The 219,084-nt window shown below is 43.3% G+C and overlaps 6 protein-coding genes, 1 long non-coding RNA gene and 1 pseudogene across 26 annotated transcripts; 4 read left to right on the forward strand and 4 right to left on the reverse strand.

Annotated features, from left to right (window-relative positions):
- Window positions 1-9,235: 9,235 nt before the first annotated feature.
- Window positions 9,236-62,125, reverse strand: Sycp2l (synaptonemal complex protein 2 like). 6 transcript variants are annotated; one of them, XM_076939141.1, is made up of 29 exons: window positions 61,913-62,125; window positions 60,757-60,825; window positions 58,897-59,034; window positions 58,688-58,807; window positions 54,063-54,167; window positions 53,412-53,436; window positions 49,697-49,782; window positions 49,503-49,591; window positions 45,247-45,281; window positions 43,980-44,122; window positions 41,482-41,534; window positions 40,662-40,707; window positions 37,302-37,394; window positions 37,136-37,196; window positions 35,900-36,045; window positions 33,684-33,762; window positions 33,163-33,263; window positions 31,522-31,579; window positions 31,359-31,437; window positions 28,133-28,181; window positions 24,792-24,936; window positions 24,221-24,270; window positions 22,310-22,436; window positions 19,789-19,865; window positions 19,570-19,642; window positions 16,045-16,119; window positions 14,716-14,819; window positions 13,546-13,643; window positions 10,975-11,220 (listed from the first exon to the last, which is right to left on the reverse strand). In XM_076939141.1, the coding sequence occupies exons 2-29, from the start codon at window positions 60,766-60,768 to the stop codon at window positions 11,073-11,075; spliced, it is 2,415 nt and encodes an 804-aa protein (XP_076795256.1). In that variant the 5' UTR covers window positions 60,769-60,825; window positions 61,913-62,125; the 3' UTR covers window positions 10,975-11,072. The 6 variants fall into 6 exon arrangements, with proteins under 6 accessions (XP_076795253.1, XP_076795256.1, XP_076795252.1 ...); XM_076939137.1 differs by lacking the exons at window positions 58,688-58,807; window positions 58,897-59,034; window positions 60,757-60,825; window positions 61,913-62,125 and adding an exon at window positions 26,016-26,108 and having other exon boundaries at window positions 33,684-33,744; window positions 54,063-55,692; XM_076939136.1 differs by lacking the exons at window positions 58,688-58,807; window positions 58,897-59,034; window positions 60,757-60,825; window positions 61,913-62,125 and adding an exon at window positions 26,016-26,108 and having other exon boundaries at window positions 54,063-55,692.
- A 2,690-nt stretch (window positions 62,126-64,815) lies between these two features.
- Window positions 64,816-72,947, forward strand: Gcm2 (glial cells missing transcription factor 2). Its single transcript, XM_034510920.2, has 5 exons — window positions 64,816-64,905; window positions 69,804-70,056; window positions 70,194-70,306; window positions 71,020-71,145; window positions 72,018-72,947. Exons 1-5 carry the CDS (start codon window positions 64,816-64,818, stop codon window positions 72,945-72,947), a joined length of 1,512 nt encoding a protein of 503 aa, XP_034366811.1.
- Window positions 72,948-84,144: 11,197 nt separating this feature from the next.
- Window positions 84,145-85,271, reverse strand: LOC117713799 (non-histone chromosomal protein HMG-14 pseudogene; annotated as a pseudogene).
- Window positions 85,272-96,813: 11,542 nt separating this feature from the next.
- Mak (male germ cell associated kinase) lies at window positions 96,814-147,887 on the forward strand. 12 transcript variants are annotated; one of them, XM_034510020.2, is made up of 15 exons: window positions 96,814-96,912; window positions 106,724-107,046; window positions 113,572-113,626; window positions 114,415-114,536; window positions 117,055-117,134; window positions 118,944-119,076; window positions 121,180-121,351; window positions 122,250-122,417; window positions 124,830-125,144; window positions 129,094-129,260; window positions 131,392-131,540; window positions 137,314-137,445; window positions 140,278-140,352; window positions 142,797-142,919; window positions 146,350-147,887. In XM_034510020.2, exons 2-15 carry the CDS (start codon window positions 106,946-106,948, stop codon window positions 146,502-146,504), a joined length of 1,947 nt encoding a protein of 648 aa, XP_034365911.1. In that variant the 5' UTR covers window positions 96,814-96,912; window positions 106,724-106,945; the 3' UTR covers window positions 146,505-147,887. The 12 variants fall into 12 exon arrangements, with proteins under 12 accessions (XP_034365911.1, XP_034365916.1, XP_034365918.1 ...); XM_034510021.2 differs by having other exon boundaries at window positions 96,899-97,053; XM_076939142.1 differs by having other exon boundaries at window positions 96,899-97,053; window positions 142,800-142,919.
- A 2,200-nt stretch (window positions 147,888-150,087) lies between these two features.
- Window positions 150,088-156,247, reverse strand: Tmem14c (transmembrane protein 14C). Of its 4 annotated transcripts, none has more exons than XM_034511093.2 (6): window positions 156,096-156,247; window positions 155,320-155,378; window positions 154,741-154,817; window positions 154,054-154,155; window positions 151,420-151,507; window positions 150,088-150,553 (listed from the first exon to the last, which is right to left on the reverse strand). In XM_034511093.2, the coding sequence occupies exons 2-6, from the start codon at window positions 155,340-155,342 to the stop codon at window positions 150,499-150,501; spliced, it is 345 nt and encodes a 114-aa protein (XP_034366984.1). In that variant the 5' UTR covers window positions 155,343-155,378; window positions 156,096-156,247; the 3' UTR covers window positions 150,088-150,498. The 4 variants fall into 4 exon arrangements, with proteins under 4 accessions (XP_034366984.1, XP_076795263.1, XP_076795262.1 ...); XM_076939148.1 differs by lacking the exon at window positions 156,096-156,247 and adding an exon at window positions 155,973-155,995; XM_076939147.1 differs by lacking the exon at window positions 156,096-156,247 and adding an exon at window positions 155,899-155,986.
- Window positions 156,248-156,982: 735 nt separating this feature from the next.
- Window positions 156,983-157,467, forward strand: LOC143443298 (uncharacterized). The gene is made up of 2 exons (XR_013112143.1): window positions 156,983-157,077; window positions 157,371-157,467. It is a non-coding gene; the product is annotated as an uncharacterized LOC143443298 (long non-coding RNA).
- Window positions 157,468-157,939: 472 nt separating this feature from the next.
- Window positions 157,940-169,173, reverse strand: Pak1ip1 (PAK1 interacting protein 1). Its single transcript, XM_034510890.2, has 10 exons — window positions 168,160-169,173; window positions 164,672-164,834; window positions 162,683-162,803; window positions 162,534-162,608; window positions 161,901-161,953; window positions 161,464-161,609; window positions 161,283-161,380; window positions 159,532-159,631; window positions 158,508-158,631; window positions 157,940-158,406 (listed from the first exon to the last, which is right to left on the reverse strand). The coding sequence occupies exons 1-10, from the start codon at window positions 168,241-168,243 to the stop codon at window positions 158,219-158,221; spliced, it is 1,152 nt and encodes a 383-aa protein (XP_034366781.1). The 5' UTR covers window positions 168,244-169,173; the 3' UTR covers window positions 157,940-158,218.
- A 7,562-nt stretch (window positions 169,174-176,735) lies between these two features.
- C8H6orf52 (chromosome 8 C6orf52 homolog) lies at window positions 176,736-188,457 on the forward strand. Its single transcript, XM_076939836.1, is given in 5 exon segments — window positions 176,736-176,792; window positions 176,794-177,027; window positions 182,459-182,492; window positions 187,104-187,160; window positions 187,163-188,457. Coding segments are annotated over 5 exon segments (504 nt in total). The 3' UTR covers window positions 187,285-188,457.
- Window positions 188,458-219,084: the final 30,627 nt, after the last annotated feature.

The following is a 219,084-nucleotide window of genomic DNA, read 5'->3' on the forward strand; positions in this document are numbered from 1 at the left end:
CTACAACTGCAACTCATGTGACAGAGGCAGGCCTATTAGAATTACCATGATTCTCAAAAGAAAATAGGAAAGCTGCAGTGGGCCGGGAGGCACTTGGGATGATCCAGGAGTGGGGAGGCTCTTGAGATGATGCTTTTCAGGTTTTAAAAGACAACAACTGCCAATATAGACTATTATACCCAGCAAAGCTATCAGTTATAATTGGGCACACTACTATACCCAGCAAAGCTATCAGTCATAATTGGAGAAAGAAAACATTCCACACCAAATAAATAATAATAATAATAATAATAATAATAATAATAATAATAATAATAATAATAGACTGAAGGAATTTAGGACTACTAAGCCAGCTCTAGTTAAGATACTTGAAGGAATTTTTAGTGAAAAGACAAATACATCCATAGGGTCACAGGGGAGAATGAACCACTCCTAAATAACAGTTATGCAAAAGAGGAATAGAAAATCACCAAATAATACAAAGCCAAGGAAGCAATAGGAAATTACACACACCTTTCCGTAACTCTAAATACTAATGGTTTCAATTTTCCAGTCAAAAGACAAGAGTCTGCTCTTGAGAAGATGGCTCTGTGGGTACAGTTGAGCAAGCATAGAGAGCTGAGTTCAGATCCCCAGAATCCTTCTAAAGTCATACATAGTAGTAAGTTACTATATAGCCCTAGCACTGGGGATGGAGAAAGACAGACCTCAGGGGCTCACTGGCCAATTCACTCCATTGACTGTTTACTTTGCTGTTCAGAAGCATCTTGATTTCATAAAGAGCTATTAGTAAGAGATACTCTCTCAAACAATGAAGCACAAAAATGGTGGAGGAAAGGCATCTCCATATCAGTCACTGGCCTGCCTTGTGTGAGGATTCAGTCTCACCTGCCTTACACAAGGAACTCACTAGAAAAGCTGAATCCACCATCTACCCTTGGCTTGCCTGGCAATTCTCATTTTGTGTCAGAACAGTAGGAGTGTGTAAGGTACAGGTAAGAACCAGGTATGTTAGAGGTGGAAGCTAAGTTCAAAAAGATGCCCAAGGCAGCTTTGGCTCCTGTTACCCCAGAAAATAAACTCAAAACATACTTCCCTGTAAAATGCCCTGGTCATTTATTGTCTCTAATCTATGCACAGGGAATCCACAACAGCTCTGAACCTTAGGAATGGCTGTCTTCGAGCTCAACAAAGAATTTTCAACTGAGGAATATCGAATGGCTGAGAAGCACCTAAAGAAATGTTCAACATCTTTAGTCATCAGGGAAATGCAAATCAAAATCCTGAGTTTCTACCTCATACCAGTCAGAATGGCTAAGATGAAAAACTCAGATGACAGCAGATGCTGGTGAGGATGTGAAAAAATCCATTGTTAGTGGGATTGTAAGCTTGTACAACCCCTCTGGAAATCAATCTGGTGGTTCCTCAGAAAATTGGACATAATATTACCTGTGGATCCAGCAATACCACTCCTGGGTATATACCCAAAAGATGCTCCACTATGTTCATAGCAGCCTTATTTATAATAGCCAGAAGCTGGAAAGAACCCAGATGTCCTTCAACAAAGGAATGGATACAGAAAATGTGGTACATTTACATAATGGAGTATTACTCAGCTATTTAAAGCAATGAATTAATGAAATTCTTAGATAAATGAATGGAATTAGAATATATTATCCTGAATGAGGTAATCCAATCACAAAAGAACACACATGGTATGCACTCATTGATAAGTAGATATTAGCCCAAAATCTCACAATACCCAAGACATAACTCACAGACCACATGAAGCCCAAGAAAAAGAAAGACCAAAGTGTGAGTGCTTTGGTCCTTCTTAGAAGGAGTAACAAAATACTCACAGGAGCAAATATGAGACAATCTGTGGGGCAGAAACTGGAGGAGAGACCATCCAGAGACTGCCCCACCTGGAGATCCCTCCCAGATGCAATCACCATATGCAAACACTGTTGTGGATGTCTGGAAATGCATGTCGACAGGAGCCTGATATACCTGTCTCCTGAGAGGCACTGGCAGAGCCTGACATATACAGAGGTGGATGCTCACAGCTAACCATCAAACTGACCACAGGGTTCCCAGTGGAGGAGTTAGAAAGAAGACTGAAGGAGTTGAAGGGGCTTGTGGCCCCATTGGGAGAGCGACAATACCAACTAACCAGAGCTCGCTAGGTCTAAACAGCTATCCTGGGAACACACACAGAGGGACCCATATCTCTAACTGTATTTGTAGAGGAGAATGGACTTGTCCAGCATCAGTGGGAGAGGAGGGCCTTGGTCCCTTGAAGGCTGGATGCCCCAGTAAGGGGGGAATTCGAGGGAGGGAAGGTAGGAGTGGGTGGGAGGGCACACCCTCATAGAAATAGGAGGAGGTAGGATGTGTTAAGGGGTTTCTAGGGGTGGGGAATGGGGAAAGGAGATAACATCCGAAATGTAGATAAATAAAGTACCCAATAATTTAAAAAAAAGAAAAAAACAAACAAACAATGGAACTGTCTACGACAGTCAGACATTTGAGACTCATTAGCAGCAATTTAACATTACCCATATTACAGGGATTCCTTATAATTGTTGAGGACAAGAGACTGTGGAACAGGTCCATGGAACTTTAAAACAATATCTTCATTAAATAAAAAAGGGGGAGATATACCCCTGTATACCACCAACTTTATTTAAATCGTATTTTTTTTATTTTTTATTTAGTTGTTTTTTTATTTTTTAAATTTGGATGCCAAGTAACTTTCTGCTGAGTGTCTATGGCACATTACAACTAGGCATACTTATGCATAGGTGAAAGGGAAGGATCCACTTACTGGCATAAGGCATGATCCTGATCAGATATTAAATATGGGGAAGAGGGTATGTTTGTGTTTTTTCTGCAGGATGCTGAAAGAGCTTGGTGGCCACAAGAGCGATGGGTGAGACATGCTGATGCCAAGACAAAGAAGGATGCTGACCTGTGAGGTTGCTGAGTGCTCTGACAATGGTGACTGGGAAGCTGTATTGGACAGAAGTTCTGACCCACCATTGCTTATCTATACCCCTGATGGGACAAGATGCCTTGCCTCAAGTTCTTAGACCTTGTGGAACAGAGAATGAAAAAGAGAAGTTATAATGCCTCTTGTATTATTATTATATATGACCAATTATTCAGACTCAATCATGGAGCGGTCTAGAAGTCAATTCAATATTGGAAATAACAGTCTTCATTTGGAAGTCTGGTTCTGGACATTTTCAGAGACATATATGGAAATTAGCTATAGTTCTCTATGATGTTATCAAGAGATAAAGTTGGGGCAGGATCTGGATTTCAAACAGGTTTTAGCACATGTGTTAAGGTACTTTTAATTGTCAAGTTAAAAATACTTTTGTTTCTTCTACATTATTTTAAGTCACATTGATTGTACACCTTCCAATTGTGTTTGTGTTTTGAAATCTGGCATGTCAGTTATGGAGGTCTGTCAACCAGCTTTTGTTTTAGTGCCCTGAGTACCATAAAACCTTGGTATTCTAAAAATAGCTTGCAAGTACTGGAAGAAATAAGTCAGGCTTTAAGCAGAAGCAAGAGGGTAGTGGGCTTGATAACTACTGGTATAACAGCTTTAATTACATTAATTGTTAGCACCACTGCTTCTGCAATTGCCATCACACAAGAAGTTAAGGCAGCTACTTTTGTTAATCATTTAGCAAAAATGTTGAATTTACCAGAGGAGTTAGATAGGCATTTGGAGGAATGGATTGATGCTCTTTGTCTTATTCAAATTTCTGGAAGGAGGTTCAGAATTTAAGGGTAAGGAGCCATCTTGAGTGTCATGCCAAATACCATTGGATTCACGTTAGTTCTACAGTTTACAGTGGTAGTCATGATAATTAGGAAGAAGTTTAATGACACATGCAGTGTATTTGTCATAATTCTAACACCTCTCAGGATGTTTTAACGATATATAGGGAGCTTATGAATTTCAAGAATGCTTCTCTGCTGAGCATTGATGCAGTAGATACTGCAGATAAAATTATCCATGGCCTGAGGTCAGTATTTCTACTTTGGTCAAGCTTCAAGAATGGCATATATAGCTTGATCATGCTAGCCCTTTTTGTCCTGGGAATACTTTTATTCCTGCCCATTGTGTTAAAGCTTTTCTTCAACATCATGTTGGCAGCCAAGTACATGGCTTGAACCTAAAAGTGAACTCCCAGACAGAGTTATTAAATTAACAGGCTGGCAAGCCAAGGATGGGTAAGATTCTGTACAGAGCCTTACCAACCCAAGATAGAATTGCATTGCTTTTGATGATGCATATTCCATGCCTGGTAAGGAAGGCATTCTTGTCAGAATGACCTAAAACAGGCTCAATCTTGTTAATGAAATAAAAAGGGAGAGAGGCAGAAAGCCTTTGGGGCTGCTTGGCAAGAATCTGACATGAGCCAAGGACAAGGACAAGGAAATGGGCTGCTTGGCAGGAATATGACATTGGCCAAGGACAAGGAAGTAGGCTTCAGGCAGAAATCTGACATTAAGCTAGAACAAAGAAGTAATCTAGGCAGGAACCTAAATATTAGGCTAGAACAAAGAAGTAATTTCAGACAGGAATTTAAATTTTAGGCTAGAACGGGAAGTAGGCTTCAGACATGAAAATGACCTTGGGATAGGACAGAGAAGTAGGCTCAGATACTTTGGGCATCCTGATAAGCCCTTAGAAACAGTGATCATAGGAGTGTTCATGTAATTGGGTTTAATGCCTTGCTTTTTCCTTGACTATTTGTGTTTATTGTATTGCTTGTTTCTTGACTATTTGCATCTATTGTATTGCTAGACCCTCAACCTAGAACTGACCTTAATACATGCATGTAATCAAAATGGTATAAAACCATAAAGGAGGGAGGATGGGCTAGGGAGTTCTAGGGAGGGGAAATGGGATGACATCTGTATTGTAAATAAATAAAATACCCAATTTAAAAAAAAAAAGGAATGGCTGTCTTCATTCTCTCCTAGACATGGAAAGGGGACAGTGCAGGAGCTGGGAGTGGGAAGTCCCAGAGAGGAAGGGTCCTCCATGCTGAACTGCTGGACTTATATTTAGATGCTCAAAAGCCAGGAGGTATCATGCTACATGCCAGGCGGTGAGCAGGGTCGCTAGGACAGAGCTAATACTTACAAAAGCTGCTGTGGAAGATCTAAGGGCAGATGCTGCACTTGATGAGCTATTTGTCCTGTTTATTTGTATAAGTGTTTAACTCGGTCTCATCAGAATGGCATTCCCTTGCCGGCAGAGCAACATCAACACTGCACCTTCCACCAAGCTCAGAGATGTTGAGAACCGCACTGCCCCATGCTTGGGGACCAAAGTGTCACGGACTGCTCTGTCAATGATGGAACCCGCACTGCCAAAGGCCTTGGGGGCTAAACTATTAGAGTCCGCACTGCCCCAAGCTGCTCTGGTCTGCTGGTCAGGGTTCAGCAAAAGAGTGAGGGAGGATGGATGTGAAGAATGAAGACCAGACAGTGTGATTCAATCCCATTTATTCTCCAGTCTCTCTTCTTCTCTCCAAGTCACTAGTTCCAAGACCCTAGTTCCTAGCACCAAGTCTCAAGTCCTAATTCATTCCTTACTTCCAGCTGTAATAAGTCTCAAGTCCTAATTTTTAGTTCTAGTTGCTAGTCTCTTTCCCAGTTCCAAGTTCTCTTCCAAGTTTTCTTCTCAAGTCTCAAGTGTCTAGTTCTTAGTTCCAGCTGTAATAAGTCTCAAGTCCTTATCCCTATTCCAAGTTTTCTTCTGTCTGCCTCTTGACTTTTATATGTCTCACTTCTAAGCTATGCCTTTAAGCCTTGTCTCTAAATCACACCTTTAAGTCATGCCCTTAAGTCTCACACCTTTAAGTCTCACTCACCCAAGGGAAGATCTTGGGTATCTAAAACAAGATGTTATCAGAGTGTGCTCAGCTGTTGTAGGCTGTTGTAAACAAGTCTCTTGTCAGGGTATATGGCTCAAGATGGCTGCAAGGATGATAGCCGCCTTCTGTTGGCTCCCCACAAGAAGAGTCAGTGGGCTTTTTCAAAGATGTCCCCCAGTGCTCAGGCTCAGCCTTTTTTTTTTTTTTTTTTGTCATCTTTCATCTCTGCAGCCTCTAAATGAGCTCTTTAATTCTCTCACCTACCATCATCACTCTTGTGTGTCTCCATTCCTCTCACGGGTTTAAGTCTCAAATGTTCCCGCAGACTTGTGTTTTGAACACCTGTCTTCTGGTCTGGTGGCACTATTTTAGGGCAGTGGTTCTCAACCTGTGGAACATGATCCCTTTGGAGATGAACCCTTTCACAGGGATGGCCCAAGACCATTGGAAAACACAGGTATTTACATTATGATTCATAAATTAGCAAAATCACAGTTATAAAGCAGTAATGAGATAATTTTATGATTGAGGTCACTACAATATGAAGAACTGTATTCAAAGGGTCACAGTATTGGGAAGGTTGAGAAACGCTGTTTCAGGGGATTGTGGTACCCTTAGGAGACGGAAGCTTTCTGATAGAAGTAAACCACTAGACCCCAGCCTTTGAAGGACTGAGCCCGGCTCACGATCTAGACATTTATTACTCTATTGTATGCAGTAAGAAGGGCAGATCTTCCCACCAGGCTGGACTGAATCACGTAAAACAATAGCTGAAGTCAACCTTCCCGTTTCTGTCATGGACTTTGCTCACAGCAATACAAACATAACATACTCAGGAAGCACTTCGCAGTCAAGGCCTTCATCCTGGCAATAGCCTTTCCTAATATGCTGGATTCCACTGCATACATTTTTGACTTCCTAAGTCACTGAGTTAACTTAATCATTCCCTACCAGATGTTCTCACCTACAGAATCAGTCCTCCCCGCCATGCGAGTGAAGGAAGTTTAGTGTGGACTTCCTTCCCTAGAATACTCTGTAGGTTTATGGCCTTGAGCAAATTCTTAGGTTTTTTTCTTCTGTGGTTCCTATAGCCACATTTAACAATTCTGCATCCTAAGAAAACTGTACTCATCCCCAAAGATCTATTTCCAGTAGTACCTCTCCTTTATAAAAGCCATTCCTGATTACACAGTAAAAATGACCACCCTTTCCTTATGGCTTTGCCAGGGTCAGTTATTCCTGACAGTGTGTGGCATGTACAGGGTCATCTGAATGCTCTTGTGTCCTCCTTAGACAAATCCTTAGCATCTACAGTCACATCTTACTACATATTCTAGCTCCTTCCATATAAGCTAAGCTCAAGGCTTTTTCTAGAAAACAGTGCTCAAATGTGCGCTCCCTAGTTACAGAAGTCACATGTCCTTAGGTGTCCAGCAGGACCAGCAGTGAAGCCCACACAATTGTGTCATCAGAAGGGATGAGCCTTGAACTGGGTGTGTCTAATGGAAGTGAGATCAATTAATCTCATTAACTGATCCTCTATGAAAGATTTTATTTTTAATTGTGTGTGTACTCTTTTAAGCAAAACCTTATGGCAATGTACTAAAGCATATTTTGTTACATGTTATTTTTAAAAAACTCAAAAATTCAATTAAGGTTACATATGTTTGCATTAGGGGAAAACTACAAACTAATATGCTAGCTATAACATAGCTGTGTTATAACAAGAACATACTGCTCAATGCACAGTCTCTACTGATCCAACTATACACTGTCTGACTTTGTAAGTGCACCCAAATGATATCAGCTTTGTTTAATTTCTCTAAAATAAATTCAAATGCCCCAGTGTACATGTAAGCCCTCTGTAGACAAACTTAGTAGTGATCTTAGGAGGAATATTTCTCCTCAGATGAGCATGTGCTTTGGGGTAGAGGGCTGGAGAAATGAAATTATCTGAAGAGCAACAGTAGCCTCCCCCCTTATAATTTCATGCCCGGTGGTTTTCATCTATTCTGTTTTCAGATTACTTTTCCTTTAAGGGGGTCTGTGAAATAATCTCTATGACAGTGCTGAATTTTCTGGCTTCTACAAAACTTGAAAGCCTTCTCCAAATAAAATGAAGCTTACTTTTAAAAACCGTATGAAAAGTAAGCCACATGGAATTGCTGAACATCTTGGATTTTTCTATTACTGGACCAAGTTTGAATAGGAAGGTTAGTTTCCTTGAACAGTTGGATAGAACAGAACAAGCTGCGAGCCTGCCTTATCCTGCCCTATTCCACCCTAACTCAGCAGCTGCTAAGGGCTGTTAGCTCTGAAGGACAGCTCCTGGGCCAAGGTACCCCAGACTCCATCTCCATCTTCCTCCTCAGGCTGTTGTACCTGTTGGAAGAAGAAATGGAGAATAGTGTTGAGTCAAGCTGCAACCACTACACATCTTGGGCCCTTGGAACTCACAGCCAACAAGACCATCATTCTTTTTGAGAGCTATGTCCGTGACTCTGATGTATTGGGGGATCACAATCTTAAGTGCACCCCTTCAGTTCTATGCTAAGCCATAGAAAACAGAGAGGCTGGAAACCAATCAGCATGCTTAGGCAAGCTAAGCTATAAATGAATATGCTCCATATGCTGTGACTTACCAAATTTAATGTACTTATCCAAACGTGAAGTTGTTTTATAGATGGCCCCTTAATCACATAGATATTTTTATGTATGGGTGTTTTGCTTGAATGTACGTCTGCACACCATATGTATGCAGTGCCCAAGGAATCCAGAAGAAGAATTCGAATCCTGAAGCTGGAGGTATAGATGGGTTGTGAGCCTCCTTGTGGGTGCTGGGAATTGAACCCAAGTCCTGTAGAAGTGCTCTTAACCTTTGAGCCATCTCTGTAGTCCTGTCTCGTCCCACGTTGTTGTTGTCTTAAATTTCGTGATTGTATGTGTGTATATGCATATGTGTGTATGTATATGTATGTGTGTGTATATGTGTGAGAGTGTGTGTGTTTAATTAGACGAGAGAACAATTTTTAGAATTCTCTCCTTCCACCATGTGGGTTCCAGGTACTGAACTCAGGTTTTCAGGCTCAGTAAGCTTAGACCTTCTTCTTTGGTATGGTAGGACTATGTCTGCATGCTGGTCAGCCACTGTATCTCCATGTTTATTGCAAGCACTCAACTCTAAAGACTGAATGGCTGAACTGAGCCTAATCGTGGGGTTAGAGGATGCTCACAGCAGAAAGGTGACATAAAGGATCAGAGTCTTTCAGTGCTTACATCTTCCCACCTCAGTTCTCAAGGACTGAACAATGACAATTTCTATACCTACCTGAGGGTGCAGTCATAAAGCCAAGCTTTGGCTTTCCTTATTAAGGATGGGTTGAGTCGAACCTGGAAGAAATTGGCCCATCACTTACTATGTTCATATTAGGCATGTTAAAAACAAGAACGTGCATCTATGTATATCTCACAGAATTATTCTGTAGATTGTTTCATGATAACACCCAAGAAGGGTTTCTGGCAACCCTGGTCAGCAACATTAAAGCTTCATGTATATTTCCACTCAAGTCTGTTTTAGGAACTGTCTCTATCAATACTACTAACCTATACATGTGGGGCCTTTCACAAGCACCACTCAAAGCCTGGAATCTTTAACTCTTTGAAGCAGTAGGCTAGAGGTAGAAATAATCTCATTTAAGGGTGTCCTAGGAAGAGAGATAATGCTATCATTGAGATGAATACCTGACAAAGGGGCAGCCACTGGATACCTGTGTGATCTTGACTGAGCTAACTAACTTCTAACAGGGATACTAATAAAATCTGAACACTCGGTCTAGAACAGGGAGCCCAGTCATCACTCAGTGTGAGCTAAAAGCAATATCCTTATCTGCCATTTGCAACTCGGGTGGGGGGTGGGGGAGGGTCAGTTTTATTATGCCACAGAAAGAATAAAAGCAAAAGCTTAATGTAGAAAAAAAAATCTCTTATCAGCATCACCTGTCAATAAAAAAGCCGATGGCCAATGAGCTGAGGCAGGAAGAGAGAGGATTCTGGGAAATAATGAGAGAATAAAACAAAGAAATATCCAGGAACTCAGGGGAGAGGGATGTACACTAGCAGGTGGCTGAACTCAGGATAGAATAAAGAGGAGACTCGCCCCAGACTTGGACGCATGAAACTGAAGAAGAGGTAACTAACCAGCTGGAAGACATGGAATAGTTTGAATGGGTTAAATAAGTTACGAGCTAGTCAGGGATGAGCCAAAGCTTGTGGCCTAGGCATTTAATAATAATTAGTCTCAGAGTTGTTGCTGTCAAGAACTAAATGGCCTGGAGGAAAAAAATGAATTTATAGTTTTACAGCTTAAGAAAGTACACTTGGAAGAGAAACATTCTAAGTTCACCAAGGAGCTGAATCAATGGGAGATAAATGTAGAATGTGTTGCAGCCATCTTCGGCTATTTTGTGGGTTCCGATTTTTGTTTTTACGAGAAGTGGGGAGACAGTCAGGAGCCACTAACCAGGTAGGTATCTGTGCTTCTGTGAATAACCTCCTCACCCTCGTTCCTGTCAGAGGACATGAAAGCAGAATGGAGACTAGTTACTGAGAGAGAAGGGATCAGCAGGAATGAAAGGCAGACAAAAGAAGATGACTTCAATGAAAATGTCATAACAGGGGCATAAGATGGTCCAGAAGGGAAGGATGCTTGCTATGTAACCCTGACAACCTGAGTTTGATCCCTGGAACCCATTTCAAGGTAGGAGAGCTGTCCTCACAAAATTAGCCCTAACTGTGTGATAGCATACACATATATCCCTATCATAATTCATATATAAGAAATAAAAATTTTACATTTTTGAAATGTCATCATGAGCCAGATATGGTGGCAACACACTTCAAATCCCCAGCACATAGGAGGTGTGGGTAGCAGATTTCTGTGATTTTTGAGGCCAGCTTGGAATACATAGTGAGTTCCAGGACAACCAGGGCTCCATATAGAAACCTGTCTCAGACAGCAAAGTAACAGCAGAAGACTCCTCTTGAAAGAATAATTTTATAGTACCTCCACACTTGCTGATCACAGAATAATTCCAAGTCGGGCAACTGTCTCTCCCAAAACTCCTGAAATGAAACAGGTTCTGACTAAACACTCCATGCTTCTTTTGACTAGAAAAGGTTCTTTGGTCCCAGAGACAGCACAGACAATGAACTTGCCAGAGCATCCTTCTCGAGGCATGTCAGTGTCTGAAGATCCTTCTCCAAGCTGCTCAGCTCCTGAAGGACGGAGCTGTGGAACCTCTCCAGCTTGTCCAGTCTGCCAAACAGGAAAGCAGCCAACTTCAGTGGGGCCGACTGTGTTGTGACAGAATGGTCCCCAAGAGAACCAATCTTGCCTTATGAACATGTTGGTGCCTTCTCTTCCCGCCTTTTCCTGTTACATGATCCTGGATCCCAGAAACTCAGTGACCTCTCACCTAGCCCCTGGCAGCAGCCCAGAGCCAGCCACTAAGTCTTTAATAGCTTAACACAGGACAGACAGACAGCTCCAAGAAAGGGCGCCCTCCCTCCCTTCTAACTCTGTTCTCACTCCTCTGTCTGGCCTTGTACTGCCATGAGAGTTGTGATCAGGTAGGTTCACATCTCCTTTTCCTACCTCTGTGTTTTAGTTTCAGATTTTCTGACAGTCACTATACTGTGTCTGGCGTCATTCTATGTCATATAAATAAATGGCTTATCTGTCACATACTGCCTCTCTTTTCCTTTAGGTTCAATGTTCTGTATAAACAAAAGCAACTGTGGATTTCTGCTTCTTTGGATGTAGAATGTTAAAATCTTTGTTTCAGAATAGTAGTATTGGAAAGTGATGGGGCAGGGCCTACTGGGAGGTCTTAGATCATCAGTGAGCATGTGAGTCTGTGAGATCTGGGACTCTTATTTTGATTTCCTGTTCGTTGAACAGTTTTCTCTGCTACCTGTTCTGACCATGACACCTTCCTCTACCACAGAGCTCAGAGCAACAGGGCCGATTAATCACAGACTAAATCCCCCAAAACCATGAGTCGAAACATGTGTGTGCACATATACATGAGTGCCTAGTTTTATTGCAACAGGGTCTTGGTCTACAATCTCAGCCTGATCGAAAACTCATTATGTAGACTGGCCCCCAATCATGGCAATTCTCCTGCCTCAGCCTCTGATATTGCTGGAATTACAGACTCAGGCTACGATGCTTGGCTACCTCAGGTATCTGCTTATAATCAGAAAACTACCTCACAGTTAGCTGCCCTCCCTGATCTCTCACACTGAGCATAGAACAAGTGCCTGGCATTATTGTTCAGTGTGTTTTAGCTGAGTGAAGTCCTGGCTGAGGATAAAGCCCTTCAAATACAATAGGGATTTGCCAAATCCAGAGCCCTCCATGATTTTGTCTGGCCATTGTATATATACAAGAACTTTTTTAAAAAAAAATTTATAACTTTTTATTCAAACAATGCATTCTAACCCCAAGAACCTTTCTACTTTAGCTAAACAAATATCTTCTCCCCAACCTCCACTTCAAGCCATTCTCTCCAGTGTGGAGCAATCACCACAGTCTTCTTCCCCACGGCACTAGAATCTTTGTTTCCAAGATCTCATTAGAAAAGCGCTTCCATGGCAGTTCTTCTGAACTGACTCCAACTACGAGGAAACCCATCACTCACTTCTGCTTCCTTCTTCAGTCTCTGAAATGTAGGCACCTGGTACTCCCTGTGATATACCACATCGTCTTATCACACACAATATAACATAAAATTTGCTAACTATGTTTAGGAGAGCAAGCAGTGGGCATATTTGTGGTACTCTGCTGTCTCACCTGTTACACACCTGCAAAGATTTCCCATCACGAGAAACAGAAATTCTGTGCCCATTAAACAATTAATAGTTGACTCCCCCCCCCCCCAAAGCCTCTGATGTTTTCTGTCACAAATTTCTACTCGCTCCAGTAGGTATCTCATTTAAGTGGAATCTTGCAGTATTTACCCTCTATGAGCCTGGCTTTTTACTCTTAGAATAATGTTTTCAAGGTTCATCCATGTTTAGCACATATATCGTTATGATCAAGCACATGACAATACATGCATGTGTGTTCATATATCGTGTGTGTGTGTGTGTGTGTGTGTGTGTGTGTGTGTGTGTGTGTGTAACAATAATCCAAGAGAAACAGACTAGTTGTTTGAGAGGGGGTAACATGGTAGGACTTGCAGAGATAGTATTAGAGAGGGGCTCAAGGCCAGAAAAGGGAGAGACGTGATGTAATTATATTTTAACTAAAAGCAAAAGTCTTCCCACGGCTGGATGACGGCTGGCTGGATAGACCACACTTCACCTCATCTGTTTTCATAGCTCCACAGGCTTGCCCCACCTTTGCAAATGTGTTAGCATTTTCAGTGAGCATCTTTTAGCACCGTTCACTGGTAGCTCATGAAGAGGCTGGAAGAGAGAACGGAGTTCCAGATCTCATCTTGTAGATGGAGAACCAGACTCCAGAAAGCTTCAGAGACACAGGAAACTTCACGTCTCCACACACTATCTCCTTAACCTCAAGGTAATGGCCACAGGTGTTGCTTCACCCCCATGGTTTTGCTTTTCAAGTAGTTACCTGCACATGTGTATCCGTTTCCAAAGACTTATTAGGCAAGCTGGCACTTCTTTTGCTTTTTCTGAAGAGAGTAGAATCTCTTTGGGCTTGAGCATAAGCTATTGACATGGAAACAAAAATGAGGGCATTTGGGGTAAGCATGATATACTAAGTTGAGTGTTTACTATATTCAAAAGACACCACCTGAACACAGCAACATTCACAGGAAGCATTCCTGCTGAGAGACCAGAGAGGTGTCATCCTATGTACGCTTCAGGCATTATCTCTGGGTTAGTACTATAAAGAACAAGAGAACCCAAGGAAACCTATATTTATGCTAATGATACAATGTAACAGGTAATACACACGTCCTTTCTACATTGGCTGATTGCTGAAAGCCATACTCTGGAGGTCTCCTGGGTTAGAGAGATGTGGACTGGGCATGACATTTTTCTTGAATGTGCTGATACAGAACAGAATAAGGGACTTTCTGATAATGAGGCAAAGTCCGAACAAACTGAAACTGCCGTGCTGGGCAGCCTAGAGATAAGACTGAGATGACTTGCACACAGGAGGCCTCAAAGATCTGCTGTTATTAAACAGATACCCTCCACATCCCCCTCCTGCTGCATCTTAGAGTCTGATCTCCTGTAGAAGGTTCCCTCCTTCCTTGTCTATCTGCCTGGCACTGTGGTCAAACTATGGCCTTCTGAGCATGCCACCAGTGGGTCCCAGCCAAGAACATTTGGTCCCACTGGAGAGAATGGACAAGGAACAGTCTTATCCATTCAATATTGTCATCGGAATGGCAATAAAGTCAGTGACCAGAGCCAAGATGAATGCCCCTGCCTCATGCTTAGGGGACTGTCATACATGAAGAGTATTGTACTATTACAATGAAAGGCGCATGGTGGCAAAGTCAGAATGAGCTGAATTCTCCTTCTGTTGCTTTCTGCCCAACTCTGCTAAGGGATACAGTTGACAAATCAGAAATATGGCAACTAGAGAGATTGCTCAGTCCATTTGTGCCCTCTGACCAGTACCTGTCCGCTCCCTGCCTCTCCCTGGCCTCCGGTAACCACCCCTGTGCTCTGCCTTCTACTTCAGCTCTCATAGATCTCACGTAAATAGGTGACGTCATGCAATGTCTGTCTGTCTCGTTCCACATTTCCTGCTTTAGTGGACTGGTACCTCAAATTTTTTTTTCAGATCTCTAGTGAAGTTTTCAAAGGCTGTTTTAAAAGCAGAACTGTTGGCATTTTCTGGCACATCTTCTTGAGATGGAGTAGATTTATCTGAGACAAAAATGAAATATTAGCAGTAACTAAAAGAAAATGCTCAAGTATAAACAAAAATAAAATCTGAAAGATAACTAAAAAAAAAAAAAAATACGCTCAAATAGACATGTTTGGCCTCTGCTTGCCAGAAGATGCAACAATTTGTCAGAAGCACAAATGTAAACCTTAGACACCCTGCCCCCCCACCCCCAAACTAGCTAGCTGCATCTGATTCTGCAATATGGCTGACCCTGACCACACTAGCTAGCTCATACTTAATCAGTAAGACAGGCACCTCATGCTACCTCCCACCAAACCTACCCTCTTTCAAGTGTTTATTTCATCCAAACCTTCTCAGCACCTTCAATCAGATCAATTGATAGCGCATCTAAGAAGGCGGCTTGGGAATTACAGGAAGTTGTAAGGAAGACACAACATGGAAGACAGTGTAATGGCTCAGTGGGTAAGGGTGCTTGTCACCATGCCTGATGACATGAGTTTAATCTGTGGGTTCTGTATAAGGAGAGAACTGATACCAGAAAGTCATCCTCCATCCTTCACACATGCATGACCTGCGCATGTGTGTACGTAAGTAAATGACAAGGATATGACAGCGTATGTCAGTGAGGATAGCCTGACATAGACTCTCAGACTTACCTAGCTAGGCACATAAGGCCTCTGTTCCAAAGGGTTTACCTTTACCAGCTTGTTCGTTCCTTACAAAAACCATGGTAGGTGCTTCACATGAAACACTGACACCATCTGACTTCTGCAAACTCACACCAGCAGCTCCAGGAATAGAACCCAGGTTATCTCAATTCATGGCAATCTTATGCCTCTAGGCTGCCAATTTGTCTTCTTGAAGCCCTTCATTTCAAGATCTATAGTACTATCAGAAGCCTCGCCAAGCTCACGTAGGCATGAACTATCACCCGCTTCGATTATAAATTATGTGTGCACACAAATGTAATAGCTATCAGCTAAGCAGAGGCCTCTAATCTTAGAACCTGTTGGTCTTAAAGAGGAGCTACAGAGCAGAAATCAAAGTGCTTTTATCCACAGTTTGTGCAACAATTTGCTCATCTCAAAGAAAAAAAAAAAAAAAAAAACGCTTAGCACGTAGGCTGACTGTAGCCCTGGTGATCTTAGAATGCAGCTCTTGTAAGACACATGAGTAGTACATTAAGAACAGACACATCCATCACACCCCTCCCTCAGCTGCTGGCTGAGTGCATGCAGTTACCTGGCACAATGGGGAGTTCTGGAGCGTCTTCTAATCTTGATTGCTTTAGGGTAATGACACTCCCATTGGGCATCTCTAAAAGTAAACAGCATGGTCATGAAACCTTTGTGTGTGTGTGTACTTCCTTTGGGTCCAATGTATCTTGTCCTCTTTTGTCTGTGGACTTCACATGTATGTCCACCGTATCTGCACCACCCTGTGTTGATGAAGGTCTTTCTACAACCTCTCCCCAACCAGCTCTTCTTGAATTCCCCAACCCCCTCTTCATTCATAACCTTCACTGACAGACAGACAGACACACACACCAAAAGACAGACATGCACACATGCATACACACACAGAGAGAGACAGACATGCACACAGAAACACATGTGCACACACACATACACAAAAGGACGGACAAACACACAGAGACAGACACACACAAAGCACATCCTACTGAGTCCAGTTAGTGTTACATTTACTTTCATGACTTTGGGGCTGACTCCTTAGGTTTGGAGTCACATGAAGGAAAAACCAAACTGTTTCTCCTTCCTCCGCAGCCACTGTCAACAGTTCTTTACCTAGGCTGGACTTAGTAAGGTTTTTCTGCACCTATGCTGGGGTGTCAGTCAGTGTGTTCTTTGCAGGTTTTGTGCAGACAGCCACGCTGGGAAAGTTCATGGGAGAAACATCTCTGTCCTGTCCTGAAGAAACTGTTATGTGATGTTAGTCCTGGACGTCAGGCTCTTACAAACATTCCCATCTCCACTTCTGCGATGCAGCCTTGGTCTTAGATGTAGGGGTTGTGTTGTAGCTGTCACATTTGGGGGAAGGAATCCCTACAGCCATTTGTTTTATGCACGTCCCTGGTCATGGCCTCTTTTTGGCAGTTAATAACTAACTTTGGTACAACACAGGTGAACCTCATCTCCTCCCCGTTACTAATCACTAACTGTTGGCAGGTGGATGGAGCCGCCTAAGACTCAAAGCACTGCTGTCTACTGATACCTGAAGGAAACGTGGCCACAGGCATCCCTTTGATGCTCTCAGACACAGTTAGGAATTCACAAGGTACAGACAGACTCGCTAGACACAGTGTTTTAAATAAAGCCAGAGCAGTGGACAGTAAAAATATCCCCAGATGGCTGTAGATGGGTTTGTTTGAGATTCTTCTGTTCCTTTGGCCTCTATGGGTTTTTTGTTGTTGTTGTTGTTGTTGTTGTTTGTATGTATGTTTGGTTAATTGGTTGGTTGGTTGGTTAGGTTTTTATACCAGTACCATGTTGTTTTTTGTTACAGTATAGAGTTATTTGAAGCCAGGCACTGTGATGGATGCCACCATCATCCCTCCTGTTTGGGTTTGCGTCTGTGATTTAGGTCCTTGGTGCATCCTTATGGTATTTCCTCTATTTTTCTGGAGAGTGTTGTTGGAAGTGTGATGGGGACCACACTGAATCTGCACATTACCTTCTGGGATCTTCTTCAACAGTTGGGGCTAGGGGATGGGCACACACAGAGAAGAATGAAACCAGATCCTTAAATCTCACTTGCTACAAAAGTCAATGTGAAATGTGTGAAAACCATCACTCTAGGATCTGAAACCTTAAGATGGCTCAAGAGAAACACGGGGAAGAAAGCACTTCAAGAAATAGGATCAGGCAAGAATTCTGTAAAGGACTCTAACTGCCTACAAAGTCATTGTGAGGATTGAGAAATGATATCACATAAAATGTAAAAGCTTTTGCATAGCAGGGGGAACAGCACCAGAATGAAGGGGCAGCCTATATAATGGGGGTGTCTTTTTCAGCCCTCTATCCAACAGGGGACAAGTATTTAGAAAAAAATAAAGAACTCCAAAATACATGCAAATAATACAATCCAGTAAACTAACCAAATGAATTGGACAGATGGTTTTCAAAAATTAAGCGTAAGTAGTCAAATAAATATATGGGGAAAAGAACATGAGACAGCTTTAACCATTGAAGAAATGCAAATAAAAAACACTCTGAAATTCTTGGTGACGCACCTCAGTCACCAAGCAAACAACATATACTTCGAGGATGGGATACTGTCGTTATAAACTGTTGGTCGGAGTGTAAATGAGTGTAGACACTGTGGAAATCAGTATGAAGATAAGCAGTAAGACCAGAGCTACCATACGACACAGCTGTACCATTCCAGGGACTATAGTCAAAGGAACCTAAGTCTGTATACTACAGAGACCCCTGGCTATCCATTTGAGGCATCATTCAAAATAACCAGTCACAGAATGAGCCTGCATGTTCATCAGCAAATGATCCAACTAAAGAAAACATGGCAGTCAGCCCCCACGCAACCCTGCCCAGGCCCATCAAGAATTGTACAAGAGGGTAAACCAGCTGGGTGAGTTTGCCAGATCACCTCTCCTCTCTGCTCAAGCCCACTGACAGTCTCACGGCAGTGCAAGCTATCCAAGCAAGTTCCCCAGACCCCCACACGGGACTATGGGGAGTCCCACAGAAGTGATGCTACCAGATGGGTCTCTCCAATACCTGCCCACACCACTCCAGCCCTCCCAAGCTAAGCATCAGCAACATTGCCTTTACAACAGCCAGGCATGGCATCTGGACTCACCAGGAAGAGCCTCTCACACACTCTGTCAGTATGTGACAGTCGGCCCCGGATCTGGTACCCATACCACTTTTCTATGCTCAGACCCAACTCAGAGACACACTCACTTGCTTTTTGGTTGCCAGTGAATTTAATCATCTCTGTCAAAAGTCAATGCCAAATACTGGAAGGACTGACTTACAACCCTTCAGACCTGATCTGAAGTCAACCGGTCTTGGACAAGAACAAAAACTTGCTCTCAGCAGAGGCTGGTCAGGTGTACAATCAGTGAGACAAGTCCACATGCCCAGGTCATACCCCCACAAAAACCATAAACCATGAAAGGCCAAGACAGGACTTTCCCCAAACCCCACAAACTATAGAAACGTTTACCAAGGAGAATTATCTAGATGAATCAAAATGAGGAAGTTTTTTTTTAAAAAAAAAAAAAAAAACAAAAAAACAATTATCAACATGATCAAAGAATTCAAGAAGTTTGAAGAGGATGAAAGAACAAACATGAATGAACTTAAAGAGTTGAGGAAGAAACTCCTGCCGGAAGCCAAAGAAAATACAAATACACGCTGAAGGGAATGACGAGGACAATTCAGAATTCATAAGTGACTTCGCTAAAATGACAGAAATACTGAAGTAAAAATCAAGCTGAAATGAAGTTGGGACTGGAAAACAAAAACAACTACTACTACTTCCTAATCAGAAATCTCAGAGTAAATCCTGATTGTTAGGTGGGATCAACCAGAAGAGAAAATATTGGGACCTGAAGATAATGTCGAGGAACTAGACCACTCCATAAAAAAAAATAGGATTACTTTTTAAAGACACACGTGAAAGGAACATGTGTGCACAGTGATATTTTTATCTGGCATAATCTGAAAAATGGCCCAGATTAATTACACTTTTTATTTTCTGTTAAAGAAAAAAGGATTACTCAACCGCCTCTGTGTTCCAAGTTTTCTAGCTTGTGCTTGAAGCTACTGTTCCCCATGAATGGTTCTTGGTTCACAATCTAAAACACAAAATATAGACATATCTAATTGGTACACAGACATAGCTATAAAACATAGAAGTGGCATTGTCCCACCCACTTAACGGAATAGGCAATTGTTTTATGAGACTATAATTTAAGTCTGGAAAAAATCAAATAGGTAGTACCTCAGGTACATTTTCCTCCTCCACTTCCGGGTGCTCTACGGAAGACGAACTGCTGGATGGAAGACGACTTTGGAGTTCTGAATATTAGAGGAAACAATTCACAGTGAGTAAACAGATGGAGAAAAATTCATATGGCATTCAGCAGATTTCACTGTTAAAGGAGGGGGAATAGTCCTTAACACAATCTCGTGTCTCTCTCAGGGCATGCAGGCTTGTTGGGTTTCCACGTCCAAAGATAAATGGACAGTTCCCCGGGCAGCCGCCATAGCTGTGCGTCTGGTCCGTGCACCCTGGCTTCTCTCTCCTCGGACTTCCATTGCCTCCCTTTCGTTCCTCTTCCCCATTACTGACTTGATACAGTCATACATCATTCACCGACTATCACAAATTGATGTGACGCCACGCAACATTCACCACCTACCGAACTCGTTCACCTAAAACTGTAAGGTCTCCGTGCTTTGACTGACATCTTCATTTCTCCACCCACGTGGTAAACATTTTATTTTCTGCTTCTGTGATTTTGAATTTTGTAGTCTCCTCACGCTTAGTGTAAAGATAATGCAGTGCCTCTCCACCTTGCTCACTTCTTATAGTGAAATATCCTATAGGTCAATCCTTTCCACAAAAGGCAAAACTTCCTTTTTATAGGACATGCAATCGAGTCATACGCCCACCACGATGTCAACCACCTAACTCATTGATAAACACTTAAGTTGTTCCACTTATTATGGGTTAGGTTAATGACAGTGAGTAGCATCTCATAGATTTGGCAGGCATTTGAGCATTTTGTCCAGTTTTAATTATTTTTCACGCTGAAACAGAGTTTCTTACAGGTTTTAGATATCAACACTTTACCAGTTCTATGCAAACATCTCTGGCAGTTGTCAGGCATGCCCTGCTATACATCAGCCTGTCAATAGGGTCTTGCTTACTTCTGCATCATATCTAAAAAGCCATTACCAAGGGCGGTGTCAGGGAGCTGTTTCCCTATGCTTTAAGATGGCTTGTCTATTTGTCTCCTTTGTTCCCCAGACAGATTCGCTTCTATTCATGTGTGTGTGTGATTTTATATATCTATAAAGTCTACAACCCACAAATAGGGGGAAACATTTAGGGGCCTGAGAGATGGCTCAGTAATTAAGAGCACTGGCAGCTCTTCCAGAGGATCCCAGTTTGATTGCCAGCACCTCCATGGCAGCTCACAACCATCTTTTACTCCACCTCCAGGGATTTTGATACCCTCTTCTGGCCTCTAATGGAACCAGGCACATACATGGTGCACATACATGCATGCAGGTAAAACACCCAGACACACAAACCAAAAATAAAACTGTGATATTTGTTATAGACTCATTTAATCCGATTAGCTCCAACTGCATCCATTGTCCAAAAATCACATCACTCTTCATGATTAAACGAATTCCTTTGTGTATGCACCACATTTTTTAAAAAATAATTCTTACATCCCAGTTGCTGCCCTCTGGTCCCTCCACACGCAGGAACCTGACCCTCTCTCTCTTCCCCTTCTCCTCTGAGAGGGTGGGGTTTCCCTGGGTATCCCCCAACCCTGGCATTATCAAGTCTCTGCAGATGTACATTTCTAAAAACTTTACTTGATGCATATGGGTGTTTGGTTGGAATGTATGTCCTCACACCAGAAGCCGGCATCGGAGTCGATGGAAACTACTGTGGCACAAGTTGTGAGCCACAACGTGAGTATTGGGATTTGAACTCGGGATCTCTGGAAGAGCATTCAGTGATCTCAGCTGCTGAGGCATTTCTGTGGTCCAGGCCACATTTTCTTTAGCCCTCCCTCTGTGGGGGCATTTTTAGCTCACTGAGTCACCATTTTGACCTGTTACCTGCATTGGTAACAGCACTGCTCTCTTACCATTGGGAACTTTGATTGCTGCTTTTCATTTGTGGCTGACTTTGTTCTGTAGCTACAAAAAAATTGAGCCATTGAAACAAAAACAAGGGTCAGAAAGCAAAACTGTCATCAGTCAGTCCTTTTAGAAGTTTATGATCCTTTCTGTTGGTCACCATTTGCATTTTCCTGTCTTAGAGAGGAGTGACGGATTCTCATGGACAAGCCAAGCTCAAGCTTCAGAGCAAAGTTAGAATTCAGAATCACCCATGGTCTGCGAGTGGAAACATTAAACAGAGAAAGCATCACGCTGTCGATTGTTCAGAGATTATTTTAGGTTTTCCTCAGAGCCAGGATGTAGCTTAATGGATGTTAGTGACAAGATTGATGGCTGAGTTCAGTACCCAAAATCCACATGGAAGGAGACAGCCAATTCCTGAAAGTGGTTCTCTGATCTCCATATGGATGTTGTCACACACACACACACACACACACACACACACACACACACACACACGTGTATATACATACACACACATGTAGGCATGCACACATGTACACACAATTTCTAAAAAGTTCAAAAGCAGTTTCTTTCATAGACCATATCCCCAAATACAATTTTTTTATACTATAAACTAACTGAAAATCAAGTACCTATTTTCTCTGTAGATGCCTCAAGAGTTAAAGGCACAGAACTATCTTGTAGTTTTGTTTCAGAAATTTTCAGAAGAGTGGAATCATTTCTCCTGGAGATGCCTTTCCATAGTGGTGTTAGCTCAGCCTAAAATATAACAGTCTTATTAAATGTTAATATTCATAACACTTGAATGTAACAACAAAAACTCACAAGATACTTTCAATAGCTTTTAAGAAAACTAAGTATTGGGTTTGCTGAATTAAAAAACACTAAGTCCCAACCAACCCCAAACTAGAACAACACTAAAGTAAAATCTTAACCGATAACTCCAGCCTGGTACCTCTAAAGCATGATGCAGGTCAGAGGACCAGCAACAGAAGAACTCAACAGAGATGTAAATTTTCAACCTACAAGCTACCCAATCAGAAATGGGCAGGGTCCAGCACCTAGCACTCTGCAGACCTTAAGTGGGAGTTTGACAAGTTGCTAATAACTGCCAGTTCTTATAAATATACGGTAGACCCCTTAGTTTCCAGTCTAAGGCAGTTTTCTGATCTGCTGTCTTGGTGAATCTATGGTTCAAAGAATACAGTACTTATCTTCCCCTTAACAGAAAACATTCTCTAGCCCTTGCCCCAAATTCTATCCTTGCAATCCAATGCAGAGTAATTTCCAGTAATGGAAATGTCAGCACGACACCCTCACTGAAAAACCAGCATGGAATTCTTACTCATTGCACAGTTTAAATGTATCAGGTTTGATTCTGTGGAGTTTCTTGGGGCTTAATTAAAACCAAAGTTGTATTTATTTGAATATCTTCTTTTGACATGTTTACAATGGATAACTACTTATTCTAGGCTATACTATTCAACAAAACATTAAGTAAAAATAGCTGCCAATATCCACAGATTTTTTTTCCATTCATGAATTCAACAAGTTATGGAACAAAAATATTCAGGAAAATAATATGATACACCAAAGACATTCAGACCAATATTTTGGTTATTCTTTAATATCACACAGTGACTGTACAGCATGACACTACATCGGGTATTATAAGTCATCCAATGGCAGTTTAAAGTCCACAGGTCATATGCAGATACTTTGCTATTTTCCGAGGCGTGTGATTGTCCACAGCTTTTGGTATCTAGGCTGTATACTAGAACCAACTGCCAAGAGATACAGAAAGACATATATTAGCTATCCTTACTCACAGGTTTAGCCTATGAGCTATGGAGTAAAATGGGTGGAGATGGGGCCGGAACACTAACTACATTCTATTTCTACAAGAGCAGGTAGGGTACCCTCAGGATCCTAGCAGCTGCTCCTTATTAACCTATGATGAGCTGGTGATATACTCTGTGATAAGTGAGAGAGAGTGTGTGTGTATATAAGACATACACACTGATCAGACAAGAAGTCACTCAGCAAATAAGATGAACCATTTGTCTTTGAATTAGGGTGCAAAGTACTAGTGTCCATACTCCTTAGTCCTTTGATTTAAAGAGAGAGAAATCTGGAATTGTATAACTTTATGGATAAAATTTATATGAACCTAAAGATGTTTCAACCTTGTAAACTTAAAAGTGCAAATGCCAAAATCATTAAAAAAAAATTTTTTTTAACATATTATCTCAAAAAACTAGAAACTAAAAGAAGAATTACATCAGTGAGTTCATTCTGAAGTGGAAATTCAAGAGCATGCATTTGTGAGAAATCAGAACAGCAATGGTGTTTAAATAAAGATCCTTCAGTGGCGTTTAGTGGGGGAGGGGGCTAAATTTACCTTGAAAGCCATTGATCTCATTGAAGTCATTGATCTACCAATGCATACCAGGAGACCCCTGATTTGTTATCACAGCCCGGAAGAAAGTGATGAAGTCTGACGCACCCACAATGCCCTGGGGCAACCAATAAGGTGCACTTACTTCATCTTTCTCAGGAGCATGGCCACTTCTGACTGGGGAGAGTGGTAGGACTGAAAGCGAGCACACAGTGGGCACATTTCCACGTGAGACACAGATACAGCCACCCCTCCCCCAGTCACACATGTGTACACTACCAGTTCCTGTCCTGGCGCAGTGTCTGCACTCAGGAGGCTTTTCTCATCATTCAGCCTCGTCCCCATTCCCCAGGCCCCCACTGCCCTCACCATCACCCTCATACTTTGTCACTGAACAATAAATGATTCTTCTCGGCTCTTCAAAACCTACTCTTCCCCAAGAGTTAGCTCAAAATCCACCCACTTCTTACAGAAGATGGTTCCAGCTTAGGCCAGATTCCTTTTGGCCAATTGCCACCCTTTTTCTGCACCTCATATATTTCAACTGTAGGCTGGCCCCATGTGTGCAAGCATTCTGCTTTTGCAGGTATTACCAGGAAGACGTCGCCAAGACCATGTATTTCCTTGGTATCTTCCTTCCCCATTACATATGGGAACATAAATATCCGCTGACTTGCTGAGAAGTAGCCCAAATAATATAAGCAGACAGAGCTTACTCCGTAGAGAACTGACTCCTGGCTTCCTCCTCTGGGAGTATGTTCTTAGGGATTTCCTTTTGCGGTTCTGGGTCCAGGATTGTTTGCTGGTACTTGAACTTGAATCTTCCTTACTCTCCAAGAAGTAATGTTTCCTATCATTAAACTTTTCAAAAACAGATGACAAGTGAGAACACCCAAAGTAGAGAATAGCATCATCTGTGTACAAACACATCAACACACTCGTATGCGCGCTAGCACACACACTAAACACTGATTCCGCTTGGTAGACACAACTGATACAAAACTAGGCTCTTTTCCACCAAAAGAAAGAAAGTGTAAGACACCCTCCCCATGAAGGGAGGATCTCCCTCAAGCCGCAGGAATTTGCGGCCACCCAATAACTCACAAGACACCATTCTTGATGCAAGAGGTATATTTTGGGGTCAGCCAACTGAGGCCGAGACTCATAACCCACACAGGGGCAGAGGAGTATCGACCCTGTCGGCTGGGAGTGGAGGGTTTATATAGAGAAGAACCACAAACCAAGGGTGTGTGTGTGTGAGGGGGTAACCAAGGAAACATAACATAAAAACAGTAGAAAGTCTTAAAAAGTCCCAACCCAAATTTAGTCAGGGTCATGCGGAAAACATCTTATACACTTATCTTTTGTAAGAATGTAACCTTGCCCAACCTTTTATCTTGTGGTCAGCCAGTTCCTGGGACCACCCAGATGACTTGGATCTTTCTTTGTGGTCAGGAATGTGTCTTCCTCCTTTGGGCCTTCCCCACCCACAGGTGGGTTCTCTTCCCTGAGGTCTGAGAATGTTAATCAGCCTCTGCCTTCCTCTCCTGAATGTTAATCCAGCAAGTGTCCTCTGACTTAGGGATAATGTACCCCTCCCGGAATGTGAAATGTATCCCGGGGCAGTGAAGGCCTAAAATCTTATATTCAGTTCCGCTTTTTCATATGTTTTCTATACCTTTCAAAAGAAAGGAAAGAAAGAAAGGTAAAGAAAGAAAGTGAAAGAAAGACAAGGATAGGGAAAAAAGGTACAAAACTAAGGGGAAAGAAAAGGGGGAGGTCATTCCACGAATCAGTTCCCACAAGAGGTGCCCTTGCAAAAAATGACAAGTTCTCTCTAGTTCAGTATTTGGCGTGCCCTTTCCCCAGCCTTGAGCAGACCTGAAAGACCTTATTTACCACAACAGACCAAGTGATAGGATCTAGGTGCAGTTACCCACCTTGGCTGCACTGAACTTAGAAGAACTACCCCTGGGCTTGCCTTGAGACATCTCCGGCTGTGTCAAAGGATGGGTTCCCCCACCAGTCTCCAGCTGAAACAAGAAAGGGTTTGGTGGGGCTTCCCCTTTAAAGTGAGAGCTGAACATTAAACTTTGAGCCTTGATCAGAGAACTTTGTCTTGGCTTCATCTCTTCTCTCTCTGTCGCCTTTTCATTCCCAGGCCCCATTTCAAGTAAACCCAGTTGATCCATGGCTACAGACGACTACAATTTGGGACTGAAGGAGGATTGGTAAGTGTCCCAAAGCAGCGGCACCCCAATATTACACCAACACCTCCACTTCCAGCACAGGTCGACATGACAAAACCAAGTTAAAACGCTCTTCCCAGTGGCTAGGATGTAGCTCCTTGGTCAAGACCTTCCCAAACATGTATAGCCCCGAGTTTTACCCACAGTGGGACAAAGGGACGCAGAGGAGTGTCTCTGTAAGAGACAGGTATCACCGGTGAATAGGAACGAATTTACTTCAGATTACTCATTATTGTTGGCTGTTGGTATTCAATTAAGTGTTTAAACTATCTTTTATACGCCTCTATGCAAAAACATGGTTTGTGCCATGTGGCTGGACCTTGTGATTGTTTACAATTTGAACCCATGAGAACTTTACTCCGACGACCATTCTTAACCCTCAGTGTAAACTGGCTGAGGCTCTGGATAAAGTCAGCTATTTCATGAGACTTTAGTCTGCCCGGCTTATCAGCTCCATTCTCCCAGCTAGGACAGCGTCGGTGAACCAGGAAGACCTTTTCTTGCAGCTGATTTCCTCCGTTTGTCACAGCAACAGAAACCTGACAAATACTGTACTTTAAAAAAAAAAAAAAAAAAAAGTTTGGCTGTGTCCTGTATCAATGGGACCAAAACCTCCAGACTTCCTTATTGTCTGCTGACCCCAGGTGGGAAAACTTTTGAGACTCAGGGACTGAGGCTAAGAATGACTACAGGACACTTGGTGGCAGCTCATGATCTTGATGTTAGAAAAAAAAAAAAAGCCTTTTTTTTCCCAGTGTTCATTTTTTTGAGATTTTTAATACACTGAAATGCAGGCTTAGGGGATTGTGCTTTCCCCTGAGAAGTCACTAGCAGTAGTTTACTGGATGAGTGTCATTAGATTCACAAAGACAGAAAGCCACAGCTTTAAACACTAACTCAGAGGCATTTTATTTTGTTGTTTTGGTTGGTTTGTTTTGAGACTGTCTTGCTCTGTGCCCCACGCTGGCCTTGAACTCATGGAAATCCTCCTGCCTCAGCCTGCCACGTGCCGGATTACAGGAGTGAGCCATCATACCTGGTCCTTTCAATTCTTTAACAGGTCAAAATCCACTACTGGGAGGTGGTGGGTGCACCATGTGTCTACCAGCCTTGTCCTTTTCTTTTGTAAAGCAAGCTTTCGGCTCTAGGACCAACCTAACATGGTTAGGGAGTTGAAGTAGAGCCCCACATCTGCCCTTCTGATAGATTTCCTTGGCTTTCATGTGTTAGTCACCATAGCAACGCCCATTTTTACTCAATGTACCTCTTTGGACCCCAGAGAAAGGATCTATCACCCCTCATCTAACATGAGGCAAGGTGGTGCCTTTTGAGGTTTGTGAACACTGGTACAAACTGTAGGGGGTTGGTTTTAAGTCTTCCATGATCTAGTTACCAGCAAGTGGGACTTAACATGAAATTCACCCTTCCCCCCTTCTACTTTTGTTGATTGATCTCATTCATGTAAGTGGATGAGGTGGGCTGTTGCAGATTTACCTTTCCACAGGTATAGAGTCTTTATGAGTTTATGTAGCTCATAAAGTCTACATCACATAATGAATGAGAAGGCAGGAAGATAAGTAAATGTGTATACCAAAAGATTAGTGTTGCCATTTTCTATTTTTATCTGTCTTGGGGGGGGGGGTCTGCCTACTATTAGAAATAACACCGAGTTTACATTTGAAATCACGGTGATTCCTATCATTGTCTATAACTATGGACAACAGGGAGTAGGGTTAGGGAAATTTTGAAAACGGTGCACAAATGATGAACGTTTCAAAACAATAAACCAACACAAATTCCTACATTACCGACATCCTTCTGTCCTGTTCTCCAACCCTTGAAGAGGCAGAATCTTCTCTAAAATAAAAAAAAAAAAAAAAAAAAAAGCAAGTTAACAGGGCAGGGACGACCTCATTCAGCCTCCCCACAAACGTCTGGCTTCTTGACTGAGTCTGAAGGTTGCTCTGTTCTGCACACAAATGTATCTTACAACCTGTTTCCACATAGACCCTTCTGGAAAGAAATACTGCTATTCAAAAGAGAATGAGCCTTTGTGAAGTCTTTCATTCCTCAGACACAGAGGAGGAGACAAGGGTTAGCAGGTAGTCTGCCAGCACAGTTGATGTCTCAAAAATGGGATCTCTCAACCCCGGCCCCGCCCGGATCCATCTGAGGTACTTTAATAAAAAGGTTGTCCTCAGAGTTTGATGATGCCGTCAGTGGTTCGCTTGTCTTCTGTGGAGAGACGTTGTCTGTTCTTTAGTCGAGTTCCCTAAGTTCCTCATCTATACATAACAGTAAGTAACCTCTCATTAAATATCCAGTCTACTGACGTAAGTTGTGGGGGGCAGCTTCTATGGAAAATAATATGATCCAACAGGAAAAAAATTAAAGATAGAACTATTATGATTTTCCTATCTTGCTTTTGGGGGGTATAATCAAGGGAATTGAAAAATCTGACATTGGTATGCAAATTGGTAGTTCCAAATCTAAAAACCCCCAACCAAACACTGAAGTCCAAACCTTCTGAATGTGAAGGTGATGGCACAGTAGAAGCCCATGCCTGACCTGTGTAAGGAACTATAGGCACATCAAAACACTGTGACGTCACCATCAGCCCATGGGTATCAGGCATTTAAAGGACAAAAGGAATTAATGTTTAGATTTGGGTCTCACTCCTAAGATATTATATATATTATATACAAATATTCCAAACCAGAGCTCCCAAACATTTCCTGTCCCAGGCATTTGAATTGGGGACACCATCCTGTACCAGAATATGTTCATCCATTCACCCACTAATGATCATTTGAATAGTTTGCATTTGATGGTCTTCCTAAATGAAGCTGCTATAGACATCTGCATACATTCTCTTTGTGGACACAGGCTGACAGACACCTTGAAAAATACAGAAGATTGAAAGAAATGGACCAGAGGGTAAGTACCCTCACTTTAAGAAGCTACCACAGTCGTGAGAGTATGGTTGTCTCCATTCTGTCATGACATGACATATGGACAGCATTTAAGATTAACCATCTGGATGGCGTACAACATGTCCTGCTGTTGTCTGATGCACGCTCCCCGTGTGACTGACACGGACACAACAGCTCTCGTGTGCCCATCTGCCACTTGCGCGTTTCTCTTCAGGACAAAACTTGCTTAAATCTTTTGCCTGTAGCTTCATTGGTTTGCATCTTTACCACTGAAAATTTTAACCACAAGTCCAGAAGCACATATTTACAAATGTTTTTCAACAAGGCCTTGGCTGGTCTTTTCTTCCATACCTATGGTTTTTTCAAAGAGCACAGGGCTTTGATGAAGTCTAGTTTATCAGTTCATTGGGTGTTTTGGTGTTGTTTGGTGTTGTTTTGGTTGGTTTGGTTTGGTTTGGTTTGGTTGTTTTCTTGTTTGTTGGTTGATTTGGTTTTTTACAGGCTGGTTTTAGTTTGATATCTCCTAAACTTGACCCCTGCAAAGTCATGTATTCATTTCAAGTATGTTCTATACATAAGCCTATGACCCAAGTTTGGTTCATTTTTACACAGTGAAAAGATTTGAAGATCATTTGGGGGGAGGTGTTGTTTTTCATTTTTTGGTGGTTTTTTTTTTTTTCATACGGATAGTCAGTCATTTCCATATTGTATCTGTTAATTTCACATCATTTGTAGAAAACCCTATCTTTCTCTACTGAACTGCCTCTGTATTTTCATCAGAAACCAACAACCCACACATTCCTGCAAAGCCTCTTCCTGCTTCCTGCTCTTTTATTTAGATATCTTTATAGCAACACCACACTCTCAGCTTCCAGTACATCTGCAGAGCAGGTAGGGTGGAAGCCCCATCACTTCACTCCACTTTGAAGTTTCCACAAGGAATTGAGAAATGGTTCACCAGTTTCTTTTTAAGCCTACTGATATTCAAACCAGGAGTTATGTTAGATCTATTTGGGCAGAGTAGAGACCTTGCTATTGAACAGCCCCTCTCATGAACACAGTATCTTTCCACCTACTTTAAATCTTTTTCTCTTCTCTTTCATCGTGGTCTGTAGTAGCCCCTGTATGGTTGTGTCCTAAAACTACCCTGCAAATTAATACCCAAGTGTGTCATATCTCAAGGCCATTTCACATGATACTGCTTTGTCATTAAGAAGGAAACTAAGTTTCATACACTGATCTTGTGTTTAATCTAAAATGCAGCAGAAAACTATATCACCGCAAGGTGGCTCTGAAGGTTTTGCTTGCAGAGCCTCGCAGGGTAAGGGAGTTTGCCAATGCAACTCAAGTTGTCCTACCAAACACTTCACATGGAGTGTGATGAGAAGGGCTAGGTTAGAGGAAACTCTAAACTGTCAGCATGTAGTACTTAAATGAGAGTCATCTGTGTGGATTCGGAGTCTTACAATGGCCTAAATGTTAAAAAAAAAAAAAAAAAAAAAAAAAAAAAAAAAAAAAAACCTGAACAGATACGAAAACATGATATATAAACACAATGGTATACTGCTCAGCCACCCAGGATGAGATCCCGAAATTCTCAACATGGATGACACCAGAGGAAGTCCTGCTGACGGAAATAACCATGTGGACAAAGACAAGTCCGCATGATGTCACTGCCATGTGGGATCTGAACAGCCCAACCCATAGAGAAGACATAAAATGGAGGTCATCAAAAGCCAGGTAAAAAGGTGTGATGGGTGCGATTGGTCCGCAGTTACAGCACCACAGGGTCGGCATCACATCAGGGTGACTGCCTTCACTACGTGGAGACAATGGATATTTAAGATATTTAAGGTGAATATGCCAAGAACTATTCATTGATCATTACACAATTGCTACTTGTATTTAAAAGAAAAAAAAAAAGATCACCCTATCTCCCATAAACAGCACAGTTGCCTTGCTGATACATGTATGGATGTATTACAATATCTCCATAAACATGGGACTTAACTGTAGATACAGGTAGGCTTGGAAGTATCAATGTGTTCAGCTACTATACCAATTAAAACATATATACATGTTGAAAATGAAAATCACTTACTTTGTGTTATTTAATTTAGAAGCCTCATTTTGAATTGATGGTTCTTGCACATCCATAGGAAACTCATATTCTGAAGTAACTAGTTAAAAATAAAATAATAGTAAGCATCTCGGGCAAACATTTAACTAGACCATTCAGAGACGCTGGAGAAAACTCACCGCACCTTGCTCGGGCTCCTCTGGTTTTGAGTTTTCAGGTGAATGGTCTTCTGATTTTGTTTGCTGAGGAGGAGGAGGAGGAGAAGGAGGAGGAGGAGGAGGAGGAGGAGGAGGAGGAGGAGGAGGAGGAGGAGGAGGAGGAGGAGGAGGAGGAGGAGGAGGAGGAGGAGGAGAGTTACTATGGTAACGAGGAAGCCTCAGTATCCAGTCTTTGAGAATCACACTGCCTCTGAAACACAGCTAAACAGAACTTGGCTCCCAATGACTGTTGTTCCAAAACTTTCACTTCCAAATCACAAACAAGGACTTGTCATTATCAAAGATGGCCATGGCATGTATTGGGTCTAGAAGAAGCACTATGAGAATGTGTCCAGAAACATCAGCACTGGGGGTCAACTTCCTAAGACACCTAAATGGTGACATTAAAAGGTGACAATTTATCTGAAAGACTCATCTCTGGCTGTTAAATGTAAAACCCTGACACCGGTTATCAGTCCCACCTCCATGCCATAAGGAAACAAGCAATGGAAGGAACACCTTAGTAAGCCACATGGGGGCACTTACATTGTTTAATTTTTAAACTTGCACATCAAAGTGCACATGTGTGATGTAACTTTGCTTCGTGTCTGCATTGTGAAGAGTCTGATAAGTCGAGCTAAACATACGTATGTCGTCAAACGCTTTATTATTGCTTTATAGTGAAAACATTCCAAACCCTTTCACCCAACATCATGATTACCCACAGCCACCCTGCTGTGAAATAACACACCAGCCCTTCTTGCCCCAGCTAGTCAATAACTGAGTGCCCATTTTTAAATCCTAAGAAGGCCAGACCTAAGAGCTAGGAGTCACCTCCTGAGCTGGATAGCTTTATGTCAACTCAACATAAGCTAGAGTCATCTAGCTATGTTGAGAGGAGGGAGCTTCAATTGAGAAAATGCTTCTATAAGATCAGGCTGAGGGCAAGCCTGTTGGGCATTCTGTTATTTAGTGGTTGATGGAGGAGGGCCCAGTCCATCCTGGATGGTGCCATCCCTGGGCTGGTGGTCCTGGGTTCTATATGAAAGAAGACTGAGCAAGCCTCGAAGAGCAAGCCAGTAAGCAGCACCCCTCCATAGCCTCTGCATCAGTTCCTGGCTCCAGGTTCCTGCCCTGCTTTACTTCCTGTCCCGACTTCCCTCAATGATGCACAGTGCTATAAAAGAGTAATCTAAACAAACCTTTTCCTCCCCAAATTGCTTTTGGTCATATTTCTTGACAGCAATAGAAACCCTAAGTAGGACGCCTGTATTGATCGATACAAGGCCCTGAGAGCAGCAGTGTTAGTAATGTGGCCACCAGCTAGAGGGGAAAACCGCATCTGACCCTCAGGCTCCTTCCCTACATTAATTGGCAGATATCTTCCTCCAGATATCAAATGAGGAGACAAGACAGAGAGCAGCCTAGCCAAGCACTTATGGGAGAGCCATGTTTAATGAACAGAGAGAATACATCAGCTTGGAACATGAATTCAACCTGCAGACAACAAATTATTGACGGACAGCTGTGGGAGAGAAAACTGGGCTAGCATTCAGGAGAGGAGACATGTGCTTGTCTATCCCTCAGGCCACAAATTCCAACCTTTACTCACAGCTCCCTTTACTCACAGCCGGCACTGACTGGACATTAAAGCAGCGAGTTATTAGGCATTGTTGTTCAGCTTCAGCATCCACGAACTCTGGCAGGATTGTGGATTCTTCTGCATCCTCTATATTCGGTAAGAAAGGAACAAAAAACCCCAATAACCTCCAAGAGCCAAGCTGGCACTCTGTCCTTACAGGCCAAGCAAACATGGCTCTAAGTACACCGCCTCCTAGTGGTAAGAGCCGGTAGTGAGGTTGTGCCTCTACTCAAATCCAAAATCAAAACTCAAGAGAAGCTGCCTTGTGCCAGTAGGGACAGCCCTGCGGAGTTGTGTCTCCTGACACACCCAGCATCTGTTCTTCTTGATTGCTTCCAGATGCCCCCAAAGAGAGACATTAGCAGAAGGAGAAGGAGCTTAAAGGTTATGATCAGGTCTGCATGGGAGGCTGTCACGTGACCAGCTCAGGGCATACAGGACTTCTTCCCAGGCACCCTCAAGCATCTATAGAGAATTGAGTCAGAATCCTGCCACTCCCCAGCATACCTGCTTCTCTTTCACCGATGCTAGAAATCTCACCATCTTCCTTTTCAAGGACAGAGGAGACCTTTATCAAAACAGAAGTCTGAAATAAAGAGGCCTTTAAAAAAAATGTTCTAAAGCTTATCTCACAGCAAGTTGATGGATTAGGGGAGTGGAGTGTCTGTTATGTTCTTCTGCATGCTGTTCTTTCTGGCTTACAATCCCCCACAGCCACACCCTCCCCCCCAACCACCACCTTCTAGGACCAGCTCTGACTGCTTGTTCATAGTCACTCTCCCACGGTCTTTTGTCATCTGTCATGGCTTAAATGCACTCTTCAATTTTTGCATGTTAGAAAACGTATCCCCAAGTGCAGTAGCTCTGAGAGCTGGGGTATTTGGGGGGTGGGCATGGGAGGGTCTGTAAAACTGCTTCTGAGTCTAGGCCTTCAGAGGTTGGACAGATGTCAGGACAAGGTCAAGGGTGACTCCAGCCTCCAGAGCTAAATAAATTCTATTTCTTTATCAGTGACCCAGCTTGTTGCTGTATAACAAAATATGGACTACAGAGGATGGGGGAGGAGGGGGATAAGAGGTGAGAGGAGGAGGGGAGAGGGGAGAGGAGGGAAAAGGAGAGAGAAGCAAGGAGAGAGGAGAAGCGATGAGAGGGGAGGAGGGAGGAGAGGGGAGGAGGGATAAGAAGGAAGGAGGGAGGAGAGGGGAGGAGGGATAAGAAGGGAGGAGGAAGAGAGAGGGAGGGAGGAGGGGGAAGAGGGGAAAGAGGGGGATGGAGGGGAAAGGGAGGAGGGGGAAGAGAGGGAAAGGGAGGAGGGGAAGAGAGGGAAGGGAGGGGGAAGGGGAAAGAAGGGAAGGGAGAAAGAAGGGGAAGGGAGGAGGAAGGGAGGGGGAAGGAGAGAGGGGGACCGAGGGGGGAGGAGGAGGCGGGAAGGAGAGGAGGGAGAGAGGGGGACGAAGAGGAGAGGGAAGAAAGAAGGAGATAAAAGAGAAGAGATGAAAAGAGAAGAAACTGGCATCCAGATTCTTTGGCTTAAGTTGATCTAAGGCCTGGAGTGACTTTTAATCACTCCCCTAGCATGTGCCTCTCTCAATGTGAGTCTGCAGTGAGCGCCCACTAATGATCCTCCTACCCTCACCCTTTTCTTACAGGAGCTTCCTATTCCAGGAACTGTGGCTTTCTCCAGTGTAGACTCCAGTCCTCCACACCAAAACATCTCACTCAGTTTGGGAATGAGTGTGGGAATGTGCTGATTCAATGGTCCTCACAAGTAAAGGTGAACTGAGCACGTCGGGCCACTTTGTCATATAACATTACAAAGGCGGCTTCTTCCTAAGTCGTTAGTACTCCTTCCTCTCTCACCCTCATCCTCCTTCATGTAGGACCTTGAGAATTGTATCTGTAGAGCATTTTATCATCCACAAGGTGCTTTAATATATAACTCAAAACAAACAAAAAAAGCCTGCCAAGACTCCCTCCCACACCTTGTTCCTTCCCTTCCTCTGGCCTTTCCATTTAGTCTCTTTGTCTGTTGTTGGATGCCTTTTTACCACAAATCTCTTTGCCTTGCCTACTGTCTGTGAAGGGAAAAACACCCCTGTGTGTGTACAGGAAGAAGTGGGATCCAGGAGGGAGACCACAGAATCCCAAAGCAGGTGCAGGACACTTCCACCAGGAAAGACCAGTACAGAGTTGGGGAACTCCCTGCTGACTCCCCCCAGGACCAGGAGGAAAGGTCAAGAAGCCCTGCCGTGTCTGTGGGAGTATGGAAAGGAGGCAGCAATACTGCATACAAGCTGCACTGTCCACAGTACATGCAATAAAACCTTTTAAGGCAGAAAGGGCCTTTGTGCCCTACGTATTGAAGATAATGGCACATGAGGAAGAGCTCAGATGGAACCCAGGACCCTCAAGTCTTCTGCTTGACCAAAGGACACATCAAAACCCAAGAGATTGAAAATACATTTTCAAATAATCAAAGGAAATGAAGCCAGGCATGGTAGCACAGGCCTTTAATCCCAGCACGGGGGAGGCAGAGGCAAGTGTCATCTCTGTGTTCAAGGCCAGCCTGGTCTACAGAGTGAGTTCCAGGGCTATAGAGAGAATCTCTGTTTAGAAAAAGAAAGAAACTAGAGAGAGAGAAAGAGAGAGAGAAAGAGGGAAAGAGAGAGAATAAGGAAAGAAGGGGAGAGATAGATAGACAGACAGACAGACAGACATGCCACCTGTTTATCTTCTCCCAAAGCTCGAACAGAAGCTTGTGAAATGCCAAGTTGCCTGTCAAAGTGGATTTCTATTTTCTTTGCTTCTCTCTTGCCGATAACAATTGGCTGCTTCGGATAAACAATGAACATCTTTCTCCTATCATTCTCTAACAAAAAAAAAAAAAAGATGTACTATATCAGGTATATTAGTGTAACGAGGGCTTTAATCAACTTTTCAGAATTTTCTGCAAAGAGAATATGAAGCCATACCAAATATAAATGACTTTGAAATTTTTATTTACATACATGCAGATACATGACTTAGAGGCCAATTATAGGAAAACATGAAGGACCTTGCTGTACTAGTAAAGAAATAAGTGTCCTCTTTTATGACACCATTTCATGTCTCTCTAAAAGAATTCTTGTTGTACAACAGGTATTTTAATTTCAAATATACTAAGCAAAATTCTCCTTTCCCTCCTTTTTCTCTCTCTGAAATCCCACAGTTCTAAAATTCAGTTTCCAACATGCCAATGTCCACTTCAGTAGATATCTCTCAAAGAGAGAAGTGTTGAAGCATCTATGGAGATGTCTGGGTCCCTGTTACAGTTGTGGTAAACGAGCAGTTTCAAAACTGAAAACAACTTGGATTGAAATTAAAGTTCAGTCTCCAGATCATGATCTGCCAGTATAGACCCACACATCAGACTGTAAAGAATTAACACAGATAAGAACATCCAACAGCACAATCATTTTTATCTTAATTACAAGTTGATATCTTTCAAAGAGTCAGTTAAATATCGAATTGAAACTAATGATTTAATGAAGCAAAGAGAAAATTTCAAACTCTCCCTGGATGCCTAGTGGTTAAGGACTCAGCACTCTCACTACCTCGGACCAAGTTCTATTCCCATTCAGAGAAGCGTCTCTTCTCGGTCTGGAGAGATGGCTCAAGGAGCAAGAGCTCATTCTGTTCTTCCAAAGGACCCAAGTTCAGTTCCCAGCACCCACATCAGGTAACTCACAAACAACTCTTACATCAGCCCCATGAGATCCAATGCCCTTTTGGCCTCTACAGACATCCACACACGTGCAAGAATTTCTAGACACAGACAGACACGAACATATAAATTTTGTCAAATGAAAGAAAGACTCCAAATAAGAACACATGATCACAATCTGCTCTATCCTAACTAAACATTATAACATCCACAGAAGCAACAGTTGAAGCCCCATGGGAAAGCGTTTACATCTTACCTATAATGGTGAACTTGACTATGGCTTCCTTCAAAAGTTGTACTGGCTCCCACAGAGCACTCTTGATGGGGAAAAAAAAAAAAGGAGGGAAGTCATGAACACATAGCCATATTTGTGCAAAGAATTCCTAAATGGTTAGGCCTGCTGGGGAACGAACACTAGTTACCTCTGCATTATCTATGTAAAAAGTCACACTCTGGCTTCCTAGGTTGAAATCAATCCAAAATTCCTCTAATTTTTCATCTGCTGGTTTTCTCATCTGTGGGAGAATTTCAGCAAAAGTTACAAGGGAATCTCATGGCAAAGAATCTAATTTAAATCACTCCCTAGCCATAACCCATGCTCCACTCAGAACAGGGCTAACCTCAGCTCTTAGTACCAAAATCCCATGTAAATCAGAAGTAGGTCTCAGTCCTGTACTCTAAGCCTTTTCCAGAAAGACCCCATTGTCCTTATAATATCTAATATTAAATATTAGTGTTTCATGACTCTACCCATGCAATTCTTTCTCTTGGTGAAAATCATGAAGGCAGAGGGAACCCATTGTGCGTTGAATCCGTAGTAAGCCCACAGTGGATAGTGATGGAAACTTCTAGCAAGGAATATTCTGTGAGCAAGCAAGAGGCAATTTGGTGTCCAGCTGACCGTCAATCAGGGAACAGCTAATACTTGGGACCAGACTGCTTTTGCTTTTATCATTACAAAATACACATTCATAGTAAAGATGAAGGGTTCAAGCAATGTGGTGTTCTAGAAAGAGTAAATATCTTTTCTGTCCCACTCCCCATGGGCATCTGCCCAGAGGCTCCTCCTGCCATGCCTTTTATCCTCCCTAGGGGTATTCTAGACAAACGTCAGGAGTCCAGGCTGAGCATCACTCATCTGAAGTACTTAGACCAGAGTGGTTCTCATTTTGGAACATCTGCATGTACATAACAGGAAGGAGACTGGGGAAGGGACTCGTACATACCACAAATTGACACTCATCTTTAGGGGAAATTTATACAGTAGTGTTTATATGCTTGTATTCTACTTGTGCCTTGCATGAATTCAGGCATGAGGCATTTTCTTTTTTTTTTTTACATCTTATTTTCTGTATGCTTGCATTCACATGAGTGCATGCCATGGCATACACATGAAGGTCAGAGGACAACTTGTAGGAGCCAGTTTGCTCCTGCCTCGAATTTTTCAGGGACTGAATTCAGGTCACTGGGCTTGGCAAAAGCACCTTTATCTGATGAGCCATCTCCATGAGCCATGAAGCTTTCCCCCCCCCCTTTGTGTGCATGTGTGTTTATGTGTGTGTGGATGTTCACAGGTGCCGAACCTTAAGGAGCATCTAACTTTCTATTCTGCATATAGGATCATTGCCTAGAATTCCCTAGGTTCTGTTTGGCTGGCAAGGGAGTCCAGGGGTCCTCCTGTCTTCAGCCCAGACTGGAGTACCCAGAACTAGAATTACAAGTAGATCTTTGTTGGGAGCCGACTCCTAGCTGAAAGCGGCTATCATCTTTGCAGCCATCTTGGGTCATATATTTGCAAGTTGATACTTTTCCACCCTGACAAGAGACTTGTTTTTCTTTTTTTGTTGTTGTTGTTTCTTTTTTGTTTTTGTTTGTTTGTTTGTTTGTTTGTTTTCGAGACAGGGTTTCTCTGTGTAGCCCTGGCTGTCCTGGAACTCACTCTGTAGACCAGGCTGGCTTTGAACTCAGAAATCCGCCTGCCTCTGCCTCCCAAGTGCTGGGAGAGACTTGTTTTTCTAGCATGATATTTTTGCAAGCAGCCCACAACAGCTGAGCACACTCTAATAAACATCTTGTTTTTCTCAGACATATCCTGGACTTATGGTTTAGTGGCCCCTGCTGCAAGGAACACATGGTAAAGTGTCTCCAGCTGCACTCCCCTGCTTGTGCTTATATACCCGTAACTGCCTTTCAATAAACAAGACTTGATCAGACACCCTGTCTTATCTCCATTCTTTGTGTCTCTTGCCCCTCCAACCCCACTCTCTCTCTTGCAGACCCCGTGGACTGACCTGCAGGCTGGGTCAGATACTACCACTCCTAGCAAAAACAAAACAAAAACAAGAAACAAAAAAAAGGAAAAGATTGTTTCTAAGAATTAAACTCCTGTTTTCAGGCTTGTGAGGCAAGTGCTTTTCTGACTAAGCTCTCGAGTCCTAATCTTTCCATCTGGTATTGTGGAGCACTCAGTAGGTCAGGCTCTTTGGAATATGTTAGACCTTTGGCATAGGATGCCCGACCTTATGGATAATGCCTTTATTCCCTGAACAGTGGACCAAACACCAGAGTCACTATTCTAGAACCCACTTTCTAGTGAACAGGGTCTTTTTGGATAATTTCTCTCTCCATCACTCAAGCCTACCTCAATAACCACAGAGCTGAACAGAGAACTTTCCCCACAATACACGCCACTAGTACACTAGTATAAGAGCCAACATTTAAGCAGATGGAATCCTGGAAGCCCTGGCAAGAATAGCCAGAGAATAAAATCCTCTGGGAAGCAGAAAAAGAGAGGGATCCGACAGGCAAGCATCCATAAATCAGATGTGGGAAGAAGGAACTTTGTGTTGTGAATTGAAAAGTTCAGCCCCGGAAGCCATGAAGGGGTCCCTGAACCCTTAACAAAGAGTTGATTGAACCGATTAGTGAGGGCATTCAAGAAATCTCAGCCGGCCCATGGCCCACGGTTCTAGGTAAGTGCATGTTTCCCCTGGAAGCTGTAAATCGCATTGCTTGGAGCCCTGTTACACAAAAAGCCCTGCCTTTCTAGAACCCCAAAAAGATGAGGAAAGGAAACTAGTTAGCCTTAGTCTCCAAAGTATGACGTAGACCGGGAGCTAAAACGCACACACTGGTGCCATAGTGTTTGAGCTACAACGGCACACAAAAAGATCGCTTGCACCAATGACCCTAGTGCTATGGCGCACACAGTGCGGAGAAAGCAAAGTGGAGCAGTTGCTAGGAGAAAAGGGAAAGAGTATCAACTGGATGGGGGAATTAAGAGAACCTTGACTCTTCGCCAGTTCAGTCATGAATCGTGTTCCCTCTGAACAGGTAAAACGCAATGTGAGGGTCTGACACTCACAGACAGTCTGAACTCTGAGATCCTCCTCCCAGTACAGCCACAGACCCTTCTAAGCTTTCTGAAAACACATCCTGGTGATGACATGAACTGATCAGTTTGAAGGTAAGGTCACTAAGAGAAGTTAACATCCCCCTTTTAAAGGCTCCTCTGTGTGCCCAGTGCCTGAGGACTGACAGCCAGGGTTATTCTGGCCTCTATGTATATGCGCTTGCCCACAAGTACATACATGCATGCACATGCATGCACATGCATGCACGTGCATGCATGCATACACACACACACACACACACACACACACACACGTAAATGGCTCCTTACAGTACTGACAGCAAACGTCTGACCTAACTGTGAACTTAACAGTGTTTCATTTCACACCACCCTTGGGGAGAGAGGAGGAGGGGGAGGCATGCAGACCTACCTCCTGATCATCAGCAAAAGCAGCCAAGCATGGGAAGGAGTAGACCCTGCAAAACACCTCATAATTAAAAATCAAACTGGCCTGGCAATGTCTTACAGTTTTCACAACTATGGCATGCTAGGAAGTCTCCTGTCCACAGGATTTGTGAGGGGGGTTCAACTCAGCAAATAAAGATCTGCCGGGCTGAGCTTTCACCTCCAGCAGACAGTTTATAAGTTGGGATTATTAGCATTCATTTCTGAAAAAAAAAATTCACTGAAGAACAGAGTGAACTTAGCAAATGGTGTCTCATCAAGGAGTTGCCTGTCTGTGCCTATCCTCAGGTACCTTTAGCCTTTTCAAAGTGACTCTTCAAGAAATCCAGGAACTCTCGGGACAGGAAAGATGCTTGAGAAAGCTTGTTGCTCTTGCAGAGGACCTGGGTTCCGTTCCCAACACCCACATGGTAGCTCACAACTGTCTAGAACTTCAGTTCCAGAAGATTCCATGCCCTTTAGGCACACGTTTGGTATAGATACACAGAGGTCAAACACTCATAGACACATAGAATAAAACATTTGAAACAAAACAAATCCAAACCAAAAAAAAAAAAAAAAAAAAAAAAAAAAAAAAAAAAAAAAAAAACTCACCCACTTCAGCCTCCCAAGTACTAGGATTACAGGTGTGAGCCACCATACCAGGCTCTTCCCAGATTCCCAACCAATCAGTAAACTGTTGATCCTATATGCTCTTGAAGTTAAAAAAGATCTTAGATAGTCTTAAAATATTAGACAATATCATATTCTAATTAGCCGATAAAATAATCTCAAAGACGCATTACCTTCTCTGGTCGCCGAGTCTGTTATTCAGGAAATTGAGGAACTGCCGACAGTCCTAAGATAAGCAATAACAAGTCTTAACATTTAGAAGCACAGTATCTCAACTATCATCCTGGCCAACCCTAAGATTCACAAGGATGAACTACTCTGTGGCAGCAATATTTTGTGCCCAGGGAGAGGGTTGGAGGCAAGCTGCCGCCTCACACCCTCAGTGTTAGCTGCCACCTCACACCCTCAGTGTTAGCTGCCACCTCACACCCTCAGTGTTAGCTCTTCAGCTGAAGAATACTTAGGGCTCAGAACCCAATACTCTATAAACTCATTTGGGCAAAAAAGTGAACAAGAAAAATAGACCTCCCTTAGAGTCCAGTATTTGACTAACCCATCTACCGCACACTTCCCTGACACCTGCTGAGCACAAGCTGTGCAACCAATCAACTTTGGGGTGAATTCGTGTGGACATATTCCCCATGCCTCTCCTTTGAAGATCATCCATGCCACATACTCCACAAACAAGGACTATGTCTAGAATTTTCCTAAACAGCAGCCATCACGGCAGTGACTGTGTTGCCCTGACATCCTAAGGACAAAGACACACATGGGTCCAGATTTGTCTTTATTTTTTTGTTTCCAAGGACTGGCTGTTGTCATCAAACATTTCTCACACTTCAAATCTGGTTTCGGCCCTCAATAGAGAAGCTGGTGGACTGGGAGGTAGTTGGAGTGATGATTTTGGAAATGAGGTAATTTCTTTATTCTCATCATCTGTAGAGACAGATGAGGAGTGTCTGGTTGCCCATGACATCCTAGGCACTCTCACCCTCTCTCCTTGTGCTAGTTTTATGTGAAGTTGACACAAGTTGGAGTCATCTTAGATGAGGGCACCTCAATTGGGAAAATTACCTTCATAAAAGCCATCAAACTGACAATTTGTCCCCTGGCTCAGTTCCCTCTTAGGAAGCTCCCCGCATGTCCCCTATGTATTTTGTAGGCAAGCCTGTAGGGCGTTTTCTTAATTAGTTATTGATGTAGGAAGACCCAGCCCATTTGCATTGATGCTAGGTGCTGTAAGATCAGCTGAGTAAGCCAGGAGGAGCAAGCCAGTAGGCAGCACCCTCCACGGCCTCTGCATCAGCTTCTGCCTCCAGGTTCCTGCCTAGGCTCCCATCAATGGGTTGTAACTCAGAATATAAAAGCCAAGTAAACCCTCCTTTTCCTGCCCAAGTTGCTTTTGTTCATCATGTTTTGTCATAGCAATAGAAACCCTACCTAAGAAACTCCTCATTTTAAGGTAGGATTTATTCCCACTTTGCAGATCTAATAGTAAGACTTCGCCAGCTCATGACCTTACCTAAGTTTATGCAAACAACACCTAAGTCAGGCAGGTTGGACTCTAATTTGAGGTAAAGCTCAAAACCAAAAAGTCCCTGGAACCATGACTTTTCCACTTAAAACATGGCGGTCCTGGAGTCCAAGACACACAATATAAAGGTTCAAGTTTAGTACAATGTAAACCATGTGATAATACTAATCACACACTGGTGTTGATTACAAGGCTTCATTAAAATGAGCACTTGATATGAATCTCACCTTTTCCTGAGACTCTAACGCTGATTTAAAGGTATTTGGAAAAGAATAAAGGAAATACATTACCAACTGTAGGAGGAAGGCAGACACACAACAAAGCCAAGAGCTATTTTGTGTGCTCTTTGAGAACAATCATAGTAAGCTTATTGAGAAAAAAAAAACAAAAACAAAAACAAAAAAAAAACAACCAACTAACTGCCGAAAATCTCTGCACCTTCACACTGCAGTGGCTGGATGACACACACCATGGTCACTCTATGGTCTCACCACTCTAGTGCAATTACCAATGCCAGCCATCTGCCATGGTCATAGAGTCCCTCTTCATGACTCTAACTCTAACTCTCTCTCTCTCTCTCTCTCTCTCTCTCTCTCTCTCTCTCTCTCTCTTTTTTTTTTTTTTTTTTTTTAGTTGTATCCCTGCTCTTCGGGAGCCATTCAACATCACTACCTGCTTCCCAATGTTTCCCTTGCCTGAGCCCATCAAATTCAGTTTGCCTCCTGGACTGATTGCTTCTGAAGAACCTTATATGTATTTCCTCATTCATGCACCTTCCAATTGTTTCACTGACAAGGGTAAACAGAACGTTAAGGATTGCAATCCGGCCATATTTTAAGCAGTGAGGGGCCAGAGAAGGGGCTCAGCAGTTAGGACACACACTGCTTTTACAGATAACCCTAGTGTGGGTCCCCACACCTATGGCAGGCAACTCACAGCTGTAACTCTACATCCCAGGAATGCAGCACACCCAACAGACCTGCATTCATGCACATATTCCTTCCTACATATACACACGTGATGAAAAAAAAATTTTTCATCTTTAAGAAAATTAAATCTTCTCTTGAGCCAAAAACTCAGGAAAGTCTAAAAGGACTGTCAATAAATGCTGACTGAGCAGATGACCAGAATTCTCACCGTCTCAAATTCCCGGTTCTTAATTTCTTTGAAAGCTTCAGCCAGGGCGGCATCATCAAACCACTGAGCGGCAAGTTCATTCCTCTGCGTTCCAACAGACACTCGACACAGTGCCTCAGAGAGAGCAACCTGCTGGCTATAGTCTAGAGATTCAAAACACAGAAGGCATAGCTGAGTTCTGGGTGCAGAGCAATAGAAAACAAGATATTTTAAAGTCGGCATTTGGTCTAGAGCTAAGCATCTTGGTGAAATGCAGCAAGACACATTCAGAGCCATTATGGCCCTCCAAAGCCTACAGAAGGATTGCTAAGGGGAAATCTGAATGGGTTTCATAGATAACGTCTTTAAATACTATTTCCGAGAGTTGAGAATATTGTTCAGTTAGTAGAATGTTTGCCTACTACCTATAAGACGCTGAGCTCAGTCCCTAGTTAGTAATATGTGTATAATAATATAGATGTAACACATATTTTTAGATTTTATATTTAAAGGACATTAAAATATCAAATCAGATCAAATAACCTTAAAATAACAAAAATAAAATCTCATTAAAGTTATGATATGTTACTGCAGTTACATTTTATGCTCAAATGTCAAATAATTCTGTTTAAAAAGCAGGGTCTTACGGTAGCTTAGGATGGACTCAAATTCACTCTATAGACAAAACTCATCATGAACTTCTGGTTCTCCTCCATCTCCCAAGTGCTCAGAGTACGGACATACATCCCCACACTAGGTTTAGGGGAATCAGAGCTCAACCCAGGGTTTTGTACATGTTAAGTAAGCCCTCTACAGCCACACCCAAACCTCAAAAGACAGTAAAGGCAAAAGAGGGGTGTACTCAGATGGACTGACAGGGTCATAGACACAGAATGTTTTCAAATCTATAAAATAGTCATGTAATTATCATGCAGATTAAAAGCATAATGATTATGTTTGGGAATAAAAAGGTATCCAAGTCAAAGACAGGAAGTAGGGTCATAGGCATAGATGGCTCTATTCACGACTCTTGATGTCTTTTATACTTAAAAGAATTTTAGATGAAGCATGTGTAGTAATACATTAAAACGTGACAAAACTGGCCAGGAGGTGTCTGTTAGCTATTATGATTGTCAGCAGGCCAGAACCTCTCGGAAGTAAAAGAAAACAAAATTGTAATTTCCTAACTTCAAACGGAACATAATTTATTCCTCATGCTTCCAACATCCTCATACACATCCCCTGGTGCCCAGTATTCTACGAGTTCAAAATTCTAAATACTTCTTACCGCCCACGGTCAAGATCGTCTTTGCCAATTCTTTCCTGAAACATTTACATAAATTATGTTTTACCGAGGTGAACAGCAAGAGGTAAACCCTTATCAAATTAATAAGTTTAAAGCCAAAGAGATGTATTTTTTAAAATCAGTATCAGAATTTCCATAATGTGTAATGCCTTTCAATGGAAATTTTCTTTAAAATTACACATTGATGACCAATATGTATTTATTTTTTTTAAAAAAACAGTTTATTTATGTGCACTGGTGTTTTTCCTATATGTATGTCTATGAGGGTTCAAGACACTTTGAACTGGAGTCACAGGCATTGTGAACATGCGGATGCTGGAGTCACAGGCACTGTGAACATGCGGATGCTGGAGTCACAGGCACTGTGAGCATGCGGATGCTGGAGTCACAGGCACTGTGAGCATGCGGATGCTGGAGTCACAGGCACTGTGAACATGTGGATGCTGGAGTTACAGGCACTGTGAGCATGTGGATGCTGGAGTCACAGGCACTGTGAACATGCGGATGCTGGAGTCACAGGCACTGTAAACATGTGGATGCTGGGAATTGAACCCAAGTCCTCTAAAAGAACAGCCAGTGCTCTAAACCATAGAGCCCCATATGAATTTTTGTTTGTTTGTATAGCCCTGGCTGTCCTAGAACTCATTCTGTAGACCAGATTGGCCTTGAACTCAGATCTGCTTGCTTCTGCCTCTACTGTGGAGATTAAAGGCATGTGCACCACTGGCTGGCTTGATATGCATATTTTAAAAAGCTAAAAATTACTGTTATTTTTGAGGTTCTACCTTCTCTTTCATGAAGTGGATTTAGCTTCCTAAAATAGGAAGGTCCATTTAATGATCTATTTCTGAAGTTTGTGGTTTCTTAGATTTTCTTGGAGTTTTGGTAGAGATATTTTTTTTTTATTTTTTCCAAATCAAGGTCTTACTGTTGATCAGGCGAACCTTGAACTCATAGCAATCCTCCTGCCTCCACTCCACAGGCATGAGCCACTTGTAATTGTTCTCTTTTCACCAATCACCAGCCCGTGGAGTACACATCTTACATAGAATTTGACACCTGATGAAGCTGAGGCCTTTGGTCCTGTGCCTCTCCTATGACAAGCTTGATGCAATTTTTAACTGATAAGCTTAATTCAGAGATATAATGAGAGTAAGCTATTACAGTTTACGTCACTGTTACACTGTAATCTTCTCTGGTGTGCCCACCAAATACTAAAACACACGCGCTGTTTATTTTTCCTTAATGTCTGAAAATCATTTGATCATTTGGCTGGCCTGAGTGATTGGGATGGCAGGGGTACATCACCACATTTGGGGGGAAAAAATCTCCTTTTAAAGAATAAGAAGTCTTGTGAATTGAGGAGATAGCTCAAGCAATAAACAGCGTAGCTCACAAGCATGGGTACCTTAGCTACAGAAGCCATGTTGAAAATGCCAGATATCCACGTCCTTCTCCAAGGTCTACCCCATACTTTTTGTGAAACTCACAATATCTAGTTAGGGTCCCACGACAGCCAAGCTCTAGGCTTCCACAGGGTCCCACAATTCCCAGCCCCACTGACGCCTCCTCCTGTGCAGCCAGCTCTATGCTCACACTGGGACCTACCCACATCCACCCACACAGGACCCTTCTCAGTGCCTCCATCTACCATGTCCATACCCACACTTCCCATGTCCCCTTCCAGGGTCAAACTTGGTGAGTGGCCCTGATCTCCTCATCCATGCCTTTCCCACAATCTACTGGGGTTAGCCTAGGTCCCACAACCTACCAGCCCAGTCTGGCCTCGCCTGCCTTCCTTACAGAAGAACTCTCAACTTGGGCTAGTAGCCTCGCTACCAATCCATCAAACCACAGGGCTTTTCCGTGCCATAGCCAACTTTTCACTCAGACATCTACCCCACTCTACCCTGGGCTTGGCACAAGCCACTTCCAACCTGACTCAGCCCTACCCCTACCCCATCCATAATCAACTCAGACCTGTCAAAGGAATCCCACGTGCCCAGATCTCATCACAGGAATACCAACAATATGAAAGACCAAACCAGCATCTTCTCTCCAAAGCTTAGAAAAGCTTGCCAATGAAAAATGCCTAGATGAAATCTAAAACACAGAAATTAAAAACAAAACAAACAAACAAAAAAACCCCAAACCTCCTCAAAGAAGCCAAGGAGTTTAAAGAAGACACAGAGAAACTGCTCGATGAAATCAGAGAGAAAACATTTAAGGAGAGTAAACACCTAAGCGATGCCCAAGAAAACACAAACGAGAGGCCGATGGAGAGCAGGAAGACAATCCAAGACTTCAGAACAGAAGTCAATCAAGAGACAGAAACATTGAAGAGGACTCAGGCTGAAATGAAGATGGAATTGAAAAAAACAAACAAACCAAAGCCCAAGTAGAAAACTCGGAGGGAAACTTGCCAAGTAGAACAAATCGGGCAGATGACAGAACATTGGGTCTTAAAGATAAAACAGAAACTCTAGATCAAATAAGCAAGGAACGTGAGCTTCATAAACACGGGAGAGGAGCGCACAGGAGATGTGGTGCTGCAGGGTATTTGAGCACAAGGTGAACCCCAAGACTGTGAACTGGAAAAACTTTATTGTGTGACTCGGCCCTATCATATGCCTGTAGAGCTAGCTTTCTGTGAACAAGAGCTAAATAAAGTCCGTGATGGGTCAGGAGGCAGCCAGTTGACAGGGACCCAGGAGGGAGGAAGGAGGAACTTTGAGTCGAAGGGCATTTAATACAGTGGGGAGGAGAAGCAGCCTTTTCCTTCTAAGACATCAGCTGAGGAGGAATATCGGCTGGGTGTTTTCCCAGCCCCAGGGTCTGGCTCCTCAGTCTTCATGGCTAAAACTGAACATTTGAGATTTTGTTTTCTAAAACAACAATGAAATAAAACCATGAAATAAAGCAAACTTTCAAATTATAGGCATTGATGAAAAAGAAGGATACCACATCAATGGCACAGACCAGATCTTTCTTCACTAAGAATAAGAATATAAAAGAAAACTTCTTGGGGAAGAGAAGACACATCCACGCACACACAAGAAGCAGCACACCGCACACCAAGTAGACAAGACCAGAGAAGAAAATCCCCCTGGCACATCATAGTAAAAACACCAAGTATACATAACAAAGAACAAGTATTAAAAACTCCAAGAGGAAAAACCTGCAAGTCACACATCAAAGAAACCCATCAGATTAACAGCTGGCTTCTCACTGTAAACTAAGATTCAGAAGAGCAATGCATTGCAAGTCCTAAAAGATGGTAACAGCCAGTGCAAGATAATAGCCAGCCAGCAAGACAATTTGTCACAATGGAAGGAGAAATACCCAATAAAATAGTTGCAGTGAGAATACAGAGATACATCAGCAGGATTATACCACAGGACCAGGTTGGCTCTATCACTGAAATGCAGGATGTGTCAACAACTGAAGGGCCAGAGTCTCTTAAGAGTAGTGATTTTCATCAGTGGAGACAAGATGTCTTTTTCAATGAATAACTCAAAGTCACACCATTCATAGGCTAGCAGAGTGAACGACAGCAGGTCACCTCTCAGCAAGCAGTACTTCTAGGTTCTGCAGATGCTACTCTCCTCGTGGCATGTCACAGGAATGGTCATTGTCACCAAGATGTCCTCCTTGCTGGCTAGCCATCCTCACAGGTGTATGTGTGTGTGTGTGTTTTAAGTCCAATTTTCAAAACAGAAACTCATTTGCAATTCACTTCAATCTTGTGTTAAAACCCTATCTTCAAATGTCACATTTGAAGCTCTGTGTAAAACCTTCTCTCCAAGTGTTTAAATGTACCATTTTAAGGTCTATGTAGCCACAACTGGGCCAGTGAGAGAAAGAGAGAGAGAGAGAGAGAGAGAGAGAGAGAGAGAGAGAGAGAGAGAGAGAACACGAGCGAGCGAGCACATGAGACATACTTCCATAAATCAACATTGTAATTCATGTTTACATAATCAGTTAGCTAAGAGAGCATTTTGACTCAAATTTCAATGCAAACAACAACAAACAAACAAACAAAAGAAACACTCCCTGCTCCACACTGCTAAGAGCAGAGCCCAGCAAAGTCTGTCCTTCAGACTTCAGCCCTTCTCAGCCAGACACTCAGTGAACTCGAAAGACCACACTGAAGGAAGGAATGAAGTAGGCAGTGGGGTAGAGCACAAAGAATTGCAGACTTGGGGCTTACACCGCCACCTAAGTGTGAGTTCACTTACATAAGACTGCGCGTGTCTTCTGCTGAAGAGAGCCTTCTTCTCTCTTCCTGGGGCGCAGCATTCAAAATGCAGTTCAAAGTCCTCAGAGCCTGCTCAGGATTGGGCCGAGGATTCACGGCAAAGAAACAAAATGAGAACTCATGCACAGCTCTGAGTTTTCCAGAGCAACTGTTAACCGGTTAGTTACGACTCACCTCCTGCTGAATGGAGGGCTTCACAGAGCCATCTGCCACCAGGAATCCTAAACAAAGTATGAAGGAATCCAACATCTGGATTGTCCCTGAAAGCACAATTGTAAAAGCATCAAATGGATGCTGGAAAGAGCCAGAATTGACTCCTATGTAGCAGGAAGAAGTGCATGCTGGGAATAGTATTCAGTGAAGGGATGACAGTATAGGCGAAGAACGGGTTACAGCCAGCTTCAAGTCACAGCAGCCCCAGACTACAAGACATTTGCCTTCATCAATGTACACAAAGGACCATAGCAGCAGCCTGAGCAAAGTGTGGGTGACTTCCCTGTCACTGCTGGCCTGAAGGAAGCCATTCTTTGTCCACAATGAGCAATGTTCTAAGTGCAGGCACATGGGCTGCGCTGTTAACATGGTTTCTATGAACCTGTATTATGTAATCATACATATATTATACATAATATACAAATAAAATGCTATGGCAGGGAAGCAGAAACTTGCAAATAAGTTGGTCTTCATTCGTGTAACACAGAAACTTCCACAGCTATTTATATACATGAGACAAAGAAATATGACTGTGAGATGCTATTTTATACATAACTAAAAGAGCCACCTTTCACAGTTACGCTCATGTACTTATATATTAAGGTAGCACGTGGAAACAGTGTTGAACCCCATGAAAAAGTAACGCCAGGGTCAAGAGTATAACTTTGATAGGTTCAGATCATCTCAGTGTGCAAGTAATTTATCACAAAGTATATACTTTTTACCCCAGTGTGACTCATACAATTGTAGGAAGCCAAACGGAAATATAAAAGTACTGTCTTCTGTTCAAACAAGCTATGCTAGCAATGGCTAGACAGCCCAAGAAAACCAGAAACTCAGCCGGACCTGGCGTCCACCAGAGTAGACGCCAAGGCTCTAACAAAGCCCGGCTAGCCGGCAAGACTCTTGAGGGCTAGTGAATGCCACGCATCATCTTTTCATTTTGAGAGGAGCTAGAGGAAGTGACAGAGTATGTCCCTGTGACACAGAAGAAGGGAGTTGGGGTGACAGAAAAGTAACTTCTTTGAAGTGTGTCTAAACACTTTGTCAAAAAGCAGAAAGCATTTGGTTCATTGTCCTGGGACTAACAACACAAAACGTGAAATAAATTTTGAGAGAAACCAAGAAAAGGCTTGAAGGAGACTGCACCATGCAGAAATGAAAATAGACATGTACAGAGAGAGAGACAGAGACAGAGACAGAGACAGAGAGAGAGAGAGAGAGAGAGAGAGAGAGAGAGACAGAGACAGAGACAGAGACAGAGAGACAGAAAATAAAACTTAAAACCATTGTAGATTTGAAACTGATGGGGGCTGATACATGAAAATCCCTAAAAAGATAGGAGAGAGGTGAGAAGGCAAGGAAGGGACAGTGAGGCAGCCCCCAGAATACATCAGCAGGAAGCCACTGCCCCCCACTTCCTAGCACTGAGAGTCCTAAGGAGTCAAGGCCAGCACTATGGCTTGGACAGAAAATATTCCCAAAGGTTGCCACCTGGTGGCGGTGGTATGTAAGTGATCATAAGACGAAAAGGAAAAACTCACAATCGTATTACAAAAGTTACAACCAAAACTGAGCCTCCAGAACAATGAAGAAAAAGCATTCACTCCAATGTGACATCTGAGAGAGGGCCTGTGGGAAACTAGATTAGATGAGGTGAGACCTGCAGCGAAGGTTGTTACTCTTCTGAGAGGGAAACCAGAGACTGCTGGTTCTGTCTCTCCACAAGAAGGACACAGTGAGAAGTGGCAGAGAGCCCTCCCTAGGACCCAGCCATGCTGGCAGTCTAATCTTCAGGTTCACACCCTTCCTCTATAAGTAGCACAAACAAATGTCTGCTGTTTAAGCCATACTGTCTTTAGTGTTTGTTACAGAAGCGAGAGCTGACTACAGTGGTCATCTACAGGAGTGTGTCTCCACTCAGAGCAGTGGAGTTGCTCCAAGGAGCGTCAGAGTCCACAAAGTCACCAAGTTATGGCTATTTACTCAATAGACACCTGGCATGCGTCGGGTCTCGGGTCTATGCTGTTAGGATAAGCTATGTGTTAACAGAAGTTACAGAAGAAGGTGCCAGTGTGTATTTTATCAACCAACTTTAAAGACACTCACTATTGCTAATGAAATTTAATTTCATTTAAAACACCAAAAGCAAATGTTTAGATCCACTGACTAAGACAACAAGGACTATGATGGCCACTCCTGACAGTTTACTTAGGTCCAATAAACCCCCTGGGTGTGTCCGTGAGAGGGTCCACAGGCATAGTTAGATCAAAAAGGCTTTGACCTAATGACTCTTCTAATTAATATACTGATGGGCTCCAAATATGAGAGGCCTATTAGGAAGCAGAGAAGGCAGAACACCATTAAAAGGAAGTAGCTCATTCGTTCAAGCCAGGGGCTGGGTTTGGACCTGGCCCCTTCTTCACATCACTTTGCTCTGCTACCCACCAGTGATTCTTGCCTACCACATACTCCCAGCCACCATGATGTCCTACCCCAAATGGATAGACCAAGCAACTCTAAAATTATGAGCCTGGATAAATGCTTTTTTAAAGTTATTTAATTCAGGCATTTTGTCATATCAACAAGAAAGCTGATAAAAAGGACTCCCCCTCCCCCCACCCCAAGTATACAGCAGATACCATGCACACCAAATGTGCATTCCTGGTGCCATTTCCTTAATCACCATCCATTGTGGAACGTGACATCAGCTCACTAACAGCTTCTTAAAGCCGAGAACAGCACACCAGGAAAAGGACATTTTCCTATTGTGACAGCCATGTGTATTGGGATGCTCAAACAGGATAAAATAATTCAAAATATCCAACTACCCTTTAAACTGGAACTGGATGGAACAAAACTTCTTTTCAGAATTTTACCTGTACACTCTGGAGAGACAAAGCTAACTTCATTGGGTCCAAAGTAAGTCAATAGCTAAATTGCTTTACTCCAAGGTAATCAATTTAAGTTAAACCAGTAATAGCTAATTTTTTGCTGGTGAGCGTCTTTGGTTTAACCCCTGTTGCTATAGCCAGATACTTCTAGATACTTTAAGTGGAAGCTGGGTCCACTTAAGAAAAGAAGATGATTTATCTCATGGTTTTGGACACTTGGAAGCATGGCAGCATTATTCTGTGACTTCTGGAGAGAAACTCATGGTGAATCGTGTCACAACATGAGGAGCATCATGTGGAAGAGGTCACGTGGGAAGCAGAGAGCTTGAAAGCAAAAGGCAGCAGCCAAACTCTCTTTGTAATAAGTAATTACAACTGAGTAATTAGTTCCCATTCTCATGGGAACTAGTCCAGTCCTTCGCCTGATTAACCTCTTCGTAGAGATGTCGACAATGATCTAACTACCTCGTGTGAGGCTGACAGCAGGACCAGGCCTCTAGCGCATGAACCTGGGCAGAATCTAACCCAGAGAGCTATAAACTCCTGCCGCTTTGGAGACAAAGTGGCTTCAGGAGAGCCAGCTACAGCAGTAACAAGAGCCACTAAGCAAAATACATTGCAGAAAACTTCAGCAGGCCTTACAACAAAATGCCTTCCAACACCACAGTAAAACTATGTAACATGGTGGATAAATTCAGATGGGTTAAAACTTCACCCTTGCCTGTTATGTAAACCATTTGTGCCAAACTATTCTCTTGACGGAAAAATGCACATACACTTACCTTTCCTGCTGTGCCTGGAAATGATCTAATAAAAGGAAAGAAAAAGGTACAACCTGTCATTTAAGCATCACACATTCTGACGCTAGCTAATGCATGAATACTAACTGACAGAAACAGAACTCAAGAAACAAAAGAAAAAAATTCATCAGAAAAAAAAAAAGCCTGTTAGAATCACAGTTACTTCATTAAAATGAGCACATTCCCTACTGTCAGATAATGTATTTGAATATATAAAATAAATGACTTCTCAGTTTCCTGTGTCATTGGTTGCATACATTAATGTCAATCTTTCAGACAGTGACTTAATCATAAAATGTGACAGCCTTTTTAACTTCACATCTTATAAAAAGCCAACTTCTAAAAAGACTTTTTAAAAAAATCCAGCCAGGCAGTGGTGGTGCAAGCCTTTAATCCCAGCACCTAGGAGGCAGAGGCAGGCGGATTTCTGAGTTCAAAACCAGCTTGGTCTACAGAATGAGTTCCAGGACAGCCAGGGCTATGCAGAGAAACCCTGTCTCAAATAAATAAATAAATAAATAAATAAATAAATAATAAAAAAATCCAAACATATAACAGAAGGAGGCTTTACGAATCACTTAGATTCCTGCCCATCGGTGGCGATATTGTCCTTTGAAGCATGACCACTCTTACCAGTGCAGTGTCTAGGAAGTCCTCCACGGCTTTAGTCAGCAGTGCCTCCGAGGCCAGCACTTTGGTGATCAGAAATCCTGTCATTGTTTCAAACCAGGAAACCATGTGCACAGAAGAAACACTGATGAAACCACGTGGGTCTGAGTGGGTACCACCCACTCCACAAGACTGACAAGATCATTTCCCACTAAAGAAAAAGCAGCCTGCAAGACCTTTTCCCACACGTAATACAGGCTTCCCATTTCATCTAGGGCAAGTCAGAAAGGATACAAATGGTCCAGAATTAGAGGAGGGAAGGTCGCACACAACAGTAAGATCGGACACTTGATGAGAATTGGTGCCCAAATACCCACAGTGGAGGCTGCAGAAGAGTTCAAGGTCAGGTGAACCCATGCAGGGCAATTAGTGTGGCTTTGGGAAGCAAGCTATAGAAAGCGAACACTCACAAACACAAATGTGCTGGGTGTGGTGGAGCCTGCCTATGAGCCCAGAACTTGGGAGGATGAGGAGAGGATCACAGAGCGTTCAAGGCCAACCTAAACTACACAGTGAGATCCTCTCACAAAACCAAATTAAATGTACAAGCTGAACAGTTTGGACATTGCTGCAGAAGACTTTGAAGCTATAGGAAATAGGCCCCAGGCCTTGCTATCTTCTTCCAGGAGCTTTTGGCTCATTGGATTTTCCCCTCATAGGAACATATGTCCAATTGCATGCTATGGTGCTGTGCTTGGGATGGTTGGAACTTCTGTGACATCTTGAATGTCACATCCAAGTATGGGTCATCTTTGGGGCTATTTTTTGCTGAGACTAGCTGCTCATAAAAATATAAAATAAAATAAAACCAGTTTGGAGATATAGCTTAGTGGTAGAGCACCTGCCTAACACGAAGTCTCTAGTGAGACACATAGACACAGACAGGCAGACAGACAGACAGACGGACGGACGGATGGATGGATGGATGGACGGACAGAGACACAGAGGGGGATAAGAAAACACATGTATATGTATAAAGTCAAACAATCAGCTGAACATAGCATTGGTGGCATGAGCTATTGATGGACAACTCTTGAGTAGAGTTGGAAAGGGGGTGCTATTGCATAGTTGATCCATGCTTAGTAATAGAAGAATTCCCTAAGCCCTTTCATGTGCCCCAATGGTACATCATCTACCAGATGCTCAGACTCCTCCCAGGACAAGAGCCATTGCTTAAGGATGTGGTGCTGAGTCCTCTTGGATCTTAGGGACAGGGTTACATATGGACTTCCTGCAGAGAATTCTTACTCTCTGGGATAGTGTTAATTCCTAAGCACACTGTGTGCTGAGCCAAGATTGGTCTTCCAGTACAGAACCAAGTATCCCTTTCTTCTCCATGTCTACCTGCTCTTCTTGGTCAAAACATACAAAAGGTAATATACCCTCAGAAGGTGCCTGAGACAGTTGTGACAATCTCAGCACCGAGTAGAATTTCCATGGAAACATGAAAGTTTCCATTTCAAAAATCCAGTAGGGATTTGATGTGACCCTTTCTCATATACTGGGAGAACATTTGTGATATTAACCTTCACTGTCAACTTTACTAGATTTGGAATCAGAGAGAGAGAGAGAGAGAGAGAGAGAGAGAGAGAGAGAGAGACAGACACACACACACAAAGAAACACATGTCTGGGTGTGCCTGTGAGGGGTTTCAGGAGGATGACCCAGCCATGAATGTAGATGGCACTGACCTCCAGGCTGGGCTCACAGACTCAATAAAAACAAAGAACTGAGTACCAGCACTCCATTCAATTGGCTTCCCGACTGTGGGTGCAAGGTGACAATCCACTTACACTCCTCCCGTGGGAACTCCCATCATGATGGACTATACTCTCAAACTGTGAGCCAAAATTTGGTTGAGGCATTTTGTTATACACATAAGTGGAGTGTCTATTATAGCCTTTAAGACATAAATAGAAAAATCAGGCCAGGGCATATTCCAACTCACAATCCCCGAGCAATCAGCTTAGGTTCCAAAGTGCCTGAAGGACATCCCTATTCCGTTTCCTTTGAGGTTCATCTCCTCTTCCCTGCCCCCTATCATCTGTACAAGTTAGAGCATCCGGAAGCTAAGGAACATCAAATACAAAATTAACTCATGCCTTGAGTGTGTCAGTGGCACTGGGTTTTGGGCCTCCGCCACGCTAGGTAAGTGTTCTACAGCTGAACTATAGATCCCCAGGTCTCTCTCTACCCATTATTTAATTTTACTGTTGGAAAAAGAAAAATATAGATTGGGGGAAATGATAAAGAACTTCCAAGAGTAAGAGAAGCCCTATGGGAGGAATATCTTTTTATTTTGAGACCATGTCTAAGGTGCCCACACCACTCTTGACCTCAGGCTATAGCCCAGAATCACTTTGCACTTAGACTTTTCCTGCATTAGAATCCTGAAGAGCTGGGATTCCAGACCTGAGCCACCAGACCGAGCTAAAACATAGACTCTAATGCTCTCTGTGCAGTTCCAGAGAGGAACTGGCAAGATGACCAAGCAGGTAAAAGTACTTGCCAGGTCTGGAGAGATGGCTCAGTGGTTAAGAGCACTGACTGCTCTTCCAGAGGTCCTGAGTTCAGTTCCCAGCTGGCTCACAACCATCTGTAATGGAATCTGATGCCCTCTTCTGGTGTGTCTGAAGAAAGAGACAGTATACTCATATACATAAGATAATAAATAAAATCTTTTAAAAAAGAGAAAAGAAAAGTACTTGCCACCAAGCCTGATAAACTGAGTTTGATTACCAGAATCCATGGAGGGAAGAAAGAACTGACATTCAAAAGTTGCTTTTGACCTACCTACACACACACACACACACACACGTGGGGGGGGGGGGGGAGACAGATAGACACACAGCCCATGGACACACATGCACACACATAACACACACACTGTGGCACACATGCATGCACCCACACTCACTCACACTATACACTTAATATCATTGAGTGTAAAATTAAATATCATTGAGTAAAATCAAAATCCTAGAAAGGAGTTTGGGGAAACCTACAGCTTACTCTTCTCCCTGGAAGGGGAAGCTCCAGGAAGACTGGCAGTTTATCTTGAAATGGTGGTACCTTCTTGGGCCAATCAGATCTTAGTAAACACTAAGAGGAAGACACCTCCAGGTGGTAGCGCAGAGACTTACTACTCTCCTGATTGCCTTCAGCAACCGAGTGCTCTCCCCCACCTTCTCTCCAATTTAACAGAGAAGCAGACGCCTCACTGCGTAGAGAGCTGCAGTAAGAGGTTTGTGAACCTTTAATACACCTTTGCTTCCAGCTGCCATTAATCCAGACACTCACCATTATTACCTGGGTGATTTTTAAAAGCAGTAAAATGTTGTCACTCATGTGACCATTGACTAAGCAAACAATATCTTGCTTTATTTTTTTTAAGATTGAAGGCTTACAAAAAAAAATAATAAAGCATGAAATGTATTAAGAGCAGAGGGAGGTTTTAATGAGTCTTCTAAGTCTGATCTGTTCAGGAAGTCTACTCAAACAGAAAGCCGGTTCCCTGCTCGCCACATCTACAAGCCCAGCGTATGGGAGGCTGAAGCCAGAAAACTGCTATGACTTTGAAACCAGACTGAGACTATATAGCAAGGCCCCTGGCACAGACAGAGAAAGATAAAAGAGGGTTGTACAGATGGCTCAGAAGAGAACAACTGCTCTTGAGGACCAAAGTTTAGTTCTGATCAACCATAGCTCAAATCTCACAACCTCCTACAAACTCTAGTTCCAGGGGATCTGGTACCTCTGGATGCCACAGGTACACAGGTACCTACACACACACTCACATAATTTAAAAGAACAAAAGTAGGGGCTTGGGAGGAAACTTAGTTGCATCATGCAGAAAGCCCCAGGTTTTATGCCTAGAACTCAAGAGCTATAGGCTGGGAGAGCAGAAGTTTAAGGTCACCGTCACAGCAAGTTTGAGATCAACTCAGCCTACAGCAGCCCGTTCCCTCCCCTCCAGTAAAATGTCATCATCATAGAGGCCTGCAAAGAACAGGGGTTGGTTATTACACAGCTGTATAATTCCATATATCTTCCAAATGCTCTGCCTGGGGACTCAGGATGTGCCTCAATATCAGGGCATCTACCAAGCATACAGAAGGTCTAGGTTCAGTCCTCCAGAACTTTCGAAACAGTGACTAAGCTCTGCCCAACAGAAATTTATGAGACAGGAGTCACAAATATGGACCCCTGGGTTTTTCAAATTTGATTTCAAAGGAAGAAAAAAATAACAAACTATCCAATTAAATTAGTACTAAGCTTTTTGTTTTGTTTTGTTTTGTTTTTGGAGACAGGGTTTCTCTGTGTAGCACTGACTATCCTGGAACTCGCTCTGTAGACCAGGCTGGCCTCAAACTCAAGAGATCTGCCTCCCCCTGCCTCCAAGTGTTAAATAAAAAGCATGCACCACCCCCCAGGCCCCCAGCGAACTAGTTTTTTATTTTATCCCTTTCCCCCACCTGGGGGCTCATGCACCTTAGGCAGGTGCTCCACCACTGAGCAGCACCCTCGGCTCCTCCCCGACACTGCCTCTCTGAGCTGCCCCAAGCCCCACAACTGTAAAGTGCACTTATCTTTGGGATCAGTCCCTGCTGAATAAGCAAAGGCTCCTCTTGGTCTGGGTCATCCCTGAAGAATCTCTGGATACATTTCAGCAGCAGGGAACAAGTCTGGAACTTGTTTCTATCCAGCTCCTGGGCATCAGAACACAGTGATTTCAAAGCTCTGTCCAGTGTACCTACCTTGGTGTTTTTTAAAATCTCCAAACACAAAGTCCACTTGCCTCTTTTATCAATCTGTCAAGATGGTGTAGGAGAAGATGATTATATTTCTGAGGCACTATGCTCTTTTTCTGCTGAAGATATTCTTCTATTGTGTGAAATCCTTTGCCATGAAACGCATCAGTAATAAGAGACTGAAGCTGGAAAGGCAGTCGTTTTGTGGATTACTAATTTTTCCAAAGCACAATTGTTTTATATTAACACTTCAAACTAATGGAGTACTCAACACCACCACCACCACAAACCTGTGAGAGCTGGGGGCGGGGAGGTGTTAGCTCAGTGTAGAGCTCTCACTTAGCATAGGCAAGAACCTGGGTTCAAGGCCCAGCATTACCAAAGAAATGAACAAATGTAACTTTGTGGCTGGGGAGGCAGTCCAGTGGGAAAACATTCCTCTAACACAGGAAAGACCCTCTGTGCTGACATCACCTATGCAAATAATTGAATTCAGAGTGAAATAATATAGAGCAAAAATACAATAAAGATATTGGTCTTGAACTGCAGGATATGTCTGTTGACAATCACTCAAAAAAAGAGTTTTTATTAGCTTTAGACGACATGTGGGGACTACACAAATAGCGAAATATGTCTATTGACAATCACTCATCAAGGTGTGGGAGCTTTCATTGGTGCCAGACAAAAGCTCTAGATGAGGGGTTGATGGGTCTCCTGAGGCAGCTGCATCTCTACAGGATTTCATACGAGTTCAGACTCCCCATTGATCCCGTGTGAGTTTGACAACCATGGACTTGCAGAAGACTACAGATATGGGTAAGCCGTGCAAGCACCCAGGAGCACTGCCCAGTTTAAACCACAACTATTCAAGCCTAGGCTCACCCACTGGGTCAGAAGAGCAACAGAGGAAAGAAAACAAAGAGTATTTGCCTAAAACAGGGCAAAGTCTTCCTCACCTCTAGTCTAGGCACACAGTCATGTCTACACTCCTCATCCTCACCATTGTCCCCAGAAGTGGCTTGAATACCACCTCACAGGCAAGGCCTGCAGGACTGCTTTCAATGCTGCAGGCCAGGTGCTTCACGGGCACCTACAACGATTCTGCTGACAACCCTACTCTATTAGGCCTGGGCACCTGTTTTTGGCTTCCTGCTGGTCCTAAGTTCCCTGAAGATAGTCATCTAGTATGTTTTATTCAGTCCTGGCTACTTCTACCTGGAAGAAAAATGCTAGATGTTGGATAATTTACAGTAGGCATCTAAAGGACTAGTTGGAGTAGAGCAAACATGGTTATAATGGGGCATCACAATGGAGAAAGCCAAGATCTCTCTGCTCTGAGCTTAAGGAAGAGTGGCACAGAGGAGCCACCTAGAACCTCCAACTGTAACACATAGAAAACAAGCTATCATTACCCAGAAAGCACCGCGGGCCTTCCCTGTTCCAGCATCCTCCGTAACATACTGCAGAGGACTTTCCTGCTTCTGTGTGCGATAAAAAGTTGTTCTTTTTAAATAAAGGTTGAAAAGACATCTCAAGTTCTAAAAATAGAAGTAGTTTATGCTGCTCTTTTGGACAGCTTTTTTTTTTCTGTTTGTGTATATCCTTAATCCTAGGTTTAAATAAGATAGTATTTTTCCCAATGCAATATTTTTATTAATTATTTGGGGATTGCATCCCGATCACACTCACTCTCCCCATTACTTCCAGACTCACACCCTCCCCAGAAAACAAGCAAACCTACCTAGTCAGATTTCTGTTGTCTGTATATTCACTGGAGCAAGGTCAAACTCCCATTAAAGAAAACTGAGTCCTCCCCACCCTGCCCCCCAGCCATCAACTGTTGAAGAGCTACACCTAGGCATATAAAATAGTGTTTAAAAACAAATAAAAAACGCCCCAAACGTTACCTTCTTTGACATGGTCTGTGTCAACAAAATACCATCTCACAAGAAGCAGAGAAAGCACCTGAATGAATGCTTTAAAACAGGAAGGGACATTGTGTTAATAAAATTCATATTTAAATTCAAACCCATATCCAAAATTTATGTGGCAAGATTAGATTCAAAGGGTCCTCATATTTGTGACATAAAGTTTAACATTAAGGCTCATACAGTGAAATTCCAAGGTACAAACATCCACAGCCCACAAAGGGGGTTTCCAAACGTGTAGTGAGCTGGCACATTTCATCAAGGGGCCTTGCCTGGTTCTGCCGTTACACATAGCACCCAATCTCTTCGTTTGCCCCGGAACAATTTCATGGAAAAGTACAGTGTACACAAACTAAATCTCTGCTAAGTGGCTCTTTTTAAGTCAGCGGGCTGTGGTGGGTACCGCCTGTAATCCCAGCGCTTGAAAAAAGTCCATCAAGAGTTCAAAATTATCCTCAGCTACATGGAGAGTCTATGCTGGCCTAGGCATATGAGACCCTGTCTTATACAAGGCAGAACAAAGAATCGACTTTGGGTTAACAGTCCTGTTTCTAGGAACTGAATCAACATTCCTAATCTCGGTGTATTTCGTAATACTTTTCTCTCGTCGTATAAATAGGAGAACTAGAAGGCCCATTCCATCTAGGCTTATGTTTTTTCAACAGCAGGCTAGCCAATGACAAGTAACTGGGAGCTGAAAAGCAGGCGTTCATGAGTGACTAAGACCCCCATCTGTCTCCAAGACTGTCCCTTTCCTTGCTGCTGGCTGGGTCCCGGACAGGAAAAGGATAAAGGAGCGAGTCTGGAAAAACTGGCCATGGTTCTTTCAAAAGAGCTGCCTGCGGAGCTCCATTTCCCTCCCAGGGGTGTTTTGAGCAGAGGATCAGGATCCCTGTTCTGTCTCTCATCTCCCTGAAAGCTGCCAGTCAGCCCCAAGTAAACCTAAGAGGTTGATGCCCCCCCCCCCCCAAGCTACCCTAAGGACTTGTCTGCAACCCCTGGCAGGGGGTGGGGGAGCGGGCAGCCTAGGCGAGCGTCACTGAAGAAAGTGTTCCTTCTGCCCCAGGACCCTGGAAGGAAGGCCTGGCTTCTCTCCCGATGTCCCTTATCGCTGACATCCCTTCAAGGGACCTACTTCGTTTGTCCGCAGCCCATGCGCTCCTAACTGCGCAGCTCCTGCCTCCGCTGGTCCGAGGTCCTCCCTGAGATCAAAGCGAGGATTCGAGTCGCAGGTGACTCTTGGATTTCAGTTTTCTCCAAGAACTCCAATTGGATGAACCTGGTCCTGAACTCTACTGAATTCCAGTGTTTGAGATTCTAGAAAGCGGCAAGCGAGCGAGCAGCAAGGTCAGGCTGCCTGCCCGGGGCACGCACACCTGCAGAGGAGGGCACACCTGCTTGCACACCATCAGGAACCACCGAGCTGTTCTGAGCTCGCACCCTTGTGGCTGAAGCCCGTGAAGTTTATTGCTCTCCAGAACCTGACCAAGTTCCTAGCCCGAACCACTTGAGTATGGTGGTTTAGGTTTGGTTTGGTTTTAAGGTCTCATTCTGCACCCACATGGAACTCACTCTGTAGCCCAGAAAGCTTACAAAGAGTGAGCCACGCGGCCAGGGTTCCTGCTGCCTCTTGACCAAACAAAATCGCCCTGGGAAGGGGAATTCATGTTCAGAAGGCGACGTGGACCTTGGACGCTGAATTCCTAATACAACCCCGATACCAGATACCATAAAATAAAGAGTTAAATAGTACCTTAGTCAGAAGAAAAAGGGCCATATTTATTTTCTTGAATTTCACTATGTAGCCTAGGCTGAACTCTTGCCTCAGCCTCCTGTGGTGCTGTGATTACAGCCAACTAAGAAGATTCTTTTTTTTAAAATAGCTTGGTTTCCAAACACTTCATTTAACGTGTGTGTGTGTGTGTGTGTGTGTGTGTGTGTGTGTGTGTGTGTTTGCGAGCGCGACAGGCTCTTTTTGTAGAGAGACCAAACATGTGAACCCCATGAAAAAAAAATGTTGTATTATGGTTTTCTTTGTAAGCAAACAACATCGGAGAGGCGGCTCAGCCTGCCGTAAAACCTAGAGCTTGAGCCCCAGGATCCAGATGGCAGAGGGAGAGAACTGACTTTCACATAGCACTGTAGCATGTGTGTATCCACGCCCCAGCCCCCCCAAATAAATTCCCCCTTCATCCAAACATCCCCAACCAGAGACTGTATTTTATGCTGTGATGCTTACAGAAGACATTTGCCTGCATGAACACGAAGCATATTACATTATGTTTAATTGCAATCCCTGTTAGTAAGCCCGAACTCGCAAGTTTGTCTAAACAGTACTGAACACATCAGCTCCTAGAAAATGTGACAGCGAGGCACCGTAATTCATTTACCTATTTTAGCGTAAACCTTGCGAATTCGGAGGCTTGCTCCTTCCTCAACTTAACAGATTGCTGCATATTAAATAGTGATCAAGACTATGACAGACGTGAATGCAGAGTCTCTTAAGTCAGTGCAAATAGTGACACAGGAAAGGGCACAACCTCTAAAAAGTGGTGATCAGAATCCAACTTAGACACATCCCACTTCAGAGAATAAAATATTTTAATAATTAATATTTAAATTATGATTTGAATAAATACTTTAAATAAATAATATCTTTTTAAAAATATTATCAAGGAGACATCGTTTTCAGAATTTGGGAGAAATTATATACTTGCAAATCCTACAGGGGCAATGCATTCCAACCTTCAGAAGTTATTAAAAGCAACAAGGCAAAAATCAATACATCATAACTTACTTGTATTTTCACTTTGATTAACTTCTTTTACTAACATATTTTACACTCGATTACAAGGCAACCTGAAGCATATGTTTTAATTCTTCACAAACTAAAAACCTTCTTGTTGCTTTGTGTTGTTTGTTTTGTTTTCGAGACCAGGTCTCGTGTAGCCTGTTATGTCTGGAACCTTTGATCTTCCTCTGTCCTCCTCCCAATTCCCGGGGTCACGGGCTTGCACCAGCACCACTGGGTGAGCGTGTTGACTGGGTTGTTTCCTCTCACCTCCCAAACAAGTTAATCTGCATTTAACATACAAATTACATTTTCTGTTTGTGTGGTGGAGGTTACAAGACCAATGTCCAGGAGTCTGTTCCCTCCGTTTTCCTGAGGGCTTTGACTGAGACCTCCAGGCTTGTTCACTGAATGCTTCTACCCACTAAGCCAGCTCGTGCCTGCTGCTGGCACTCCAGCCTCCCTCAATTTTCCCACCTTGAACTGGAACTAGCTCTGGGGAAACTGCTGGAAACCTTTGCTTCCAGACCCTCAACCTAAATCTTCTGGAGAACCAACAGAGAGGTTGACAAGCAATCGGGTTTGGTGTTCACATAAATGAAACCATCCTACTTGCTCCCCACTGCCGACAACTTCAATTCCCCTTTGCTCAGCGCTTGCTTTAACTCTCCCCTGTATTCCAGGCTTCTGCTAAGTAAAAAAGCCTTCTGGCGGCTGGAGCTTCAGGTGCAGGAGAGGTAGCTCAGCAGAGATGCTGGGTGTGTTTGTACAAACCTGCTTAAAGATGCTTCTGTTCAGATGGATACATTTCAGCATCTCAGCCAATGACAGGGCAACCACTACAATCTCTCTCTCTCTCTCTCTCTCTCTCTCTCTCTCTCTCTCTCTCTCTGTGTGTGTGTGTGTTTCTCTCTGTTTCCCCTGTCTCTATGTGTGTGTTTCTATCTCTGGGTATGGTGTTGTGTCTGTCTATGTCTTACTGTCTGTCTGTCTCTTTCTCTGTCTTCTTCCATTTCTGTCTCTCTCTGTTTCTTTGTGTGTGTCTGTCCCTCTTTCTCCATTACTCTGTCTCTATCTCCTCCCTCCTCCCTCTCTCCTCCCTCCTCCCTCTCTCCTCCCTCCTTTTCCTCCTCCTCTTTCACTCACCTCCCTCACCCTACCTCTCACTTGGGAAAAAGTCACCCTGTGCACTCTGTTTTTATTTCTCTTTCAGGACCCTGGTTAGAGAGTACTAGAGGCCCCTCCAGATGCCAGCAGACAGCATGCAGGATGCAGACCCTGTGCTTTCCTACGGGATGGAACTCACATGGGACATCAATGACCCACAGATGCCTCAGGTGAGGGAGACACTTTGGGTAAAATGTGACACTGTCCATCCAAAGGGGAAACCACAAGCCAAATCATGCTGAGACCACACACACACACACACACACACACACACACACACACACACACAGAGGGATCTTCGGATACATAGGGAAGGTAGACTCTACAGAGGGCAGAGTTCGGTTTATTGATATGTCCTCTCAGAGTGATTTTCGTGTGATTCTCTGAAACACACAGAAGCAACAGAAACACAGACTTATGTTCCCAAGTAATCAGCCAGACTCTCCATTCTCTTACCAGGCAGAAACCGAGTCTCTTTTTCTTAGAGACTCAGGATTGGTACAAGTTCTAAGCCAGTCAGGGCTACTCAACAAAGCCTCATTTCAAAACAAAACAGCGAAAAGCCTTACCCCCTTACTTGGTTAGTCAAGATTCAAGAGAACGTTTTTTGGAGAAATGTAAATACCACTAATTCACATGGCCAAGCCAGGCACTAAGAGGTGACTGGAATCTAAAGCAAATGTCCAGACTGGAGCGATTCCCTGAAGCACTCCATCGCCTGCTGAGAAGATGCCACAGTCAGGATGCTGAGGCCACCTTGCTCCACTCACATCCCTAGCAGTGGAATGGTTGTCTTTTTGGGGTAAATTTGTTTTTTCATTATCAGAGCCAAGCACAGGAAATGAACTGAGCAATTTGTGTTTAGATCAAGACTAATGGCTGAAAGGTGTATGTGTGTGGTGTGTGTGTATGTGTGTGGTGTGTGTGTGTTTGATGTAGGTGTGTATGTGGTGTGTGTGTGTGTGGTGTGTGTGTGGTGTGATGTGTGTCTGTAGTATATGTATGTGTATGTCATGTGTGTGTGGCATGTGTATGTACATGTGTGTGGTATGTGTGTAGTGTGTATGTGGTATAGCTGGTGTGTATATGTGTGTGTACATGGTGTGTGTGGCATGTGTATGTATGTGTGTGTGGTATGAGTGTAGTGTGTGTGTATTTGTGTGTGTGTGGAATGTGGTGTGTGTGTATGTGGTATGTGTGTGGTATGTGGCATGGTGTGTTATGTGATATGCATGTGTTGTGTGTGTGTGGTGTGTGTGATGTGTGTTTGTAGTGTCTGTATGTGTGTGTGGTGTGTGTGGCATGTGTATGTGTGTATGATATGTGTGTAGTGTGTGTGTGTAGTGTGGCTGGTGTGTATATGTGTATGTGTGGTGTTTATGGGTATGTGTGACTGTGGTGGATGGTGTATGGGTATGGTGTGTGTGGTGTGTGAACTGTGTGTGTGATGTGGTGTGTGTGATGTGCATACATGTGAGTGTGGTGTGTGTAGTATGTGTATGGTGTGGGTGGTGTGTATTTATGTGTGTGGTGTGGTGTGTGTGTATGGGTGTGGGTGTGTGGTGTATGTGGGGTATGTGTGTGGTGTATGTGTGGCGTGTGTATGGTGGTGTGTGGTGTGTGTGTATGGGTGTGGGGGTGTGTGGTGGTGTGTGGTGTATGTGAGGTATGTGTGTGGTGTATGTGTGGTGTATGTGGGGTATGTGTGTGGTGTGTATGGTGTGTGTGCATGGCTGTAGGGGGTGTGGGTGTGGTGTGTGTGTATGTGGGGTATGTGTGTGTGGTGTATGTGGGGTATGTGTGTGGTGTATGTGTGGTGTGTGTATGGTGGTGTGTGGTGTGTGTGTATGGGTGTGGGGGTGTGTGGTGGTGTGTGGTGTATGTGAGGTATGTGTGTGGTGTATGTGTGGTGTATGTGGGGTATGTGTGTGGTGTGTATGGTGTGTGTGCATGGCTGTAGGGGGTGTGGGTGTGGTGTGTGTGTATGTGGGGTATGTGTGTGTGGTGTATGTGGGTGTGTGGGTATGGTGTGTGTGGTGTTCGTGTGTGCAAATGCACACTTAGGGGCTGGAGAAGATTTGCTTCCCTAGCGTTTATAAAGTGGGCTTCCAGTAAAGTCCTGGTTCAAGGGTTTGAAACTTGGCATTTGTTTGGCCTCTCTGCTATGCCAGCTAATACTCAGAGATGAGCGATGTGTGAGCAGGGTGTGTCGCCTCTGGTAGAGGTAGAGGACAGCATTATTTTTTAACGTGCATATGTGTAAGGAGTTTGACTCACTTGCTCGCGTTCAGCCTGCCTCCTTCAGCACCCTGCAGGACAGCTGTTCTGAAAATAGATCCCAGCATGCATGTCCCATTACTGCTGACTTCTGCCACTGGAAATCTCCAGAGAAAACAATCTAATCTTGTATTTTGAAAAAGAATCAGATCCAGATGATACAATAAGGACATGACTTCTAAGATGCGTAGACTTCCTGATAAATAGAAAATTAGTTTTCTTTTTGGGGAGGAATCTGCTTTTGTCTTTTTCTAATGTGTGTATACGATGTGTGTAGAGGCATGAGCATGCTGTGAGGCATGTGTAGCGGTCCCATGGTGGCTTGCATGAGTCAGTCAGTTCACTCTTTCACCCATGGGATTTAAGATTTAACTCAGATGGTCAAGTTTGCAAAGCCATGCTTTTACCTGCTAAGCCGGCTCACTGGCTCAGGGCGTCTGGTCTTTAATCATGGGCATATCTAACACGTGAGAAAAAACAGGAGCAGAGACACAAACAGCAATAACAAAACAATTGCTCTCGTGCTTCTCTCTCTCTCTCTCTCTCTCTCTCTCTCTCTCTCTCTCTCGTGTGTGTGTGTGTGTGTGTGTGTGTGTGTATGTGTGTGTGACACATTATAGCAAATGAAACCTTTCAGGTATACATAACCACACAGACAGACACACAGATGCACACACACTGGAGAAACTTATCTTTCTAGTTCTTTTAACTAACTGGGCAAATGAGGTAAACTGGCTTTGTGACCTTGCAAATGTCCTTGAATTTTTGTTAGTCTTGAGCTGCTGTCCTATCATCAAATGATGGAACTAGATAACAATCTCAAATTTTCCTCATCTTGTAATGTGTGAGCATATGTGTGCATGTCTGCATCCATATGTGTGTGTGCACGTGAGCGTGTGTGTGTGTGTGTGTGTGTGTGTGTGCAAGCATGCATGCTAGCAACACATTAAAGCAAATGAAGCCTCATTTCAGGTGTGCATACCACACAGACGGGCATACAGATGCACACTCACAATTAGAAAAAAGCATAAGATAAATCTTTCAACTACTAAATAGAAGCAGAGTTGAATGCTTTTCTTTTTAGGGCAGCTGGTCAGTTGTAAGTTTTTGAATTTTGCTTTGCTTTATATGATCTGCAATTAGGCAAACGAGAAAAAAAAATGTCCCCGAATTTTATTCGACTCAATGCAATGGGAGAAAAATGTAAAAACTGATACTCCAGTCTCATGGTTCAGCTCATCTTTGTAATACACACTGAGTCTGTTCTTCGTAGATGAGGTTAGCCTGAACCACTTTCTCCATCTTGGAGATTTTGGTCATCAATGTCAATACTGACTTGTTTAGAAAGAGTAAGTTGTCTGTAAATCTGAAGGATAGCTTGTCCATAAAACAAAATGCTTGTTTTTTATATTGACATCTTTTATATACATTGTGGCGGCCTTAATACTGAGCTGTGAAATTCAGAGATTAAAATGTGCTGTAATCTTCCAGTGCTTGGGGAAAACCAGAGGGCGGAAGCACATGCCCACACCTGTAATCCTAACACCCAAAATACAAAAGCAGAAGGATCAAGAGTTCTGGGCCATCCTCAGCTACCTAATAAGGCCAGGCTGGGCTACACGATAGCTTGCCTTTAAAAAAAATTTTCAGGTGGTAATGTCCCATGCCTTTAATCCCAGCACTCAGGAGGCAGAAGCAGGCAGATCTCTGTGAGTTTGAGGCCAGCCTTATCTACAGAGTGAGTTCCAGGACAGCCAGGGCTACACAGAGGCCCTAGCTCACAAACAACAACAACAACAAAATTAACATACACGAGTAGCTTGTAAAGAGAAAATGCTCAGTAACGGGTCATGTATGTCAAAATTATATAGAAAAGGGCATTTATTATATTTTAAATAAAGCATGAGGCAAAGACCACCAGATACGGGTGCTAAGCTGCTGCTCAATACTTTAAATATGACACATTATTCCAAGCTATGGTTTTTGTTGAAGAGCACAGGATCCCATGTTGCTGAGGTGGGGGCAGGTAGTCCAGTCTCAGGCGTGGCCTCCAGTCCCCCAAAGTTTACCATTTACCATGAGGATTAGGTCCTACATCAGAGTACCTTTTGAACCTTGCAGAGCGAACACAGGAGTGCAGAGGGAAAACTTGCTACCTGGGAGCTTTACTCCTGGGGGGTCGGGGGTGCTCATGGTTGGTAGGATTGGCAGGTTGCAGACAGAGTGCCTGGAGCTACGGGGGGAAAAGTGCTGACCTGAAGGTATTTGCCAATTAAGCTGCGTCTCCGCGGGAAAGCATTCTGACCGCTGTTACCCCTAGCACTCCGAAGACTTAGAAATGGTTAAATAGAATGTCAACCACAAAAAGCCCAGGCTCTGAAATCAACTCCACGTCAAACATAGCCTATAGCCAGGCCCCGGTGGTTGTGTGAACGTTGACAACTCAATTGAGCTCTCTGAACTCCATAACCTATTTTATAGAATGGGCCCGATAATTGTTCCTACTGCCCACACGTGGGGTAAAGGCTAGGTATGGAAATGTGCATATGCCACTTGCAAACCTTATAAACATCAGTACCTTATAGGCATGCGTTATCTAGGATCTGTCAGACACGCAGCTGGAGGTCGATATTGTATATTAAAATGATTTAGAGGTATAAACATTTCTAGAGCTACAAAAAAAAAAAAACCTTCTTTTATCGCCCAGTGCATGGAAAAAGTTAAAGGCCGGGTGCCTGTGATTCGGGCTCCTTAGTGTTAAAGTCGTATTCTGTCTGCCATCTTTTCCCAGGAACCAACCCACTTTGACCACTTCCGGGAGTGGCCTGATGGCTATGTTCGCTTCATCTACAGCAGCCAGGAGAAGAAGGCTCAGCGCCACCTGAGTGGCTGGGCCATGCGCAACACCAACAACCACAATGGCCACATCCTCAAGAAGTCCTGCCTGGGCGTGGTGGTGTGCGCACGCGCCTGCGCCCTGAAGGATGGCTCGCACCTGCAGCTGAGGCCAGCCATCTGCGACAAGGCCAGGCTGAAGCAACAAAGTGAGGGCAAGATAGCTCAAGAAGGGTGGCTTTGGAGCCCTGGATTCTCTCTGTTCCTAGCTGGTGTCCCTCTACCTTCTGTCAGAAGGTTCTGGGCTGCAGATTGAACTTAACATTTCTCTCTCTGGGTTTTGCAGAGAAAGCTTGCCCCAACTGTCATTCAGCTTTGGAGCTGGTTCCTTGCCGAGGGCACAGTGGCTATCCTGTCACCAACTTCTGGAGACTTGATGGCAATGCAATATTTTTTCAGGTAAGTCGGGTAAGAACATTGATTGTACTAAGTAAGTATTTCCATCGTTCCACTTGGAGAGAACTGACTCTCTGGGGATTAAACCACAGATACCCTTTGAGCTCACTGGTTCCTAGGAATCAACAGACAGGCTGTTGGATAGATTTTGTTGTTTCCCAGACAGGGTCAGGCTGCACAATCCTGTCAGAACTGGAATTTGCTAGGTAGTGCAGGCTGGCCTTGAACTCATGATCTGCCTACTTTAGCCTGCTGAGTTCTGGTATCACGGCTGTGTGGCACCTTTGATGGCTCAGTGTGCTCTTTAAGGACCAGATGTATGACTCCAGATACATTTGTCCGAGGGAATAGTTGAGTTGCAGGCTACCTTCTAAGATAGCCATTGTCCTTGTTGGCTTTTTTTTTTTCCTTTGAGAAACGGGGTTCTAATACATAGCCTAGGATGGCCTGAAACTCACTATGTAGCCTAGGATAGCCTCATAGATACCATGACCCTCCTGCCTCACCCTGCCAAATGCTGGATAACAGGTATGAACTACCACACCCAGCTATGAAGTCTGCTCTTGAAACTGTTTTTCTTTGACTGTCATTTATGATGAAAAGTTTAAAAATAAATGACAAGCAGGGAAAGGCATAATCTGGTTTGGACCAGCTCCCCACACAGTCACTTTTCTCTAGAGAAACTGATGGACAATTTAATTTCTTCATTCACACAGGCCAAAGGAGTTCATGATCACCCCAGACCAGAGAGTAAGTCAGAGACAGAAGGCAGAAGAAATGCCCTCAAGAGACAGATGGTCTCTTTCTATCAACCCCAGAAAAGGAGATCAGGGGACAGGGAGGTAAGAGCTGACACCACCCAGAGGTCTGTGTTTACTTACAGGGTCCACTGACAGCTAGCCATAAGATGAATACCAGGTATCATTTACAAAGGTTGACTCTCATATGAAAATTACATAGCTTCAGCAAACATCACTGAATCAACACTTGGCTCGGGGCTCTAATCCCTTCTTTATAATAGGTAAATGATCCCTAGAGGCGACAGCGTTAGGATGTTTGCTGACTTGTACAAGGGCAGCTGTCCAACAGTCCAATGCACTGAGAGATAAGAGTGTTCTATGTTTATTACAGCCAAAGTAGCTGTGTGAAGGAACAGACAAGTTTTCCTCAGGCAACTTGATCAAATTGCATTCCCCACCAAGACGTACCAATCAGGCAGAGAGCATGACCAGAGCAGACCCTGACATTGCTCAAGCCTTTGCACCTGCCCAAGTGCTGATATAGGCATTCCAGGGTTACAGAAACCCTGGGGAGAGCTAGCCACAACAGCCTGTATTTAAAATGCTGACCCATGGCCCAGAAAAAGTAAAGCCCCTGCTCAGGTGGTAGGGATGGGGCAGGATTTAAAGGCAGATCTGAGTGGCTCTTGGATCTTCACCATTAGGAACACACAGATGAGAACAGGTCTGTTAGCTGCTCAGCCCCTACCCTGCCTGTCTCCTGGGGAACTTCCTCATTCAGGGCATCCATCAGCAACCAACCTCTGGACCCCAAATGTGAACCTTAACAGGGCATGGTTCACTACACAGAAGTGTATTTTATTTATGTAGTTGGTTGTTGCTAACAGGTGAAGATGTTCATATCATTTACAGATCATATGTTACAATATGCATTATGTGTCATATGTCTGTATTTGTGTCTTTTTTTATTTTAGGCAGAAAATACTCAGGACATCAGGGGACACCTCAATAGCGTGCCTGCCCTGGAACCCACAGAATTATTTGATATGAGTGCTGATACCAGCTTCCCTATTACAGGACAGCCATCTCCTTCTTTCCCAAACTCTGATGTCCACAGAGTTACCTGTGACCTGCCCACCTTTCAAGGAGATGTAATACTGCCCTTTCAGAAATATTCAAATCCAAGCATTTATTTCCCTGGGCCACCTTGGAGCTATGAATTGGCAAGTCCTGGGGTTACAGGTTCGAGTCCATATCCCACCCTGTATAAAGATTCCTCCATTGTCTCTGATGACCCAGACTGGATTCATCTAAACTCACTGCAATATAATGTCAGTTCATATGGCAGCTATGAGAGAAGCTTAGATCTCACAGCTAGATATGGCTGGAAACCAACACATGGGACAGCCAGCCTTGAGGAGAAGGTTGACTGTGGGCAATGCCAGGCTGTGCCCACATCACCTTATTACAACCTTGAGCTTCCCTGCAGATACCTGCCAGTGCCACCAGCAGGTACCCAGGCCCTGCAGACAGTGATCACCACCACAGTGGCTTACCAGGCTTACCAGCACCCTGCTCTGAAACACGGTGACAGCATGCAGGAGGTTAGCAGTCTTGCCAGCTGCACCTACGCTTCTGAAAACCTCCCAATGCCCATCTACCCACAAGCCTTAGACCCTCAAGAGGGAGTCATCCAGGCAGCCTCTCCTTCAGCGAGAGCCCCTGTGAAAGTCCCTGGAGATTGTGAGGCTGCCAGACTTACTCTGGCTTTTCCTCAAGAAACAGATCCCTCCAGGACAGATGGAGCAGATGCGTGGGACGTGTGTCTCTCCGGGGTGGGCGCTGTGATGGGGTACTTGGATAGGACAGGGCAGCCCTTTAGCTTTGACAATGAGGACTTCTAGGAGGATTACGGGATACACACACCATGACAATGAAGTGCATGCAAGAAATTGCGTGCCAAGGAACAACTACCGATTGCTTAAGTGGTTCACGCACACTTAAAGACTAAGAGTGAGTGCAAAGGCATGCTGGGAAATTATAAGTTGGGAATAATAGGTGCTGGAAGTTTGCACAGCATTTTGAAGCCTGCACACCACATAGGCTATTAGGAGTGTGAGCATCCCAGATGAACAAATAAATAAGCTGGAGGTGCTATAATGCTCTGGCCTGGCCTTCCTTAGCTTACGTAATAGCCAAGGGTCCTATTCTCCTTCTTAACCTTTGCCTTGTAGACTTTTAGGGAACCTCACATAGCCATGAACAGCATCAAGAGGCTATTTAAGTAGCATTGGTGTGGAAACCTGCAGAGAAACATAGCAAGTGTTTTAATGCCCTGGAGGCTTTTCCATACATAAGCTGTAAACCAAGCTGATAGATCTGTAAACCAAGAGGAACCCTCAATAACTTGGTGTGCTATGACATCTGTGAACCGAAGCTCCTGGGGTGGGGGTGGGGGAGCCAACCCTCACCTGTGCTAAAGATTCCACAATGTTGACTGACTAGCAAGAACCTTTGTGATGTTGGGGGTTGGGATGTTGCAGGTCTGAGGCCAGATCTGTGACTTTAACCCCTTAATAGCCATGTATCACCTATTAAGTGATTAAGTGAACCCCTTTGGAATGTATAAACAAACCCCAAGTTTCCACTTCCCCCAAATGGTAAAAAATGTCATCAAGTAACATCTTAGACACATAAAAATCTTTGTCTGCCTTACTATACATAACCTGCCTACCTGGTATTTCCACAAATGAATTTTTCAAATACCTTGATTTATTGAGTTCTTTGTTCTATTACTATAAAAACTTTATGAAACTTCTCCGACCATGTTTGAACATGTTATTGGGGGCGACCCAAATCCATGTGCCCTATTCTGTGATCACCTAATCTTTAGCTCCATAATAAATTACCTTTCATTTCCTCTGAGATAAGAGCTATGGTTTTGTGTCAGCACACTTCAGTAATCCCAGCACTCTGAAGGCTGAGGCAGGAGGATGAGCCTGTGGTACTTACTGTAGATGGCTTTTCAAATATAAGTTTCTATCAGACAGTTTCTGTGTTTCATGAGTCACTGAGGACAGAAGTTCGGGCCTGTAACTTGCTGTTAAGACACACCTCAATACATGAACACTTTAAAATTGTCACCAATTTAGACACAATCCAACTAGCCTAGCCTTACTGGTTTATTTACTGACAAAACTGAACTTAATCTATTTTAATAAATAACAATTGTTTCTTGTTCTATGGAAGTTAATCTATGGAAGAGTTTATGTTTACCAACAATCTGGTGGGTTTGGTAGTTCTTACTCTGTTGCTGGTTATTCAGTGGCTGACTGTGGGCTGTGGCCGGGACACCCTGGAGATCCGGTTCTCTCAGGAGGACAAGTTGCTTTGAGTCTGTGAAATGCTACACCAGGCATTCACTGAACCAAGGGCGTAGCAAGTGATGACAGAATAGTCAATGTTCCCAGTGACCTGTGTCTTGTGTCGGTTTGTACAGATGCCAGGAAAATCATTTCAAGGTGATTCTCAGAAACTTGTCATAGATTGTAGATCAAAAGTGCTTACTAGCTGAGAACACCTTACAGTATGGTTTGAGTATTTCTTGGGCTAGAAATGTAAATTTCAAGTCGTTGTCAAACAGGTAAATGCATCCAACAAAGATAAATATGTCCAAAAAATATATCCAAAAGGTAAATAATCCAACAAAGTCCAAACACAAGCAACTCGAACTTCCACAGTTACCAATGACTTTTTGAATGTTTCCCAGGGGAAATTCTAAATCAAATCACAATTCTAGTAATGTATCTGGCCATTGATACGAAGGGCAAATTCTCCAGTTTTGATTGGACAGCTGCCATGGTGGGCTAGCCCACTGTGAAGGGTAACTCAACAGTCAATCATGACACCCATGACCAAACACCTCAAGTAATACTTTCTGGCATGCAGTTGTTCCCTAAGCAGTTTTGGCATCGGACCCATCAGAGCCTAGCTCTTCTACCACTTAGTGAACTGGACAATTCGGGCCAGAAAACACAGCACTCAGGAAGGCTCCATATTGGTGGGTGTTCTCTAGAGAAAAAGAAACAACAGGAGACATGTGTGTGGATGCACACTCGTGCATATGCACATACTCACACACACCAGGTAGTTCCCAACTTAGAGCTTTTTTCTCTTTACAGTGGTGTGCAAACAATGGCATTCAGTATGAATCAGAGCCCTGATTTTGAGTTCGTTTGTTTTGTTTGTTTCCTTCACTCCTGATATGCCCTTGCACCAGTGATTTTGAGTTCGTTTGTTTTGTTTGTTTCCTTCACTCCTGATATGCCCTTGCACCAGTGATTTTGAGTTCGTCTGTTTTGTTTGTTTCCTTCACTCCTGATATGCCCTTGCACCAGTGATTTTGAGTTCGTCTGTTTTGTTTGTTTCCTTCACTCCTGATATGCCCTTGCACCAGTGATTTTGAGTTCGTCTGTTTTGTTTGTTTCCTTCACTCCTGATATGCCCTTGCACCAGTGATTTTGAGTTCGTCTGTTTTGTTTTTGTTTCCTTCACTCCTGATATGCCCTTGCACCAGTGATTTTGAGTTCGTCTGTTTTGTTTGTTTCCTTCACTCCTGATACGCCCTTGCACCAGTGATTTTGAGTTCGTCTGTTTTGTTTTTTTCCTTCACTCCTGATATGCCCTTGCACCAGTGATTTTGAGTTCGTCTGTTTTGTTTGTTTCCTTCACTCCTGATATACCCTTGCACCAGTGATTTTGAGTTCGTTTGTTTTGTTTGTTTCCTTCACTCCTGATATGCCCTTGCACCAGTGATTTTGAGTTCGTTTGTTTTGTTTGTTTCCTTCACTCCTGATATGCCCTTGCACCAGTTTTTAATACTGTGGTATAGTTTTTTGGCTATGCTTGGCCCATGGGAAGTGACACTATTAGAAGGTGTGGCCTTATTAGAGGAAGTTCTGTTGGAGGAAGTGACTATCAGGATGGGCTTTGAGGTCCTATGCTCAAGCTCTACCCAGGGTGGAAGAGAGACTCTCTTCCTTGTTGCCTTCAGAAGGTAGTCTCCTCCTGGGTGCCTTTGAATCAAGATGTAGAACTCTCAGCTCCTTCTCCAGCACCATGTCTGCCTGCACACTGCCATGCTTCCCACCATAATAATAACAGACCAAACCTCTGAAACTGTAAGTCAGTCTCAATTAAATGTTTTTCTTTATAAGAGTTGTCTTGGTCATGGTGTCTCTTCCCAGCAATAAAACCCAAACTAAGGTATATGGGAAGCAACCTGTGTTTTAGTTTCTGGTTAAGCCACCTGAGGGCGGCTTGTTGTCTTCTGGTGTGTGGCTAACCTGGGGTGCTCAGGGAGAGTGTTTACAGCATACAATAGGAAATATTGAAGAATAGGTCTATCACAAGGTGAGCACCTATGCATACATATATGTGCACATGTGTATATCTTATGTTTATGTGTGAATAACAAACACAGAAAAGGAGGGGTTTTTTTGGTTTTAGGTCATTGGCTCACATGACTAAGAGGCTAACAAGACTGAATCTACATGGCAGGCACACAGAGAGAAAGATAGCAACATGTAACAAGAATTGGTAAGAGTAATACATAAAGGGGCCAATTTTGTTTTAGTAACTCAGCCCAATCTGAAATATACAATAAAAATAAATCTACCTGGACTTCCTTTCTTGTTGATATCTGTGGTTGTTTTCCAGACTAGAGATGACTGGAGGGCACACTCAGCTTTGGGGTGCTGAAAGGGAGTGCTGCAGACATCTCAGAACTCAGAATCATGAATTTTGGCTTTAATTATTGTCTTTGAGGTTGACTATGTAACCCAAATTGCCCTGTACTCACCCTGTGTGTGGTTTCCCCATCAGTGGAATGATGGCAGTGGGCACCCCACCACAGAACTGTTACAGAATCATCAAAGCCCTCTCACCTTTCTGGTGACGAGTGAGCTACATCGTCAACTTTTTTTCTATCTATCTATCTATCTATCTATCTATCTATCTATCTATCTATCTATCTATCAATCATCTATCCATGGACCAGATCTTACTATGTAGCCCAGGCTGGCCTGAAACTGACTCTGTGGACCTGGCTGGCCTTCAAACTCACAGAGATCCTCCTGTCTCTGCATCCCAAATGCTAGGATTAAAGGCAATGTGCCACTGTGCCTGACTTTTTATACTTTTGATACAGTTCTGACTAAATTACCAAGGCTGGCCTTGAACTCTCTACCTAGCCCAAGGTTGCCTTAAATCTTGTAAGCTTCCTGTTTCAGCATCTTTAGTAGCTGGAATTACACAATCGGAATACCAGGTCCAGCTTGAAAGTGCTTTGTACAGTTAATCCGACCATGTGTCGGGAGCCTCCACTTCACGCTAGACACCTTTCAGTGCTGGGACTATACCAGTAAGGGAGCAGATCTAAATCCAGCCCTCAGCTGAGCTGACATTCAGTTTATAAAGACTGACCATGCAGCAAACAATTGTCAACAAGAAAATATATAGATAGCACACAGTGATGAACGCTAGGGAAGATGAATGCTAGAAAGTGAAGCGGAAAGGTGATGCGGCTTGAGTATGTCCCCTAGTGGGATAACGCTGAGAGGTGAACCGAACCGGCTATGGGCAAATCAGATACCGAGGGCTGTGCCTCAGGACTGACTCCGTGTTTGTACCACTCTAGCGGATTTGCTTTCTGCCGTAGCAAGAAGGTCTTTGCCAGGTGCCAGCTTCTTGATATGGAACTTTCCAAGCACCAGAACCACGAGAAATCATTTTCTTTTTAGACATTATCTGGCCTGCAGTATTGATTTGCAGCAATACAAAACAATCTAAGAGGTCAGGCTTGGTGGCACACACTCAGCACTTGAGAGGCAGAGGGAGAAGGATCTCCTCAAGAAGTTCAAGGTCAGCCTGGGTACACAGTGAACTTTAGGCTAGCCAGGGCTATGCAGTGTAAACCTGTCTTTAAAAACAAACAAAACTAGGGGATGGGGAGTTGGCTCCGCGGTTGAGAGCACTGACTGCTCTTCCAGAGGACCAGGGTTCAATTCCTAGCACCCACAGGGCAGCTCAAAAACTGTTACTCTGAGATTCAACACCTTCATGCAAGCAAAGCGCCAATGCGCATAAGGTATTTTTTATTATTAAAAACAAACAACTGGAGAAAGGGAATTAATTAGAAGTATGGGCAGCGGGAGGAAGCACAGAGATCTGAGCATGTGCATACACAGGATTAGTTCACCCCAGGAAGAGCGACCGGTAAGTATGCGCATGCGCGCACTGGGACACGGCTCTTGCTGAACAGTTGGGGCGAGAAGTAAAATATCATGATCAAAGCCAATTTAAAGAAGAGTTTTGCAATTCCTCAGGGATAAATGTCCATAAAGGCAGGGAACAGGCAGAGGAACAGGAAACCGAAAGACTCTTAATTTACAATATGCTTGCAAAGAAGTATCAGTCAGAAGTTCTGAGAAGGCCATGGATGACTTCTTCAGGATTGCTTTATCTTTGATGAGATTACAAAGGTGCTGTCTCCAGGAAGCGAGAAGCTGCGAGGTCAGGTCCTGTCTGGGTAGTCACCGTGTTCTGTCTGTCTTTGATAAAAAAAAGATCTTGATACTTTCAAAGCAGACTATTGTTGAGGGAAATTGGAAAAAAAAAAAAAAAAAAGAATCTCTGTGAAGATTTAACTACTGACTCTACCAGGTGCAGTGGCTCAGACTGTGGACTCAGAGGTAAAGAGGACCCCTGAAAGTTTCAGGCCAGCCTCATTTATTTAGACAAGGTTAGGAAAACCATGACTACATAACAAGACCTGTCCCAAAGCAACACAAAACAGAATTGATGACTGAAAATGTGATTATTTGAGAATAACATAAGCCCGGTTGTCTATTTTTCTATTTTGCTTGTGTTTCAGGGGTCCCATCACAACATATGATTTTGATTTGGACATTTTAAAGAGCTGATAGAAAGAGATGAATGTAGAGAGGGGATCTGAAGAACAGTAGAGATGGCTGCCAGGCTTGAGCTTGTGTTGAGGGTGTGTATACCATGTGAGTCCCTGGATCACAGGTTTGAACCTAGCCTGCATTCGATGGTGAGATCCTTACCTCAAGACAATATGATAGTAACAAACACCCATGGGTTGAAAATGAGTCACCCAGAATGAAAATGAGTGCTTAAAATAAAAATCAGCTTTCCTGGAAGAGACAGAACATGGGCTTGGGCTACAGCTCAATTGTGGAGCCCTTATCCAGCATGTGTGAGTTCAACTCCAATCTAGATGGGGTGGGAGCGTAAAAGAGACTTCAACAAGTGATTGATATAGAGGGCACGTGTATAAAACATTTCTAGACATGTAAGCAAATAGGAAGATAGTTCAAGGTTACAGGGAAAAGCTACCAATAAAAAAATCATCCCAGACATCACAGATGTTGGGAGTAACAAGAACTTTGCAACAACCATTTAAAATACTCAAAGACTGGAAAAAAACAAAAAAACAAAAAAAACAAAAAAAAAAAACATCCATTGTCACAGCAACTAAAGATACAGGGATTTCAGTGGGACACTACCTAAAATGGAAGGTCTTTCAAAGGTCTGAAATAAGAAGTCACAACAGGGGAGGCGTTTTATAAAAGCAGAAGCAGGAAGAGCAGAGACAGACTAGGGAATCCTGCTGAGCTAGAGGAGATCTACAATGTATCTCTCTGACAACCGAGTGATGTCCTGATGTCCGGAATCACCTAGGCATTCTAACAACTCAACAGAGGTGGAGGGATATAAGCGGATCTGATTAAAGACACTCAAATAATATGGATAAATATTTCTCATTTAATAGATATAAAAGTGGCCATTGTGCCCAATGTATAAACAACAACAACAACAGAAATGTTTAGCATCAGGAAAACAAACTGACAACTACACTGAGACTTCATCCTACCCTGGGTGGAATGACTATAAACAAACCGGCAGCAACAGCATCAAAGAGAAATGTGGACCAGATGCAAAGAAAAGAGAAGTCATATGCTTATATATAATGTAATGGTATATAATGCTATGCATATCACTATATAAATACTATATATCACTACAATATAAAATATGGATATATGTATTATACATGCACTTGTAATATATTATTATATATAACTATCATTGTATAATTATATTATTTAAATATAATACTTTCGTGTGTGTGTGTGTGTGTAAGTTCTCATGGCCCTTATGAGAAACACCATAGAGAATCCTTAAAAAGCTTAATATGACAAAATCACTATTATAACAAAATGACCACTGGCCGGTGTATATCCACAGTAAACAAAACTAATGTCAGATAGACCTGTACTCCTCTTTGCTGCTCTGCTGCTCACGTTAACTAAAATGGAGACTCAAACTGAGGTGTTCATTGCTAGAGAAACAGATCTTGAAAATGTGATAACATATATTTGAAGTGTTACTCAGCCACCAAAGGATAAAATGTTGTCATTTGTCACAACTTGAATAAAATGAGTTAGTGTTATGTTAAGTGACATAAGACACGGAAAGACAACAAAACACCATGATCTTATGGGTAGAAACTTAAAACATTGATTTCATAGACATAGAGATTACAGTCTCTGGAGGCTAAGGAGGGGAGGGAAGAGGGAAGAATAAACTGGATCTGGTTACAGTGCCGAAGTACAGTTCTCTGGAGGAAATGATTTTAGTGTCAGATAGAATGGCAGAGCAAGCACACTGGGCAACAATTGAAAATATACTTTGCAAAGAACTAAAAAGAGCATCCTATGGCTCCCAGCACAAGGAACAGCCAGTGCTTGAGGAGTTTGGTGTGTACGGGTTATCCTGACGTGCTATCACATGGTGTGTAAATGAACCCAACCATCTCGCTATACCCCCTACATAGGTACAACCAAAAAACCAAAACAAAGAAGGCTGGAACTGAAAATTAAACATCCGAAACTAAAACAAGCAAAAAACAAACCTCACCACAGGACAGGTCAACAGCAGATGGAAGAAGTTTTATAGAAATTTAAAATTAATAAATATGTTAGTTTGTCCATTAAATTTAGTGTCCAGGCCAAGTCTTATTGATCACCAGGAAGATGTTGATTAAAGCAGGGATTTTTATAGCTGGTAAAATGGCCAATTTGTTGTAATGGACAATGATTAATATTGGCAAAATGAAGAAGAACTTGGACTCCTGAGGACAGCAGAGTCTCCCAAAACACAGCTACTCTCTGAAACAAACCATTCAGCCACTACCCATTATGATCCAGAAATTCCACAGACACCCCAAACAATTAAAAATATATTTCAACAAAATTCACCAGGGATCATGTGGCAGCTTTGTGCTAACCAAACACTGACTGACAAGAGCTTGAGTAAGTAAAGGCCGGCAATTGAACCATGTTTGATATTAGTCAATGATTTCAAGAGTGAGCCATGGCTCTCTGCAGTGATGCAGGTGAGCTTCCAAACTCGTGTGTTGAGGAAAAGCCATAAGCCATAAAAGAGGACCAACTCTATGAGTTGTGAGATTATGCAGAGGGTTACCATGGATAGAAGGTAAGTACCTGGCTGCTCTTGGCTCCAAGGATGTCAGGGGACTGTGAACAATCTGCATCTGACCCAGGATGTGGTGACTTAGGTGCACAATTATAAAAACACACAAAGTCTGCACCCAAGATATGGCATCTCATTATACTTCTTTATTTCATTGTTTTAAAATGTGAATTCTTTGGGTTCCCTGGAATAAAACAGTAGCATCTGTGTGAAGACACCTCTGCCACTTAGCTGAGTCTAGAGAGGTGGAGAGAGTAAAGTCCTTCAATCCTATCCTTCATGTGTTCATGAGGATTCTCATATGTGTGCTGAATTAAATTTTAACTGGAAAAGTTAATTCCATAAACTTTCTTCCATAAAGGACTAGAAATGTACTTAAATATCAGAGACCTGTAAAACCTCAGAGTGGTATCCTACAAAAGCCATGCCACAAAGGTTGTGCAAAGACTTCTTTTAATAAATGATGGTCGGATGCTTAAAAAGAGATGTATAGGTTTCCGGGGTTGTTTCACTCAAAATATACCCCACAAAATCCCCTTGTGACCTCATTCTAGAATTCTTTATTTTACGAAATCAAAGAGGCTAGAGACGCCAAGTATATTTTTATCTGTTCCTGAGTTTCATCATGTTCCTTGAGTACATATTAAATCGTATTTCTGAGCCCTTGAAATTCATTTGGGGCAGTGACTGGATATCACATTACTGTACAAATTTCTAAGTCAACGAACAAAACTATAAACAAAATCAGTGGCCCTAGAGACATATTGATAACCATCAGTTCCACGGAGTCGTTTTGACAGAAGCAGCATACCTGAAGTGATATAATTTATTACTTCCTCCCAAGCGGGACAAACTGAGGACTGAGAGGTGGAAGAAATGAACCACGCACCTGCTGCTGACAGGTCGGGTCTCGGGTTCCCAGCCCTCCCCTGGGGGCTTTGTGATCCCAGGAGTGTCCCCTAGAGTTGTTTTGTCTGTTCTAATCAGGTGTTTGGGGTTTGCTGTCTTTTGATCTTCTAAATAAGGACCCAATCTGACTAATGCCCTTGTGAACAGCTTTGGATACGCTACCTGTGGAAGGTCCCACCCAGGTCTTGATGCCACTCAGCCCAGATGCTGTTAACTGGCATTCCTGATGTTGTAAAAATCAACATATTGTAGCTACAGGGACAACCCTACTTAGAAGGGGAAATGAAACGACTTGTTTAGAAGTCCTTTGGGAAAGGTTTGTGTACACTTTTTGAAACTTTGTAACTACCAGACAAGAACTCCTCTTCCCTCATGCCCCTCTGGCCTTGGCAACCTCCTCCTCCTCCTCCTCCTCCTCCTCCTCCTCCTCCTCCTCCTCCTCCTCCTCCTCCTCCTCCTCCTCCTCCTCCTCCTCCTCCTCCCGTGGTATTGTAGATGCATCCTCATGGTGGAGCCTCCTGGTACTGTTCTCCTGTGTCTGCTTTACTTCATTAGTGAAAGTCTTCCGTGTATAGCATGCAGCTAGGGTTTCCTTTTTTGTAAGGCTGAGAAAGCACTTCCCTGTCTGTCTGTCCTGCCTTTTCCTTGTAGACAGTCAGATAATCAGGCTGCTGTGAAGAATACTGCAGAGAATGTCCCCAAGAAGCCATGTAAAATTGCGATCAAGTGTCTTAACTTTATGCAAAAAATTAAAGTTACTAGAGCAAGTGCTATCTCTAGTTTAAACATTCTGAAGAATTTGCACATATAACGTCTCAATATAATATATGCTCTTTTTTCCCTACTCTTTCACAGCTGAGATTTTATTGGTCGAGGAGCATAGTAACCAGACATTTCAATTCTTAACACAGGTACCCAGACTTTGAGGAGCCACACTGTGTTTATGTACGCAAATGAAGAGCTACCTACCTATTGATTCCCTTTGAACTTACTCTAGTGATGTTCCAGCCTCCAATTTGACAAGGTTTTGTAAGATCTCACAAAACAACCGAATGTTCATAACCCTCAAATCCACTGACTTACAATTTTATGCCACGTGCAGAACATACTCAAAATTTCCATCACTCAGAGCACATTATCACAAATGTTAGGAAAATGGATCGCCGTGACCAGGAACGCTATAGTTCTGACAGGGCAAGGATCAAGGACTGGTTTTCTTAGGAAACGGTTCAACTAGAAACAAGAGACCAGATAATAACTGAAAATATCTCAAACGCCAATCCACGACTGAGACTCCAAATTGCCGTTAGTATGCTTTATATTGTAGAACATGAAGCTAGCCCCCTCTACGGAGTGTTGCGGTGACTTCTGAAACAATCCTAGACTCTCCTGATTCAGTATCCTGCTATTTTCCGGTTGTACCAAAAAAAAAAAAAAAACAACCAGTAAATGATTTAACCTCTTTTAAAAATGTACATCTAAAAAAAATGGGATGAGGTGGGATTCCATCACCTTTTAAAAATGTTTCTTAGAGCTACTAAAAAACTCAAATTTACAAAATAGTTGATAGTGGATTGTACCAGGGAGGCCGGGACCTCCGACAGTGATGGATGCTTAGTTGGACTTGTCTTCTTTCTTTTCTTCAGAGGCTGGACTCTGGTCTTCAGGCACCGTTTTCTGCAGGCATGTGTGGTTTGCTGGTCAGCCACTTCCGCCTGTCTGCCCTTTGCTGCTCTATTCCGTTTTGTTTGCACTTTTTGGTCAGGTGATTTATCTTTTCCTGCGACCTTTTTCCGGCTTTGCATCCATCTTGGCGGGGGCAGGCTTGGCCGACAGTCTCCTGAGTTGAGCAGTGCTTGGGTGCCACCTTCGCTGCTCCATTTGCTCTAACCTTCTTCTTCTTGGGGGTTTGGGGTGGGAGACACGTGAAGCACCGAATCTGTCACCACGCGAACTGCTGCGGCCAGTCGTGAGAGCGGTGGGAGAACCCATGCATATCCTTGATGAAGTCCTGAACAGGGTAAAGAACGTAAGATAAACACTATGGGCTTTAGTTTGGGCCATCAAGATGATGAGTCTGCCACCTCATGGCTGCCTGATGGATGACCTGAATCTGATGCTCGGACTCACAGGATGGGAGGAGAGAACTGACCCTCAAATGTCTAAACTTCACAAGCACGCCACAGCACACTCGTGCACTCCCTCACCCCTGCACAATAAACGCATAAAAGGTTTTCTGTTTGATGTAAGAAACAAAAGAAAGAAAATATGTAGCCAGTCAGCTAGCTCACCAGTAAAGGTGCTTTCCACCAAGCCTAATGACCCGAGTTCCGTCCTTGAGACCCAAAGAGTGGAGAGAACCAACTCCTGTACATTGTCCTCTGACATCCAAATACACACGTGGAACACACACACACACACACACACACACAAATGTAAAAAAAAAGAAAAGAAAAGAAAAAGAGAAACAAAGAAACTATGGTCTTTAATTAATGTCGATGTATCAACATTAACTAATTAGCCCTGACAAATGTGCTACAGAAAATGTTAAGATAGTCACAATAGCACACTATTTTGGCAATTTTCTGTAAATCTAAAACTTCTCTTAAGATTTGAGGTTTACTTACAATTTCTAAATTTGAGCACAGAAGCTCTTGAATGCTACAAGCGTTAAGTACAGGATGAGTGTTTGAGGCGATACCAGTGTCAAATCCCCTTGGCTGTTCATTACGAATTTGCATGTCGGATTGTGAGTGTGGTAGTGCATGTCTATAATCTTAGCTCGTGGAAGGCAGAGTGGGGGCATACTGAGGACTGGTCAGCTCGGCCTACATAGAGTATCACACTGTACCTTATAAATATGTACGATCATTATTGTCAGTTTCCAGAGTTAGCATGGGGAAGTATAGGATGATCACCTTCTAAAGGCTTTGGGTTCAGTTTCTAACATTCCAAAGGGGGGGGGGGGGGGCGTTTTACTGAATAAAGAAAAATCTTTAAAGAAGGGACAAATAACACCAAGTGTGTTTGTTAGAACACATGACTCAGATGATTTGAGCTGGATTTAACCTGAAAACCTTCTTACTGTGGTCTATGATAAGGATACCACAATCTCCATAATGCCAGAGCATCCTGCCCTGCTTTGATGTCTCCAACAATGGCCAGCATGGTAAGATATCTACAAGGAGCTAGAGTGGCACACGTATCTTGGTGGTAACCAATAGCTGTGTGTTTAGGCTTAAGGCTTATTGATTAGCAGAAGGAAAATTGTGACTAGAACTCTAGCCAAGGATCTGGTGCTCGTGAGGTTGTGTATCTTAGAAGAGAGCCTACTATCTCTCTATTAAAGTGCCACAATTTCTAGCTAAATACATCCTTTCAAGTATAGATCTCACCCTTCTTCTTATAAAGAGAAGTTTCTCTTTATAGAAAACAGAGACCATAACAGAACACCACAGTTCATTATAATGCTGAGATGTGTGGATTGTGGGGAGCCCAGCCCCAACAGATATATCTGCAATGCAACTCCTTCACCTAAGGCTCAGGGGACATCCTAGAAGAGGGATGGAAAGACTGTAAAAGCCAAAGGCTCCAAACTGTACCTCCTACAAATGACAGGGAAGCTACACTCACAACACCTCAATAATATGGCTGCCTAAATGAGACCTCAAAATGACAATAGCAATAGACATGTTAACAAGGAATGGGGAAATCTCAGGGGTTTACATTCCTAGATAAGAACAACAGGCAACCTATGACTGCAGAGAGAGGAAGAATTAGCCTCTCCTCCAGATGAACCGCCTAATTGGTTTTCCAATACAAAACCGTCAACCCTGAAATCATTTATACATAAGATTCACTAAACAGACTCAGCAGGTTTTATGTATATATGTGTGAACCTACATATACACATGCATATATACACATATATAATTGAAAATAGAGGCCATCCTTTAGGAGGATGTAGGGATTAGAGGGAGGAAACAGAAAGGGGGAAAGTGACTTAATTATATTTTAATTTATAAAAATTAAGTGGTATTATAATCAGCAGTAGGGATATATTATAAATTTATATAATCAGCAGTAGAGAGATACATAGTTTACTTGACTTTCTTATATTCTATGGCTATATATTGTTTATCAAGTGAAGTGAAACAGATTAATAGAAAAGTCACCCAATGGATATTAATGGTTTTATAGCTACTTAATTATTCTTTATTACATTTATTGCAAATGATTATCAGTAAGACTCTAAGGGAAACTTATTCCTGATCAGGGAAACCATAAATTGTTAGAACATTAATTTTCTTAATAAGACAGGTAGTTATTGCAAATGGTTTTCAGAAAAAATATTATCCCTCCAGCCAGAGAAGCCGGAAGACTAATGGCAGACTTTCACCTCTCCCTCTTCCCTCCAAATCCCATCCCTCAGTCTCATCCCTCAGTCTGTAGCAGACCATCTGCTGTGGTCTCTCCTCATTCTCTGCCCCTATTCCCAGGAAACTAAGCAGATCCTGGTGAAACACCCTGCTTTCCTCCCTCCTATGGACTCCCTCAGAACCTCCCTTTAAGTCAAGTGTCAGCTCCCAATACCTAGAAACACAACCCCATCTGGTCACACCTGGCAGGATCCTGGGATTTTCTACCAGACAACACACAGTCACACACTTTCCTAAGAACTAGAGAAGTCGACAGAACCCAAGGAACAGAACACCCACAACACAGACAAGACCAGATATCAGCACCTAGAATTAAAATCGTCCCAATCTCAGACGCCTAGATACCAGTATAAAAATACAATCAGTAACAGCCAGGGTGATCTAGCCTCACTAGAGCTCAGCAGCGCCACCACAGCACAACCTGAGAACTGCAACATAGCTGAGGCACTAGACAAAGACTTTGAAATAGCCATTCTGAATACAGTAGAGTTTCTTGAAAAGGAAGTGAATAAATCTCTTAAAGAAAACAATGAAAACAAAAACAAGCAGTGAGGAAAATGAATAAAACTGCTCAAGACCTGAAAATGAAAATAGAATCAATAAAGAAAACCCAAACTGAGAAAATGAAAAATTTAAGACCTTAGCAGGAAAACTCCAGCCTAAAGAGGCTAACCACACTCTAGAAACCACAAGGAATAAATAATCCCAGACTGGCCAATCAAAAGAGGGGAAACACACACACACACACACACACACACACACACACAGAGAGAGAGAGAGAGAGAGAGAGAGAGAGAGAAAGAGAGAGAGAGAGTTCACAACAACAGAATAACAAGAATCAACAAACACTATTCATTAATATCGCTTAATATCAATGGTCTCAGTTCTAAAACAAAAAGACACAGACTAACAGAATGGATGTAAAAACAGGATCTATCCTTCTGCGGCATCCAAGAAACACACTTTAACTTCAAGGATAGACACCACCTTGGGATTAAAAGATAGAAAAGAATATTCCAATAAAATGAACCTGAGAAGCAAGCTGGAGTAGCAGTTTTAATATCTGAAAAAATAGACTTCAAACCAAAACTAACCAGAAGAGATAGGGAAAGACATTTCATATTCATCAAAGGAAAAATCCACCAAGAGAAAATTACAATTCTTAACATCTATGACCAAACACAAGCGCACCGAAATTCAAAAAAGAAACTCTACTCCAGCTTAAATCACATATTGACCGTCACACATGGATAGTGGGAGACTTCAGAACCCCACTCTTGCCAATATACAGGTCATCCAGACAAAAACTAAGCAGAGAAATGCTCGAGCCCTCTGATACCATAAACCAAATGGACTAAATAGATATTTACAGAATATTTCATCTGAACACAAGAGCATATACCTTCTTCTCAGGACCTTATGAAACTTTCTCCAAAGCTGACCACATACTTAGACCAAAGCAAATCTCATCACCTACAAGAAAACTCAAATACACCCTGCATCTTACCTGACCACCACAGATTAAAACTGAATTTCAACATCAAAAACCAAAGAACGCTTATAATTTATGCAAACAGAACAACTTGCTGCTAAATGGAAAAAAAAATAGGCCACAACAATATTTTAAAAAGGAATTTAAAACTTTTTAGAACTGAATGAAACTAAATACACAACATACTCAAACTTATGGGACACATTGAAAACAGTTCTAAAAGGCAAGTTCATAGCACTAAGTGTCTACATTAAGAAAAAAAAAGGAAAGATCTCATACTAGTAACTTAACACCACACCAAAAACTCTAGAACAATAACAGAAAAGGAAAGAAATCGTATCCAAAAAGAGGAGATGGCAAAAAAATAATCAAACTCAGGGATGAAATCAATAAGATAGAAACAAACAAATAAAAAAATACAAAGAATCAATGAAACAAAGACTTGGTTTTTTTTTTGAGAAAATCAAATTATTACTCAAGTTAACTAAAAGTCAGTGAGAAAAATATACAAATTTTAAAAAAAGAAAAATGAAAAGTGGAATAACAATGAGGAAATAAAGAACATATTTTAAGGAATCATAGGACATATTTTAAAAACCTGCACTTTACTGAATCAGAAACTCTAAAAGAAATGGATTTTTTTTTCAATATATACCATGTACCAGAGTTAAATCAAGATCAGATAAGTGATGTGAACAGACTTATAATCCCTAGTGAAATATAGGCAGTCATTAAAAGTTTCCCAATGGAAAAAAGTGAAACAAACAAACAAACAAAGGCCAGATGGTTTTGGCACAAAATTCTACCAGGCTTTCAAAGAGTTAATGCCAATACTCCTCAAACTATTCCACAAAGTAGAAACAGAAGGGACACTGCCCAGTTCATTTTATGAGACCACAGTTACCCTGATACACAAACCACATGCAGACCCTACAGAGAAAGAGCTACAGGACACTTTCCTTTGTGAACATAGATGCAAAAATTCTCATAAAATACTTGCAAACCAAATCCAAGAACATCTAAGAGATCATCCATCATGATCAAGTAAGCTTCATCCCGGGGATGCAGGGATGGTTCAACATATGAAAATCCATCAATGTAATCCACCATATAAATGAACTGAAAGACAAAAACCACGTGATGTAGAAAGGTCCTTTGACAAAATCCAACACCTCTTCAAGATAAAAAGTCCTGGAGAAATTAGGGATACAATGGACAGACCTCAACATAATGAAGGCAGATTACATCAAGCCTATCGCCAGCATCAACTTCAATGGAGAGAAACTCAAAGCAATTCCACTGAAATCTGGAATAAGACAAGGTTGTCCATTCTCTCCGAACCCATTCAGTGTAGCACTTAAAGTCTTAGCTACAGCGTTAACACAGCTGACTGAAGGAGATCAGGGGTTCAGATTGGAAAGGAAGAATTCAAAGTATCTTTGTTTACCGGTTATATGATAGTATGTATAAGTGACCCTAACAATCCCACCAGGAAATTCCCATAGCTGACCAAGAACCTAGACTTGATAGCCCCAGGACCTAGGGTAAACAAAATGCCACTCATCTATCAAAAGGAAGCCATCAATAAAATGACTTCTAATGACATTATGCTGTACACAGACCAGTGCCTTGCTCAGCCATCGTCAGAGAAGCTTCCTCCTGCAGCAGACAGGACTAACTACAGAGACCAACAGCCAGACAACATGCACCGAGTGAGAGCCTGTGAAACCCTTCACCCTGAGTGGGATGTCTCCACCAAATCTCTCCCCTCAGGACTCTGGGAACCCTGCAGAAGAGGAGGCAGAGGGAGTGTAAAAAGCCAGAGGGGATGGAGAACACCAAGAAAGCAAGACTCTGTAAATCAACTGAGCAAAGCTCATATGAACTCACAGGTCCTGCACCAGGTCTGCCCCAGATCCTCTGCATACACACTATGGCATCCAGTTTAGTGTTTTTGTGAGATTCCTGAGTGGGTTTCAGATTCTTGTGCCTTCTCAGGTTCTTTTCCTTGTGTTTCTTTGTTTTGTCCAATTCAGACATGTTCAGTTTATCTTACTATATTGTATTTTATTTTACATTATTATTATTATTAATTATTTCTTAGAACTCTGTTTGTTGTCTGATGAGAGACAGAAAGGGAGTGGATCTCAGTGGAAGAGGAGGTGGAAGAAACTGGGAAGAGCAGAGGAAAGGGGAACTGTAATCAGGGTATATTATATAAAAGAAAAAAATCATTTTCAGATAAAGGAGAAACAAAAAGCAAATACCTAGCCAGGCATGGTGGTTCACACCTGTAATCCTAGCACTCTGGAAGCTAAGGCAGATAGATCACTGTGATCTGAGACCTTCTTGGACTGTTTGGTGAGCTCCAGCCCAGCCTGGATTGTAGAGTGAGACACTGTATCAAAAAATATATATAAGAATAATTATAGAAAAAGAGGCCATAAATTCAACAGAGGTTTTTAGAGAGAACAAGACAGTTATTTGAGGAAGGAGGGGGTATGGAAATAATGTAAATATAGTGTACTCATATATGAAGTATTCAACAAATCAAAAAAGAAAGTTTAAAAAAAGCAAAACTTCTCTACAAATAAATTTGAGTAACTTTCCCATAGAAAGAAAAATAGAAAGACAGACAGACAGATGGATGAATGGGTAGATAAAAAGGTAAAAAAGAAAGAACTCAAGAAAGAAAGGAATTAAGGAAAGAATAATTAAGTAGCTATGAAACCATTAACATTCGATGGGTGACTTTTCTATTAATCTGTTAATTTTCACCTTACTTGATAAACAATATTTAGCCATAGAATATAAGAAAGTCAAGTAAACTATGTATCTCCATACTGCTGATCTTGGTATGTATCATTTCATTTTTCTTCCTTAAGTTAACATTATTATTAAGAAAGAGAAAGAACTCAAGAAAGAAAGATGTATGGTTGGAAGAAAGGGAGGGAGGAGAGCGAGATTGTAGAACAGTGTCACCTTGTGGCTATTCCTGATATAGCATGTAAATAAGATTGCCCAGTTTTCTTAAAACATCTTATTGTGACAAGAATATGTAGCTTAAACAAAAATTAAAGAAAACAGCAATAACAATAACATTGATACTATACGTAATTGTAGTTGGGATGAGCATTCTCCCCCAGGTAAGATGGTGAGTGAGTGTGTGTGTGTGTGTGTGTGTGTGTGTGTGTGTGTGTGTGAGAGAGAGAGAGAGAGAGAGAGAGAGAGAGAGAGAGAGAGAGAGAGAGAGAGAGAGAGAGAGGTGAGTAGCTCATTTTAAAAATTGCGATGCGATCAAGTATTACAGTCTGGGTCTCCAAGTGTTTCTCTGTTAAAAGTTTGGACCCCCGGGATGCTGAGGAGACAGCTCAGGGAGAGGGCGCATGCTGTTAAAGCGCCAGGAACCTAATTTGAACCCTTAGAGTCCACATCAAATGCCAGGTGTGGCCACAGGTGCTGCGACCCCAGTGCTGTGGGGAGCGGAGACAGGAGGATTGCTGGCCACCAGTCTTACTCCAGGTTCAGTGGCAGACCTTGACTAAAGGAAGTAACATCAGAGACTGATAGAGTGGGAGCCTGGTGTCCGACTTTGGCCTCTGAGTGTGAGTGGGAATGTGTACCTGCACATACATGCACGTGCGCACGATGGACACTCGTGCGTGCACATAGAGAAGGAGAGAGAGAGAGAGAGCCCAGTGAGTGTCACTAGTGGGAGGCGGCAGTGGAAGCTTTAGAAAAGTAAGTTGGTTTTCCTCTTCACTCTCCCCTCCTCCATCTCCCTTCCCTTCCCCCTCCCTTCCCCCCTTCCTTCCTCAGTGCCATGGCTGAACAACTCCATCACATACTCTCAAAGTTTGTACGACTCCAAAGGCAATAGGCTATGTGACAATAGAGTGCACCCTCAGAAAGACTTAGTGGGAACCAGCATTTCACCTTTCCAAACTGGGTCCTCAGGGGCTGGAAGTTCAGCAGTTCAAATCCAGCCTTCTACACTGTGTGTTTAAGGCTAGCCTGGGCTACATCTGATCCATTCTGACAATAAAAATAAAAAGCTTTTCCAACCCATTCTATATTATATTTCGAAGACGTATAATTGATGAGCATTTTCTGTCTGCACTGGGTGGTTTTCAGCTTCGAGACAACCAATATCGTACATGTCTCAAAATAAAAAGTCATAAGAGGGTGGGGCATCGAGTGTAGTGGCTTCGAAGTGAGTTCCAGGCAGTCTTTTACCTTGAGCTCCTACCACTTTGGTCTCCATGGCAACTGTAATTAAAGATGAGCACCATCGTTCTGAGAGGGAGACAAGCTCAATGGGTTATTGCAGATCATGTAACAGTGGTTCAGTTTTTTCATTCATTTCATTCATTCATTCATTCTTTCATTCATTCTTCCCTGAGCATCTCAGGCCTTTCATTAAGTTTTCAAAGTGGGCTGTTTGTTCTGTTGGTGGTTGACTTTATTCTTTGTTCTGTGACAATGACATACATGTGTGCATTGATCATATTCGCCAACTCCTCCTTCTTAACCCCCAATGTTGTTCTACAGGATCTCACTTTATAATTCAGGCTGCCCTTGAACTCACTATGTAACCCGGGCTGGCCCTAAACTCAAGACCCTCCTATGTCAGCCTCCAGAGTTCTAGGTTTACAGGAATATACTACCAGATCCAGTTATCAATAACAATCAGTTTGTTAAACTGTTGGGGAATCGCTTCCAGGGTTTCGTGGGATCTGTTGATTCCAGATCAGCTTAGGAGAGTTAGCACTTCTGTGGTTCTAGGTCTCCCCACGCTCAAACATGCTGGTGCTTTCCCTGTACTTTTTCTTTCCAAACATTCTGTCTCATTTGTTCTGCCACATGCATGGGCTGGAAACACTGAAACTAAATACAAATAGAAATAGATGTACCTAACCTCAAGTATATAAGTCAAAACAAAAAGAAATGGAAGTAACTTTTGAAAACAGACTGTTAGCCAGGCAGTGGTGGCGCACACCTTTAATCCCAGCACTTGGGAGGCAGAGGTAGGCGGATTTCTGAGTTGGAGGCCAGCCTGGTCTACAGAATGAGTGCCAGGACAGCCAGGGCTACCCAGAGAAACCCTGTCTCAAACCCACCCACCCACCCACCCCCCCCCCCAAAAAAAAGAAAAAGAAAACAGACTGTTACAGCATACTCTCTGTGAGGTGTCTTCTAAGAATAAATCAACATGCAAAGAAATGTTGATTTATTTATGGAATAAGTTGTTAAGGCAGGTACCTAAGTGTGACTGTCTTTAGTACATTGCTGTAGTAATTTCAATACAAAGTAACTGCTTGATAGAATTAATGTTCAAACACTGGATGCCAGCATGGAGAGTGGGAGGAACAGGTGATTCACTAAAACCTGTTTTCTTCTCTGTCCACAGAAAGCCAGAAAGCCGCTACAAGTAGCAATTCACATGCAAACACTGGGGACCAGGAGTTTCCAAACACACACACACATTTACTTAAAGGAAACACAAGAGTATCTAGAGAATCAGTTAATTCCAAGTCTGGGGCAAGGAAAGTCCAGGGTAGTCCTGAAGTGTATCATTCACATCTTACAGAGACTGAAGCTACTATCTGTAAACACTACAAGGCTCTTCAAATCCCTAGATCTGGTGTTAGCACCTAGAGCTAATGCTACCAGATGGTTAGTCCATTATTTCCAACACCAAAATAAACCTGTTATTACATCACCCTCTCTCGTGGTGTTTCACTCCTTACCCCACAGTGTCGCCTTTAGAAGTTCATTTATACTATATCCACTGTTGGTATAATGTCTGTGTGCATGTGCGTGTGCGTGCATGTGTGTGTGTGTGTGTGTGTGTGTGTGTGTGTATCTGTGTCTGTGTGTCTGTGTGTGTATCTGTGTTTGTGTGTCTGTGTGTGCCTGTGTGTGTATCTGTGTTTATGTGTCTACGTGTATGCTTGTGTATGCTAGTGTGTGTATATGTGTATCTGTGTTGTGTTTGTGTGTGCGTACCTCTCTATCTCTTTGTGTATGTGTGTCTCTGTGTATGTATGTCTATCTCTGTGTGAGCATGTGTGTCTGTGTGTATGTGTCTGTGTATGTCTGTCTATCTCTCTGTGTGTGAGTGTGTGTCTGTGTGTGTGTGTGTCTGTATATGTCTGTCTGTCTCTCTGTGAGTGAGTGTGTCTGTGTATCTGTGTGTGTGAATGTATCTCTGTGTGTCTGTCTCTCTCTGTGTGTATGAATATTTGTATGAATGTGTGTATGTGTTTGTGTGTGTGTTTGTATGTGTGTGCCTCTCTATCTCTTTGTGTATGTGTGCCTCTGTGTATGTCTGTCTGTCTCTCTGTGTGTGAGTCTCTGTGTGTCTGTGTATCTGTGTGTATGTATCTCTGTGTGTCTATCTCTGTGTGTCTGTCTCTGTGTGTGTATGAATATTTGTATGGATGTGTGTGTGTGTGTGTGTGTGTGTGTGTTCAGCCACTGAATGCATATGTGGAGGCCAGAACTCAAGAACATCTCTCCCACTCTCAGCATTCCTTACTTACCTGGAGTTCTTTGTGTATGGTTGAGACCTTGCGGTTCCCCCCTGCCCCCATCTTTCCACCCAACTCTCTGACCCATCTACTTCAACCTATCTACTGTTGTTGTCCTGGTTCAGCTCACATTTAGGCAGTCATGTTGGTGAGTTGTAGCTTCTGACATCACTAGGCGACACAGTCTTAGATTTTTGATTGTGAGCCTAGCCTTTAATGGCTGTGCCATCTTTCCAGTCCAAGGTGACACAGTCTTACAGCAAACTCCCCAAGCCTCTGGCTCCTATAGCCTTCCCATCCCTGAGCCTTAGGTACTGGAGTTGTGTTGTGGATGGTTTTGTGTGTTTTGGTTTTCCTTGGATTTATGCTGTCAAGTTTTGACTCATTAAATCTGGTCCTCGGGCTTGTGCAGCCTGGGAGAGACCTTGTGCTTCCAGGGTGCTTGTGCTTTGTAGACTGCCTGGATGCTCTTCAAGGCGTCACCTCCTTCTTGTCTCTCCTGATGACCTCTTGTTTCCTGATGATCTCAGCTCCTTATATTGGCCAGTGTCTTGGGCCTGTTCTTCTCCCGCAAGACTTCCAAGTCTGCTTTCATTCATTCATTAAGAGAACACACAGGGTTAGACAGTGATATGGTAAAAACCAAGGAGACAAAAGCGTGACAGATGAGGGAGCAGCAGCTAGTGCAGAGTGAGAGGAGGGGACACTGGTGGGACTGAGAAAAACCAAGGGAGCCCTGAGTCAGGAGCAGGGAGGAAGAAGCCTGTCAGGGATGACTCGTTAGGTGCCACCGGGAAGTGGGAAGAGGTAGATCAATAGTCCCTATCACAGCTTATAGCGAAGCAGGCAGCTGAAGTAAAAGGTATGTTGGGCAGGTGTGGTGGAACATACTTTTAATCCCAGCCCTCATGAGATTAAGCAGAAAAGATTGAGAGTTCTAGGCTAGCCTGGGCTACACACTGTCTTTGTGAACATTGACTGTTTTTCTTCTTGCCTTCTTCAGATCTCCAGGTCTTCATTGTCTGACATGATCACACTGTACCTTCATGGATATCTCCACTGTTACTTCCTCTTTCGTCCCCAGTGATTTATTTTGTTGTCCCTGTCTTAGCTCATAATGAAAGTCTAATATGCACAACTTCATGTCATATTTATTAAAGCCATATGACACACAAGCTATGCAAATTACTTCACATAGGATTAAACATTTCCCTCTAAAGATAGACTTAGCTAACTAATTCTACAGTATTTGATGAGTGATCTATTCAATTTTAAAGTGTCCAGTATTTGTGTGTTAGTTCCTGTCTTGATTTACATATTATTGTAAGTCTGGTTCTTAAGCTGTAGTCACGTAAGGTTTGTTCTTGGTGGTGAAGTGTTGCTTCTTTGTACCAGTGGAACAAAGGGACCTAGCACACACCCAATGTGCTAAGTCATATGTATCCAAGTTCACTATGCGGTAGTATAGCTTGTCATTTTCAGTATATTTCCTAACAAGATCTGAATCACCTTACTTCTACATTGTGAAAGCCAACAAAAAATATAGAAAGTCCCTCCTATAGAGGAAAAGTATATACATTTGCATAGTTTCAAGTGGACACTTATATAATGAAAAATGTTTCAAGAATAAATAAACACTGTTAGTTATTTAAAAAAAACAAAAACAAAGCCTAACAAACAAACAAACAGAAAAAACAGCGGCTGAAAAAGATTGACAGGTAGAATAAACTAGCCAGGTGTTCCCTGAATCCCGCCTTCGCGGAGGCGAGGCTTACGATGGTGGGCGTGTCATGTCATCTCGACCCCGCCTCCCGTGGGCGTGGCGTAAGCGGGTTAGGCGCGCGGGCTGGCGCGCCCTGGCCGTTTCCTAGGATACTAAACACACACGGCGCTGGAGCTTCACAAGGGAGCGATCGAGGTAAGCTGCCCGCGGCAGCGGGTAATCCCGAGTAGGCTGCGGGACCCAGCCCGACCTGAGCTTCGAAACCGCCGGGCATGTGGCCTCGGTGCCCAGACCAGCCAGGGCTACTCTCCTCCGGGAGGCGGGACCTGGACGCCGGTACGGGCCGGTGGGCGGGAGGAGGGTCCTAAGGCGGTGCGGCGGGCCAGGGGATGAGAGGATGCGGGCAGGGGCCTGGCTCCCGGGCTAACTAAGCTCCCCAGGTTCCCGCAGGCTCCCGAGAGCTCCGAGGGCTCCCAGGGGCCCCCAGGCCTTCCCCAGAGTTTTCCAGGCTTTCTAGTGCTCTCTGGCTCTTGGCGCTGTCTTCCTTCAGCCCCTCTTCAGAGAGATCCCTAGCCTGAGCCTGGTGTCCTGGATCCCCTACACATCCTCAGGGTGCTGGGTTGCATTGAAACTACTTTTAGGGATGAAGCGCGAGATTGGATAAGGGGGCGGTGGTACGGAGAAGCAGAACCGTGTTCAGATCTTATAAAGTGGAAATGGAGGGAGGAGAAAGAGAAGGTCTATCTCCAGCCCTCCTTGGTGCATTCCAGGTTGCATGCAGGTGAAAACTGAGGCAGGGCACAGAGGGACAGCCTAGCTGTCCTCTTCAGTCCCTGGAGACCCTCCCTCCAGGGTCAGAATCCCCTGTCCCCAGCCCCCATTAGCATCTGCTCCTGAAAACTTAGTTCCGAAGGATCAGAGTGCGCCAGACAAAGACTGGCTCTTTACTGCCAGATTGGACCTTTAAGGAAGCACAGCTATGGAACACAGGAAACAGGATTTATGTCACTGTGCAATGTCATCTATTGTCACTATCATTTGTTGTAAAGGTAAAGGATTCTTATAGAGGTCACTTGTTTAACCAATGGAGTAGAAATAGTACAGGTGCAGAAGTTACTTCCAACTTAGGGCAGTGATGGGGGAGGGAAACACGTCCCCTCTCCACAGAGCTGGCCTTGTGCAGCCCTTTCTAGATCTCTCTGTGCGGTGGGTCCATTAATTAATTTTTAAACAATTTGTGAATGTTTACACAGAGATAGCTTTGTAAATTTACAGTCTGAGGCAGAATCTTTTCCTGCCTGTGTGGTGGCTCCGTCTGTCCTAACACTTAGAAGGTGAAGGCAGGAAGACCAAGAATTCAAAGCTACCCTGAATGGACTAACCTAACTCAAGGCTAGTCTGGATTTCATGAGGTCCAGTCTGGAGAGGGGCAGAGGAAGGAGGGAAAGAGGAATCGTTCTTTTTCCCATTACAATAATCTCTCTTTTGATTTCTGTAAGTATGCCTGCCACTTGACCAAAGTGGAATCTTTGTTTTGTTTTTGCTGTTTTGATTTTAGCTGCTGCACAATTCTTCAGTGCTACAGTTTTGTTTACTTAGTTAATGGCAGCCTTGAAATGCTCTGATGGTGTGTTCTCCTAAGACCTATCCTGACCTCATCTGTTGGGTGATTGACAGGCACATTCTCCCCTCCATCTGCCCTTCCACGATAATCCTTTTTAATCTTATTTAAATCTCATATTAGCTAGTTGAGATTTTACAGTAACTGCATTTAAGCAGTGATTGTGCGGTTTGATCAAAGTAAATATGAGAGAATGAATATTTATCAAGGCTCTACGGCTGAGACTCTGAGTGATCGTCCTTTTTAAGGTCAGCATGGAATATTTGTTTAACCTGTGTGGAAGTCAGTGAGTGTTATGGCTGAACCGTCGTCAATTCCAAGTCCTTACCAGTTGGGTTACATAAATAGTTTACAGCATTGTTACTGTGTGTGAGATGGAGACCCATGGGAGGTGGTTGTGCTTTTTTGAGTAGTAATCAGTTTGGGGGCTTGCTGCGATACACCGGTAAAAGTAGTTATTGAGTACAATCAGTGAATGCTGGTTTCTACCATCAGCAATGGGGGGGTGCTTGCTCCACACCACACAAGCGTAAGGACCTGAGTTCAATCCGCAGAATTCATGTGAAAACAAACGAACAAACAAACCAGACAGACATGGTAGCACACACATTCGCAGTTTGTGACAGATCACACACACACACACACACACACGCACGCACGCACGAGCACGCGTGCACAAACACACACACACACACGCATGCACACACACTACCTTCACAGCTATGCCTCCTCTCACTGGGTTATTGTCCCTATATCTTCAGAGGATGGAAGGAACAGGAAATACCTTCCAACCAGAAAAACTGTTTACTTTATAGTTAATATGACTCAGGTGAAGCCTTCCAAAATCATTTGACAGGAAGCGTAGGACACCAGCATGTTTTACCTAAAGAGAAGGTAAGGTTTCAAACTGACTGATTCTCACAGATCTGACCTTTTAATTATCCATTGACATCTGCGCCATCTATCTATATTTCATCCCAAGCACGCCACCGAGACATAGCTGTGATCCCCGCTGACCGTTCCTCTGATATAAGTCCAGCCTCTTCCACCTGAGTCCTCAAAATAGAATTTTCATTTCCATTGTTTATTTGGAGGTTGGTTAATGTGGCTTGAGAAATTAAGTTTGCAGAATAGCTTCATCAAACATGATTCAGCTTCCAGAGCAGAGAGCCATCGTTGGGTGGGTGGTCTGCTGACTGTGAGCGCAGGGCACAAATAAGCAGGGTGGTCCTCCACTTGGAGGTGGTGACACCGGTGGTTGATGGTCTGAGTAGTGGTTGGAAGATGACACAGCTCATCTTCCAGGTTCTGAAGTGGCCGCTAAGTGGTTTTTCCTGCTTATTCAGGCGCAGTCTTACCCTCTGCATCTACCTTCTGGCTTCTGGGTGCCCGAAGCCCACCCTCTTCTCTACATCTTTGCTCACAAACATTCCTTTTCTGGTCTCTCCTAAAGCAGTGTGTCCCTCCTCAGGACTACCTCTGTGACTCTTCCCCCTCACGCTCTGAACGCTTTGTGCTCTGTTAGCCGTTATCAGGAACATAATTGAGTAAAAGGATGTCTATCACACCATTCTATCCATGTGTGCAGTGTGTGTACAGAGGCCAGGTGTCCAGCTTTACTTCTCTCCCCATAAGACAGGGCTCTCACCTGAACCTGGACTAAGCTGGAAGCTGGTGTCACCAGGGGTGGTCCGGCCACTGCCTCCCAAAGCCCAGGGGCTACAGGCACATGTGACCACACCCAGGTTTTCCTGTGGATGCTGGATGTCCACACTCAGATCCTCATGCTTCCAAAGCAGTGCCTGTTACTTACAGAGCCAATTCTCCAGTGCCCACACCAGTGTAGTCCAGAAGTACATCCTTTAATTTTGAAGATTTACTTATTTCTATCTTATGCGTATGAGTGGTTTGCTTGCATGTATGTCTGTGTGTTGCCTGCAATCTGTACCTGGAGTTGTGAACTGCCATGTGGGTGCTGGGAATCAAGCCTGGGTCCTCTGCAAGAACAACAAGGGCTCTTAACCACTGAGCCATCTCTCCAGCCCAAGAATTACATTATTTTTATGACAATGTGTCGTGTAGACTTTTTCTGCCTAAACTCTCCAGGTTCTAGTGTCTAGAACTTTCTTCCTCTTCACTGCTTCCAGGAACTTTTTAGTCTCTTTCCAGAAACCAGGGTGATCCAGGTGTAACTCCAAGTTTCAAGGTAGAGAGTGGCTGGTACCACAGGCCCCTGTCCTCTGACAACTGCTGTCCCCTGTCCACTGACAACTGCAGGCCCCTGTCCACTGCCAGCTGCAGGCTCCTGTTCACTGACAACTGCAGTCCCCTGTTCACTGACAACTGCAATCCCTTGTCCACTGACAACTGCAGGTCCTGTCCACTGACAACTGCAGGTCCTGTCCACTGACAACTGCAGGTCCTGTCCACTGACAACTGCAGGTCCTGTCCACTGACAGCTGCAGGTCCTGTCCACTGACAGCTGCAGGTCCTGTCCACTGACAACTTCAGGTCCTGTCCACTGACAACTGCAAGCCCTGTCCACTGACAACTGCAGGTCCTGTCCACTGACAACTGCAGGACCCTGTCCACTGACAGCTGCAGGTCCTGTCCACTGACAGCTGCAGGTCCTGTCCAATGACAACTTCAGGTCCTGTCCACTGACAACTGCAGGCCCCTGTCCACTGACAGCCCAGCAGGCCCCTGTCCACTGACAACTGCAGGCCCCTGTCCACTGACAGCCCAGACCTCTGTCCACTGACAGTTCTTATGCTGATATTTCCAGGAGTCTTACGGCTGAGGTATGGTACAGAGGCTGTGTAGCTTTGGAACAAAAGGGTTCTTCCTTCTTGAAGTGCAGCAACTTTTTAAAGCCCAAAAATGGAGTTTATAAGTTAGATATCATACTCAGAAACCAAAGACTTTCAAACCTAACTTGAGCATCAGATCAACTTTGTCCTTGATTCTATGATTGGTCATAATCAGTTCATTCAACTCCCAGTGGGTTTGTTTTACATTCTTATTATCAAGGAGAAGGCTGTGTGCAGCCTTTGGCCTAAATAAAATGCTCCGTGTTGTTACTTAACCAGAAACCATTGATACACCTCTCTCTGAGGAGAACAGATTTCCTCCAAAGACAGATGTGTGCCCCTGGGAGGTGGGGCTGGCTGGGAAGACAGGGCAGCAATCTGAAGTGCTGTGTTCAGCTGCAGAAGTAACTGGAATAAAGTCAATTGTGTCTTAGTCTGTGCACTGCTAAATCATAGCACATGGCACAAAACACAACAAGCACCACAAAACACTTTTCAGAGTTGTGTTTGCTTGTGTGGGAAAAGGAAAAAATAAGCATTTCAGTTAAGAAACATCAGGGTTAGAGAGATGACTTGTCAGTTAAGAGCCCTGGCTACTCTTCCAAAGATCTTGAATTCGAATCCTAGCACCCACATGCCATCTATAACTGTGGCCCCATAGTGTCCTGTGCCTTCTTCTGATGTGCAGACGTATATGCAGACAAAACATCCATATACATTGATATATATCAAATACACTAATAAATCTTTTTGTAAATCTACACTTAGGATGTAATTTCTACAGTAATTTTTTCTACATTGATACCTTGATATTTTGATTGGTATCTTTGTATAGCATAGAGACTGTTTAGGAAAACTGTCATTTTTTTTCAGGCAAACTAAAAACCATTTGTTGTCATTCCTTAGGACCTTACACCTAGGCATAAGCTGAGGAAGATGAAGGAACCCTAAATACAAATGGCGCCTTACAAATGCACAGTCTTACTATGGAGTTACACAGCCTAACTGTTTCCGTGCATCTTTGAAGAAAATGTTTCCTCTCTGAAGAAGTGTTACATTCATAGACACTCCCCATGATCTAAAAGCCTCACAACATTCCAGATACATCCCTGAAAACAAAGAACCACGTGATTTTGCTATGGTGCATGCTTTGAACAGTGAGAGGGCTCAGAGAGCCTGTTTTCCGAAGGCATGGGGACTTTGACAGCTAGGACGCATGCTTGTTACGTCCTGGTTACTGCACATCAGAGAGAAGCATCTCTGAGTGTTACCTCAGAGTGAAAAGTGCTACAGCAGGAGCAAAGTCATCCTGAGCTGTAAGGGACATTGTAGAGAAAGCTGTCTTCTAGTGGTGCTATTTGAAGACTAAGCATAAAGTCTCTGGCCCAATGAGAGATTTCTAAAAGCCAAGAACAATCAAGAGACACATGTTGAAAGACAGTCTCTTGAAATGCAGAATAAAATCAGAACAACAGAGGAAAGCGGTGAGCATCCTTGCTGCACAGAGCACGGTTAGGCTGTGCCTTGTTTTGTCCAATTAGTTATAAAACCAAGACTTACTGGAGCCTAAGAGACTTCCAGAACCATTCCAGTGCATCCTGAGCTGTGGTTTTGAAGCCCACAGAGCTCTGGAAAAATGAAATTTTTAGAATAAAGCTGTATAGATTCATTTGTAACAGTAGGAGCTGAATGACAGGAGGCCCTTCCCTTCTCTGTCCATTTTGTTCTTTATACTTTCCATATATTTGTTTACAGGTACATGGAGATGCTACTTGAAGGCATCGGTGACATAGATGTGTGACTGCCATGTTGCTTTTTTTTTTAAATGTGGAAATGTCTTAATCCCATACTCTCTCAAGAGTTTCACATACATGTTGACAAATTTTTGTTAGATCTATGTATGGCAATACTGTTCTCATCTGACTACTTAATAAATATAAATTGAGCAACTAATCCAGAAATAGGAAGTCCATCATGTTGCAAAACCTAACTTTTTGTGTGTTAGGCTTTAATCCCAAAAGTAGAAAATTACACAACTTACTTCACGTGACAGTCACCTGACGCACTGAAACCTCAAACTCACTAAAGCACTATGTAAAGTTACCTGCAATGTGGTGAAGGTATACACAAAACATTCGTGGATTTCAGGCTTATAAATTCTATCCTTAAGCTGCTTCAACACAGTGTGTATGTAAACATTCCAAAGTTCTGAAACATTTAAACCTAAGTCATTTCTGTTCCCACACACACATAGGAGAGCACATGGTCCTAGTCTGGAGCCACACTCTGCCCCTTGGATTGTTTTAATACAAGTCTGTATTTTTGAAATTTAAAAAAATGGTATAAAGCAATTATTAAATATTCAAATAATATTTAAAAGTAAATTCCAGTTATTTAATGAAAACCTCAAGTACAGCCACAACAGATCTGAAAATGGTTACTTTGTGGACAACTTCAAACTGGTCACTTGAAAGCTCTATGGCCACTTGACCAGTAAATGCAGTAAGGGACCACACCCTGGACTCTATACCGAAGAGGGTTGGGGGTGGGGGTGGGGCGGCCCGCGAGACACTACAGGTCCTGACTGAATGAACAGAGAGCAATAGGGATCCTAGGTTATTTGTTGGTCACTGTTGTTGTTACTCTAATGACAAATGATGCATCTTCAAAGCCTGTTTCGCTCTCCCATCCCTGACTGGCTGCGTCCTCATTCTGCTTGTCTTCCTTACCCCAGGACCTACACTGAACAGCAGCCTGCAGGGGACAGTCTCATCTCTGACCCCACTGCTTCTGTTCATAGTTTATTGGCCAGAACAAGTCACATGACCAAGTGGGGCCAGGACTGAGCCGCATGGGGCGTGGCCAGTCAGGGGAGGGCTGTCAGATTCTGCACAGGAAGGACAGAATTGGACTCTCTTGCTCTGTGTTAATTCTATTTCTTGGTTAAGCTACAGACTATACTAGTTTCAGTGCAGATTAGCAGTTATTTAGAGGAAAGCACTTGCCGTCGATGAAGGACATAATGACTTTCAGGAACCTCACAGACTTACTTCTGCGGCTTGAATCCCTGGAAGATGGAAAGCCTCAAATAATTGAGTTCCTTTCCAGAAAGTTTCCCCGGGGTTTCTGTTGTGCAAAGAAGTGAGCAGGGGTTTCTGAGCATCTCCCTGACGTTGGTGAGAGGATGCGGGAGCTTCAGGACACTGCCACAGGATGACGCGGGTCATTTATTTGCCATATCCATGCCATCTTAATGCCAGCCACGTGTCGTGAGGACAAAGAGTAATTGTGATCTTGTGAGAAAACTTGTGAGAAAACTTGTGAGAAAATCGTGATCTTGTGAGGAACTTGTGAGAAAAGCAGTCAGTCGGCCAAGCCTTTTGTTTTACTTGTTTTGCTGTCAGTTGTTTTACTCTCAGTTGCAAGAGAATATGTGTCTGTCAGCAACCAGTGACCTATCTTTTTTTTTTTCCGTTTTTCTTTTTGCTATAATTACAGAGCTGGTCTGTTAGTGGGAGAAGTTCAAGGTTTTTGAAAATACATATTCAGGCCGAGGGTGTAGATCAGTTGTTGAGTGTTTGCCTAGCACGTGCAAGGCCCTGCGTTCAGTGCCCTGTACCACCAATAGTTTTATTACATGTATGAGTGTGCGTGTGGGGGGGGGGGAGAAAGACATTTTGTGGGAATCATTTCTCTCCTTCTACTAACATGGGTCCCGGGTCCATAATAAATAATTTTCAAGGTATATATTCATAGTTTCATAGCTCTTTAGAGCTGGACTGCTCTTTTTTTTTAGTTACCTTGGTCCATCAAAAGGTTTTCAAACCATTACATAGGAGTTTGGAAGCCAGGTGAGCCTTAGTCCGCTTTTTGGGTTTGTTTGTTTGTTTGTTTGAAGACTGAGTCTCCTGTGTTCCAGAGTGTCTTCAAACTTGTTGTATACAGGAGAAAAACCTTGAGCTGCTGATCCTCTTGTTTCCAGTTCCTGGGTGCTGGGATTCCAGGTACTCGCACCAGCCAGTACTGGGGATCCAGCCCAGAGCTCTGAGTGTGCTGGGCAGGCTCTCTGCCACCTGAGCTGCATCTCCAACCCCAATCCTCAGTCCTCTAACTCAGACTCAGTAATTCAGTGCAACGCAGCGTTCCACAGCTTTGCAGGTGTGTCTCTTAAATCCCATCACATACATTCCTAAATAAACATGTGCATGTGCTCATATATACACGTGCAACATGCTATTGGTGGTTGGGGTCTAGGGTGGGTGTTTCCTGGTTCTTTGCTTCTTATCCAAAGAACTGAAAGTAAGAGCTCACACAGATTTGCAAACAGCAAAGCAAGATTATAGATCAGAGAGGGTCCACCGTGAAGGTTGACAGTGAACTTGACAAGTGGGAGTGCTCAGGGACTCAGCTTGCCCAGGGGCTCAAGAGGAGGAGGTGCTAGTGACTAAGAGGCAACATTGGCATGGTTCTCACTTTTGATTGGTAGATTGGACCATGTATTCATTCTGTCGGCTGTGCCTGCTCCTCCCCGTAATGTTTCCTATTTTAATCACACTCATGCCCACATACGCCCGGGCTTTAGATGGTAAGTCATGGATTCACCTAAAAGTTCCCATGAGGACACAGTTGATCATCACTGTGCATGCACACCACTTCCGGCCACATCCACCCCTCTATCCTTGGTGCCCAATATATGTTGGGAATAGAGTTAAGTAGAATAGAAACTGTTAAATGTGATTTTCTTTTGTAACTAGGGGTGGAAAAATCTACACTGTTGTTCAGAGCTGGGAGTACATGTGACCTGGGGCCGGTGGGATTCAAGGGGGGTCTGATTTGCTAGATGCATTATTTAGAAAGGTACGTGAGTGCATATGTGCAGGTGAAGGAACAGGGTTGCTGAGCGAGCACATTGTTGCAAGAGAGGGTGGGCGAGCATCACCCAAAGCCAAACAGAGACCCAGGCTAATCTGTCTTCTCTGCTTGCCTGCCTCACATGCCTGGATGTAAAAAGGGTTTGCGTCTCCCATTTCTTTGTATGAATGTATTCATAATTACACTTAAATGTTTCTTGGTTTAATGTAAAGGACAGTGGCATGTCATTTAAGTGAAGTAAGAAGTTTCTCTATGTTACTCTTCCCTCCATGTCTTGTTTTATATTTACCTTGCCTAATGTAGACAGTTGTAATCTACTAGGAATTTGTAAATAAATAATACAATTTAAATTTAACATGCTCAATGAAGTAATTCAAAATTTGCTTCAAAGAATGGATGTGATTTAGCTGTCTGATTTTCCCTGGTTCCTTCGAAACAACATGGATTATAGCAGATACAAAGATAATCCCACAAAGCCGTAATCCCTCTTTGGGCAGTCACAGACCCACAGACCGCCCAGTGCAGGGACCGGGAAGCATCAGGCTGCCTGTGAGTGTGTTGTGTGTGGACTTCCTTCCACAGTGCACAGATGACCTCTTACAGCGGCCTCTGTTTCCGCTCTAATTTTTATGCATCTAGGCTGTCAGTAAATGCGTTGTAAGGACTCTGTCCTGAAACCATTTTTTGCTTCGGTTTTTCACAGGGCGTCCATAAGAATGGACGCGGAGTCTCTTTGCCAGATCCCTTCTTGCTGTATCTCATGAGCCTACCTGACCTTGAGGAGGAGCCGTGTTAAATGATGACAAGCCTGTCTCCAGCGTAGCAACCAAAAGGAGGAGGGCCACAGATACAGAAGTATTTAGATTTCTACTCGACAAGGAAGAGATCTCCGCCAACGACCTCTGCTGGGTTACCTTTTCCCAAGATGAACCGATACACAACCATGAGGCAGCTCGGGGACGGCACGTACGGCAGCGTGCTTATGGGCAAGAGTAACGAGTCTGGGGAGCTGGTGGCCATCAAGAGGTGCGTGCGTGCGCCCCACTGTGGAGTCGGTCCAAAGCTTGCCTGTTTGTTTTCCTTTGCTTGAGAACCTGCAGCATTAGGGAGTGAGGTTCAGTCCAGACTGCAAGGCAGTTTGACTGATGAGAAACACTGTTCTAGAAAAAATAGAATTATCAAAAAGGAATACACATATATGAAGGAAGTCCATATTGCACTAATAAACCAAGGAAGTCTGAGTACCCTGCATTTTGTGCCCGATACATTTAGGATAAAACTGGAGATGGTGGATATTTAAGTCTAAACATGGGACAGAATAGAACTTACTAATTTTTCAAGAATAAGGTTGGACTTGTCAAATTGAGTTCTGAAAGGGATATGCTATTTTCCTGAGTATAAATGGAAGTAAATAGAACCAACCATTAATTATTACTTGTTTGATTTATTATATTTTTGCTATGTAACAAAATACCCTGAAGTTGGATAATTTAATACAGGGCTAAGATTTCATAATCTACACTCTGTGGATCAGGAATTAAGAAATGGCTACTGAGTGGTTCTGGCTTGAAGTCTTATGAGATAGCCCAGAAATGGACCAGGGCTGCAGTTGTCAGAAGTTTGGCTGGGCTGAAGGATCCTTTCTCAGTGTGATTCACTATTTCAGTCTGATATGGCTACCTGGTAGCCTTTGTGGCTTAAACAGCCATTTATTTCTGAAGCCAGTAGACCCAAGTTTAGAGCATCTGCAGGGCTGGCTTCTGATGCCTCTCTCTGTGTCCTGTAGCTGGTTGTCTCTGTGTCCATACGTTCTTTCCTCTGTGTATGTGTCATGATCTCTCTCTCTCTCTCTCTCTCTCTCTCTCTCTCTCTCTCTCTCTCTCGTGTGTGTGTGTGTGTGTGTGTGTGTGTGTATGCGTGCATGTGTGCATGTGTGTGTTTTGCTCTCCTTTCCTGATAAGGACATACAGGATTAGGTCCGCTCTTAAAGATTCTACTGCATGTTAATTACCTCTCAGAGACTACCTCAGCTAGGCACATTGGTGCTCAGCACACAAGAGGCTAAGGCAGGGGAATCATGAGTTCAAAGCTAGGCTGGGCTACTTAGGGAAACGCTGCCTCAAAACAGTAACAACAGCAAAGAACACAGACAAACAAATAAAACTGAAATCATATTTCTAAATATAATCACAATTTGAGGGATTAGGACTTCAGCATAGGAATTTAGGAGTGAGAAAACACAATTTATCCCACAACGGGCCATGTATCTCCATTCCACAAAGTTACATAGACTGGGTGGCTTAAATAACACCCAGTTTTATTCATTCATTCATCTGTTTATCTATTCATCCATCCATTTATCCACTCATGCCTTGTTGGCCTCTACTCACTGTGTAGAACTAATACTCCTGCCTCCACCTCCCACTCCCTTGTATTACAGGAGTGTGCCACCACACCCGGCTTTAAATGACAAATTTATTTTCATGTATTTCTGGATCCTTTAAAGTCCCCAGTCCCTAAGGCATTGGCAGAGGTGTGTCCTTCTACAGGCCACGAGGAAGGGATCTTCTCTGACCTCTCTCCCTGGCTTACCAACCTCTCTCTTCTCTCTCTGTGATTCTCTGTCCAGTTCTCCCTGCTGTAAAGATGCCTGGCGAGTATCAGGGCCAGCTAATGACCTCACTTTATCTTGACTTCCTCAAATATTTGCCGCACAGATAAGTAAAATCCCGGGGATTAGGACGTTAGTGTATGAAGTGTGACCCAAACCCAGCCTGGCTCAGAACTGTGAGCATCAAGTTGGTGCTGGCTGTGGACAACAATCTCAGTTCCTCTCCACCTGGGCCTCTTCAGAGGGTAGCCTGAGAATGCTCATGACATTGCAGCTGGTTTTCCCCAGGTTAGACCTGGAGACAGAGTCCACTAAAGAATGAAAATCTAAAAGATAAATGCTTTAACGAGGACTTTTGAAAATGTCCCTATCTGAAACATCACACACGATGGCATTATTTTATAATCAGTCTCCAACTGCCCTTTGTTACCAAATAAGTGAGTACATAATATGTGCTAACATGAATGGTAGGTTAATAAATTGACCTAGGGAAATTTAGTGCCTACTCATCGGTTTTTAAAAATCATATTTAGCAAAGAGGAATGAAAAAGAAATCCCCATAACGTGATGGAGCCTATTTAACTTATCAGGACGGTGGGAAAGGCCGGAAGCAGGGCCCTGAAAGTCGCTCTTCATGCCAAATGGCTGCTGCCATTCTTTCTGATCCAGATCACTTCAGAGATCCAACTGCTCAAGGAGACAGAGCAGAAGAAATGAGGTGTGGGATCACAGAAACAAACATCTGTACATGCACATACATGTGTAAACAACTGCCTGTACATGCACATACATGTGGATTGCAATTCTTCAGTTATACAAAGAAATGTGTTAGCGTGCACAAGCAGACTCATTCATAAAAATGTCTCTGAAGGCCCAGAAGGAGAGACACAGTTCTTCACAGCTTTGGCTGTTGGAGATACAGATAGACGATAAACACGGGGGCCTTGGTATTCTAGTATCATGGAAGGTTAGCATCTTTTGATTTTAAGATAACAAAATATTATTTCTTCTAGAGAGGAAAAAACAGTGGTGGTTTTTACCTTTTAGGCTTCCCACCATGAAGATTGGTCTCAGGTGAGAGATCTAAGTAGACTCAGGAGAACTGAGAACTCACCTACTAGAAGTCAGATACACTGAGGGAAGGAAGAAACCATAATATAGAATTTAAGAATGCTTTTTAGCAAATAATGCACTAAAAGCTTAACCAAAGTAACATAGAAGGATTTATTTTTCTCTCATAGTAAAGAAGTCTTTGTGCATGCACCTCTGCTAGGGGCTGGGGACGTAGCTGTGTTGGTAGAGAGCTTGCCCCGCATACCCAAGGCCCTGAGTTTCGTCTCTGATACACAAAGTGGATGTGGTGGTACACACCCCTAATCCCGGCACTTAGGAGGCGGAGGCAGAAGGATAAGAAATCCAAGGTCGTCATTAGCTACATAGTACACAAGCCACTATGCACACACACATACGTCACAAACACAGCCCTTCATACAGGAAACTTCACACAGGGAAACTTCATACAGCACAGCTAATTGTTGCACGCCTACTACATACTTACTATATATGTGCTCATGACAAAATGAAGACAAGACACATGTTGCTATCAAATCAACAAGTCACAACATAATTGGTGGGAGAGGAGTGGAAGATTAGTCTTACGAACAGACAGAGGCTAATGCCAGCACACTGTCATAGGAGGCTTCCCAGAGAGCAGTGGTTCTCAACCTTCCTAATGCTGAGACCCTTTAATACAGCTCCTTATGTTGTGGTGACCCCCCCAACCACAAAATGTTTTTGTTGCCACTTCATAACTATAATTTTGCTACTGTGATGAATTATAATATAGACATCTGATATAAATAATATGCAGATGGTTTTAGGGGACCCTTGTGACCCAAAGGGGTCACAACCCGCATGTTGAGAACCAGTTCCATAGAGGATGGACTTCATGAATTATTACGGCTGTTATTATTTTAAGGAGGAAGGAAGAATACTTCAACATTCTAGGGAGTTGCCGGAGCTGAGTAGCTGAGAGCAGTGAGAGGAAAGGGGGGGCAGAGGAGTGGGAGGAGCCTAAGACAAGGGAGTGGGAGGAGCCTACGGCAGAGGAATGGGAGGAGCCTAAAGCCTTGAATCCCAGGAAAGGAGCTGCAAAGCACTTGAAGCAGAAAACCTAGCTCAGAATTTTAGGACAGTCCCTTTCGCTAGAGTGGACACAAGCAAGTGAAGACAGCACAGATAGGCCAGGGAGAATGGCAGAGCTGTCTACTGGCTGGAGCGTGTCTCCTTAGAGAGGTACTGCTGCAAAGAAGGCACCATATTTATAAGCATGGGAGAAGAGTTAAGAGTGTACAAGTCAGGGCTAAGTCACAGTGTCTATTGAATTCTAAAAGTTAACTTGGGTATGTTTTTACCTGAGTCCTGAAGACCAGATACTTTTTTTAAAAAATTATTGCATGTATTATTACACGCAACAGTGTGCCTGTGGAAATCAACGGACTCCTTCCGCGTTAGTCTAAGGGCCCCTGACCCCCGCCGTCAGGCTTGGCAGCAATTTCCCCACTGAACCACCTCACTCATCTCAAGAGACTTTTACACTTCTGATATCGAATCGGAAAGAATCGGCATCTCATACATGCACTTTGGGGTAGCGTAATCATTTTTTTAAACTAGTTTTCTTATATGGCATTGTTTGAATTGATTTTTTACTTTAAAGCCTTGATGTTAGATTTATCTTTTGGAAAGCAGCAACTTTCTAGAAACCCGTCTCCCTGAGCAGTGCCTTTGGGTCCGTTCTGAAGTTCACTAAGCCACGTCATAAGCTTCCTTCCGGGGCCTGAAGGAGTCTAAGTGGAATTCTGATTCCTAAGGATACTTTTAAAATACTAGCTGTGACACTCTTCAGGTCTCCTGGTGATTCATAAAAATAAGAATAGCCTCTAAGTTTTCTTTTTTTTTTTTCTTTTTTCTTTTTTCTTTTTTCTTTTTTCTTTCTTTCTTTTTTTTTTTCTTTTTGGTTTTTCGAGACAGGGTTTCTGTGTCCTGGCTGTCCTGGAACTCACTCTGTAGACCAGGCTGGCCTCGAACTCAGAAATCGGCCTGCCTCTGCCTCCCAAGTGCTGGGATTAAAGGCGTGTGCGCCACCACCGCCCGGCTCCTCTAAGTTTTCAAGACGCTTTGTAGTACAGTAGCATGTCTTTATGGAAAGACTCTGAGCCGAGGAGAAGCCATCCAAGGCCATACATCCAGGAGCAGCTGAGCCAGGATTTGTGCCCAGACTGTGCAGTCACACCTTGATCTCCCTTTAGCTGTCAGGCCTATGCCCCAGGCTCCTATGTGCTCTGTAACTTTATGAAGCCCTGCTTTATCGCAGTTAATCGAATAACTGAGCTTACTGGTGATCTATAAATCGTTAGATTTTATCAGTTCCTCTTTTCTGTGGTAAAATACTCAACAAAGGCAACTAAGGGAGAAAAGGTTTTTGTTTACCCCTTGGTTGGAGGAGGGATTCAGTCCATCATAGATGGGAAGGCATGATGCCAACAGGCTATACATTAGTACCTCAGCTATTATGATGTAGAATGAAATGAATTCTCCTGCTCAGTTCATTTTTACTTTCTTTTTATTTGGCCCAGGATCCCAGCCTATGGGTTGGGACCACCCACACTCAAGATGTGCTTTCCTCTCTTCAGTTAAACCCTTCTGGAAACACACACACACACACACACACACACACACACACACATACACACACACCTTGGCCTTGGTTTGGTTTGGTGGGAGGGGGAAGATTGTTTTGTTTTGAGACAGGGTCTCACTATGTAGCCTCCGGCAGTCTGGAACTCACTATGTAGACCAGGCTACTCTCAAACTCAAAGAGCTGTGCCTGCCTCCGTCCCGAGTGCTGGCGGATACCTCCTTGCCTAGCACACAGTTGTTCTTGTCCCCTGTTCCTTTTGATGACTAAAAATCCAGTCACATAAAAATACAATCTGTCTGCTGTGTTCGGAGTAGAATTAATTACTTTATTATGCTAAACAGAGTTCTGCTGTCTTTAATGGGGAGAGGGTGAGTAAAGATCAAAATGCAAAAATCTCTGGGGTCCTACTCACCACCCTGACCCCACAGAGGAAAAGGAAAGGGGAGGGACAGGAATGAGAGGGCAGGGGAGGGGAGGAGGGGAGGAGGGGAGGAAGGGGAGATGGAGAGGAGAGTAGAGGAGGAAGGGGAGGGGAGAGAGGGGAGGAGAGGGGGAGGGGGAGGAGAGGAAAGAGGGGAGGGGGAAGGGGGAGGGGAGGGGGAGGGGGGAGGGGGAGGGGAGGGGGAGGGGGAGGGGGGGGAAGGGAAGAGAGAGGGGAAAGGGGAGAGAGGAGAGAGGAGAGGAGAGGAGAGGAAAGGAAAGGAAAGGAAATATCACTCTGTCCAAGTTTGGATCATTCATGGTTTGGTTTGGTTTTTGTTTCTTTCCCTAATTTAAATTATTCCATGGCCTCTTACCCAAAGCTCATGTCGTAATGTAAAGTCGTCAGGTCAAATCCTTCACTAAGTTTGCTACCAAACTTTGACTCTCGCCCTACCCCAGTCTGAAGTATAGTGTTGGTGATTATCTTTTAAGCTACAGAAAGAATGGAAACATGCAAGGGAAAAATCACACTTTAAAAGAAAAAAATTACAATTAAATTGACTAAAATTGGTTAGGAACTCACTCAGAAAGGAAGCTCCAGGGCCGTCCTGATTGTGTAATGGTGGGCCGGACCTGGCACCTCTGAGCCCAGACCTGGCACTATGAGATTCGAGCAGAGAGGAGGGGATTTCCTTGGGGGGGGGGGGAGGAAGAATGTCACCTAAAATGAAGCCGTACTCAGGAACACCAGAGGTTGTGAAATTTGTTTCTTGCAGCCTTCAGTCCTGAACACTAAACGTTCCCTTGTCTGTTTCAGGATGAAGAGGAAGTTCTATTCCTGGGATGAGTGTATGAACTTGCGAGAAGTTAAGGTAAAGAGGCCGAGACCCCAGCCATACGCTGTGTCTGAGCACAGCCACTGACGTCATTCTAGAGCACCTTCTCAACCTTCCTGACGCTGCAGCCCTTTACCACCGCTCCCGTGCTGGGGTGACCCCCGACCATGAAATTACTTCATTGCTACTTCGTAACTGTAATTTTGCTACTGTTACGAATTATAATCTAAATATCTGATATGTAGGATATCTGATATGCGACCCATGAAAGGGGACGTGACCCACAGGTTGAGAATCTCTGTCCTAGCCTCTTCCATATGCATCCTAAAGATAACTGCATCCAGTCCTTCCTTTATATTCCTAAAGTCCTCGCTCCCGTGTTAGAGGGGAACAGAAAACGAGGCTTTCTTCTGTTTAAAGATGACTTCAAAACTCACACTCTAACGGAAAAGCATGCTTGTAAATCATGGCATATGCTGTCGTGTGTTTTACGCTGTGTGACTTGCGTGAGATTTTAGATACTTTGCATGGTGTCTGACATGGGTAAGTCAGAAAGAAAAGGTGAGACCTGCCTTAGGGAAGGGAACGTGACTGGCTGTCGCTGCTCTTGCTTGCCCTTTTTACTTAATATCCATTGCTTAATCATTTAATGTTTGCTTTAAATGAATTCCGCAAGATCTTTTTAAATTTATGTAGATCTTAACATGTCATTTATTAATGAATCTAAAAGAAATAGACAGGTACGTGAGGTGGCTAGCATGGCTAAGGTCTTGCCGATCTCTGTAAATGTGCTTTAGGAATTACACTGCTGTCCTGTTTTACAGTCCCTGAAGAAACTCAATCATGCCAATGTGATTAAACTAAAAGAAGTTATCAGAGAAAATGACCATCTTTATTTTATATTTGAATATATGAAAGAAAACCTCTATCAGCTAATGAAAGACAGGTATGTCTTTTTTTTTTTAATGAAAACTATTTTCCCTGCCATTTTTTCCCACGAATCCCTTGAATTCTTTCAGTGCCTCACACTCAATGATGTGCCGATTTATAACTTGAAGAGGTATATTTAAATGGGCTGATGCTGTCATCTCATCAAATGGTGGCATTCGACACTGAAGAGCCAGCTATGACATCACTCCCACTCTCCAGTGTCCCGGCAGCAATCACAAAGCTGTCCGGACGTCCAGATGTCCAATCATCCCTCCCCTTTAGAATGAAGAGAATCATCAGCCTTATACTCAAGAGTAAAGCTGGCTGTAGGCAAAATTGAGGACCTTTGTCTTCACTGCCCTTTCAAGCATCTTTCAAAGAGTTGTGAATAAATGAAGAAAGAAATAAAGTAGCTTTCAAGAAGAGATGAGCCAGAAGCTGAGGAAACAGCTCAGTAAAGTGCCCTCAGAGCAAACTATGAGGAGCCGAGTTCTGATTCTCAAGAACCACACAGGAAAGGCAGTGGATGGCTGTAACCCTAACAGGGGGGAGGGAGACAGACGGGGCTCTGAACCTCATTTGTCAGACAGTCTGGCCAATGGGTGAACTCCTGTTTCAGTGACAGACTCTGTTTCAAAGAAACAAGGCAGAGAGTAATGGATGAAGACATCCAGCACTCACCTCTGGCCTCTAAAAGTAAATACACGCCCACATCCATCCACCCTGCCTGCCGCAAACTGTCTGATGAAGTCATTAGAGATATATGAGTTATAAATCTTAACCAGCTGGAAGCAAGTTCTCACTTTAATATTCGGGTATTGATCATTTTAGTTGGTGGCCCGACAAGTTAAATTTAATCCTTACTGGGACTTACCAAGGGCATTATCTAAATGCCACATCTAAAGTAGTAGCCGCTGGCCTCATATGACTTCAGCCCTTACAATGATTAAAATAAACTGTGCTATAATGTGAATTAGTTTTAGAAACTTAGTACAAAAAAACTATAAATAATTTTATATTAGTCAGGCATGGTAACTTCACACCTGTAATCTTGCACTTGGGAGGTAGAGAGAAAAAAACAGAAGACAGAGCCATCTTCAGCTATGTAGCACCTTTAAGGATACCCTGGGCTATGTAAAAGCAGGTCTCACAATTGATTGTATGTTGAAATAAGTGTATTTTTTTTTAAACTAAGTGGAAAGGTAGAGAAAGGGGAAAAACCCAAAAATGGGTTCTAAGAAGTAAAAAGTTCTGGAGTTTCTATGGTGTAATAATACATGGCCATAGGTCAGAATCACAAATTGCATAGTTTGAAATGTAGAAGAAAGGATTTTGAAGTTTTTACCATAAAGAAATGAGAAGTGTTTGAAACATAAATATTTACCCCAATTTAATCATTATATACTGCATACATATGTGAGGTTATCACTCATCACATCATATGCATATTTTTATATTTCATATTTATATAAATATGTACTTTTGATAGTTTTATACAACAGTCAAAGTAAACTTAAAAAATGTAAGTAAGTTTACTATATCCTGTTTCATTTGCTTTTTGTTAAATGTAGCTGCTGGCAAAATGAAGCCTGGCTCTCATGTGTAGCCCTTAACTGAATTTTTATTAGATAGTATCAATATGCAGTGTAAGACTGGAGCATGCTGGGACATAGTAGTACAAGCTTGTAATCCCCACACTGGGGAGGTTGAGGCAAGAGGATGGTAAGTTCAAGGCCAGCTTGAGCTATACAACAAGACCCTGTCTTAAAACAACAGGGATCTAAACCATGCAGTGTTGGGAGCCGACTTTTAGCAGAAAGCGGCTATCATCTTTGCAGCCATCTCGAGCCATATACCCTGACAAGAGACTTGTTTTCAACAGCCTACAAGAGCTGAGCACACTCTGATAAACATCTTGTTTATCCCACATGTCTTGTTTTGCTGTTTAGTGCCCCCTGCCTACAAGGTACACGGCACATGAGGTATCCACTCCTACAAGGTGTATGGTGCACGCAGTATCCATGCCTGTAAGGCGCACGTGGTATCCACGCCTACAAGGCACGTGGCAAAGCATACAAATACCCCAGATTTTCCTTCAATAAATGAGACTTGATCAGAACCTCTGTCTTGTCTCCATTTTTCACGTCTCTTTTCCTCCATCCCCACTCTCTCTCTTGCTAGACCCTGACCCGCGGACCAGAGCAGCAGCTCGGGCCGAGACAATGCAGGACTTAGTCTCCAAGCCTGAGTAGTTATTGATATTGGTACTTTTCCCAGGGTATTTTGCCCTTGCTGGCACAGTTTAGATTTTAACTCCTGAGTATTTGTATAAGGCATTGGCTGTTGAATTTGAGGTTTTCTGAAATGTCAAAACAGCAGCAATGAAAATTGCTATTTTCCCCTTTAAACCTACAGCAGTTAGCACTGCAGCTCTACCCATGATACTTTTAGCCAATAGAGGCTGCAAGGCACCAGGAGTATCATTGGTCTTCTTCAGTTTTCCTTGGTTAACAGACTATATTCATTTCTTCCAGAAACAAACTGTTCCCTGAGTCAGTCATCAGAAATATTATGTATCAAATACTACAGGGGCTGGCATTTATCCATAAGCACGGTGAGTTTCTTTGTAGTCTCATCTTCCTGTCTATATCCACAGGGTATCATCAAGACCACACATGGTAATAATGTGTCTTCTGCTGAGTTATGTCTGACTTTGTCGTCAAAACATTATAATTTTTTATAATTGTACACAGATATCTATTATCTATAATAGACGCTTTAGAAGTTTGGTCACCAGTCTCCTGCCTCACACCCCTCTGCTAAACTCAACTAGAAAAACATTAACAAGACGAAAAACAAAAGTCTATCTTGTGAGGGTTTTTTCAGGTTAGGGGACGAATTCTCTTTCTAGACATAAGTCGAAAGTAACCAGTTTGATCTAATGCACTGCACAGAGAACAGCAGGCATGGTAGTGATGGTGCCAGGCTGCAGGGGACCCCCAACTTTTAGAAACCCTGAGTGGTGCTGGCAGTTTTGTGCTGTGTAAAGAGAGCAGTGATGTGATTTCAGGTTATGGCTAATTCTTGTTTTTATGCATCATTCTGCTATTCTGATGTTTTTTTGTTTGTTTGTTTTGTTTTGTTTTTTGTTTTGTTTTGTTTTTTGTTTTGTTTTTTTTTTTTGTCTCTGTGAAGGATGCTTTCTGGACCAGGCTTGCCCTTTTTGTTCTCTCAATGACAGCCTTCCCTTGAAACATATTTTGGAAAGGATTAGAAGAAGCCTTTGATCAAGCATGGCTGTTCATAGGGATTTAAATAAGGCATAGTGCCTATGTACAGTGTTTTATAGTTGTCCTTAGTGTTTACTTACTTACATTCCATTCTCAGTAGAATGGAAGTTAGTGTTTATTTCCTATGAGTCTCTTACTCGTTTACATGTGATTTTGTATATCTATTAAATGCAGATGATTATTAGCTCAGACATCTAAAACATTGCTATTATTGAATGTCTGGTTAGAATCACTGGCCATTTGGGTATTTAGCAGGAAACGTTTGTAGGTCTGTGTCATGGTATTGCTGCACCTAGGTAGGCAATGGTTAAAAATGTTGACGCCCAGAGGGCTGGGTCTCAAACCTCCACAAAAGACCTCTGGTACTAACAATAGTTCTTCTCCTGGTGGGGTCTTCAGAAGCCAGCGCCTAAACCCACTTCAGAAAAGAATCCCCTTAAAGCTGACTCACAAGGAGAGATCTCGTGGTTGCCTTAATCCTGCCCCATGTTCTCTGGGCTGCCCATTAGCCGCTGTAATTAACCATCTGTTTTATATAGACTCAGTAATAACGAGCATTTTCATTATTGACTTTTTCAAAGACTTAGCCACCAGGCGAAAGTGAACTGTTCAATAAATGAGGAGATTAGTTCAAATGAGTGGAGCTCTTCTGTCAAATAACCTTTTCAAATATGTGATTAACCTCAGGGAATCTTGTGTTAAGCTGCAGTATAACAGCAGGAAGGAGACCAACTACATTGTCTGAAGCCAAGCTTCTGTCCGCATCTCTTCCTTCTTGTCTGTCACACAGTAGTGATAACAATACATCCAGATTCTATACGGTTGGAGAAATACTAAGGGGTAGTCACAGTGTGTCAGTATCTATCCCTTGTACACACCCACTGAAGTCAAAAATTAAAAATACAAGTCAAATGGGTGGTTATTTTTAATGATCTTACATGTCATGTGAACCTTCTAAACTATTTTGCAAGCAAGTCCCCACACCCCTTTACTTCTTTCACAGAAAGTGTTTCATCCCCCAACCCTGTGCTGCTAATAGAAGGGTTTGGTTGTATTTATATAACGCAAATAAACCGTTACACAATGATAATAAACATGATTATTTAGTGTGTTTTCCTCTCTTGCTTGCACAGGCTTTTTTCACAGGGACATGAAACCTGAAAACTTGCTCTGCATGGGTCCAGAGCTGGTGAAGATCGCTGATTTCGGACTTGCAAGAGAATTAAGATCACAACCACCATATACTGACTATGTGTCCACCAGATGGTAACATTTATATCAAAGTTTTCCTATGTTGAACAGTTAATTATCTTTCCAGAGGGTCTATATTGGGTATTTAAAACAAAATGTAGACATTCTATGTCCTTTACAGAGAGGGAAGAATTGGCTTGTGGGTCTTCCACGAGTGAAACAAAAGAAGGAAAAATATTTCACTCAACCTTCCAATAACACTGAATACCTACTATGTGCTAAACATTACCATAGGCATTAGGAACACAAGGCCATGAAAAACAGAAGTCTCTGCCCCATGAGAGCCATGACACAAATAAGTTAAAGGTCATGAGTTACCAAAATCGATGTCACAGTCCCAATTGCCCATAGGGCATTTCACCCAAGGGAAGGCTATTCAGTGGGTGGGGTGGGAGGAGGGGGAATAGCCTACCATGGCATACAGTACTATGGTACTTCTCAGAGGTAACGCTGAGAGTAAGGAGTAAGAGGCCACACAGAAAAAGAGCTTCTACTGAATGCAGTCGTTTGTATACAGTGCAAGGCTAGGGAAGGCTGTGGGTTTGTGTCACGATGGTGATGGAATGAGCCTTTGAGGCACCCGTAGCATGCATTTCTTGATCTGGTTGTTGGACCTGTGAGTGTGTTCTATTTGTGGAAAATTTAGCAAGTTGTGGGCTTAAGTGCATTTTCCTGGATGTTTATTTGTAAAATCAAATGTGTACATACATCTTATAGTGGAGAAGGGATAAGAAGTTGGGATCAGTGAGGTGGGAAAGAATGTATACATACACACACACACACACACACATATCACATATATATATATATTCTGAGACAGGGTTTCTCTCTGTAGCCCTGGCTGTCCTGGAACTCACTATGTAGACCAGGCTGGCTGCAAACTCAGAGATCCGCCTGCCTCTGCCTCCCAATGCTGTGATAGAGGGCGTGCATTATCTCACGTTGTGGTGCTTTGTAACAGTAGCCTTGAACTTAGGAATACATGCTTTTTGAAGGATATATCCCAACAACAGTCTCCAAAAGCAAATAAAATATTCCTTTAGTTAAAAAAAAACAAAAAGATAACTTTCTGTTTATCAAGAGAAGTCGCCGGGGAATGGTGGCCCACGCCTTTAATCCCAGCACTTGGAAAGCAGAGGCAGGTGGATTTCTGAGTTCGAGGCCAGCCCGGTCTACAGAGTGAGTTCCAGGACTACACAGAGAAACCGAGAGGAGAGAGAGAAAGAGAGAGAGAGAGAGAGAGAGAGAGAGAGAAGTCAATGATGAGCATATACAAAATACTCCTTGGCATTTGCTGTCTAACACAAGCAGCCATCATTGCTGGCATAGTGCAGACCAGAACACACCAGTGTCCCAGGTAGTGTATGCATTTGAAAGGTTAGTGAATGTAGAGAGAAAGGTATGTATACGAGGTCAGCCTGATCTACAGAATTCCAAGGCAGCCAGGGCTAGACAGAGGAACCCTATCTCACAAACACACACATATGCGCGTGCACACGCAGAAGCTCAAAGGATGGAATTGCGTCATATTTAGGAAGACAGGCTGAGCTGGAATCCATCATGGTCAATGACATAAGCCAGACTCAGGAAAACAGCTGTTCTGTAGACGGAGATTAGCAAGGGTTGCAAGCAGGGGCTGTGGCAGGGCCTGGCCACTTGCCTTTGCTCTTGTAAATTAAAAATAGTATTATCTGTTTAAGGAAGTGTAATGATAGCCTGAACATTTTCAATGTGATTTGTAAAAAACAGGGAGGGGGCAGAAACCCCCCACTCAAGGACAATCCATCGTCTTTCCTTTCCTAACCTGCATGTGGATACATGCACACATGATGGTTTTGTCCATGGTTCTTTCTGAATACTTCAGAGGGTACTTAACCTTCCCAGTTATCCATATGAAGACCTACTCCAAGCCACATGGACATTCTCCTCATTTCTAGCCAGCCCCACTAACTGTGGTCAAGAAATAGGTGTCTCACCCAGAGTCCCTGGTACACAGAAGGTGCTTTGTCCTTGGGCCTTGCTTGGACGTTGTGAGCCAACCGTTGACTCCTGCTGTCTATGGCCCTGTGACATCACACTTGCCACAGCATTTTTCTGTACTGTTTTTCGTTTTCACAGGTACCGTGCTCCTGAAGTTTTACTAAGGTCTTCGGTGTACAGCTCTCCCATTGACGTGTGGGCCGTGGGAAGTATAATGGCCGAGCTTTACACATTTAGACCGCTTTTTCCAGGGACAAGTGAAGTTGATGAGATCTTTAAAATTTGCCAAGTGTTAGGGACTCCCAAGAAAGTAAGTACTCTGGTCCCGCTGGCCTCTCTGTGTCTCTCACTTGCTGCTTTGCTTTTTTCATTTTTTATTTCTTACTTTAGCAAAGGTGTGTGATGTTTTCAGTTTCAAATACCTTTATAGTTTAATGATTTTTCTTACAAGCATTACATTCTTATTGGGAAGCAATAAAGATTGCAAGAAGTCAACATCCCACCAGATTCAAATGGGGGAAAGGCGTTTGCTTTTCCTTTAAAAACATTTAAGGGGACAAGTCCACCCAGAGTTTAAGTTTGGACGATGTTTGTGATCCCAAGACTTTCCCTGCTTGCTCTGTGAATGCCTATCCCCCAATTCATTAACTCCTGGAATCCTAGACCTTTTTTTCTTAGCGTTTTTTTTCATTTATATCTCTGCTGTGATATTTGTTCTACTGAATTCTGAGTACCTCTCATGGCTACTACCCGTGGGGTAGACCTTACCCTCTAAAATGCAACTACTAAGTGTAATTGTGTAATTAAGCCAGCACTGGCCTTTCAGTCGGCAGGAGAATGTAGATGCTAAAACATGAAGCTGACTATCCTTTCTTCCCACGAATGCTGTAACCTTGGACTTGCTCTGATGTGTAGTGGGAGTCTTCCCAGGAAGCAGCCTCTTTGTAAATATTTTGTCCTTGATTCAGTCACCACAGTGCCACTGAGACTGAAAGCCAGGAGTTTGCTATTTCAAAACTTACAGATATGCTATTTCATTTGTAGCCCCCTCTCAGATCCATGTCCTTTCTTTCTCTAAGGCATCTGGTATTTCAATTCACATTTATTTCTATGACTCAGCATTGAAGCCTTCCCACGTGAATCCGTGTCATTCCTGAGTTATATTAATTACAAAAACCAACTTTCTCTTTGTGTAATTCCTGTAACAGAGTGACTGGCCGGAAGGATACCAGCTTGCCTCCTCCATGAATTTCCGCTTTCCCCAGTGCATTCCTATAAACCTCAAAACTCTCATTCCCAATGCCAGCAGCGAGGCTATTCAGCTTATGACAGAAATGCTGAACTGGAATCCAAAAAAACGACCAACCGCAAGCCAGGTAAGGCCGCTCGCTCTCCCAGCGGCAGCTCCCAGGGGACAGCTCTTTAAGTTTGTGAGGGTTTTAAAGAATTATTTATTTTATGTGCATGTGTGGGTGCCTAAGTATGGATGTGTACCACATGTGTATAGGAACCCAAGAGGCCAGTAAATGGCATTGAATCCCCCTGGAACTGGAGCTATAGGTGGTTATGAGCCACCATGTTGGGCCCGGGAACCAAACCCAGGTCTTCCACAAGAACAGCCAGTGCCCTTAACCACTGAGCCATCTCTCCAACCTTTAAATATTTAAAGTCTTGCAATTTTACAAAGACATCGATTCTCAACCAATGTTTTCCAAGATTGGTAAAGATTGCTAAAACCCAAGACACTCACTATATGCAACAAGCAAGAGCGAGGCATATTGCAAATGGAGTTGCTGCATGGTGGTGTCATGTGATCCCAGTGAGCCAGACAGGAGGAAACTTAAGGATAATTCCTCAAGTCCGGCACATACTTGGTCTGGGTGGCACACAGTGGGCTTCTTTGGTGGAGGGCTAGGATTCTTGTTCACTGGGACAAGAATCAGGAAATTCAGACTGCAGTAAGAGTTTATCCTCTGACTCCCACAAGAGGGAGTGCCTCCATGCATTGCGGCACTTTGTGGTCTTTACAGTGCTATCCGGTTGTTTGCCAGAGGCTTAACAAACAAACAATGATGACAAATTGTATTATTTAAATTTAATATAAATTCCATGCAAAGCTTAACACCCCCCCTTTAAAAAATAGCATATGTGTTTTTCTAAAGTCCAGGTACAAGCTAGGCAGTGGTAGTGGACACCTTTAGTCCCAACACTTGGGAGGCAAAGGCAGGTGGATCTTTGTGAGTTTGGGGCCAGCATGGTCTACAGAGCAAATTCTAGGACAGACAAGGCTACCCAGGGAAACCCTGTCTTTAAAAAACAAACAAACAAACAAACAAAAAACCTACCACAAAAAAACCAACAACCGAAAAAAAGACCAGCTACAAGAGAGAGGGAGAGGGAGAGGGAGAGAGAGAGAGAGAGAGAGAGAGAGAGAGAGAGAGAGAGAGAGAGAGAGAGATTGATTATTCCAGGCATATTTGAACAAGGGTTGGGGAGCAGTTACCCTGTGAGGTAACAACAGTTCTGGCATAGGAAGAAATCATGAGAGACTATGCATAGCTACTTAAAAACTGAGTCTTTAAAACCAACAGCATGGACATTCATCCTAAAGCCAGGTTCAGAACTAAATGTTTTAGTTAGGATAGATGACAGAGGTGCTGGTTAGTTAACAAAAGGATGGACGGGGTATTAGGACTATCTTGTACCTCACTGGTACAAATTGGCATAATTATGCTCTAATTGTATTTTGAGAGAAAAGTTTCATTTTAACAGGAAGGGTGATGTGTAGGAGGAGCTAAGGTAGGAGGAGTACTGAGAGGAAGAAAAGGAGTAAGAAGAGGAGAAGAAGGAGGAGAGGAGAAGCTAGGTGATGAAAGAGAGAAAGAGGGGGGAGACAGGGAGGCAGATATTCATGTATCTCCACCAGTCAAAGATAGTTGTTATATCTAGGTTGGTCAGTGGGTTACACCTCTGATTGAACAATTCCAAACTTATGACGCTTATGATTAACATTATTTTAAAAAAATATATAAATGCAAAAAGGAAAAGGGGGCATGGGATAGGGGTTTTCTAAGGGGGGGAATGGGGAAAGGGGATGGCATCTGAAGTGTAAATAAAATATCTAATAAAAAAATAAAATAATTAAAATAAATAAATAAATGTTTTAAAAAATTAAAAAAAAAAAAAACAACGGCATGTATAAATACTTGATATCATGATGAGAAAAACTGGCTGTGAAAGCAACAGAAGGGCCAGCGAGATGGCTCAGCAGGCTAAAGCCTTCGCTGATGTTCCGAGGAGCCAGTGAGATGCCCCAAGGTCAATCCCTAGAACCCACGTGGAGTTGATTATAATTTGGCAAGAGAAAAAATTTCAATTTGTTCACCTTGCCTGTAGCAGTATTACAAGTTAGCAGTTTATTGGGGGAAAAAAAAAAGGACGAGACAAAACCCAGAGATGGTACACACATGGATTTAGCCGCGTGCTTCATTTAATGTACGCTTCATTCTCAGACTTTCTCCTGGGAAGTTTGTCTTCTGCCCGCAGGGACTCAACATTGCCCAACCTGGTATCCTACAGAGATCCTACATGCTTGACACTTGTCAATGCAAGTTAGCATGTCTGAGGCCACAGGTTCAATACCCAGAACTCCCATCAAGAAGACCATCGTTAATAGTGAGCGGTTTGCCCTATGTTAAGGATGCACACAATTTAAACTTGGAAAGGTTCTGATTAGCTACGCATTAATGTAAGGTGGCATTCCCTATGGTATTTCCATACTTTTCCAGGCACTGAAGCACCCATATTTTCAAGTCGGTCAGGTATTGGGCCCTTCTGCACACCATCTGGATGCAAAACAGACTTTACACAAGCAGCTGCAGCCTCTGGAGCCAAAGCCATCTTCCTCTGAACGGGATCCTAAGCCTCTGCCAAACATTCTTGATCAGCCGGTCGGGCAGCCCCAGCCAAAACAGGGCCACCAACCACTACAGACCATTCAGCCACCACAGAACACAGTGATTCAGCCACCTCCAAAGCAGCAGGGTCACCAGAAACCACCACAAACGGTGATGTTCCCAAGTATCATCAAAACCTTACCAATGGTGAGTAGACGAGAAGATGCCTTAGATGACATGGGCTGGTACAGTCTGGTAAGTAACAGCCGAGACTCGCCCATCAGATTGTCAGTGCAGTTCTAACAGTGGAGTGTGTGTAAAGCTTGCCCCAGGTCAAAGCCCCTGCTTTCTTTTCTTTGGTTGATGTTTGATAAGAGACGAGGTGGTATTTTAAGATGGTGAGCAGAAGCTTCCAGAGTAAAAAAATAACACTCGTGTGCTGCAGGTGTCAGTTAAGAATTCACAGAAGGAATTGGACACTCTAGAGTACTAATTCAAAATATTAATGATTTTCCCAAGAATTCCACACTGTTTTCACTGATAGCAAACACAGATTGGAAATATGATTTTAATGTAATTTAAAATTTTTTGAGATTATATTATCACATTATTTTCTCCTTCTCTTCTCTCCTTTCAAAGCCTCCTTTAGTCTCTTTTTTTTCAATTATAGGGGTGGTGTGTGTGTGTGTGTTCCCAAATATATAAATACGACCTGTGTGGTCTGTAGGATGTTGCCCGTATGTACGTGCTTTCAGGGCTGACTATTGGTATTGGGTTCTTCCCACACAGTTCTTTGCAAACATAGCACCTAATTTCTGATCCACGCCTAACGACTCTTCCCGTCTTTGTATGACTCCCCCATCTCCCACTAATACCAAACCCGTCCTTACATACTGCTGACTCCTCTTTCTTGTGTTCTTGTCTAGCATTTCCCCCTTTTTCTGGAGAGCAAGCTCTGAGACATCAGAAATATGTCTGTCTTGTTTATCGCTATAACTCCAGAATCTAGAAGGTGCCTGCCATGGGGTGGATTTTTAGTATTTGCTGGATAAATGACTAGTCTCCAGGGTCCAGAAGACTCTTCATCCAGCTCTGAATATTAGAGACTGTGGCTCTCTATAGTGTATAACAGAAGGGAGCCTATAACATAAAAGAGGGTGTGGTCTCTATGGCATGTAACATAAAGGAGAGAGTGGTGTCTGTGGCATGTAACATAAAGGAGGGTGTGGTCTCTATGGTACATAACATAAAGGAGAATGTGGTCTCTGACATGTAACATAAAAGAGGGTGTGGTTCTCTACCGGTATTTGAAAACAGCCCTTATACCATCTCCTCTCTGGGTGAGACATCCCCAACTCCATCATATGCTCCATAAATAACTTGTTCTGAAGGCCACTAAGTCCCCTCCTCATCCTGCTGGCCACTTGGAATGATGCTGCCTGAACGAGCGACAGACAGTACACACCAGGGAGGGCAAAGCAGGATGAATGGCTTCCAAAACCAAAGGGCCACTCTTGCCACTGAGGGTTGCATCTTCTCTTCCCCCTTTAGAAGGCCATCGGATGCTGGTGCACACTGAGAGGAAAGGAAAAAAATCATAGTTACTGAACACTGTCCATACTTATTAAGAAGCTGCACTCTGTGCTCAGCCCCTGGGTGTATTTACCAAGTTATAGTACCTAATATCTAGACCCTCATCTTTATATAGCTAACATATTCCAGAACTGGGATGGGCCTTCTAGCCATGAAATTTTCTTGAGTCTGTTTTGTTACTAAATGTTTCTGCAGATCACATATTCTCCAATTTAACTTGCCTGTGTCATCTCTAGGGTTCAAAAAGTTAAAGGTCTCCCATTACCTTGCAAACTTCTTATTCTTGAATGCTGGTTTTTCTCTCCTGGGTCTGACAATCCTGGCCTCTGTGGATTTATTTAGTTGTCAATTATGATTCCTGTATCTTCATGATAAAGGAATGCAGGATGCTCTTGGGCAGCTGTTGGAACCTTCTAGATCGACATTGTCTGCTGATCACTCATTAAATTATTAACTATGCACTGATCCATTTCCACTGGCCTCTGATTGTTTCATTGTTGGGGGCATCATGAAACCTGTGACACTGGTTTGACTGGCGCTCATATGAACTACCTACCACATGACATGGAGTCATAGATATGAAAAATGGTGACTTCTATGACCCACCAGTTCCCCAAAACTTTGCCCTCATTCTGTGACAAAGTATTGACATGGACTGCAAACATTTGCTTTGTATTTCAAAGGCATTGCTTGTTATGCCCCCTTCCAGTCTTCCCAAACATGCAGGATCATTCCATACGTACTGACATGGTTCAGCAGGGATAGCATTCAGCTTCACGCTAAAGGGCAGTCCAGCTGAGGAAGGTCCACACTTAGCTGAATGTCATCTTCTGCCAACTCCCTGCACCCAGAGCATTGGTTCTTCTTCATCCCATACTTAATTCTGTTTGGTTGCAAAAGCGTTCCTCTTGACAAAGTATATGACGGTGCAGAGGCTGGTAGGTGTCCTTTCCTGCCATTCCCATCCGGGTATCAGCAGCTCTGTATACTCCTAAGCCATTCTTCCTGCATCCTCTAGTCCACAGCCAGCCAGCCTTCCGAGCTCCGTTCCTTTTTGTGAACTGCTTTTGTGTATTACAGTTCAAAGGTCCGTACCACTTTCTTATCAGCTTACAGGAAACCAGCTCACAGTACATCCTAAGCCTCAGCTTCTTCCTCGATCCTTGTTCCTGTTAATAGGAACACTATTCCATGACAAGTAGACTTAAATCTTAAGAGTTTTAGCACATGTGAATCTTTCTTGGGGAAGGGCACTCATGTGGAGTTTCCACATCCCACAGAAACCTGTGCTCTCTTTCCATCCTGCAGTCCCTGGAATGGAACGCAGGTTGTCAGAATTTTCAGCCCAGCCAGCCCTACCTTTTAACGTCATTGATGCCTTTTTTTCTTTTTGTGTCCATTGGAATTACATTCAGTAATGACAGAAACCTGGCCACTCTGGCTTAAACAACAGAATATTTTCTCACAAACGGGAAGCCCATGGTGGTCAACCCCAGAACACAGGGACCTTCTCATGGAATAAGATTGCCCGGTCTTCTGGCACCACCTCTTCAGGAAGCGGCTGAAGATACCAGGGTGTCCCTGTCTTCCAGTGCCATCCCCTCCACAGTGGCTTTTATGCATTGGTTAGAAGGTGGTGCGTACATTTTAGAGAGGAAAACACGAAAGACACAGGGACATGCCAAGCTCAGTGTCCTCTGTACGGTGATTTCCACTTAAGGAGAAGGGCGGGGAGGCTCACAGCCAAGTCTCTGTTTTCTAGATTCTGTCTATGAGGGGCCAACCCAGAACCCTGGACGGAAAGTACCCAGTGCTGGTTAGTCTTAATTGTCAGTATGAGCCAATCTAGAATCTGGGATGGAGGTCTCAGTGGGGGAGTGCCTAGAGCCAGTAGGCTTTCAGGTATGTCCGTAGAGAATTATCTTCAGTATTCTCACTGATGCAGGAAGAGCCAGCCCGGTACTGAATGGTACTATTCTTTGGACTTGGATCCTGTACAATATTTAAAATAGAGGATGGAAGCTGAGCAGCCTGTGGGCGTGCATGTATTTATTCTCTTTCTATTCATGACTGTGGAGGTAGCTGGCTGCTTCAAGTTCTTCCTGTCTTTTCTTCTCTTTGGGGGCGGGGCTGGGGGAGGAAGTGCCGGGTAGCTGGGTTGGATCTGGGCCCTTGTGCATGCTACCTCTGTGCTCCACCACTAACCTATATCCCCAGCCTCTTTTCAGTACCTCATCTACGTTTGTGTATGTTTAGATACACAACTGGTAACCATTCCTCCACAGTTAACAGTATTCAGTATAGTAGCATGTGGAACACACATGTTGCCCATGGACAAAAGCCGCACTAGTAGGCTAGAACATCTAGGTTCTTGTGAGTACATTCTGTGATGTCCACCCAGTGACAGTTACCTGTGGCTGCATTTCTCAGAACATGTCCTGTCATTCAGTAACACCTGACTGTGAAAGGGAAGACCCTTGAAAACTTACTGTCCGATGTAATTGCTCGATTAAATCTGAGGTAATTTAAGACTCTGGTGGCTGACTTTGTTTTTCCCCCACAGAATCCAGTCAGCACACTGGGCCATAAGGGAGCCAGGAGACGGTGGGGTCAGACCGTCTTCAAGTCTGGAGACAGCTGTGACGACACTGAGGATGACTTGGGGGCCTCCCACTCCAAGAAACCGAGCATGGATGCCTTCAAGGAGAAGAAGAAGGAGTCTCCATTTCGGTAAGTTTGCACACTCACCAGGGAGATGTATTTCACTGTGCATTAAATGTATGTATTTCACCCATTAAACACAACCACAAAGATCAGTTCTTTCTTCTACAAAACCCAGATATCTTTATAAATACCTCCAGAAAATAGTGGTGTGTGTAGAACAAAGCACTTATTCAGTCTTTATATTGCTCTTATGTTTTGTCGTTGTTGTTGTGGTTGTGGTTGTTGTTGAGACATTGTCTAGCTATGTTGCCCAGGCAGGTCTCAAACTTGTAGACTGGAGTAGTCCTCCCTCTGTGTCTCCTGAGTGGCTGGAACCACAGTACGTGCCAGCCACACCCAGCACACTGCCCTGAATTGTGATCATCACCATTCCTGTCTGAACTTGACGTTCCTGCATGTAGAATGCAGAGAATCATATGCAAATCTTATGGTTTTCTCTGATGGCATCAAGAGGTCATGATTAGATTGCTGCCTATTAAAACATTTGAAGGTCATTTTCAAAACCTGTCCTGGAAGTTCAGTGTCCAGCGGCTCCCTGTTCTCAGGAGTCGAGCCGTCATCAGCTCACCACTCTGACTGCTCTGAACAGGACGGCCTGAATCTTGTTGAACATCTTGGGAACATGCTTTCGTGTACTTTTCTCCCTGAAACAGAAGAAGAGTAAGAGGGACAGCCATGTCACAAGTCTGGAAAACACTTGCATTGCGTAGTGCAAACATCTTTCCTTTACAGATTGTATACCTGATGACACATTTTTAAAAAAAAATCTATCAAGAGCACACAGGGGTGGGCCATTCCCTCTGACGTCACATAGAGACTGTCAAGGGTGCACATGGGTGAGTGACTCTCAGTCTATAGCTCCCAAGCTAGTCACATACATTCTCTTTCCTACAATACTTGACCTTAGCAAGAACCTCAATCATTACTCGACCATGCTAGGTCTTATGTGGTCCTTGGATATAATTCTGAGGTGCTAAACATGGCGGAAATGAGAAGCCTGGCATGGGAAGCTCCAGAGGCTCTGTGGAAGCTCCTTACACATCCTTCCTCTAAGAGCAAACCTATAGAACATATTGCTGACACCTATAGCCCCAGCTAATTTGGAGTCTGAGGAAGAAACAAACAAAAGTTTAAAGCCAGTCTGGATTATACAGTTGATATCTGGTCTCAAAAAAGAAACAAAACAACCGAAAACCCACCTGACAAAATCAGACCAAAATAACAACAATAAAACAAAACAAAACAAAAATAGCCAACCAAACAAAAGAAAAACCAGATGACACTTGCCTGTAATTCTAGCACTTGGGAAATGGGACAAGGGAATCAGAGATCAGGACTTCAAGGCCACTTACCTACATAGTGAGCTCAAAGAGTCACATCCTAAAATAATAACAGCTACAATAACAACACACACACACACACACACACACACACACACACACACACACACACACACAGAGAGTCTCCATGTAGCACACAGTGTAATTCCAGCCACTTCGGAGGATAAGGACCACAAGTTCAATGCTAACCTGGGCAACTTAAGGGGCATCTTTTCTCCAAATGAAAAAGGAGCTGGCAGTGTGGCTCAGTGTAGTGTTTGTCATGTATGTCTAAGAGTCTGGTTCAGTCCTCTGAGAGAGAGGTGGATGGACGACAAGGCCTGAGTAGATTTTCCATAAATAGTAAAACTACAGCACAATAAGAGGACAAGAAGCCAGAAATGGTGGCCCATCCCCAGTAAAACAGTGCTGCCTGTATCAAGAGCTGCCCAAGAGTGTGCAGCCTGAGTCCTCCCCAACTCAGGATGTCTAGGGATAGAGATGACTTTAGTAGCAGGAGGAGACAGCTATGACTGCCATGTGGTTCTCCAGCATTATGGCTCCATGGCTGTAGTAATTCCAGAAGAGGTGAATTGGATTACACGCCCATTAACTGCTCTAGAGGTTCTGCCACCACCTGCCTAGAGTCAGAAATGAGTCCCTGTGCTGGCAGAGAAGGGGGGTGCATGTTATCATTTAGCAGTCTCAGCAACAAAAGGACTAATGGTTTTACATCAACTCATTTAATCACTGAAAGAGATGGGGTGGGGGAGGAATGATTTTCATGCAGTGATTGGTGCTTTGTGTTGACCTCCAAGGTTGCCAGAGTCAGGACTCCCAGTCTCCAACCACTTGAAGGGGGAAAATAGGAATTTACATGCGTCTGTTCCCTTAAAATCTGATACAAACTTGACAACTGCTTCAACGGCTAAGCAGTACTATTTGAAACAATCAAGATACCTTCCAGGTAAGTAGAGAAAATTTACCCCTTAATCCCAATACTCAGAAGATGGGAGTGGGAGGACTGGGAATTCCAGGCCAACCTGAGCCATTTGATACCCTGGTTCAAGACAACAAATGTTTGTTGCTAACCAGAGTGTTGCTAGGGCAGAGTAAAGGGCCTTGGTATCTATAAAAAGATGGCACCAGGGAAGGAGAAAACAGAGTTCCAGGACTTTAGCAGCTGTTCCTGTTGTCATAACGATGATCATTCTGCTTCCCCAAAGCCTGGCCAAAGATGTGCACTTATTAAGTGGTCAAATTTATTAAAGCAACTGGGCACCCTATTACAAGTGTAAATTTAAACAATATATTGTTTCCTAAATGGCGTGCTGTATGTATTTATTTACAAGCGTCTTCTGGCTGCTGGAAAGAACAGGCTAAAGACTCAAATACACAAAGAGGCTGGTCAAGGTGTTATTGCATGTGTCCAGAGTAGAGGCAGCAGAGATGGAAGTAGGTACAGTGCAGATGTGGGCCTTGCTGGTAGGTAAGCCTAGGTGAAGATACAGAGTGAGAGGAATCAGTGGGTTTGCATGTAGGTAGAAGTGATCCCTTGCAGATGTAGATGCTGTTGATTTGAGAGAGGAGGAGTGAGGTGGGGGAGGGCAGGGAAGTCCTTCAGGAAGTGAGAGGAGCTGAAAGGAAGCACTGAGGTTTCTGCTTTAGAAAGGAACACATGGGATTCTTTGGGTGCCAGCAGCTTTGTAAAGCTTGGTGCTGAACCATGAGCATCCCAGGCTGACAGCAAGAGCATGGAGGTAATGGGCGTTCCTGAACACAGACCCCCAGGGAATACTGTTGAAACGAGTGTAAAGACATTTGAAGGACTGAAGTTTAGCAAACTGGCACTTCATTTTGTGTCATGTATAAACTTTGGCCCTGCCCTCTGGTGGTAGAAGTGACCCACCATAAGTCACTGGCAAAGACTCCTGAGCTCAGCGCGGCCCCCATTTCCATGGATCCACTTCCCAATATGGCTTTTAAGGATCCATGTCAAGCCGTCAGACCAGTCCTCTCATTTCCTCCTTGAGAAGAAAGCTCTAACAGACGCCACAGGGCACTTCACACGGGTAGTAGTACAGCTGTAAACGTGGTCTGAAAACTGGACTCGAAATAGCAAAAGAATTGTTTATAACTCAAACTGAGCCTGGAGCAGGCTCGACTCTGTTCTGAAGATCTTCCCTCATGCTGGCTGAGGCTGGGCTAAGTTGAACCACTTGGGCACATATTTATTGATTCTCTGTTAGGAACCAGCAGCTCTGAATTAGCGGACAATGAATACAAGAGAGAGCCATTGTTGGTGCTTATTTTGACTCAATTTTTTGTTTGTTTGTTTTGTTTTGTTTTAAAGCAGAATTTCTCCATATAGCCTCTGACTGTCCTGAAACTCCCTCTGTAGACCAAAACAGCCACAAACTCAGAGATCCACCTGCCTCTGCCTCCTGAGCGCTGGGGTTAAAGGTGTGCTATGCCCAGCTTCCAGAATTATTCTTATAATTGAGTATTTAGGACTTAGAAAGAATAGTACATGGAGAACTTACTTTTTAACCCTAAAGCCAAGTATATGAAAAGCCTTAGATCAATCCTCTGGATTATAAGGGTCATATAGATACCATATGGTTGTCAAGAAAACCGGACATCATACAAGGATTGACAGATCTATAGCAATGGCCTTCAGGGAAAGAGATGCAAGTGCTGTAGTGGGACCTGCCACAGATCAGAGTCTGCACTAGCAGTCAGGCCTTGCGGTTCTGTGTATTGCCCATAATGGGACTGAGGCCATCGGACCTCTCACCTTATAAGCCTTGGGTACTTAATTATTGCTAGGTACTGGCTACAGATAAAGATGCAGTGAAAACACTAACAGTTTCTCAGTCTCTTGGTGGTGCCTTCTGGTCTCACCCTAAAACCGGGACTCGCTTCAGGAGCCGGTGTCACCACTGCTGGACATCAGAAGGACTCGTTCCACAGCACTCTACAAATTCTGCTCAGTGGAACCTTCTCTCTCCCCACTGAGCACTCACTCACCGTCCTTGCTGCCCTTTGAAATTCCCGAGTTAGCCCCTTTAGATCCATTTTAACAAATGACCACAGAACCTGCTCCCTGCTCCCTCCCCCCACCACCACCACCACTCTGTCCTTGCTGTGTCTGTGCTGTGCATCTCTTCGCTCTCTCACTGTTTAGGTCCCTGGCTGACACTGATGTCACCCAGGAGCACACCACCAAACCTGGTTGTGATCATGGTTTAACTAACTTAAAAATGGTTTTCTCGCTATTGTGATTTTAAGAGTGTGTCTGCATGTGCTCGTGGGGTCTATCCTTCCACTACGGTGATCACGTAGATCAAATTCAGATCTCCAGATTTACCTGGCAAGCACCTTAACCCACTGAGCCATCTCTCTGGCCCCAAATTGCTTCTTTAAGAGAAAGACTCTGTTCCTTCTGTTATTGACATATAAGACCATATTTTTCTAAGCAGTTTGGCACAACTCATTATCCAGTGAATTGTAAGTGTCGTCCTCTGTATTAGATTGTAAGAGCCAAAAGAACAGAACTAGTCCATCAGGTTCTCCACCCTCCCTCATGAACTGCCTGGCACATGGTATGTGCACAGTCAGTGTTTGCTAATTGACTTCATAAAACATCACTGAAGCAAGAAATCATGTAACAATGCATCATTAGTATATCAAACTGTATGTCTGCCTCTTCCTAGTTGGCATGTAGTATCCAGTCAAGGCTCTTCCACTCACAATTTACAATTCCAGGGTGTACCTGCTTCCTAGCATCTTTATCTCAGGAACTTGAATTAAAATAGTTACCTTCAATAGTGGATGTATTCACTTTAAGAAAAATACCAGCCCAGGGCTAGTGAAGTCATGGAGGAGAACCTGAAGCCCCCACTTTTCTAAACCAGCATTATCTCTAATTACACTCTACATGCTTGACCTTACTCCCTCAGATAAGTGTACCCTTGTCAAGAAAACGTCTCTTTGCAATAGACAGAGACCATTACAGAAAAGCCACAACCAATCAAATTCACAGTTGTGGAGCCCTGTTCCAGTGGATACATCACAACACAACTCCCACACCTAAAATTCAGGGGACATTTCAGGAGACGGGTGGAAAGACTGTAGGAGCCAGAGGCCCAGAGACTGAGTCGTCTAGTGATGTCAGAAGCTACATCCATAAAGTCTCACCAGCATAGTTGCCTAAACATGAGCTGAGCAAAGACATCAACAGATATGCCAAAAGTGGGTTAGGGGGTCAAAAGGAAGACCTTAAGGCCTCTACCCCAAGAACTACAGGTGACTGAGGACTGTTGAGAGGGGAGAAATACCCTTCCTCCGGGAAAGGTACACCAACAGGTTATGCCATACCAAATGGTCAGCCCTGCAAACATACATATGAGTAGCAGTCTGCAGACTGAGCGAGTGGAACACACATATGTATACACATACATATATGCATGCAACAATTAACGAGAAAGAGGTCATAAATTTGAAAGAGTAAGGAAGGGAATACTGGAGGATTTGGAGACAGAAAAAGGAAGAGGAAACCATTCTATTATATTCTAAAAATATATATAGTTATATGTGAAATTTATATATTTCCCTTATAATACAGAAAATAAACAAACAAAAACATGAGTTTTTTTCCTGAAATCTAGTGTAAACTTCTAAATGATTCAAGGCATCCTATAGGCTGTAAAATACACTTTTATCAGAGTGCCATTTTTTTATTCAAATATTTAAGTATATAAATAGAAAGGTTGTTTTTGGCTTGGGTTGTTAGTTTGTTTGTTTGTTTTATGTTTCTCCGTGTAGCCCTAGCTGTCCTGGAACTTGCTCTGTAGACCAAGCTAGCCCCAAACTCACAGGGACTCACTTGCCTGCGCCTCCGGAGTTCTGGGGGGGGCGGGGGAGGGTTAAAGGCATGTGCCACTATGCCTGCCTTTATAAATAGAAATTTTTAAGACCAAAAAAATTACCTATTTAAGATTATTGCCATGGCTGCATTAACAAAATAATTGGAATATTCATAAGCCGTTCTTTACTGAACAACAATTATGAACACTATATGGACTATAGTGTAGATTCCCAATCTCCCGAGCTCACATTTCCTTTTGTATGCATAGTGTATGTCCATATGTATGCAGGTGCATGTGCCTGCATATGCACATGTGGAGCCCAGAGGCCCACCCACCCACCCATCAATCCATCCATCCACCCATCCATCCACCCACTCATCTATCTATCTATCTATTTATCTATCTATCTAGCTTCCTTTTGGAGATGCTGAACCTGAGTTCACAAGTTGGTGAGACTGTCCAGCTAGCAAGGCTTTGGAACCTTGTGGTGCTGGGGTTACAGGTGCACACTACCACAGCTGGCTTTTTTCATAGGTGTTGGGGACCCAAACTCAGGCCCTCATGCTTGTACAGTGAGCAGTCACCTGCTGAGCCATCTCTGAGGCCCACACTCCCTTTGAATAAACTTTTTATTACAAAAAATTGTAACCTGCTGCACCTTCTTTTTTAATCTCTCTCTCTTTTTTTTTTGGGGGGGGGGGTCAGGGTATAATAATATACAGGGTAAAATAATATAATTATTATTGTTATCATTATTATAAATACATGTCTGCTTTGCTCAGACTTGCTCCTTCCTACCTCACCCTTGCTACTACCCTGCTGCCAGCCCTATCCTATTCCTCAAATGGCCCCTCCTCCTTTCATGTACTGCATCCTCCTCTGTCAGATAACTGCCACTGTAGCTCTTTGTAAGTGTTCCATCAGAAGCCGAATTTACAGGTGTTTCTCCTGTAAGAGAGAGAAGCTATATTTACCCAACTAGTCCTTCCTCAGAGAACCAATAATGGGTTCTCCAAGTTCCATAGCTCTGGTTTCAAAAAGAAGCACTATTCGTGTCTCATACGCACGCACACACGCACTAATTCTTCCTAAGGAAGTCCAGCACGTGAGTGGGAAAGCCCCGCCCACCAGAGAACAGTTCTGACTCCCTCCGAGATGACGTCAGCCTTAGCTAATGGCATTGCGGGGTGTGGTTAGACCACGCCAAGTTATCAGCCACTCAGAGCTGAGTAGCCAGTCGCAAACCAACTCAGGACATGTTCAAAGCTTTCATAGCAGCAAGTAGAAAAAGCCCCCTTTGACCCCCAGCACCGAAGCCCGTGATGGAACTGATGTTTCAGACTCTGTCTAATGTAACTAAAGCCACTCTCCTCCCCAGTACATCGTCAGCGCCTTTCCGGCCCCAGGTGGTAATGAGCTGGAGGCTTTTGCTATGTCTTTAGGTCACATCTTTCTTCCCTGGTATGCCAACTGTTCACCAAGGCTCTGCCCTGTAGGTGAGGGACATGGGCCCATTCATGGTTTTGATGGGGGAAAAAAGTGCTTGCTTCCTCGGTTTCTCTCTCTCTCTCTCTCTCTCTCTCTCTCTCTCTCTCTCTCTCTCTCTCTCTAGTAGGGTGTTTTGCAGGGGTGGGGTCAAGGGTCTATTGCTGTTTGTATTACAGGAGATGAAGTGTGCGCTGTTAGGATTCCAGATTTGTGCTGAGGGCTCAGAATCTTGTTGGAGTTCACTAAAAAGGAGTAAAAACATTGGCCACACGTTAACCTACACTTATCACCAGCCTCCTGTCCACAGGATGCCCAGGCTGCGTGGAAGCATGCATCTTCCCTCGGGCCCACGTTCACACTCTACTGCTTTGTTCTTCTCAGGTGTGAACCCCAAGAACGTGTCTTTGGTAGCTGGAGGCAAGAGTATAAATTCACACTCTTGGAATAATCAGCTCTTTCCTAAGTCGCTGGGATCCATGGGGGCAGACCTTTCTTTCAAGAGGAGTAACGCAGGTAACGGATTCGAGTCACCTACCTATCAATGTCTGATGTTTGGTTGTAAATATACCACAGGCATGTCATCCATCGGAGATCTGTAGGGCTCTAGGGGAGACACAAGTCACACAAAAATTATCCAAAAAATTCTTGAGCACGGATATTTTCAGTTTGTCAGCCCCTCACCTGCCACCAGGATTCTTCCTAGGTGGCTCTGCCTTCTTAGCAAACCTACCTTCAGTTTTCCCACCTCCCAAACAGAAAGGACTTCTCATTTGCTAAGTTGACCCCAAACATAAACTTACCCAAGGTGTCAGTCAAAGGGACAGTTGCATACATTGAGAAAGGAGGTAGCTGCTCCTTGCAAAACCTGGGTGACTGCTGGAAAGACCAAGCGTTTGAGGCCAGCCTGGGCTACAACACGTAGAGACTATTCCCTCACACCACAAAGTCAAGGTGTTTCCAGTTTTTAGCATTTAGACGATTAAAAGAGGATATCACTGAACTGTTTGCTGACAGTAAATTAAAAAGGGTTGTCATAAATTGCTACATATGTGTGGTCCATAAATCTGGAGTGCAGAGAATAGTAACAAAATGGTTCTCAGCAAAGTAGTCACATCAGCAAGGTTTCCCCAGGCTTCTATCTCCACAAATGAAAGTCAAGATGAGAGCTCTCTAGCTGAGCCTCAGAAACCCCTGTGCGGAACACTCGCTTGGTGGCACATAGACAACTTGAAGGGACTCACCCTGTTAGCCTCTACTCCCAACAATAGATCTTCCATGCCTAGTAATCAAAATTTATAATATTTATCATTTTTATCAATTATTTCAACAAATCCTTGTAATTGAGTAATATTGGAAAATGCACTTACTATGGCTACAGAAATCTACATTTTCTTTCTTTCTTTCTTTCTTTTTTTTTTGGTTTTTAGAGACAGGGTTTCTCTGTGTAGCCCTGGCTGTCCTGGAACTCAGTCTGTAGACCAGGCTGGCCTCAAACTCAGAAATCCGCCTGCCTCTGCCTCCCAAGTGCTGGGATTAAAGGCGTGCGCCACCACCGCCCGGCTCATTTTTTTTCTAATATACAGGTTTTTTTTTTTTTTTTTGTGGTGGGTATATAGTTTTAAGCCTTAAGTTCTATTTGGATAAAATTTGGAAGCTAAATGATTTAGGGGTCAGGGGTGAGTGTGAAATGTTCACCTGTGGAAAGGTGCTAGCCCGTGTGTTCTTCATCCACACTGACAGAATTGTACTCATTATGGCATTCAGATTCCATTTAAAAGAGAGATAAATTAGTTTTATAACATCTACGATGATGATGAAAATTTTAGATTTCTACTGGGAACTGTGTGAAGCATTGAGTTATTAAAAATGTGAGTACTAGGTTGGACAAGTGTGACGGTGGCAGTTACAGCACGTGAGCAACCCAGTAAGCACTCTGACACCACATCAATATCCTGGATGTTCATATAAAACCCAACTCTCACTTCAAATGCAGTAAGAGGAAGTTTATTCTTGAGCCGTGTATGAGTAACCATGGCTGGGAATTCTGGTTGCCTCGGGTAACACATTCCAAAAGTAGGTACATGAAATTTTATCAATTATGAAAGAAATTCACAATTCAAGACATTTGCCAAATACATTGAAGGGACCACAAGTAAGAGTGTGTGTGTGTGTGTGTGTGTGTGTGTGTGTGTATCGGGATGTGGGAGACAACTCTGCAATAGGTCTCATGACATCTTAGCTTTTGGTTTGTTAGACACTTGTGATCTGATAAGAATACATTTTATGGGCTGGACAGTGGTGGCGCACGCCTTTAATCCCAGCACTTGAGAGGCAGAGGCAGGCAGATTTCTAAGTTCGAGGCCAGCCTGATCTACAGAGTGAGTTCCAGGACATCCGAGGGCTACACAGAGAAACCCTGTCTCGAAAAACTAAAAAAAAAAAAAAAAAACAAAAACAAAAACAAAACAAAACAAAAAAACAAAAAGGAATACACTTTACGGGTTTTGTTAAATGCAAATGATGTTAGGTCAGACACTGGAGGTGGGCAATAAATGACTTTTAAATGAACTAAAAAAAAGATCATTGGCTCTGGATTGTAACATTCTAACTCTCCACAGTCTGGAAGTTCTAGTCAGTCACCCCCACCATAGAATCCTCCACACAGATGTGTTTTGGGTTTTGAGTTTGGGGGTAACTTTAGTTTATAGTTTCCTCCTCTTCCTCCTCCTCCTCCTCCTCCTCCTCCTCCTCCTCCTCCTCCTCCTCCTCCTCCTCTTCCTCCTCCTCCTCCTCCTCCTCCTCCTCCTCCTCCTCCTCCTCCTCCTCCTCCTCCTCCTCCTCCTCCTTCTTCTTCTTCTTTTTCCTGCCTTTTGGTTCTCTATGAAGCTCTGGCTGTCCTGGAACTTGCACTGTAGACCAGGCTGGCCTTGAACTTAAGAGATCCTCCTGTCTCTGACTCCCAAGTGCTGGGATTAAGGGCACGCGACACCACCACCTGGCTTAGTTTACAGACTTTGTACAAATTTTTCAGACCCTCTGAGAACTCAGCTTGCCCATTTAACAAGACTGGAACACCAAACTACACTTCCGTTGTCTATTTATTTTGTCCTACCTGTTTCTAGCTAATATTCCCAGAGGCTGCCAGTTCTACAGACTGGTTCAAATGGAGGAACCATTTGAGTGTTGTAACTTGGTCTGCCTGACAGGGAAGTTGTGACTGCACACAGAGACATTTCCCATTGTAAAGCTCCTTCTGGATCTTTCTACTAACCATCTAACTCCTCTCCCCTCTGCTCCACCTTTGTGCTCTCCCTGTGGCTCTGTCTCTCACGCACCTTCTTTTAGAAGACAGCATAATTAAACCGATTGAAAACCTGTCATGCACTGGAAAGTCTGCTGAGCAGCTAGAGGACCCACAAGGTAATGTCTGGGCTCTGTAAAGGAGCTGCTTGCTTTGGCTCACTGGTTCTCTTCTCAGCCTCAGCACCAACCCTCTCACAGAAGGCCAGGATGACCTGCTTCAGAGTCTTGAAGGGCTGGAGGGAAGAGCAGCTTCTCATGGCATCCACAGCACCGTCCTTTTCTTCCTTGGGAAATGTTCTATGCCTATCTTCATAATTGTGCTGTAAATTAGTTATGGCAACTTCCAGAAATCACAAAAAACCCATTCTACTGAAAGTAAGGAATCGTTTCCTGCTTTGTGATCAATATTCCTAGGATTTTGAGGAGAAAAAAAAATCTGATGCTCATGTCTTACATATTCCCAATCATTGAAATGAAAGCCGACATTAAAGACAGTGGTGGATCTCCTCGGGGAGCGATGTTAGTGGTTTCCACACCAAAGCCAATGAACAACTTTCAGCTTAAAGCTCTGCAGCAAACAAGCCCTTTGAGTAATAAGCCACAATAATTGGATGTGCTTGCCAGTTCCTTTTACTCTTAGTGAGGTTCTCTGGCAATAGGACAGCATCGTACCTACCACTGCTAGTGAGTGGCCTCTGATACCTGCCATCTCCCCCTTTGCTGCTATTTTTATCTTCAGTTAGCTATTTAAGCCAGTTTCCATCTATAGGATGGAAGAAATCATATTAGGAATGACAGACTTAGCTATCATTTCATAGCTATGCCTATCGCTTGTGTCCTTCAGTAGTTAACGAATTTACTGTGGGGAAGAGGAGGTGAACAAGGGGGAAGACACTCTGAAGTGGCCACTGGATGTGATCACGACTTTGAACTTCTTTCTAAGACTTTGGAGGCTGAGGCTGTAGCTTGGCCTGTCTAGTATACGTGAAGCCTCAGGTTCAAGTCCCAGCACTGTGTAAACCAGGTGTGGCGGCTCACACCTGTAATCCCAGCACTCAGGCGAGTGGAAGCAGGAGAGTCAGGAGTTCAAGGTCACCCTCAGTTAAATAGTTTCAGACTAGCCTTTTGAAGTAACAGGATGGATTAGTGATTCACAGTGCATACCGATGGTGAGAAGGCCAGTCGGTGCAGGCCACAGTTCTTGCAGAGATATGTTAGCGTTAAGAGTTGCACAGACGTAACGGTCACAGGATGCCACATCCTCTAGGGTCTGACAACAAAAGCGGCTCTTTGACCTTTGCTGTTCAAGAGCAAGCAAGCATCTGTTCTTAGCCCCAGGAGAGAAAGGGAACCTGTGGAAAGTACACTTCATTCCTAACTGTCCGCTGACAAGTTCTTTGAAACTCTCAAGGCACACAGAACCCTGTGCACTCTAGCTGACAAGCCTGCCTTGCCCCTGAATAGTGAGGCTTGCTTATGGCTTGCCGGGAGCCCCATCCCCACACCTCCATCCCTTACCCCCCTCCCCATTTACTAGGGTTTGTCACAGTGTGTCTCCTGTCTTGTGTCTCGTAACACTGAAGCAGCTCCTGGTGTGTCCTCCTCCTGCTCAGATACCACAGCCCCAGGGCAGAGCGGAGCACATCAGGTCTCCCTGCCTTCCTAGCTGTTCCTTTGCTGTGCTTCTGTGCCCACTTGAGTATCTTCCCCTTCACAGAGCTCTGCGCCTTCCTTTCTTGATGCTGATGTTCCTTGGGGTCTGTTCTGGGGCCTGTCCATGTCCCTAGGTCCTTCTGCACTGTGCCCTCCAAGCCATGGCTGCAGGACCAGCAACTCTGAGCATCACTATCTCCAAGCCAACCAACTTCTGAATCCTGACCTGAGTATCCTCTACACCCCTTGCCCCAAACCTGATTCTTCTCCCATATTGCTGTCTAAAGCATGCCATCCAGTCACCTAGGCTACAAATGCTGTATCCCATCTTCTCTAAACCTATCTGGTCTCCTCTCCAGCCCTGTATGGCCGCTTGCTTCCAACCCTAATCTCTGGTTTCCGATACAGCAGTGACCTCATGACTGGTTCTGCCTTAGATTCCCCCATCATCCATCCTGTGCTGCCTTCGGACTGATCTCTGCTAACAGTGATGCGGGTAAAGCTGACAGCCATGAGAATTATTGAGTGCCAGATTCTATGAAAGAGCTTTCCTCCATGTTCAGAACCTAAAACCCTTACGGCAGCTAGACAAGTACAACATGCACACACACACACACACACACACACACACACACCAAAAAGCCTAGTGTGTCCAGGGTTCAGATACTGGCTCAATTCTTATAAACTGTGGGAGCTCAGGCAAATGGTTCACCATTACAGAACCCAGGGGTATAAAATAGCACTTCTGGGCTGTCCAGGGACCGAGCGAGAGTTTCTGTGACCAGTAGCATCATCCTGCCTAGACCACAGCCGCTCATAGTACAGCATTTCAAAGTAAGGAGGGTAGTATTCAGTCGATCTACGGCACCTGAAAGGCCCCCTTCTGACGGAAACTCCCAATGCATTAGCAGGAAACCTTGGGAGCTACACCACTTACAACCAGACGGGATACATGCCTTCCTTTCTCAAGAAAGAAGTGGGATCAGCTGGTCAGAGGATCCACTTGGCGCCTCTTGGTGCGTCGGCTTCGGGTAAGAGTGATCTCCTGATGAGGTCTGAGATTTCTAACTAAAGAGACTTGCCCTTAGAAGATGATGAGGTCTGTTTTCTCGAGGGAAGACTTAACTTACTCTCACATTATTAACAGTTCCAAGTGGCTCCCCTCCCACGATGCTTTCTACCTGGTGCTTGGCCCCAGGACCGGCCCCAAGCAGCATCAGCATTGAGAAAGGAAGGCACGCCCCTCCCCCACCCCTGAGAAGAGAGGTGTATAGTGAAGGGCGATGGGGAGGATGGGGAGACACAGAAGTTCAACAAAGGAACAGCTAGTGAGGCAGAGAAGCTCAAAGTCCCCAGCCCTGCCCTGGGGACATGACTCCCTGACCAGCAGCAGAACACAAGACAGGCTGTGACAAAAATGGAGTTTGGACATCTACTGATCTCAAGAACTTTCTAGAGTGAATGGCATGGTTACCATCTGCCCATGTGGGCAAGCACATTGTATACAACCAGTTTCTAGGGAGCCTCAGCGGTTTTAGACCAGTCTTACGTTGAGTCATTTACCGCCCTTCATTTCTCATTTCTCATATGAGAAACAAAACATGATGTTTAAAGTGCCTGCTATCTGGGTACTCACTTTCAGAAACAGAGAGGTCTTTTTACCAAAACAAAACAAAAACTACTAAAGGCTTTTCTGTCTCAAATCTGTGAGATTAGCCTACATAGGCCTGCTTTCAGTTTTTAAGTAAATTCCTCTCATAACGCTGCATCTCCCTGTTTACTCTGCTCATCAGATCTCCCTCCAGGCCGTGATAGGAGGAGAGGCAAAAAAAAGAAGTAAATATTGCTCACTCTCAAGTGGTACGAGCAACCGGTTAGGAAAACACTGCCTTCCAGTGTCCCACAAGAGACACGACCAGGTCATTACCGTATTTACTGACTACCCCCTCTCCTCTCATAGGTCATTACCGTATTTACTGACTACCCCCTCTCCTCTCATAGGTCATTACCGTATTTACTGACTACCCCCTCTCCTCTCATAGGCTCCCTCTGTCCTAATGCCTTCACAACCTCCTAAACTCTCCTTTTCAAATCCCCTAATACTTCCTCATCCCCTGCCTCAAAAGTGACTTCCTCATCCCCTGCTTCAAAAGTGACAAGACCAGGGGGAGGGGCTTGTGTAAACAGCCACCCACAGAAGCCACAGAGACACAGCTGGGTGATTTTCCTGAGGAGTCTATTTCATTCACTCTTGATGGAGAGGGCAGCCACAGGTCCACGAAATGATTCCATCCAAGTTGAGCCTGGTCAGTTTATTGGGGGCAACATGTGGACTGTTGAAAAGCCCACCCCAAACATGGGCGACAAGTCACAAAAGCTGTCACTGGGCCTCCTACAGAATTTGCAGGCAGCTATATGACCAGTCTCCCCATCTACCCCTCACACCCCACCCCCCACCCGACACCCCAGCAACTGTTTGTTGCTTAGCTGGCCTCTGGCAAAGGCCTGTGATTCAGTTTCCTGAGCCTACAGAGTCTTAACAATTATGTGTTCCCTCAGTCTCTCCGAGCATCCTCTCCCACTCTGTCCCCCACTCATGCCTCCATTTGAACCTGAGGCCAACTATGTTAGCTCACCACCTGACATTGTCATATTCCAACAGTTACACCTTACTGGCTGCTTCTAGGAAACACGGTGCCTTTACTGGCCCTTCAGGACACACAGCCCTGTCCTTCATTAGGCAGCTTAATCACTTTGAGCCCAGTAAGGACAGTATGAAGTGACCTGCCAGACCACAGACAGCATGTGCCTCCCCCTCCCCCTAACCCCCAAATACTCTATATAGCAGTCAGGATGCCAGACTGGGAAACCAGAGCAGCAAACACATTATTCTGTGGAAGGTCCGAACTGGCCGGGTGCACCTCAGCAGTGGTGCTGCCTTTACTCCAAGAGCGTCAGTGGCTGCCCAGAGTGAAAAGATAGATGAAGCTCGGTGCAAGGACTAGACTCCTCCTCACATAGACTCCCCATGAAACCTGGCTGTCAGGGTGAAGAGAGGAGGGCCTGAAGAAGACTTTCTAGTCCCCTGGATAATGGTTTATGCCTTTGTCATTGGAGATTTTTAAGCAACAGATTTTATCTCTCTCAAACCACAATAACCCACTAAGACTGGACTAGCCTCTTACAAATCTTTACACAGTAAAGATAAAAATAACTTTGCCATTAAAGGTTTGGGCTCCCTTAAACACTCCCGATCGGAGCTAGAGAGATGGCTCATTGGTCGAGAGCACTTGTTCCTGAAGATGAGCCAGGTTCAGTTCCCATCACCCACATGACTTCTCAGACTGCCTGTAACTCGGGTTCCAGGGATTTTGATGCCCTCTCCTGACCTCTTTGGGCATTGCACACACATGGTGCACACACATGGTACACACACGTATATGCAGGCAAAAACATACACATAAAACACAAAGCAAATCTTTTTTTAAAAAAAGATTACTCTTTAAGGGTTTGTGCAATTACCCATGGTTTTTCCAATAAAAAGATGAAGCTTGTGACACTGGGCTATGGCTCACTGATGGAGCTCTTGTCTAGGTGCACAGTACCTCGCTTCTGTTCCTAGTACTAAAGCAGGGGGAAGGCAGGGAGGGTGGGAAAGAAAAAAGAAGAGAAAAGAAAACAAGAGAAAAGAAAAGGGTAGAGCTAGATATGAGAGCACACACGTTTGATCCCGGATGGGAGAGGCAGGCAGACCTCTGGGAACTCCAGGACAGCCTGGTCTATGCAGCAAGTTCTAAGCCAGCCTGAGCTATATAGTGGTATCTCCAAAAAAAAAAAAAAAAAAAAATGTTTTTAAGAGAAATTTAAGTTCTCAAAAGCACATTTTCACTTGTAAAAGGAGGCTACAGAACCTCATATCTCCATGAAACCAGAGTTCCACACAGTTCCAAGTATGTCATCTTTAACATTGGTGCCATGTTTGATTGTTCTTCGGGATGTAAGCAGGGTGTAGATTAGTCACCGCCACACTGAGTGCTTGCTCACTGACTAAGGAACCACATGTCTCTTGGTCGGTTTACTCCCAGTTAGTTATCTAGTTAAGAGTGCAGGATCTGAACGACATGGAAAATGCTAGTAAACACGCACATAATATTCCAGTAGGGGTTTCACTTGAGGCAGCGTAATGTACAACACCTGTAACCAGCACTGGGGGAGTAAAGATGAGCTGACCCTGACAGAGGCCAGCCTGGGCTACACAGTGAGTTCCAGACCAGTCTGAGCTACATAGCAAGAACTTGCCTCAGAAAATAAAAAGACACCAGATCCGAACTAAATATAAACCTTCACATTTATTTGCTCCACAGCTTTCAAAGACGAATCCAAATTTCCCTACAAAATGAAGATGAATTGCTTTATTTTGAATTTGATAATCAATTACGTGAAATTCTTATCTCTTTTCAGACTATACCTGGAACACAAAAACTGGCCGAGGCCAGTTTTCAGGACGAACTTACAATCCCACAGCCAAAAATCTCAATATTGTGAACCGCACACAGCCAGTCCCCTCGGTGCACGGGAGGACAGACTGGGTAGCTAAGTACGGAGGTCACCGGTAGGAGAGGTGGAAGCCCTGAAGCGTTGCTCCGTAGAGGACGATCAAGCCCCTTGATCCTGGGACACGTCTACAGAGTCTATTTCTACCGAGTTCCACAAGATGCACACAACCTTGGGCGCCTCAAAGAGCGGAAGTCGGCTCCTGATCTCTTCCTTTTCCGGAAATGCAATGCATTTTCTTAACTCGTGGCCAGCAGTGCTGACGCAGCACCATGCTGAGACTTTTGAACGGGACTTTAAAGAGTATTGAATAAATTATTTGCCAAAGTATCAAGTATTTGATCTACCAATTCCTAGATAAGTACACAGGCTTTTAGAGAACGACTGGGAAGTGAGTACTTAGGGCTTCACTCTCGCCTGAGGTAGCCTAAGCCATTTGCCTCTGCTCGCTCTTCATAGTGGTGAGGCAGTCTCCTGGAGCTGAGTTACTGGGCTGACTTGGCAGAGGGTCTATTCTCCCACCTTGGCAATGTCAGAAAGTTGTTAACTACCTTTCGGTTTTCTACATTTGAAACTATGAGACGAGTGAGCGGTCACATCTTAGCAGGATAACTTTCTTAGAAACAAACCTCTCTCCAGCCTCTCTCAGAGTATCCGGTCTCGTTTTAGTACTGTTGTTGGACCTTGAACTCACAAGGACTGTTCGACTCTAGCTCTCGGTGAGTTCCACGTTAATCACACCAGGGCTGTTGTGTCATCTCATCATTAAGAACGTGGTTGAAACCGTATATCTGATGCTTGTTCATCTGACTCTCCCATCTCCTGTTTCCGTGTGTTCCTACTGGACACAAAGGTGAAGCGTGCCAGCTGGTCCTCAGGCAAAGCCTTGCTGCTTCAGGTCACTGGCTAGCCTCTGACCTTCACATTAGAGCGGCAGGGCAAATGCACCCAATTGCCATGGCAGAGTTCCTTGCAGTTCGTTGTTCCTACTTTTATACCAAAAAAAATTTTTTTAAATAGATATTTTGAAGTTAGGACTACTTTAAACCTGCCAGTCGCTGGGCTGGGCATAACTAGTACTGTATATTCTTTTGAAAGAATAATGTTAATGCCTGCTGATATTTTTATGTATTTATGGCTTTGTAACAATGCTGATGAAATTGGCATCATCTCGTGGGCACTGCCCCAAAAGCACATCATCAAATCATATATTTTTGTATAGAAGATATAGCTGTTTGTATTTTACATGCTTAAAATGTTAAAACTTGAAATAGTAATTTATCCTAGTCCTGATGGTTATGTGTATTTGTACAAATTTATTGTCTCAAAGCTAATAAAAAAAAATCCTTGGTGTTTCTGAGAAACACGGACTCTGAATAGATATGTGGTTAATTAGTGTGGGTTTTTTTCTATCATTATCATTAAACTTTATATTCGGTGGTGCATTTCGTTGTGGTTTTTCTTTTTTTCCACTCAGTATACAATGTGTTCAGTATATTCTGACATTTTTAACACGTGTTCTTGTGGCTGTCCTCTTTCCCATCCCCCGACCCTTTTTGCTGTTCTAATGACTCTTTTTCCTGTCATGCCCCATGTGTCCTGCCCACTCCTATCCTTCCTCATCTCTCACTAGTACTAGAGACTGGGTCTTCTTTCTCGGTCTGTAGACTTCACCGATCCTTATAGTGTTTGCATACACACCTGTATACATTACAGGATAGGAGCCACATCAGATCATGCCTGTGTTTGGACCCCCTTCCTTGATACTGTACTTCCTAGATCCATCCATTCTCCTGAAATTTTCATTTTTTGTTATAACTGGATAACTTTCCACTTCCTGTATCAAGCCTATTTTCATTACGCATTCATCTGTTGATGGATGTCTGAGCTGGTTGTGTTTCCATGCTGTCTTTAGTACAGCAGCGTTAAATACGTGTGCATATCTCTGGCAGGGGACAGATCCTTCCCAGGGGATGTTGCTTTGCTTTGTGGCAGTTTCAGGTTTAGAGTATGAGTTCCCATGTAGCCAGCCCTTCATCCTCTCCCAACTTTACCCATTACCAACATCTTGCAATGCCATAGTGCCTCTCTTCCTCCCTCCCTCCTCTTCCTCTTTCCCCTCCTATACTGGGGATGGAGCCCAGGCATTACACATGCTAAGAAAGTGCTCTACCACTAAGCCACACTGCCAGCTCCTAGAATCTATATTTAATGTTTAACTGTCCTATTCTAGAATGTCCCATAGCTGGAATCACAGTACATGTTATTTTTCAGACTGGCTACTTTCACTTAGCAATTGTGCACTTAAAGTTCCTACGTGTGACTGAGCTGCATAGCTTTTTTTTTTTTGCATTTATCTCTGAATCATAAATTGTTGTCATTTACTAAAGGACATCTTCATCAGTTTCATATTTGGGCAGGGAAGTTGCAAGTTCAAGTCCTGCCTGGGACATAAATCCAAAGCCAGCCTGGACATTTGGCAAGACCCTACCTCAGTCCAAGCAGAGCTCAGTACAGCTCAGTGGTAGAGTGCTTGCCTCGCGTGCTCAGAGCTCGGGATCCAATACCAGTGCCACGGAATGATGAAAATAATGTCTTCTCTGCCTTGTTTCTTTTCCTGTACAAGACCAACTGGACGGGGTATGTTTTAGCTCACAGGTCTGGAGGTATTGACCAAAACCCCAGCAGCCCTACTGCTTTGCAACTCTAGGTTGGGTGGTGGAGATGGTGGAGGCAGGTAGCACACTTGCCTAACACATCTGAGGCTCTTGGTTCGAAGCTCAGCACTGCTAAACAAGATCAAAAGAGCAAAATGAAGTAAAATAAACAAGAAGCATACATCATCTATAGAATCATATCAGATCTAATCAAATTATTTGCATAACATCCCCAGGAAGCACGTCCTTTCACTCCAGCAGTCAGGAAGATGAGAAGATGAGTCGTTGCTCCATTTCAGAGACATGCAGCCCAGAATACAGTGCTCTCACCAGCTGCATAGAATCCTAGGCATTGTAATTCAAGAACACTAAATTCTGGACAGTTGTGCACACCTATAATACCAGCACTCAAGAAAATGAAGAATTTTGAGTTCAAGGCTACCCTGGTGAACATAAGATCTTTCCTTAAAAAAACAAACAAACAAACAAACAAAAAAGACATGTATGTCAATGTATGTCAAGATAGATCCTCTCTATGTTATAAACATCATTCAAAACTTGTATTTAAGGGTGAGCTTCATGGGAGGCGCATCTCCAACCCCTAGCACTTGGAAGGTAGAGGCAAGGTAGTGAGCCGAAGCAGGCTGCTCAGGCTTACAACAGGAAATTGTATCTGGAGACACAAAGCCTGCTTTTAAGACAGGTAAGCACAGATGTGACATTAAGTCCCTGTTTTTACTACACAGACCTATCTTAGAATTTTTAAAGGGTTTTGTGTGTGTATTTGTTTGTTTTGGTTTTAGTTTTTTCAAGACACAGTTTCACATTGCACAGGTTAGCTTCAAACTTACAAAACTGAATATAACCCTGAATTACTGAGTCTCCTGCTTCTGCATCTAAGATACTGGAATAATAGCCAGGCCCAATTACAACCAATCCACGTCTCAGGCTACATCCCAAACACCTCTGACAAGGACAACACCAGAGAAACATTCTTAATAGAAAACTTTATTTTCACTGATATGTCACTGTAACATAATTTCATAGCAGACCTGTGCAAAAGATCTCACATCACCAATGTCATGAAGAGATTTCACACTTCCCGGCAGGACATGTAGCTCTGGTGTTGACACCCAACATTTTACCCCTTTATCTAATAGAAAGGTGCGACATCATTATGCAAGAACAAAGCCACATAAAGGCAGCATGAGCTCTGAGGTCGACACTCGCCGCCTCTGAACGGCCACCACAGTAGCAGCACATCTTCGCCTCAGTGTGCTCAGGGCAGGCCTTTGAAAAATGTCAGAATATGTAAATATGCTGCACTTATCTCTTCAACATTGGAATGTGGAGGTCTGGAGAGTTTCGCTCTTCATGAGCCCACGCAGAAATATGGCTACTACGGATGTGGTGAACTCAACATACTAATTCCAAGTTTGGCAACCATCAGCAAACTGTTCAAAGGGGAAAAAAAAATCATCAGGAAAAGTACACAACAGGTGACTTTAAAAAAAAAAAAAAAAAAAGGAACAAAGTGTACAGGTCCCTCATAACAGTGTGTGAGAAGTACTGAAGTAGAACACCCCTTCCCCCACTCCTCCTCCCCAGTGGAAGCACAGAAAACCCACACCAAGTCCTAACAGTGGCACATGGAACTCCTAAACCATTGCCAAGAACTTGGAAGACTGAAGAAAGGGCAAGAGAGAGCAACACCCTAGAGGCCACAGTGTGACTCACAGCAGGTCTCCTGCCTCCTAGTTCAGTGGTTGTGACCCTGATCTATGAAGATGGTTTTTGTTTCCAGTGTAGAAGACTGATCAACAGCATAACCATAGCCAAAGCGGGTAGCTACTTCCCAAAGACAGTTTGTTGTTTTGTTTTTTTAAAAATTCTCCTTCCTCCAGAATGTGATTAACATACTTAAGAACTTGTCAATTTAAGACAGTTTGGTTTAGGTTTTACAATTAAAATTAGAAAATCGATTCAGTAAAAAATTTCCTTTTAGCAAAACCTTCAATAAAGGACATTCGAGTAACTAAGAAATAGGGAACCAATGTGGATAGTTCACACAAGGGCGTGTGGCAACATAATGTAAGGAAGCAGAGTCCGCAGAGCAGCCTGGAGACCATGTCTACGGTGAGTGACTACACTTAGGTACTAAATCAACCACAAAGGCTTCTGTAGCCTTTGCTACTTGTATCCAACCTAAAAATGGGAGTCGAAGTCTAGGATCAGGCACACACCAAAGCAAGCCCATTTCAGACCGTATGAAACCTTTTGAGGGAAGACCTAAACACTGCCCACGGCGCTGGAAAAGTACCTGGCTCCTGCGATTAACCCTGCCGGCATAAATTTCCCAGAGTTGTAGAATCTCATCCCCATAATGCCAGCCAAGGTCCCAGATGTAGCTGAGAAAGAGAAAAGTCAACATGATCAGATCCCATGTACAGAGGACACAGAAGTGAAGTCCCATCTACCTTTTGAGGCCCTGACTCCATCCTATGAGGGGCTCAGGGGGAATTATGTTTCACTGCTGCCCACCGTATGCAGGTCTAAGGACAGATACTGGCCAACTTAGGCCCTTCACACCTGCTATGGTTGACTCGTGTCCCCAGAGGCTGTTTCCAATGCTTGGTTCTCATGTTAGCGCTTTGGAGTCTATGGAGTGGACAAGACGATCACTAAAGTGGGGCTTTCAAGGCTGCAGCCACCCCAGGTCTCGAATCTCTCTTTCCTGGTCCCTTGTGCTATGAACAAACCCTATGACAAGGAGCTAGGCCACTCCCACCACCATGCCTCTATCAGGACAGCTCTATCAGGACAGCTCTTTGAAGCTGGAAACAGCTGCTCTGCGGGGCACGTTGTCAGGGTGTTGGTGAAGGAACTTATCTCCCTAAGCCCAGCCACCTCCGTGGCCTCATTTTCAACACTCTTCTTGAAAACCCACGCTTCACGCTCTAACTGTTTTCACTTTTTCAAAAACACCATGCAGTTTCTTTGCTGACTAGCAAGTATTCTGATAGAACAATGCTGACTACATGTGCTAAGCTAGACTTGACTGTACTCAACAAGTCCTCCAGTGTTTCAAGCCTCAAGATGCAAGCCAGCTTCTAGAGTCACACACAAAGTCTAATTTGTGCTACAATAGATGCTACACACGTGACCTAACCGGAGTGCGCAATTGATTCAGGAATATTACGAAAGGGCTAACTAAGGAAGCAAATATTTAGCTCGTGTCTGCAATGAAAGCAGGAGTGAAATGAGCTGACAAAAACACGCTCTGGGCTGGGGAGCTAGTACAGGCAAAGGCCCTCACAAGAGGGTTTATGTGACATGGTCAAGGTCATTAGCCATTTGTGGTAAGAAGAGACTCTGGCCATGTGAAATAGAGTTAAAAACCAACAGTGAGCTTTGTACAGATACAGGTCTCTGTGAGACTTGGGGAAGCACTCCACAGTCAAGGGGACATAAAGAGATACTGAAGTGGATCCAGGATGCATGGAAGAGGAAGACGAGGGAGAAGGTGTAAGTGGGTTTTTACAGAAGCTTCTGAAAGGGAAGGGAAAAGCCAGTGGCCGAGGACGAAGTATGCTCCGAGATCTTTCCTCATCTAAACAAGTCAACTTGACACAAGCTGGAGTTATCACAGGGAAAAGAGCCTCCCTTGAGGAAATGGCTCCATGAGATCCAGCTGTAAGGTATTTTCTCAATTAGTGATCAAGGATGGAGGGGCCCATTGTGTTGGTGCCATCCCTGGGCTGGTAGTTCTGGGTTCTATAAGAAAGCAAGCTGAGCAAGGCAGGGGGAGGAAGCCAGTAAGTAACATCCCTCCATGGCCTCTGCATCAGCTCCTGCTTCCTGACCTGCTTGAGTTCCAGTCCTGACTTCCTTTGGTGATGAACAGCAACGTGGAAGTGTAAGCTGAATAAACCCCTTCCTCCCCAACTTGCTTCTTGGTTACAATGTCTTGTGCAGGAATAGAAATCCTAACTAAGACCCATGTGAACTTCATGTGTGGAGACCCTACACAGGGATACAGATAAACAATGGGCTCGAGACAGTTCAGTCAGGAGCCAAAGCCCTGGTGGAGGAGGGAAAGGGAAGAAGGGATGGCCTGGAAGCTTCGGGCTATAAGGGAGACTATGGAGTGGTCGCTGGTCTGTTTGTTTCAATCAAGTACTCATGGGATCTCTTGTGGAGAGTAGAATTCTGGGATCAGAGAGGCAGAACTGGTGTGTGAGCCGTTTCAGAGCATGACGAGAAAGCTGTTCAGAAGAAATGGGAGCCCAGTGTATCCTCTTTCCTCAGACTGTCCCTTCCCACCCCACTGCTGGTGTGCATTGCCACACTATCAGTGACACCCTCCGGCGGGTTAGCTTTGCATGTGTCCTTACAGTGTTTGTGTGAGAGGCAAAGAGGTACTACACCCCTGGCAATGGCTAGCACTCGGGTGGAGACCAAGAAAAATGTGTCAGAAAACACCATGATAAGAAGTCCTCTTCTCTTTCTCCTTCCTGCATGGAAGGGTACCCAGGGCACTTTATCTACAGTTCCACAGTCACATTACCTGACTTGTCACTGAGCTTAAATGCTTCCCAAAGGCAAGGTCTGTCTGTGTCTTACACAATTAACTGCAAATGAAAGAGATGTCCAAATGGGGAAAAGGTTATGTGAGCTCAGGCCTCATGAGATGTGTGAGATTTCTCTTAAGTTTCAAGCAGGCCATCTTTAGTATGGAATCTCAATAGTTAATACACACTGTCTTGCCAGTTTAAAACAAGTCTCCCTGGGAAAATTAAACACTTTTGTATTTAGTATACGAAACGGAAACAACCCTGGGGTTCTCCATAATGACACCCACCCTACGCTTGGCAAAAGCAGTCGAAAAGCAGAGAAGAGAACCTACTACACATGCCTACAAGAGAACACAGTGGCAGGGCCGAGGTAAACCTACCTAGGAAAACCCACACGTTTCTGGGATCCTGAGACAGCTGGTAGGCACCCAGGCCTGCTAAGCCCCCGAAGAAGAGTCCAGCAGCCAGGGATGGCACACTACCTGGGGAGAAGGAAACAGGCAGGCATCCATGTTGTGATGTCAGACATTACATAAAAAACACACAAGACTCCCCTCCCCGGCAGAGGAAAGCAGCCAAAGAGAGGTTGTCTTTACAAGGCTTATAGCCACAGTGTTCTCAGCATGGGGAGACTCTGCGGAGTCCACCATAGAAGTCAGGGTCTTAGCAACCCAGCCCTCTCTCCTTTAGGAGGCGTGACTCAGTACAGTGCTTGTCTGACTCACATGAGGCCCTGGCTTGAGCCTGTATTAAACTGACAATAAGGACTGAGCAGAGACAAGAGGTTTCCTACTTGAGGAGCTGAGAGGCAGCACAATGTCTGGCTATGGTTGATAACAACCATCCACTACCACCCATGCCTATCCGTACATAAAGAGGGAAAAAATGCCTGAGTCGGCTCAGCCAGATAATCAGAGGCCAGTGCAGGAAGAGCCAGGAGCTTGACCTTGTACTCAGGGCCTAACGCAAACTTGAGTCAAGCAGTAGTAGGCTTCAAGGACTCTGGGGAGCCACATGTCACTGGACTAAGGTGACAACTGTAAGTAAGAGTGACAGGAAAGGCTTACCTGCTTTGGCATAGCCAATAATCCCACCGGTAGCAACCAGGGCTGCATAGCCGAAACCAAAATAATGTAAAGGCACTCTGAAATGGCAAAAGGGAGAAGCCAGTGGCAACCAAGTTTAAAAGACAACCCACAGAAATCACTGGATGGGGCCAGTGGGGTGCACAGCCTTAGTGATGATGTCGCCCCCCCAGCCCCTGTCCAAGGCTGGCAACCTGAGTTTGATCATATTACAAGGAATCCACATAACAGGATAACCGTCCTCTGACCCCTACAAACGCAACAGGACACAAATGTATCCACACAAATAAATAAATGTAATTGCTTAAATCATTGACCGGGACCAGCAGGTTGTCGTTCGCAGCAAATCCTGTCAGTGTACAATCAGACACAGAGGCGAGATGGCAAGCTTAGTTGCAGAACTAGCCATTGGCAGAACTGGATTCAAGTCTGGGGCCCATGGCCAGTAGTTCAAAGACAATGCCACAACCCACACTGCCCAGTGGGCAGTGCCAAGCTGAAGGCTCCTGTCATGTGCTCTGGTTTTAGAGGCTCCAAGTGATTCTATTCCAATGCACTTACAGTGGGCCACTGTCCTTCTGCATTGCTCAGTCACTTTGAAGAGCACACTAGGCCTGCACCTGTGGAGGAGAGGTCAAAACAGTTATGAAAACGCAGGTCTCTGGCAGTCAGAAAGAAATGAGATCAAGGTACAGCTCTGGGTGTGGATGCAAATGGGCCTTGAACACATAGGTCACCCTAGATCCGCTGCCCAGTGAAGGTAACTGGGTATTCCGTGTATACTAAATGCTGTAGAGACACCAAATATTTTTACTACAACCTCCGTTATAGCACGGGCCAATGGAAGTGAGCCGAAGTCACTGACCAGCTCTGGACCAGCTGACTGTTTCATCAGTTAACAGATTGCTAAATCAGAAAACAAATGACCTGTACCTCCACTCTTCTTAGCGTCTCCGTGGGTCATGGTAAGTGCTGCTTTCTCTCAAACGTCAATATTCAGTTTGCAAACTTAAAAATCCCTTGGACCCAACCCTCGGCTCCTGTTAGGCTGGAGCAAGAGACCAGAAAAATGCCCGGGAACCCGAGTCGCAATTGCACTAGACGCGCTACATCCCTACAAAGTGACCCCTGCTCTCTTACGGAAAAGCACTCCGTGGCGCGGAAGCAGCGCACGCGCCTTTAGGTTTCCACTCCCGGAACCGCAGTTACAGAACCTTTTAGAGAGGCGGGGAGCGGGCCGGGGAAGCGAGCTCAGCAGAGAATTCACCGGAGATCCCCGCGCGCCTGCGCGTGCGGAAGAATTCCCAGGTGGGAAAATAGGCAAAGGAAGAACACACCCAAACAACACCGGAGCCGGAGCCCGGAGGCCTGCGCTGGAGGACGAGGGCGCGAGCAGACAACGAAGAACAGAGGTCAGGAGCCGGGTGTGCAGACGTCACGGCGCGCGCAGCGTCCTAGCGGGAGGGGCGGGGCTTAGACCGACGGGCGGAACCTAAGGGGATTGGCTGGGCGTCACCTTGGGCGGGACTTTAGTCAAGAGGGATGGGCTTGGCTCTATCTAGGGGAAGGGGGAGCGGCTTGGTTCCAGGATTGGAGAAGTGGGGTGGAGGAGAGGCAACTTTGGCAGCAGTCTGGTATCCACGCTCCGCTGGTGGGCTAGTTTGATACAAAGAAAAATGGGATGAATAAGAGCCATCAGGAGAGGGTGCCAGGCTGGTAGAAGTGGCATATTAGCCACAAGTCAAAGTAACTCAAAGTGTTTATGTACTGCCTTGTGCTTAAACAGTGAGCTTAAGAAGCCTCAGGTCTTATTACAAACCAAAGTTCACTCTAAGGAACCAATGAGTTTATTAAGGTTCCTTACAGAGCATGGCTGAGGGGTTTCTGACAGAAGTGATCCTAAAACAGTCACATTAGAAGGCCTATATACCCAGCATGAATGATGGCTTCTTTATGGCACCCTTCCCTAGTCCCTCTCCACTTATAAACTTTAGCCCTTCCTCAACTCACATGAAATTAGGGTAGAATGCATGAAACTGGATGGAAGGGGAAGCTGGATATAGGTGAGGGGGGCCCACGACCCTCTCCACTCCTTTTGTAAATGAAGGTGAACAGTCAGATAAACAGTCAACAAGCCCAACTGGGATCTTTTACAAGCAGGCACAGCTGACCTCAAGACATTCAGGCAATTGACATCTATTGAAGGAGTTATTTTTTATTTATATGTGTTTGTTGCTCTATCCTAGAACTTGCTCTGTAGACCAAGATGGCTTTGAGCTCAGAGATCTGCATGTCTGCTTCCTAGGTGCTTCTTTAAAGGTGTGTACTACCACTTGACAAAATATGCCCTATGACAGTGTGTCATGTAACAGGCTGTATTGGCCAGTTTTGTGTGTCAACTTGACACAAGCTGGAGTTATCACAGAGAAAGGAGCCTCCCTTGAGGAAATGCTTACATTTTCTCAATTAGTGATCAATCCCACACCAATTTGAAGGGCCCCTCGTGGGTGGTACCATCCCTGGGTTAGTAGTCTTGGGTTCTATAAGCAAGCAAGCTGAGCAAACCAGAAGCAAGCCAGTTAAGTAACATCCCTCCATGGCCTCTGCATCAGCTCCTGCTTCCTGACCTGCTTGAGTTCCAGTCCTGACTTCCTTTGGTGATGAACAGCAGTGTGGAAGTATAAGCTGAATAAACCCTTTCCTTCCCAACTTGCTTCTTGGTCATGTTTGTGCAGGAAGAGAAACCCTGACTAAGACACAGGTCGTGGTCATTAAGTACCTTCAGTGTACTAGGCTTGTTCTAAGACCATCACATACACTGACACATCTTAATCCCACACCTATCTGAAGCAGAGGGTTATGGGGACACTGAGCCAACATGGCAACAAGGAAGTGAGCTGAGATTGCTTAAGACTAGCCTAGGTGAGTACTGATGCTCTCAAAGACAAAAAAAAATTATGAGAAGTGTTGTTTTCTTGCCCTTAAATTTGCTTGTTGCCCACTGCTTAGAAGCAGACTGCCTGAAAAATCCCTTTCATCCACTTCTGGTAAAGACTTACTAATAGACGAGCAGGGAGCAGGGGCCAGAGGCCAGGGGGCTGATGGTGCAAAGAGAAACCTAACATGTAAGGCTCTGGGCGTGATCCCAAGTATCACCAAGTAAATGTATTTAAACTCTGTATTATTTTAAATACAACATATTTACTTGCTCTGAACAGTGAAAAGTAAACAACTGCTATACACTACAATATATAATAAAACGCCATCTGCCAAAATACCTTTATCATTTACCAAAACAAAGCACCACCTAAAAGTGGTTCTTTTTTTTAAACTGCACATTTTCTCCAGGGTAAATTCTTTTGGTTCTCACACGGAAAAGTTAGGTATATTATTAAAAATGGAGAATTCTGTCAAAAAGACATTCTGTTAGGGAGGAGAAATCTGGGGTTTGCCATGTGAGTTACACTTTCTTTTTTCTCTTCTTTTCCGACATGTCTGCCATCTTCCTCTTCTTGGCTGGTGCTGAGCTACTTCCTTCTGTTGGCTGCTCGCTGTCACCAGTTAGGTCAGATTTTTCTGAGCTAGCAGCTTCTGATGTTTCCTCCTGAATTATGTCATCAGAATCCTTTTCGACCGTCTTAGGTTGGTCTAAAACACGAGACAATGCATTAAGGAGTTTCTCCTACCCAAATGACGCTATCAACAACCCGAGGGAACAGCCTGCTCAGTCTTTTAAACAATGAACTTACCAGGACAGGGCTCTGTTGCTGGAGGGAGGCTCGCCTTTTCCTTTGTTGAGCTGTCTAACCACACGCTGATACACGTCAGCCTGGCACCAGTGTTGACCTCACACAGCAAAGACGGGGGATCTTTCTGAAACAGAAGGAAAAAAAACCTTACACTTAGCCCAGAGGAATTTTTAACTGCTTTTCTTTTTCCATAACCAAATAATCTAAATTAAAGTTTTAGTATAGCATTAACTACCAAAAAAAAAAAAAAATGTTTTAGTCATCGTCAGAACAGTGTACCACACCAGGTTTATAGATCTACATTAAGTACAATGTTCCACCAGAGGTTGTGTGAATGCACTGATGAAATTACCCAGCAATGTGTCTCATAACATGGCCCTTCTGTCAGGGAGGCAAGCCCATGTCTTCCTAAGCAAAAGATAGTGGCACCCAGAGGAGCTGACAACCAAGTTTCTAATTGCTCTGACTAGGCTGCTCACAATTTCTTCAAAGTACCCAGAAATTGTAAAATTCTCAGGACACAAATTATGTCGTACATAGATATTCAACAAACCACATCCACAGAGTTGAGAATAAATAATTCCAGAGACTACAAAGAGTGTGAAGAAGGAACTCAGTGTCTGGTTGTCTGGGTCAACACCACTAACTCCATAATCAATCAGGACCTTTTAAATTGACCTTGGTAATGGCAATCTTTTTCTCCAGTATTTACCTTTAAAGATAAAGATGACCCAATAAAACACCACAGCAAGCCAAGTTTTCACAATTGCAAGGGCACTAGGAGGACTAAGACCTGATCTTTATCAGCTTACAGGCTCAGGCAGTTTGAAGGTAACCCCAACTTTACAACACTAATAAAAATTGTGACTGGAAGAGATTTTAAAAGTTTAAGGACCTATGTTTTATGAATCTTAAACAAACACTCTGCTAACTTAAAGTAGTACTTTAATATCATACCATGATGTAATAAGAGAATACAGTCAAGCCTGCACTGCAGTGTGTTGATGCTGGCAAGAACACTGACCTTATCCTTCGTAAGTGTCCACATTTTGATGAAGCCATCATTTGATGCTGTGACAAGAACGTGATGGTCTGGGACTTCAAAACTGACCATGGCCTTTACCCTGAGGAGAAACATCAATGCCAGAGAACATTTCCTCCAGAGGGTGTGATATCATAAAACGACAACAGTCTCTTGCTATATCAATGTTTCTAATGTTTTCAAAGTGTTCAATAAACAGTAGCCTAAGATATAACAAGTGCTGTATATTCCCATTGAGTTGTTTTCAGGGCAAATTATGAAAAAAACTGTCTATATCTAAAGAGAAAGCTGAAGTGACAACCACAAATGCTCAGGTTATCTTCTGGAATCTAGGAAATAAGGATGTGCAAGATAAGGCCTATTAACTAAGCAACTGCACATGCAGACAGGAAAGATGCTAACTACAGGCTCATGAAAAGGAATCGAGAAGAATGGGCTTCTCCAACTCCAGGGAAACCACCACTTCTAGTCTAACCTGACTTCTGGTTTCCAGACTGCCTAACGCACCACTCACCTTCCATTTTACTGGATAAATGTTTCAAATGGAAGTGAAACCATGCTATTTCCAGGTCTAAAAACCCTTAAAATTTGTAATTTTACTTTAGAATAACATTGATGGAACTGGCACAATGGCTCCTGGACTTCAATCTCTGAAACACAAATGAATACGGAAGGAAAGAACCAGCTCCACAGCGCTGTCTTCTGACCTCCACACACGCTGTAGGGTGGCCCCATACACATATCACAAATGCATAGCACACGATTAAAACATAAGAATTAAACTACCACAGAGGAGGAAGTGCCTGGGGATAAAAACGGAGCACAGACTAGTGCTGAGGTGGCATGGTGAGCTAGTGGGGGCTCTACAGCCTGTCAGCCTTTCAAGTTTTCTCTAAGTAAACAAAACAGGCCAGGAATGAAGCTCAAGTAGAGCAGAGCCATGCTGTCACTTCTTTACTATGGGGTAAGCCAGGGAGCACAGGCTCATCTATTCTGCTCATCACTGAACAAGTGGTGAAGGAGCACTGTGAGGAACATATGTAAAATCACTTTCCTAACATGAGCATGCTTCCTAACCCAGGAAAGCACTCCCTGTGCACTGACTGAAGAACTGAATGTTTACAGAGACAGGTTTCTCAAAACAACCATTCCCAGAAAGCAAGAATTAAGACTTGAGACCTGGCTGATGGGCCACACTGGAATAAAATGCTATATGCTATTACCCTTCTCAAAATTATACTAGAAACAGGCACATTCAGCATCTGCTGGCCAGGTTTGGAAGAGCTCTCTTACTTAAGTGTGGACGGATCTTGGCCAAGTACATGATCAACTTACTCCGAGACTCACTATCTACCCCTTATACACACTTGGAAACGGAGGTCAATAATGCTATTTATTTCTTTTTTCCCATAGGGGAAAGGGGAAGTGGGCAAAGGAATGAAAAACCAAGACAAGAACAATCACGAACAAAGCTCAATATTGTTTAGCTTTTGCTTTGCACAAAAATGCTCGATACTCAAGTGTAACAGCCTCTCCATTATGAAATCCAGGGAAATGACATTTCCATCATCTCCTTAGATGCCAGCAATCATATACATGTGTCATATCTGTCACCCTTGTTTCCCATAACACATACACACCACATGGAGATTTATGAGAATATTGACTGTTAACATTAAGAGACTATATACACACAGATTGCTTAAAAAAGAAAAGAAAAAAAAAAAGAATACCTGTTTTCATGAGCTCTATATTCACAGAGGCACTCTAGGGAATCACAGTCAAAAAACCTTACAACTTCTTCATCTCCAGCCACTGCAAGGACAGAGTCCTAGGAAAAAGACAATCGGTGCTCAGAATGTCCTCAGGAATCCTGACACCTCAAAACTCACAGCCCCGCTTTCCAGAACTCACTGAGAGGAACGTGACAGCGGAGATTCTCTTGCTGTTTGTGATGGTGCCGCTCACAGACGCCGTGCCCAGGCGATAGACATCCACTTTATTCAGCACAACAACTATGTACTTCCCTCCACTCGGGGACCACTCCACTATGTGAGCATCTGTAAGGCAAACCGTTTTTATCTTGGGCTGGAAAGATGGCTCAGCGTGGACTGTTCTGGGGAATCCGGGCTAGATTCCCGGCACCATATGGCAATTCACAGCCATCTGTAACTCAAGTTCCAGGAGATCTGATGTCATCTTTTGGTGTCCAAGGTTTCAAGGTTCCAAGAAGTACACAAACATACATGCAGGCAAAACATCCATACACATAAAATAATAAATATATATAAAAATGTGTCTGCATACATTCATAGTCTAGCTAGTTATTGTAAAAAGTGCAAAATACTCACTTTCCTTTATATTTTTTACGAAAGCTGATCTTCCCTGTATAAGATTCCACGTTCTGCAAAACAGGAGGTTTGTTTACAGCATGATAATCATGTCACTAAGTGGGAAAACACAAGCCCAACTAACAGCCTCCGCACAGGACAATTTCACTATTTCTCTGTAGCAATTAGTTGATAAGTATTTTTCTCCAAGCATGATTAAAGCTCAGCCCATTCTTCAATCTTTAGGCTTGTCGTTATCCATCACATTTTCATCTACGAAAACATTTCTCTTCAGGGTCACTCCTAGACTTACAATAACGAAAAAGTGGACTTTTTTTAGGACAGGGTCTAGGCCTGGAACTTGCTATGTAGACCAGGTTGGCCTCAGATTCAGAGATCAGTCTGCCTTTGGCCCCTGAGTGCTGGGGTTAAAGATGTGCACTGCCTTGCCAGGCCAATACAGATGGATTCTACACCATCATTATGAAATAGTTCACTGACTTTCTATTTTACTCATTCAACAGTAACTTAAATGACTGACAACTTCAAACTACATGGAAATGGTATTTTGTTGGAACGACATGGAAACAGTATTTTGTTATTACTAAGTAAAAGATACATCAGTAAAGACACCCTTGGGCATTTATAACTTACCTCAATGTCTTATCAGTACCAACAGACAGAGCCAACTTGCCAGACGGGTGGATAGAAAGGAAAGTCACATGACCCCTAAAAGGAAACCAACAGTTAGTCCTCAGCTTGAGTGGTCCTTCAAGAATGCCAACAGGAACACGTGGCCTCACCTGTGAGCTTTAATGGTCTTCAGGCATTCCCAATTCTTTGCATCCCAGATACAGATGAACCCATCTTCTGCTCCACTGATTAAGTGCCGACTGCCAAAGAATTTCAGGCAAGTTACTGTGCCTGTGAAAAGGCAAGACAGGCAAAATTATATCCATTTCTGACTGGAAGCTCGGGAAGATGAATGCAGTTCGGAAGTGGCTCTGACACAAGACCCATGTTTAATCCCTAGTACCACAAAAACAAAGCCAATACCCTGATACTATAGAATCATACCTGAGTTTGAGGTGAAGAATTCAAGTTTTTCATATTAAAACCAACATTTTCACTTATTCTGATGGCTCTGAGAGACTAAGCTCAGGAGCCTCTGTACCTGCTAAGGTGGGGCTTTACCACTGAGCTGTAATGACAGCATAAGGCAGCAGCTTTAAGCTGGACAGAGATGGAATATGCCTTTAATCCTGAGGCAAGCAGATCTCTGAGACAAGGCCAGCCTGATCTACAGAGCAAGTTCCAGGGCTATACAGCGAAACCCCATCTCAAAAATAAAAAAAAATTTTTTTTTTTTTTTTGGGGGGGGGGTGGTGTCGAGACAGGGTTTCTCTTGTGTAGTCCTGGCTGTCCTGGACCTCACTCTGTAGACCAGGCTGGCCTCGAACTCAGAAATCCGCCTGCCTAGCGCTGGGATTAAAGGCGTGCGCCACCACCGCCCGACTAAAAAAAACTTTCTAAGTTCAAACCACCTATGCAGTCAACACTGATGCCGAGCTGTTGTTTATTGTCTGTATTCTTCCTATTTATTGCCATCAGAAGTTATTAACAATGCTATAAAATGTTACTTTTCCAACTCTGTGGCTAACAAATCTTCCTTAAACATTTCAGTCACTTCAGGACCTTTGCTTCCCACCATCAACTGAAGCCTTGTTCCCCCAAGACTTCCTCTCCCTGATCAAGTATTAAAAGGCAAAAGAGGGTGGAAGAACATTACAAACCTCTGGCCACAGAGCAGTTCAAACCACACCTCCATCTTTCGATGCCTCAGAAGTCTGTGAACTGGCTTAGAAGTCTGTTTTTTATAAACACAGCACTTCTAGACAGCAGCCACAGTTTACCCTCCTAGAACACACTGCTTGTGCAGAGCTGAGTGATTGTAACATGAGCCATACATAAGGTCCCCCAAAGTCTCAACACTGACCATTTGGTCCTCTGCAGAACATAATGAAAACCTCTGGGTCACTGTTTCCATCTAGTCACCTCCCGTTATCCTCTCTCTAGTAATTCTACTCCCTCACATCTGGTCCCTCTGCCCATGACTCCCACCTACTCCCTAGACAACAACTTCTCCATTACTCACTATCTGAAAAGAACAGGACTTATACAAGCAAGGAAGGAGAGCGGGGTCCCTATGTATGCATCCTAAGTCCTTTCTGACTGCTGAATGTGGAACACCTTGCATGTAGAGGTTACTCCAAGCCTAGCTTGGGCTGAAGAGCAAGGCACTTGGCAAAGATCTTTTGGAAGAAGCCATATTGACTTTGTAAAGATCTCTAATGTAAACACATCTTAAACTTCATTGCACTCATGGGACTGAGTTAAGTGTTAACAAAAAAATTTTCAGAAATTTTGCTGTGCTTAAATATGGCTAAAATAAATGAAACAGACTCTCAAAGTTTGGCCCAGCACCAGTTGCCTAAATCATGCTGAACTGTGTTTCATTCCTGTTTCCCTGCTAACCAGAAAGTCTGCAGAGACTACCCCCCCTAACACTCACTCACACTCTCTCTCATTCTCTCTCTCACCCCTCACTCTCTCTCTTTCCACCACCACCTCCCCATCAACAGGCCTATCTGCTCCCTGCCATGATGATAAATGGACTAACCCTCTGAAACTGTAAGCAAGCCCCCAATTAACTGAAGCCTTTCTTTTATAAGAGATGCCATGCCTCGGTCATGGCATCTCTTCTCAGCAACAGAACACTGAAACAAACTTACCACGGTGATACAACAGAGCCCCATGCTCTGTCTTCTTCTTCATGTCATAAATGTGGATCGTTTCATCTTTGCTGCCAGTGACTACATAGCGACTGTTTGCTGTCATGGTTGACAGGGAGGCAGTGTGCCCATGGTTAGTGAAGTCAGCCACAGGAGTCCATGTCTGAGAAAGAATGAAACGTCAGCAATACCACAGTCACATCACAGTGCTCTGAGAATATAGTTCCACAATCCATCAAATCATGCAGTGGTTCCTGCAAGTGGAGAAAACTATGTAATAATACACAAATTAAAGCACAAAAAGGGACCGAACACCTGAATCAGGAGTATAAGGAGAGGAAGTGAACACAGTAACACACCTCCAGATCCCAGTAATGTTGACGTCCATAGGCTTCTGTAATTCATCCAAATGTTCAATTAATTATGTGGGTTAATTCCAATAACAACTGCCCACTTTCTCTATTTCTACATAACTATTCTATTACATATGCTCAACACCACTATGGGTAGTAGAAAATATAATAAACAAAGGTCTGTATTCAAATATAACTTCCACTTTAAGGAAATAGATAGAAAACAAGTTAATGTGATGACACAGAGATAAATATGATAAGCCCTATAAAGAAAAAAAATAGGACCATATGGGTATATATGTAGTAAGTACTACCACTGAGCCCTCGAGAACTGCTAGTAATACATCTCAGGGACCAGATGCTCATTACTATATACTTCTGGTGTGAGACCTATGACTGGATGAGTACAAGAACCAGAGAAGGCATGTACACATTCAGTGCTCTTCAAACTGAAGGAGCTACATGGGAAAATTAACCAAACAAAGCAAAGAAGAAAGAAAAAAACCCAAACAACAACAAAAACCAGCAAAGTTCTTTACATATTCTTAAAATCAATCACAACGCCCTAAAGAACTACAGGAGCAGATGGTCAATTCCTTAGTCAGGAACAGCAAGCTTTCTTTCACTCAAGACTCAATGTACCTAAGACATATGGTTTTAATTTTAAGTCTCTTCACTCTCTCTTCTCTCTTCCCTCTCTCTCTGTAAGGCCCCCAGGAAGGGAGGACCTCACCCAAGCCTCAGGAATTTGAGGCCACCCAGTAACTCACAAGACACCAAACTTGATGCAGTCAGCAAGAGGTATATTTCAATCAACATGTTGAGGTCAAGACCCATGACCCACGCAGGGTCAGTGGGGTCTGACCCCGGGGCTTTGGAGACAGAGAGAATTTAAAGCCAAAAACCACAACTCTGGAGGGAAACCACAACCCAGGGGGAGTAAAGGAGGGTTATTGGAGAGTATCTATGGAAAGTTCCAGCCCATTATTCAGTTTGTGACAGGGTCTAAGGAACAGTCATGGGGAACATTTTGTATAGACTATTCTCTAACAGCCTACTCGTAACCAACCATCTATCTTGTGGTCAGACAAGTTCCTGAAACACAGAGCTCACGACCAAGCTGACCTGTACTCTTGGTTCTGCTTGCCTGTTAGTTTTTGAAAAATTTTAACCCTTTCATCTCTTCTTCCCTCCTTACCTCCCTCCCTTCCTCTATCTCTACCTCCCTCCTGGGTCTCACTTTGTAGCTATGGCTGTCCTCCCAAGTGCTGGGATTAAATACATGTGCCACCACAGCTGGCTTAAAACTCTGAATCCTCCTGCCTCAGCCTCCTGATTACAGACATGAACCACCTGACTCAATCATGTTATAGCTTTATTTCAGATCATTACTTGTTTGTTCAAATTACATAAATAATATTGGTTATGTTGGTTACTGACTAGATTCAGAAGCAGCACCTGGAATTGTTAACAGGATAAGCCTGAGATACAGCTGGAGGACCCTGACCTGTTATATTCACAAACCATGTGGCCTTGAGTGTCTCTTGCTGTATGAACCTCCCAACTGTTCATCTATAAAATGAGAATGGCTGTATCAGTCTCAGGGTTGCTGTACATCTGAACAAGTACACTTTAAAAAAAAATCCAATCACAACACACACTAAGGAATTCTCAACAAAACAGCCTTTAGGTGATAAGTAGAACTGTTCAAGAAATAATCATCTGAGTATTAAGAGACCACATTTGTGGTTTTTTTGTCTTTTTTGGTTTTTCAAGACAGAATTTCTCTGTGTAAACCAGGCTGGCCTGGAACTCAGAGATCCACCGACCTCCACCTCCTGACTGCTGGGATTAAGGGTGGGGCCACTTCCCTGCTAGATGACACTTCTAATCCCGTTTACTGTTTGACTACTATGTTGGCAATCACCTGTTTCTTAGTTTCATACCTGACAAAAATAAATTTCACACTGTGCTACATTTTACCTCCGTGTATTTCCCTCTTTTGCTCACCATCCCTTCAACCAAGATGTTTACAACAGCAGGATCCACAGCCCTGGCACCTCTCACCCAGCCCACAGTAACGTCACAGTAAACAGTGAATCTGCAGCACTTTCTCCATCCCAGTCCAGCTGTAATAGTGTGTGTGTGTATATATATCTATATATTATATATAACATAAATAACTTATTTATATTTTATGTACATTGGTGTTTTGACTGTATACATGTCTGTATGAGGGTATCAGATCCCCTGGAACAGGAGTTACAGACAGTTGTGAGCTGCCATGTAGATGCTGGGAACTGAACCCAGACCCTCTGAAGAACAGCTAGTGCTCTTAACCACTGAGCCATCTCTCCAGCCCTATAGTAGTTTGTTAATCAGGACAGAAAGTGAAAGGTAAAGTTATTTTTACATTCGAACTTGAAGAACTACAATAATTGTCAGCTTAAATGTACACCTTATTTTTCGTGTATGTTTAAAAAAATGCCAATTTTTCATACCTTGCGAATACTTTACGGTTTTTTTTCCTTTTTAATTATCATATACTAACTATATATTTATGGAGCACAATTTCAATGCATACATAGATATGAAATAGACAACCTATCCCCTCAACTATGTGCCATGTTTTTGAGTTGAACATTCAAAATACTCTCTAGTAACTACTTTAAAATATACAATTAATTGCTGTCAACTTTAGTTACCTTTCAAGGCAAAAAAAAAAAAAAAAAAAAAAAAAAGCCATCAGTCATTCCTCCCACCAAACTTCATTTCTGCAAGCATTAGCCTTCCTCCGTCACCTCCCTATATGGGCCCAACCTCTAGCAACCATTCATCCACTCCCCATCGAGATGAACTTTTTTCGTTTTCGTCTGTGGACATTGTACCGACTATAACAAGTAAATATTATCTCATTCTGAAGAGCCTCTACTCAGTAAAGAGCAAGGTCTTTCTACACAAGCTTTGAGCTCACTATCCTCCTGTCTCAACCTCTCGAGAGCTGGGATTATCTGCATAAACAAGTTCTCCATCAATTACCCGTGGAGACCCAGCAATAAACAACAGACGCCATGATTCTGCCCGGGAGGGACCAGCCCGCCCGTCCCCCGCAGCTCCGGGCTCGCGGTGCCTCACCTCCTGTTGGCCACTCCCCGCGGGCCCGCGACGTATTGTGAACCCAAATACGATCTGCTCGTAGCTGCCAGCGACCAGCTCCATTATGCAGTACACGTGCCTGGCAAAAGAAGCCGGCGTAGGAACGCAATGGAAGCGGAGGCAGGCCCTTCCGAAGGCGGCGCGCTATTTATACGTCATCCCTCAGTAGGCACCTTGAAGCGCCTGCAAATGGCAACCACGGAGTACGTTCTCGAAGGTCACGTGGCCTTTCTACGAGGCGCTTAAGGAACGAGGCTGCGGAAAGAGGGTCTCAGAGCAGAGAGAAAAAATTGCGGCAAGCAGGCAAGTCCTGGGAAGCCGTCAGATAGGCCGGTCTTAGGAAGTGGGCGGGAACTACACCGCGCAAGCCCCAACTTCCGGTGCGCCTAAGGAAGGGGCGAACCCACTTCCTGTTTCGGTGGCCTGCGGTTGATCGGGAACCTCGTAGTTCCTGGAGTGTTGCACTGATTTTGCAGTCGGGAGTAGATTGCCTCCAATTGTGATTTTCTTATTTGGAGACAGTCCCTCGCTTCGTAACCCAGGCCGGCGCCTGTTTGCACCCATTTTCCTCCTGCAGCTTCCCCATGGCTCGGATCACAAGCGAAGGGTTTTATTTTCGTGCAAAGAGCAGATTAGAGACCTCTCTGTCGGATCGGCCCGGGGACGGTCAGGGCTCGCGGGAACCCGAACTAGCAGTGTTCCCTCGCTAGACTACGAGCCCAGTCCTGTCAGTCCGTGTCCCGCCTGCAGGCTAGGCCGTCCAGCCCTCAGCCCTTCTTGCCTGCTGGCTTCTCGGATCTAATCAGATTGGCCCGCGTTAGGCACATGCTGGGCTACAGGGAAAAAAAGATTGTCTTGAAAGAGGACAGTGGCGTTCGAAATTGAAGACTCGCGTTTCCTCTAGTGTACATCTCTGCCGGGAGCCAAACTCAGGAAATTACCTGCTGTCCTAGAAATTCTAGTCAGTACAAGGTTAAGAAAGGACGTTCACAGGTCTCAGGTCCCAGGAACTTAAAGAACGTCTGGCATTTCCTTGGAGCTGATTATGACAGTGAGAAGGTCTAGGGCGATAAGGATTCCATAGTAGGATAGCCCTAAACAATGACCCTCGCCCAAACTTCCGGGTTTGCTGTGTCTTTATAACCTGGCCCCAAAATTAAAGTTTCAGAGCTTGATCAGAACCCAGACTTGCTCTCATTCTTTGTGTCTCTTGTCCTTTCATTCGTTCACCCCCTTCCCTAAGGTCTCGTTGAATCCCCGAGGGCCTGGGCACATCTCCACTAGTGTTAAATCTCCACCTGAGTTAAGGGGGTCAGGGATGAGTGCATACGTCAAATCGGGTGGGTTAATGCTTATGTCTGATCACACAGGCATGTGAATTAATGGAATTCTTATGTGCTTAGACTTTGTTTCCAAACACTTGTTCTCTGAGACTACAAATTGTCTACACAGCCAGTTTTGTTTGAGTATGGGGGAAATAATTTCACTTTGGGTGTTGTGATGATTTTTCAATTGTGGAAAGGCCTGAGCTCTTCTAGCTTGGGCTATTCCATTCGAAACCCTTGTGTTAATTCATCTACAGTTACTGCTAAGTTATCCTGAGCATGTTAATCATTTTCTCCAGAGAACCACTAAAGTTGGAATATGTCTCCTTAACTTGGAACAAAGTGAGAAGTCTCATTTTGTCCTATACATGGTATGTTACAGTTTACATTAGCTCATACTCATTTTAATGCAATAGTAATCGTATCCCCAAAATGGGGGCTTGGGGGGGTGGGGTGGCGGGTAAAACTGTTTCAGAATCCTGTGCTTCATTTACTCTGTTGTTCCTGGAAGCACCCTTAATTACCACCAAGGAAAGACCAGCTGCTGTTGGAGAAGTGTAAGTGTGGGTATTTTAAAAATTACAACAGAAGTGTGGTTGCTAAAAGTCCTTCATCTCTATTTTGTTAATTTCACTAATCTTTATTAGAGAAAGTTAGGTAAAGATCTCCCATGCTCCTGGTGGCTTGGTAGAATTAGTACCGTGAAGATGGCTGCACTACCGCAACTAATCTCCAGATTTAACACAATATGAATTTTGATGTCATTGTTCAAGAGTTTAGAAAAAATAAGAATTCATATGGAACCAGAAAAGGGGGGGGGGCAGCACACAAAGAGCCAAAGCAATCCTGAGAAATAACACTGCTGTGAGAATTATAACACCTGACCTCAAATCATACTATAGAGCTATAGTGACAAGGACAGCCTGGTGCAGGTGTAGAAACAAGCAGACTAATTGAATAGAGGCCCTGGAAATAAAATGGCAAAGGAACTGGAGATCAGCTTGCAGAAGAATGAAACTAGATTCATTCATACCTTTTACATTGTATGAAAGCAATTCAAAACACATCAAGGAATTTACAACCGGAAGTGATCTGGTAAAAAACAAAATACTTTTCATGTACTCTTGGTGTAGTCAAGAACTTTCTGAATAGAACATCGATAGCCCAGGAACTATTCCTGCTTATCAACAGGTTACATGAAATAAGTTTCTGCACAGCAAAGAAAGCTATCAGAGCAAACAGCACACAGAATGAGAGAAGAATCTACCAGCTACACTCCAGGCAGTGGCCAATATCCAGAATTTACAAAGATTTGAAATTAAATACCAAGGAGAGAAAACAGATCAGCAAGTTAATTGGATAGTTTTTTAAAAACAAAAACAGATGGCCAGTAACTTTAAAAAAAAAAAAGTGTTCAACATCAGAGAAAAGCCAATTAAAGTTATTTTGAGATACTGCCCCATCCCAGTCAGAATATCTGTCATCAAGAATCTGACAACAAATGTTGGAGAGGATAAGGAGAGGTGAACCTTCACTTTGGTGGTTTTGTGCAAATTAATACAACCATTACAGAAATTGATTTGGGGATTCTTCAAAAAATTAGAATATAATTACCATATAAATCCACAATTTCACTCCTGGGAATACACCTGGGGACCTTCATACTCTACCACAGAAACATTTGCACCCGTGTGTTTATTGCTGCTTTATTCTCTACAGCAAGGAAACCACGTTTTCAACAGATGAGTGGATAGTGAAAAATCTGACACATATATAGAATGGAACAGTCTTTGGCTGTACAGAAAATGACATAAAATTTTGCAAGAAAACAGATGGGCTTAGAATATATAATATTAAGCAAAGACACACAATCTTGGGTGAAAATCTATGTTCTCCCTCATGTGTATCATAGCATATATGTGTATATGTACCCATTTAAACAAATGTACATGTAGGTGTACTATACCATGTAGAAAGGAACAGATGAACATCAGGTGATGAGGAAAGACTAAATACAAATAATAGGGATGTAAATCATGAAAGGATATAAAGATAATTGTCCTAGCTTTTACTGTTATAAATTTTCTGGGTTTTGTGACATGTAAATGCATTTTAAAAAATGTATTTGCAAGTGTGAAATCCAGTATGAAGTTCCGTAACTTCAAATAGCTATCCTAACTACGAAAGCTCATTGAGATGTACAGACTTTGGATCTGGATAATTTCATTGGGTGGTGTTTTGTTTTGTGTGGAAAGTTCTTCATTTTAAAGTTTTAATAAATAAATAAGTGGTTATTAAACAAATAAATAAGTGGTTATTAAAATTAGTGGAATAAATCAGAGCACCTAGTACAAAAGAAGCAGAGGTGGGTGGGACACTGTTCCAGGAAAGCCAAGGCTCCTGGAGATCCTGTCTCAGCCTCAGTCCCTTCAACAAAACAAAAAGACCACCTCTATAATCCCAGCACTTGGGAGGCAGAGGCAGGAGGATTTCTGAGTTTGAGTCCAGCCTGATCTACAGAATGAGTTCCAGGACAGCCAGGGCTACACAGAGAAACCCTGTCTCGAAAAACAAAACAACAACAACAAAAACAAAACAAAACAAAACAAAAACCCACCTCTAATCTTAGCACTTGGGATGTAGAGACAGGAGAATCAGGAATTCAAGACCAGCTTTGGAATGAGATTCCATCTCAATACTCCTCCTTCCCGTTGGGACACACACACATCAACAACAGCAACAACAAAAATTAACACCATGATTTGCAAATTGGGCTGCTTCCAAAATCAAATCAGGTTTTGGAAACTCCAGAATACTGTGACCAAGTGGTCTTTACAAACAAACAAACAAAGAGGAGTGATATAATTAGCTACAGTATAGTTCTTTAAATAACCTGTTGTCATTTAATATGCTATAAGGCATCTAGCAAGCAAGTGAGGCTAGGTTCCTGTGAGTAAAGTCTATACTGGTTTGATCTGATAGGCTTGATGTGGGCACCTAGTCCAGATGCAAAGCTACTGCAAATTTAATCCTATACTGGAATCTATTAGTGCCAGAATATCACACATCGGCCTGCTTACTTTTAGAGGAGAGTTTTGTGGTTTGACAAATCTGCTCCCACAAGGAATCAAAGAATATGGTTGGCTCTAGGATGTAAATCATTAAGTGGAGGTGTCACGGTGATTTTAACAAAAGGAAACAAAAACTGCCTTAGAAATGCATCCAACTGCATAGCTCAGAAGACTTAAGAATATGTCGGCCAAAAGTTAGATAACAGGGTGGGTGAGGGCACATTGATAAACGTCAAGGGAATTTAATTCCTTAAAATTATATGGAAACCTGTGGATCTAAATTTTTGGAGAACACTGGTAAAAATTTAATTGATCTTAATGGGATTACTGCTTTAATGAAGTAAAATTGGATTTTACTCTTTAAAAAATACATATATATACATATATATGTATGTATATATATTTTTAAGAGTAAAATCCAATTTTACACACACACACATATATATATATATATATATATATATTGGTTTTTCGAGACAGGGTTTCTCTGTATAGCCCTGGCTCTCCTGGAACTCACTCTGTAGACCAGGCTGGCCTCGAACTCAGAAATCCGTCTACCTCTGCCTCCCAAGTGCTGGGATTAAAGGCGTGTGCCACCACCACCCGGCCTAAAATATATTTTTATGCATTAATATGCCATCAAAAAATAAAAAATCCCACAGGGTGGTGGTGGTGTACACCTCTAATCCCAGCATTTGAGAAGCAGGTGAATCCCTGAGTTCGAGGCTAGCCTGGTCTAGAGAGCAACTTTCAGAATGGCCAGAACTACACAGAAAAACTTGTCTCAAATTAAAGAGAAAGAAGGAAGGAAAGAAAGAAAAAGAAAAATTTATGATAGAGTTAAAACTAAAAAAAAAAAAAAAAAAAAAAAAAAAAAAAAAAAAAGAATAAAGTCCAAAGTAAAATATCCTAATTTGGCCCTATGTTATAAATGCTGAAACATACCCAGGAACGTTATGTTTCAAAGCCATACAACTAAGGGGCAGCCAGTTGCTGATCCTGCGTCTTACACACTCTTGACCTTGAACTTTCTCATTCACCCAGAACAAAGCTGCAGCTTTCATTTCACTCCCTTGCCAGATCAGCACCGTCTTAACTAGCTCAGGTTGCAGGACTCAGTGTCTAAAGCAAACTGCTTCAGAATTATATACCTGTCCCACTAGATTCAAACGGGACATACTTCTCCTAAGACCTCCTGTTCTCTCAAAACAGGCCGTAAGAGGCCACTTAATCCCAGTATGGAAACTGAAGTTTCTGAGGAGCAAACCAACTGTTGGGAGATCAGTAATACACCAGCAGAATTGATGCTTTAAAATGATTGATTGCAAAGTTGTTTGAGTTTGAGGCAAACCTTCATTCATTTATCCATCCAGCAAATATTTATTGAGGACCTGGCTTTGTTTGATTTGCAGAGAGAGAGAGAGAGAGAGAGAGAGAGAGAGAGAGAGAGAGAGAGAGAGAGAGAGAGAGAGAGAGAGAGAGAGAGAACTACACTACAGTAGTTGACTGTGTTCCTTTTTGAACAGCAGCTGTTCCCCTTTCAATAGCGGTGGTAAGAGGAAGTGGAGGAAGTTAGCCCCACTCAGAAAAATCACAAGAGTGTAATAGTCCCACCGTTCACCTTCCTTCTTCCATATAAAAGATGGCAATTCTGTTAGATTCTAGGACTGTGGGGGTTGAGTATAGCTGTATTCCCAGAGATGTTTGATCCCTTTGCATTTCTGTGACCAAAGCAGAGATTGCGAGCAATTTCCCCAGGCGCTAACACACAGAGAGAGCTTGTCTTGTGTTCTCAATCCAGCTGAACTCCGTTAGTTTTGCATTTGGAAAAAGAGCAAAGCAATACTTTTGAGCCCACTCTTGTCATCTTAACCTACAAGGTCTCAAAATACCCAGTTTCATCCGGGATCCCTGCTCAAAGCCTTTCATCCGATAGCGTCTCCCTTTCTCAGCCTCCTGACCACCTTCATCCGCTAGCCTCTCCCTTCCTCAGCCTCCTGACCACCTTCGTCATGTTCAGGTTGCTCATTCCTGATTTCAGCCTCAAATCGTTTATCCACAGCCTGATTTTCTTGATCTAAAAGGTTCTAAAATGATAAGGGAATAAATTGTTTTCTTTTTCTTTTATATTTATGTATTTATTTATTTTCGTATACATTTGTTTTGCCTGCATTTAAGTCTATGTGAGGGTGTTGGATCCCCCTAAAATTGGAGTTACAGACAGTTGTGAGATGCCATGTGGGTGCTGGGAATTGAACCAGGGTCCTATGGGAGATCAGACAGCGCACTTACCCCCTGAGCCATCTCCTCATCTCCTCTTCCTCCCCTTCTTTCTTTTCTTCTTCTCCTTCTTCTCCTTCCCCTTCCCTCTCTTCCTCTTCCTCCTCTTCTCCTTCTCCTCCCCTTCTTCTTCCTCTTCTCCCTCCTCCTCCTTCTCCTCCTCCTCCTCCTCCTCTTCCTCCTCCTCCTCCTCCTTCATTTTAATAGGAAGAATCCCTAATGTTTTGTTGGAGTTTAAGGAGTTAGGACTTGCATTGAATTCGATGAAACAATGGAAGCAACAGTGGCTCACATAGACATCTGTTCAGTTAAGTGACCCTGGCAGCAGGCCAGTTTAGCACTGGTAGGAGTCCACAGACACTCAGACCAGGCCTTCATAATGTTAGAGAAAAAGTTATTCACTGACACTTGTCAAAGTTGGGTAATGCAACTTTTATCAGGCCAGTGGCATAGTGACCACTGAGCCTGGGCTGTCCAACAGTGGAGAGTGGATACAATACTTATTATGGCCTTAGCAAGTGAGTACGTGTGAGGACATCCATAGAAAATCAGGGAGAGGGGGCTGAAGAGATAGCTCGGTGCTTGAGAGCATTTGCTGTTCTTACAGAGGACCCAGGTTTGGTTTCTCAGCTTCAGCACAGTACCTCACAACCCCCTGTGACTCCAGGGGTCCAAGGCTCTCTCTCCTTGACTCTACAGGCTCCTGCATGCATATGGATGGAGCCTATAATAAACACATGGGCTCACACACTAAAATAATTCTTTTAAAAACGCTAAAAACACATCAGAGGATATCTATGCACGTTAAAGTAGGTATAGTGTTGCTTTATTACACTTTTGGTTCAAAAATTAAAAAAAAAAAATAAAAATAAAACCTGATGAAGCTGTGATGGAAGCACTTAGGACCACTAAGACAGAAAGGCCGTGAGTTTGAGGCCAGCCTCCCATACAGAGATTCCATCGTAACAATACAAAACTGTAGCTCAGACCCGCAATATGTAAAGTATGTATGTGGTATGCAGCTCCCTCTTGATGATGATTCTACAGCTGGCTGAGAAAATAGTTTCTGTATTTAGATATCGGAAGAGACAGCCATGAAGGCTGGAGAGACGGCTCAGCGGTTAAGAGCACTGACTGCTCCTACAGAGGTCCTGAGTTCAATTCCCAGCAACCACATGGTGGCTCACAACCATCTGTAATGGGATCTGATGCCCTCTTCTGGTGTGTCTGAAGACAGCTACAGTGTACTAATGTTCATAAAATAAATAAAACTTGGAGAGAGAGAGAGAGAGAGAGAGAGAGAGAGAGAGAGAGAGAGAGAGAGAACCGTGAAGTACTGGCTCCAGTAATTTGTAGCAGATCACTGAAGGGCACACCCATCAGATTGTGGTATTTGCTTAGGTTTTAGATATTGAAAGTGACATTCTTACCTAATAAGGGGTGGGGAGGGATGCAGGTGGTAGAGAAGTATCACTTCTTCAGAGTTCGCCCACAAATACACAGAGAATTCTGCAGGTTTCCCCAGTTCTGGCAATTCTGAGAGGTACTGGCGGCTGGAAGCCAGAAGGGTTTGTACAGGTTTCCCCACGTTATTATAGATGCATCTCTGCCTCCGCTCACTTTTCCTCATTGTTAGGAAACAATTGCCTAGCAGGAATTGCTACTAAATGTCATTGCACAAGTTTCATGGCTGCTTATAAGAGGTCTTTATAAAGGTGGATGCGGCTGACATAATTTCAGACTCAGAAATAAAAGTGGTCAAGTTGTTTTCTTCAGTGTCTGGAGAAATGACCACATGCGGGGATGTTGTAGGTTTTGGCACAGCTCAAAAACATAACTATTACTTCATCTGACGAGTGCGTAGGCATTTTCATTTGAAATGGCTGAAACAGAATCATCTGTACTTGAAACTTCTGGAAAAGAGTGTTTGGTGTTGCTGGCCCCAGTTGGTGACGACTGTCACTTTTTGTCCTTTTCCATCTGCCATTAGGGAGCAGCTGAGGTTCCACTACAGCCAGGGGTGCCACTGTGACAACTGTCACAAGCAGTTACACAGCTTTTACCATCTCTCCTGCTACAGCTATGGCTCCACAGTGTATGGAAATGGGCCCGGTTCTCTGTGTGTGTCTGAGACCCCTGAACTGGTAGCTGGACCAGAGGCCATTCCAGAGGTAACCCTTGTGGAAATAAATCTTCATCGTCTATGTGCCTGATTATGTGACCATCATTTCCTTGCCTTTTATTTTTCACTTTTATTTTCTCTTTTTTCTTTTTTCTATTTTCTTTCTCCTCCTCCTCCTCCTCCCCCCTCCTCTTCTTCCTCCTCCTCCTTCTCCTCCTCCTCTTCCTCCTCCTCTTCCTCCTCCTCCTTCTCCTCCTCCTCCTCCTTCTTCTTGGAGCAGGCAAATGATTTAAATTCTTTCTGACTCCTCTAGAAAGTGAAGTAATAGACTTATTAAATTGGCCTAAAAATTCTTGCTACTAAATTTTAGATGGTCATTGGGAATACATTTTTGCTGAGTCTTTAGGATTGGAAAGAACTTTTGACTGGCTCAAGAAGGAGACATGAAGACTATTTAGAAAGATGTGTTAATACTGGTCATCGATGTGTTGCTAAACCCCTTGAAGATGTGCCCATGCTTCTCCTCTCATTCTCTCTTAGCCTGGTAGAAAGCACACTTGAAATGAATTTGTTTTCTATATCTTTCTTCCGCACTCCTACTACTAGCCACATTGGTTGAGCTTTCTTTCTGCTATGAAAAGGAATGGGACTCCTCCTCCTCCTCCTCCTCCTCCTCCTCCTCCTCCTCCTCCTCCTCCTCCTCCCCTCCTCCTCCTCCCTTCCTCCTCCTTCTCCTCTTCCTCCTCCTCCCTTCCTCTTCCTCCTCCTCCTTCCCCCTTTCTCTTCTTCTCCGTCTTCTTAATTACTTGCTTGTACTTACAGGTTATTTACAAAGAGCCTTCTTTAAAACTCACCCCCCTCTAGGACCTAAGGGTTGTAGCTCAGTGGTAGAGCTGATACTCAGCATCAAAAGCCCAGCACTCAAACCAAACTAATCAAACAAGCATCTTAAATATCCTTAAAATCTTGGTAGGCAGAGGGGGTAGACGCTCTGAGTTCTAAGCCAACCAGGGCTCCAGAGCAACCTGTCTCAAACAGCTCAGCCAGGCCTATTTAGAGGAGTTCTAATGATTTCCCTCTTACTGAGTAGATCATAAATCCAATTAGAGAACTGGTAACCGTGGGTACCAGCAAGGTATTTGTGTCACTGCTGCACCCTTAGGGCTGTTGTGCCGTGCTGGTTATTGGCATGGTTCTTAAGCATCACACTGGGTAGGACCATTGCTTGCTTCCCTGCTTTGGAAGCTCACATGGTACCTTCTGGTACCATAAGAGCTCGTCCTCAGGGAGAGGCCAACCATTCAACCATTGATGTCAGTTCCAGCTCAGGGGCCTCTGGGCCCTGTGTCTGATGTGAATGCTTCCTTCAGCAATAGGACGTGTGTGTGTGTGTGTGTGTGTGTGTGTGTGTGTGTGTGTGTGTATGATATATAATATGTATGTACACACACACATATATATAACAACAATTAATGAAAAAAAGAGGCCTTGAAAGAGAGCAAGGAAAGGGTATATGGTAGGATTTGGAGGGAGAAGGGGGAGAGGGAAATGACATAATTATATCATAATTTCAAATATATAAAAAACATTTTAGTGTTAAGCAACAGGTTACTCACCAAAACCTTTGTGAGTTGACCTTACATTCCCCGCTGTGGGATTGCTGGCCTCTCTGGGTTCTTCTCTGTGTGAGCAGCCAATCAAATAGACAAGGAAAGCATGCATCTATTAATCATCGAGGGCAAACAGCTTCTAAAATGTCCATTGAGAATCAGGAGTGGTGGTGCACACCGGTAATCCTAGCACCTTGGGAGGCTAAGGCTGGAGGAACAGGAGTTGGGGCTAGTGCGGGCTACACAGGGGACCTTTGTCTTAAATGAATGAATAAATACATACATACATACATACATACATACATACATACATACATATTCACTGTGCTTGTGTCCCATGTGACTGTTCTCTGTCAATGTTCTCCTTTGTGGTGGGGTCCTCTTTGTTTAACCACAGAAATGATCAGGCAGTGAGGAAAGTGGGTGGGCAATAAGGCACGGCTGTTCCCTTGAATTGTGTACCATTATGCACAGTGAAGAGGACCTCTTCTTAACACCAAAGCTGAACTCAATACCTAGGCTTTTGTTCTAAAACTTTAAAAAAAAAGCATATATATATATATATATATATATATATATATATATATGTGTGTGTGTGTGTGTGTGTGTGTGTGTGTGTTTGTGTGTGTGTGTGTGTAATTTATCCACATATATCACATATATTACATTTTGACAATTTAATTTTCCATCCAAACAAATGTGATCTCTTAATATTCAAATAATTATTTCTTTATATAAAATAAGTTGTTTCCTGCTCCTGCCTGTCTGGGTCTTCCTTTTCTCGGATGCTATGTTTGTATCTTTGTAAAACACTCTCCTCGGAGGTTTGAAATCACACGTTGTGTTCTTTTGCTCAGCCTCTTCCCTGTTTGCTGATGGCTTGTTTACCTTTAAGGAGATAGATGTGCATGTTTGTATATTAACTTCAGAAATTACATTTTTTTTCACTTGTGAGAACATTAAAATAATAATAGATTCTTTCCCCACCTTATTAACCTTGCCCTCTCTTCTAACAATTTATTTTTATTTATTGTTGTTGTTGTTATTGTTCAAGACAAGGTGTTCTTGTGTAGCCTTGACCATCCTGGAATTCACTCTGCAGACCAGGCTGGCCTGAAACTCAGCTCTGCCTGCCTCTGCCTCCTGAGTGCTGAGATCACAGTCCTGAGCCACCACACCCAGCTATTTCTTTCTTTTTTTTTTTTTTTTTTAGGTTTATTTTTTACTTTATGTGTTTGAGTATTTTTCTTGCATGAATGCCTGTGCATCACGTGTGTTCCTGATACCCATGGAAGTCAGAGGAGGGTCTAAGATCCCCTGGAACAAGATTTACAGATGGTTGTGAGCTGCCATGTGGTTGCTGGAGATCAGACTCTCACTTTTAAGGAGTACTGATGGTGGCTCCTGGCCAGGGACTGTCAAGTCACACAGATGCTCTCTATGCAGGAGTTTCTGCTTCCCAAACTCTTTAGAATTCACATTCATGAGAGTGAGACAGAAAAGGATAGAATGTGAGATCCCTTAAAGAAAAGTCAGTATTTAAGCTCAGATTCTGATGCTGTCTCCATTTCTAACCAAAGAGAGAGAGACACACAGAGAGACATGAGGAGAAGAGAAGAGGAGAAGGGGGAGAGAGGAAAAGAGAGAGAGGAAAAAGGAGAAAGAGAGAAGAAAAAGGAGAGAAAGAAAAAGAGAGAGGAGAAAGAAGAGAGAGGGAGGAAAGAGACAGGAGAGAGGGGGAAGAGAGAGTGAGAGAGAAAGCTAGAGAGAGAAAAAGAGAAACACAAAGAAAATGAGGGTAAGGAAGGATTGGTGTGATTACATTTGTTACTAAATTATTTATTTTTCAAACCAGGACATGTTTCAAAGTAGAGAGGAGACTACCTTTAGTTAGATAATCTATCTTTCTTTTCCAATATTATCGTTTTATTATCAACAGAAGTTTAAGTTCAGTGGTGCTACAGGATGAAGTAGCCTTTCCCAGTCATTGGTTCCTTGAAACAGCTGCACATAGTTTTATAAAAAAGAAGGCATCTAAAGCTGTGGATGCCACACACCCCCCAACCCTGAATAAAATACTTAGCAGGCATGCAGGAAGACTTAAATTCAGATACCCAGCACTCACATAAAAAACTGGGCATGGTGGTGTCGGGAGCCGACTTTTAGCAGAAAGCGGCTAGAAAGCAGCTATTAGCTTTGCAGCCATCTTGAACCATATACCCTGACATGAGACTTGTTTTTCAACAGCCTACAACAGCTGAAGCACACTTTGATAAACATCTTGCTTATCCCACATAGCTTGTTTTGTTGTTTAGTGCCCCCAGCTGCAAGGCACATGTGGTATCCACGCCATACACGCCTGTAAGGCTTACATAATATTTATACCTGCAAGGCACGTGGTATCCACACACCTACAAGGCACGTGACAAAGTGTATAAATACCCCGGACTTCCTTTAAAAGAGGGAGACAATAAGAGAAAAGGAGAGACAATAGGGAGACAATAAGAGAGACATGAAGAGAGACAATAAACGAGAAACTGGACTTGATCACACACCCTGTCTTGTCTCCATTCTTCGAGCCTCTTGCTAGGCCCTGACCATCGGACCAGAACAACAGAGAGTGGGCCGCAACATTTTGGCTTCAAAGTGTGGGGCAGAACAGTCTGCAACACAGTGGCCACCAAGCCGGACAGTATGGGTCTCGACATGGTGGTGCACAACCAAGATCCCAGCATCTATGGAAGCAGAGACAGGAAACTTTCTGGGACATGGTAGCCTGTCATTCTAAAAGAATCAGTAAGTTCCAGATTCAGAAAGAGACTTCATTTCAAAAAAAAAATAAGGTAGGAAGGGGGGCTGGAGAGATGGCTTAGTGGTTTAGAGCACTTGTTCTCATAGAGGACATGGTTCAGTTCCCATCACCACACATAGTGGCTCACAATCATCCATAACTCCAGCTACAGGGGATCTTTTTACCTTCATGGCATGCACCATGTGACAGGCATGCACATGGTACTCAGACATGCATGCAGGCAAAACATTCATACACATAAAATAAATCTAAACACATTTTAAAAAATTTCAGTGACCAAGGAAGACAGCCAAGGACAGCTTCAATCCTCCACATACATTCTCGTGCACATGGACACATGAACAAAAGGAAACATGTCCAGCAGGTATGTAATAAAAAGACATTAACATGTATGCCATGTCAGAGTCAACACAGTCTGGTTTAATCAACCAAAATATACTTGTTTTGTTTGGTAAAAAAAAAAAAAAAAAAAATGTGGTTGATTGTTCTGCTGCCCTGCATCTGCTGGGACTTCGTAGGTACCTAACATTCTGGATTTTTGCTTAGCCCGTGGTGATGGGTGGGGAGGTACATAAGGAAAATGTGTTGCTGGAGATATCATTGGTTAATTTCTGGAAGAAAAGCGAGTGTCTAGGTGGATAGGCCACCTGCTACAGGAATAGGAAGTGAGTCCAACATGGTGGCAAATACTAGGGAAGATGAAGCGAGAGGATTCAGAGTTAGAGGCTAGCCTGGGCTACAGGATGAAATCCTGGCTTAAGCAAAACAAAACCAAAAGCCTCAAGGCAGGAGTCTCTGCTGTGTGGTTCCTGAGCCCTTGGATTCCAGTGGTTCTCAGAAGCACATTTCTTCTGAGGATCCAGTTCACTCATAATCGTAGTAGTATCCTATTTAATCTTTCTACACAATATTCAAAACAAATTTGCTTTTTTTTTTTTTTCTTCCCAGGGACATTTAGTGGTTTGGATACCTTTTGGAGTTAGATTTTCTAACCTAAGTAAGCATGTCTGATGTTAAATCTTTGCATTTTTTTCTTAAGACACATATTTTCTTTGTAGGAAACCACAACACCAGCTGAAGACCTTCTAAGAGGTAATGTGAACGTTGAGCTTCAATGACTGGGGGGTGGGGGACACAATTTCTAAGTTCCTCATTCTCTCAAGTTGCTAGAAATGGAGAGGTCTGACTGGAAAATTTCATCACAGGTTGCTTATGCTGGTCTCTTTGGAAATTTGTCCCATCTGAGGATATTGTTTCCATGAGGTCACCATCAGCAGAGCCACCACTCTGGGCCTTTACAAAGCTTGGGCAATGGGGACCAAGTGGAAAGGAGATAATCACCCCATTCTCAAGATTGGTTTCCTCCATTGGAAGGTGCTACAGCTTAAATGGCTACCCTGAAGTTCAAGTGGGAAATGTAACCCCAGCACAGTGTTGAGAGGCAGAACCTGAGATGAGAGATGACTAGATCCTGAGACAGGAGCTCCCCTCAGGGCTACATTAGTACTGTCCTTATGTGAGTGGACTCAGGGCTGGGTCATCCCTTCCCATTGCTGCCTCTCTGTCCCATTTCATTTCCCCCCACCCCCACCCCTGCTTTTATCATCTCCAAACATCCTTAATCTTGGGCTTCTAGAACTTAAGCCAAATACATTTTACCCATTACATGAATGTCAGCGCAAATGGATTAAGAATTAAATATGCCTCAGTTTTGAGTGTGAGAGAGCAGAGATGGGTCACAGGACCTTTGTCACAAACAAATTTTAATTTTTAAAGAGAAAAAAAACAGGAAGTAGTTGCTGTAGCTCTGATTTTCTGGTTCCCCGCTAGGCCGCTGATTGGGACCCAACAGTGGGTCCCAAGGGGACCCAGTGGGACCCAACAGGTGGCCCACCAGTGATAGGCAGAAGATGTTTTCTAGAGTGTGCATTTGTTCTGAAAACAACAAAGTTGGGCCCACAGAACGTTTTTGAATGTGTCTTATTTGAGGAAGAGTAGAACACTTTGTCACAGAAAAGAGAAAGGGACAGAGAAATGGGCGTCCTTGCCTGCTGATACTGGAAAGGAGGTAGAGAAATGGCTATCAGTGTAGAGAGAATCTCTTGGGCACTATGTAAAAGCATCAACTGTCAACAAAAAGCCAATGGCCAATGAGCTGAGATAAGATTAGATTGGGTGATGGGGGTGGGTGGTGGTGGTGGTGGTGGTGTATATTCTGGGAAATAGGCACAGAAGTTTTGCCCTGGATGCTTTAGGAGCCAGCCGCATAAAGCTGAGGAGATGTAACCAATAAGGTGATGGGACTTAGTCTAAGTGGACAGTTACATTATGAGATAGTCAGGGAGCAAGCCAAGGCTTTTGGCCTAACGTTTATTCATATATAAGAAGTCTCAGAGTCATTATTTCAGGGAACAAAGAGGCCAACTGGAAAAGCTTGTGGTTACAAATGGCGTCCAGGGCCACTTGTAACCGCAGCTACTTCACCTGTGCCCAGTTCCAGAAATAAGGACTCTGAGACTTAATATTTCATGAATAAATACTTAGGCCAAAAGCTTTAGCTTATTCCCCAACTAGCTCATAACTTAATTACCCATTTATTTTATTCTTAAGTCCTGCCACATGGTTGGTTACCTCTCCTCAGTTTCATGTAACCCTTTCCTTCAGCACTGGCTAATCTTCATTATCTATTTCCCAGAATCCTATCTCTCTGCCAGATGTCCCACCTTCTATTCTTGCCTCAGCTCATTGGCCATAGGCTTTTTATTGACAGGTGATACTTCCAATCAGTACAAGAGATTCTCCCTAGCCACTCCTGGTCCTCTTCTACTGAATCTTGGCAGGTCCATGCCAGCCTTTGTTATCCTAATGATGGTGATGTGTTTTCGTAGCTCTGGTAGCCATCATGGAATTTGCATACTAGTTGTTTTCCCTTCTTAAGAGATTTGAAGTTGACATTTAAATGAAGTCTTTGTGTTAGTCAGTTGTTCTAGATATTAGTTCTTAGGTTTGCATAGGAACGAAGATGCTGATCTCAGCTTTCAGCTCTTGTGATTTCTTTTGGGTTAAAATGTGAGCCTGCTCTTCCTGCCTTCATGAGGTACGCATACAATGAGAATATGCAGCAATCTAGGTATGATCATGTATATCATCAGTATACTTGTGAGGCAGAAAAATCATGTGTTTGAGGCCAGCCTGGGCTACAGCCAGAAACCAAAACAATAACACCCCTCAAATATCTAGTTTCCCAATACAGACAATCAGGATTCAAATCCCACCTACTAGCTCTACTATCCCAGACAGATTAATACCCAGTTGGTTTCCCTTCTGTAAAGCGAACAGTCATATCTAGCTCAGAGGCTATGTGAATGTAACATCCAAAGAGCTCCCTCTTTTTTTGTTAGATGATCCTAACAGCATCTGGCATGCAATAACCACACAAGAGGGTAACTATGCCACAGAGCCAGAGAAACGTGGCTCACTACAAATGCAACACGAATCACCAGCCACTAGAAAAAAAATGAGTTTAAATTTCTAGCAGGAGAACTAAAGAGAAAATCGAAGAGACTGGGCACTTGGGCAGTCACTGTTTTCCATGTGCTATTCCCAGTGTGCATGGATACAGCTGCCCATCTGGGCTCCTGTGAGTCTCCCTGCCACGCATTTAGTAGGCTTACTCATCAGACTCTTGACCACAGGTTACAGGAGGAAGAGGGAGTGTTCATACTTAAGTGTGTCATTGTACCATTTCTCCTCCAACCACAGTATGTAAACAAAACAAAACAACCCCCCCAAACTGTCCTTAATGGCACAGGAAAGATACCTGAAACTGTATTTAAGAAAAAAAAAATCAAGTTAGGGGGAAAGCTTAAAAAAAAAAAACAAAACATAATCTTAGGGTGTTGGTTGGTTTGTTTGTTTGTTTGTTTGTTTGTTTTTTACGTAGCCCTGGCTATCCTGGAACTCATTATGTAGATCAGGCTGGCCTCAAACTTCTAAAGATGCCCCTGCCTCTATTTCATAAGTGCTGGGACAAGAGGGCTTTGCTACCTCACTCAGATTGGAAGATGTGATCTTTATGGCCATAAATTCTCAAAAGAAATATAGCTTAAAACACTAAGATTCAGACTATACACCACTGATGCATTTGATTTCAAAGTAATTAGTATGAAAGGGAATTGTATTAGTCTGCTGGGACTGCTGTATAAAATGCTGCAGACTTGGGTGGTTTGACAGAAGCCACCCTCTTCCCTGATTTCTCAGCCCCCTGGCCATGTACACAGATCTAGAGACTGGAAGTTCCATGCTCGGGCTCTGGCAAGAGCTCTCTTCCTGGGGTGTAGATGATGCTCTTCTGTATGCCCTGACATGATCTCCTCTTGGTGCTGATACTAAAGGTGAGGATGTAGGCTCAGCCATCTTCTCACTTAGGGGCACCAATCCCTTCAGACTGGGACCCCACCTTTTGATCCCCTCTAACACTGATACCGACCCAGGGGCCCAGCGCCAAAGACTATCAAAATGAGTGCTAAGACTTCAGTATATGAAACTTGGGGAGGGACACAGCATTCAGTCCCTGACAGTGTTACCAAGGACTAGAAGCCCATGGGAGGCAAATTATGGTCTTGGATGCATTCAGACTTGCAAAAATTATAGAGGAGAGCAACAGGCTTCTTTAGTTACATTTAGTTCAAGGAGGAAAAAATGGATTTGCATTTTTAAAAAAAAGTGACCTTGGCACTTTGGGAGTCTCAGGATGCCTGACCACTCGGGTGGAAAACCCAAATACAACTTCTTGATGATATCACCTCCTTGTCTTGGGTTCCAAGCTTCAGAAAGAGGAGGCTGGGTTCTCCTCTGCTTTCGAATTAGTTGACACATTAAGTTTACAGAAGTCTATTTGGTAAGTAACCAAAGCAATGTGGTTTTTTTGGGTTTTTTGTTTTTGTTTTTTTGTTTGTTTGTTTGTTTTGTTTTGTTTTGTTTTCAGAGCTCTGTCCCTGGAGCCCGTCTTGGCTCACTGTTTAAGGCCATTCACCCGGGTTCTCAGGGTAGCAGCTTGGGTCTCAGTCTTGACTTTTCCCTTTCATTCCCATTTATCCCCCAACACCTTTGGCTTTCTGTTTTCCTCTTTCTCCTCCAATTCTCTAGATACCGGCCAAGCCCGATGACAGTTTGAATTGCTGACTTCAAGTCTTAGTGGAAGGAAACAATTAGTTTCCCCCAAATATCTTTTATCATCTTTTTTTGGGGGGGGGATGGGGAGGTTTGAGACAGGGTTTCTCTGTGTATCTCTGGCTGTCCTGGAACTCACTCTGTAGACCAGGCTGGCCTTGAACTCAGAAATTTCACCTGCCTCTGCCTCCCAAGAACTGGGATTAAAGGCATGCACCACCACTGCCCCGCTTCTTTTATCATCTTAATTTTTTATGTGTATACCCATTGTGCATGGGACTATGTCATGTAAGGACATGTTCATATGAGTATGTACTGTACACTGAGCATGTTCCCCGAAATTAAACATTTTCTCTGTAAGTCTGTAATACATACACACGGCTGATGCTTGTTACAGTGTCGTAAGTCTGTAATACATACATACATACATACATACATATGACTGATGCTTGTTACAGTGTCTAGCTTTCAGTCATTACCAGTAGGTGTTGGTACATCTATTTTTCTCATGTCTGTGATTGGCTTCTGCAGACCCAAACCTTCGTTTGAATACTGAAGAATCAGACAAGGAGTTCATGGCAGAAAGTGAAGACTGTATGACTCCCTGATGAACTGCCACTGGCAACCTCTGGATACTGTTCTGTGTAACACCCCAGAGGAGCTCCCTCAGTGTGAAGCAAGTATGCACTGTGCCCTCCAACTGCCGTATTAATTGGATCTTGCTTTGGTTTGGGAGAAGAAAATCCCAGGAACTTATTAGATTCTGAATGTATAATTAATTGTCCCCTCTTCCCCCTGGTACTGGGAGATGAAGCCCAAGGCCTTGTATATGTTAGATAAGCACTATAACTGAATTATGTCCCAGCCCTCAGAAACTGCAAATATGAACTTCTGGGCCTTCAGTGAGATTAGCATGGTGGAGCAGGATGTAAATAAAGATCACTAGCACAGCCATCCCAGGAAGTCAGTTCCAGAAGAATCCGCATGACTGAAGGCAGAAGTTACGAGATGACGTTGGGAGATAGATTTTAGAGATGCATGTGAGCTCAAGGGTTGGTGGCCTTAGCTTCTGTGTTTTGTGCACTTCCTGTAACAGTAAACCCCCATGGAAAGAACCAGATGCACCTGGGATGTAAAATTTCTCAGTGGTATCTTGTCTGGCAAATGTCAATTAGAACAAGTTGCTTGCTCAGTCTCCACTGACCCACAGGCTCTGTTTAAGGAAGCTGGTTTAAGAGTAGAAGACAGCAGAGAGCCACTCGGCTGAACAAAAAGACTCCTAAGAACGGACAGAGTTCACCTCTTCCACGCAGCCCGATGACTTTCCTATGATCAAGGAACTGGGACTTTATATAAGCCAGTTGTGAAGTTTCAGTGTATTTATGAAATGAGAAATGAGGTATTTGGAGAAATGGCTCAGTGGTTAAGAGCCATGGCTACTCTTCCAGAGGCCCTGGGTTCAATTCCCAGTACATACATGACAATTCACATCCAGCTCCAGGGGGGTCTGAAGCCTTCCTTTGGCTTCTATGGGTACTAGGCATATGTGTGATGCTACATACAGGAAAACATACATATACATAAAACAATAAGGTATAAAAACTTAAATAGGTGTTATTGGGGTTGTGCTTTGGTGTATTACTTTGCCTCAAATAGACACTTAAGGCCCTGGGCTGCATTCATGGACTTGCAGGCTAAAAGCATATAGAAAGCATATGCTTAGGAGAGTTGATCAGACCATAAGCAATGGGATTGGACATTGCCTCCTTTTCAAAGGTACTTAGTTGATGTTAAACTTTATATTGCACAGGTCTTAGAAAGACTCACAGAAAACCTGCTGGGCTCTAGTTGCTGCAAACCAAGGCAGGGGTGGGGCTTCCCAGTTGCACCGAGTCATCATTTGCCATTTGAGCCCAGACTTTTCTTCCCAGAAGGATTATCTCGAACATTTTTCTGACCTCTGCCATAAGATGCCCATAGCATAGTATGGCTAAAATGTCCCCAGACATAGCCAAATGTCCCCCAGGGGTGAAATGATGCCCTTATTTAACATGACCAGAATAGAACACTGATTATCAGGCTCCAGGAAGGTGTATTTAGACCAAAGCAGAAAGCTTGCTTTAGGATTTGGCAGTAAAATGAAAAAGACACAGACACAAATCAGCAGGGCAAAAAAAAAAAAAAATGTAAATTTAGTCAAGTTATTCTTTGTTAGAGAAATGACCACAAATCTGTACCATTTGCATATTTGTTTTAAAGAAACAACCAATTTAACCTCATTTACATCCATTTTGTACACAAATAAAAAGGAGGGCGAGATGTAGCTCAGTCAGAAAAATACTTACTTACCACATAATATAAAGCAGGCCTTGATCCTCAACACTCTGTAAACTGGGGATGAAGCCACATACTTCCATCCCAGCACTGGTCATGAAGGGGAAATAAGGCAACAGTCTCTTGGTTGCTGCTGCTTAGCTTGCTTTGGGTTTTGGAGACATGGTCTCACTCTACAGCCCACTGGCCTCAATCTCATGATCTTTTTGCCTTGGCCTCCCAAGTGCTTGGAAGACAGAATTTTTTAAGTGTGGCTAAATGAAACTAGAACAGGAGACACCCTTTTTTCCCTCTTGGTTTTTTTGAGTCTTACAGTGCAGCCCAAGCTGCCCTGGAACTCACTATGTAGCTCAGGTTGGCCTGGAGCTGGAAGCATCCTCATCCCTCCTAAGTGTTGGTTGGGATTATGGGTATGAAGCCACACGCCTGGATCCAGACAAATACTCTTCTTCTCTAGGCCATGCTGTCTTTCTACCAGGGATTCAGCTTTGCTCTTAAAGAACAAATGACTGAGAACACAAAGAGACAATTGAGCCAGGCTATGTTCTAGTAAAACTTCACTTACATAAGCAGGTCAGACTTAGCTCAAAAGACAGAAAGCCTCGGTGGGCAGAGAGGCTCCCTCTGAAGGCAGCAATCAGACAGTAGCAACAGTCTATGGGAAGTGATGGTCTTAGCCAATAGAAACATACTGTGGCTGTAGAGAAAAACAAAAGCCAAGTATCCCATGATTCTATGGGGGGAGGAAGAGAGAGAGAGAGACAGAGAGACAGAGAGACAGAGAGACAGAGAGACAGAGAAAGATTAACCACAGCACAGGTGCACATAGCATTGATGTTGTGAATACCACCAGTATGGAGAAAAGAGGGGCTCTGAGATCTGACTGACCACAGTATGAGTCTTGGATTGTTAGGTCTACCAAGTCCTTGGTCCTTACAGGGAGTCTTTCTGTTGCAATGACCTACCTTTTCTACCTTGGAAGCAGATTGGTGGAGAGAGAAAACAGAAGCTGTCTTATCCAACATGATTGATGACCTCGGCCTGGAAAACTGCCTTTTTTTTTTTTTTTTTTTTTTTTTTTTTTTTTTTTTTTTGCATGGATATGTTTTGTCTTCATTTAGAAAGAGAGAATAGAATCCTGAGTATCTGATAAAGCAAATTTAGGAAGGTTCTGGATATGGAAGGTGGTGATAATTACATAATAACATGTGTATTAAAACTATTTAAATGTATCTTAAATGATTAACATGGTAAATTTTACCATATATATATATATATATATATATATATATATATATATATATATATTACTGCCACAAACATTTTAGCTGAGCATGGTAATACATAACCCTATAATCCCAGCACTAAGGATGTTATTGTTAAAGATGTATTATATAACAAATATTAAGAGTTTAAAGCCAACCTGGACCACAAAAACTCAAAAAACAAAATTACTGATTTTTCCATATATTTACTTACTACCGTCATAGTGTTTGTGTGGTGCTCAGAGGACAGTCTAATCTACAGAAACAGCACCTACTGATGCCTGAGGCTGAGCAGTACACATGATCGGCCTAGTGATCTTCAGCTGAAACCCAAATTACAGTCCACTTTGGGAATACTGAGACATATCACTGGAAATGTACAATGGAGGGGGAAGACATGAACTGTGTCCAGGGACCAAGCAGATGCTGTGTTTTAGGTCAGGATTTCCCAAAACCGTGGTTTATGGAATACATGAGTTCTATAGAGATGAAGAGAACAAAATAGAGACAGTGGCTCTGTGTTCAAATTCATCCAAGGTCGGCTGTGTGTTTTCTCTCTCCGGGTTTTCTGATGAAAGGCTCTAGCAATGCACCATTTGTAAGCATTTCCCAAATGGACATCGTATAAGCCCCTTTACCTGTCACACTTGCACTGAAGATGTGTTCTGCAGATGGGGTGGGCTGCTGACTGTGCTGACACAACATTAAGTTGTGTGTAGAAAGAAGGCTAGAGTACAAATCCCTCCAGCAGTGTGGCCACAGCGTCCAAGCAGCGTTGTGGTTTCTAATAATGCACTTTAATACATTTTGAAACAGCACAATTCCAAAACTATATGCAGAGAAAACTTGAGGTCTTCATTGTTGATTGAGAGGCAAGTAGCCTAGAGACATGTACATAGTCATTTGGGTTTCATGGGCTGGAAAGCGTAAAAGAAAGCAATCATTAGTATGTAATATGTAATATTAGTATGTAATATGCATTAGTATGTAATATATAGTGGCCAACTCATTTTATTTCCCTTTAATTAAAACTTTCAATCTCAAAAAAAACTTTCAATCTCTGTTCCTAGTATTCACATTTAAATATGACATTTTAATATAGAAATACAATGGGATATAGGCTGGCTGAGGATGCACTCAGTGGTAGACCGGGTACTTAGCATGCTGTCAAGGCCCCAGGTCTAATCCCCAGTACCAAGCAAATCATATTTAAAAAGAACGTATGGAGTTGGCAAGATGCCTCAGCAGGCAAATGAACTCGCCACCAAGCCTGACAACCTGAGTTGATCCCTAGACCCCACAGGATAGAGGGAGAGAATCAATTCCCAAAAGTTGTACATTCCCCAGAACCAAGGCAGGAGGAAAGAAAGACTCCTAACAATATACATCCTTCATACTTCAGAAATAATGTTTTATGAAAGCCTTACCTCATTCTACCAAAGGTTTAGGTTGCAGTTTGAATGTTAAATGTCCCCAGCCAGCTCATTTGCTTGAACATTTGATCCCAGTCCAGTTGGTGGCACTATTTCAGAATGTTCTGGAACCTTTAGGAAGTCAATCTTTGTTAGAAGAATGGCTCTCTGGGAGTTGGCTTTAGGATGACAGACAAGACTTATTTCACATGCTGTCTACTTTCTGCTTCCTGACTGAAGAGCCAGAGTGACCAGCTGCCTCCTGACCCTGCTACATACCTTCCCTGCCGTGACAGACTGTCTCATCAAACAATAAGACAGAATAAACCCTCTTTTAAATGACCTCTTGTCTGGTATTTACTCACAGCAACAAGAAAAAACACTGATACACCGGTAAGAATGTCGTCTTAGGCTGGTGCTTCTGACCTACCAAGCTGTGGAAAACACTGATAGCAAAGAATTAGTTCTTGGGCTAGCACAGAGGAGGGAGAAAGTGATGATTTCTCCACATGCTGTTCTCTGAAAGTCTCAGAGCAAGACAAGAGCAACTTGCTCATGTGAGTCACAGATGGCACATTTAGACCTATCTGTGCGCTAAGATGAAACAGTTCTAGTATTCACCTATGTATTCTCTTCAGTATAGAAACAGGAGCTTGAGCCGGGCGGTAGTGGCACACGCCTTTAATCCCAGCACTTGGGAGGCAGAGGCAGGCAGATTTCTGAGTTCGAGGTCAGCCTGGTCTACAGAGTGAGTTCCAGGACAGCCAGGGCTACACACAGAAACCCTGTCTCGAAAAAACAAAAACAAAAACAAAACAAAACAAAAAAACAGGAGCTTGCTCTATAGCCCAGGCTAGCCTCTAACTGGGCATCCTTCTGTTTCTACCCACACACACTGTTACCTGTACACTTTAAGTCATCTTGGAGTCACTAAGAATGCTGTGTAAATAGTCGCCACCCTGTCTGGTTCAGGGAACAATGACCAGAAGTCTGCACGTGGTCCATCCAGACAAAAATGTTTCTTTTCTTGAATATTTCCTGTCTGTAGTTGGCTGACTCTACGGTGTGGATCTAAGCTGCAGATCTAAAGCATTGTGAGGGCTGGCCTTTATTCTATTTTCTTTTTTGACTTCTAGAGATTGTACTGATGACCTGTGTACACTGGAAAAAGCACTCTACCACTGAGACGTATTCCAAGCTCCTTTAAAGGATTTTAGGAAGAGTTTTGGGGACAGGGTCTTATTCAATTGACCAGTCTACTCTTGTTCTCACTGTATAGCCCAGACAGGCCTTAAACTTGTAATCCTCCTGCCTCAGCCTCCAAAATACTGAGGATCACAAGCCTGTGCTAGTAGGCCCAAGTCATTTCATATTTATAATAAGATTTCATACACTCTACTTGTCTAAATGTCTAAAAATAGATTAACTAGCTAAATTTCTAACAGGGATTAGCGAAGGTAAGGATACATCAGAACCACCCCCACATCTAGAGGAAGATAGGGGTCTTTCCTCAACTCTCCACTCCCAGGGGTTCTGACTCTTAGATAAAACCCCAGAATGTGTATTTACCACAAGTCCCAGAATCATGTTGAACACCATAGGACCTGTCAAAGAACAAGAAGTGCCTCTGGCTGACAGTCACACAGCACCAGGTGGGCTGAGATGGAAGGACTCACCTCTCCCTGGGCACTGGGCAGGTATCAGCATTACTCACTGTTATAAAAATCATGTAAAATCCCACTAGCATTACAATAACTTAGATTCTTGAAGACATCCCTGCTGACGCTCTTTTCCATCTATATGGTGGGCTGGAGACTCTCCAATTGGCAGCTGTGTTTTTCTTCCCTGGCTGCCTTCAGGATAAGAACTCTCAGCTCAACAGCCAGCTTGACTTCTCTCAGGCCAATATCAGCCATTTTGAACACTGCCTGGACACTTTGAAAAGCTATGCAGCTAATACCTACCGGTATTTGCTCCGGCTCCTGAAGAGAGAGAGCAGTTGTGGGCACCCCAGCACCAGAAGTTGTGTGGTGTCAAGCCTCAGTGAACTCTGGGTAACACTGTGACCATGGCTACTCACACCAGAGGGTGAGAGCTTTCCATACTGTTGAAACTGGTTCTAAAAAGGTAATATAGACACTGGCACCAACACAAACCTACATTTGCATGGGAGGTTTGCTGTGATAGGTGCAACTCCCACCACCTCCCCTTTTCTGGTTATATAAGAAATTCTGTTCATTTGGTGAGTTGGAGGAGAAGACCAGCCATTTGACAGCTACAGAGGAGAGACAGCTGAACAGTCTGAGGGAATGGCTAGGTGGAAAAAAAAGAGAGAGAGAGAGAGAGAGAGAGAGAGAGAGAGAGAGAGAGAGAGAGAGAGAGAGAGAGAGAGAGAGAGAGACTGTGGAGAGAGAGGAAGAGAGTTGAGACAAATAAATAAATAAATAAATAAATAAATAAATAAATAAATAAATAAAAGCATACACCACTGTAAAGAGGTAGAAAAGCCAGATGTGGTGGTGTGTGCCTTTAATCCCAGACCTAGGGAGCACTGCTGACAGAGGACAGGCAAGGCTGCATAGACAGACCCTGTCTCAAATGAACAGAGCTGCAGAAGAGAAGCTGCAAGACCCTGGTCACTCAAAGAATTCTAGAGAGCTGTTAAGCCTTCAGGGCCAAGGGTCTTGGCCATTTCTGGCCTGGGGGCTACACTGGGCACTATCAAAGGCTAACCAATCGCGACTTCATAGATCCACACAAATGCTGAGTCTGTAGAGCAGAGAATCCTCTAACCTGTGGCCTGTATGAGAATTGCAACACTAGAGGGCGCTACTTGCTGTTGTGCCCCACCCTCAACCCCCACCTTCTGCTAGCCACTGCTTCCAAAGGCCAAAGGATACAAAACTTGCCACACACCACCACTTGAACCTCTTCTTCTTGCTTGCCTACAGTTTCCATTTGGGTACAGCAAACCGAACCCAGTTAGCTGATTGACAACAGTCCCAACAAGAACCCTCCATCTCTTACAAAAGCACAGAAGGCGGCGAGTTCTGCTCCATCATCTCTTCCTTCCTGAGGTGTCTCTGGACAGCAATTGTGAAATTTTTTATCGTGGGATCTTTTCCCACTCTGTTTCTTGGGAATTGTTATAAGAAATGTAGGAAATTTCTTACAGTTTACTTTTTATCTGACCAACTTTATAAACATTTTGGTTGTTTCGAAAGTGATTAAGTTAGCCTAATTAGGTCTTTTCCTTTTGGGAAGCCACTTAAGAAGGAAAAAAAACCAAATAATTTCTTGAGTTCTAGATATGTGTTAGAGAGTGTCTAGTTGCCTCTACCCAGCTTTGAGACATAACCATTCAGTCTTCGAAAAAGACTTCAGTGGACTTTGTAGGAAAGAAAGGCATGAAAGGAGGGATGATTTACATTCAAATACTCTGGCTAAGGATGCAGCTGGGTGGTGGAGCTTGTGCTTAGCATGTATGTACCAAGTCACCAGGTGTTCAACTTCAGACACCAGGATAAGAAAAGGAAATTCTGGTGTATCTCCAGGTTTCCTAGTGTTAAAGACTCAAAGGAAGACCATACCAAAGCACTTCTGCATTTAGTTACAGATTGGCAAAGCCTTCCCCACGTGGACCTGGCTCGAAATTGGCAAAGGCTTTCTCTGCTCTGAATGCAAATGTTGACAGAGTGTGAAAGTGCCAGTGTTTACCAAGGATTGACCAGTGTGTGTAAAAACTAGTAAATGGCCGGGCAGCGGTGGCGCACGCCTTTAATCCCAGCACTTGGGAGGCAGAGGCAGGCGGATTTCTGAGTTTGAGGCCAGCCTGGTCTACAGAGTGAGTTCCAGGACAGCCAGAATGACACAGAGAAACCCTGTCTCGAAAAACCAAAAAAAAGAAAAACTAGTAAATGCCGCTTCCTGCTCCCAGAGGTTTACAGCTGGAGGCTACTGGCCCTCAGACTCCTACCCAGTGTAGTTGACTCTTCCTCCTATGTTATACACAATAAACACAGAGATGTACCCCATCTGAGCAAGCATAGCCTCCCCCCCATCCCAGCTATACTGTACTGTGTGTCTGGTTGTTTCTTTGTTTTTCGTTGATTGATACCCCATTGGGTTTTCAGGACAAGGCTATTCAGGCTGCAGTATGAGGGAGCAGAGACCCTCCAGTTAATATAGTCAAGCCAGCACCAAGACTGACTCTGTGAAGCCAGGCCTGATACTGGACTGTTAAACTGTAAGATGATGCATTTGTGTTTTGGGTAGGGTGTTAAAAAACAAACAAATAAACAAACACAACAAGAAACTATAAGAAACTATGATAAGAAGCTAATACAGACCTTGCCATAAAAGGACAATTTTTCCAGTCTGTTTTTCTCATAATATTTTAGCTTTGGGGCCTGAGGTGGGGGATCTGCCATTATGGCCAGGAGGTACAGATAACCACTTCTGAACCCTTGAATTCTGACGAGTAAGACATGATGACTTCAAGTGGACTAGAAGAACCTTGGGACCTGTGGTGTCAGGTGTGGTGCAGTAGATGTTGCCAAGAAAGCTACATCAGGTTGTTCAAGGCCATGTGCAGAGATGCCCCAGCTGCGAGCCAGAATTTATTATCGTCACTTTCTGGGACCCAGACAGGAGCAAACTGTGTGAGGGCCTAGAAGGTCCGAGGAAGATCCACGAAGGCTAAGGAACAGACATGCGCACATAGCACCTGAGCTTTAGTTCCTGCCGCCATGGCTTGTGAGCTCCCTCTCCCCGTCAACCTGAATGATAAGACCTTTCAAAGGAACTTTGACTTTCTAGCCATTTTCAAGACCTGAGGGCAATTTGAATCTTCTCAATAGAAGTGCACATTGCATGTCAAAAATATTAGTTCTTTAAAAACTCATACATTATGTATTTCCTAATGAAATTCCATGTTTTCAAAGACAATGAGAAAACTGCAAAAGGTTCCAAAGAGAGAGAATAGATTGCATTACCCAGAAAAGAGAAGAAACTCCTGGGTGCCAAATTCCTCATTAGGGACACGAGACTAACCAAAGCAAAGATGCAATGGAAATTACTTTAATTTCGTATGTATAATTCAAGAAGGAAAATGAAAACCATGAGCAATTTGTACCAGTTCCAGAAAACTTATTAAGTGATTACCCAAAGATATGCTCCAACCATATAAAATATTAATCCAAGGAAAAACTAAATGGAATATAACAAAAAAATAAAGTAAATAAATAATGTGGACGTATCGCTAAGCCTGAGTCGTACTAATGGTATTACTTTGATCCTTCTGCTAATAAGAAAATAAAGGTCCCTAAAAGTTCAGGCACAAGCTAGGTAAATATGAAAAAGCTTCCCTTCTTGCTTTAAATTCTACATATGAGGAGCTGGAGAGATGGCTCAGCCGTTAAGAGCACTGGCTGCTACTTCAGAGGACTCAGCTTTGATTCCTAGCACCCACGTGTTGACTTATTGCCTGTAATTTCAATGTCAGGGCATCCAACATCTCCTGCTGGCCTCTGTGGGCATCAGGCATGCATGCCAGCTGCACAGACATTACATGCATGTAGAACATCCATAAATATAAAATTAAAAAGAATAATTTAAAAAATAGATGAGAAAAAAGATTCCTCTTTGTCTAAGACTTTTAAAGATGTGTTTTTTTTAATCCTGTACATGTGTACATGTTTGTGTGTGAACATGTGTGTGAGCATACTCACAGACACCTGAGCCTATGCACAAAGCCTAGAAGAAAGCACCAGGGGTCCTCTCTGTCACTTTCCACTTGTTCCTTTGATGTAGAATCTCTCCCTGAACTTGGGGATCAGCCAGGCTGGGAAGCAATAAACGCCAGAGATTCTTCTCCCTTTACTGTCCTTGGAGCTGGGTTACATTGGTGCACAGGACGCCCAGCCAGTTATGTGGGTGCTGGTGATCTGAACACTTGTTATCGAGATGGCAGAGCAAACACTCATAACCATCTCTCCAGCCCCTCTCTTCTAATTCCTTCAACATTTTTTTGTCTATTAAGTTAGCTACAATAGCATTTCTATGCTGGCTCTAAGTCTGACAATAGCCTTATCATCACTTTCTGGAATTTCACTTTTAAGAATAGCATGTTCTGTGGTAGAGTTTTGGTGAGTGGTTATAACTGACTTGTGTGAATTATCCCATGAATAATCTCCTCCCTTTGCTTGTTTGTAACAAAACAAAGTTCCTGGACATTCTGATTGGCATTTCAGACAGGCCGATCTTGTTGATGTCATAGGCGAGGGGTGTGGATCTTTGGTACATCTGGGGTGTCTCTTTACCTTAAAGACATCTTCCTGAAGTGTGTAGAAATGGCACTAGTCTTTTCTTAATTATTTTCTTTTCAGACCTTTCTATTCCTATGTGGAACAGAGTGCCCACATACTGTCTAATGAATAAATTTTCATTTTTTTTTAGATTAAAAAATATATACAGACCAAGATGGCACCAATATTGCTGGAGAAAGAGAAGAGAGGAAGTCAGCGACAGAAGTGAAGAAGGGGAGAAGGGAGCTGCAGATCCTGTCCAGGCTACAGGATTTAATTCGAGTTCCTGACTTTTAGAAAAAAGACAAAGGTTCTTGAGGCTGAAAAACTTCTCATCAGACTTGTGGTTTCTCAGTATCCCACTGCTTGTAAAATGGACAGCTGGGGACAAAGGAACATCATAGGAGCCCATTTAGAAAATGTTTTGCAGAGGCCAAATGCTGTCTGAAGAGTGGTGGGAAGAGAATGCTACCAGGAAGAAGCCGGATGAAGACTCTGCAGGACATAGTACTTGACTTGGCTTGTGAGGCCAGGGAGGAGTCTTGAGTTATCTTGGGATACGTTGACTTTAAGGTCCCAGTGAGACATCCAAGAGGAAATGGTGTGTGTGTGTGTGTGTGTGTGTGTGTGTGTGTGTGTGTGTGTGTGTTAGTTAGTTAGTTAGTTAGTTAGTTAGTTAGTTAGTTAGTTTGTTTGTTTGTTGAGACAAAGTCTCACTGCATAGCCCTGTAGGCCAGCTGGCCTTGAACTCACAAAGATCCACCTGCCTCTGCTGGGAGTACAGGCATGTTTACCATGCCTTGTTCTTCTGAGGAGAGATGCTGAACAAGTTAGACACACATGTTGGAAGGGGCAATAAATGTTGGCAGATTTAAATCGGGGATCACTGTGTTGAGGAGATGGCTCAGTGGGTAACGGTGCTTGCTGTCAAGCCTGAGCACTTGAGTTGTATCTCTAGAGCTCACATGACAATCTGAGTTTGATCCCCCGGAGCCTACATGCTGGGAGAAGAGAACCAACTCTCTCAAACTGTCCTTTGACCTTCATACCATGGCAGGCAGGTGCCCATATGCACTCACACTGTATATAACTTTAAACTCTCTTTTAAAATGTAGGGAATTGCTGGGTATTGATTGGAGTTGTGAGGAGGTCCCTCGATCCAGCCTATGGTTTGCTTTTTTTTTTTTTTTTTTTTTTTTTTAAATCAGCACACAAAGTAATAAATTTCATTATGGTATTTTCTTTAATTAAAAAAAAAACATTTATTTATTTATTTATTTATTTATTTATCTGAAGTTAGGTACACATGTCACAGTGTGGTCAGAGGGCCACTTGGGGGGTCACTTCTATCCTTCTACCATGTGAGTTTCAGGAACTGGACTCAAGACATCACTCTTGGTAACAAGAGCCCCTCCCCTCTGAGCCATCTCACTGGCCCCAACATGTCACTTCCGTACTTTGATTTTCCCCTTGCAATGGTCAGTTTTTGTCAGCTTGGCATAAACTAGAGACACCTGAGAAGAAGGAATCGCAGTCGAGGGACTGTCTTTATCAAATTGGCCTGTGGACATGTCTGGGGGTGGGGGTGGGGGGTGCGGGGCGGAGGATATTCTCTTGGTTGATGATTGACACGGGAGGGCCTGGCTCACTGTGGGAGGTACCGCTTCCAGGCAAGTGATTCTGGACTGTGTAAGAAAGCAAGCTGCGCAAGTCACGAAAAGAAGCCAGTGGTCAGTGGTCCTCTGTGGCATTTGCTTCACTACCTCCCTCTAGGTTCCTCCCTCAGCCTCCTGCCCTGACACACATAATACATCCTATATATAGCCTGTAGGCTGAAAGAAACACTTTCTTCCCCTAAAGTTGATTTGGCCATGGTGTTTACCACAGCAACAGAAACGAAACTAGGACACTGGTCTTCTCCATCACACCCCTCCCTCTGCCTTGTGCCCTTCCACCCTAGCAACCCCCTCTCAGCGGTCCTGTTATACGTGTTCTATTATGCCCCGCCCCTGACTCAACCCCTCTTATTTCCTCTCTGTGGTCCCCTTTCTAGTTATGGTCCATCTATCCAGATTTACATGCTCATATATGTATTTATATACATAAATTAGAAGCTAGGATCCACATAGGAGAGACATCATACGGTATGTATTTTTCTTATCACATCATATAAGACTATCCAGAACCATTCATTTTTCTGCAAATGTTGTTTTCTTTATGACAAAATAAATTCCATTTTGTATTTATACCACATTTTCATTAGCCATTCATCTGTTGATGAATTCTGCTCCAAATTCTTTGCTATTGAGAATATAAGGTAAAAATAAACACGGTATGCAGTAAGACATAGAACCTTTTACACATCTGTTTTAAGTGTGTTTTAGAACACCCCGTTCTGCTTTATCTGACCCAGCACCCATTAGCCCTCGAGCACAGAGAGTAGAGTCATGTGCCATTTACCATCCAGTGATGTGTCATAAGAAATGTATCACCAAGCAGTTTCATCTTTGTGCAAACACCACAGAGGGACTTATGCAACTCAGATAGGTCAGTTTCTATCCCTGGGCTCTTGACACCATCAAGATGTGGTAAACACAAGACATTCATGTGACCTGTTATAGCTGCTTCCCTCCCTCCATAGGCTAGACGGTTTATGCCTTAAAGTAACAACATAAAAGATGTCATTGTAAATATACAATCAGGTAGTAGATTATTATGTATGTCCATCTTTGTGTGTGCCGTAGTTGTCTACAAGGTAGGAGGTGTGTTTGTGTCTCCATTGCCACAGCATGAGAGAAATGCTTTGGGCTGATGTAACAGAGCTGGCAAAAATGAAGGTATTCTAAAGAGATGTTCTGTCTCTCGGTCTGACTATCAGACTACTGAAACAGGAAAGCAATGAGAATTCTCACTCTGGGGGAAGGAGAGGGTGCCAACCAGCCAGGAACTTGTCTCCCAGAAAGAGATTTCACAGAGTTCTTGCAGCTTGTCAGCCTATCTTACAGGAGACTGGAAGCCTCAGACAGGGATGGGCCATAGCCTGGTGGAGTCTACTTAGATGTGGATATCCAAAGTCCTTTTAAAAGTTAATCTCACTTCAAGACCCCAAAGATGGACTTGGACTTGGGGAGATTCACCGGCTCACTTTGTCCTTTTCAATACGACTACATTGAGTAAATCACCATTTGCTGTTTCCACTGTTAATTGGACTTTGTTAATTGGTTCATTAAGTATGGTGGCTGAACTTTGGTTGGGGCACAGGTTGCAATGCCCAAATATGAGATGCTAGGATGGCTGTTGATATCATTATGCAGTAAAGATAATTTCATTATAACCTTCTAGAGTCACTGTGTTTAGCGGCTGTTATATTGTTTTAAGATAAAAAGTTCTACTTTGTAGCCCAGGCTGGCCATGAACCTTTAACAATCCACTTACTTCAGTCTCTTTTTTTGTTATTGGTGGTGGTGGTTGTAGTGTTTTTTGACACAGGGTTTCTCTATATAGCCTTGGTCATCCTAGAACTAGCTCTGTAGTTCAAGGTGGCCTGGAACTCACAGAGCTCCACCTGCCTCTGCCCCACAAGTGCTGGGACTAAAGACATGTGACATCACCACCCTGCTTACCTCAGTCATTTGAGCACTGGGATTATGATGTGAGCTACTGAGCGCACATGTGCACTTGTTAACAATAGCATCATTGCAGCAGATGCAGTTGCATCTCAACCTTGAATAGGAAGTTATCTCTGCGGTAGGATGTCAAGTTCTTTGAGTAGTGATGTAGCAAGAGAGGTACGGTTAGCTGTGTCATATGGTACAGGTTTTTAAGTGGGAAGCTTATGGGACAAAATATACGTATAATTGCAAGCAAGAAAGTAAAGAGATTTCTATCTGTTTTGCTTTTGTTACTCTGATTTGGGAAGGAAGGTTGTCTTCAGCCTCCTTCAGCTGGAGGAGGCTGACGGTTTGGGAGTAGAGAAACTCTGAAGTGGTCATTGCAGGTGGTGGAGGTGTTTAGACAATGAAGCATCTTTGTTAGAGCCTAAGTGGTATCAAGGCTGAGTGAATCAGAAGGCAGTGACTGTGCCCAGACCACTACAGCAATACTTAGGGCAGGAATGAAGATGCTGGGTGCCCGACACCATCCCGAGACTTTTCATGTTCCCATAACCAGTAGGTAAAGGAGAGAAGATCTGAGAAGGGGAGAGAGGTTCATGTGAGAGATCATCCAAAGGGAATGGAACCATTTTCTTGAAGTGCTGGACATCTCGGAGTGGAAGGCAGTAAGAAGAGGGTGTCTGCCTTGCCCTCTGTTTGCATGATGGCCAAACACAAAAGCAAAGGGTCTTTTCCTCTCCTCTCTACAATTCTTGTCTCAGATAAGATATAGGTTCTGTCTTCGCTGGCTGCAGGGCTGGGCCATTAGCTCCTTGGAGATGGTGCCAACAGGAGTCTCTGGAAACAGCTGCCTTACCAGCGTTCTCCTGTGTGGAGATCTGAAGCTGCTGGCTCCTTTGTCTGGTCACCATGCTAAGATTACTGATCTGTGGTCAAATACTATTTAGAGAGCTATTTTTCTCACATAGGATGGACACCATGTAATGATGCAATTGTTGACTTTTCCCCTCTTGGTTAATCTGTCTTTTATTAACAGGAACCTCTCCCTACCATAGCTCCCAGGGTTGAAAAATGAAAATGTATTTCTCCTTTTTATATATATTGTGAGGAAAATGAAACCAGGAAGAGAAGGAGAAAATAGGGGGTAAAGATATGTAAGTTGGGGCATCGGATACAATTAGGCAAGCTGCTGCAGGGAGATAAAGAAACAGCTGGATTGGACATGATTTCTTGGGTCAATGGGTAGAGTGGAGGAGGATGTGATTACAAATATTTCCTTAATCATAACATCCCTATTCTATCTAACTAATGAATTTTATTATGGGCTTGTACAATAGCACCAGAAAAAAAAAATGGCTACATTTCAAATAGACTGGTTTGAGTGTTCTGATTATAACTTGTGAGCTGAGTTACAATGTGTGTCCTTGCAAAGGGAAAATCTTAGGACAGCTCCTATTTTGGAACTCTTGTGATAAGCTGAGACAATCCACCAAAAGCTCTTGTGCAGTGGTTCTCAGGATTGCTTAACCCCCTCAAAGGGGTTGAGAACCATTGTCCTAGCATTGTCCTAGTGCTGGCCCCCACAGAAATGGTAGGTAGTAGTAACTATTGTTTCATGGGTCTGAACAGGTCCCTTCAATTTAACTGTGTATGATGGCTAGTCTTAGTTGTCAACTTGACTATACTGGGATCAACTAAAACCCAAGCAGTGGGTATACCTGTAAAGGACTTCCTTGGTTGGATCATTTGAGGTAAGAAGAGTTACACTGAATCTGGACCACACTTTCTGGTGACAGCCCACATTAGAGAACTGAAAAAGGAAGCTTTTGCTTCATGCCTGCTTGTTCTTGTTGCTAGAGATAATTTCATCTATCCTGCTGCTGAAACATTCCCTCGCTGGTGTTAGAACCTACTTTAGATTCTAACGTGCCCTGAAGACAATCTGAGACATCCAGCCTCTTGGACTGAATAACTACTGGATGGACCTTTCTACAGCTACTGTTGGCCTTTCTTGTCAGGAGACAGCCATTGTTGGACTGGCTGGACCACAGTCACAGTCTTGAAGCCATGCCACTAAAACATTCATATATATAATATATATATATATATATATATATATATATATATATATATATCCTTGCACAGTAAGGATAACTTTATTATAATCTTCTAGAGTCACTGTCTTCAGACTAATAAATATAGTTACTGCTATATTTATTGGTTTTTTCCCATTCTCATTCTTTTTTCCCCAAAACACTTTATTTATCAGTATTTGTATATACACACATACTTATACATGTATACATATATACATACATATATGAACAATAATTAAATAAGATGTATTTGAACAGTATTGGGGGTTGGAAAGAGTGGGAGGAAGGAGAGAAAGAAAAAATTATGTAAATACAGTGCTCATATATGAAATTCTCAAAAAGGAATCCATTTTTTAAAAAATGTTCAACAGATTAACTTGCATTTTACAATATGAAAATAAATATGACCTATAATTATGTTGAAGGACATTTTAACTCACTACAAACTTTGAAATTTAAAATGAAATCAATAAAAATTATTTTACCCAGCATACTAACAAAAACCACAATAACATTTTATAATTCAAAGTATTTCTGAGAACAAGAAAATGAATTGTCAGAAGCTAAGTTAGCAGAGCCAGGGGGACACTGTGTGTCATTTCTTTTCTTTTCATTTCTTTTTTTTCTTTTTTGTCATCATTATTATTATTATTATCAAATCATAATTTTTACTTTTTAACACAGGGGTTATAAACACGAAAATGCAGGATGTGGGGAAGGGGATGACATAGGAGCATAGATGTTCAGGGGGAGTACAGATATCTTTCAGAACAGAGTATCAGCTGGGTGAAGGTTCAGGGGTCAGGTCACTATGACTCTGCCTATGCTTCACTTGTCCTTATCTAAGTTGGTACTATCTGCCAAGGCTGCCTATTCACAAGGTCTATAACTACTCAAGCTGGTAGATTTCCACAAAAGCTGCCTGTTTACAATAGTTTATAGACATCTGTTTCAGTGTTTTTCCATAGAGACCCAAGACTTTTTGTTAGCAGGCATGTATGTCAGGCCTATTGCTGATTTTAGGCTTATGGCTGATTTTAGGCCTTCAGTGTATAAGCAGGGCTACCCCTGACATCTCCTCCCTTCTCTAATTATAGAAGGGCTGTGGCGATTCTAATCTTGCCAAGGCAGGGATAGAGGCCTGACCTCCAGTAATTAAAGGGGACCTTGTAATGGCTCCAGTCCTCCTGTTGTCCAGTGAGGCATGAGGGCCATACCCATTCCGATGTCTTTTTCCTGGAGAGGGGATACTTTTGACATCAACCCCTATGCAGTCAAGCTTGTTCCTCAGGGAACCCAGAAACATATTTTTAACTTTTATTTATATTCCCTTGCAGTGCTTAGCCTCGAAGCCTAAGCAAGAATTCAGATCGCCAGACAGAGGGGGTTCTGGGTGGCCCCTCTCTGCTTGGTCTAGGGGCAGAAGTCCCCTCTTTTAGGTTGGGTGGAGATGGGACTTGGGAGCACCCTGGATAGAGTAACATCCTCATCTAGAGTCTTGTGGTCCTCCATAGCTAACTTATGATAATGTATCTGAATAGATTTTGCTATCAGATTATGAATCTGTTGTTTCACAAAGTTAGTCAGCCTATTTAAGGCCCAGGGACCAAAGGAAATAAACAAAAATAACCTAATTAATGGTCTCAAGATGGAAGGATGTAGGGTTCACAATCATGGAGAGGTTGAAGACCAATTCTTGTACAAGCTCTTATTTTTCTCTTTCTCTCTCTGTCTTTTCTCAAAACCTTCTCTGGCCTTTTTCATGCTCTCTTTAATCATCCCTGTTTTGTCTATGTAAAAGCAGCATTCTTCTTTAAGGGCTGTACACAATCTAGAGCTTTACACAGTCTTTTCTATTGTAAAAGAGAAAATCAAGTCCAATAAAGTCCTTTGCAATTTGGGGGGATTGCATCAGTCAGCGAAAAGAGGGATTTCTTCAGATTAGTGATGTCAGTCTATAGCTGTTTGACGTCCTTGTCAAAGGCCCATTGGAGGTCTGAGTAGTATAAGTCAGGATTGGAGGTCTGAGTAGCCAGCATCAGGATTAGAACTCCTAACAGCAGACATCACCAGTGATTAATTTTTTTTATCTAGAAAGGAAAAAAGAAGGGAATTCTCAGGGAAATTTCTCTTCCCTGGATGTCAGTTGTTATTCATCTTATTTATAATTGGGCCTGGTTTTGTGGGGGTATCTATTTAGTTCATTAATCTTTTTGGTGGCCATTTAGCTGTACCTTCTGTGGTATCAAACATGCATATCAATCCTCGGCCCCATGTAGGAACTGGGTCCTGGCCATTCCATTTAAGAGTAAAAGAGTCCTTCCACATAGTTATGGCTTAGTTTTTATTGGTCTCAGCGATGCCAGAGGCAATCAGCGGCAGATTTGCCATGAGCTTTCAGTTTTAGAAAGTTAAGAATAAACAAGGCATGCCCCTTCCACCCTCAAAGAGTCATGAAGACACTATTTAAAGAAATATAATTCTTTATTAATAATTTCTATCAAAAGACTATTATAAAACAGCCAACAATTAATCAATCTACATCAATCTATATAATATATAAATTAATGAGAGCTTCTTCTACTTTTTGTAAAATTACTCCTCTTTTGTCAATTAATTGTTGAGAGAAATTAGGATTTGCATCTCTCTTGAGAATATTAAACAAAGACATAATTCTTTTGTGAAGAGCTTAAAATAAGATCTTAGCCAATAAGCATCTCCTGGAAACCTTTGAAAATTGTTTGAAATAAGTAAACTATCTTTTTTTTCCCCAGACCCATTATCTGGGTTTTTTTTTTTTTTTTTTTTTTTGGATATTTTACATATTTACCTTTCACTGTTATCTCCATTTCCTTTCTCCTCCAAAACTCCTTATCCTATACCCCCCTTCCAATTTTTATGAGGGTGTGCTCCCACCATTCTCCCAATCCTGCCTCCCTGCTCTCATATTCCCCAACACTATGGATCCAATCTTTCAGGGAACATGGCCCTCCACTTCCACTGTTGCCTAATGAGGCCACCCTCGGTTACCTATACAAGTGGAGCCATGAGTCCCTCCCTTTCTGTTCTCAGGCTGGAGGTTTAGACCCTGGGAGCTCTGGTTGAGTATTTTGCTACTCCTTCTAAAAAAAAAAAAAAAAAAAAAAAAAAAAAAAAAAGCACCCACACTTTGGTCTTCCTTCCTCCTCTTGGGTTTCATGTGGTCTATGCATTATGTCTTAGGTATTGTGAGCTTTTGGGCTAATATCCACTTATCAGTGATTGTATGCTATGTATGTTCTTTTATGATTGGGTTACCTCACTCAGGATGATATTCTCAAGCTCCATCCATTTGCCTAAGAATTTCATGAACTCATTGTTTTTAATAGCTGAGTAGTACTCCATTGTGTAAATATACCATATTTTCTATATCCATTCCTCTGTTGAAGGACATCAGGATTCTTTCCAACTTCTGGCTATTATAAATAAGGCTGCTATGAACATAGTGGAGCATGTGTCCCTGTTGTATTTTGAAACATCTTTTGGGTATATGCCCAGGAGTGATATAGCTGGGTCCTCAGATAATACTATGTTCAGTTTTCTGAGGAACCACCAGACTGATTTCCATAGTGGTTGTACCAGCTAACAATCCCACCAACAATGGAGGAGTGTTCCTCTTTGTCCACATCCTTGCCAGCATCTGCTGTCACCTGTGTTTTCGATCTTAGCCATTCTGACTGGTGTGAGGTGGAATCTCAGTGTTGTTTTCATTTGCATTTCTCTGATGACTAGTAATGTTGAGCACTTCTTTTGGTGCTTCTCAACCATTCGAGATTCCTCAATTGAGAATTTGTTTATATAGTGAATTACATTGATGGACTTCGTATATTGAACCAACCCTGCATTCCTGGGATAAAGCCTACTTGATCATGATGGATAATTGTTTTGATATGTTCTTAGATTCGGTTTTCGAGAATTTTATTGAGTATTTTTGCATTGATATTCATTTGGGAAATTGGTCTGAAGTTCTCTTTCTTTGTTGGGTCTTTGTGTGGTTTAGGTATGAGCATGATTGTGGCTTCATAGAATGAATTGGGCAGTGTTCCTTCTATTTTTACTTTGTGGAACAGTTTGAAATGAATTGGTATTAGGTCTTACTTGAAGGTCTGATAGAATTCTGCACTGAAACCATCTGGTCCCAGACTTTTTTTTTTTTTTTTTTTTTTTTTTTTTGGTGCTTCTATTTCTTTCAGGATTATGGGACTGTTTAGATGGTTTATCTGCTCCTAATTTAACATTGGTCACTGGTATTTGTCTAGAAAATTGTCCATTTCATCCAGATTTTCCAATTTTGTTGAGTATAGGCTTTTGTAGTAGGATCTGATGATTTTTTGGATTTCCTCAGTTTCTGTTATTAAGTCCCCCTTTTCAGTTCTGATTTTATTAATTTGAACACTGTCTCTCTGCCCTCTGATTAGTCTGGCTAATCTATTAGTCTGGTTTATCTATCTTGTTGATTTTCTCAAAGAACCAACTCCTAATTTTATTGATTCTTTGTATAGGTTTTTTTTTTTTTTTTTTTTTTGGTTACTATTTAGTTGATTTCAGTCCTGAGTTTAATTATTTTCTCCTGTCTACTCCTCTTGGGTGTATTTGCTTCATTTTGTTCTGAAGCTTTCAGGTGTGTTGTCAAACTGCTAGTGTATACCCTCTCCAGTTTCTTTTTGTAAGCACTTAGAGCTATGAGTTTTCCTCTTAGCACCGCTTTCATTGTGTCCCATAGGTCTTGGTATGATGTGTCTTCATTTTCATTAAATTCTAAAAAGTTTTTAATTTCTTTTCTTATTTCTTCCCTGACCACATTATCATTGAGTAGAGTATTTCCATGTGAGTGTGGGCTTTCCCTTGTCTTCCTGTTTGTGTATCCAGCCCGTTAGCCTATGTCTTTTTATTGGAGGAATTGAGTCTATTAATGTTAAGAGATATTAAGGAGAGGAGATTATTGCTTCCTGTTATTTTTGTTAACAGCGGAGGCATTGTTTGTGTGTTTATCTTCTTTTGAGTTTGTTGGAAGAGACTTACTTTCTTGCTCTTTCTGGGGTATAATTGCCCTCCTTATATTGGTGCTTTCCTGCTATTATTCTTTGTAGTGCTGGGTTTGTGGAAAGATATTGTGTAATTTTGGTTTTGTCATGGAATATCTTGGTTTCTCCATCTATGGTAATTGAGAGTTTTGCTGGGTATAATATCCTGGGCTGGCATTTATGTTCTCTTAGGGTCTGTATGACATCTGTCCAGGATCTTCTAGCTTTTATAGTCTCTGGTGAGAAGTCTGGTGTAATTCTGATAGGTCTGCCTTTATATGTTACTTGGCCTTTTTCCCTTACTGCTTTTAAAATTCTTTGTTTTTTGCATTTTGTGTTTTGATTATTATGTGACGGGAGGTATTTCTTTTCTGGTCTAATCTATTTGGCATTCTGTAGGCTTCTTGGATGATTATGGGCATCTCATTCTTTAGGTTAGGGAAGTTTTCTTCTATAATTTTGTTGAAGATATTTATTGGCCCTTTAAGATGGGAATCCTCACTTTCTTCTATACCTATTATCCCTAAGTTCTGTCTTCTCATTGTGTCCTGAATTTCCTGGATGTTTTGTGTTAAGAACTTTTTGCATTTTGTGTTTTCTTTGACAGTTGTGTTAATATTTTCTATGGTATCTTCTGCACCTGAGATTCTCTCTTCTATCTCTTGTATTCTGTTGGTGATGCTTGCATCTATGACTCCTGATTTCTTTCCCAGCTTTTCTATATCCCTGGTAGTCTCCCTTTGTGATTTCTTAATTGTCTCTACTTCCATTTTTATGTCCTGGATGTTTTTGTTCAATTCCTTCACCTGTTTAGTTGTGTTCTCTTGTAATTCTTTAAGAGATTTTTGTGTTTCCTCTTTAAGGGCTTTCACCTGTTTATCTGTGGTCTCCTCAATTTCTTTGAGGGTGTTATTTATGTCCTTCTTAAAGTTCTCTATCATCATCATTAGAAGTGATTTTAGATCTGACTCTTGCTTTCCTGATGATATGGGTAATTCAGGACTTTGTAATGTGGGAGAACTAGGATCTGATGAAGCCGAGTACTCTAGGTTGCCGGTGCTTGTATTCTTGCGCTTGCCTTTTCCCATCTGGATCTCCTTGGTGCTACCTGAGCTGTCTCTGACTGGAGCCTTGTCTTTCCTATTATCTTGGTTGTGTCAGAATTGTTTGGGATGAGTGCTGCTGCTGGGGTTAGAGCTGAGGTCTCTTGACCTGAGATACTGCCCAGGTTAGAACTCCTGAGAGCCCTGCCACCTCTGGGTTTTGTGAGGTTGGGTACAGAGCTGCCTCCTGGGATCTGCTCTATGCTCGGGCCCAGACAGGAAGGAACCAGTACACCCACCCAAGAGTGAATTCCTGGCTCCCAGTGGGTCCCAGTTACTTTCTATTTGGTGTGAGTGTTGCTGCCTCCTTACCTAAGATACTGCCCGGCTTAGAGCTCTTGAGAGCCCTGCTTCCTCTGGGTTCTGTGAGATTGGGTGCAAAGCTATCTCCCGGGATCTGCTGAGCGCTCAGGCCCAGACCGGAAGGTACCAGTGCTCCTGGCCAGGAGTGAATTCCTGGGTCCCTGTGTGCCCCAGCTACTCCCTGTTTGGGGTGAGTGTTGCTGATTCCTTACCTGAGACACTTCCCTGGTTAGAGCTCCTGGTAGCCCCGCTTCATCTGGGTTTTGTGAGGTTGGGTGCAGAGCTGCTGCTGGGGTTAGAGCTGAGGTCCAAGCTTTGCTCAGTGTTCAGGCAGAAACAGGAAGGAACCAGTGCTCTGGGCCAGGAGTGAATTTCTGGGTCCCTGTGGGTCTTGGTTACTCCCTGTTTGGGTAGAGTATTGCTGTCTCTTGACCTGAGATACTGCCCAGGTTAGAACTCCTGAGAGCCCTGCCACCTCTGGGTTTTGTGAGGTTGGGTGCAGAGCTGCTGCTCTCCCATTCTCATTCTAAGGTTCCTTTTGGCTCTATATTTATTGTTTTAAGATAAAAAGTCCTACTCTGTAGCCCAGGCTGGCCATGAACCTTTAGTAATCTACTTACTTCAGTCTCTTATTTGTTATTGGTGGTGGTGGTGGTGGTGGTGTGTGTGTGTGTATGTGTGTGTGAATGGGATATATATATATATGTATATATATATATATTTACACACATATATATTCGATTAGTTCTGTTCCTCTAGAGAACCCTCACTAATGTACGGTGATTTGAGTCACCACAAGTAACTCTTTTGTACTTAGACAGCTGTACATGTACATATACATCCCCAAGATCCCTAATTTCTCTCCAGACATCAGTACAAATTCTATAGCGGTCACATGGACCTTGTTGTTAATGGCTACTGTAAACATGCCCCCTCCCCAAAGACCCATGAACATCAGCACTATAGTCTCAAAGAGTAGATTACAAGTTTTTCTTTTTAAAAACATATTCTTTATTTTTATTTATGTGTATAAGTATTTTGCTTCTATGTATGCGCCATGTTCATGCTTTATGTCCAAAAAGGCCAGGAGAAGCCATCAGATTTCCTGGAACTTGACTTCTAGATGGTTGCCATGTTGGTGCGGCAAACTGAACCCAGGTCCTTTGCAAGAGCAGTAAGTGATCTTAACTGATGACCATCATCTCTCCATCCCCTGTAAATGTATCTTATAGCTATATAAAATTGCCAATATAAAACTAAATTAATGTTTTAAACATTTAGGTATAACTTAAATACAATAAAGACATTATGAAAAAGATAATACCTTTTGTTAGCATTTTTCAAATATACATTACCCATGAAGAGTTATCTTCTTTCAACAGTATACATTTCTCTCTCTTTCTCTCTCTTTCTTTTTTTCTTTTTTTATTCATTTGGTTTTTGTTTTTGTTTTTTTTTCAAACAGAGTTTCTATGTGTAATAGCCCTGATTGTCCTTACTTTGTAGACCATGCTGGCCTCAAACTCAGAGATCTACCTGCATCTTCTTCCTGAGTGCCAGGATTAAAGGCATGAGCCACTATGCCTGACACTAATAAACATTTCATTTAATATATGCATTAGGGAATTTTGTTGTTGATGTTTTTTGTTTTTCAAGACAATTTTTCTGTGTAGCCCTGGCTGTCCTGGAACTCACTCTGTAGACTAAGCTAGCCTCCAACTCACAGAGATCCACCTGCCTCTACCTCCCTAGTGCTGGGATTAAAGGCTTGTGTTTAAGAAAATGAGTAAGACTTCCTGTCTTCTAGAAGGTACTCAATTTGGAAATACACAGTAACCATAATGTGATAAATCCAGTCTTAGAGCGTTAGCCAAAGTGGATGAGAAGGGAGAGGAAGGGGTGGTTATTCTGCCTGTGAAAATTAAAAAACAAAAGACAAAAAACCCCCAGTCCCTCAGCAGTCTGTTTAATTTTAGCTTATTTAAATGCCTTCCCTGGAGAGTCTTATCTGCTTACAGTGTCTTGTGAATGGAGAAGAAGCTAAGACAAAAGAGGATTCTGGAATATGGGAGTCAACCCAGAAGAAATATGTAGGCTGTCTCAGAAGATTCTGCTGGGAAGAAGACAAGCAAATTCAGAGAGAACAGTGTGGGAAGGAGAGAGTGGGCAGACCCAAGGGGCACAATCAGTGGGCGTTTGCAAGAAACTGAAATCACTCAGTGATGGTAACATCTACTAAAATGGGACAGCTAGCCACAGGATTAGCATGTGTGGAGCACTCAGCAGGACCCCAAGAGTCCCTTGCCCTCCCTGCTAATCAAACATCAACACAACTACGATTTGCCATCCAGTTCTTTCTCCAGGAAAGAACGACGGAGTAGCAAGTTAAAACATAAAATAAGAATGCGATAGTCAACTCTTGAATTGGGGATAGTCTACAACGCAAGCTAAAGAACATGAATTTCAATGAGATAATAAATAAATTCAAAGGAAACTTGTTCCTGAAGATCCTTATTTCCTTGAGTCAACTCTATGCATTTTAAAAAACAATTTGTAAAGCACATTGAATAAGAATTGATTGGTATTTTGCCTGCATGCATGTCTGTGTGAGGGTAGTGAATCCTGGAGTTAGACAGTTGTGAGCTGCTGGAAAACAGCCAATGGTCTTTCTGAATTGATGCGCTATCTCTCTAGCTCCAGTTCTATATACTTTTAGTATTTAGAGACCTTTGAAGTGGGAATTTAACTAAGTAATTAAAGGAATTCATCTTATCCAAGTGATAACAGCATTATGTTGGGTGAAAAATGTCCTAGTTTTTTCTTCCTGTAAGATGTACAATGAAGTATTTTGAGAGTAAAATTATGTAGCATCCTACATATGCTCCAAAATATTCCATCTTTGTTTTTAGGTGAGAGGGGATAAGTATGGTGTATCATACAGACAACTGTGAAGTTGATTGATACAGGACTGTGAGAGTTCACTGTATTCTATTTTAAAGTAGGCTACATCTGAACAAACACCCAGCCGAGGATGGAAATGCAAATTAAGAAGCTATACCGGAGCCGGGTGGTGGTGGCGCAAGCCTTTAATCCCAGCACTTGGGAGGCAGAGGCAGGCAGATTTCTGAGTTCGAGGCCAGCCTGGTCTACAGAGTGAGTTCCAGGACAGCCAGGACTACACAGAGAAACCCTGTCTCGAAAAACCAAAAAAAAAAAAAAAAAAGAAAGAAAGAAAAAAGAAGCTGTACCGGTGGTGATCAGTTCCTTGGTACATCTGCTATGCTGGCATTACTAGAATACACAGCTGGAGCTGTCTAGTGCCCACCATGTCGCTATCAATCTTCTAGGGTAATTACATAATGAACCTATCCAGATGCCCCAGTGAATTCCCCAAAGCACAGTCCTGGGTTCTTTTTTCTTAGCCACATAAGATCCTCTGATGATACAGGCTTTAATACAGTACACGGTCTAAGGGTCTGTTGGGCCCCATTTTTCGCCTTGGTTTAGGCCTTGAGGACAAACCTGAGCATGGCTTGAGTACTGAGACCTATCTCAGTCACTACCGTACTGGGGTGACTCAACAGGACCTGTTTGGCCCTGCCTCTGCCCCGCTTTTGCTGATGTAGAGCTTCACAATTGGCCCTGTCAGTCATCCCATACCCTCTGTCACTCTTCCCTGCCGCTTATGTCATCTCACTACACCAAAACTCCTCCTCTCTGTGCTCCAAGTTTATATAAGCAAGAGGCTATTACACTAAAGTTGAGTTCCTGCTTCGACAAGACTCCTGGCTCTGTGCATTTCTTTTGGGCTATCAACACTCACCATCCTGCTCAGCCCCGAGAGACCCAGCAGGACCGGGACTGCTCTCCTCTGCCTGGACCTGCTGGCAAGGAGCTGACAAGGGTCCTTACATAGCAATTTCCTCTGAATTGGTGTATGTCATCCCTGAGGAAAGCAAATTAAGACTTGGGAAGGAAACAGCTCACAAGTCTCAGAAAGTCCTTGTAAGGAAATTTGCAAGCTCCCCCTGTCCCCATGGTGATCACATGTAAAGACACCTGAGGAGAGACTTTCCCACTTGTCAAGCTGCCTGCAAGATGCAGGGAGCACTTGAGAAGTTCTGCTTTTGTGAATTGTCACCCACCCTTGGGTGGGCTTTCAGCAATGTAGCTGATTTTGCTGCTGCTATAAGTAATATATCCCTGCCCCTATAAGTGACCTGTAACACACACTAACCCCAATAAACCTATTGGTTCACCAAGGTGAACTTTGGTGGTATTATTACTTTGGCCTGTGGTTAGTTCCCTATCAGGAGTCTGTAGGCATATCTTCATGTCTCCTCAGGAATGGTGTCACACAGCAAGGGTATAGTCAACCGTGACAAGAAAGGCATGGCAGATGCTGGAGCAGATGGTCACACTGCATCTGAGTGCACATGCCCGGCTCACTTTCCCTTTTCTGTACAGTCCAGGATACTGCACACAGTGGCTGTGGAGGTCTTCCTAAGTCAGTCTTGATATGTTTATAAACAGATGAAAAGATAAAGAGTATGTTCTATGGAGGTGCATGGTGAGGTACGGGGGGAGGGGATGTCTCAGCGGATGTTCTCAGTGGGTCCATGCTGAGGCATCTCTTCCCTCTGAGGGACCAGCCACACAACGGTATAGTATAGAATAGAGTTTATTCAGGGTATGGGGTGGGGAGTTAAAAGGGTAGTAGACACACACACACACACACACACACACACACACAGAGAAAGAGAGAGAGAGAGAGACAGAGAGAGAGACAGAGACAGAGACAGAGACAGAGATAAAAGCTGGCCATGAGGGATGAAGAGAACAAGAGTGTGAGAGAACAAGAAAGAGAAGAGGAGGCAAGCAACCCATTTTATATTGGGCCAGGCCTACCTGGCTGTTGCCATGTAACTGTGGGGGTGGAGTTTAGACAGAATGCTAACGAGTCTAATCAAGACAATCCCTTAGGACAAGTCCAGAGGCCTTTCTGGTAATGGTAGATCTCATCAAGTTGACAATTGAGATTAATCCCCACGGGCTGTTCAACATTTTGCCTGAAGTATTGACTGTTGGAGGCATCCTCTCCACTGATCTTTTGGGATGTGGAATACACACTGTCTACTGTGTTCGCTGAAGCCGTACACATGGATCAGGGAATCAGAAATGGGAATGGCCCCATTATTGTATTTAATAGTTCACCCTCAGGACTTTCACCAGGGCATTTAACTGATCAGTAGACTTTGGAATTCAGCAGGGGAGGTGCATGTTTAATTACAAAGATTGGAGAAAAAAGACTGGCCCTAATCATCATGGCCAAATTAACTAAAGCAAGCAATTAATTAAAGTGAGCTATTTAAATTTTTTTTATTTGTGTACATGGGTAGCCTCCCCCTAAGTTGGTGTTTAAGAGATCCACATTGAATATGAGGAAGACCAGACTTTTATAGCTCAGGGGTAGGGACTTTCCAAATGGGGGATTTCGTGGGCAGAATGGGTAGGGTTGAAGGAGCAGGACAAACAAGTTAGTCCTAACGACCTCTTAAAACAAAGACAAGGTTGTAGGATGGGTATAACAAAGTAGTCATAGGCAAAACAACGAAGCCATCAGTGCTCATATAACCTTTTGAGAAGGTGGTTATAAACTTTTTGAAACAAAGACATGATTGCTATTCCTGGAACAGGCAGTACAGAACCATTTGTAGTTAAAGATGCCGGTGGGGCAGAGCCCAATCCTTGAGAAAGAGAGATTTAATCATAAACAGTTTGGCTTTACTATAAGATGGCTTTTAAGTCTAAGATGGAGGCAGGCTGGTTCTTCAGTGTGGTCATTAGACACACAACAATGGATCCCTGGCTTCCAAAGACAAGGTCACTGCTTGGTTATTCTGAGTTTCTGATGCCACTCAGCCACAACTGTTGGTGAAAGTGACTGATCTGATTCTTCAAGAAGGAAATTCCAGACCCACTGAGAGAGAAGAACCAAACAAACACCAGAACTCAGGGCGGGTTCCTCTTAGGACTTCCAGGCCCAATCACAAAGATTAATTGAAAACTACAGTAGTCCAAAGGAGACAAAACTACAGAGAGTCATACATTTCAGAAACGCTTTCAGTCACTCCACCAGGGAAAGCAATGTAGCTGACTGAGGCCAGCCCGAAGGCAAGGAGAACATGAATAGTTTGTGGAAGAAGAACGTCACAGAGATTGCCTACAGCCTTCTGATGGATTATAAAGGTTTGTATGCCTTCTATTTGTTTGTGTGTATTTCTGTCCACATGGTAACCACTTCTTTTTTTAAAAAGCCTTATTTATTTTATATATGTGAGTACATTGTTGCTGTCTTCAGATACACCAGAAGAGGGCATCAGAACCCATTACAGATGGTTGTGAGCTACTAAGTGGTTGCTGGGAATTGAACTCAGGACCTTTGGAAGAGCAGTCAGTGCGCTTAACCACTGAGCCATCTCTCCAGGCCAGTAACTACTTCTAATCTTCCTTCTCACTGTTACTTTCTATATCAGTTATAGGAGATTAATCTCATATTTGTTCTGCAAGGTAACAGAACATTCCCCTGAGTTGTGGTTGTGTGGTCAGACTATTGCATGAGTCCTGGGGAGACATGAACTAACATGTATTCACCCCACAAGGGTATTGACACACAAAAGAAACCACACCACACTTCTGGCCTGGTGAGACAATGAGCATATTCAGGTTATTTACAAGAACATGTGGCAGACACTTAAAGACACAGTGTAAGAACTGTGAAGTCTCAAAAAGGCTGCAGCCCTGGAGCAGCCCGCTCAACTTTCAGGCAGCCTCACTGAAGAGTTTCTTTTCCCTCAGCAATTGCTTGCTGCCCAGATGGGCGTGGAAGGGGATCTGTGTTACTACACCAGTGCATGCAAATTTTCTATAGCCCCCCGGGGTCCTGGGAGCATCTCTCCTCCTTCCAAGGATGTTTTAGCATGGAGGGGATTGCGGCACAATGAGGGGTCATCTGCGGACTGTAGGGCAACCCATTTGGGGGAAGTGCTTCCATTTAGAGGGCGTGGTGGGTGAAGACAGCACTGAGGTGTTCTGGGAACGCTGACGTGAATGTGCAGACAGAAATGGAAACACAAGAGCTCGGGGGTCAGCGGGTGAGGGTGAGGGGTGGGGTAGAGGGATGGGGTGGGGTAGAGGGGTGGGATGGGGTAGAGGGGTGGGGATGGGGTAGAGGGGTGGGGATGGGTCTTGCAATGCTGAGCAGTTTCTTCCCTTTCAGTTCTAATGTGAATACGAAGCTGGGCCCTTGAAACACTTCTCCTTTGTCAGTTCACACGGTGTTTCATCAGCACGGGCAGAAAAGGGTTCCTGCAAGAGGAAGTGGCCTCCTTTCTGGTCATTGTAGGCATTGGCTTTCTGAGTCTGGTAGCTCAGAGCTGACCTTTTTCTGGGGCCTTTAACAAGCTACCCTGAGAACAGGTGGCTCTAGATGACCGCTGACATGCAGAAGGAATGTTAATTTAGTCATAATCTCTTAGACATTTGGGTCTCTGGCTTACTTTATCTTTCTCACCTGTAGCAAATTTTAGCCCAAACTTAGGTCCTCATGCTTGAATGGCAAGCAGGTTACTGGCTGAGACATCTCCTCAGCACACTCCCCCTCCCCCCTGCTGTTTGAATAAACCTGTTTCACCTTTCTCTCTCCTCTCTCTCTCTCTCTCTCTCTCTCTCTCTCTCTCTCTCTCTCTCTCTCTCTCTCTCTCTCCAGGGTCTTACTCTCTAGCTTAGACAGGCCTCGAATTCACACCCTTCTTGCTGGCACCGGCAGTGTGCACCTCCGTGCCTGGCCTCATGTGTAGGTTTTATTGACTCTGCATGTAGAGCCAAAAGTGCTCTGTAAGGAGCTCTCAGACTGGGGATCTGTTACAACATGTCCTTTGTATCCTAACAGCTTCAACTTGAGAGATGTAAGAGCTAAAGCTTCCCCTGTCTTGCAGTCTTGGTTGCCAGATGTGTTGTTTGGAATCTCCAATAACAACAAGCAGACTCCACAACCTTTCTTTACCCAGCTCTCCTTGTTCATTTGCAGAAAGCACACGCCTGTTCATTCATGCTCTAGACAGAGACTTAGCCAAGGTAGAAATGCCAGTCTTCCTTTTGTGTGTTGATTTCTCATGCTCCGGTCCTGGCTGGGGATTGTGGGTGGGTTGGGCACTCAAGTATTTCCATCAAGAGCTAATCCATACTCAACAGGATGCTCCTTCACCTTCTTTGGGTCTGATATGCATTAGAGAGGGATTGGGTAGGTCACAAACTCACAGCACGGCATAGAGCACACAGCCCATGCTTATACGTCACCTAAGTATTCACAGCAGAAGTGAATAATTACAACAGAACCATGTGACTGACAAAGCCTCAGACATTTATTCTCTCACCCATCATGGAACCAGTGTGCTCAGCCCTGGCTGAGAGAACCAGGATAGCTTTGTCAGGTGATCGTTGGAGCCAAGGGCAGGAACTTCCTTCAAGTCAATACTGGCCTCTCATACATTTTAATAACATGTATATATATATATATATTTACACATATGTATATGCATGTATTGTGCATGCCTGGATGATTATTTCAGTTATTGGGCCACAATATATTACTGTCATATTTCTGATGCAGTAGGAAGAGTTCTAGGCCACCCTTGAACCTGTGACACGTTTGTCAACTTTTTAGGATTCTCGTACTGTATGTAACTGTGTGTTCCAGTTTCCTCTTGGGTCTTCCCCGCCCAAACTCTGGAACCAGCTATGTTCCAAGAAGTCTGTGGCTGACTGGGATCTTACCTAGACTAGACACTAAAATGATGACAGCAAACCCAATGTTCAGCTGTCTTTGTGTTTACCTGAAGATGGCTCAAGTGCAGTGCAAAGTATCCCATCAGGCAGGGCTCCCTGACAGCATCATCTAATACAGCCTCCACCCCACAGCCACCACACTGCTCTTGTGGTTTTGTAGCACTATCTCA

Source organism: Arvicanthis niloticus, chromosome 8 (genome assembly GCF_011762505.2).
Source record: "Arvicanthis niloticus isolate mArvNil1 chromosome 8, mArvNil1.pat.X, whole genome shotgun sequence".
NCBI classification, from domain to species: domain Eukaryota; kingdom Metazoa; phylum Chordata; class Mammalia; order Rodentia; family Muridae; genus Arvicanthis; species Arvicanthis niloticus.

Excerpts from the sequence above, each read along its gene's own strand:
- Tmem14c (XM_034511093.2), bottom strand. The coding sequence starts at position 155,342 with ATGCAGAAGGACAGTGGCCCACT. Across the intron at positions 151,508-154,053 it reads AAACGTGTGGGTTTTCCTAG|CTACATCTGGGACCTTGGCT; the intron begins GTAGGTTTACCT and ends TCTCTTTCTCAG. Across the intron at positions 150,554-151,419 it reads GGGTTAATCGCAGGAGCCAG|TTTGCTGATGGTTGCCAAAC; the intron begins GTACTTTTCCAG and ends CCCTTTGAACAG.
- Mak (XM_034510020.2), top strand. The coding sequence starts at position 106,946 with ATGAACCGATACACAACCATGAGGCAGCTCGGGGACGGCACGTACGGC. Across the intron at positions 131,541-137,313 it reads ACAATCAAGATACCTTCCAG|GTGTGAACCCCAAGAACGTG; the intron begins GTAAGTAGAGAA and ends TGTTCTTCTCAG. Across the intron at positions 140,353-142,796 it reads GCAGCTAGAGGACCCACAAG|CAGGAAACCTTGGGAGCTAC; the intron begins GTAATGTCTGGG and ends CCAATGCATTAG.
- Pak1ip1 (XM_034510890.2), bottom strand. The coding sequence starts at position 168,243 with ATGGAGCTGGTCGCTGGCAGCTACGAGCAGATCGTATTTGGGTTCACA. Across the intron at positions 162,804-164,671 it reads GGCTCTGTTGTATCACCGTG|GCACAGTAACTTGCCTGAAA; the intron begins GTAAGTTTGTTT and ends GCCTTTTCACAG. Across the intron at positions 162,609-162,682 it reads AAGACCATTAAAGCTCACAG|GGGTCATGTGACTTTCCTTT; the intron begins GTGAGGCCACGT and ends GTTTCCTTTTAG.
- Sycp2l (XM_076939141.1), bottom strand. Across the intron at positions 45,282-49,502 it reads GAAGACACGCGCAGTCTTAT|GAAAGAATTGGCAAAGACGA; the intron begins GTAAGTGAACTC and ends TAAATGTTTCAG. Across the intron at positions 19,643-19,788 it reads AGGAGGAAAATGTACCTGAG|ATTGTGAACCAAGAACCATT; the intron begins GTACTACCTATT and ends TTTGTGTTTTAG.
- Gcm2 (XM_034510920.2), top strand. The coding sequence starts at position 64,816 with ATGCCAGCAGACAGCATGCAGGATGCAGACCCTGTGCTTTCCTACGGG. Across the intron at positions 64,906-69,803 it reads ATGACCCACAGATGCCTCAG|GAACCAACCCACTTTGACCA; the intron begins GTGAGGGAGACA and ends ATCTTTTCCCAG. Across the intron at positions 71,146-72,017 it reads GGAGATCAGGGGACAGGGAG|GCAGAAAATACTCAGGACAT; the intron begins GTAAGAGCTGAC and ends TTTTTATTTTAG.